At 40.2% G+C, this 243,793-nt stretch overlaps 16 protein-coding genes across 26 annotated transcripts in view; 3 read left to right on the forward strand and 13 right to left on the reverse strand.

Annotated features, from left to right (window-relative positions):
* macf1a (microtubule actin crosslinking factor 1a) overlaps positions 1 to 43,392 on the reverse strand; it is a 202,341-nt gene extending 158,949 nt beyond the window's left edge. The window contains exons 1-2 of the mRNA XM_058619935.1: positions 43,120 to 43,392; positions 36,082 to 36,316 (exon numbers count right to left, since the gene is read on the reverse strand). Coding sequence (XP_058475918.1) covers positions 36,082 to 36,304 — 223 coding nt within the window. The 5' untranslated portion in view covers positions 36,305 to 36,316; positions 43,120 to 43,392. The remainder of the gene's footprint in view (positions 1 to 36,081; positions 36,317 to 43,119) is intronic.
* Positions 43,393 to 46,047: 2,655 nt separating this feature from the next.
* ndufs5 (NADH:ubiquinone oxidoreductase subunit S5) lies at positions 46,048 to 47,950 on the reverse strand. Of its 2 annotated transcripts, none has more exons than XM_058619322.1 (3): positions 47,832 to 47,950; positions 46,376 to 46,601; positions 46,048 to 46,259 (listed from the first exon to the last, which is right to left on the reverse strand). In XM_058619322.1, the coding sequence occupies exons 2-3, from the start codon at positions 46,589 to 46,591 to the stop codon at positions 46,155 to 46,157; spliced, it is 321 nt and encodes a 106-aa protein (XP_058475305.1). In that variant the 5' UTR covers positions 46,592 to 46,601; positions 47,832 to 47,950; the 3' UTR covers positions 46,048 to 46,154. The 2 variants fall into 2 exon arrangements, with proteins under 2 accessions (XP_058475305.1, XP_058475304.1); XM_058619321.1 differs by having other exon boundaries at positions 46,376 to 46,598; positions 47,832 to 47,940.
* Positions 47,951 to 51,341: 3,391 nt separating this feature from the next.
* Positions 51,342 to 88,118, reverse strand: rnf19b (ring finger protein 19B). Of its 2 annotated transcripts, none has more exons than XM_058619523.1 (10): positions 87,836 to 88,118; positions 73,065 to 74,411; positions 62,099 to 62,298; positions 57,699 to 57,840; positions 56,732 to 56,894; positions 54,225 to 54,339; positions 53,506 to 53,646; positions 53,223 to 53,412; positions 52,917 to 53,051; positions 51,342 to 51,840 (listed from the first exon to the last, which is right to left on the reverse strand). In XM_058619523.1, exons 2-10 carry the CDS (start codon positions 73,766 to 73,768, stop codon positions 51,390 to 51,392), a joined length of 2,241 nt encoding a protein of 746 aa, XP_058475506.1. In that variant the 5' UTR covers positions 73,769 to 74,411; positions 87,836 to 88,118; the 3' UTR covers positions 51,342 to 51,389. The 2 variants fall into 2 exon arrangements, with proteins under 2 accessions (XP_058475506.1, XP_058475505.1); XM_058619522.1 differs by having other exon boundaries at positions 57,699 to 57,843.
* Positions 88,119 to 89,891: 1,773 nt separating this feature from the next.
* Positions 89,892 to 97,009, reverse strand: ak2 (adenylate kinase 2). Of its 2 annotated transcripts, XM_058619514.1 has the most exons (7): positions 96,808 to 97,007; positions 95,169 to 95,294; positions 93,583 to 93,693; positions 93,369 to 93,463; positions 92,052 to 92,124; positions 91,577 to 91,796; positions 89,892 to 90,142 (listed from the first exon to the last, which is right to left on the reverse strand). In XM_058619514.1, exons 1-7 carry the CDS (start codon positions 96,904 to 96,906, stop codon positions 90,135 to 90,137), a joined length of 732 nt encoding a protein of 243 aa, XP_058475497.1. In that variant the 5' UTR covers positions 96,907 to 97,007; the 3' UTR covers positions 89,892 to 90,134. The 2 variants fall into 2 exon arrangements, with proteins under 2 accessions (XP_058475497.1, XP_058475496.1); XM_058619513.1 differs by lacking the exon at positions 89,892 to 90,142 and having other exon boundaries at positions 91,536 to 91,796; positions 96,808 to 97,009.
* A 719-nt stretch (positions 97,010 to 97,728) lies between these two features.
* On the forward strand, positions 97,729 to 102,525 carry LOC131447617 (hepatic lectin-like). Its single transcript, XM_058619512.1, has 7 exons — positions 97,729 to 97,963; positions 98,107 to 98,193; positions 100,134 to 100,244; positions 101,127 to 101,201; positions 101,656 to 101,807; positions 101,901 to 102,025; positions 102,125 to 102,525. The coding sequence occupies exons 1-7, from the start codon at positions 97,900 to 97,902 to the stop codon at positions 102,309 to 102,311; spliced, it is 801 nt and encodes a 266-aa protein (XP_058475495.1). The 5' UTR covers positions 97,729 to 97,899; the 3' UTR covers positions 102,312 to 102,525.
* A 315-nt stretch (positions 102,526 to 102,840) lies between these two features.
* Positions 102,841 to 132,645, reverse strand: LOC131447615 (uncharacterized). 3 transcript variants are annotated; one of them, XM_058619507.1, is made up of 46 exons: positions 132,557 to 132,645; positions 131,867 to 131,980; positions 130,808 to 130,967; positions 130,477 to 130,669; positions 129,772 to 129,810; positions 127,211 to 128,981; positions 127,029 to 127,118; positions 126,372 to 126,457; positions 124,406 to 126,278; positions 124,167 to 124,256; positions 123,602 to 124,036; positions 123,328 to 123,395; positions 122,928 to 123,056; positions 122,053 to 122,166; positions 121,438 to 121,554; positions 120,625 to 120,785; positions 119,636 to 119,795; positions 119,346 to 119,531; positions 118,978 to 119,137; positions 118,714 to 118,781; positions 117,608 to 117,831; positions 116,754 to 116,931; positions 116,369 to 116,572; positions 115,502 to 115,664; positions 115,219 to 115,280; positions 114,449 to 114,538; positions 114,062 to 114,294; positions 113,534 to 113,714; positions 112,895 to 113,089; positions 112,555 to 112,705; positions 112,289 to 112,431; positions 111,656 to 111,799; positions 111,046 to 111,196; positions 110,789 to 110,961; positions 110,519 to 110,654; positions 109,408 to 109,619; positions 109,115 to 109,232; positions 108,895 to 109,007; positions 107,691 to 107,865; positions 106,259 to 106,437; positions 106,008 to 106,179; positions 105,653 to 105,804; positions 105,025 to 105,139; positions 104,205 to 104,453; positions 103,953 to 104,082; positions 102,841 to 103,406 (listed from the first exon to the last, which is right to left on the reverse strand). In XM_058619507.1, exons 2-46 carry the CDS (start codon positions 131,973 to 131,975, stop codon positions 103,241 to 103,243), a joined length of 10,218 nt encoding a protein of 3,405 aa, XP_058475490.1. In that variant the 5' UTR covers positions 131,976 to 131,980; positions 132,557 to 132,645; the 3' UTR covers positions 102,841 to 103,240. The 3 variants fall into 3 exon arrangements, 2 of the variants coding, with proteins under 2 accessions (XP_058475490.1, XP_058475489.1); XM_058619506.1 differs by having other exon boundaries at positions 115,210 to 115,280; XR_009234060.1 differs by lacking the exons at positions 102,841 to 103,406; positions 103,953 to 104,082 and having other exon boundaries at positions 104,420 to 104,453; positions 105,706 to 105,804; positions 115,210 to 115,280.
* A 712-nt stretch (positions 132,646 to 133,357) lies between these two features.
* zmym4.1 (zinc finger MYM-type containing 4, tandem duplicate 1) lies at positions 133,358 to 150,427 on the reverse strand. 2 transcript variants are annotated; one of them, XM_058619510.1, is made up of 27 exons: positions 150,169 to 150,427; positions 147,652 to 148,360; positions 147,111 to 147,254; positions 146,398 to 146,474; positions 146,081 to 146,230; positions 145,395 to 145,633; positions 145,138 to 145,315; positions 144,414 to 144,617; positions 143,375 to 143,525; positions 143,165 to 143,280; positions 142,375 to 142,551; positions 141,372 to 141,522; positions 140,645 to 140,817; positions 140,409 to 140,538; positions 140,037 to 140,153; positions 139,892 to 139,917; positions 139,268 to 139,409; positions 139,030 to 139,142; positions 138,392 to 138,617; positions 138,076 to 138,306; positions 137,860 to 137,969; positions 137,589 to 137,766; positions 136,729 to 136,880; positions 136,470 to 136,584; positions 136,131 to 136,379; positions 135,766 to 135,895; positions 133,358 to 134,977 (listed from the first exon to the last, which is right to left on the reverse strand). In XM_058619510.1, exons 1-27 carry the CDS (start codon positions 150,244 to 150,246, stop codon positions 134,731 to 134,733), a joined length of 4,713 nt encoding a protein of 1,570 aa, XP_058475493.1. In that variant the 5' UTR covers positions 150,247 to 150,427; the 3' UTR covers positions 133,358 to 134,730. The 2 variants fall into 2 exon arrangements, with proteins under 2 accessions (XP_058475493.1, XP_058475494.1); XM_058619511.1 differs by lacking the exon at positions 150,169 to 150,427 and adding an exon at positions 150,038 to 150,114.
* A 1,369-nt stretch (positions 150,428 to 151,796) lies between these two features.
* LOC131447853 (uncharacterized) lies at positions 151,797 to 154,551 on the reverse strand. The gene is made up of 2 exons (XM_058619936.1): positions 154,310 to 154,551; positions 151,797 to 152,352 (listed from the first exon to the last, which is right to left on the reverse strand). Exons 1-2 carry the CDS (start codon positions 154,549 to 154,551, stop codon positions 151,797 to 151,799), a joined length of 798 nt encoding a protein of 265 aa, XP_058475919.1.
* Positions 154,552 to 156,522: 1,971 nt separating this feature from the next.
* sfpq (splicing factor proline/glutamine-rich) lies at positions 156,523 to 175,095 on the reverse strand. 3 transcript variants are annotated; one of them, XR_009234053.1, is made up of 12 exons: positions 174,116 to 175,095; positions 173,348 to 173,539; positions 172,924 to 173,225; positions 172,741 to 172,836; positions 172,091 to 172,287; positions 171,898 to 171,982; positions 171,638 to 171,749; positions 171,481 to 171,529; positions 171,106 to 171,203; positions 157,660 to 157,708; positions 156,722 to 156,799; positions 156,523 to 156,630 (listed from the first exon to the last, which is right to left on the reverse strand). XR_009234053.1 is itself a non-coding variant. In XM_058619430.1 (10 exons), exons 1-10 carry the CDS (start codon positions 174,944 to 174,946, stop codon positions 157,682 to 157,684), a joined length of 1,989 nt encoding a protein of 662 aa, XP_058475413.1. In that variant the 5' UTR covers positions 174,947 to 175,095; the 3' UTR covers positions 157,656 to 157,681. The 3 variants fall into 3 exon arrangements, 2 of the variants coding, with proteins under 2 accessions (XP_058475413.1, XP_058475410.1); XM_058619430.1 differs by lacking the exons at positions 156,523 to 156,630; positions 156,722 to 156,799 and having other exon boundaries at positions 157,656 to 157,708; XM_058619427.1 differs by lacking the exons at positions 156,523 to 156,630; positions 156,722 to 156,799; positions 157,660 to 157,708 and adding an exon at positions 167,777 to 168,253 and having other exon boundaries at positions 174,116 to 175,094.
* A 2,587-nt stretch (positions 175,096 to 177,682) lies between these two features.
* On the reverse strand, positions 177,683 to 195,092 carry lypla2 (lysophospholipase 2). The gene is made up of 10 exons (XM_058619399.1): positions 195,004 to 195,092; positions 187,220 to 187,313; positions 185,202 to 185,233; positions 184,317 to 184,382; positions 183,320 to 183,364; positions 183,103 to 183,173; positions 182,557 to 182,630; positions 182,322 to 182,423; positions 181,684 to 181,854; positions 177,683 to 179,994 (listed from the first exon to the last, which is right to left on the reverse strand). Exons 2-10 carry the CDS (start codon positions 187,295 to 187,297, stop codon positions 179,944 to 179,946), a joined length of 690 nt encoding a protein of 229 aa, XP_058475382.1. The 5' UTR covers positions 187,298 to 187,313; positions 195,004 to 195,092; the 3' UTR covers positions 177,683 to 179,943.
* Positions 189,647 to 192,150, forward strand: LOC131447854 (myosin heavy chain, cardiac muscle isoform-like). The gene has a single exon (XM_058619937.1). The coding sequence runs from the start codon at positions 189,647 to 189,649 to the stop codon at positions 192,080 to 192,082; it is 2,436 nt and encodes an 811-aa protein (XP_058475920.1). The 3' UTR covers positions 192,083 to 192,150.
* Positions 195,093 to 196,155: 1,063 nt separating the features above from the next.
* pithd1 (PITH (C-terminal proteasome-interacting domain of thioredoxin-like) domain containing 1) lies at positions 196,156 to 200,783 on the reverse strand. Its single transcript, XM_058619177.1, has 6 exons — positions 200,496 to 200,783; positions 199,710 to 199,753; positions 199,048 to 199,125; positions 198,761 to 198,865; positions 197,761 to 197,869; positions 196,156 to 196,295 (listed from the first exon to the last, which is right to left on the reverse strand). Exons 1-6 carry the CDS (start codon positions 200,685 to 200,687, stop codon positions 196,194 to 196,196), a joined length of 630 nt encoding a protein of 209 aa, XP_058475160.1. The 5' UTR covers positions 200,688 to 200,783; the 3' UTR covers positions 196,156 to 196,193.
* A 586-nt stretch (positions 200,784 to 201,369) lies between these two features.
* eloa (elongin A) lies at positions 201,370 to 212,566 on the reverse strand. Of its 2 annotated transcripts, XM_058619175.1 has the most exons (12): positions 212,406 to 212,566; positions 210,054 to 210,110; positions 208,314 to 208,426; positions 207,461 to 208,038; positions 206,438 to 206,784; positions 205,884 to 205,995; positions 205,369 to 205,521; positions 205,182 to 205,279; positions 204,202 to 204,382; positions 203,937 to 204,063; positions 203,541 to 203,677; positions 201,370 to 203,434 (listed from the first exon to the last, which is right to left on the reverse strand). In XM_058619175.1, the coding sequence occupies exons 1-12, from the start codon at positions 212,475 to 212,477 to the stop codon at positions 203,373 to 203,375; spliced, it is 2,037 nt and encodes a 678-aa protein (XP_058475158.1). In that variant the 5' UTR covers positions 212,478 to 212,566; the 3' UTR covers positions 201,370 to 203,372. The 2 variants fall into 2 exon arrangements, with proteins under 2 accessions (XP_058475158.1, XP_058475159.1); XM_058619176.1 differs by lacking the exons at positions 210,054 to 210,110; positions 212,406 to 212,566 and adding an exon at positions 208,605 to 208,728.
* An 818-nt stretch (positions 212,567 to 213,384) lies between these two features.
* klhl43 (kelch-like family member 43) lies at positions 213,385 to 224,309 on the forward strand. Its single transcript, XM_058619116.1, has 7 exons — positions 213,385 to 213,567; positions 218,876 to 219,356; positions 219,648 to 219,796; positions 219,890 to 220,236; positions 221,662 to 221,961; positions 222,093 to 222,268; positions 222,827 to 224,309. The coding sequence occupies exons 2-7, from the start codon at positions 219,043 to 219,045 to the stop codon at positions 223,626 to 223,628; spliced, it is 2,088 nt and encodes a 695-aa protein (XP_058475099.1). The 5' UTR covers positions 213,385 to 213,567; positions 218,876 to 219,042; the 3' UTR covers positions 223,629 to 224,309.
* A 4,000-nt stretch (positions 224,310 to 228,309) lies between these two features.
* Positions 228,310 to 231,105, reverse strand: rpl11 (ribosomal protein L11). The gene is made up of 5 exons (XM_058618444.1): positions 230,933 to 231,105; positions 230,348 to 230,454; positions 229,869 to 230,000; positions 228,963 to 229,073; positions 228,310 to 228,413 (listed from the first exon to the last, which is right to left on the reverse strand). Exons 1-5 carry the CDS (start codon positions 231,054 to 231,056, stop codon positions 228,384 to 228,386), a joined length of 504 nt encoding a protein of 167 aa, XP_058474427.1. The 5' UTR covers positions 231,057 to 231,105; the 3' UTR covers positions 228,310 to 228,383.
* A 1,476-nt stretch (positions 231,106 to 232,581) lies between these two features.
* Positions 232,582 to 241,587, reverse strand: LOC131447020 (cyclic GMP-AMP synthase-like). 2 transcript variants are annotated; one of them, XM_058618479.1, is made up of 9 exons: positions 240,891 to 241,587; positions 236,869 to 237,037; positions 235,683 to 235,915; positions 235,379 to 235,601; positions 235,006 to 235,136; positions 234,333 to 234,486; positions 234,031 to 234,130; positions 233,713 to 233,835; positions 232,582 to 233,132 (listed from the first exon to the last, which is right to left on the reverse strand). In XM_058618479.1, exons 2-9 carry the CDS (start codon positions 237,005 to 237,007, stop codon positions 232,751 to 232,753), a joined length of 1,485 nt encoding a protein of 494 aa, XP_058474462.1. In that variant the 5' UTR covers positions 237,008 to 237,037; positions 240,891 to 241,587; the 3' UTR covers positions 232,582 to 232,750. The 2 variants fall into 2 exon arrangements, with proteins under 2 accessions (XP_058474462.1, XP_058474461.1); XM_058618478.1 differs by lacking the exon at positions 240,891 to 241,587 and adding an exon at positions 237,752 to 238,022.
* Positions 241,588 to 243,793: the final 2,206 nt, after the last annotated feature.

Genomic DNA, 243,793 nt, shown 5'->3' on the forward strand with positions numbered 1-243,793 from the left:
CACCGACTAGTAACGACTAGCCGTTGTTAGCAATAGCAGCCGCTAACAACACTCTACATGGTATTACAGTGTGGAAACATTTCCACAAACAAAAAAAATGGAACAGTACTTGTGAAAGACTGTATGTAATGTATGAAATGACAGTAAAATTAGCAGTGTTTATACGAGTGGTCGCTATCTCGCTAACTCATCCTCTGTTGGGTTGTGTGCTCCGACTTTCCGAGTTGGAAATGTGAGTGGGGGAATTTCCAAATGTCAGCAAAAGGGAAAAAAAATTCCATGTAATATTTGTTCGAACTTGATTTTCGGAAAACATGACAGCCCCACTGGCTCGTCTTTATGTCACAGTGACCCTTTTCTTGATTCAGACTAAAGGGAAAATGGCGCGAGCCAGAATTCTGCTCACTCATCCCCGACAAGTGGAGGAGTCAAGTGGAGCGAGGATACTTCACTGTCAGCGGGAAAAACTAAAAAAGGACACACAGAGATGCAGTAAAACTGCAGCCAATGGGCTTTAACACGCAGCACGGAAAATATGATTTACTGCTGTTGACATTTACGATGAGTTTGTTTCAAATTTACATGCACACACAGAGATCAAAGGTTAAGCGTTATCTGATGCCTGAAGTGACATCTAAAGAGATTTTTATTGCACCCGTCTCCCCCATGGAACAACGCCATTACACCTCAGGGGGAAAAAAAACAGCATTATCTGAGGACTGGGCTCGAGGCAACAGAGCAGTGAGTGTCACTTTGAAACTTTCTACGATTTCAATGAAGAAAACAACTTAAAAGTGTCATTTCTGGACAATTTAAGATTTATATTTCTGGTTAAATCATAATGAGAATAAAACTAAATCAGGAGACGCTTCAGGACCACAAACGTATCTCGGGCTAACTATATTAGCCGTTCTTATCGATACAAGCTAATAAGTATTGTTTACCCACTAACAGTGTCGAAATCAGACAGAAGTAAAGTGTTTTATTATTCATACACGTGGCAGCCATCGCGGGACGTTGGTCTAACTTCCCGAGTTGCGAATCTGTCTTTAGGGAGCGTCGGAGCCAGGTGAAACTACCAATTATTGATGAACCCATTAATGTACACATCATGGGAAGGATGAACCATCTCTCTTTGATTAAAACAATAACAACACTTGCAATTTCCCCCACGTATCACTGTGGATAAACAGTTTGTGTGCCTGAAGCTACAGTAAATGTGAGGAAAACACAATTTACGTGTCATGTAATCAGGCTGTAAAACAGGCTGCTCACATCCGACAAGAAAGAAATGAAGCTGAGAAAATGGACAAACCTCTCTCTCTAAAGACAGACAAGTGTGGACAGACACTATAGTTAACGTACTACAAACACCCGCGAGTGGCTTTTCTTCGTAGTACGATCCAGGTATGTCCTCTCTACAAAAGAAAGACATGTCTGATCTGCTGCAAAACGCAGGGACGTGCCGTAACTGGACCCCATGCTATCGTTGGATGTGCGAGTGCTGCTGCAGGCGGAAAAAGCAGCATTATGTGCGGAAACTCAGCCACTTTCAAAGTTGTGGAGTTTCTCCTGCTGCATTTGACTTGGGAGTTGTCGGGGAAATGTTGAGCTACTGAGCTAAGACTCAGTTTTCATTTTTAAAAAATGCAGAAATTCTGCTCCACATACGCCTGCAGCCCACACTACCACAGCTTTTTAATGCTTTTTTTTAAGTGGAAAATAATGCAGTGTGTTGAGCTAACGACAGCAGCAAACAAGATGCATTCAAAGACCCCGGTAAATTTAATCCAGGAGTCAGAAGTCTTCATTGTATGTCATTATACAAAAAGTACGAAATGATATGCAGTCCCATTCAGTGCAAACAGAGCAATCGATGTCAACTATCTTACTAAATCTTTACTATGTACAAGGATTAAAAAAGAAGGGAGAAATGTGTATAAATAAATAGAAAGTTTAAAGTCACTGCAGTAGAAAGATTTGTTTTAATAAATGCAATCATTAATAAAACATTTGTTTCTCTCGAACATACTCACACTGACCGATCGACCATTTATAACAGAATAATCAAACACTCATGAACATCACTACTCGCAATGCCGCCAAAACACCTCCCATATCACCCCCAGAGTTACCATGACAACAAAATGTTTGATTTATTTGTATTTCCTGCCCTGCTTAGTGACGGCGTCTTTCAGGTTTTGATATCACAGTCAGTCTGTGGGCAGCGTGGCACGCAACTGTGGGTGAGGAAAAACCCCCTGATCACGACAAGCGTACAAATCCGACTCTCTTACTGAAACAGAAACCCTGTGGTTAAGAAAATGTCGCACAGTTCCTTGAACTCTGGGTTCTATTGATGCCACTCGACTCAGGATGGCCTGCACATGTATGGATGAATAACTGTTACCACATGCGAGCAGCCACTCACCCACACGCTGACCTGATTTCAGAGATGTGCAGACACCCATAAGAATCGGGACAGTCTGTGCTAAACCGCAGCGCTAATTCAATATTCATAACTTTATTATAAAAAAGGAGAAGAAGAAGAAAAGCGTGAGGACAGAGGCCGAGTGCCATCTGGCTTCTGATGAGAAAACAGCTTCAGTCCTGACGATGATTAGAGAAAGATTAAACCTAACCTGAAGAAAATATGAAAATCAGATTAGGAAACAAATTCAATTCTGCTTTTTGATGATAATATAGAACGTGGTGGGTTTGGTTAAGTGTGTGTATAATCAAGAGGGCAACTGAGGAAATGTGGATGCTAGTACTTTGGATTCAACATTTTTAGAAAACAGTCTCTCCTTCTATCTTCTTCATAAGGACCTTTCTTTGTTCTGTCTTGTAAGACAACACCTTTTCCTTTTGTCTTCTGTCTGTGAACACCATGAAAAATTAATCACTCAAGTGCAACAGCAAGGCCAACTGCAGGTAAACCTGACGGCAGCAGGTGGCAGTAAAAATGAACCAAACACACCCCGTCCTCACCTTTAAACACCTTTGCTTAAAAATCATACACTGCCTCTTAAAAAGCAAAGAGAAGCTGAAACATTTTTATTTCATGTTCAAGCTCCGCCCAAACATTGACATTTTCTGGACATGCAGCTTTTAGAAAAATAACACATTATCGCAACAATTTAGGGCTGTGCATCTCCAAAGGTCTCACGATTAGAATCAATAGGAATTATTACAATTCAGAAAATGTTCTAACAATTTATGGATCAAACAATTACCCGTCAAGAAAATAATTTGCACATTTATCGATTATGAAAATAATTCATTATTTGCAGCTCTAGATTTGATTAATTTAGATCGTACATGGCTAGAATTGAAGAATTTTCCCAACAAACGGCATGAAAATAGCTTTGTTTAATGTTATCAGATGCACAATTATAACATTCCTTTAAATTAAAACCTTTATTGTTCTACACTTCCAGATTTGGAATTTCTAGTTGATGTTCATTTGAGCTGCATTTTAACTCATTTGAGAAGCACAAAGTTCCATATAAATTAAGATAATTGTGATAGTGCATCAGTGCAGGTGCACCTTTCTAACAGTACAAGTTCTCCTCTTCTGCAAATAATGCCTCAACGGCTCAGGAGGAGGGAAAAAAAACCGCAGAGTCAGCAGAGTTTGTTTAGAATGACTTTGCTGATGAGTGACAGATGATACAGCCGAGCTGTGGCTGCCGTGACGACAAACCACTGCTGCAGCTACTGCATCATTATATAATGTACAGCACCGTCAACGTTCCTGGACTCAAAGAACACAGAGGAAAGTGGGTCAAGCGGGTTTTTTTTTTGCTTCTCCATTAGTGATAGTACCTGGAACTCTTTTAGTACCTGAGTTTCCAAGCGAGCTGAGCCGATACTATGCGTGACGTCAGACTGATTAGTCAGAGAGCGTAGTCCCCAGAAGAGGACTGTGGATCAGTTTAAAATACTCTGTCAAATGTGCGTTAATCTCCAACATTTAGCAAGGAAATTTAACAGAGGAGTGTAGATGAGGAAAGATTCATATATACACATCTTATTCTCCTTATCCTACGTCATGTCTCCTGTCCTGTCTCGCTCCTTCGCCGTCTCTGTCGCATGAAAAGTGAACGCAGTGTGTTTTACTGATGCACCTGGATGAAAAAGATTCTGATTCAGAGCAGGACTGTGAAGTGATCTGCTGGACGACATAGACCTTAAAGCCTAAATGAGAAACAGAAGCAGAGCTCCCAGGAGAGCAACTTTGGTGCAGTGGTGGAGAAAGGATAAAGACTGTGGGCGTGCAGAGCACACCGGGTTTTTCTCCACATTCAGGCCTCAAGTGAACGGTTAAATGATTTTAATAGGACACCTCTGTTTTACAGTGAAATTAGCACTTATACACTGTTTTTTTAGGCATGAAAAAGCAACAATATCTGCAATTAGGAGCTGAGAATCAGCAAAAATATTTTTATCTTTCACTTCAAACGTTTAAAACTGCATGCCTTGTAATGTCATGCCCAAAAAACTAAAGAAAACAAAACACTGCATCCTCAGCACCGTCTAAAACTGCCAAAAATAAAGGAGAAGATGAACTCAACATGTGAAGAGTATTCCAACTTTTTTGGGGAAAAGACAAACTGTTCCATCTCTGTGGGAGCTTATCACACCATATTCCACCATGACATATGGTGGAATATTCATGAGAATTTCATAACAAAAGTGTTTGTTCTCATATGTAACAATATATATCGTTATAAATCAAAACATTAACGATGCAATAAAGAATTTATAAATAACAAACATCGACCTAGCGGGTTTATTTTTCTGACTGGTGCAAAGTGGGCTAATAATACTTATTTATAACATTAGTTTTTGCTCATATAAAAGCGACACGGATACACATGTGCATGTATGTAATAAACATGTCATAAATAAGTGTGTTCCATTTCTCACATTCCTGCTCCAGACACTTTGTGCTGCCAGTGCAAGAGCAGTAAAAGAAAAACAGTCTCAAACTTCCTCCCTCCATCATGTCTGTTATGTCAGGAATGTTCTCCAGCTTCTCTCATACCCTTCTCCGCTGTGTCACTGCTGCATGGCACACACACACACAAACTTTGTTTTTATATCTTAGTGAGGACACATCATGGACATAATGCATTCCCAAGCCCCTTACCCTAACCTTAACCTTAAACATCATAAACAAGTGCCTAACCTTAACCTTAACCTTTACCCTAACCTATACCAAATTCTAATCCTAACCCTAAAACCTGGTCTTAGGTCTCAAAACACCCTTAAAGTTGTCGTGACCAGACTAAATGTCCCCACAAGGCCAAAATGTCCTCATAAAGATAGGCCAGTACATTGTTTGGACCTCACAAAGATATAAATACAAGTAGTACACACACGTCTATAGTTGTGAGAACACTTGATAAAGAACATTCCTGAGCCCTTTAATTACAAGTAAGCACCTTAACACTTACCTTAACCTGACACTTAGCTAAAAAACAATTTTAATCCTCAGAAAGTTCTTTCAAACTCATGTGAGGTTTGATAAAACTAGCCACACACATTCTTGTACAGCATTCTTACTCAGAGAGAACACTTTCCCTAACCCTTAACCATTAAATACATAAATCTAACCCTTAACCTGAGCCTTAGCTAAACCTAACAACCAGGTATTAACCCTGAAAAATCCCTTTGAAGTTGTAAGGAACAGCCAAAATGTCCTCACTTTCCCAAAATGTCCTTAATTCCTTGGTTTATAAGAACGTTTAAGTACACACACACTTAACACTCTTGTCATTCCATAAATGTGAGGAAACATTCATGAAACCTAAACCCAATTCTGACCCGAAAACCAAACTCCAAGTGTGTCCAAGTATGGCCATGATATCCTCAGACAAACAAAGACACCCTTGTCCTTCTGTAATTGTGAGGAGACACTCACTCGTGTCATTTTGCTTAACCTGACAATGACCTTGACCCGAGTCAGAATCTGCCGATTAAGATTCCTTAAATAACACGTGCATAACATGAAGTTTAAACTAATTTATTACATGCATCGCTCAGAAATTGCTGGTGTACCATTTCAAAATAATATTAGGTGATAGAGAAATTACAGTAAATCTGCTCTTGTCAATAATTGGGTCGTTTTAACCATGAAATAAATCCACAACAACGCCCTTGGAGCCGTGACATCTGACCGAAAATGTTCTGACACACACGCAAAGACTTTCCACCTGTACACTGCAAAACAAACCCTGGTTATAATTGTTTACTTTTGTTCAGAGAAAGTTACTCATCAAGCTCTAAAACACACAACCCCGCCATCACACACACACACACACACACACATACAAGCCTTCAGCTGAAATGTAAAAACATGACTGTTGTCTCCTCTAAAACTTCAGGCCATGATGTGACCTTCACTAACGTCTTCAGCGTTTACTTAAATGTAAATGTTTTTAACTCTCTGTGCTTCAAGGACGTCAGGAACGAGACGTTTTGCACCATCTGCTCTTCAACACCACACAAGAAGAACAGATAGACACTGACAGTAACTAGACTGCTATTTTCTAATGTATGTGGTACTGTGATTTTGTTATTACTTTTTTGCATCATAAATCAAGACACGCGCAGCATTTTTGCCGTTCACGTCACCAAGCAGCAGCTGGTTATGACTCACTCACCGTTTCTCACTAAAATGTAAGACAAGATCAGCAGTGACTTCAGCCAACAGTGTGACAGTTAGACGTGATTCGTGACTCAACAACAATCACGTGTGGAGTATTATCGTCGGTTATGAAGCCACCGAAAACCATACTGGGAAGAAATGTGACAGTTTAGGGCATAAAAGAGGTTGATTTACTGGCTGGTGGCTCCTTGGTATCATCATCGTCGCGATAAACAGACAACTATGCTGTGGTTTAAAGATTAAGGCTCATTAATGGCGTCTCGACAGAACAATAAAACAGTCACTGCCCACACATTTCATCTGTACTCTCAAACCGCTGCGTTACTCACATTACTGTGGCAAACTGAAAACATGGTGACGCGCCTGGGGCTAATGCCAAAGCTAACAAACAGCCAACAACAACAGTGTGAACAACACACACATTAATACGCTCCAATGCAGGTCAAAATGACTGGGTCAGATAACAGAATGTTGTTTATAATAATAATGTGCACTGCAATACAACCCAAACATCCAATATATATATATATACATATATATCACATACTTTACTACACACATACAGTAAAAATGCAAATCAAAAATCAGTCATGATGTGGGCGGCTTATTTCCTTTTTATGGGAGCAGAAGATTTGTCACACAGTTGGATCATTTGTGTCTTTGAAAGAGCTTGAAAGTGGCTGTAGGTGGTAAATCAGCACAAATGTGTTATTAATGGCTTCGTAGTTTAAAAAGGTGTTAAAAATAAATGACTGTAAGCAGACTGATAACGGCATTGTAGATTCTCAAGGTAGTTCTCTTTAACGCTCACCCCTGCAGTCTTTATTATCTGCTCGACTGCCCCTCTCTTCATTCATTTACAAAACCTTAATTGGTGAAACTCCATCTTATCTTTGGCTCATTACTCAATATCCATAGCACCAGTGGTGCTCTTCGTTCCAGCGGCTTTATTAACGCACTCGTCCCCAAAGTCCGCACGACTTTTGGTCGCTCATCATTTCAACAGACACTAAAACTTTAGTGAGGGCAACAATTTGCGACTGTTGCACCTGCTTCTAACCATTTTCATTCAACACGTGACTGTCAGGAATTGTTTAATATTGTTTGCTGTTGACGTTTCTCTTCTTGTTGTTTGTGTGCCCCGTTTTATGTGCCGTTGTGTCCTGACGTTCCGTACGGATGAATAAAAAAAAAATTGCCTTTTACTGTTAACTTTCTATGTAATGTTACTGAACTGTTCATGTACCGTTACATTAGAACGGTTGCTCAGCGATAGATCCACTGGAGGGCAGAGCGGTGGTGCCGACGGATGTTTCTCTTGAGAAAAGGCAAAAGCAGCCATGTTGCTGTTGTTGTTATTGATTTATTTTCTCGTTAAGTTAAATCGACTCATTAAGTCTGGAGATGCTGCTGTTGCTGAAATCCTTTCTCCTGTGGACGTCTTGCTGGAGCTGTTGACTACAATATAAAGTGCCCCATTTGGTCAGCTTTCAACAGGACAGCAGACTGTTGACACTGAGCCTTAAGTGGTTTTATAATCATTAATTACACATTCCCTCTTTATTATGAAATTTACTCTTAAAAAATATCATGTGACTTTGTACAATTCTGCAAAAAGTGTCTGGCCTTTTGTCCTTCCCCACCCCCTCACACCTCCAAGAGCTGGTCGCCATCACCCAACCCTGCCTCCACCCTATCTATCCATCCATCCATCCATCCATCTATCCCACCCTGTCCTGGAATGTTTTTGTCTGATTAAAACGCTTTGATTAAAAAAGAAGAGTGGAGGAAGCAGGGTGAGGGGACGTCAGACGAGGATGGGTGGGGGAGACGGAGGAAGGGAGGGATGAGGATTATCAAAAGAGGGGTGACAGACGGGGAAATCCAGGAGACCTGCAAACATGGAGGAGGGGAGAGCAGAAGCGCTGCACCCTCCTCCCTCCTTGTCTGGATGGTGGCATGTTTTAAAATGCCACAATAAACTAAAAACATAGTATTTGATTTGTGTTATAAACCTTTTTTTTTTTTTTAATCAGCCTTTTATAACCATAACATACTGTGTATATATCATCTTTGAGCCATGATCTGATGTTGCCCCGAAAACTATGAGCCAGTCCAAAAGCTGTTAAATGCAAATGCAGTTGTTTTCTTTCTCTTTTTTTTTAGAGCAATTAAATGAGAGAAAATTGGCAAACACTTTGATGTCAGATTCATTACTGGGGTTAAATTTGATGGAGGTGTGAGAGGAGGTATCAAACACGAGCATGCTGGCGTGGAGTCTCCGGCCTGGCAGTTCACACACACACACACACACACACACCCTTTGACAGATGGAGCAGGTCAGAGTGGGACATGCAAAACACACACACACACACACACACACAGTTAACTATAACAAAAAATTAATGTCTGCATTTACGTGTTTAATCACAGGGTGCAGAATGTATTTCCCTCTACTGATGGAGTCAGGTGTGTGTGTGTATGTGTGTGTGGACATGTGTGTGAGCATGTGGCTGCATGAAAATGAGGCAGTCAAGGGCAGGCTTAATGTCACACACACACATACATAGAGAGAGTGCACCAAAGTCAATAGCAATGACTGTAAATAAAGATGGCGGACACGTGTTCACTTCCTGTGTGTGCGCCAACCAGACAAAGGCGCGGCCATGTTGTGCAGGTGACGCTGAGACGTTGACCAGCGGCGACTGGACCATAGCCCCGCCCTTACACAAACCTGACTCGTCAAATATGTCATCACGACCCCAATTCCAACTTCTTATAAAAAGGAAAGTTATCAACAGGATCAAAATAATAAGGAAAATGTATGTGGTGTGCACTTGCCAAATATGATACTCAGTGTTTCAAGATTAATCTGATATTGGTCGAAATAACTGATACTGATATCAGTATCATTAGATATTCAACATTGTGATTTCCATTCATCCCTACATACTGCAGCCGGTGACAGAGATGTTTTGATTTTACTTTGGTGAATCTGCCACGTCGTCCGTCAAAATTTACATTCACATCATTTAGATGTAATAAAATGTCATTTAAAAAAAAAAGCACTTTGCTTCCTTATTTTGAAAGACTAACCTGTTATAGAGCTCTGAGGTCTAAAGTGGGATTTTAACGCCTTGTTGGAAAGATTCATTAACCCGCTCTGTTTCTATGACCCAAAAAACATATGTTCCTGAAATTCACGAGGCTTTCATACACTTTACTTTAACGTGTTCAACCAAATGTCTTGATGCAGACTGTCCATGAATGAGCCTCATTATCCCAATATTTGATTTTCAATCCGTACGCCTTCCAGTGTCCACACAACATCACACAGACCATGAAGCAGCCCTGAGGATCCGGAGGAGATAACACACACAGTATGTTGTACGGACTGAAAAAGGCCTTTCACAGAGGAGCCGTCACTGGAATGTATGAAGAATTGGATAAAATCACATGATGAGTTCAAAGAAACAGGGACTGAAGTCTGGACTCGACCATTATTGTGATGAAGCTGAAATTATCCACGCTTCTCGGCCCAAAATCTTTGCCAGAAACTATTGATCGGACAGCACATCAGGCCCTGAAGCAATAAGACCTCATCTGTGACTTCCCACTGTGAGAGATTGACTCACACAGAATCAATACACTTGTGATCCGAGCCCAGTGAAGGAAACGAAGAGGAAATAAATACGGTTTCCCGTAATGAGGTCAGTGTGCCTCATGTGTTCTTATGACTGATGAATAAAAGTTCTATTTATATCGAATGCAAGTAATCACTTTCTGATTAATCCAATTTCATTTCAACAGTATCGATACAGAACCTACAGAACAGCAGCTGGTCATTTCAATCCCAATGAGACACGAGTGACAACACACACACACACACTCACTAATATTCATGGTCACACACACACACACACACACACAGAGGGTAATTTTAGAGTTTCTTAATTAGCAGGAAAGCTTGTTATGAGCAGTAGCTGGAGGAGATTAACTCTGTCTGCTGATCCAGTAAAGACAAAGAGGGAGAAATGAGAGGTAAAAATGTGTGATAACTATAAAAAAAAGAGACAAAAAACCTGCCTCCACATCCTGCTTTGGTTCTTGGAAATACAGTAGCAGCCAGGACTGCAGGAATGAGGAAAGTAAAAATAGGGCGTGAAAGAGAAAAGGAGGGAGTTTCATCATGAGAACGGTATGAAGGGGGTTTCATCAAGGACAGATAAAAATAAGATGATGAATCTGAAATCTTAGGCCACACAGACAGGACGACGGTGGGTCAGGACAAGGTCAGACAACAGTGTGTGTAGTACGTTATTGCACTTACAATCTGGACTGATTTGGCTAAATGTGGCCAATAAATGTGAAATATACAAAGCAAACATATTTAAAAGGGTTAATAACTACTGTTACCACTGCAGTGCAGAACTTTAAACATAAATAGATGTCCGTCACATTCAAAACCATTGTCAAATTAGTTCACACACAATGCAGATTAAGCATTGTTAGCTCCAACACAGATCCCACTGTGTCTAGCCGTGTTTAGACGTCATGTTGCCGGGCAACACTACCACCCTGCAAACAGGAAGTGGTTGTTTTATATCAACACGGACGGGGGCAACAGCAACACTTGTTCCAGTAAAGTGAGGCGAATGTAAACAGGCGGGAGTTTGACTGAACACACAAAGAAGAGCCTACGAAAAAGTTTCACAAGTGAAATCCACTGTCTCCGCCCGCCCCCCGCTCTGCTGCTGTATACACACAAACGCTCCCTCAGTCAGGTCAGGTGTGATGTTATTGCTTGACATATAGAATAAGATTTGCGTCAATTTTATCAAACAACACGAAGTAAGCAACACTTTATGAACTGAGCAAACAAAGATAGATTATTGGATTTCAGTTGTTTGAAAATATACTTTTGTTTGCAATGATCGGATATATCGTTTGCTCCAATTCTTTCGTTGTTTTGCTCCCTGGTTTTTGTTTGTGATTCTGATTCTTAGGAAGCTGCCTGCTGATTGGCTACCGAGTTTAGAGCGACAGCTCAATGGACCGGAAGTAGTCACAAGCTTGGAGTCGCTGTTTGTCTGGAACTCGTTCCCCAATGTCTTCCCCCCACCGACATCCGAAAAGGTAATTATAATAATTGTAAATGTAATTATTGTAATAATTCTACATATCTAACATTTGTTCCAGACAAACAGTGACTCCAAGGTCAAGGTTTATACAGTTTATTCCAAAATTAAGTAGTCAATCAGCAGGCAGCTTCCTACGGCCCAAAATTCCAGTCATTGCAAACAAAAAGAGTATTTTCAAACATATAAAATACAATATTCTATTTGCAATTCATATTTTTCTGTTCATTAAGACCAAACGCAGGCAGAATAAGAACAGCAACGACAAAAAACACCAAGAGCTTCACACTGCAACTTTAAATGAAGCCAAGACGGATTAGAAATAATGAACAAAGACTCAAAACAGTGGTAAAGAAAGGCTTGTTTCCTTTTTAGGAGCCATGATTTAAGAGACCTTGTCAGAAACACATACATTTGTGGTTCTTGTCTTCACCATTTTATTGCTCACCCTGCTGTAAAAAGAAGTCCCTGATGTTCTCTGAGGAGGTGAAAGGAGGAGGAGGAGGAGGAGGAGGAGGAGGAGGAGGACATTAGTGCTACTGCTGACACAAAAAAAAGCCAAGAAGCTCACAGAGGGATTTGATGGGATTTTAAACAGCACTGCACGAAAAAAAGAGCGACTTAAGATACTGCAGCCTGAGTGAGAGCGTGTTTGCATCTACGTATGGATCATTTAAGCAACAATATATTACACAGCTCAATTTACTCAGTATTATATGAACAACGTGTGTAAAAACTGACATTATATTCATCCACAGGCCACACACCTGCCACCATGTCAGTGTTTAAGTTCACGACATAAGAACTGCAGTGTGAACCCCTGAAAGGTCAGTGGTTCACCAGTGGTTCAGGCCAAACACCAGCAGGCAGTGAAGGAATGGACAAGTCCACGCTGCCCTGTTTTTCTCTCATGGTATTGGTGTAGTAAAGTGGATGAATGGGATTAAGGCTCGGCCCCTGAATGGGAGGGAGGGAGGGAGGTGGGGGGGAGGCAGAGAGGGAGGGAGGGGTCAGTCAGTATGACATCCCGCCAGGATTGAGCAGATTACCCTCAGACTGATTTGAATGTCAGATCCTCGGAGCACGTCTCGCTCGCTCGCACGAGCACACGCACCGACGTGTGAACAAAAACGCTGATAACGACGAGGTCTGTGGAATGTGGATAATAATAAAAAAAATAATGAACGATAAACAAATGCAAAATAAATGTCACTTTAAAGTTAGCTGCTCTAAAAAAAGAATGAAGTTGTTTTTGTCTGATATAATCTCAAATCTGAAACTGGATTAAATTTTTGGTCAATTAATCCAGTGGTTCCCTGCCCTTTTCCTCTACTTGAAGTGGGAATATTACTATAATAATATTAATAAAGCAACATCGAAATAATAGCGAGCCGATATACTGTATATACAAATATTCAGAGGATACTGGATTTATCTACTGGTGATGGTTTAGCGGCTGCAACTATCGATCATCTTAATTTGTGATTAATCCGTCGATCGTTTCCTTAATAACGGACAAAAAATGTCCGAAAATGGTGAAAAATGCTGATATATTTCCAAATGACTTTGTTTTGACCAGAAACCAAAAAAAAGTAGTTTAGTGTCATTGCAAAGAATATTCACATTTAAGAAGATGAAATCAGAATCAAACTTATTAATTGATAATCAAAAAAAGGTTGCTGGTACATTTAGAGGTTGATTACTTAATTAATGAATTAAATGTCGCTGCTGCAAATGATGGTGACTGGAAGGGTAAACATGCTGCTGATTAGTGCCAGTTACTTATAGAATGGAATGTTTCCTGTGTGTGTACAGTGTGTGTGTGTGTGTGTGTGTGTGCGCGTGTGACCTAGTGTCGTACAGTGAGTGTGTGCAGTCAGCTGAGAGTCGCAGGCTGAAGGAAGTGGAGCAGATTAAAAGTCAACATTCACTCTCTCACTCACGCCCACTCAGCACACGCTTTCATCTCACAGGATTTAAGAGCACAAAACATGTCGCGTCACATGGGACTGACCGTTCACACAGGTATTAAGAGGCCGGGACTGGAACATGTATGTGAGAAGGAGGTGGAGCGATTATACATCTGAGTCAGAGGGAGGAAGATCAACCTCTGAAAGATAAGACAAGCCTCGAGCATCAGGGGCGGAGCTTTGACGTGAAAACAACATGGACGACTGTGAATGAACACTTTCTTTCTTCAGAGACCATGCCTGTGTGTCACATTATGGGGACTTGTATTCCTTGTGCGGACAAAAATCAAGTCCCCATAATATAAATTATTATTATTTTGAGGTGAAAACATGTCGTACGGTTAGGTTGAGGTCAGGAGAGACACTTTGTTCAGGCTGTCCAAGTGAATGGAAGTCAATAAACGCAGTGTCCTCAGAAAAATAGCTGAGCAAAGCCGTGTGTGTGTGTGTTCCACTGCAGCACTGAGGCTCACTGCAGACTAACCAGTCCCCCCTACAGTTGCTTTTAGAGCAGCATCCATGATTAATTCATTAACCGTGTCTCTGCCAATCTCTTGCTTCATCATGACAGCTGGACTGCAGTTTACACTAAAACCACACACACACACACACACACACACACACACACATACACACACACACACACGACAGGTCGACCCCCTGAACCAACAACCCAGAGGAAGGTTTCTACTAGAGCAAAGTTTCTCGATCCTGGTCCTGGATCCGTGTTTTTAGAGGTTTCCCTGCTGCAACACACCTGATTCAAATGGTCACCTCATCAACAAGCACTGCACAAGCCTGATAACGACGCATTTATTTGAATCAGGTGTGTCGGAGCAGGGAAACCTAGTCTAAAACACGGCAGGGAAGTGGGTCCCCAGGACCAGGATTCAGGAGAAACCGCCGTATTAGAGGATGATTTAGAGTAGAGGACAGATTTCCTGACAGGGATTAATAAAGCACAAATCAGTGTGTGGACACAGATAGATTTTTGAATGTGACTGTGTGAGTTTGAGGTCAAAACAACAGCGGTGTCCTCCTCCTCCTCCTCCTCCTCCTGTTTCCGACTGGAGACTTAATATTGACTCAAGCCAAGGCAGAGATCCAGGATCCTGCTTCTCACACACACACACACACAGTGCTATCATGCATGGCAACATCTACTGATATTCTTGACCTATTTTCCCTTGAAACTAATGCACAGGCAAAGATTCTTCCCCCTTTTTCTGCGATTACGTCCAACATTCAGGAAGCGCTGAGCAGAGACGGGACAATCATCGCTCTGCTGTGTCACACTGCGAACTCCGTGATACAGCCGACGCCAGAGAGAGAGAGAGAGAGAGAGAGAGGGAGGGAGAAAAGTTTGAAAGAAGTGGGACAACCACACTGCCTCAACTGTTCTAGTCTGCTGTGAATACAGGCCTGTGTGCTGCTGCTGCAGAGAAAAGAGAGGCTCACTGTGCACACACACATACAAACCAGCAAATATGCACCAACACCAACATACATTTGTATGACGGAGCAAATATTTCACATTCGTCGGCTGCAAATCCATTCACTCTCACACGTACATGCAATCAGGCTCATTGATTAAATGGGGGGGGGCAGGGTGCTGGTTGTGTAAGAAGCTTGGGGGCTGAAGAGAAAAGTGATGTGAACAGTAATGGGGAGGAGGAGGAGAGGAATCACTCTGACAGATTTACTGCACATGAAGCGAAAATGTGGAGAATGAAATGTTTTTGGACACTGCAGTGTTTGTCTTTGCTGCAGCTGGAGGCTTCACCATCACTGAATTAGCCTGCCCTCCCGTCGTCCGCACTCTGTGGTGTCTTTAATTTGACATGAATTCACTGTAAACATCTCCTGATCTTGCTGGCTCTTAAGACGATCTTCACTTTCGAAAATAAACTTCATGATTATTCATGAATCTCGTACCAGTGCAACACAGTCATGAGACGCCAAAAGAAAAATGTTCCCACACAACTGAACTGCATTCTCCGCTGTGTTTAATGAGGAACATGTTTTCTAAAAAAAAAACAAAAACAAATTATTTACTTGTCCATCAAAGAAATATTGTGTTTGATCACATGTGGTGCTTTGTGGCAGAAATACACTAACACGTCCTGGTTATGAATTTATCGTTTGGTTTATTAAGCACAAAACGCAGCTGCTTAGGGTAAAGAAAAAAAATGTTGTTTTTTCATGGTGTCAAATTTAGAGGTGCAGTGTGCAACTTTTAGTGATCATTATTCTATCTGTTTAGTTTTCGCGAACAAAAATACCGTTAACTTCATTTGTATGATGTTTCTTTTACGTGAAAAAACAGGCTCTGTCAAGCAAAACTATCAGACTTGACTGAGGGAGTGTTTGTGTGTGGATACAGCCACAGAGCTGATCGGATCAGATTAGCCACTGTTAGCAATACCAATCAATAACATGTTTTACAGTTAAACTTTAAAAAAAAAGAAATGAAATCGACAGATTAATCAATTATGAAAATAATCCTTTGTTGTGGCTCTAATATCTGGTCTCACAGTGCCATCTCCTACGTGGCTAACACCACCACTGAGCCCTGCCTCCCTCCAGGATGAGGATTTCACGTCAAAATATCTTTTAACTCTACGTCACCATTGTGTTATGTGGTGATAAAACATGCTCGTTTTCCCCTAATGTTCAATTTAAACTGATTTCTTTTCGACAGAATTTTAAAGCTGATAAATGAATCTTTCTTCATCTATTACAGGTCTTTTTACGTTTCCCCCTATTTCTGACGTCCATTTCCACACATTAATAACAAGCACTTTGCCTCAGCAGGGTGGAGAGGCTGAGCAGCAGAGCCCAGAGCTCTGGGAGCGTTTGATTTCCCTGATGACACCCCCCCCCACCCCCCACCCATCCACTACTTCCCTCCCCTCCCCTCCCCTTCCTTCCCTTCCTTTCTCTCCACTAACAGCAGTGCAGTCTTTCTAGCTCGCTCAGCAGTTGGGTTTTCCTGCCGCAGCTCTGAGAGCGTTTGGTTTTTCCTGCCGACACAGTCAGGTGCAGCTGGAGAATGTGACTAAACAGGAAGTGACGAGGACGGGAAGAGGCAGGGAGGGAGAGAGAGAGAGAGAGGGGGGGGGGGATAAAGAGAGGGGAATTAATTAGGAGATGATGAAATGAGCCAGTGACAATGGGAGGAAAATGCTAAGGAGAAGGAGAAGGGTGGAAGTAGAGAAAAATCAATACTGAGCTTTGTGGCAAATTAAATGGCAACAAGCAAAGGTCGACCGATATGGGTTTTCTATAGCTGATGCTGATATTTACACATCAGGGCGGTCGATGGCTGATAAATGATGCTTATTTTCAATGCCTCAATTATTAATCAATGGCTAAATTAATCGTCTATTGATTTAGTCCAAGTATCACTGTCTGTAGATAAGAGAAATGTTGGTTTATATCACTCTTATTTTGTAATATATTATTTGCAGACTGCTGAATAAAGAACTAAAGATATATCAATATTTTTCAACATTCTCTGACATTTTATGGATTAATCTAGAAAATAATCCAGAGATTCATCGTTAGTCTCAGCCCTAGATTTTACGTCCAATATATTTAGCCAATTTTATATTTTTCCCCTTCCATATAATTAAATAAAACAGTTTAATGATAACAAATTACACCAATGTTCTGTCTCTACAATCAACATTTCATACCTGCAATGCTGTGCAATTAAATGACAGTATTTTCAATACAAATAAATACATGAAAATATGTCCTCAAAAAACAGCCAAACATTAACTTTTGGATGAAGAAAAATAAAGTGACTTTAGTGACTTTATCAGGTTTCTGAGAACAAAAATGTGCCATTTGTGATAAATGGTGATTAATGATGATTAATCCGTTTATGTCGGGATCAATATAACAGGATCAATATTATTATGAGTTTCATGACAAAATACCGTGGGGGAAAAAAAGGTATTTGACTGCAGCAACTGTTTTGACGTTATGACGTTTGGATGCAAGTGAGGCTTTAACAACTGCTGACAAACATCAGGACAAAGAATCTTGACCTGGCTACAGAGATGGACATGGAGATGGTGCAGGACGGTTAAGAGAGATAGAGGGATAAAGGAGGTTGTGTTCTTGACAGCAGAGGCAGGCGAGGGGAGCTAGAAATGAGAAACTAGGCCACATGGAAAAATCCAGCTGTAACGATCGAACTCCAGGACCTGCTGCTGGCTCGCATGATTCACTCTCTTCACCCTCGTCGTCTTTCTTCATCTCCTTACAGTTTGTCTCTCCTTTCTCTCTGATAGTCACTTAAATTATTCTGTCTTCTCTTTTATATCTCTCTCTCTCTCTCCTGAGACCATCACTCTCCATCTATCTATCTCTCCATCTATCTATCTATCTATCTATCTATCTATCTATAATATCTTTTACCCTCTTTACTCATATTTCCTGCATTTCCTCCGCTCAGCTAAAGCAGCTGCAGTCAGACATCAGGAATAATGCCATATTAGCATTGTTACACGGTCTGATTTAGCAGCTGACGAGCACACAAGTGTGACACAAAGACAGGAAACATGAGAGAGAGAGAGAGAGAGAGGCTGAGTTTAAGATGCAGCTACAGATACGGGATTCATGAGGTGGTCGGAGGAGCACAGGCGTCCTTTTGTGTCTCTTTGTGCGTCCACAGCGTGTGGAGAATCACAGTGACAGGTAGAAACACACACACACACACACACACACAGAGAGACGCAGATCTGGAGGGACAGGAAGGCCTGGCCGGCACCGAGCTGCCACTTCCTGAGGGACGTCAACAAAGACATAAACTTGGAGCATGTTATATGAAGCTCCGTGTGTCTGAGTGTGTGTGAGCGTGTACTTCCTGTGTCTCTTTCTGGGTCACTGACCTCTGGATGAGTGTGTGAGTGCAGATCTTATAGTCGATAGGCAAAAACAAACGCTGGAAACGCTTCACGTGGAGTTCACGTTGTGATAATGTCATCATGTCACACACTGTAATACGCGTAAACTTCATAATGTGAGTTTGAAAACATACAAAAGGTTTTAACGATTTATATTTGAATTAATTTAGGACTGCAGCCAACATTTGTTTATATATTTGATTAATTTGTTCATTATTTTCTATAATAATTGATTAAAAAAAGTTTACAAACTAAGTTGGAACAATTTCTTTGTTAAGAAAAAAGGAAAGATTCATATTTAAGTGGTTTAAAAATCCATGAACTTAAATGTTACTTGATTAGTTGATTGTCAATGTAGTAAATTGGTAAATAATCAATTAAATGTTGCAGCCCTAAATTAATCAGCAATTATTTTTGATTATTTTTTTTAGTTCTCTTTAGGATACATTTGCAATAAGCTAAATTAATTTCACCTTTTTGTTGTATTTAATGGACCAAAAAACTATTATAATTAAAAAGAATTAGATGCATCTCTAATTTATTATAATTTATTATTTCTAATTTATTAGCTACTGTTCCCCTGGTTCAGTGGACACATAATCCTAGAGTAATGGTTATGAAAATAAGACATTTTATTTTGTTTTCCATTTGTTTACCTCTGCAGTCCATTTGTGTCTGTCAGTATCGGTATCTGAGCATATGATGACAGTGTGGTACATTAATACATTCAAATGAATAACAAAATAAAACCTGAAGGACAGAAAAACAAAGATAGGGTTTCATTTGCTTCAGTGCCACATTCCAGTCTATCGGGTCAACACACACACACACACACACAAACACACACACTGAGCAGTGGGAGGACTGAGCTGGCAGAAGTTGGCAGTGGCAGCTCTTAGAGGTGTAAAGCACTAGAGAGAACATCGTGATGACGACGTCTGCGGCCAAAGATCTGCTCAATTTTAACCCGACTGCTCACACAAACACACACACTTCACCGAGAGTTCACACACTCGCACAGATTAAGTCAGTAAAGACGAGACTTCATCCAGAACAAGAATAGACATGATAGTAGGAGTAGATTTCATTTTTAGGACTAAAGGGAACATTTAGAGTTTCACACACACATACACACGAGGACAGTTCAGACATACATTGCCTAGTGTCTATATTTATAAAAGGGCAAAGTTCTGGCTGTGAAGTTCCTGACCACTATGTTCCTCTTCATGTTTCATTGTTCTGTTTCCGTCCATGTTTCCCCCGTCATATTTTTGGCTCTGGACGGATTTTCAAAAGACCCGTCGTGTTTTAATAAATGAACTTGGTACGTGTTTAAACTGTGCTTCCGCTTGTGTAAATGTTATTATACTTGTCCTATAAGGATTACGAAAGGAAACCAAACAGAAGTGTGAAAGAAATCACTTCCTCTGTGCAACAATCGTGGAGCTGCGTAAAATGTTATGTCCCCAAAAAAGCATCGGGTTTTCCACTGACTAAGAGTGTGTGAGTGTGTGAGTGTGTTTTCAGGTCCCGGTGTTTTTCCACACGTGTCGCCGTTTCTTCACATATCCTGTCATTGTCGCGCAGAAGCAGCAAATCATTCCCAGTAAAAAAAAAAAAAAACTCTCCTTCTGAATGATTTAGGACGTATCGCGTGTCCCCCCCGCTCCAGTTTCAGTCAAGTGATGCCACAAGCACAATGTCGAGTTCACGTTTCTCCCGTCTTTTCTTCCTCAACAACTGCTACAAGTGAGTCACACACGGCGGACAGAGACATTTCTACTGGTAAACAAACAGGTTAGAGTTTGAGGGGTCAAGTTTAGCAAAGAGTGTGGAAAAAATAAAAAAGAAGAGGAAAATGACTGAAAGACAGGTGAGAATCTGATATCATACGGCAGAAGGCCCGGTATTGTCGCCAACGTTCTTCAAAGAGCAACACGTGATTAGAGAGTGACATGTTGTAGCAGGAGTCCTATTGTAGCGGAGAGACTCCAGAGGACACAGGACTGGTCCTATAGGGTTACACAGTCTCATTATAGCACTGACAAGAGGAGGTCTGACATAACACAGAGATCCAAGAGCAAAACCTGCAGCCCAGAAAACACACGTCAGGAGGTCCAGTCTTTGATGCAGTCACCGACAGAAGATCCACAATATAGTATCTACTCCACGCTTAAAGGAATAATTCACCCATTTGCATTTAGCTTTGTATGACTAGAATAGGGGTAGCATTTTTGAAAAAGTGTGCTTCCCAACCTCTGTTTCCCCTGAGTTGAGAAATATCTTCATTCTTTTCTTTGTTACGTGCCCACCAGTGACACTTGGTACTGTTAGCATAACTGTTAGCAAAGATGGCGGACTCTGTTTACATTCTGGGAATGAGGTCCCGTCCCCCTACGAGTGGGTCTATAAAGTGCGGAATTAGCGTCACAGTTTGAAGCCTTGGACCAAGTGTCACTGGTGGGTACGTAACAAAAAAAAAAAGAATGAAGATATTTCTCGACTCGGCACAATTTTTAAAAAAAATACTACCCCTATTCTAGTAATTCAAAGCTAAATGCAAATCGGTAAAGTATTCCTTTAAAAAAGAAATCTACAAAAACACTTTGCTAACCTGTTTACAAACTAACCACTGTCTAACACTACTTCCAGTTTTCTTCTCACTAAAAAAAGGCAAATCCACTCCCAGTGCCAGTGGCTGTTCTGATCTGAAGTGTTTGTATTTTCATCATCATGTCACCAACACATAGTTATTAGAAATGACCCTACATGCTTTTATCTCATCTCGCCTCGACTATTGCAATAGTTCTTTTTTTTAATAAGAAGGAGCTTGACTGTCTGCAGACTGTCCAGAATTCGGCAGCATATTGAAGTCATTGTGACCACTTTTAGAGCTTTAAAAGGTCAGGCGGCTCCTCCATACGTTGCTGATCTGCTGCACGTTTACTCACTGAGACGTAATCTCAGGTCAGCAGACCAGAGGTTATTCTTAGTGGTTCCAATCAAAGTACAAAACTAGATGAGATCGTTCCTTCCAGGTAGCAGCACCTAGACTTTGGAATGATTTAGCACTTCAAAAGGCAGCTGAAGACCTGGCTTTTTAAACAAGCTTTTAGTTGAATGAGGGTTTTAAATGATTGAAGGTTGGTCAAAAACATCTCTGAATTGTGATACAAGTCACAAGTTATCAAGCAATAAGTCACTGGTTTAAGCCAAATATCAGAATTTGAATGTATGTAGAAATATGGGGACAGCGGTTATATTTAGATGCTAAAAAAAGGGTAAAAAATACATTGATACATATATATATGTGTTGGTGTAAACAGCATAGAATCTATGCCTGTACATAGTTTACCAAAACAACTAAGCCCGTCAAATAAAGGACGATGCATGGTAACATTTCTAACTGTCCTAACAGCTACAGATCTGTTCGACTTTAATCAATATGCTTATGCCTTCTTCTGTTAATTGCCTCTCTCGTGGGATAAGTCCACCTCTAACTGCTTATTCATTTATTTATTTATTCATCATTGTGATCGACAAACGGCACTTTAACGGAGAGCAATCATTCGCTCGAGGCCGAGAGACGGACTGAAGCTCCGTCTGTGAGCAGGAAAAAAACAAAACATTTCTTCGTTTACTGCACTCCAGTGTCTGTGTGAGAGGAGACGGAGAAAGATTTAATGGAGGTTCCACGGCCTCCTGAGGAAATTTAACGCCTTCACTTTTTGGATTTATTTTGACATTAACCTGGTTATTAGTGTTAGACGTTTTTTTCTTCCACTTTATCCTCCACGTAAGGTTTGCGGGGGGCTGGAGCCAATCCCAGCTGGACGGGGGGGTTAATAGACGGAGGGTCACACCCTGGACAAATTACAGGGCAGCATACAAACGACCGTTCACTCACACCCCTACGGTCAATTAAGAATGGTCATTTAATCTAATCTGCATGTTTTTGGAAGCCGGAGAACCTGGCGAGAACCCACATGCTCACACTGGAAGAACAATTCAAATTCCACACCTATTTGCTCAAATGGGGGTCAGAAACTGTGACCTTCTTGCTGTGAGGCAACAATGCTAGCCACTGTAAAACAATGTGGCCCTGTCAGACAATAAACTACTGACTTAGTTACTGGCAGACTTGTTATTCTGACTAAAGCCGGACTTAAAATAAATGTACACAGGTTAGCCCGACTGAAACTGTACTGAACTGGATGTATCATAGTCAGGCTAATACACTTTGATTATTTGATTGGTAGTCAAGCTACTAGTGCATTTAAACCTTCAATGGGACCAGAATTGGCCTCAAGCAGGTCCCACTCCCCCCAACAGCTACAAAACAGTGAAATTCAATATGTGTACTTTTTATGGACTGACGTGGGACCAGATTTTATGCTCCGTCAGTTTAAAAATGTGTTACTTTTCACATAATGGATGGTGGGAGGACATGGAACTAGCAACTAGCCACATGCTAAAGTGCTGCAAGCTGAAAGAGGGGAGTTTTGACCTCTAGGAGAGCGGAGGTGGACACACTTCATTCAATAAAATCAATAGTGCTTGTATAATGGGACAAGTGCAACAGTCTGATTGAACGTTTTAGTCAAGCTACGTTTGTAGCTGTGCATGGAAATTGGGACCATTGAGGTTTTTTATAAATGAAAAGTACTGCAGGCTTAAACTGACATGTTCCCCCTGTCGTTTATAATGAACAAACGGTCTGCTGCTGCACAGAGTGACTGAGATTTGGGTCAACACCACTTGAGTGATGTGTTCCACGGGAGATAACGCTGAGAACGTCTGCATATTTTGGCCTGGATATAAATTCCGAACACGGCTGATATTCTTGAGAGTCACATGTTTTCACTTTTCCTTCACTGGAATCTTATTCTAGCACCTGCACGAAAGGCGTCGCCATGGCAAAGATCCGACAAGCTGTCACTGAAATCATCTCCTGAGGGGATTCCTCTTCTGTGGTGACTAGACAGGTTGGTTAAAGTTGACTTTAAAAGGATTAAAAAAAAGGCACAGTACATGCACGTTCTCCTGTGTGTGCGTTATTGATCAGTCATTTCCTAAATACCTTGTTCACCGTAATTTAAATCGTGTAATCTGAGAGCAAGAATAACACTTTCCGTCTTTCATGTGAGCACATGTTCACACGTTTGCCGCCAACACACAAAAGATTAAACGCCCTCAAACCCTGAGGAGTTAAGTTTCATTACAATAATCAATAATTTAAAACTACCTCCTTTTCATCAGCGCCAGCAAAACAGATGTGACCTGAGTCTACTAGCTGTCAGCACACACAAAAACACACATACACACCCCAACCTCACACACACACAATCCACCCCCAACAGTCCATTTCAGTGGAGGCATTCATTTTTAAAGCCTTGCTGTCACTGGGATTATAAAACGCCAAGACTCAATGATGGTGGTTACTCCACTGCTGCAGGGAAGGGAGGGCAGGTGGGGGCAATACCAGACACACATACACACACAGAAGAACCCCGACCAGCACCAAGCACAATTGTATTCTCATTGTCAAGTGATTTTTTAAGTATACAGCGTCAACCTTTCCGGCGCCCTACAGGGCAGCAGCTTCCATGTTTGCAGGACAAACAGCAAGCACAAGACGTGAAACATGAACCATGTGGGGGAATTCATCCGATGCGGGGCCACGGGTTAAAGGAGGAGCCCACAGGGGTGTGTGTGTGTGGGGGGGGGGGGGGGGGGGCTTCTTCATAATACTGCTTCTTCCTGTGGTGTCTCCAAACCACACACATGATTACAAGGGAGTAAAGGGCGAGTGATTTGCCCCTGACCGGTCAAATACAGAGGGTATATTTGGCCGTGATGAAGCCCAGCTTTGTTTATCCAAATGATTAATAATGTGAAACAATCCAGAGTATGAAACTGTGGCTGCCCAAGCATCCACTGACACTTTCAGATAAAGTCTGTGAGCTACATACTTGAAGCTGTTTTCAGCCAGTAACTGACAATCACTGGAGCTGTGATCAAATGTATAATCCCAGAGTGACACGGATGTGTCTTGGATGTGTTTGTCTGTTTATGAGCAGCATAAATCAAAAAGTTAGGTAGATATTTTATTGACATTTCCTACATCAATGGTCCAAGGATAAAATGCTCAGAATTTGGTGGTGATCGCAACAAGAATCACCTTCAGAGCGTACTGATACTGAAGGAAACTGCAGCCTTGGCAGAGGTTGGAATTCTCAAAGTGCTTTCGCTTGTACAGCTGGGCCAAAAAATGAATCAATAAGCATGATATTATCAACTCCATCCAATGGCTATACCGTGCTATCATTGAACTTCTAAATGGAAGATACAATAGCTTTGAATACCTGGACAAGTGCTTGTTGTTTTCTGATCATTAAGGACTTTAAAAATATGCAGTTAAATGGTTTCTTCACATTTAAAAAGCAAGAAAAAACTAAATATCAATGATCTGACATTTATCAATTTCGAGAGTTAATTAGTTTTTAAAAATTATAACCTTTGGCCATATAGTCCAGCCAAATTCACTATTTTGTGATTTGTTATTGTTGTTATTGGTGTTAAAACTACCTTAATTCTAACTGGAAGGTTAGAAATATCTTAAAATAAAGGGTCCTGGCTAGAAAAATTAACAATATTTTCAAATAAATTATATAAATACATAACATTAAACCATTAATTTAGCCGTTTTTACCTTTATATCTCTCCAGCACATCCTCATAAGCCTTGGCAAACTCCTTTTCCTGGGAATGGTTTGTCGGCAGCAGACCCGGTATGAACCCAGCCATGGTGACTCTGACGCCGGCTTGTCAGAAGAGAGGGGTCGGCCTGCACACTACCGCAGTGACCCGGTGGGCTTCTGAGAGTCAAGCCCCCGCTCAGGCTCCAGCCCCGGCTCCAGCTCTGTGTCTCTCCGAGGCGTCCAAACCAAACAGCTGCCCGGGGGAAAACTAGAGCCAAGCTTGTTAGCTCACTTCCAAAAGCCGGTGTAGATAATCCGTAGGAATGATTGTGAATAAAAAAGGGCAACAAAAAATCTCCAATTAAAGCGTTTATGTAAAAATAATGACCCGTAAAAGACTCAAAAATGACGGTTACATAAACGTTATCTCTCCATTATCACGGTGTGTGAGTGTTTGTGTGCGGGAACACACAGTCGCAGCGCTCGGTGTCTGCGTTCGCTTCCACCCGGCGATTCCTGCTTTATGAGGCTCCTGAATGAGTGAGAGGAAAGGGGGGGGGGTCCTCCACACCCCAGATGAGTGTCCGTGGAGGGAGAAGGGGGGAGTAAGGGGGGCGGCGTGCCTTGTTTCCGTCCCCAAGTCGGCGGAGCTCCAGGCGAAACCGTATCCGGACTTGGGCTTCCTATTCCCGGCTGTGTCGGCGTCCTGCCGCTCGCATGCTTCTCCAGCCGTAATGGCCGCGTATGTGTGACGCTCTGCGGTCTGTCCCTGCTTTTCTCCTATTCTCTCTCTCCCTCTCTGCTCAGGTTTCTCAGAGGTGGCTCCTGCACCATCCGCGGTCTTCCATCTCTCTCTACCGGCCACGTCAGGAAGCTCCGCCGCAGGAATTCAACGAAGCTGCCGGTGGGAGGAGAGTCAGAGCTAGCTTAGACTAGCTTACATCGACACCGGTGGAAAATGGAACCACAGCGCCCTCACATGGTGAACAAGGCTCGGCGACAGGGAACCACTCTGGACCAGACCACACAATTATATAATAACAATAATAACAATAATACAGTTATTTTTCTTCTGTACTGTGCTTTGATCTGATTCACAACGACTGTATCTTCTTTAAAAGGACTCAATTTATAATCAGTGGTTAATTTCTGGTAGAATATCGCCCTAATTAATTTAGTAAAATGTAGATTTTATTTAAAAATGGCTCAAAAATTGTGGTATTGAGCTGTCGGTTTCATTACTATAAACAGTGTGCTATATATTTAAAGTCTGATTCATTGATTGGTTGTCGGAAATAAAAATATGTGAATATATCTCTATTCTGTAAGAGTTAAATTATACATTATTAATTATTAATGTTTTCAACTATTTTAGAAGCAATTTTTAGAGACAGAGTCAAAGAGGCATCGCAACTCTGTCAAAAATTAATAAAATCAGGTTTGGATTGAAGACCTTTCATTTTATGGATGTGGTATTTTTCCTGTAAGATATATAAACTCAATCATATCGTCAACAGAGTTTGAATCAGAATTGCAATTTAGAAACAAGACCATATTTTTTAATATAGGAATTACTTCCTTTTACAAAGTCATCAGTGGATAATCTCAGCACACGACGACCATCCTGAGGTCAAAGGCCATAAAGCTGCCTACAGACACACATGAAGATGACCCAGAGTCAGGTTCAGTGCCTTACATCCATCAGATTTGGTGTTTTTCTAAATATTTCCAAGCTTATTACAGTTACAGCAACTGTTTTTATTGTTTATAATGCATTTAATAAGGTACATTTACTTCACTTTGGACAAGTTCAGTTTCCAAACATGTAAGAAGCGAAAAACAAAAGAGGTGTCCATCCATGTACAGTTTCCAGAAGGAGTTCATTTAACAACAAGCACGTACTTTTTTTGTCGTATAATGGGTTCAAGGGCCGAGCAATCGTCCCTGCAACATAAACCTGTCCCCTCATTATTCATAATCTCCTTTTTGCCATGATATTCATCAACAATACAAACCAGAAAAACACACACATACACACTGTTAAAGGGAAGAAAACAAGCAGTGGTTTGTAGATTTTCAACAGCGTTGTGTGTGTATGTGGGTCGTTGCCATGTGTAAACTCCTGACACAGATGATGAATCAACAAGATGGAGGTTGGTGTGACCCTGGACTCAAGGTCCCACTAACATTTCTTTCCCAGTACAACAAACCAGAGCAGCTGGAAAACTATTGGGTAAAAAATATTTGACCCTAAATTTAACAGGTGTTACTACATAATTGGTGTAATGATGAATAAAGTAGGTGATATCTATGAACATCCTGTAGATCAGAGCAAATCTGTCCAAAGAAATGTATACCTCCTCCTAGTGGTGGACAAGGGAAACCCATATTTGACTAAACTAACCCTACAAAGTTTCTTTATCCCCTTATCTTCTAAAAATTTGCTTTATACAGTATGTGCTTTATTTATAGTTTTTAGTCATGATGTTGACTAATTTTTTTTATCAATTTAACTGTATTTTATTGTCCACATGGGGCAACAACAACAGAATAAAAAAGTTTGCCTATAGGTTGTGCTGAAAAGTATATAAGACACTACTGTATTTCTTCTTTCATTCTTATAGCCTCTGTACATACTGTAAGTTTAACATAGTAATGGGGGGAAAAAGCAGACGAAATGCTATGTTTCCTAAGGGTTAAAGCAAATAATACATTAAAATACACACATAACCTGACCTTAAAACTTGTAAATGTGTACAAAAGTCAAGCAAAATGTGTGTGGCTGTTAAAAGTAAACAAACACTGACAGTATACGAACAGTATACTGAATCATCTCTTTGCTTTGACTTAGTCTGCCCCTCCCGATGGTTTCCCCCGTGGCCTCTGCCCTCCTCCTTGTGTGTGCACAAGTGTGAGTCGTTCTTGTTGTTGTGTGTCCGTGCCGTCCCACAGAGTCCAGCAGCTGTACCACGAATGTGCCAAAAATAAGGACATAAAGTCCTTAAACACAGCGGCACGACCGACCCACGCCTCAGCAGCAGAGCTCCACCAAAACACAACGCCAGCTCCAAAACAAAACAAAACAAGAAACACCCCAAAAACATCCAATCAACCGCAAATATTTCACATCCACACATCAAACGTCTCAACATGTTTCTCTGTCACTGCCTCTGGATGTTGCTAAGAAGCAGCAGCGCACCATGTAGAAAACTCTTAAAAACATCAAAGATATTAACTCTGTCTGCTTTTCTGTTTGTTAAAGCTGCTCAGTGCCCAAATAACCAGGAGACACAGAGCTGGTGATGGAATGAAATGACTGTGAGGTGTGAGAATGACTTGGATTAGCATGCTATTTAGTTGCGTAACTTCTGGATATTTTTTTTTTTTGCAGGCTCTGACCTTTGACCTGCGGGTTTCAACTGTTAAGGGTTTAAGACTCGGACTGGATTCATGTTGAACCATTTCAGCAAAGAGTGACTATCAGTATCTAGATAGATACTGTAGATAGATAGTTAGAAAGATAGTTAGAAAGATAGATAGATAGATAGATAGATAGATAGATAGATAGATAGATAGATAGATAGATAGATAGATAGATAGATAGATAGATAGATAGATAGATAGATACCTGTGGCAAACGTACTCTCGTCATGACTGACACTGTGATATTTGAGTTTACAGAACTCGGCTGTGTCTCCAGGAGAACAATAATAGAACCGGACTCAAGCATAGAGAGGCTGAGTGAATGTGGTCTGGACTCTGTGGAGGAGAGTCATGGTGTCAGAGACTCTGTAGAAGGACAGAAGATCCAGGTACACTCCGACTCTGGAGGAAACACCACCTGAGACCGTGGACAAGACACTGACTGTTGTGACGAAAGTAACAACAGTTTTGCTCACAGCGTAAAGCCCAGGATTTGACGTTGAATCCAAACACACATTCCTCTGAATTCACTAATCTGATGATGTTCTTGTATGTGAGTGCGACACAAATTCCACCTCCCAGTAACAACGTCCAGTCAGTCTCTCTGTACTCAGGACCTGACCCCAGTGCGTGAATCTGTCCGGGTGTCTGGAATAAGACAGATTCTCCTCCATTAATGTGACTTTTCTGTTTCCCTGAGACAATAACAGAGGTATGTCAGCTGTGTTTGGATCCAGAGTGATTTCCTGTGAATATCTGAAGAATTCAGCTCTGGTCTTGGGCTCTGGTGTTAAATGTGTGTGTGGGCCCTGGTCTACTAGCGTCACTGTCAGTGAGATGTCTGTCCGTGTCTCAGTCAGTCAGCCCTGCAGTTGATGTCTGACCTTTGACACAGCTTCTGTCACATCCTCAAAGTATCTCAGAGGACGGACGTTGAGGCTGGATGACTATGTGGGGGGGCTGAGTGCTAACGGTGAGCGTTAGTAGATGAGAAACTGGTTGTGATCCTGTGTGAGTGAGAAAACTCCACTCCACTCACTTCGGTTTTCTGCTGGGATCTGATCTGCTGCTCTACATACGAGTTTCTTTTCTCTAGGAGACAGACCAGCTCAGCGAAGATATTCCCACTGTTGTCCACTGCTTCATCAGCAGAGCAATCGAGAGCCTTCAGTGTTTTTTCAACTTTTCTACTTCATCTATGGCTTAAAGTCAACTTTTCTTTCCTCTCTTCTTTCCTCTCTCTCTCCTCCCCCCCCCCCCATCCCACCCCCGTCCTTTCTCCAAACTCTCTTTTATTATTCCCCTCTTCATTAGCCTTTAAACCGACTCAATCATTCACTCCTTTCTCTCTTTGTCTTTGACAAACTCACTCCTCTTTTCTCTGGCTCCAAATTAAAATTCGGACACTCTCCCTCTTTCTGTGTTTGTTTTTGTCGCCCTTTTATTTCCAGTGTCCAGAGTCTCTCTCTCACCACCATTGCTTCTCCTCTCCATTTAAAACCATAGAGACGGAGGAGACCACATCGTCATGGCAACAGGGGAACAGCCTGGGGCCTTTTGCTGAGGCTTCCTTTCAGCTGCCAGTAGAGAAAGGAATGTGGAAGAAAGAACAGCAGGCAGGACGGCGGACGCCTAAGTTACATGCAGGCACATTTGTGCGGGGTCCTGATGTTCACGTGGAGATAATACTGTGTCACTCTAGTCACACACACACACACACACACACACACACAATTTAGTATGTTTTTCTTTATAGACGTTCACATTTTATACTATCATTATTAAAATAATAAAGCAACCTTTACAAATATTATGTTATAATCACCTTCTGTGTGTAGAGACAGCTTCATGATCTAAAATGTTAAATATGTTTTTGTACTGGTTTTTTTGTATTACAATTTCAGCAAATATTTTATATAAAGAAAAAGAAGCAATAAACAATCAGTGCATTCACAACATTCATCAATAGGGACTCTCTCACGATGCAGACTTTGTCACTATTTGTCACTTTGTCACTATCGCTGTAATAACTATGGCCACTAGGGGGCTTTTATCGCAACATGCAACATGTTCCAGTGTATTTGCTGAAAAGACTCAATTATAAAGTAAAGAGATTAATTTTCATTTTAGTGCATCAAAATAAAATCAGCAACATCATCAACGGCTACTTTATTCTCACCAAGTTGTACCTTCTTATCGGTCTCTGGTGACCTGGACCATTACTCACACCTAATAATCGCTTTAGACATAAATGTGCATTAAAATTTGCAAAACATTTTAGAGAAAACCTAGCTTAAAAAAACAACAAAGCTAAAAATAAAACATTGTCATTGCTGACATTTGTTCATGCTGGGTTGAATTTGTTGTCATTATTTGCTTTTTTTCTGTGAATTGTGGGTTTGTAGCCACCATAAATGAAATCCCTTTAACTTGTCGATGATGAAACACAGTTTCATTGACAGTCACACTTGGCTGGTGTAGAGGCAGAATCAGAGTGCCAGAGTCCAGTCAGGACGGCCGTGTCTGTCTTTAGCCTCTCCACACTGAATTCGAAACTCATCTCCTCACAAAGCGGCATGTGTTTCCCTCTCTGCACTTCAATTACTTCACCCTGATCTCGCTACTGTGTTGTAAGAAAGCATGATGAGTTCACTCTGTCCATGCGATGGAACGTCCATCCACCCTTTTCTTTAATAAACGTCATCCTTCAGAAACATCATGAGTGAATTTCTTTAAATTTAGAACAAATGTGAAGGTTTTATGACTTTTTGAAGATTTCATTAGATAATTATGAATTATTTCACACAAATGACTGATATAGGATGGAATTATGATACCTTACATACAAAAACCTTCACCCTTTCATTATAATGTTCTGTGAAAGAAATTCTGGCTGTAATTATTATTTTTGTGATATTTCTGTATACATATATATATGCTGTATATAGATATAGATATTTTCTACTGTTGCATTCATTGTGGTAAATACAAACATGTATTTATTGTGTACACTGGCAGCCTAATGTATTCATTTACCACATTCCAGCCTCTTTCTGAGTGGGAATTGAGGTCAATGTAAACACTTCTAGTCCAAAATATGTAAAGTGTTGTATCAACACAATAGACTTGACTTCACGCCTGAGTGAACACGAGACAAACCTCACACTGCAAGTAACCAGAAACATGAACCTACACTGCATCACTTTACTAATCAGGACAAGCCAAGACGATATTAAAAGATTTTCTCATCTACAACAGTCATTCATGGAAACTGGATTATGACTCACAGACTAACAGTTGTGTTTTTGTTTTAAATAATGTCTTATGATTAATATAGCTACCATTTCTCTTGAAAATGTCTTTTCAAAATAAAGGTTGAACACTAACTGAACACTAACCAACTCATGTTTTATTGGTTTTCATGGAGAGTGCTGACTAACATTTAAATAAATGTACTTCTCACTAAGTGTTAAATTAGATGAGTAACTTAAAAAAAATGGTTTGATAAATATGAAGCAGGTGTTGCAGCTTGCTAGCTTAGCTAAGCCTAGCACAAAGGATGGGAATACAGGGTAAACTGTTAGCTAAAAGTAGCTAGCAGATACCAGAAAGTAACTTTACCTAAAAGGTGGGGCACAAAGACACTTTTATGGTTTTATACATTTCTGCAATGTAGCTAATGTGTTCGTTTGAGGACTTTTCTGATATCTTTGGGCATAACTATGCTTCTTTTTAATCACTGTATTTAGGCTAAGCTAGGCTAACAGCCTCCTAGCTGCAACGTCACACATATTTAAAAACAAATTTCATCAATCTCAAAGCAAGGAAGTGATATTGCCTATTTACCAAAATGCTTTTTGAATTGAAGTTCATGTTAGTGTTAAATCAAATTAAATCCATTTAAATCTGGCAGTGTGAAATTGGATTACCAACTGGGTGAAGAGGGCCTGAGATAAATTATATTATCAGCTAAAATGACTGTAACCCAATTACAATCTTAACTTCAGGCCTTGTCTTGTAGGATTAAATTTACATTTTGACAGTTTTTATTATTTATTTTGCATTTAAATAAATAAATAATTCTTGAAATTCTACTGTTTTGAAATGTCTTGTTTTGTCCATTTTCAGTATTAGTGATTTATTTGTTATATGAGGCAAAGAAACCACAAACTATTCACATTCAAGAAGCTGAAATATTTGACAACTTGTTTAAAACAGTTGAATTTAGTAATCAACTCATAATCGATTAATCATTACAGATACATGATAAAAAGGGCTTTGGATCAAATTCCTTCATTTCATAGATTTGGAGATTAAAGTAGTACATTTGAAGAACGGTTGCCACTTCATGAAATTTTATTTTGAAAAAAAGAAAAATGCTTTGTAATGAGTCCAGATATAGACTCTGTTCTAAAACAAGCAGCTTTTTGGAAATGTTCACAGGTGAAAAGGCAGATTTCACAGCAGAATATTGGCAGTGTTATCAGGGTGTCGTCGCCGTATAAAGCCCTGGGCGGTTTGTGACGACGCCAACATCAACTCGTCCGCTACCTGCTGCTATCAGAAGCACAATGATCTCCACGACTTGCTGACTCAGCCAAAAGGTGGCTGCCAGGAAACCTCCCTGTTTTAACAGCCGCTTTTCATAATTGTAGTTCATATTAATGCTTAAATGTTATTGCCAAACACACAGTTATTCTCACACATGAATACCTGGCATCCCGACTCCCACCACACGCAATATTCTCCAAAAACATACACGAGTGGGAAGAGTGGGAAAGTTTAGAAACCACAGAACAGAGCAGCACTATTTTTTTATTACCCCCATTTCTCATAGTAGTTGCTGAAATTATAATTAAATAAATTAGATAAGATTTAAACTGGCTTTTAGTTGAACTAGGGTTTTGTATGACTGTGGCATTTTATACTTTATGTTCCTTTATTACTTTATTATCCTTTTATTATATTGTGAAGCACTTACTTACGTATATGGAAATGAAAGAAAACTAAGGATAAGATGAACAAGAATACACATTATAAAAAAAACATAAATTAATTCTACTTATTTCTAGAAATAATAATGATATGAATCTCCAAGTCTGCCATAACATAAAAAATATTTTTCCATTTTATTTCATCAAATTCTACTTTATTTAATTCATTATTTTACTTTCAGGATACTTTTTTATTTGTTCATGTTGTATTGATGGGTTTTTTTTTTTCCTTTTAACTTTCTACTTTGTGGATCTATTATTATCCCACTTTCAAATGTCACATTGACACACATTCACAGTCCCACAGATACTTTCATGTCCACTCTCCTCCACAAAATTAGCCTCACTCTCTTATTTTTCTAGCACAAACACACACATTCTCTGTCGGCATCACACAATTTCCCTCATTTTTGTTTCACTCGCCATGGATCAGCTTCTACGTTGGCGAAACTACGTCTTCACTAGTATCACAAATCCTTGATGACACTCTGAGTACAAACACACTCACGGTTGCGTTGCGGCACAAACTCCAAACCAGCTGTGAAAGTTGCTGATGACAAAGCCAGACACCGGACACAGAAGATAAAACAATCACTGCTCTCTGCCAACAAGCAATCCATGAAATGCAGGAAATATATGGGGATATCACTCATTTCCACACACAAATTCAAACACACAAACACATGCAGGAACCGTCTCAACTGTCAGCATCGTCCACTCGGCTGTGACATCGCCCCCTTCACCCTGTCCTAACCTTCAGGCTGTTACTGTCCTGTCATCAACTCCCTCCTCCACATTTTTCATTCTTTCCACACACAATGGTACTAACAGCATCAGTGGCATTGAAGCAGCTCTGCCAGTTTATAACAGTTTACTTCTCGCATAAATAAAAGACTGAAGCACACGACATTAGTACAGTTTGAGACAAAAAACGGGCACGGACAACCGTCTGAGAGATGCTGTAACACGGTGATGATTCATGTCGACTTAAAACAGTCAAATGAAATCATGGATATTAAAGGAAAGCCTGGATTACACTCTGCCTGGTGTTTTCAATTTGTCCTGAAGCAATAAGGTAATTAATTTGGCCACTCTAATAACTTGAGGGTTGTGGTTTACTGTGAGAGTTTGAGATGAATAAACTGTAAAACCGCTCTGGAATCAGGGCACGGCTCGACGCTGAGGCAGCAGGTGTGCAATCAAAGCCTCAAAGCGGTAAAATAATCAGCACGGTAATGACACGACGTGAGAGAAGACGACAATAGCAAAGAGTGACTTTGAGTCTTTTGTGTTTTTTGGCATGAACAGAGGAACGACTAACCTACATCTCTCCTCCATCTTCTACTGCTGTGAGGAAGAGGAGGACGAAGGAAGGAAGGACTAAGACATTGTGGATCTGTATAGAACTTCACCTGCTTATAGATATTACCATCTTACATAAACATGACAACATTCATACACTGAAATTGTTAAATGTTAACTTCCCACGTTACATTTAATAAATTCCCGCCAAATCCGTAATCTGGATCAGATCCAGATGAAACTTAATCTAATGATAGAGTGTCTGGTCCTGCTTACAAATACCAAATTTCATTCAAGAGTTCTGACAGAGATTTTTTAACAGTTTTTCACCCATTATAATGACGGGGATTTCTTGAATATTCGACAATTCTTTGTGACGTCATCAGTGGGTCGATTCTTACCCAAAATATAATCAACCTACCCATCACAACAAATGTACACTGATCGGTCAAAACTGTAGACAGGAAGTTGCTAAGGGAAGGACAAAGTTAATAAATAAATAAACAACAAATAAACGAGCTGACATCACCAATTTTGGATTCTACGATGTGAAAAGTAGAAGTTTTGCTGTAATGTGGATTAAAAACCTGGATTTAAAGCAAAGAACGAAAGAAACAAAATTGGCAAATCATCTATTAGCTGCTTCTTGGGTGTTAAACTGAGTGTAAAATGTGCATAAAGTATCTCTTAATATTAATTCCAGGTATATTAATTCACATCAATGCTCAGCCGCAGCATTAACACCCATAAATGTTGTTTTTCATGTTTTCAGCTTCCATATTAACAGCATTAGTCGTTATTATTACCATGTCATCTCTGGACACAGAGACATCACACACAGGAAAACTTCCCACAACAACCATGGTCTTCTGCCTCGTGACACCAAGCAGCCGCAGGAATGTCCACTCACTGAAAAGACACTTTTCTTCCCCAGCGTGAGACGGTTTCCCTCTGTCTCTTACCTGCGACTCGAACCACTGCCCTCTCCGCCGGGTCCAGCACAGAGTCCTGGCTCTTCCTCTTCCTCCTCTCATGTTTGGACAGGTTCCACGGTAAAGTGTCCCCCGGTGGCCCCACCAGTCCCGACGTACACGGGGACAGCGACCCCCCCGAGCGCTCGCTGCGGAAGGACGGCTCGCTGACACAGGAGCGCTCGCTGAGAGTATCATCATCTGACGACTCCATGTCACTTCAGAGCTGCAGGGAAGAGGCAGAGAGGGAGAGTCATTTAGAGCAGTGCGTGGAGGAGGAGGAGGAGGAGGCGAAGGAAAGAAGGTCAGAAGAAGGAGAAATGTGGAAGACGAGAGAAGAAGAAGAAGAATTAGAAGAAGGAGCTTTAGACAGAGAGGCTGTACATGAATGATTCAAAGCTACAACAGTAATAACTGTCAGGAGGTTAAGTGAGTCATCGTGTCTAGACAAATAAACTCGAGAGGTGGAATATCTACACTGAAAAGATGGAAGAAGAAGAAGAAGAAGAAGAAGAAGAAGAAGAAGAAGAAGAAGAAGAAGAGGAGGAGGAGGAGGAGGAGGAGAGCACATGACTCCTGATATTCTGCTATAAAAACCACATTCTTATTTATATACTGTATATATAAAGTTACATCATATATGTATGTATGTATACATATATATGTAAATATTTATATAGATATATACGCATACATATATATATATAGATATATATATAGTACTGTCATGTCATGTATAATCATGACAATTTTTTTAATACGTGTATTATTTAATGAATTGGCCTGTTTGTACATTACTTATTTAAGTACAATGAAAAAAGAATGCTTGACAAACCTTCAAATAACTACAAACAACATTAGCAGGTTATATGAAGACAACTTATAATAGATAATAGACCAAATGAATTTATTTGGAAACACCTAAAAGAATTAAGTTAAGTTAACTTATTACTTTAGTTTTAATACACTTAATTGATGCAGGTGTCAACAATATTGTTATAATGTTATTTTTTAGGTGGTTGACAGACTTTAAGGAAATCAATTTCAATTCATTCAAAATAAAGTTAGCAGGTTATTATGAAGATAATTTACTTACTTTAATATAAATTGAATTCATTCATTTAGTCATTTTTCAATTAATGTGTTTTATAAGTTGACACAGGGTTTTTTTTTTGGTCTCAGAAACTTGACACTTTGTCATTAATCAAATGATGTCACAGGATGGGGGAGTCATTTTCTGATCTGCATATATGAGCTTTACTGTGTCTGACTCCCTCTTTTAAATAAGGAGGTCAAATGTGTTGGGTTTTTTCCCTTAAACTTGGAGCAATCAAGTCCATAAGTTGATCATGTAAACACAAACACACTGACGTAGAGAGAATAAATGGTGACCTCCTCATGCTCTGTGCTGACTCACTGATTACAGGCACTGTGATGTTTACCGTGTCAGTCAGCTCTGTGCTGCCATGGAGACGTGAAAGAGAAAGAACCTCTCAAAAGTGAGAAGGGAGAGCGCGAGAGAGAGAGATGAGCTTTGTGTTTCTACAGAACAGTCAATGTGGCAGAGAGACAACACACAAGAGTCTCTTATTTTCTCCTTTGACTTCTCTACATCTGCTGCTCCTCCATCTTTACACTGACTGTAATTACTACACGACAGTGAAACGAGTCAAAGTAAATATAAAACATGCACACTATATAAAGATGTGTGTACTTGTCAGGACCAGTAGTCCTCATGGAGACCAAAACTTGGTCTTAAAGAGGCAGAACTGGTTAGTTGAATTGTTAGATTTAAGGTTAGGGTGAGACAGACTGGTTACGGTTAAGGTAAGGGATAAGGGTTTATTTAGGCTGTCCAAATGAATGGAAGTCAATGCAGTGTCCTCGGAAGAATGTGTGTGTGTGTGTGTGTGTGTGTGTGTGTGTGTGTGTGTGTGTGTGTGTGTGTGTGTGTGTGTGTGTGTGTGGGGACTCTGGGGACCTGATGCTCTGATCTGTCCATCTCGGTTTCAATAAATCAATACTCGTCAGCTCATCCTGAGTGAATTAATTGGCTTTTATTTGGTCTAGTGCTACAGCAGCGGCAGCGGCAGCAGCAGAAGCAGCAGCGGCACAGAGCGTCTCAGCAGATCAGCAGATCAGCAGGTCAGTAAAAGTCTGCCAGGAAGGATTTGAATTCAGCTCACAGACGTTTTAAAAGCCAACGACCACATTTTCTCTCTTTCATTCCGACTAAACGCCAAATCTCAAAGTAAATCTAATGTGTCACAATGAGAAGGTCAGTCTCTCAGACTACCAGACTGTTAATTATCATATTAATTATGTCTTTACTTAATTCAAGCATCCAACTGACGCACAACATTCAGCTACATTCATATCAGGTTAATTCAAAGATACTTATGTTTAAAATGTATTTTAAAAAGTATAGGAAATGTCCATTAAAGCTTATAAAAATCAAATATATATATTATTTAGCATTAAAACAACACGTTTGTTATTTTCGTAGCAGTAATAATGATTTGTAGCACTACTCTAATTGTGCAGAAGTCACAAAATAGACCGTTATTTCATTTAGGTTCATAAAAACGCGCCAAAGCGACATTTGTGTGACGTATTTCCAAATTTCACAAATTCAGTACAATTTGAAAAAACATGAGGACCTTTTGCTCAGGTGTGTTTATTTAGTTTGTAAATATGCCTATGGTGTGCTAGAAAAGGATACAGGACACTCCATATTGCACATATATATATATTGTTATATGTACATGTTAATACAGTAATGGAAAAAAAATCAGGATTAAGCATGAAAAAAGAAAATGGTCAAAAAGTGAAAGTTCTGTTTCGATGTGACAGACATGTGTTTATACTATAAAAGTTTCAAAAGGTTTTCTCGACATATATTTGTCCACATAAATGTAGACAAAGTCTTTCAAAATAAAAGCCCCCCCCAGCTGTGTGAGGCTGCAGCAGGCTAAAGTGAACTCAGTGCTGTTCACCAGGGTGAGAATGTTTCTGTGTGAGTCCAACACAAGGACTGGGATTTCCATCTGTACTGCTGCTGCTGCTGCCAAAAACCCTCCTCCTCCTCCTCCTCCCACCACTGGCCCCTGGCTAGACTGCTGGCCAAGCCCCACTTCCTGACTCCCCGTCTCTATGGCAACACTGCTACTAAGAGGCAAAAAGGCGACCCCAGAATCCAGCGCGGCTCTCACTGGGTAACGGTTATGTCCTGGTGTTTTCTGTTGTAAGTCAGCGTCCCTGCTGCCTGCAGCCTGACAGTGAGTCAGTGCCACTGCACAACTCAGGGCTTTATAAATAGAGGCAGGAGGGAAGTTTCAAAGCCACACTGTGTCATTACAGCACTGTGAAGGAGGAGGAGAAGAAGGAGGAGGAGGAAGAGGAGGGAGAAGAGAAAAGAAAAGAGACTCTGAGCAGAAACCGTGTGAGACACAGTGAGATCACGTCCTGCCTCACTAATGTCTGATACACTGATAACGTTGCTCACAGCTTCTCATCAGGTTCATTCAAAAACACGTGTACTTACAACTGTTATTCGGGTTTAATCTGTAGACTATTTCTTGATGATTTATAGTCAATAAAACACAAAAAAATTCAACTTAAGTCACTTTGTATGTGTTTAATCTATACAAATATATTTTAAAAAGTAGGAAATGTCCATTAAATTGTCATATTTGTGTAAGAATCTAACATTATTTAGTAGTAAAACGACACAATGCCACATTATTTATAGTTTATAAAATCAACACAAGTTCAAGTTCTTAATGATTTGCTGTTATTCTCTGTTACTGATTTAAGAAGTCGTCAGGCACTATCTCTGTTAAGTAAATTAATAAATAAATAAGACAATAAATGAATCTAGTGTATAATATTATATTGATTGACTTGTTAAGAGTGATGACTTTAATTGACTTGTTTCTTAAAATATAATTGATGATATAAAATAGAGAAAAGTAGCAAATCAACAACATTTAAGATAGGATAAGGATACAACACGATAAGATAAGCAAAATGTAATAAAAAGAGCATAAAATATAGGACAAATGAGATCAAATATTAAATACAGTGCATGAAAACAGCTGTGTTTTTGGTCGGAGATTAAATGAGTTGTCAATGCATTTTTTCTTGTAAACAAATGACTAATTTACTGATATAGTGGCTCTTATAGGCCGACATACAAACTGTAGAAGCAGAATCAGACTGAGCAGAGACGCTGCAGCTTTGACTCTCTTGATTTAAAGCACACAGACTCAGATTTACACGGACACAGTTTGTTCCCACAGCTCAGCCTGGGTTAGAGGGCAGGTACTCTGTCTGTCTATGTGTGTGTGTGTGTGTGTGAGAGCAGGATATGCTGACAGAGAGGTGGAGGGAGAGGAAAAAAAGAAGAAGAGGTGATGGGAAAAGAGAAAGAGAAAAACACAGAAAGTGACAGAAAGTAGCGGTGGTGTTGTTCCAGAGCAGCATTCCTGTTTTGAAACGGACGCTGATGTTCACGGACATTCATGTTCAACACACACACACACACACTCACATCTCAGGCCCTGCACATAACAGGGCGCTATGTTTGTTAAATGTGTGCCGAAATATCCTTTTAGATGAATTATTGCCTTGATCCATGCACGTCTTATTCTATAGACTGAAGAGAACATGTTTGTTTCTCACAGTTCTGCACAAATATCACACAGTAATTATTTTTAAATGTGTTTTTCCAAATGAAAATGAGAATAACGATGTAAAAAAGAAATGAACCTAAACGTAACCAGTTCAGGACCAGGTTTTGGTCTCCACGGGGATGTTTTTGACAGAAAAGATGGATATCTTCCACTCTGGTACGTCACAGTTAACATCATGAATAAGACATTTGAATTTCTGCTCCTCAATGTCACTCTACAACATTTGCACTTAGTGTGGTGGTTTAACAGCCACACCAAGTGGAAAATATGCCTTTTGAAGACGAATTTCTGAACAGAGATCCCTGAACTCGGTGACTCTGAGTCTGAGTCTGAGCAGAATCTCCTGATTTAAATCAAGGTCACTTATACTCTGAGTGAAGTCCTTTATCTACAACATCAGAGACACTTGTGTGCTGCAGTCTTGTAACTCACAGCAGTGGACTGTGACTGTTGACAATTACAACTGTCTGTGTGGATATTTATTATAATTATTACTATTACTATTACTATTAATATTATTATTATTATTGTTATTATTATTTATTATGAATGGGTTGTTTGTGTCCTCCCATATTTTCACATGTGACTGAAGAGGAGGTCTAACATGAGATGAGCATTTGACCATCTGGTATAAAGCAGCAGGAGGGATGTATATAAATCATAGTGAGGACATTTTGTCTGGTCCTCACAACTTTAAAGGGTTTTTTTTGCGGGGGATTAAGACCTGGGTTTTTAAGGTTAGAATTAGGATTAGGTTAAGGGCCAGGCATTTAGTTGTGATGGTTAATATTAGAGTAAGGGGTTAGGGACTGCATTATGTTCCAGGTATTCCTGATGTTGTGGGGACCTAAATCTGTTTATACAGTCACATTAAATAATTTTAAATATTAAACCCTTTAAATGAAATGCTAACCAGCTAATGAGTTAATAGAACCACAAATGTGATAAATGTAAGTACAACTATGTACCTGAGCTGATACTAACATGTGACTTCTGATTGGTCCGAGAGCGTCGTCACTGGAAGAGTCATGAGTGCGACGTCCCACACAAGAATCAAGCCGAACAATGCCGAAGATCGGTTAAAAATACTTAAAAGTCCTGAAAACGTGCGTTAATCTCCGACATTTAGCAGAGAAATGTGAATATTTCACAGAGGAGTCTGGTGTGTTTGGTGACAGCACTGCTGAAAGCTGCCGATCATGAGCCCAATCACAACGCGCTCAGTCATATTTTACTTCAGTGACTGTGTCAGATGGAGTCTGTGCTCCGATCATGCAGGAAGTACTGAACACATCTTTTTAATTAACTGACTCTAATGATTCAGTTTACACGCGTGTAAAACGAAGACACAGTGAGGTACTATAGTAATGACAACACAACCACACCGTGTAGAGTCCAGAGTCCAGGAGTGAAGTATGGCCCCCTCCCAGCCCCTAAACTTCCTAGAAACGCCTCTGCTAGACAGACAGACACAGACAGAGACAGAGCCTACAGAGATGAGACCACTGGGATTCATAAAGCCTCACTCATCAGGTGGAGGCAGAGGTGGAGGAGGTTCTAATGATGAAGAGTCTGTGGCTGTAATTACCTGCAGGGTTTGTGCACGGATCAATAAAAATATGAAATGTCTGTGCACATTATTGGACGAAATAAAGAGAGTTACAGCTGCCGCTGGTGTTTTTAAATGCCTTTCTCTCTCTGCCTCTGTCTGTCTCTCTGTGTGTTTGTGTATGGATGTGAAGGGAGGGGATGTGTTTGCATGAATGGACATCAGACATGGACACCACAGCGTGTCTCTGTGAGCAGATTTGGTCCCTTTGTCCAGCAGCACCAGCAGCACCAGCTCTGCCTCTTCATCATGAACACATATAAACCATTACATTACATTTAATTCCATTTATCCATTTGTGGCTGTTAAGGGAAAACATCATGCTGCTGCTGATGATGATGATGATGATGATGATGAGGAGGGTGCTGCTGCTGAGTGTGACATTAGTGGATATAAAACCCCTCATGAAGCAGAAAACCTCCTCTGTGACCGACTCTCCCTCCACATCAAGCACAAACCCAACGATTCCCGGCAATAACACAGATTATAGGCTGCGTCCCATTCAGATGAGTGCCAATAAAGGGACAGTCGCGCTAGTTTTCGGGTCACACGGCACTAAACTAGTGCCGATTAACTGTGATCGATTAGACTGATTTGGTTTGTTTCCTCATCAGGAAGAATTCACGTCACCACACGATTCCAGATAAAACGCGTGTTTAATGGTGTGAACGAGCACAGAGAAGCAGCAGTAGCGGTAGCTGCAGTGTGAGCTGCGGAGCCTCTTACCTTCACCGGGCAGCAGCGCTCCTGGAATCCGAGCAGAGAGCGAGGGAGGCCGGGGAGAGGATGGTGCCTGCCGCCGCCGCCGCCGCCGCTGCCGCTGCTGCTGCTGCCTCTCCTCCTGCCGGGTGTATCGCTGTGTGGATGGATGTATGGTTGGATGAACGGATGGATGGAGGGTTTCCGCTCCACGGATCCGGGATTAATGTTCCTTCGATTCCTCCCGAGACGGAGCGAAACTGAGGCGGAGGAGAAAGGAAGGCAGCGTGATCATGAATGTAATGGCTCCTATTCCTCCTCCTTCATCCCCTCCTCTCTCTCACACACACACACACACACACACTCTCTCTCTCTCATACACACACACACTCTCACTCTCACTCACACACACACTAACTTACATTCAGTTGGGTAGCCTAAATAAAGGCTTATCCCTAACCTCAATAAATCATAATCTTAGCCCTCAAACCCAACCAGTTTCTCAGATACGAGGTTCTGCCTCATTAGGACCAGGTTTTGGTTCATGAGGACCCTCTGGTCCTGACAAGGTCAGTGTTTATGCCAGAAAAAGCTCCTAAAAAGGTAACAAATACACACACACACACACACTTGGGGCGTTCACTGTGGAATATTTGCAGCAGATTCATATTTCAGGATTACACAGAGGAAGCAGATCATCACAAACACATGTGAGATAGATAGTAGTAATCTCAGTCTTTATAATCCCTACACATGGGCACATTCATTTCCTACAGGCTCGAGCATAATCCATACTCACCTGATCTTACATTAAAGTGATAGTTCAGGGTTTTTATTTGAGTGGTTTATATGAGGCACAGCAACATTAACTAAAACACAACAATCCTATTTGTGTTGGTGTTTGCCCAAGATTGACACTGACCCTTGGTGGAAACAGTGTTGACACAAGGAAGCCATGTATTTTACAATTTTCTATTCTTTTCTATCTAAATTATTTTTGTTTTATATTGACATTATTATTGGCCTGATCTATCCATCAACTACATATCTACCTAATCAGATAGATATGTATGATATAGATGTGTATTGCTGAGTGATCTGATGATGTTGGTTGGGGGGTGATGGTGACTGTTGTAGGTTAATCCAGACTCTCATCCTCCCTCCACTGCTGGATTATCTCTGCTGCTGCTGCAGCAGCTTTAATCGCTGACCGCGCCACATGAACATGAACCAGAGGCTGTTGTGACCACAAACAAAGGGTAAAGTTCACCGTACAATCACTACTCATTCTCCAGTGAATCAGTTAATTATTGAACAGCTTCACATTGATCCATCTTTTCTGCAGAAATGGAGCAGAGGGAACATAGAAAGTGATGTTACCTCATCATAATGTGAGTCACAGATTGTGCATTTCTGCTTTAAGGCCAAAGATGAGATCAATGAGGACCTTCAGACGACGCAGCTTCTTCTTCTTTCTTTTTTTTTCTGTGTGAGTCATTGTTCATGGAAACATTTGTTCATCCACACGTGGACCAACACACGAAGACAACTCAGCTGGGTTTAATGGACTGGATTTTAAGACGTGACAAGTAAAGTTGAGTACACAGTTTAGATGTACATGTTCTCACAGGAAGACAAACATCCCTCACACTCACTTTGACATCAGTGGTTACAATAATTGCACTTCTGTGATCAGACCCGAGGGTCAGAGGAAGGTTTCTGGGTCAGCAAGTTTTTTTTTTTTATCTTCCAACTACTATACAGTAATTATTACTGACCATTATTTCCATAATTAATCTATCTGTTCATTGTTTGTTAAATTAATTGATTCATTGTTGTATATTGTTTATATTTTATTAAACTTTTATCACATACTTTTATATTCCTGTTTCCTTGTAGTATTACATATTGTATTTTTATACTTTATATTTGTCTTGCATATTTTATCTCTTATCCTACTCCCCTTGTATTTGTCATGTCAACCCTTTTTAGCTGTTGTCACAAGTGAATTTCTTCAGTGTGGGATCAATAAAACCTAATCTAATCCAAATGGAGAAATGACTAGACATACCCGACACTATCCGTATCGTTTTGGCTCCACCTTGTGGTGACTCGCGGCGCCCCTTAATCCCATCAACCAGATTTAAATGCTGCTAATTGAATCAAAGATGTCAAAGAGCATGCATTCATCCAGTATATCCACCTGCTGTCTTCAGACTGAGTGGTCCTGTCCTCCCCCTCGGGAGCCTTTACTTGCTCAACTGCTGAGCGCTTTACTAAAATTAGGTCAGTGGGTTATGAAAATGGACCGTAGTTCAACTTCCACTTACATAGCTGGAGGAGGACGGACATAAAATCATTCAACAGAGGCCATTAAACCTGCGTGTTAAGTAAAAACCTGTTGCTCTGCCTCGTTGTACAAGTATTGACGGCTTTTTCATTGAGCAAACACAATTGAATTTACCGCCTCTATGATCAACAACAGCTGACATCAACACATGAACAGTAATATGGTTTTTGTCTGTTTTATACTTGAGGTACATTAATCATTAAAACTAAATTAGTCCTTTATCAGTCCTGCAGGGGAAATTCCTTCTGTGCATTTAACCCATCCCCTACTAGAAAACATCCAAGAATCAGGAGCAGCAGGCAAGCAGCCACTGAGCATTGGGGGTTGGGCACCATGCTCAGGGAAAACACAGTCCTTTTTTGACCTGGTGGGGACTTGAACTGGCAACCCTGTGGTTGCAAGCCAAACTCCCTTTCCACATGGCTATGGGCTACCCAAGGATTTGCAAATAAAACCTCATTAGAAAGCAGGAACTCTCTGTGTCGGATTTCAAATCCAGACCACTTCTTGGCAATTGTTTTCAAAATCAGGAAATGGGTGGAGTTAGTGTCAGAAAAGGGGGTTTAGAATGTGACAGTCAAAGGAAAGACAGGAGGAAGAGGAGGGTGGGTGTTAACATTTATTTGCAAACTTGTACAGGAGAAGAGGATATAGTGACATCTGAATTATTATACACAAGAAGAGAGCGAGCTATGGACGCTTGCGTGTTCCCTCACGGCACCTGCTCTTCTTTGCCTGAGTGGCTGGGAGGTGGCGTGTACTTCCCCTCCTTCACCAAAGCGTCTCGCTGCTTCTTGATCGTGTACAGCCGCTTATTCTGCAGGGAGGAAGAGGAGAAGTCATTCAGAGGCAGCAAAGATGGTTATTTATAATGAGTTAGCCTCAACCAAGGGTCAAAACAGTCTATTAATAACTAAACAATTAAACCCTCACCGTCTTCTGCCTCCACATGCACTCATAGAAGTCCTCAAACTCCAGCTGACACTCCTTCTTGGCTCGTGTCTGCCCGATACCATGGGAACAATCGACCCACTCCTTCTCGAAGGCGTGGCAGCGACCTGCCCGCTTGTATGGCTGCTCGCTGCTCTGCAGCAGCATCCAGCGGTCCATGTTGATGCCCAGCCATGACTGCACGTCGATGAACGGCATGATGGCGCTGCTGATGGAGGAGGAAGTGGAGGATCGGGGGAGGGGTAAAAGTGATCACAAATTGGGGGTGTTACGGGGAGACAGGGAGTTTGAGACAGGTTAGTCTCTGTTGTTCAGGAAAAAAAATCTAATAGATAAATCATCTGAACATGAAAGGTGTTAGTTTCTTTTTATTTTGGGGGATGGTTTCATGACTCCAGTTTGTACTAGAAGCTGGATGAAATGACGTCACCTCTGATTTGATTGCGTTCCAGTGAAGAAATGTAGGAAAAAACAAGGTTTGTGAGGTTGTTCCGACTTTGACTTAAAGGGGGCGTTCCATTTGAAGGAACACGCCATAAAAGCAGGTGGCATCGACTGACACAGACCTGCTTCTGAATGCTGACAGGTTTCAGTTTTCTTTCAGGAAATGAATATTAACAACAAAGTAAACGTCAGCCTCAGCAGAGATTAAGTTCTGCTGCTGTGCTTCCACAAATCTTAGTATGTTACAACATATCCAGGAACTGAAGTCTTCAACAGTAGATTAAAAAGGTGTGACTGTACTTGGATATGGATGAATGTAGGTCAATTTGAAAAATACTGGGGAAAGTGGTTAAATTACACAAAGAAAAGACAATATAACTAATAATAACACTATCTAGACAGAAGTTATATACGTGTATATTTGTATACAGTATGTATGTGTGAGTGTGCATGTAAATATGTATACACAAGTTTTTATTACGTATATAATTATATTTCCACAGTAAATGTCTTTTTTCCAATAATATATATGTATAAAAGTATTTTGGTTTTTGTCAAATGTGTTTTTGTAAATGTCATTGTTATACGATATTATTACGAGGTATATTTATGTTCTTCTCAAAGAGTCGACCTCTTTCCAGTATTTTCTGTTGTTAGCTGCCCGTAGCTAGCGAACTATTTAGCTACGTAGCAATGATTCAAACTGTTACTTTTTACTGTATAAGAAAAATACTTGTGTGATTATATAGTGATGTAGTGAAATAGATAATAAATGTACAGTTTAATGAATGTATGACCGGGTTTTGTTTTTATTCGGTTTAGTTGCATGCAGACTTGACGTGTCTCCTTCAATGACAATCGACTGTGTTCATGCTGATGACAAACCGCGTGCGATTAACACAACTTTACACGTCACACCGTGACATTTTCAAACATTGAATGCTTTCTATTGTGTCAATAAACAGACAAAGTGTCGATAAATAAGTGTAAATACCGTTTTGTGGCACTCGCTTTAACCTTCCTTCGACTCCGTACGATGTACTTTACGGCAGCGAAGTTACACACGGAAATCGTCACCGGTTGTCGTTCTTCTTCACGCTTCACGTTTACCGCAGGTTGGGAAACAAAGGAAATGTCTCATTAACGCCACCTGCTGGATTGGAGTCAAATAAACGAATGGAATCCTCATTTACATGATAAATATTACATTATATCGTATCATATCATATCATATCATATCATATCATATCATATCATATTATATTATATTATATTATATTATATTATATTATATTATATTAAATTGTGTGCAATGCAACATTAAATATCATTAGCTTTGTGTTTTCCTCTAGCAACTACATTATGAGTGTTTTTTTAAACCCAAAACAAATACCATGTATCATCTGTAATTAACTTCAATTCACTGCTTTGGTGCAACGTCAGATTGTGTTTATTTATTTTTTTCCCCCTCAAAGATCCACAGGTTTTTCTTTCACAGTCCTGTGTGTACAACCCCACACAAGGCAGAGCATCACCAGTGACAGGAAATACACAAACAGAATCAGAACACTTAAATACAGTATTGCTATCTATATACTCTAAAAAACAACAAAAAATAAACAAAAAAACCTTTTCAAATGAAGACAGGGACACCTGTGTTCTTAAACCTCTCTGTTAACACTCGCTCACACTCTTCTGCTCGGGAAGTCTGGGTTTCTGTACGTGGTACATTTGTGTGTTTTCTCACAGGCAGCCAGGAACACGTGATAAGTGCGGACCAAACAAAGCAGCTTCCAGTTATACACAAGCAGCTAAATCCATAGAGTTACTCTGAGATGATGAATATAAAAAAGGTTTCCTTGGGGAGTGAAGGGAAACAAAACCTGTGAGAAAAAACCTTTTTCTTTTTTAAACAGAAGCACAGAGGTGATACAAAGATAAGAAGCAAGTAAGAGTAAGACGAGCTTATTGGCATCAGTGATGAAGAGTTTGGCTCAAAAAACGACTTGAAAATTGACCTGTAAACTAGGGATGAGATAACTTAATATGTGTCAGTGGGATACTGGTCAAAACGACACTTGAAAAAGAGATTTTTAATCATTTTCCTGGTTAAATAAAAAAGAAATGGCTGTATCTGATATTGGACAGACACAAAATGGAAATAATACAATCGCAAAATACCATATATTGCATGCTTCTCTACTCACAGATTGTAAAGAATGTAACCACATTTTAGCCGAGTCCTGTTGTGCGCTGCTTATTTCATCAAATAACTGATACTGGTAGATAATGTTATGGTGTTAGCATCGGACATGAGAAGTTCATATCAAGTCATCCCTATTTCAAAACAAAATAAGGTACAGAGGAAAAGAGGGATTTAGTTTAAGTTTAAAAAAAATATTTATTTGAATTAAAAGTGGTTTGAATGTTTTTGAGCCAAACTCTTCTCGAGTTACATCCAACATAAAAGGCCTGGTGGGTGATTTATTTTGGTTGTACCACAGACTTTAATACGCAACTGAAGTAAACTCACGCATAGCGACAAGAAAGACGATGAACTGCAAAAAATGTTTTTTAAAATTAAAAATACAAAAAAAAAACATAAATAAGATCAATTCCGATAAAGTGCACAAGTGCTCATTCAAAAACAGACAAACACAAAAAGTGTACATTCATCAGGAGTCACATTTATACACACACACATACTCACACACACATTCAAGTGGTCAAACGGCCAGTTCACACACCGGAAACAGAGTTCTGACAACGAGGCGTTCACAGACACCACGCAGAAAAAAACACAACAACATGCGTCTGTGGATCAACGTGTGTTTTTAAATGAATAATTCCAAACATTCTGTGGTTACAGAATGTTCTCATGGATTTTGGATCCAAATCATTTACATTTGGTTTTGTTTGTTTTTTCACTATTTTCTGAAATTTTATTACTGAAAATACTTAAAAACTAATCAGTTTAATTTCATCTGTTACGGGAAATAAAAACTCTGTTTGTCAAAAGAACACACACAGAAGACTTAGAGTAGAGATGTTTGGTCCAAACGCTGTTTTCCAATTTTAAAGAACAGAATGGCAAGCTTAATATTTCAGAAATGTTTGTCCAGTCCATGTTGATTCTAATAAAGAAAATAAATAAAGGTTGAATTTGTCTAAACTTTAAAACCACTTGAAATGGTTATATCTACAATTGCTATAATGTTTTTTAGTGCTGTTAATTAATGAGTATAGTGACACTGTTGTTTTTACACACTTATGCTTGCAACTGTGTTTACGCTGAAAAATCTCTTTTCCTTTCAGTTAAAAATCATTAAAAAGTTGCAGGATAACTAACATCATTTTTAGTTCATAGTTTAGGTCTGCTTGATGTCGATCAAATGTACTTGTTAAATACTGTATGTTTTCTATATTTTCTTTATATAAATGAATCAGTTTGTGTGTTTCTTCTTAAATACATATAGTTTTAATAAGTTGTCTCTATATCCGAGCGTCTAAATTGTAAACATATTCTGATTTCTTTGCTCATCTGCGACAGTAAACTGAATATCTTTGGTTTTGTGGATAAAACAAGACACTGATCAATATTTGCCACTATTTTTTGGACTAAAAAACAAATAATCGTACGTCAGTGTTTATGAATCAAATTTTCCTTAAATTAATAAAGAAATACACATAAATCTTTCTTTAAATGGTTGGAAAATTTTAGGGGGGGACTCATAAAAACTCTTCCATGACCCATCCGTGGGTCCCGAACCAGGATTTGGTAACTACTGGTCCACGTCATTGTCAGAACTCGGTCATAATGGACTATATTTTTGGCCATACCCCCTCCCTCCTTATGTGCTTCTTTTCTTGTCTTTCTTTTACGTAAACTAGAACTTTCACCAGTGCAAAAGAAACTCGCTGCTGCCCCCCTTCTTTCTTTTTCTTTTTTTTAATCTGTCACGGCTCATGCAGACTCATGCACACACGGCGAACGATGCGATTTCAACATCGTCTGAATATAAATAGTGGGCGGGGGGGAGGGGGGGGAGAAAAAAGAACATGGAGTAAAAGAAAGCCACGATAGTCGAGTACAAAGTCCACAATCATTCACTCATCGTGTCGTCATGAACATCCCAACAATCCGACTTCCTCTGCTGTGCTCGGTGACGCTTCACCTTCACCATCATATTTTTAGTTTTTTGTTTTTTCTTGTGGAAAATTTGTACCCCTTTTCTTTTTCTTGTTTTTTTTTTTCTTTTTTGCTTCAGTAGCCAAGGCATTTTGCACCAAGGAGTAAACATAAATGGTCATCTTATAAATCTCAGAGGTAGAACCCTGACAATTTACTCTGTGAGGAGATTGACAGGTAGAAAGATAAGACAGACAGAAGTAAACAAACATGTCTGTGAAGTCGCAGAAAAGCAGCAAAAATGTGAAAAGGACAACAGAAGAAAAAAGCTTGAGAGTTTTGTCATGTAAATGTTGCGGGATTCGTTTTGGGCTGTTGTTGTTGTTGTTGTTGTTGTTTTCTTGTGCAATCCTGAGTCTTCTCTCAGACGTAGAGGATGACGTTGCTGTCCGCGGGACAGTGAAGGCCTTCGGTGGACGGGTTCAGAGCTCGACAGGACGGAGGCTGCGGTTGCGGCCCGGCGGCCACCAGGTGGCAGCTCTTGGGGTGCGGCGAGTCGCAGTCATCCGACGTCAGCTCAGCGATGTCGTCCGACTGCGTGTCCGACATCTCCAGGTCGCTGCGGATGCTCTCCGGCTGAGCCAGGGTGACGTCTCTGAGCCCCTCCCTGATCGACACCCCCGGCGACAGTCCCAGCACGGAGTCCGACAACGCTCCGCCCCTTCTGGAGCTGCAGTCCTGAGGCTCCTCCCCGCCCAAGGTCGCCGCTATCGTGGCGGAGCCCGGAGGCGGGGTCAGGTCCTCTTCACTGGTCAGGCAGAGATGGCTGGGTTTGGTCTCGATGTCCACCTGGATCTCCAGGTTGGTGCACTCCCTGCAGAAACACGTAAACAAAGACCATTATTAACCTATTAAAGGTGCAGTAGGTAACTTCTGGTCATTTTTGTTGTTTGGTCCTCACGTACAGAAACAATGTCGGGGGGAAAATCTAAACTAGACGAAACGGGAAACACTCTTTATCTGTTTTTTTTCATTTTTCATTTGTGCACAATATTGGAAATCGTCTTATTCATTAACCGTTTTTTCATTTTTCATTTTATTTTGAAAATCAATTGAACAGTGTTGTCCTTGTGTCCCTGCTGGTGACATGCCTGTCTATTTCCTAAATGATCACTTTAACGTATGGAAACACTGGAAACCACTTCAGACACTGTCCTGATGTGAGCAGAAAAACATAGAGCAACAAGAGCATGACGTACAAATGTTCTGCTCCGATCAAACACACACAAGTCACACGTCAATTTAAAAAAAGAAAATCTAACAACCACGTGTTAACGCTTCAAAATGATTTGCACGCTGGAGTGAAAGATAAACAGGAATGAAGGCGGAAGAACAAAGAGCTCCTTTAAACGCAGTCACTGGGGCTCTGGCGTGATATTTGGGACGGGGTTTATTTGCTTGTTTGAGAGGGATTTGTGCCGCTTTAAGTCGACAGGCCGCGGAGGAGAAAACAACCTGAGATCATCACGGCGTCAAAGCTGCCAAGTCATCAGATTAGTTTTAATCCAGTTTCCTCAGTTACATCACGTCTAAAATCCAAAACAGTGACGGTGGCAGAAGAGTCAGTTCTGTCCCCTGACGACAAAAACTCTTCAAAAAACAGAAGCCAAAACTCACAAATGGCTCAAGGACTCTTTTGTTTTAGTTCTGTTGTTGTCTGCAACCGTTAGAATGAAAAGAGACATTTCTGTCCCTTCTCCACCCGAATAACGAACAAAAAAAACAGTTTGACCCTTAAAGTTAAGATATTATCATGTGTATCTATGTAAAGTTTTTTAATACATATATACTATATTTAAAGAACTACAGTTTGTCGCATTTATGAAATTTAAGAGCTACAATTAAAAGACTCTTTTTTTTGACATGACGTGGGTCATCATGACGTCTCACCTGTCAGGTAGCGTGTAGGAGGAGATGATGGATCCAGCCATTCCTCTGGTGCTGGCACAGTCACTTCCTGCTCCCAGGCTGCCCGTCTCCCTCTGAGCAGATTCTTTAGCCAACTCTGCTGCTTGAACCTCCAGCCTAGAGACAAAAAACAAACAAACAAAACACTCAGTGACACAATTCTGTCCATTTTGAAGCCAAATGACATAAAAAAAAGACATATTAACAAATATAAAAGCTGCAAACAACAGTTTTAAAAACAGTTCTCTCTCAGCAGGGAAAAAAAGAGCCTGAAAAGTGAATCATCACCTGCTGTATTTTCCAGTGCGAGTTCCCAGAGCTCCACCTGCCAGAGTGTTGAAGTGCGGCGTGTCTCCCAGAGTCCCGGGGGCCACAGAGAGGCCCTCACTGGGGGACGTGGTGCTCAGACCACTGACCGCGCCGTCCAGGCTGCTCTCGCCAAAGCTCGGGGACTTGAGCGCGCGCCACGCGTCCGCCACTGCGCAGGTTTAGAGAGAGGAGAGGAGAGAGTCGAGTCTGAGTGTGCCGCAGAGTGAATTAAAAGCCAAATGTGAAGATTTGTGGTTCTCACCTGTGATTGGACCGTCGTCCTCGTCAAAGTCGATGCGTACGCCTCGTCCTTTTCCTCGGCTCACGCCGCAGCCTCCACCTCGACACAGAGAAATGGGCACCACGCCGTAAACATAGGCCAACATGATCGGGACACCGATGCCTGGAGGTAAAAAAAAACCAGGAACAATTATTTAATGAAACATAATGTGATGTTATTATTGTTAGTATTATTATCATTATTATTATTTTTAATGTTTATAAAATTTATTTTCAAAATCTGCTGGTAAATGTAATCTAAAGTTTTCTTTTACTTTTTAGTTTTATTTGTCTTTTGCTTGCGTTTTAACTGTGTACTGTACATGTGTAAACTTGTGCTGCTGTATCAATGTGAATTTCCCATATGGAGGATCAGTAACGGTAAATCTTATCTTATTTCGTAAAGCAAAAATAAAGAAAACAATCAATAATATTTCTGTACTTTCAAGCTCTTGTGTTTCCTTTTCAAAGACATGCATTCTGATAAAGTGACTCAGCAGATTCTCCCAAACTAAATGTGCTGGATTAAATAGCAAAAGCGTGTGTATTTTTCTTTTCTTTTCTTCTGTCTCCAGTGACGAGCAGCAGCAGCAGACACATCAGTTCATTGACGCTGATAAACACGACGTCCTTGGTTTGTTTTGGCCTTGTTTCAGCCTCACAGATTCACGCTGCATAACAGACGGCGGCTGCGTCTCTTACCCACGCTGACAGCTGCGATGACGGGCGCAGTGATGATGGACAAGGCCACGCCTCCGGTGATGGCCAGGTTCCTCCTGTGACGAGACGCCTTCTTCAGCTCGTAGTGAGCGTGGATCTGTGAGAGGGAGAGACAGACAGACAGACAGACAGACAGACAGACCGACAGGTGGACGGTTAGACATTTCTGAACTTGGAGGACGTGTTAGTGAATTTAAAGGACCAGTGCGTAGGAGTTGAGAGGCTCTATCAGAAGAAACTGGTTAAATCATAAATGAATATAAACATGATGTCATTGGTGTAATCATCTGAATCACAGGACAGCTGTTCTGGGGGCGGGGCCTTTTCCACAGAGTCTGCCATGTTTTTTATATAATAGAAAACATGACGTACAACCCAAACAGTTGTGTTACAGGTTGTTTATAGATTGTATTACATGTTTAGAGAAGGATACGTGACGTATACCACCACTAGATGTCAGTAAATCCTACACACTGACATTTACAGCCAATAAAAATGTGTATTTTTCCACGTTTAAATATGTATTGTATGTATTTTGTCCACTGAATTAATCCTTATTAGGAGTTTATTTGTTTACCTGAAAGAAAACTTTGACTTTTGCCTAAATTGTACACAAACTGTTTGTCTTTGCAGAGCTGGATTTTGAAAAATCTGGATCTTATTGTATGTTTTGGTCAGGTTAGGACCACTGTCCAAGATGAATATGAACAAAAATAAACCCATTTTGTACTATAAATCCATACATTTGTAGAAATGCTGGTTACGTGTTCATGTAAAATGATATTTTGTGCGCATTTGTCTAAATAAAGCTTGTAAACTCTTGGGTTTAACACAATGAATTCCTTGTTAACGGGCTCTTACGAGAATAAACCCGACACCAATTCAAAATCTAACAGTATGAAGACGGAGATAAAAGCAAAAAGCTCCGGGAGGGATTAACTGTGATCTACACCGATCTACATTCAACACACAGACCCAGTTCTTTCAGGAGGATTTTAAAGACCAGCGTCTCTGTCGTGACGCGTTCATAACAACCTCCATTAGCATTGACAAGGTTCACTGTTTTAAAAATGATGACCTTTACATTTTTTTGGAGCTTTAAAAAACATAAAATAAATAAATAAATAATTCACACAGTTCCAATAGCACCCAGAAGAGGGTGCTACAGTTCTTTTTGTAAACCCACTGTCACCGGAGAAAATTGATCTCATTTAAAGGAAAGAGAGAACCTTCAGTGGTATTTACTAGAATTGCTTTATATTCCAACTGTAACTGAACTACACATTATCAAATATGAAGTAATATGTATTTATGTCTTAATTGATGGAATGTTAAACAAAAACAAACATTTTCATTTAAAAGATTTAAGATGATATAATAACATAAAGACATGACATTTTGCTAATTTGAGAATTTCTGGACGTTTCAAGCATTTAAAGGCATAACATTTTGCCAATTTCAAAAACCCTTGGATGGTTTAAGGATTTAAAGACTCAGTTGAGAATTTAGGTGACATTTCAAGTATTTAAAGACATAAAATGAAGCTAATTTGAGAATTTACGTGACATGTCAAGTATTTAAAGACACAAAATGTAGCTAATTTGAAAATGTCTGGATGTTTCAAGCATTTAAGTACATATAATTTAGCTTATATGAACATTTTCGTGACGTTTCAAGTATTTAAAGCCATGACATTTAGCTCATTTGAGAATGTCTGAATGTTTTAACTGGATGTTTGAAGGACTTCACCAAATATTTGCACTGTAGTGCAGTCACTTATTGGTTCTGCTTTTGAAAAACAAAAAGTCTTTGATTATTATTAGCGTGAATAGAAACCACTTCCTGGAAATCAAGGGAAGTGGAAAACTTCCTTTGCTGTATATCCTGTCATTTCCAGAAAACCCTTTTAACAGGGCAGCGTAACGAAACTTAGACAAAGAATCTTTGTATTTCCCATTATTATTATTGTTATGTCTGCGTTGTGCTGTGAATTCCACATAATTGGCACAGTTTTGTAAAACAATGACCCTGCTGTGGTGTAAAGTGAAGTCTGTGGTTTTCACTTCTGTAAAAGAAAAACAGTGAGAGAAGCGAACATAAAGATTAAAGAAGTGTGGAAAAACTGAAAAGCAACAAGGACAAAGAAGCTGTTTCGTTTTCAGTGAAGTCAAATATGTATAGAACACATATAAAGAAGACACCAAAGTTCCGCTTTAAGATTATGAACTCACGAATGGTGTTTCATAATTTCCTCTTTCTTTTAGAAGTCTGTTTCCTGTCTCTCTCTCTCTCTCTCTCTGTTAATACGATTTCAGTTTCTATTCAATTATTATAATTTTCTCCATTATTTCATCATGCTTTTTAAATTTAGTCCAGGTGAACAAGCAGTTGAAGCCCTATTAGCTAAAAAATAAATAAAAATAAACTAGTCATTTGACTAATCCAGATACTTCATAATGATAGATAACAAATTAGGAGTAGTTTGTTACCTTGCGGCCAACGTAAACGGGGATGCCGATGACCATGGCGGGGACAGCGATGCCCGCGATCAGGGTGATGCCGACTGGAGCCCCGATCAAAGTTCCCAGCTGCCACAGAATCTTCTTCTTCCTGCTCCAGGGCTTCTTCCCCCAGAAAGTGCAGCCGGATGGACTGATGGACGGTCAGAGAGACGGTTACGTTTGAATATGTGAAAATGCCAGGCAGACACATTTTTAACACATGTATTTATTATGGTAGTAAACGTTTATAGAGTTGGGTTTATGGTTGTTGAGACGGAGAATGAAGATAAGCACCAACTTTTTTTCTTTTGCACCACACAAAAAGTTTTTATCGTTGTTTGTTTGTCTCTATTTAGATGTAAATGATAATAATTAACTTTGTGAAGACCTGAAGGCAGAGTGTTGATACTTTTAAGAGCAGATTCAAGACCTACCTTTTTAGTCTGGCTTTTAATTTAATTAATTTATTTTATTTTATAATTTATTTTTATTTTATTGTATTTATGCGCATTTATTTATTAGGTTATCTATCTATCTATCTATTTATTATAGTATTGTATTTTTTTTATCTATCTGTCTCATAGACACATAGATTGTGTTTATAAAGGTGTGTGAGTGAATCTGGGTGAGTGAATGTGTGATTGAGTGGAATGGGTGGGGTTATATATGTATTTTATTTTAATGTAAATCACTTTGTGTTGCATTTCATATACATGAGTAGTGCTATATACTGTAAATAAAGATTGATTGATTTGTTTAATGGATGAGATTTTTATATAATGAGAAACAGAATTGGTCCAAGAATTGAGCCTTGGGGAACTTCACAGGTAATTGAGGTCAGCCAATTAAGACAAAATTGCTTCAAATGTGTTCAGTAGTTTAAAGCGAGCTGTGACTGTCATGAAACAAACTAGAGCTGAAACTGGACCTACAGCACAAGGAGATATTTTCCTACCTGAGGTAGTGCAGGTCGGAGATCTCCTTCATGCAGAGCCAGCAGAATTCGCAGCCGCAGACGGCGCAGGTCATGTGATTACAGCTGCCATCGTTCATCTTGATGATGTAGGCGCCGCAGCGAGGACAGGGTTTGATGTCATCTGCTGGAGACAGTAAAGAGTGACTCAGATGAAAATACTGACATGAATAGTTAAAGCTCCAGTGTGGAACTTCTATGCAGAACTCGTTTCTACGGAGTTATCTGTTGTATATTGGTCTTTTAATGTAGAATGACTTGCCCAGGAAACTAGGAGCTGCTTGGCGGAGGAAACAGCAGCAGTTGTTCAAGGAGCGCTTGATTTGATTTGCGTTCCTTTTGCCGGAGCAAGCATTTTCATAAAGATGAAGTACGATTGTGAAATCGTACTTTATCACTTGTTTTCAGTCGTAGTCCAACTGTATGAAGACATCTCGCTTTACTAGCACTGTGCAGCTGTTGTGCTTCCACCGTGCCTCCATAAGTCATGATGTAAACTGCGTCACACCAGTGATGTCGCCAGGCGACACGAAAACAAAAGCCCATTGTACAAAAAAACAACGTAATGTGTTTATCAGTTTTGCGTGAACTCCTTTAACAATGGTTTCAATGTGGCATACGTTTGCATTTAAAACTTACACACTACAGCTTTAATTTGGTCGTCTATGCAAAGCTGAGCTAACGGTCGGCTTCTTTTCCACTTTCATGTTTATCATGAGGCGATAGTGAGTTATAAGTCACTGAGGTTCACTGTTGTTTGGAAAAATCAGTCTGGAGCTGAGAACATAAGCTGTGACTCAGGAAGAAATAAGAGGTTTGAGACACAACAACTGTGTTCACAGCCCTCAGGCTTCTCCACACCCCCCCCCCCCCCCCCCCCCACCCCAGTAATATCAAACACCAAACACTCTCTGCTTTGTTCTTTTTTTCTTTTTTAGTGTCTGCTTTAAAACGATTACATCACTAAAACCATGTGTTTGTGTGTGTCTGTGTGCAGAACTTAGCCTCCGGGCATCGGAGTAAAGAAAACCATTTAATACTGCATTTAAACATGGAATCTTTTTCAACTTCTGACATTAAATCAAACCTCATTATGGTAATGGTCGGAACAATCGCAGAACTTTGTCCTCTCATGCTTTTTTAAAGGGGGGAAAACAGGAATGAATTGATTGTGTGGTCGAATTCTGGGATGCCGGGTATGTTCTCTGCTCTTTAAAGGGCAGTTTAAGACATTTGAAGAGAACCTTCTAGAGGCCGCTGAATGTGTGTGTGTGTAGTTATTATTCTGTGTTTCTGTTTCTCTTTATTCTGCAAACATTACGTCTTCCAACACTCTTTCTTTTCGCTTTTTCTCTGTTCCCTCTCTTTCTCTTGTGACTCTCTGTATATCTGTCTGTGTCCAGTCATTATTACAGACAGACAGACAGACAGACAGGTGGGCGCAGCAGGACAACGGCCCGGGTCGCTTCATGAGTCAGCTTTGGTCGTCTGGCTCGCTGTCAGTTCTTTTTGGAAACTTGGCAGATGGAGGAAAAACTGGATGTGATGAAGATTGAGAAATGGCCAAGGACAGCTGGAGGGATTTATTTAATCAATCTTTAATCAAAATGTGATTAAAGACACACACACACACACACTAGAGACAGATAAGAACGTAAAAGCTCTTACAGTTGTGTCCTGTTGTGTTTGCATCCACAACAAAACAACTGTGTTTACAGTCTTGTTGCTTAGCAACTGTACGTTAACCATCTCCTGGCTGTAGTCAGTGTCAGTGTTTATGTATAAATCTTCTGTTGTAAGTCATCAGAGTTCTGTGATTAAAGCTGCGGTAGGCGACATATCTGTGTCACTGTTTTCAGTGTCATGTAAATAAAGAATTAGAGGGAGGGGGGGGGGCTCCTATTGGCTGTTCTATAAAACTGCTGCCTGTACATGTGCCTTCATTCAACAGGTGCCTTTTTCAGAATTGGTAACATTTTTAAAATTATTTTTAAAGACTCACCTGTTCTCCTTTGCATTTTGAGACAGTGTGAGTCAGTTGTTCTGCATTTTCTCGGCGAGACATTGAGATGTTGACTCGCGTGTTTGGTGTCTTTTCTGTTTTTATTTAGTCGTCATATTAATTTAATTACTACTGTGCAGCACTTTGGTCAACTACTGTTCAAATGTTGGGAAAGTGCTAACATGGTGCAGTTGGTTTGGTTTCTCCAGGTGAAGATTGCTCAACCTTGGGCTGTGGCTAAAGACTTAACCTCAACAGTCTCAGTGTGATGAGTAAACTTGTTGCCCTGGCAAACAGACAGACACGACAGAAGCCATTTTCCACTCTGGCTTTGCCAAAACATAATCTGCTTTACAAGGCGAATTTCCAGAATGTACAAGAGAGTTGGACATTAAAATTCATCATTTATGATGTTTATTCACTTTGGTCAAAGATGCTCAGTAACTATGATAAATCCTAGGCTTTTGTGACACTTCTGACAATGAATTCCTTCCATTGTAGTAAAATATATACGTATATGTAAAAGTAGTTTAAAAGTCATTTAAAAGCTGTTGCTTTTCTTTCCAAATGACATTGGCTTGCAAAGCTTTCCCTTCTTCTTCTTCTTCTTCTACTTCTTCTTCTTCTTCTTCTACTTCTTCTTCTTCTTCTTCTACTTCTTCTTCTTCTTCCTCTTCTTCACCACCACACGAATCACAAGATGATTTTTTAATTACCCTCACTTGAATAACACACTCGCTCCTTTTGTTCCACGGCCCAGTCCGTCCACCAGAACTGAAAATAACCGATTTCCTGCTATTTAACTTTTCTGTGACTTTTTAAAGTTTTCACATGTTTGAAGTAAAAAGAACCAGAAGGACCTTTCTTTTTTCTTTTTTTTTCCACAAGCAAAGATTAAACTGATTATTTCAAACATGGCTCAAATGAGACACTGAAATAACTGTGTCTCTTTGGAAAGTCTGAGCAGCTTAGACGACATTTTAAGATGCTGCACGACAGGACACATGCTGCCGCTGCAGTCATCAAACTATCCAGCAGAGAAGCTGTGATATAAATAGTGTCTCATGCGTGATTGAGCGCTGCAACTTTTCCCTCAGCTGTGGGAAACGCCAGGGAGCCGCCGCCGCTGCCATCGCCACCACCACCACCGCCGCCGCAGACATGAGTCAAGTTTGAATCAACACTGTGTGACAGACTGAGATCGACATGCGACACGAGTGACAGAGACTGAGATACAGACTCAGACAGTTCTCAGGGGTGTGAAGTAGACTTTCAGGTTGCTGGAGGAGAGGATTGTTTTTTTCTGTCTGTTTAGGATTATGCACAGACACACACACACACACACACAAACCCACAGAAACACACACACTGTGCAGATGTGTGTGGAACTGTCTAACTCTTGGCTCAGTCGCTGTGTGGTGAGAGTCTGTGGGTGTTTCTCAGAGTCAAGGTAAGGTAGGATGCTGAGATTTCAAAGATATTACGTCACTGTACTGTTCAGGATGTTTCAAATTCCTCACCACTGAGATTTTAGGATGCATGTACCCAGCAGAAGTACCCACAATCCTTTGTGCATGCATGTCATTTGCAGGTTTTGCAAATGTAGCAGACAAGAACTCCATGACTGTCAAGACACTCCAGGGTTCCTACACCTACACCCCATTTTTCAAGGACTGTTCAAGACCAATTCCCTCAAATTCAAGGACAGAATGTGCTGACACAGCTAAAGACGGGAGGCCAACTTGTGGGAGCCGCTTCGCCCATGGCATCCACTGGGATCATGGGCAAAGTCAGTCTTTGTAAATTTCGTCATTTGCTCTCTCTCTTGCTTAACGTGACTCGCTCATTGTTCTGCGTGGATTCTCACGTTAAACAGCAGAGAGAGAGACAGTGGACAGTGTCCACAACACCGCTAGTTATTACAGCTCGACGTAACTTCTGTATCTTGCACAAAATTCAAGCACTTTCAATGACACATTCAGTCTATTTAGGATATGGGTCATTAGTCCAGTGCTGTAGTAAAGCAATGGGTGGAGCCTCCCTGCAGAGCAATGATCTGCGCCTCCACATGGCAGGTGGAGGTTGTTGGGTATTTGTTTTTAATTAAGTGGAACATTCTTAAAGACATAAAGACGCACACTTGCTAGCCTCTTACATTTGTACATTCCCAGAATGCTAGGATAGAGTATCTCCTCATTTATGGACTCACAAGAATCTTGAATTTGAGGCTGTGTTCCATTTATAATGGAACATGGAAATTAGACCTGGGAGTGATGTCACCCCCGAGTTCATCGCGTTCCAGGTGAGGGTTGGGGAGTTTCCGAGTCAGAAACACACCATGAGAAACAACATGTGTTTTTTTTGTTTTCCAGGTACTCACCAGGTCCCTGGTCCTGTGTGTAGCTGGGCGAGTGGTTGCTGTGGGTGTGCAGGGACTGCGCCCTCTGCTGGCGAGCAGAGTCGCAGGTCTGGTTGGGGTGCCAGGCCTGTTTGCAGTGGTAGCAGAACTCGGCGCCGCAGCCCTCTCTGCCACAAACCAGCCTGGGACAGCTGGCACAGCCTGAGGCGATGACGGCGAAGCTGAGTGAAGGAGAGACAGACGGAGAGAGAAGAGTTCAAAAAACGTGGGAACTGAAGAAACCAGTTGATCTTTATGAGGCAGTGACTCACAATCCTGCAGCAAATTAAAGCTTCATTAGCAGCGTTTTCTAAATGAAAGGACTGTCTGTACTCATGATCAAAAACAGTGGCTGCTCCGTTTTCCTCACTTTGACACCCACATCGAAAAACTGTGGGCAGCTACTTGCAGATGGAAAGCTCATTAAAGTTGATTAATCTATGCTACCTGTCAAACTAATCAAACATTATTCTTAGTCCCTCGCTGACATTTTACAGATGGTGACAATAACCCAAAGGGAATCGGCTCATCGTTTTAGCAGCTTTCAGACATGCACTGAATATTCTCCTCCAAAACATTTTACTGAATCTAAGACACGTTTCAGAGAAGCTGTAAGCTTGAATGCTAATGTCCAGAACTGTAAATCTGGTAATTTTCCAGAACTTCTCCTGCCAGCACCCTAGTCAAATGTATGGATAATGAAAACACAGGAGGAAAAGCTCTAGTAAATCCACAGAGAGCCAACCGTTCGCTTAGATGCTCTGCAGATTCTAATGCTAATGTGAACATGTCTGATCCACATAATCTCCCACTGTGTTAGTCAGATGTAAACGTCAAACTCCACTAAATATCTGGAGCCAATTTACATGTCTGAAAAATACTTTCACACGCATATATCAAAAGTATGGGCAGCCAGTCCCAGACTGTGACCTCAGGTCAAAATAACCTGATCTATTCCTGTAAGAGGAATCATTTTACTACTCAAACCAAAAGTGAAAGCTGTGTGACTCACATTTTACAAGTGGTGAGATGACTCTAAATGGAATATGCTCATTTCTTTAGCCCCTTTGTTTACTGGTCAAAAACATTAACACATTACTAGTAGCTATAGCTTTTGCATACAGTGAAAATAGAAACAATATACAACATACACCGCTGGGTCAAATGCAGGTTTTTATTGACTCAGTGTTGTAAAGATGACACCATGAAATCTATTTCTTTATTTTAGCAGTCTTGTCACTGAGCTAAAATAAGCAAAGCTAAGCTAAAATTAGCTGAGCTAAGATAAGATAAACCGAGTTAAGCTGAGCTACACTACGATAAGCTGAGCTAAACTAAGTTACACTACGATAAAATAAACTGAGATAAGCTGAGCTAAACTAAGCTACACAACAACATGATAAGATAAGATGTGCTAACCTAAGCTACACCACATAAAATAAGCTGAGTTGAGCTAAGATAAGATAAACTAAGATAAGATAGCTATGCTAAGATACAATAAAATAAGATGAGATGACCTAAGCTAAAATGAGTTAAGCTAAACTAAGCTAATACAAGCTAAATTAAGATAAGATTAGATAAGATAAATTGACCTGAGCTAAAATAAACTAAGCCAAAATAAGATAAATTAAGATAAGATAATATTAGGTAAGATAAACTGAGCTAAACAAAGATGACCAAAGCTAAGCTAAATTAACCTAAACTAAGCCAATAGACAATAAACTAAGATTAGATAAAAAAACAAGATAAGCTGAGCTCAGCTAAGCTAACATGAGCTGAGATACGATAAGGTAAGATAAACTAAGATAATATAAAGTAAACTAAGATAAAAATGAGGTAAGATTAGATTTGATAAGGTAAGATAAGATAATAAAAAAGGGTCATAAATGTATGCCTACATTTTAAACACCAGAAAATATAAGAGACAAAGAAATATTGAAAAATGTTGTATGTAAAGATTAAAAATAGTAAATGTAAATAATGCACTACTTTGCACTGGTCTGCATTTATTTGAATGTTCACCATCGAGATCATTGCAATGATGCGCAACACTAAAGCAGTGATGTAAAATCATTCAGTTGCTGCTGAGTTTGAAAGAGGAACTGAAGTTAAAGACGTAAAAGTGTAACCACCGTGACACTGTGAAACTGTCCGTGTGTTCATGATGTTTCCTGCTGTTGTGTTGCACGTTGATTATTTATGATGCATGTGTGATGTTGAACACAGAGAAGCTTCTCCAACAGTGAAAGAAAAGAAGTCAAATACCAAATACCTGCTAAACTGAATTTACACAAATCCACTGGACACAGCGTCTTCTGTGTGTCTGCTTGTCGCAACACTACAAACACAGGATGCTGACACTGAGTGAAATATCCCCAACCCGACCCACCATGTGTGCTAACACGTTATGTAACGGGAGGTGTAACTTTAGAAATCCTGTCAGAGTTTCCAAGGGAAGAGGATTTCAGACGTGACCACTAATGGGCAGATTATTCAGCCTGAAAGCTGAGTCGACGGAGAGGACAGGGAGGTTTGATCAATGGACTAATCACTTAGTAACTACATTCAGAGAGAAAAGGGGAAAGAGTCAGCAGGAGGTCAATCAATGTGGATTTCACGTGTGAAAAGAGACGGAGCAAACTTAATTCAATTTGAATTTAAAAATAAACCGCAGCCTCTGCTTGTTGCTCGATCCATTCTTTCAAATTGTGATTCAGTCCTAGTGTACAGTCAATGCACTGATGACATATATGTCATGTGGAAACTCTTGTGACTGCATTTACTGTGTGATTTATAGGTTTTATTGTTGCTGAATTTGTAGTTTGAGTGTCTTAAAATGTGTCTATAAATAACATTTATCATAATAATCGTTACTACAATTATGATTATTGTGGAGCTCAGCTGACGCACGGACTATGACTTTTACCAAATGACACTGAAATGTTCTGTTTTTGTGGAAGGTAAAAGAAAAGAAAAGGCACATTTGAAAGTGCAGAACTCAGAAAAAGACAGAAATTCTGACAGATTTTAAATTCAAGTGTATAAAATAGTCAACAGACGGGGTGACATTTAGGAAAAATTACAACATGACAAAAGAGGGAGGAACAATGGAGATACAAGAGGCTGTCAGTCACTGGAGGAATCACAAAGGAAGCCTGTCAGGAGTTATTGTGGAAGCAAACATGTTCGGAGGATTTACAATAAAAGCACAAAGCAATTTTATCTAAATTATTTATTTATTAGGGCCTTTTTTTTCTCCTCTGCCAAAACAAAGACGCTGCCACTTTTCGGCACATTAGTCTAAAGCTCTGCAATTACAACGAGTGAAAGCGTGGACGATCTGATAACAGGGCAAACTTGTGATTCTGTTCTGGAACGCCTCCAGCACAGCAACACGTCCCTCATTACCAGCCCATCGACAAATGCAGTGACAGTTCTGTTCTAATGACGGAATACATTTATGAATATGAGAGGAGACAAGAGTTTTTGCTTTACCCCCCAAGACAAGACAAGATGAGACATGAAATGGGATTCCTGCAGAGACACGTCCTCCAGAGACAATCGCTCCAGTCTTTAAAAACACATCTGCGCAATCTGCAAAGATCAAAGTGGTTTAAACAGGACGTCCTTATTTATTTGGCCTTTATTGAAACAGGATAGTCCTATGACGTTTAACAGTGTGTTTTGCATGAGGTGTCAAACTGGTGGCCCGTGGGATTATATTTTTATATATATATTATTTTTTTTATATCAGAACCAGTGGTTTTATATGAATACACCACCTTCACCTTGGTTCTATGCGTATAACTGTGATGCATGTTGAGATATACGCACTCACTGACTGACAAAAACAGCGCACGTGAAGAATTTTATTACATTTAACTAGTTTTTGTAATAAAAATGACCAACGTCTCCACCTTTCATTTGCAAAAACAAATGGTTTAACCGAAGTCATTAAACTGGTTTACTTGTTTAACACTTTTACTGCCCACTATAGGTTAAGAAAACACAACAAAAGTGACACGTAATTAATGCAGTTTATAGTTCTCGAGCTACTCCAAGGTAGTGGCCTCCTAAATCATACTCTGCTTAGGGCCCCAGGGTTTTGTGGGTTAGATTGTTAATTATATATTATTACAGACTGTCTTTCTAACTTCAGTTAGCACTTTTTAGGAACAATAAATCTCAAAAATCTAATAACAATGGTTATGATTTCCATGTTTCCAATAGGACTGGAACACACACACATACAGTGTTTTCAATGGGTGAGAAAACTTAATTTAACCTTATAAACTTTCAGTACAACTGAGGGAAAACAAACAAAACAAAAAAAGATGTCAGTTTTGCATTTTCTTATTCCTGCAGCATCAGCGCTGTGCTTTAGCTTCCCTACACAGAAACCCTGCAGCAGATTGTCGAATGAGCAACAAAACAAAGCTCTTCATCAAAGTGTTTGTTCACCATTTTTCCTCCTTCCAAACTCACTTACTATCGCTTTTTTATTATCATGATGTCACGCATTTGTCTCGACTCTGCAGGTGACAAATGTGTGACCTCATGGAAATCCACTCAACGGCTTTTATGACTCACGATGGATGTGAAATAAAGTCAGGGGGATTTACCAAAGTCATCATGGAACCACAAAGATCTGGAGTGAATTTTTATGACAAAACTCCCCAATGGGAGTTTTGTTGCTAGAGTAAATAGAGCAAAATAAAAGCAGGGGCATGTCTAGGGATTTTGGGGCCCTTATTGACCCCCCCCCCCCCCCCCCGGCATCCACCAATTTTTTTTTACCGTATTATTCTCCACATGAGAAGCCAGATTAGCCGTAAACAATATTTCCACTAATTTTCTTTATTTTTAATCTATATTACACTATAAATTTCCATTCTTTTTTATCTTGTATTGCATTTTGCTTCTCACTCTTTTTGTTTTTTAGACTCCCACATACACGCTGATACACACTGTCCCAACGCTGTACAAAATTATATTTTAGTCATTTAAGCCTAATTATTTGTGTCATAGCAGAATTTGACCATATTTATAGTAAATGACATTGCTTGTAACAAACGTAAATATCTTTCATTTATTTATTCTAGTGTACAGAGAAACAGCCTGATTAATTATTTTATGATCATTTTGAGATCATTTTATGATCAATTACAAAAACGGTTTGAATTATTTCTTTTTTTTAATATAATGTAATGTAATGTTACAAAGAAATTATTAACCAAAAAGAATCCAGTTTGCATGAAGTATAATGAAAATAATTCATTAATTGTGTTTTTAGACCATAAAATGAAGGTGCATCATGACAAAACTTAATAATAGTAATTTTAGGGTTAAAAAGTTTGAAAATTCATTAGTATTGATACAAATGTAAAGGACTGATATTGGTTTGAAGGTGACATAGACCGGAAGCTCCAATTAACGCTGCGTTTGTGTGTGTATCTGCGTCATTACCTCGTTTATGAAACCCTAAAGTTTCAGAACAAAAAGTTCAGCCACTGCTGAGAAAATAGTGTTGTATTGTTTTCCTGGGCTCTGCGAAGCGGATCGACACTTCCTTAATTTGATGTCGTCATCAGAAATCCTCACCACCGTAGCGCCTCCCGGTGCGGGCACTAGTCCGGGCACATCCGGTTGCGTACATTCAACCGCAGAAGAAGAAGAAGAACTAGTCTCGTTGTAGCTGCTGAGATGCAGAGCATCCACCGTGCCAGAGGGGGAGCTGTGTATCTGAGAGCTGGCCTATCTATTACGTCACTTCCAGGTACCTGGCCAATCACAGGACAGTAGGAAAGCTCTCGTTGGCTGGCCAATCACAGCAACTGTTTGGTCTGAAACAGCGCCGCTGACAAGAGCGTCAGTGAGGAGATATTTTGATCGGCTCGTTTGCAGCGACTAGGAGGTTTTTAATCATGAAAACAAGTTAATATATGTAAGTAGACCTCCATAACTAACATATATGTGTGATACAAGCATTCTATGTCGCCTTTAAAACAATAAAAAGAAAAATTAGAAAAATTATTTTAGCTTAATTTTTTATGAACACATTTTTATGCTCTAAGTGTGTTAACGTAACTTTTTTGAATGCGCATCTAAGGGTGAAGGGCGTCCCCATGAAAGCAGTGTTTCCATGGAGACATCAGACTCTTTTTTTTTTGTGCTCTTCTTCAGATGAACCCCGGACGTATGTCAGTCCAATTGGCAGAGCCATGATTTGTTTGACTGGCAAAGCATCTCGCTGTCAACTCTGTCCCCAGGGCAGCACACACACTGATTTGGTTTGACATCTGCGGGACGAGAGGACCAGGAGGAGGAGGAGGAGGAGGAGGAAACAAATGGAGAAGGACAGTGACAGGTAAAACAAAAGCGGGCGTGTGAGATCAAGAGCTGAGATGTAAATGTAAAAGGCAATGAGACAGAGGCAGGGAAAGCCAGGGGAGTTTTATGAGCACTGACATGCACAGACAGTCCTGTCAGTGTTCAGAGCCACCTGGGAATCCTTTCCGAGCTCGTAAATGCAATGTTACAACACACACACACACACACACTGGCTGTAACAACAGGCTGCGTTTAACACCAGTATCACCATCAGTTTGACACGAGCGCCACGTCACAGGTCGATCAGCGACAACCAGAACAGTAGAACACAGACACACGTGTGCGTCCAGTCCAGTGAGTCCGTATTGATCTGTTTAATTAAGTGTCAACTCCTGTTACCACTGGCAACACTCCCTCTATGCCGCATTGATAGTCGCCATAGCAACTGACAGCCAGAGGAGACGGTCTTTGTTCTCACTGGATGAGCCGCTCTCTGACAGTCGCGCAGGCTGCGATCCCATTGGTCGGGAGTGGCGACAGCGGGTCAGAGGTCAGAAGACGGGTGTTGTCGTGTGGCGCCCGGCGGAGTTGTGTCGATTTACCACGAGTTAGTGTTTTTCTTTCTTTTGTGACGCAGAGAGGAAAACAGCGACAGCGGCAGACCAGACTGTGTCCTTGTGTCACTGTTAGATTCACATGAGTCGCTAACAAGAAGCTTTTAAATATTTGTTTATATTTTTAATGCTTCATTTTAAATGCTCAGTGTTTCTCACACACACACGCTGGCTAGTACAGCTATATTATTTTCATTATTATTTTTATTTTTCAATTCCTAACCTGAACCTAAACCATAACCACAATTCAAATCTTAGATCTAAACTTAGCCAGTCCCTCAGAAAATTAGCATCTACCTCATTAGGATCAGGTTTTGGTCTCTATGAGGAACAAGGTCAGTGTTTTTGTACACACACACACACACACACACACCAAACACACACGCAATTTCTCAGATATCAACATTCAAATTCACACTTGTGTGTCTCTGTGATGGACAGTGTGAAGCAGCCGACAGCTCCTGCATGCGCGCGTGTGTGTGTGTGTGTGTTTACTGAGCCGAGTCTCCAGCCCCGGCTATCTGTGGTGAATAACAATTAGGTTCAGTCAACTTGTCTGATTTAAAGTGAGGGGTGAGTCACTGCTGTCGTCAGCCAGAGAGGATTGTCCTGGTAAATATGTAAGTCAGCGGGGCGGAACTGTGGCACCGTGATACTACTGTGTTACTGCAAACACCTGCAATGTTTGATACTGACACACATGACCTTCAAAACACCGGGGACTAACTGCAACAATTACAGGGCAAACTTCTCCCCCCAGTTCCAGCTTGACACTTAAAATCATTGTTTTGTCTACAGGGGTCTGAGCAGAATACCAAACATGGACAGCATTATGTCTGACAACTGAAAGTTTGTGTCCCTCTGCACAGAAGCCCATGGAGAAAATCAGAGATTTAACATCACAACCCACGGCTACGTTAATTCGAATGTGGGTTTTTTTTGTGACACTGGTGTTTGAAATACTTTATTCAGACACTGATTTTCTCTATGGACTTCGGTGCATGAGAGTAACAGATATACAGACTTAAGCAATCATACATTAACATAAGGTGCATCTCTCACAGGAGGAGCACAATTCATACAACCACACTTTCTAAAAGAAGATTTAGAGCGAAAATTCTCACAGTTTGTTTCCTTTTCTAATTAGTTTATATTCAGATTCAGGTTTGGTTGAGCTCAACACAACACAGCTGTTCACATTTACTCAGTACTAACATATGTTGCGAGACTTGTGGTGTGACACATTTGCACACGGTACAAAAAAAATAAATAAACCCTAAACATCTGACCCGATTAAGCTTTGAGTCAAAGAGGCAGGAGTTACTCAGAAAAGCAGAGGTCAGAGGTCAACAATAGGGTCACTGATAATCGATTAGTGTTTCCTAAAATCAGCACATGAATTTCCCTTCAAATGCCTGTTTTTTTCCCCCAAAAAACAAAATATATATTCAGTTTAATAATAAGTTAATGAGTCCAAATAATGAAGAAATGTATGAATATATTATATACAGAGAAATGATGCTAATTTATAGAAAGTCACTTAACAATAGCTGTCGTGTAATGAAACCTGCAGGTTCCACAGCCCACAGACCTGTTGAATGTTCCTCTACACTGTACGTAACAGGAATAGTTCAACGTGTGTTTGACCCTAAACATTCTGTGCAGGCGCAAGATTTAGGCAAAGACGCCGCACGCACAGACACCGAGACCTTCCCCTGTGACAGCGCCGGGATTACTGTACAAAACCACAACAGAGAAATATCACTGCGTATGTGCATCTCGTCTGCCCACACGCCCAGAGAAACACACAGAGACACAAACACAGTGAATCACTCCTCTCACGCCTCTCATTTGTTCCAGAAAGCCAGATGTGATTCTGCTGCTGCACCTCCTAACTCATCTAACTGCCCTCCTCAGACCACAAGGTGAACACACAGCCCTCGATAACCCAGTTACTCTCGCTCTGTCTCCTCCTCCTCCTCCTCTGTCCCTCTTTCTCTAACAAGCTCACACTGGTTCCTGTTCTTTCAGCGCAGAAAGAGAATGTGTGTGCATGCGTGTGTGTGCGTGTGTGGATTCTGAGGCAACACAAGTTATTCTGAAATCCGGGCAATTACCACAGAAAGGGTTTGGAAATAACCCAAAAGGCAAGTGAACAAGTTTTCGTTGCTTCAGAGAAAACGGAAGAGAGACAATGAGAGAAAAGTCCATTTGTGGCCATGATGAGGCAGATAATGACCGAAACAATGATGTTACACAAACGTGTTCCATTCAAAACTAGATGCACTGTAAAAATCTAGTTTACGGTCCAGTGTTTAACATTCAGGAGGGGTTTTATATAGTTTTATATAGAAATTGTTTGTTTTCTGTAGCATTAGAAGACGCCTTCTCTGTGTGTTTTACTGAAACTACATTCTGAAAAGACAAAACCAGCCAGAACATGAGACTTTATTTTGAAGCTGCAGTCCCACCATTGGACAGTAGAGGCCACTGATTCTTAAACACTAGACAAAAACCTAACTTAGTTAAAGAAGATGAGTTAAACAACGTGGGATATAATTTGGGCATTAAATGGGCCGCCCATGAGAAAGAGAAAAGGAATTGGGCTTGTAATGGGAGGGTTGCCGGGTTCAAATCCCCCAAGCAAGGCACCCAATCCCCCCATTGTTTCCTTGTTCCATTTATAACTAACTATCTGAAAGTAAAAGTGCCAAAGCGGTCGCTGCTGTCATTTAAAGCTAACGTGGGAGGAGAAACACACCCTTTCTCCTCCTCCTCCTCCTCCTCCTGTCAGCCGTCTCATCAAAGCGTCTCACACCGAAACACAGAAAGTCTTTGTCTGAAGAACGTTGAATTTTGGCTGCACTTTCTTTGCAATTTCTCCCATGACTCACTTACTAACTCTCGGTTATCGGGTTATACCACGACAGCACCATACGTTATAAAGAAAGCACCAGACTCTGTAATAGTAACCGTACCGACCAGATTTTCGATCGTGCACATCATGCAGTAAATTAGGCAGCTGCTCTGATGTTGTGTTAGAATCTCCTTGACACCCTGGATACGCACCACGTGTTTTCCCCCCGACGACAAACACGTGCAGTGTAAACAAGCATTAATGCACACATGGATATGAGACGCAGACCCGTGACTGCTCCTCCTGCCGAATCTGAGACGTTTGAACTCATTTTTTCATAACTTAAACTACATAGAAATAAAGGGCAAGTTCCCAACCTCAGTGTAGAGCACGGGAAGGTAGTGAAAAACAACTCAATCCACTGAGTTTCTATGGAACGACAGCTGGATCAAGATAAGAAGAGGATTTCAATAAATACAGACACAAAGTGATAAGAAATGACTCGGGGAAACATCCGCATTCACACAAACATCTGACTCTCCGGCTTTGTTACATTTTCTCTTCTCCCGTTACTCACTGGGTTTTTGTTTCTGTGTTTCACAATTGCTCGTTTGTTCTTCGTCAACATCCTGTCAAAGTGATATCACAGAGATCATTTCACTTCTGGGACAAACACAGACGCTCGTGAAGGAGTTTCACATTTACGGGCGTGATCTGCAGTCAGATAAATGTATGACGATCGCAGGGAACACGACGCCTGAAAACTAACAATGTGCACACAAACCAACGACACAGTGAAATTTAATCTAATCTCAAATTTGCTCAACAACTTTGTCGACTTTGTTTTTTTTTTTTAAATGCCATGATCCTTTCATTTATTATCTTTGTTTGATTTGTCTTTGGATCAAGATAAACTTGAAGTGCAAGAGCTCATGACTGGATTTGCATTGACCACAAAAAGGTAAATAGATGACTCACTGAATTAATTTAGACATTCTAAATGTCTCGGGTTACATTAAATAAACACCTGGCTGCTTCATATATATATATACATATATATATATATATATATATAAAATATAAAAACAAACACAGAAGAAGCATTTAGCACCTTGAATATAGACAAATAAAATTTTTGGGTTCTTACCCGCAGTCAGGCGCAGGGCACCATCGGCAGTCCGGGTCGGAGGCGAGGCACCTTCGCAGCAGGAACTCCTCGTACTTCTCCAGCAGGGCCGCATCGTCCAAGATGTCCGCCACCTGGCGCGGGACCAGTCTTTCCGCGCACTCGGGGCAGCTGAGTTGGACTCGGCTCTCTGTGATCTCAATGCGGAGGTACTGGCGCAGGCAGCAGAGGCAGGAGCGGTGGCTGCAGCCCAGCAGCTCTGGGAGCTGGTCGGCGGGCTGGCACACCAGGCACAGCGGGCACTCGAGGAGGGCGGCCTCCCCAGAGGAGGGGGCTCCACCCAGCGACGGCTGGCTGGAGGAGAGTGGCTTCGGTGGAGAGCTGGAGGCAGCAGCATCCTGGGGGCTCGTAGTGGCTGTGGTGGTGGCGGCGGTGATGGTGGTGGTGGTGGTGGATGTGGATGTGGATGTGGATGTAGCTGAGGTTGCAATGGGCGGTGGACTCAAGGCAGAAGGCAGGAGCGGTTGTTGAGTGTGTTGGTGAAGATGTGATAAAGGGGTGGCCGCTGCTCCTTTGGAGCCCCTTGTGCCCCGAGAGCCCCGTTTGCTGTGGAAAAGGCTGTGGAAGGAGATGCGGCCCTGGCGTTTGCCCGCCGCTCGGCACTTAGGGTTGGGGACGCCGCTCACAGAGGAGTGCGGCGACTCTGAGTCCTTTTCTGATCCCATTTTTCCCAGAAGGGCGGATTACTGTCCCCTGAGACGTGCTAATGTATCGCAGAGGGACAGTGACGAAAGATGCAAACACACTCACGCACACAAGGGAGGACTTGTCGTCTCGTAAAAGATAAAGTGGAATTTAAATGCTGCTCAGGCTTCTGGCAGAGAAACCACAGTTCAGCATGTTCGTTTCACCAGAAACAAAACGTTGTCAGAAAAAGACAGAGTGAGATAACAGAGAGGTAAGAACACAGATTGCGCAATTTGAACAAAAAAAATCCCCCTTCGGCTCCCAGAGTTTCACAAATCTGGCAGTGAAAAGGTTCAGAAAAAAGAGAAAAAGCACCCGGTCACTCATGTCTTTAGGCAGCTGTCCAGGTCAAACATTCAATACTCTCACTGCCATAAAAAAAAAAGAGATTAATGTCTGTTTCAGTGAATGTTTCCCCTCTCTCAAAACAGACGTGGTTAAAAAAAAAATGTAAAACAGTGAAGAGAAAAATCCACAGAGAGAAGTTCAGTGTGAACGCCGGGATTATATTTCCTCAGTTTGGGTGTAATCGTCTCCAGCTGTCCTCAGAGCCGCTCGTCTGCTCGTCTGCTCGTCTGCCTCTCGCTCTTGTTGAACATCAGCCGCTCGGCACAGTCTTTTCTATCAGGAAGAAGAAGAGAGCAGGAAGTTAGCACAAAGAGCATGCTCAGTGTGACACACACACACACACACCTCTCCTCTTCCCTCTGCTCTCACCGCCTCTCTGCTTCACTCTTCCTGGGTTTTGATTTGGTCATTAACTCTTGACCCTGAACTGATAATCTGTGTGTGTGTGTGTGTGTGTTTATCACATTATAATAAAAACACACACGTGAGTCCAGTCATGCCATGAACATGTCCTACTGCATGTGTGTGTGTGTGGGTGTGCATCAGATCAAACAGAGTCAAATTATCAGTTAAATATGTGACATCATCAGCCAACCAGTCTGAGCAGCCGTGTAATCATTTGAATGCTCTCTCTCTCTCTCTCTCTCTCTCTCTCACACACACACTGAGCACTGCAAAGCTCTTCCTCCACTTCACACTGTGCTGCTAGTGCCGTTACCATGGTGACGCTCACTGTGAGCGAGGAAAACAGCGACCCACTCTGTGGCTCTGGCACTTATGTATAAGCACACACACACACACACACACGTCCACACACACACACACGTCCACACACTTGCACAGTGGAACATAAGCTGGCAAATGAATACACCACACACAACAGTGCAAACTGCTCTATGACTACGTTGATACATGTATATACACACACACACACACACACACACACACACACACACATGCACACACAGAGCTACTCTTCAAACCATAACCACAACCAGTTAACACCTAACCCTCACCTTAACTTAAACACAATTCAAACCTTAGTCCTAAACTTAACCAGCTCCTCAGAAAATGAGGTTCTGCCTCATTAGGACCAGGTTTTGGTCTCCATGAGGAGTACTGGTCCTGACAAGGCCAGTGTTTTTAAGAGAAATACACACACATACACGCGTACAAACATGCGCCACACATTCAAAACTGTAGAGGAATGCACACACACACAAACACACTTTCCAGCGACGTTTACAGATGTACAAATACTGCAGTGTGTGTGTGTGTGTGCTAATTAACACGTATACACACACACACACACGTACACACAGGCATGATAATTATACCCTGTGGCAGCTCTACTATTACAGGCTGTGTTAAGTTCAGAGTAAGTAAGACACACTCAGCCCTCACACGTGTTATTAAGATGCTCGTTACATTTCCACGTACAGTAATGATCTCATGACTCAGCATTCAAAAAGAAAACAGGATGAGATGATTTTTGTCATCAGACATCAGATAAATCCTGTTAGGTCCTATTAGGAAGAAGTCTTTAAAAAAGAGCATGCATAAAAAAATGGTTAAACTGAATTGGAAAACTAGTAAAAGAGTATTAAGTCATAATCTTATGAGAATAAAGTCGTAATGTTATGAGAATAAAGTCGGAATTTTATGAGAATAAAATCGTAATTTTATGAGAATAAAGTTGTAATCTTTCGAGAATAAATTATTATTTAAGCAAAATCTCAGATGATCAGCTGCAACCTGTGTCAAAATGAGAAACAATGGAGACACACACACACACCTGCTGGTTTTGCATTCTGTGTGGACACTCATTGTCACAATGCATTCTCAAATCCCTTACCCTAATCTTAACCATCACAGTTAAGTGTTTAACCCTAACCCTTACACTTATCCTAGCCCTAAAACCAGGCTCAAAAAGTCCATTAAAGTTGTGTGGACCAGCCAGAAATGTCCTCACAAAGATAGGCTTGTTTGACAATTGGTCAACACAGCCTACTAAAGACATGTGTACACACACACAAACACACACACACACACACACACACACACACACACACACACACACACAGAAAGAGAGACAGAACGCTGACCCAGTAAATGTCAGACCATTCAGCAGGTTAAAACCAGGGTGTGCGACTCACGTCACAGACAGATTATCTGACCAGAGTGTGTGTGTGTGTGTGTGTGTGTGTGTGTGTGTCCTCCTGACTCAGTGGAAAAGTCTGCCATCATTTCCAGGTCAACAAGGAAACAGAATGCAGGAAACAACAAAGCTGATTTTATCATCATATCATCTGTGACATATTTGTTTTTAAATCTATTCAGAATTATTTGACTGTGCTGGGTTTTTTGTGTCTGTGATTCTGGCGATCTGATGTGACAGACAGATAATCTGAAATGTTTTGAATCCAGTGGAAGTGACTCACAGACGTCTGCTTGGCTTTTCCTCACAAACTACAAGTCATGAGTCAAAAAGAAGTCCATGTTTTCCTCTCCTCTCTCCATCATCACTTGCTTGTTTTTGTCATTGAAAGCGTCACTGGTGTTTTATGGAGGTCACCGTGTGATGAGTGAGTGAAGGAACACTTTGTACAAACACTCGTGCGTCTGGAGGTTGATGCCACTTCTCCTCTGACTTCCTCGCTGCAGATTCTTTCACGTGTCACAGCAGGAGAGGTAACATTAAAGCTGATGAGTGTAATTCTTTTTTTCGTTCTCCTGCTGGTTTGTTGCCAAACAGGTCCTTCAGAGCCAGAGCCTCTGCATCTCTGCTGCTGCTGCTGCTGCTGCTGAAACTATCATTTCCACGCCTGTAAATTATATTTCATGTGACAACGCGATGGGTTTCTGAAGAGAGAGAGAACTACTCTGAATGAAAACGTGAATAAAAAATGTGATTTTAGCAGAGGAAACTGTGAGAGTGTGACAAGTGGGAGGTTTACCGTTGTGTGTGGTTGTGTTTTGTTTGAAGGCAACTTTGAAACAAACAACGATCATTTCAGGGTAAAATGATGATTTATGATGATGATGAGCCATGGTTCTCAAACTGTGGCATGTGTACCACCAGTGGTACGCAAGCTTCCTCTAGCGATATTGTATATTTTATTGTTAATTTTCTATATTTTATTTGTTTCATTTATCTCTGACGTACAGTCAGTTGTGCTTTATAAGTGCTTTATAAATAAAGTTGGATTGGACTAATCTAAACCATGATGTATGACATCTGAAATAACCCTGTCACTGTCTTGATCTCATAACTGGTGCCTCGCCAGGGTGTGTGTGCGTGTCCGAGACTCCGGGTCGGCGGTCCTGATCTTTGCAAGGCTGGTTTTCCCACTAACAGACACACAGTGACTCTGATGCTGTAAAATTAGGGTAAAAAGTTCTGCTTTAAGTCCTCATTTTTGCATTAGGTAGTGTGGTAGTTAATATTTTTCTGGTGTCTCATGTGGTAATAAGACTCAATCTCCCTTTAAATATGAAGCAGTAAACATCCAAAATCAAATTGTAATCAAAATATGTGTCATAGAAATCATCAAAAAAACTGTGTGTGTGTGTTAAACTGAGCAGCAGTGGAGTAGGAGTACAGAACACAGTGTGTGTGTGTGTGTGTGTGTGTGCGTGTGTGCGTGTGTGTGTGAGAGAGAGAGCGTCTTGATAAGAAATCAAGTCCAGATTGTGAAGTGCTCAGGCTGTTCCACCTCGCCTGCCAACAACACCATGAACTCAATACACACACATACACAGAACGCACACACAAACACACACACACAAACACACTTTCTACGTGTGTCCTTGACCTGCATCACAATAAACAACACATTAAGCATCGACATTTAAATAAATACACAGTATACAGAATTAAGAGTGTAAAGAATCTGCTTCAACTTTGGATCAAAAGCGACATCAAATTTAACCTTTGATTATGTGAAAGTAAAAGTTTGTCTGTAGCCCATAATTATGTCATTCAGTCCATAATATGATAAGAAAATATATGATATTATGTTGATTTATGATATATTTGATGTACTTTAATGTCACATCACTGTCTGACTACAGTTATTCCCTGAGAGAATGTGCTGTCTGTTTTCTATCATGTAGCTTACTTATCTTTAGATTTTGAGAACTGTTGGTCGGCTAAAACAACATCTCACATTTATATTAGTAATTAGTAATGGATCAGACTACTTATGTACAGATTAGTCTGTATTGATTGTAATTGTTGTTTGCAGCTCTGTGGACACAAAAAAAGGATTACTTTCCTCTTGGATAAAGCTCAACTAATCAAGTTAGTGCAAAAGATTTCAGATCAATGTATTGATCAGTGAAGGCTTTAAGAAAAGCCAAGTCGTTTGTGATGAAAACAAAGCGTATGGAGGTTTTACTTTTGTAAGAGAGAGAGAGTCTAACTGTTCTGTTAGACGTGCGATGTCACTATGTTTTACAAATGAACAAAAAAAAAGATATTATATCATTTTGCAGATATTGCTCCGAAATTAGGAGCTTCCACCATCTTTACATTGGTAAAAAATATATAATGTATACATATATGTATATATACACAATAAAAATCAATCAATATCCACAGAGGTTTAAAGACATTTAAGCCGATTAAATAACATTATTGAATATTTAATGGCACTGAACACAGTCAGTGAGTGTGCAACAGGTTGTTTCACATTAGACACATTAGAGGCCTTAATGAAGAGTAATTGTGCGCACACACACACACACACACACACACACACACAGGTCTGCACAGCTAGTCTTCTGAGGTCACTGCATTGACTTCCATTCATTTGGACTCTAACCTTAACCAAACCACAATTCAAATCTTAGTCCTTAACCAGATTTTAGTCTCCATGACAACTCCTTTAGGTTCTGAAGAGGCAACAAATACAAGAACACACACACACACACACACACACACATATAAACAGTGCTCTGCAATCAGCTGAGGATTCCAGGAGTTCTGTATCCACACAGCTGTTATCCCAAAAACAACAGCTGTCCGTTGACATGTTGACATGTGTTCAGGTGCATCCTCATGTCTTTATTTTTAGTTAGAAATACTCGAGAAGAGATTAAAAAAACAACCTCAAGGTTCTTCCTAAGTGCGCAAAGAGCAGAATGTCCAAACACTGCCAAACACATTATTCACTGTGTTTCCTGAGAAAGTCCCAGGAAACTTGTCAGCCCACTGTGAACGTGTCCTCTAATGAAGCTCCGTCTCACTCAATCTGGATTCAAATAATCCAAAAAACACAGGAGAAAAGTGATTTATCAGCATTTAATGCTTCAAAAACATGGTTTTAAAGGGATATATATAAGTGTGTACTGTATTCTGCAAAGTCACTGTGCAGAAGAACAGCTGAGGACATGCAAGCTCACTGTAAACATGTCTGCCAGTGGGGACAAAAGGAGCAAGTGAATGTAAAAAAAGTCTCACCTCATAAAATCTGTGTCTTCAGAATATATCTGACACTTTATCTCGCTGTTAAACGACCTTTTCTGGCTGCAAACTGAAGTTTCCTGTCCCTTTTCTAAACTCACCGACACCAAACCCTATTCAGAAAATGAATGATTTTCAGAAGCTGTTGATCCACCACCACGCACATTAGACATTTTAAAATGTGTTATTTTATGGCTTCTGTGTTTGACGTCCTTTACTGAGATTTACCTGAGTGGCATAAACGTACCAAACAATGCAGCAGCAGATCAGCAGCTTCCCTGTCCCAACAAGCTAAAACTGCTGATTTTCTCTATGGAATTTGGTGTGAGGAGAGAGTAGTTAACAAAAGTGAAACAAATTGCAGTTTCCTGTTGGAAACAGGTGTCTAACCACAAGGGAAAGAAGCAGTGACTGTATTCTTAAGGTACTTTACACTTATGTTGGTGCAGATTTGACTAAAATCAGTTTTTCATGTTTTCAGTGACCTCACAGTTCCCTGGCTGTGGGAGCACACAGATCACGTTTGGCTCCACGTTAGATGCTGACGATGTTTAAATACCTCATGCAAACACACACACACACAGAGAACTCAATAAGCCAACGGAAAAAAAACATCCCGAAAACATTTCTCTTTCTCTCGTTTGACTGAACGGAACAAATAAAAGTGAACTAATTATCCTCTTGTTGCACTCAGTGTTCAAGAGCACCGTGTCCCTCTGGGTAAGAGCGTCAGCTAAAAGGCTACAGGAGCTGATCCTCGGAGAGCTCAGGTCCGGCAGACGACTGATACCAACGAAAGAAAAACAAAAAAAGCCGCTAATCTGAGAACCAGGGAGCCCGAACAGAACAGATGGTCCTCTGCTCAACCTGCAGCTAATAATGCATTATGAGTGTGTGTGTGTGTGTGTGTGTAATTAGGGATGAAAAGGCTGACTCTGCTGTATTCTGCTGTAATTCTCTTGTGTTTTTTGTGTAACTATCGTCAACTGCTGTGTTGTTTTCCTGGAGAAACATAAATGTGAGTGTGTTAAAATTCCTCTATTACCATGGTTCTCAAACTGTGGTACGTGTACATTTATAATAATACACTTCAATTGCCACCTCTAGCACAAACTTGCTGTACTTTGCAGTTGAGTTAACGTCCTCAAAATTCCTGTAATGAATACAAAAATTCTACATTTTTCAGGTGGGAAACTAGTAATAAATGTGTAGAACACTGTAAGAATGACACTATTTACCTGGCATCTGATCTAATTCTCTACAATTAAACATTTCACATGGAAAGTGCTTCTTCCACTGAAGTCTCTCTCTGAGTAGCTGCTCCCCTTCCATGGAAGCAGTGAGTGTATTTATCCATGACTGAAGAGTGACGTCTCTGTTTGAAAAGCTGCAGCAGAGTGACAGAACTGGACGGGGACTGGAGTCTGCGGCTGTGACCACACCGAGACCCACATCTTCAGTCATGAAAAGCCACTGACCGTTTTTATGATTTTATTGTTTGATCTGCACTTTTGTAAACGACACAGAAGCAGCCGTGGCTCCGTTGTCAGGCACTGAGGTCACTGTGGCTTTAATGGACAACTTAGATCATAAGCACAGGGCGGAACATCCCGCATTATTACAGACAAAATGTTCTTAACCACAACTGCATGCCTGCCGGACCCTAACCCTGAACATAAGCCTCATCTAAACGTGAGCCGCAACCAACGATTATTTTCTTGCTTAATCGAGTACATAAAATGTGGACAAATGTTGATCGGTGTCCTCAAATTCTCCAACGTCTTGTTTGTCCACAAGCCAAATTTCAGTTTAATAATTATTTGTCTAATGGCTCAAAGAAACCAGAAAATATTCACATTGGTTATTCACTATTCATTAATTTAACAATCACTGCAGCACCTAATCTAAAATGTGTTCTAACCCTGATCCTAAAACCAAATGTTAGCCTTTATAAGCCCTCAAAGTTGTAAAGACCAGATAAAGTGTCTTCATAAAGGTCAAAGGGTCCTCACAAAGACAGGTTTATATATATATATATATATATATATAAAAAGGTGTCCTCAAAGCTTACTACACACACACAGGCGCACACAGACACATGCAAACACACACCACTTACAAATGGTTTTTCAATAAATAATTCAGAAAAAGGTCATGCCCTTTGTCAACATCTCCTACACACACACACACAACTGAGACCTTCTCACGTCGTAAAACTGTCTCACGTTCAACCAGGAACAGTTTTTAAAAGATAATTATATTTTTAATATAATCTAAAGTCACCTTTTCAAGAGTTAACAGCTAAATTATTTTTACAGTGTGGTCCTCGCTTTCACTGACAACAAAACTGATTTCAGCCAATTCACAAAAGGTTCACATGATAAAAGCCCACACCTGCCGAAGTCCCCGACACCTAAAGAATATATTTGTTGCTTTTTCTCACCATTAAACAGTGTCTTACAACTGGAAACTGAAGTTTAGTGTCACTCTGTAAACCACAAACTCCCAAAGAGAAAATCAGTCATTTTATATCACACCACACAGGAGCTGTCGATCCACTGACGCCCCCATCTGGAAAAATGAAATGCTTAATCATGTGACTTCTGCATTTAAGATCCTTCATTTGAGTTTACTTTAGTGACATAAATGTATCATTTCACATGCTGCAGGCTAAAAACGCTGATTTTCTCAATGGACTTTGGTGTGAGGGGGAGAAACTTCTTGAGATAGTGTCGTCATAAGCTGGCATATGTTTTTATTTGGTGAGCCTTTTGTTGAGAGGCTAAAATCGTTTTTTGTTGTTGTGTGTTATGTCCCTGCTGGCAACACAGTGGATAACAGATTTATGAAGCAATTAAAAACTAAATTTAACTGCTAAATAATAACATAAATGACACAGAATTGCCTAACTTTTTGTGTCTGCACTTCAGTGCACTTACTGTATATACTTTAAATACAAAAATAAATGTAAGAACTAAGTCACCATTAAATGAAGTTCTTGGATGAAAGTCAAGTTTTAGAGCACTTAAGCGTTTTCTTTTTGTGTGCACTTACATAAACAACACATAAATGATTATAAATAATGATTTTCAATCCGAGGGATGATTGATTTGTCCACCTGTAGCACACGGCACGCAGTCAGCTGTCTAAGAATGAAATAAACTGCCCTTATCTTTACTTAAGCCATTAAATCACCGCATCTTTACAAGAGAAGACAGGTCATTGTATCTCACTGAAAACTGAAAGCACTCATGGAATCTACAGTAGCATATTCACAGCGGAGCCAGTCCTGGTGAAAGGAAGACATCAGTCAGTGATTCATCTGTGATAAGAAAAGTGTTTTCTCGTTTTGTTTTTTTTGATCAAGTCTATCAATCACTCCTTTGTCTCGCCATCAAAGAGAAGAAAAGTCCCGTCATCTGCTGCAACAGATCAATCTGACAGACAACGATTCTTAAAGCTTCAAAATAATTAAAATCACAAGCCTCAACATGTGTCATAAAAAAACACAACAAACGTGCAGCTGTTCCAGTTATTTATAAATGCATCTTTTCCAGGATGGAGAAATCAACTGAGATAATAAGATCGTGTTTAGTCAACCAGAGATGAGGTTAATGTTACTTTTTCCACACAGGTAAAAATAAACACAGACACACACACACACACACACACATGCTGCTGCGGGTTCATTGTTATTTTAGAACATGATTTGATTTTTGGCACTTTGAATGTAGCATTAAGTTTATCTCACTGAGATAATGATCGCAACTTTCTGTGGAAAACCAACCCCCGCTCTTCCTAAGAATACAGAACAGAACAAAGGGTGTGTCTGTGTTCCCCCTTTCAGACCTAAACACCTAAACACAGACCTTCACAGGACCTGAAGTTCTGTGTAAATATCAAATATTTATGATTTGAAATCGGGAAGACTCTAATGTGCCCGATGACGTGTGTCGGTTAATCCCTCACACTGCAGGAAAATTTGGCCAGATAATCTATTAATAATCTATAATCAGAATCATCGAAAGGGAGATCGGGACCGAAATCTGGCCAATTATCCTCTCGTGTTGGGCTTAAGTTCAGGTGTAAGATCTGAATGTGGTTATGTTAAGGTTCAGGATAGGGCTTTGTTTCTTCTCCCTCCTCGTCTAATAAATTCCGGTAGACACCAGTACCTCTGTACACCAAGAGGTGCAACGCTGCCCTCCACAGTTCAAAGTTCCCAATCACATCCACAAGTCCGATAGAGCTGTGCAATCCTGTGTGTTTGTGTGTGTGTGTTCCCAGAACATTTTGGAAAGTTCTCACTCATTCATGATTAAAATGATTAATTACAGGGTTATAATTTAGTTTGGACTCGCCCTCAGGGTGTGGCTGCTACAGAACTCGTGTTTCCAAACTACCCGCATCAACCCACACTGTAATAAAACTGTCGACAGGAAGTTGCCGAAAGAAGAGTACAAACATAACCTACGTGGTGGAGGTGATACTGAAAAAATTAAAAACAAATAACCTGCATTTTGTAAGGAACATGTGCTCTGAAACAAACACGTCCATGATGGGTTGAGTGTCCTGAAAAAGACGACACAAGAAAACCATCAAAAACATCTGGGAGAGACTCACCCAAAGACTCTTTGCTTCCTTTATCACCAGCATGAGAAAGGAATAAAATATTCAAAGTGTGTGTACGTGTACTAATGATGTTTACACACCCTTTTGCGCTGGAACTGAACTCTGCAGTCTGCAGTCTGCAGTCTGGCAGGTTTCCATACCTCCACTCCACTGATGCTGCGCCCACACTTTCCACAGAACTCTTTTTGTTTTTTTGTCTGAGGTACGTAGTTAGTCACAGTTTAATGTTATAGGACTTTGTCTGACGAAAACCATTAGTCCATTCACAGTAATGCTTGTGAACGGGGCTCTTAATCTTAATCTGTTGACGTTTCATCAAGCCGCAAAGAAACATCCTGTTTCCACTCGCTTGCACTGATAACGTGACTGAAAAACTCATTTTAAACACTTAACAAAAAGGCTTGCCGTATAAAATAAGTATAAAAAAGTAGTGTTACCATTACTCAGCCTTTTCTAACTAAAAGAACTGACATTCTTCAACCGCTCAGCGTTTTTAGCTTGCGGGAACATTGGCGCTGATTGGCCACTGATCCCTCGTTTGGTAAGTTTGTTTCACTCATGTAAATCTGAACAAGGGATTTCAAACACATTTGAACTTAGCGATGGAGGCACTCATGGATCAATAACTCCGGCTGTGTGCTGTGGTGTAAAATTGTTGAATTTTAGAGTGGGGGGGGGTCTCAAACTCAAATGACCTGGGGGGACCACTGAGCGTCTAGTCTAGTTAGGAGGGAGGGGGCCGGTCAAGTAGAGAAAAAAGTCAAACTTCTTGAGAAAAAGCAACTGTATCAGTATAAGCAGTCGAAAAAGATAGTCATCCAAGCCACGACCTGGCGACCCCAGAACCAACTGACCTTTCATCTGTGAGCCGCTCGAACCAGACGTGTCTGAGGGGGCGGTAGCATAGTTATCTTCTTCTTTGGTAGGAATGCATCCTATTCCCTGCGTCCAGACTTATATTGCCACCCGATGGTGAAGTGGGATACTTCAGGACCCTGACGCGCGAGTATACCAGGATCCGCGATATGTGACGCCATATTTGATCGAATGGACCAATTATAAAACTTTTTAAAAGTACTGTTCACTAGAGATGGCACGATACCACTTTTTTGTGTCCAAAACTGACATCACAAACTCAATTATCTACCGATACTGATATTAGTCCGATACAGTCATTTTAGATCATCTATGAACGTATGAAGCCGTTGAAACACATTTGTGCTGAGTTCAAAGACATAATTCTCCAACTGTGTAACAAATATTGTTCTCCCCGAAAGGAAGAAATAAACAGATCAAACATGACTCAGCTAAAATGCTTTTGCTGACTTTAATTTACATTTTACATCTTTCCGATATCCGATCGAGTGATTTTGACCAGTATCGGACCGATACTGACCAATACCGACTGATACTGACCAATACTGAATTCCATCCCTACTACTCACATACACACCCACATTTAAAGCATAGGGCCCAGGTGGAAAAATACCAGAATTGCCCTTTAAGTGTTGCAGCTCTAGCTGGCTATAATAAAAACCAACAGATGTGTGTGTTTTATTTGGTAAAAAAAAAAGGCAAATATTAAATTCCTTGGGGGTAAAAAATAAATCCAGCGAGTACACCAATGGAGTGTTTGAGAATTTTCTTCTCTCTCCTCCCTACTGACTCTCTCTATCTCTCTCTCTCCCACACACACACACACACACACACACACACACACACACACAGTACATTCAGTAATGTGGAGCGATGCAACGGAAGGTGGAGGTAGAGAGAATCAGCCTGGGAGTGACTATAATTAGAGGAGCGTTCAGGAGCCATACTGCTGAGCTGCTGAATGTTTAATGTCAGGACTGCAGGCGAGAAACCTCTGAGCCTTTTTACTCTGAACACACACTCACACACACACACACACACACACACACATCCATTCATCTGAACAGCCTAAACAAACATTAACCAGCACCAGGTAATGCCTAAACCCTAACCTTAACCTAACCACAATTCAAATTTAGTCCTTAACTGAACCAGTTCCTCAGAAAATGATCAGGTTCTGCTTCAGGTTTTGGTCTCCATGATGAGGACAACAGTGGTCCTCTCACACACACACACACACACACCCTCAGTTGAGAGTGAGGCCTACTGTACAGAGACGCAGTGTAACTGTGGTGGCCTCGGGTTTCAGAGAGGAAACGGCAGCACAAAGCTCACACACGTGTGACGACTGAGCGTGTAATTCCCGGACATTGTCTGTAACGCGAGAAACGTAATGACACGGGAACCCAACACGCCTCTGGATGAGGTCACAGTTCACCAGGCCCACGTGAACACGAGGAGAGCACATCTGTTTTAAAAATCTGTTATGTGTTAAGATGTCACGTGTGGCTTTATGTTACGTGTTATTATCAAAGTTTACACACTCCAGAATGGTGGGTAAAAAAAATGAGGATTGTTTTGTCCAGAGATGCAGTGATTCACTGATGAACCACATGATTGATCAACAGGAAGTTAATAAATGACTATCTTTGATACAAAAACATTCAAATAGAAGCAGCTTTCATCTTCTCAAATATGAAAATGTCATGATTTTCTTTCTTATTAATGACTAAAAATGTATATATTTGGATTTTGGACTTTTGGTCAGAAAGCGTAATACTTTTGATTATTTAAAGACCTTTAGTGTAAATAATATTGTCAGTTTATACAGTTTTTAGCCACTAAGAACAAAACGTTTCAGTGACGTTGATTAAGATTTCATATTTTGTTTTACAGAAAGAAACCATTGTTTTAAAAAATCTGAGATTAGGCTAGAGAGTCTGATCTATGCTGGTTTATTATGTGAAAATCCAAATATGATATCATGACTGACTTTGACAGTTAAACCACAGCTTTAAACTATATCATGAGTTCTCAGGTAGACAAATAAACAGATATACTATAGTTTCTGAATTTATAATAGCACATAATAACAAATATTAACTATAGAGGCTACAGAAAACTAAGGATATTTATGTCAGCATGATGACACGTTCATCTATACCTACATTTAATTTCTGCTAAAATGTTATGCACTGGATGTTTAAAAATCAGCTCAATCTTTGTGGTATTTTGTGATTAGAGATAAATGTTTGCTATTTATTAGCTGGCAAATCATTACAAATGACATATTTTTGTGTTTAGAAGATGTGTACATTTTTGCTAAGTCACTACAACTTTATTTTGTACAATTTGTTATCATTAAACTGTTATATTTTATCAGCAGCGGGGAGAAAATCAGAATAATTATCAGCCATCAGGCTGATAATTATTATAATAATTACACTAATTTATGTTAATTTAAACATAAATATATTAAAACATTTACTGAAATGACAGGGACTGGACACTGGTCTGTATCAGGTCCCATGGTAATCTCAGTTGTTCAAATATTATCATTATTATTAATATTAATATATTTATTTGCTGTACAAATCAGTTTCAGGTTAATGTAGACGAACAGCTGTGACACAGATGTGTGTGGTTTATATGCAGGTCAAAGTGCAGTCTGTTAAATCACGTCAGTCATGCAGCAGCAGAGGCGTCACCACCGGGAACTCACCTCACTCTGGACCGGATTCCTTCGACAGGGAGGCGGCCGAGCACCGCTGCGTCGTCCCGGTTCTCCTCGCCCTCTGTAACCGTGTGGGTCGGCCTCTGTTTCCGTGCCGCTCTCTCTGTCCTCTCGGTGAGGAGGAGGAGGAGAATGAGGAAGAAGAAGAAGGAGGGTGTCGGCTCCTGGTAGGGGACAGCGGAATGTTGTCTTCCTGTGCTGCGGGAGCACACCGTCAAAAACCGGGACTAATCTCCGCAGCTCGCTCCGCTCCACTTCGCCTCCTGTTCGCCCCGTCGCTCTCCGACGTCATGGAGGGAAAGCCCCCGTCAGTGACGTCAAGAAATAACGGCAACGCCCCTTTTCCCCCGTCTTCACTGACTTTTCAGTGGAGATAAAATCATTTCAGACATGTAGTGTCTCCCTTCCTCAATAATTGCACTTTAATGTCACAATCTTATTTTGACGAGTACGACAAGTCAAAAAGACAGCGGTAACTCTAATTCAGTGGTTATTTAACGGGGCTGTCATTAAATACATCTTATCTACAATATCTACATTTTGACAAGTCACAAATCCAGTTTGGAGAAATTGGCAATGTCTTGATGAGGGCTGTGCTAAAAATAAAACACAATATGGTCATATATACGTAACATACAGTATATATTAACATGAATACATGTATAAAAGTGGACATGGTCTTACGGTTTGCTGGCTGAGGACAACCCAGATCAAAGAGTATATTAAGTAGCCACCAGGGGGCGACTTTGCAGGTTGCAGAAACAACTCAGTGAATGTTTGTCATTGGGGAAAATGAGCTTCATTTATAAAAGTCAGTTAACATTTACCTAAGGAGTCATTAGTTTGATCTCTGCTTCAATAAAACATGAGGTGAATTTTGTAAAGGACGTTGTTCCCATTTTGAGGAGGAAAATAAGATAAAGATAAAAAGAAATATATATATATATATATATATCAGGGGTCGCGTTAACCGAATATTTTCCGTCATTTTGACAGATTGCAATTCACACCCCTAAAAACTATGTTGATAAAAGAGGTGAAAAAAGAGGGATAGATGCAGATGAAGGACAAACTCAGCCCTTGGCCTCAGCGGAGCGAGGAAGCGGCAGTAAGGAGGTTAGGCGAGTTCAGTGGGAGCGGGAGTTCTCCTGGCTGAGGAGGGCGGATAGAAAAATGTTGTGCGACAAAATAAATATTCCCATCGGAGAATCTGAGCATAATTTCTGACCTGGACACCGTACTCAATGCATCTCGCTATCCTTGTAGTGCTGACAGCGTGTTAAAGAGCTATGGACAGGAGGCTTTGGAGCGCGTCTGTGACCGGTGCAGCTGATCCACTGGTGCAGAAGGAGCGCATGTTGCGGGATCTCCTAAAACGCGCAACTACGCGCAAGCAGGCACGCGATTTAAGTCCATGTGGACCAGGAAGGTGTGAGACTGTGCGTTTAGGCCACAGGTGAACTGTTCATATTCCACTGCAATATGAACAATGCAATTGAATATGTCATTATTATCATTTAAAGTGACCGGTAAAAATTGATTATGACGGGATTTTTATGACCCCGTCAGTCAAAATGACAGACAACGAAAAAGTCTAGCGCAACCTCTGATATAATATATATATATATATATATATATATATCCATATATGTGACATCTGTAAACGTTCAGTAGCAAAAATTCTTAAGTGTGGCGTCTCAAACGGTTGCCACACACACACACATCCATTGCCTTTGTTTAAAGATAATACTGTGACAATTCTGTGTAGGATATGCTCATTATTCAAAATCACCATTCATGCCTATACGATAACCATCATGGCCTAAGTGTTGTACCGTGAGGTTGTAGGAAATAACTCTTTAAAACTTAAATTTACAACAGTTATATTTCCCTTTTTACTTCAAAATGTCACCAAAACGATCCGTGATATGACAGACTGTTTATGCAAGTTCTCAAGTCTTTAATCATAAAATGACATCATTGTCAATTGTTCACCAAAAACTTAACATAGTGCTGCTTTAAATAAAAACATGTAGACAAAATGTGACGATGGTAGAAAAGCAGATTTATTAGCAGAGAAAACAAAGAGGACTTTGACAGGAGGACGATGAAGAACCTACTGCCAATAGACGAAGTGCCGACAACTAAGAGCCTAAAATGAATCACAACTTATGACGTTTAAAGAACCAGCGACAGTCTGACCCTCCAACCCACCACCACGCCCTCTCTGCCGTCCATCTGCCTGCTCCAATCCTTCTCCTCAGTGGAAAATGGAGCAGCTCAGGATTCAACCAGCTGGAAGAGAAAGAGGGGGAGAAAAAAAAGTTTTCAATGAATTAAATATCAGCAAGAAATAACATTTTCTGGTGTTTTTAAATGCTTAAACTGTCAATTTGGACAAAGCATTACCTTGAAAGTGCATGTTTAAAAAATAAACAATTCAGTCAGTTTTATACATTCACACTTGTGTGATAATGTGGTCCAGGACAGTCTCGTCGTCTAAAACCTGGCCACAGAAAACGAGGAACATCTGCTACGGTTTTTCATCCCAACAGCCCGAGAGGACGGAGACACATCAGTATTCAGGGGACAGAGCAGGTAACACAGTCTGCATGCGAGAGGTTTCCACTGAACATGTAACAGCAGGAGACTACAGAGCAGCGGCGACACGGCGGATCGTTGGTCAAAGAAGAGGACGGCGAAGAGTCAAGGACAAACAGCCACAAGGAGATCCATAGGTCAAGTCAGTGAGGGGAGGAAAAAAAAACAAAAAAAAAACACTTCTGTGCAGAATTTAAAGGTCCAGTCAGTGTCAGTTTGATGACTCACTGACTTGTATTAGGAAGAATGGAGTTTCTTTCATTCCCACTTGGCAAAACTTAAGTGCAACTTAATGAGTGTATTTCTAAAATGACGTCAATTAAAAAGACGCATTTGCGGTCAAACATCTTTATTCTAGAGGTAGACCGAATGATTTGGCCGATATTTACCTTTTAATAATCTGCATTGGCTGATTATGATATAATAATTTGCCAGTTGTTACAAGCTACACAATTTTTAACCAATGTTTTGGGTTATTTGTTACCATTAAACTTTTATATTATATCAGAGGGAGGAGCAAAAAAAGAAGAAATCAACATCAGCTATAGAGAAACCCATATCGGTCGACCTCTAAAAATCTACTTTCACTTACATAATGTTGCTCTAATAAATCTTATAGCAACAAAATCCTGCTCAGTAAGCAGCCATTGTGAATTGACAGCAGGTCACATGACATGAGATGGTCCTAACCAATTCTCTGGCTGTCAACACTTCGCTGGCAGGTGAGAAAGTAGCAATGACAATCAAAGTCGGAAAAGAGAGGCAAAGTAATGGATTACACAAGAGCAAAACTGCCAAAGGAAAGGCTCTGCTCGGGTCCAAACATGAATTTCTTTGGGGACATTGGGCAGAAACTAAAATGATGTGTTTACTTCATTACCGATCAGTTTTACTGAGGCATGTTCCCGCTTAAATACTCGGTTTTGTGATGAAGAGCAGCAAAAAGTTCTTAACCGACACTGAATATTTTCTGTTTCTACAACAGGGATCCCACTGTGGAATACGGCGAGTTTCCCCGAGTCTCCATTTCCCGCGTTTACCGCAAAAAAAAGCCAGCAGGCAGAAAAGTGAGAGAAGAAGAAGAAGAAGATGAAAAAAGGTTTTAAATGAAGAAGACTTGGTCTTTACTGGCGGAGGCACGGGCGGGGATTTCCGTGGCAGCAGAGAAGGCAGCTACGATGGAGGCGAAGACGACGTTCGGGTGTTGGGCGGCGTCGACAGCCGTGTGAAGTCCCCGGGCGCTGTAGTAGTGCACCAGAGGCTGCGTCTGCCGGTGGTAGGCATCCAGGCGGGAGTGCAGCGCCGTCTCGTTGTCGTCGCTGCGGTGCATGAGCGGCTCACCTGTCACCTGTGGGTGTAGACGAGTTTGATATTCATTACAGGATTGAAGAACTTCCTTATGATGATCTATTTTATAGACTAATGCAAAGATGAGAACTTGTTTCTGAATGGTTTCCATAATACATTTTAACTGCCATAGAAAAATCAAACACAGAGCAAATTAAGTGCAGCCTTTGTATGATTTGCAAATTGCGACTTTGAATCAAAAAAGATGAATTTGTTAGCCCTCCACAGGCTGAGGGTCTGATGTCAGACTACTTACGTCATCCTTCATGGGCTCTTTAGGGGGGTTGAACTCCTTATGGTACGAGCGGCCACTGGGCTGATGAATTAGTCTGATGGAGAGGAGGAGAGCGAGAGGGTGGAGGAGATGGATGGAAAAGAAATCAGAGTTGGAAGAGGGCAGATACAGTGACTCACTAAACTGTGCTCTTCACATCCCACGTGCTGCCCTTGTCCTACTTGGGCTTGAAAAGACTCAAAAGACACAAAAGACCCCCGTGGACACACATGGCTCCGTGTACACTGCCTAGTAGTTTTTTTATTTAATGATCTCAGCGTGCAGATAATGCAGAGAGGTCATTGTGGAAAAGGAGGACAAACACTGTCTATGCCACACTACCACACACACAAAAAAAAGGATTTCACAACGTGTTTTTTCTAAAGTCGTGTCACATGTTCAGACAAAGCGGTCTGAAAGCATGAGTCGCAGAAACATTCAGAGGAGCTTTTATTTTTTTTTTTCTGGGTGATGTGATGATTATAACGACACTATTCAATACTAGTCAAAGTAGACCACCAAAAGCAAGAAGGATTCTTTGATAATAAACAGAGCCATCAATACATCCAATAAGCATTTTTCTCAATTAATCAAATAAATGTTTTAATGAATAAAATGACCACCTTGCAGGTGTTTGCCTCTGCTGACCAAAGCACCATCAGTGTCACCATTATTCCACACTATAACATGAACTTGTTATTTTAAAAAGGTAATTTTACATTTAAAAAGGTCCAGTTTGTAACATTTAGCAGGGCTTACTGGCAGAAATGTATATGTATATAAATGTGTAATCTCATAAATATAAAAATCATAAGGTCCATTTAGTCATTTTTTATGTCCGTCTGGTGCATTTCTATAGCAGTCAGAATGACAAACATTTAGAAATGGAAGCTTAAGACACTTGGATGAAGAAAAACATCCTTTACGGTGCATGAAGGCCACCGTAGAAGGAGAGCGTTGAGCCAAGCAGTTCTCCATTTGCCAAATGAGGCAAGAAGCCAAAAACCACACCGAAGAAGCCACACAATCAGACAAGAGCATCTTTGGTATTCATCAGGTACAGACATGTACACATGCTCACAGACGCTTTCATACTTCTGATAGACATATACTTTCAGGCTCCACTTCCTTCTGACATTATCTACCTGCCCGACTGTGGATTTGACACAGTAACACTATGAGGAACGCCCCAGCTGAAAACTCTTGACAGTACTACACAGCAAAGTGGTCAATTCCTAAATCACTGCTGTCCTCCTGCAACGTGTCTGTGAATTAAACCTGAATGCTGAATCGTCTTACCTGCCACAGATCCTGCTAACCAGCAGAGAGTCGTCGACAGCGAACTCGATCACAGAGTCCAGCTTCTCGTCTCTCTTCTCCAACAAGTCGTCCAGCTGGAGGAGATGAACAGAGGCGCCATAAGTAATACCTAGATTTTCTTGTCCTGTGTTGATTTAATACCAGACTTAATGAAATTAGTGGCACAGAAGAAAAATAACACCATAATTCTCACCATCTCTGCTTGTTTGACAGTTCGGGGGAACCCGTCCAAGAGGAACCCGTTCCTGCAGGGTGGCGAGTCCAGGTTCTTGTCTATGAGCTCCACGACCATCTCATCACTGACCTGCACCACAACAAAAACATTATCAGGTTTTCTCCACTCAAGGTTTTAACATGTATTCTGCACGCCTAAACTCTTATTTGTCAAACACTTTATCTATTTTTGTGATTTATCTAATGACTAAATTACCAATTAAATTTATTTCCCTCATGGCTTAAATGTGGACATTAAACTTCATTATGATGGAAACATGGTCTGCACCGTATACACCCCTCATTTCCACCACACAGTACAGTCTGGTTCAGACTGGTGAGTGATGCAGCTATTAGGACACAGAAATAACTGCACCTTGGATGACATCAAATCAAAAAGGATTTTCAGGACCAATTTTCTCAAAGTCAAGGACTGAATGTGCGGACACAGCTTAAGATGGGAGGGCAACTTGTAAGAGCCGCTTCGCCCAAGGCGTCCACTTTTTATTGATCTGCAGCACGCTCTGCATATGGACTGAAGTGATTGTCCTTGGGATCATGGGCAAAGTCAGTCTCTGTCATTTTCTTTGGTGAACCAGAGATCTTGGAATTCTCATTTCCCAGGCATCACGGCATTTGTTCGCTCTTGCTTAACATTATTCGCTCATTGTTCTGCATGGAATCTCACGTCAGCAGGGGAGTGAGACAGTGGACAGTGTTTACATACATCAAGCAACGCAGGGCGCATTAAACAGTAGGTGGCGTTGTCATAAACAAGGGAGAGATTTAGCTAAATATCAACATAACTGCTTTCTTGCACAAAATTCAACCACTTTCAATGAACCCACGTCTATTTAGGTTTTTTGCAATGACCTGTGGGAACCCAGTGTCAGTTTTTGGCAGCCTTCTGTAGGACTTCCGAACACAGTGGTCAGATCCTAAAAAGGGGTGGAGTTTGACACACTGTTGATTCGTCAACAGAGTTGTCTCTTAACAGCCACATTCCACGATGAAACACAGAATTCTGTGGGTCCTCCATTTTGGCGTAGTTTTCTTCTTCTTTGAAGAATTTACTGGCAAGATTCGGTGAGCCATGTTGGTATAAAGTCGCACTGTTTACGTAGGTGACACAGCTGCGTAAACAGCAACGTCATTTATGCATGCGGCACCCCATGGTCAAAATGCAAATCCCACCAGGGTGTACTGTACAAACTGAACTGCAACGTACAGCTTGGTGGAAACGAGACTTGCATGCAACAGAAAGAGCAGACGATCAAAATATACCACAATGTTTCGGGGAAATTTTCCATAACTTGATACTATTGTAGAACTTTGAGATTTGATTTTAAAAAGGATTGGAAAGTTGTCGGGGAAATTCCTGCTGCTGCTGCTGCTGCACGTTTGTTTTACTTTGCATCAACGTAAACATTTAAGACATATAAAACATGAGACGTGGTCATGCTGACGGGCGGTAAAGTCAAGCAGAGACCCAGAGAGGTCAAAAGGGACAGCGAAGGAAAAATACACACAGAGATCGTGACGTGAGCAGATGAGCGGAAATGTTACCAGTTTTCCAGCATCCATGGTCTCTTTGAGCTTTTTTCCAAGCGGAGAACCGGAAGCCACCATGGCCCTGAGCATGTCTCCTGTGGACAGGTGGCAAACACAGTAGCGCTCTGCCAATCGAGGAGCCTGCACACAAGACAGGAGGTGAGACCACTCCACTTACCGTCCATGAGTTATCCATAGTGCAGGTTGTAGGGAATATTTTACTCAACATTCATATTTTTGTTGTTCAATGAAAGAATTAAGCAATGATAAAGTTCTACTCACAACTTTCCAGTGAATTCCATTGGAAAGTTACATCCACTGACCATTTTCTTAAGTTGCTCTTTTTATTCAAAGTGCAAAGAAAAGCTCAAAGTCCTCACATTTATAAAGCTACAAACGAACAAACAGAAAATGTTGGTAATAAAATGGTTTGCCTTCTAATTCAAGCTATTACTATAAACAAACCACACCCCTGTCCAAAAAAAGTAAATAAATCTACAGAGTGAGATTTCCACAGAGACCAGATTACAACACAGGTTAATGAAATCAAACAGTCCATGCTCTTGTTACTAATCTGATTCCACATGACCAACTGCAGGAAGGCATTAACATAGTTTAGTAACAACACCCCACTGATGTCCATTTGTCTGCCTGCTGCGACACAGAACCTCCTGAGACAGAAAGCAGTGCGCTGAAAAACGTGCAGTTTTTAAAATGTTGTTGTTAAACAATGAAAATAGGTGTTTTTTCCATTTTCTATTCATATCTTCATGTGTCAATATACACAAATACAGTACAAATGATTCATCAGTGGTGCAAAATATAGGATAATTCATTAGTTTTTTTTTTTGTTTTTTTTTTTAAATAATACCAGTCTACTAGTTTATTGAGCTACATTGCATACATTCAATCATATTGTCTATTTAATGATCAAATCTGCAAAGTAACAACATAGATAATATTGATCTAACAAATCCAATTTAGTGGTTATTGATAAAGCCTAAATTTTAAACTAGAGGTGGAAGCGCTGATGGCATTTTAGACCAAATCTAGTTTATCCTGTTTACATCAACACAAGATGCGAGATTGTGCTGTTTATAACTCAGTTTAGACCATTTTCTAAATACACACAACACTCTTAAACAGACTTGACAGTGAGTGTTCACAGTTCCTCAAGTGAAAAACTGGATTAAGGGTGCAAAGATTCTTTTCTTCACTAATACCTGTTTGGTCCATAAAATGTCAGAAAATGTTGACATGGAAATATTGATGTCTTGTTTTGTCCACAAACCAAATTATTTTAGTTTTAATGAAAAACTTTATTAGGTGATAGAAAACAAAACAGTATAAGTGATTAATCGATTAATAAATATAGCTGGCGATTAATTAATTGACGTAGCCCTTGACTGGGTAGATAGTTTAATCCAGTTCGACTTTTAAATGCAGGCAGAACAAGTGAAAAATAGACGTTTTGATAAAACAGACTTTGCTTTGAAAGTTTGCTGACGTCATCGTTTCCCTCTAAAGCGAAAACCAGAACGTGCAGGTAAAGTCTGGTACGTTAGCGTTAGCATTAGCCACTAATAATAACTGCGACCATGCGTTTTACACTGCTGAAACTCCCACGAGCTAACAGCTAGCCCCGCTAGCTCACCTGAGTCCCTTTCCCGGCTCCGGGTGGCCCGAGCAGAATGGCGCGGATTCCCTCGTGGACATCGGCAAAAGCCTCCTTCAGCTGCACGCTGGGAGCCATGTCTGAACCGGGACAGTCACACACGCACACGGGGGCAGAAAGTTTAACCGAGTCCGTGCGGGGCTCCTGGTGAGTCAGGGAAAGGAGAGACCGGTCGCTTTCTTCCTGCTTCAACGGCTAAGCCCCGCCCACCTGTCAGACCACACGGCATGTGATTGGCTGCAAAGACTTTTCGGTCAATTGGTGTGAGCGTTGATTGGTCGAAAGCGTCACTGTGTAACATCCTTGTAACATCCGTATAAGGCTTCACTGTGGGAAGTAAAACAAATAATTTAGTATGAAAGTATGTACTGAAAAAACAACTGAAGTAAAATGACTTACTTACTTACTTATTACTATTATTTCTTTATTTTAAACAGTGAAATACATTTATTTTTTAATTTTAATTTCATACGTCAAATAAAAAATATTAAAATAGAAAAGTATTATGATCAATATATACAGTTTGAATACAGAATTTGTTAATTTTGGAGTAATATATATGTATATATATACATACAGTATATCACAATTACTGATGCATTCATGGACATACAGTATGAGTTATGAGTAGCTGGTTATGAAGAAGATATACTTAATTTATTTTTATCTGGGGGGTTTAATTTGTATCTTACATCATAGTTTATTAATTTAATCCTTTATTTTGCATTAATAGTGGAAGCAAACTTTTAAGTAGAACTGGGGTCGGCAAGTACAAGTAGTTGTATGTTATTGATTTTTCTTTATAATAATTTCTCATGATTTGATTGTGAGAGTTTAGGAAGGTTTAGGAAGTGAAAATGGCAGAGAAGGGAGAATAAGTGTTTGTGTGTGACATCACTGGTGTTCATTATGGGGAAGTGGCATCAGTATGTGATGAGAAAAACTTTTTTTTTGTTTCTAAAAAGAAAAGGAGAGATTGACAAGCGAGATATGAGGAGTATTTGAACAGGATGCTGCAATACTTAAGTGCATTTCTCTTTTAAACTCACTGATGGTCACCCAGAAGAAAACATGCCTGAAGCTGATGTCATTTACACTGATGTCAAGTTCACAACAGACAGAAGAAGCAGAAGTGGTGAGTCTTAAATTATTCAGTGAAAAACAAACAGTTATATTTCTTTTTTTATTTGTCAATTTGAAGATCGTGTATTTTCATTGAACTTGAACTGCCGATGACGATGCAAATTTGTCAAAAAAAATGTTTTTAATGTTGTGCAGCAGAGGCCACATCCTCGTCTGCTCAGCCCACGTACTGCGAAGTCAAGATCCCACAAAGTGATCCGACCACACGACCAGAACAGCCCGGTGGGTACATCTGGTTTAAATCATCACATCTGTGAAATAGAAAGGACAATTTTGAAACATTCAGTTTCTTAAAGATACAATTATGAAATAAAATTAACATAAATATTGTCTATAATAGTAGTTGGACTTGTATAAAGTATTGTATAAATTACCTCAAAGGGTTACTTGAGTAAAAGTACAAGCATCTTACCACTATAATATTACGTAAGAGTACAAGTCTTAAAGTATATATTTTATTTACTGTAATTAAGTATCAAAAGTCATTTTCTGTAATAAAATGTCCTTAAGTTTTAGAAGTAAAAGTATTAAAAAAGTGTTAGGCTTGAGTTAAGTTAAGATGACAAGAGAGAAAAGGGGGAAAAAAAGGGAAGTCTGTTACGTTATTGGGATAATGTGAAGAAAAGGAAGAAAAAAAAGAGGAAATGACTATGACAAAGGTCATGGTTGTATTTATAGTCGTCACTTACAAGAAAAGTGTGTGTTTGTCTGGTATTTCTTATGTTGTGGGGACCTAATTCCATTTACACAGTCACATTACAGGGACTTTAATCAAAGGTGAAGACTTTTTTTCTTTTTTTAGAGATCAAGGTTAGAGCACTACCAAATATGGTTATGGTTAAAGTAACTCTACAGGAAATTAATGTAAGTTAATGCAATATCCTCTGAAGTCACAGTATGTGTGTGTGTGTGTGTGTGTGTGTGTGTGTTCTTCCTGTTTCCATGTGTTGCTCCCTCACTTTCAGTTCTTAAAGCTGCTGTTCACACAATAATCCATAAATTAAAATTTTAAATGTGTAAATATCTGTATTAACCGGTAGAAAACAAACAAATATCCACATGTAGGAGATTATAGTGCAGTAACAATATGGTAATAGTATGATCACTTACTTTGTAAAAAATTAAGAAGCACATTAATTGTTGCTGCAGCCTTAATTCACATGTCGTGTTATTCTGATTTTTAGAACACTTAAAAGTTTGCGGTCAACAGTGATAAAGCTGTAGTGTGTAATCAGGGGTGTTTTATATGGTTTTGTAACTTTTGCACATTTCTGTAACTCTGTGTTGTTTTTATTGTTTTGTTGTTTAGTCTTTGGGGTCCTGTGTGACCTCTTGACCCCTCCTGACATGTTTTAATATTCTTTTTCCTTCTGGATTTGACTCCGGCTTCCTCCCACAGTCCAAAAACATGCAATGTGGGGATAGGTAAATTGGACACTCCAAATTGACCATAGGAGTGAGTGTGTGAGTGAATGGTTGTTTGTCTCTATCTGTGTGTGGCCCTGCGATGGACTGGCGAACTGTCCAGGGTGTACCCCGCCTATCGCCCGATGTAGCTGAGATTGGCACAGCACCCCCGCGACCCTCTGGTGGAGGATAAAGCGGTAGATGATGACTTCTGGATTTGAATGCAATTTGCGTGTGTAAAAAACAAACAAACAAAACGAAACCACAATAACATTCATGCGTTCACACACTTCTGATACGATTCTCTCTCTTCTGTGTTTCTATGATCCTTCAAGTTCACACAGCAGCACTACGGCTGCAAATACCACAAAGAAGAGAACAGGAAATGTTTTGTAAGAGAAATAAAAGCAAACCTGAATGTTCATGATCAGATCTTTATCACAGCCACTATTTTAGCGACTCACTATTGCATTTTCTCTCAAAGCAGACAGCAAAGCAGGTCATAAAAAGTGCACTGTTTTGGTAATTACTTTGCAAAGTAAGTCCGCAGGGGGCAATAGAGGCTCTACACTGGCGCTTTAAGATGCCCACAATACATTGGTGTATTCTGATTATGTTCTCATGAAGCCTGCAACCACTCATTACTCAGTTTGTTAGGAACATTTGAGTTAAAACATTTTTAAACACCCATAGTCACCCAGAATCTGCGGTGAGGCTGAACCTGTCTCGTCTCTGTGTCTCCTGCCACTGAACAGACTCCCAGCGTCCTGCAAAAAGACGAGGGACGCTGCTGACATTAGAGAGAGTGGCTCTGCTGGTTCTCAGCCTCCTGCTGGCGGCTGCTGTTGCTGCTCTTTTTGTGACACGTGAGTTTATTTCTTCTAAGGTGGCCCCTGAAGTGCAAATCCACGAAGGAGTATTAGGGCCAGCAGGGGTAAAAAAATAATTTTAAAAAATCCAGCACAAGAAAAAAAGTTTGTATGGTTTATCCTCCTGAACAAACCAAGTTTCCGACACAGTCTCTTCAGTGTCCTAATACTTATTACCACACCGTGTTTATGAGCCAAAAGAGAGAATTTCCTTATTATTATAGCCGATTCTGAAGTACCACTTCATCGATGCGTCTGTAGAGGCAGCCATGGCCATCGACTATAGTACTTTGATATTTTCTCAATTAATTAATTTTTATGCCAAACTTTTTTTTTTCTTGTACCAGATTTTTTTTTTTTGGCAGTTTTTGTCCCTTGTGCTGTCTTTTTTTTTTTGGCTGGCCCAAATACTCTGTCGTACAAAACAACACAAGTAGAAAAACACAACATTAATACAGCATTAACTAAACTATTTTTGTTGGGCCACCATATTCTTCTCAGTGAGTTTGTTCAGACTGAATCGAAAAGTTTCTCTTTTTGGCAACAACAGAAAAAGTTTGAAAATGAAACATTACAAGAAGTTTTTAGGTAAAAGAAAGTGGCAGCAACTTCACAAACACCAACAAAAGATTCCCAAAAGGCTGCCACTTTGCTACTTTTACGTTTAAATGCACTTTTGTCCCATTTGTTTCACATTAACTTAGTTTTACATAAGTTAGTTCTGGTCATAATTGATCCATGGACCCCCAATTCTGTCAGTCACTGCCAGTTACATAACAGAGAGCAATTCATAGTTAATTATCAGAATTAAATTAAATATTGTAGCTTAATTTCATTTCTGACCACTCTCGTCTTTATTCTCTTTCATTTTGCAATCAGATCTAAAAAACGCTCAAACCAAGTCCGAGCTTGAAAGGCTCCAACGTTTCCCTGCTGTGTTGAACAATTACACAGGTAAGTTCTTGCACTTTGCTTTGAAGTAGTGATAATGTGGTAATTAACTAATCACAAATAACGTTAAGTGGGTGTTAGTAAACGCATAATTAACAGTTATTATTGCTTTTAAGACACTTATAGTTCTTGCTAGATAATCGTTAACAGCTCATGTACCCGTTATAAACAGTAACATGTTTATTAATAATTACATTAAATAAATAGTAATAAAAATCTTAACATTATTTCTTGTTCACAAACTTATAAGCACTTACTTGAAATGACTTATTGAGTTTTATATACCCTACGAACCTGAGTAAGGCGTTAATTAATATAAATACAACTTAAGTGTTAAAATTCTTACACAGCAATACTGGTTTGGAAGATATTTATAAGCATTATTATGGAATTTTGTTTATAAGCATCTCATAATGTTTTATTCGGGGGTTAATCTGTTGCTGTGCTCTCTTCAAAGGCAAGACATGTCCAACGTGTGATGAAGGCTGGGAGCATCATGGTGGAAAGTGCTACTTCTTCACCACCACTCCTTTGACCTGGAACAAGAGCAAATTAGAATGCTCGAAACTGGGAGGAGACCTGGTTGTGATAAACAACAAAGAAGAGCAGGTCCATGTTCTCATGAATATCCCAGTCCGATAATCAAACTAAATCTGTCACTTCTTCACAGTGTTAACTTCTTCATCACCTCTTCCTCTTCAGAGATTCCTGGTGTCAAGACTGATGACAAAAATGATAAACCCTGAGGACAAGTTCTGGATTGGACTGACAGACTCAGAGACAGAGGGCAAGTGGATGTGGGTGGATGGATTACCACTGAACACCAGGTTCAACCTTTATGAAAAGAGCTTTTTCATCCATTTGCAGCATCAAAGTTACCCTGTTTTTTTTTATCCAGATCTGTTTCTGTTCCCTTGTTTTCCTAGTTGGAACTTTTGGCTCGGCGCTAACCCGGACAACTGGGAAAAAGAGGATCGTGAGGGAGAGGACTGTGTGAGGATGGGGGAGAAAGACGGAGCTCCGGACCTGAAGTGCTGGCTTGACAAATCCTGCAAAGAACCTCAAAAAAGTATTTGTGAGAAACAAATGGGATTTTACACTTCATCCAGCTAAATCTTTTTAGTGATGCTAATTTTCTTATTTAAAAAAAAAAAAAAAAAAACAGCTCACATTCAAATTCCTTCTCCAGAAGAAGGGCATGTTATCTATATCTTTGCACATACTTTACAAAAGTTCCCTCATCAAATTTCCATATAGGGTTGCAACATTTTCATGGAAATAAACAGGAATCTATGAGAATAAACAGGACATTTTTTTGAAATTTAAATTTGGGAACTTAAATATAATTTGTAAATAATATATTGTTTTTCATGTTTTTGTTGTTCAATAAAATAAATAAGTATTGATAAATCTGCATCATGTTTTTTTTTTTTTTTATAATTTTGCATACAAAATATTTATATTTGTATACGACACAGTTCTTTAAACTATCCCAAATCTCCTCTCAACTCCCATGGAATGTTTCTAGAATTTTCTGGCCCTTTGCAACTAATATTTCCACATAATGTCAAAATTATCCCATGTGAGAAGACAGCAGCTGAAAAATAAACCCCTAAAAAAGGTTAAAAAAAAAGGACCACAGTAATGAAAACATTTTATTCCAACGATACAAAAGAAGGGTCACAAAATGGGTAATAAAATTTCCATTATTTTCTTTAATTTATTTACAATGAAATTTATTACTTTCAACATTGAACTGAAAGTGACAACAACAAACGTTCGTAGATTAGAAAAATGTAAGGTGCACCATGTTTTCATCAGAACGTGCTGAAAACAGGATTAAACAGGTCTACGTTCAAACGCTTTCAGGTGATAGTTGGAAAGATTTAATTGAACTATTTATGTTTCGCTGGAATGCTCTACATTCTTTTCAACTTAACATAGTTTTTTCCCCCAAAAGAACAATGAAAAAAACCCACCATCATTCTCAAAACACCAGGTGTAAACGTTGAGCCTTAACTCGTTTGTCGTCCGTACCTCGTCTAAGTTCCTTCCCGCAGCTGCTGCACAGCGAGACTTCGCATGAGCATGGCCTCGATGGGGCCGTCATCCAGACGAGTGGAGGAGAACCACCGGAGGCTGCTGGGGAAACAGCGGCGCTCCGGGAGAAGGTAAAACACATCGCTGCGATTCCTCATCGAGTCCGAGCTGAAAGTGGAAAAGAGAGAAGGATAACATTTCGTCATTTCGGGGGCTGTTCAAACATCCTTAATAAGATAGTTCAGCATCACTGAATGCGCAGCTGCAAGTGGGGACGCAAGAAGAAATAAAAGATTAACCCAAAGAAGAAATCTACACCTGCTCAATTCTACGATATCTTTAGGAATCCAAACAATGTCCAAGTCGGCTCTGCACACACTGTTGCCCTTAGTAAGTCACCTGCTGTACAGTTATGATTAACAGATGGATATTCCTTGCATTTATAGATAGATTCATTCACTATTTTTTAACAGTTGTACAGCCTTTTCCCACTGAATACCAACATTTGTAAAACAGCTCATTCCCTGCAACAAAGTCCATAGAGAAAATCAGTGACTTTACATCACAACATACAGGAGTTGTTGATCCACTGTTGCCTCCATCAGTTAATTGGAGGCTGGTGACTGGCAACAACAGCAGAACTCCGGGGAAGTCATGTGTTGTTTATGCACACAGCACAACTTCTAGTTTAAAAAGAAACCTTCAGACATTCACCATTTGGAGAGGTAGAACTGAAAGAGTCTGACTGGGCAGCGCAGAGGGTCCTCCAAGTTCTCCATCATCTCCAAAAAATTCTGTTTATTCTCCTCTTTCTTGCGTTTTTTAGCGGGAACTTCGTCTGTATCTGTGTAAAACACACACACACACACACACACACACACACACACACACACACACACATCAACAATCATGTTTTTATTACAGATGCTGGCTATTTAGGTTATTTTGGTCTCAGTCAAACTATACCTGACTCTGCTTCCTTTGTGGATGAAGGTGGGGAGAGGCGCAGGTAGGTGGTCTTGGTTTTGTCAGGACCGGTTCTGCTGCAGCACCTCAAGCGGGCGAAGGACAGTTGGTGGTGCTGCTCTACCGTGGTGAAGCCAAAGAACTTGCAGAAGAAGAAGAGCAGCGTGTTGAGGAGGACAATGGGGGAATATGTCCCCAACTGTTTACATTCCCAAAGAAAGTCCTCCTCCACACATGAACCACTGAGACCTGCCGGAGAGGACAACAGAGACGGGATCTGTGAGCCGACTCGGTCTGAGACAGAGATGAAGATAAAGACCTGCACGATGACCCACACTACACCGCTCCTCCGCTCCCTTAACTGGCTTCCTGTAGCTGCTCGCATCCGCTTCAAGACTCTAGTGCTTGCATTCCATGCTACAAACGGATCCGGTCCAGCCTACATCCAGGACTTGATCAAAACCTACACCCCAGCACGCCCCCTCCACTCTGCATCAGCAACCCGGCTCGCTGCCCCTTCACTGAGAGGATCCCAGAGGCATTCGCAGAACTCGAGACTGTTCACTGTCCTAGCTCCCAAATGGTGGAACGAGCTCCCCATCAACATCCGGACAGCGGAAAGCCTCCACATCTTCCGCAGCTGACTAAAAACACATTTCTTCCGACTCTACCTTGACTAAGACGACGACGCAGACGAAAAAAAAACTTATACATCGCCCTTATGACTAGCACTTCATAGTTTGGCTTACTTGAAGCTCTTTCTTACTTCTAGCTCTTATTTGTACCCAAATGTTTAAATGGTTAAGTGGTAATGACTTACCACTGCCTGACACCGGAGGTTTGAAATCTCTGAGGATCTTGATAAATTCGGTGGAGAATGTCTTGTAGATCAGATCACTAAAGATGTTCTCCACACGATCGTTGTCAAAGAGATACTGCAGGCAGACAAAAACAGTGTAAGTGAATGCAAGCATTTATGCACAAAAACAAGACGTCAAGCAGGGGAGGAAAAGTTCCAAAGCGGGTGTGTGTCACTGAGAACAATACAGTGATTAGAATTTACTTCAGTTAAATGATTAAACACTGTCACTATGTATATAAAATAAGTAGTTAAATGTCACTGAACACAAAAACTGAAACAGTAACAGTGACAAATGACATTTATAACGCATTTAATAGTAAAACTGATTCAAGACATCAGACTGTTACTATCATGTTCGGTTGCGCTGCATAAAATCACATCTCTTGCACCAAAGTCCATTGATAAAAACAGCATTTTTAGCTTATGATAGAAACTGCTGGTCTACTGTTGGCTTTTGTGGTAAGTTAGTGTCACTAAAGTGAATCTGAATGAAGGATTTCAAGCACCAAAATCACAAGAACAAAGAAATCTGAGCCTGATGCAGCAGGTTAGAGCGAGAGCACCCCGTTTGTGTTGTTCACAGTACCTGTTGAATGCTCAGGCAGAGGTAGAACAGAGTGTCGGGCGAGTACGGCTCACCGTCGGCTTGTTTCCCCTCCGTGATGAAGTGAGAGAGAGCATTGCTCAGTTCAGACGCGGAGCAGTGAAGAATATTCTCCTTTAAAGTCACAGAGTGAGCTAAAGGATCAAAGAGGAAAACAAAAAAAAAAAACTTTATTTGCAATATCAAATAGACAAAATGCCTGTTTGTTTTACATTTAAACATCTGTTCAAACCTGTCTTAACTTATAGACTTCAAATATACTTCTATCGAGCAAAAACCTGAGCTTACTGAAAATCATATTTTATCATAAAGAGGAAATAATACTGAGAAAACATACATGAATCTATGTCCAGGTCAATTTGTGATTTCCTCCATTGAATCCATCTCCTCCAGGCATCAAGTCCAAACTGACAATCCAATTTTTGGTACTTTATGGATCCAACTTTAGAACAATCCTTCTGAGGCGTCTCCTCTTCAGCCGCCTTGGACAACGTCTCTATTTTACATCTCTGAGACAGAGAGAAGAGACAATTTTACATCACACAATCATGAGATCGCAGCCTTTAAATCGCACAGGTGGCTTCTCACCGTGTTGTTGTTGTTGCCGTGGACGTCGATGAAAATCTGCAGGAAGTGTGGAGGAACAGGTGAAGAGCTCGTCGAGCTCTGAGGCTCCTCCCTCGTGTGGAGAACAGCAGCAGGAGTGTGTGATCCACTGGAAGAACCCAGGCTGACATCAGCGAAGGAATCCTTTTCAAATATTTGCTCTGAAAATAACAAAGTCACATTTGTTCTTGAGAAACTATTCTGAATGCAATCTTTTATCAAAATAAATACAGTATGTTTATGATCAGCTGTAGGTGAAAATATACGTCCTAAAATACACAACATAACACATCAAACTGAGACATGTATATTTATATTATTTTTTATAATGATATTGGCTTTAAAATGTTATGTATGCTAAGTTCCTACTATATGACAAGTGCCTAAAAGAGTAGAGTGAATAGACAGCTACCTCCTTGGCTTCTAAACTTATTAATGGCATCTCCAACTCTTATTTTATGTTTATTTATTTTGCACAATGAAGAAAATGGTGTATCTACATCTGCTGCGACACGAGAATAAAAAATATGATGTTTATTTTGCTACAGAAGGGACAAAATGACGTGTGTCTATATATATTTTTATAAATATATACTTTAAGCTGTTGTGCACTGCTTTTAAATATAAAGAAATGTCACATTACATTCTGGAATGCAGCTGCTCGTTTCATCACCAAAATGCTATAAACCACATCACCCCTGTTCTATGACACATTCACTGGCTCCCAGTCCAATTCCACAAACAGTATACAATAACATTCTCCTCTACACGTATGAGACTCTCCATAACCCCACAAACCCCTAACCCCCTCCAATCTCCTCCTCATCTGCTCCCACTTCCACTCTCGACACACTGCGAAAATTGATTTATAAACAAAGTAAAATAAGCATACATTTACATACATACACATTACAGTCTGGAAGTGGCTGAACTAGCTATTGTATTAGCAGCTTATTTTTCTTAAAACAAGAACATTTTAATCAAAGTATATAATATCATAATATTTGCAGTGTGTTCTACCTCCTCCTTATTACTCAACACACCCCCTGCTTGACCTTCCTACATGGGTTCCAGAGCCTTCAGCCAACGGAACTCACTAACCCAACTTATCAGCAATCTCTAACCACCTTCACATCCTGCCCTTAAAACTCACCTCTTCAGAATGTATTACTCTCTCTCTCTCTCTCTCTCTCTCTCTGTCAACTGTTATGAAGTGCCACTCAACTTATGATACTGTTAACATCTCCTCTACATTTGCTCTGGTATGTGTGGTAAAGACCGTCAGAGTGCACTCTGCTGGCCAAACTTTGCCATAACACAATTTCTTAGTGACACTGCATTATGTTGTGTAAAGTAAAGGTTTCATATCAAGGAAACACATACGTTGATAATGATAGAAATGATGATTTCTTACCACTGTGAATCTGAGTCATCTCTCTGGCCGTCAGCCTGTCCTCAACTTTACTCCCGTTGTCCTGCTTCGTCTCAGCCTCGCACCTGAAGTCGAGATCTTCTTTGCTGGGCTCCTGCTGGATCTTCTCATCCGTGGCTTTCACTGATGGCTCAGGGAGGAACATGGGCACAGGCAGCTGTGAAAGACACAGTTTGGGAAGCACAGACTCAGGAATCTGCTGGTGACACTTGAATCTTGGAATCAGGTGTAATGTATAATACAGAATAGATTTAATTTGTGTATGACTTGATATAAAAGAGGTGCAAAGCATACAAACAACTATTTTGATAGTTGAATAATCAGTTTGGGTGTTTTTTTTTATAATTTTATTTTAATAAAAATCACTAAAACTGAATAATTGTGGTTTGTGGACAAAATCCGACATTTTACAACATCATCATTTTGAGGTTTGGGAAACACTGATCACCTCTTTTTAAAGAATTTATGAGAGTTTATGGACCAAATAACATCCATTAATCAAGAAAATATTCAACAGATTAATCAATTATGAACTATAGTTGTTATAGGTACATCTAGGTTGTCATATACATAAACTACTAAATTGTACTCATAATTAGGGCAGAGCTCTGTTTTAATAACAATATTTATCAAATACAAATTTCTTCAACAGCAACTTTAATATTTATTTACATTTTAAACTTCGACACAAGACAATTATCTGAATGCCTTACCTTAAGATTTATAAAATGGTTCTCTCTTTTATTAGAGTTTGTCATAATAAAGAACTTTAAAACCACAATTAACTGGTTTCTTCTACTTTCACTCAGAAGCAGTTTAATTATCTGACATTTTACAAAGAAATCATCAAATGCTTTGAAAATGTTTTATATGTGATAATGTTTTGGGCCCTTTAGACCTGTCCTACTCATAATATATCTGTAATAATCAGGTTTGGTGAACTTGATGTCCTGCTTCTGCTTGTTGCAAGAAACAGGAAAACAGCACAATACTTAAAGTAAAGATAAGAGTCTGAAGGGTCAATTGACCAAATGTGAGGTTATTTTGACACTAGATTAAAGGTATACACATAGAATCAGCTGATTTGTTGTTTTGTGTCAGTCCTAAGTGCAGACCATTCATTTCTACAGCTGTTATCATGTCTGATTGAGACATTTGCCACCACAAAAGAGTTGTTTCAACATACCGGTAATGGCAGAGCCACAGGCTGTGGTGTGTACTGACTGTACATGTTCATAGGCAGTGGAACATACACTGGTACAGGGATAGGCAGCACAATGACCTTGGGAAAAAAGTTGTCTTCACAAACCAAGAGAAAGAAAACAGAAACAACATCAGTCAACAGTTTTTTTTTCTGTTTCAGGCTGCATCGTTGAATCTTAATAAGTTTATTTGGTGGATTTTACCCGTCTGTGCCTCCGTTTCAGCAGTAGCTGTTGTACAGGAGACTCCTTTGTTGTGAACTAGCGGTGTGCAGAGCAACGACTTGTTCTTCAGTTCCTTAGTCTCAGTCTGAACACTCGCCTGAAGAACAACATCTCAATCTTCAACAGCTATCGCAGCAATTTAACATTTATGCTTGAGCTGTAAAAGGTTGGGGGTGATGTGTTAGAGAACTTTGCAAGGTTATTACTTTTATTCCCCAACATTGTCTGAAGAGATACATTCTTATTAATAAAATGTGGAAAAGTGAACTTACATGTCCAAAAACCTTAGTTTGAATAACAGTGGCGGAGGCAGAGTCCACTTTTGTTTCTGGAAGTGGCGTACATTGCTGTTTATCTTGTTGTTTGGTTTGGTTGGCCTTGGCATTATTATACTGAGCCAGATAACCAGCCAGTGAGATGACGTTACTGATGACAGGCGACGACTCTGGTGGCTCCACAGATGCAGAGGACGAAGAAACTGGAGCTGTAACACAGAGAGGATGTTTATAAAAAATCAACATCACACTGAACACATTTACCTGCTCCTAACTCCTGAGATTTAAGGTAATCACAACATATAACAGACATCTTTTCTTTACATGGACATAAAAACTGATTTTAAAGTTTTAAGAATATTTCTTGTGCCGTTAATGTTAATTTTGCCTTAAAGTTATTTTGCAGTAGCAGGATGATGAGACAAAAACGTGTTGGTCCAGGAAGAGACGACACACATTTTACAAACATACAAACTATTCAGGATGTGTCCTATTAGACTTGAACAGGCTTTTAAATAATAACACAGGGCAACTTTATTAGTTAGCTGGAGGCAACTAATCTTGCTTGAGTTAAGGTGGAAGACATTTTACCTCTCAACCAAGAGGCTTCTTCAGTTCTGACTAACTAGTGGAAAAATCCAAGTATTTAGCATATAAAGGCTGGATACCCGTCTAGAGAGTCGAGATATGAAAAAGGGGCAGCCATCTTGGAATCCTAACTCAGAGTTTCCAAGCTACAAATCGGAGTTCACGTCAACTCCAGATGGAACGCAGTGCAAGTGTTAGAGTTCACCTTTGTTGTCCTGTTTCTGAGTGTTAATCCTACTTGGAAGAGACCTCAGGACATCATTGTTGGTGACTGATAGTTGGTTTTCCCATGTTAACCTTAATGCTTCTTTCACCCCTCCTTCAAAACAACAGTCTTTCCTGGCCAGATTACATAAATTCTTATCATAAAAAGAGTGTCCTGGATTTTGTTCACCAGTTAGTCAGACATAAAGTCCACTTGCCTACGGCTAACTCCTAAAGATGACTATGAACTGGACGACTGAGAACCTCCACAGAAAGGAAAGGTCAACCAACATCACACTGCAACAGCAACATTTACCTGTGTTCTTCATTTGGACCATTTTTCTGCAGAAGTGTAAGAGACATTTTAGGTTACAGAAGTGCATCACATGCCCCAGCAAGTAAAGACTCTTCTTCAGTTCTCCTTTACGACCACAGGTGTCGCACTTGGCAACCTGAGAGAAAGCAGAGAGCAACATTCTGGTCACTCCTGTGAATATCCTCACCATCAATTAAGGATTTTTGGAATTTCGAAACACTTCAGCTTCCCCATTTAAAACAACACAGTTGAACATCCACGTGAACTTACATATGAGAAGACTTTGTTGTATTTGGAACTGCAGTCTTCAGAACAGAAATCCTCGTCCCTCTCTCCATATCTTGCTGTCACCAGTGTTATGGACAGTGAGCTGCAGTAAGCACACGAGGGACAGCATTTGCCCCACTCCTTCTCCCGATCCTTACAGAATATCCTCTTGCAGCCTGAGACGAAGAAAAAGAAGTTGGTTTGTTTATCACATTCTACCTTATGATAACATTAACATATAAACTTTGTTGTTCTCTCACCCTCGCTGCAAAAGCAGCAATCTTTGTTGTTGACCCTCTGAACGTCATAGACAGGCCGTACACTCTGACAGTATTCACACTTTCCTGTGATGTTGTTGGACTGTTTGAACACTTCACAACAAGTCAGGCTGCACAAGAAATTCACTTTGCCCTACACAACAACACACACACACACACACAGATACTGTGTATAACACTTAACTTATAATATATAAGCTGCTCAGAAGAGATTCTAACAGTAGCAAATATATTTGAAGGAGAGAGAAGTTACTTTATGTGTTTAACTGAAAGGCACAACAGCAGTAGTTTAAATATCTGTAAAGCAAATACTTAATAACAATAATAATAATAATAATAATTATAATAATAATAATAATAGAGTTTCACACATTAGATATGTCAGAAAATAGAAGTTGAAAATGACAACAACAGTGGAAAAAAGACAGAAAACTGAAAACGCACCAGAGCCATATTAAGCAAAATCGATTTTACATTAAATGGAAACCTAATTTTGTGTTTGGTAACACAAATTTTTGTCAGGAGATCTTTTTTTATTGCTTTACACACACCTTAATGATTAAGCAAGAGTCTAAAACAGAATGTGTCATACCGCTTCCTGGACAAGTTTGGGTTTATTTTTTATGATGTGTTGACAGTTGGCACAAAGCAGCTCGTCTGGTAGTTTGGGCGGATCGTGTGTTTGGTCAGAGGATTCCGTCAGCTTAGTGGCAGCACTGGGTTCTTTCTGAGCCTCCTGTGGAACAGAAAAGAGAAGAAACAACATACAAATGTTTTCAACTGTAACATACTGTCATTAAACTTTGATCATTCATCATTCATTCAGTGTTTGCCAAACTTTCTGTATTAAGACCAACTTTTTATAGATGATCCTGACCTAAATCATAATATAAATGAAAAGAGATCATTTGTGCAGAATGCAGCAACTAATCTTCAGTCGTGCCTGTAACTCATAATATAATTTTGAATTGGTAAATGAATAATTTCCAAGAGATGTTTGGTAAATTAAAGACTAATTTATTTTACATGTTATTTAAAACATTGGACATATAATGTATGTGCTTATATGATTTAATCTTAATGGAAGGTGGGGAAAACTCAAACAAATGGGTCTCGACACAGTCTTTCTTTGCAAAATGAACTTCTTATTACATTTACACGAGTCAGACAGATGGACAAACAAGCCTAAAACTGAATATCCTAAGACTCATTTCAAAAACGTTACCTGTTGATTGCTTTTCGACTGTGTTTCTTTATAAACCATGGCACAAGTCAGAGAGCAGAAGTTCCTAAAGGAGGCGTCTGCCATGGCAAGGTAACAGGCTGGTACTGTGTTCTTCTTACAGTTGTCGCATTCCAGTTTGGCTCCTGAGGAGAAGGAGACGCTGTTGTGATAGAAGCCGACCCAAAACTATGCACCTACATTTTGAGATGCGAGAGCTAGAACTTGACAGACAGAGCTGCTGTTTTGACAAAGTCCCGGTCCAGTACCTGTTGCACTGACAGTCTGGATCTTTGATGCCATCACGCAGCTGCTGGAGCAGAAAAGCTCCACCACGTCGTCACTGCTTTTGTTCTCCACCATGTCTGATATTGGTTTTGAAGTGTGGCACATGGCACACAGCTGTGGCATCAGGATTTTCTGACGAGGATTAAAAAGCAAAAAGATAAATAACATTTTAACTTTTAATATGTCCTAATTGATTACTCTGTCTCCATAAAACCAAACTAAAAGCTCCTCTAGACCTTTATAGTCCATAGTATATAAATTACAAAAACATAAAAAACAAGAGTATACAAGAAACTAAAAAAACGTTAACATTTTTCTCACCTTTTTGATTTGAGCCAAACAGTCTGCACTGCACAGTTTCTTAAGGACTCCTCCTGTCAGTAGCATAATCGGTATGTCATAGCAGGAGCGACAGTTTATGCAGAGGCTCAGGCTGTGAATGTTGCAGAAACGGAGGTAACAGTGGTCACTGCAGACCTTGTGGATGGCGTCCTGATGAATGACCTCATGTTTGCTCTGCAGGAGGACAAAGGAGAGGCAGCATGTCAACCATCATTTATTCTCAGCTGTGAATTCAAATGTTAAAATTCCATTCCCTGTTTAAATTCACAGTGCTTTCTTTATTCCCAGAGAATAAAGTTGCCAAATGGATTTGCTGAATTTCTCTCTTTTAACTGAAGATTTATTAAATAACAAAATACAATTTACAATTACAATTTTGAGTAATTTACCAAACAATTGTCTGGCTTACTTATTCTAGATAATTTTTTGTACTGATATCTCTTGCATTTCTTATCTAAACAAAGTCAAAGCCAGCAGTGCACCCCCTAGTGGCCTTAGTAAGTCACCTGTCATGAAGTAAGTCAGGCAAACCGTTGGACAGGTATGCGAATAAAAGACAGACAATCCTTGGTATTTAACAAAAGATAAAAGACAAACTAAAATCTGTGGGTCTCTTACAATGCAGTATCTGTTGCACATGCTGCACTGTGAGTGAGATCCTACAGGGACGATGGGTATTTTGATGGACACTCCTTTCTTGTAGATAAATGAGGACAAACAGGTCTGACTGCAGAACTCCTTCAGTGTCCCTTCAATATCCACAGGAGCCTGGAGGACTTCCTGAGACTGACGTACGGGCCTGTGAGGAGGAGGGAGGACAGAATTGGTTAAAACATACAACAACCAACACTGTGATAACATGTTGTGGGGTGCTGCTTACAATGTAAAGGTACATTGTGGAAAATGTAACAGTTATTGGTGATGTTACATTAAATTCCATTCAATGTATTGTCATTATTCTGAGCAGACTGTAGAAAATGAAATTTGCACTTTACTGGTGATCATTTTGAAACGCATTTATCCAAAGTCTGTGTTTACTCATGAGTTAATCCTCAATTATAATGTTTAAGAATGGCATTATCCCAAGCTAAAGCAGAAAGCCTCACAAAAAAGTAGATCAGCAGAAACAAGACATTTTTGACTCACTCAAGGCAGAACTGGCATGTCTTTGTGACTGGTTTCATTTGGTAGAATTTAAAAAGGCAGGACGTAGAGCAGAAGATGTCGCTGTGGTCTTTCTTCTGAAAAAACGCCTCTCGATCCATCAGAACCTTTTTACAGCTGGCGCAAGTAACTTGTACTGCCACCTGGATGATAGGGGGAGCAGGAGGGACACTCTCTTGGACGGGAGGGACAATCTCTTCAAGCTTTAAATCCTCCTGTCAAAAACAGAATAGAAAGACCATTCTCCGTTACAGTGAAGTGGTCTCATATTTTCCATAGCAGGCATTCACTGCAACCAATACTATCCCATACATCTGCTAAATTATACATTCTTTCTGTTTCTTGTGAAAAGTGTAGTGTTTGTCCAACCTTTGCCAGTCCGCGCTCATCCTTGATGTGCTCAGTGGACATGGAGGGAGGATTCTGGTTGTACCCCACATCCATGGGCTCTTCTTTTATCTTGAAGAGAATCGATTAAAGACGTGACTCAATTAGTGACGTAACACTTACTTTGCTGTTGTCAGTTTCGCTTATCATTCACTTTAAAAGTCAGGAGCACCTGTATCTGGCACATCTGTATCTGTTATTTGAACGGAGAATGCAATAAACTGGAGGAGTGAATGATTCTCTGCTGAGAAGACGGATCTGCTCATGCACGAGGTGAAGGCACATGAGCAGATCATACACAGTTGCAGCAAGAAACCTTCACTGAAGGACAGTTACGGATCCTCCACCATCTACTGATCCTCTGATCCTTAGATAGCATAGGATAAGGAATTGCATTAACAGATGAAGAAGAAGAAGAAGAGGAGAAGGAGGAGGGCTGAAGTGCGTAACAAGCGGAGTTGTGAACCCGCATATGAAAGTGTATCTAAATAAGCTTGGAAATATAGTGGCATTGACTGTAGACCAGGCTTTTGTTTGGTCAGTTGTGGAGCAGCTTTTCTGCTGCACTAATACAACAAAAACAAGTGCATTTGCTACCTACACAACGTGGGCACTAGGTGTGAACACTGTGTTAGTTAGAAGATAGCACTAGATGTTAGATATAGTCCAAAATGTTAATATCACAGATGAAAAATATGTGGATTCAAATAATAAAAGAAAACAGCATCAATCTTAATACTCACACAACACACCTTTGCTAACAACGGCTTCAGATCTTTAATGTCGTCCTCTGTAGGTGAAGCACTGTTCCTTTCTATAAAGACAGGGTTACATGTGATTTAAACAAACTGATCTGGACAATTAGGACACATGTTCAAGGCAAACACAGACAAGAGTCAGTACTAACTGCATTACATATAAACATGAAAAATCTAAAATGTGTTCTGTTTCAGGAGAGGAAGGTCCGACAGCAAAATGCTGGAAACTTATCAGTGAGAATCAAGGTGAGTTAAAAAGTTGTTTTTTATGCAATACCTGAGAAAGAATCTGATCCAACAGCAAGCTGTGCCTTGAACACCATAAGACATCTGTCACTGCAGAAAAAGTCCAAGACGTCGTCTTTGTTTTTATTCTCAACCATGTCGGACATCTGATGGGAGGTCTGGCAAATGGGGCACAACTGAAGCGTGTCGACTTTCTGCAAAGGTGTAAAAACACAACAAGACTGATGTATTATTTATACAGTTGAAATGGTTGATCTTGTCAAAAAACAAATTCACTTGACAGTAAATCAAAGAAATCATATCCTGTATGTAGCCGAGCTGCAACTAACGGTTATTTTCATAATCAATGAATCTGTCAAGTATTTTTCTGGTCCATAAAATGTCAATAAATGATGATTTGTGTTCAAGTGACTTGAAAATGCCGTCTAGCTCCGCTAAATACAGTCCTAGTAATTTTTTTTAACGTGCCAAAAGGGAACATCATTACAGGATCTCACAATTTGCAATAATCACGTTTAAAATTCTCGTTTTTCACTTTAAAATGTTTTCTATCCTAGTACAGTCTTTAGTTCACTCTTATCAATCAAGTGTTTACGAATCAAAGTGGTTATTCTAAGTGTTTATAGTGTCTATGAGAAATTACTATTAATTTTGGTTTGGAAAAATAGTGGCGTAAGTGTTCATATTGTCCCATACTTCCTGTATTGTCAAATAATCACACATCTCAATTTCTCACAATCAATTACAAGTCCTGCACCATGTAAGAACCACCTCTGTGATGACAGATGACTGATTGGCTGAAAAGACATGCCTGACTTCTCTTAAGTAAAAAAAATAACTCCTGACTCTCAGTTTTGTCTTGGATGGCAGTTTTTGGTCTCCGGCACTGATTCTGCACCTCTTTGAACTTGATGAAACACTGATCACTGCAGACGTATTTGATGCCGTCCTCCATCTTCACCACCATTTTTTCCTTCATGACGGTGGAACAGCAGATTTCACAGATAGAAACGGGCAAGTTGTTGACTTTGTGGTAGTTGATGAAGCAGGCCGAGCTGCACAGATTAAGGCCCAAACGGCCCACACGGGCCTTGAACGGGCACTGTGAATGACAAAAGAAACACATGTAGAGTAAGTCTGGCAGTCATCTCACAGGATAAGTTGACAATTAAGATAATATACCTTAACAGTTCCTGACAGCATTAGCTTTTAATTGCTACATACACATATCAGTGCACAAACCCAAGCATAAGAAGCAAAGAGTCGAATTCCTGTTTCCTTACATGGCAAAATTTGGCACACATCTTGCACTCTGTACGAGATAATGCCGTCGGGGGTTTGTGGACAGCCAGTTTTCTCTTGGTTTGGACAGAGGAGAGACAAGCATTACTGCACAACTCCTTCATAGTCCCGGTTCTGTCCACTGGAGCCAGGATGATGTTGCGAGGACGTGAGATCACCCTGGGGAAAAAATGACGATGGATGAGATCAAGAGAAGAGTAACAAAAGGTTGGTTGGTTTGCGGTGAAGACATCTTATACACTCTATCTTACACACCCTATATAAAATAAAGATAAATGCAGGATTACAAAAAAGTGTACAGGTCAATCATGAGAATAAAATTCAGGAGTATAAAAGTATTAATTACCAATTCATTTGATTAAATTTAAATTAAATCCAACCTTAGTGCATTTAATTTAGGGTGGAGTGGCTCAGTGGTCAAGACCGGTACCCTGTGTGCAAAAGACTTCATGGTCGCAAGTTCAACTCCACCCCTGGCAGGTTGTACTCAATTCCCTTGTAAGTTGCTTTGGATAAAAGCGTCTGCTAAATAATATGTAATGTAATGGATCTGATTTATCAACATCAACATAATCCCTGTAGTTACTAATGGTGGAGTGAGTTATATCTAATTTAGCCCTTTAAAGCTTACTGTATACTTCAATTATCAATGGATTAGGGTTTTGTTTCTGCAACAACCAGAGAACCAGATAATTATACATTATATTATTATACAAATAATACATCTGACCAGTATGTAAGTGAGTATATAATAAATAAGTGATAACTGTAAAAAGTTTTAGTTCATTCACATACAACACATTGAAAAACATGATGTACAATATGCAGGACTTACTGACAGCAGTTGTAGCAGGTTTTGATGCTTTCAGAGAGGCAAATAGTGGAGCAGTAAATGGCCTGCGAGTTCTGCGGCTGGTAAAGTGTTTCTCCTCTCTGCATCCTCTTACCACATTTGGAACACTGAACACATGGGGTTGAAGCACAGAGTCTGGGTGCTACCGCTGCTTGAGAGGGTTCATTTTTAATTACACTGGAGTCTGAAGCCACGGTTACCACCTCCTGTGGGACGACACACAGTTAGGATACAGTCACTAGAGTCCGTAACTGGACATGTAGCGGTCATCCCTGTCTTCACCTCCACTCTCTTGATCAGATTTTACTTGCTCACTGATGTCAAAAACTTTAGGTTATTAACATAACCCCAGTTCTCTAATATGAGTGAGATGTCTCACTATGGGATGCACACCCCTGCTGCAGCCCTCAGAAGCAACAATCTCATTACGCCAATCCTGATTGGCCGGTGCCAAGGCCCTGCAGGAATGACAAAATCACCCCCACCGGACACTGAAAAGGAACGTGGCCACTTTAGTGACACCGTTTTCCAATCACACAAGGCGAGAGTCCCACAGCTGACAGACTGAGCCACTCAGGGGCCAGGCCCACAGCGCCATGTGTTCCGGGTGCGGGTGGAAAACCGCCGCGGAGTGCTACTCTCACCCCGTCTCGAGAGGCGACGGAGGCTGCGGGTTTGCGAAGCGCGGGCCAGAGTGATGAATATGTCCTCCTTGTTGATTGAATGCTAATTAACACATTCCCACTGGTAAAAACACATTTAAACCTGGGATTAAACTTGTTTGTTGACCAGTGGGAATAGAGTATTAGACTATTTTACTTTTTTGCAGTGTTGTAGTTATTGCAAATACTGAAATTACATGCATCTGCTTAGTAGAACACACAGAGCCGTGATTGATCAAAGTCTCACGATATTCCCGATATAACGATATAAAAAAAGAAAGCTCTGGAGGAGGTGCAGAAGTCTACTTCTCTCTCAGATCACTTGATTTACATTCTACTGAAAGGCTATTGTAGAAATACTGGTAAGTAAAACAAATAATGTTTTGCCTACCCCAGCTTTAACTATGTTGCATGAAGTATACTCACAGAAGGCACATTTTCTTGTGGTTGGTTTCCATTGTTCATAGTTTGCCACTGAGCAGACTTTTGGTTTTCTGAACAAGGAAATGGGGGGAAAAATAAAAATGAATAGATTTCCTGCCAATACAGATACTGTAGAATAGCGGATAAATAACTTAAACAAACTTATTAAGCATCTCACAGTAAATTTAAAACATCTGACCAGATTATCACCAGAGAGTGAGTTGCAGGTGGGATTTAGTGTCATACAGACAAAACTCTAATCTCTACCTTGAAGGCAGACTTCAGGAGAAGGTTGCAGTTGATAAGACTGCACACAGGGTTGACTGCAGAAAAGCTCCACCGTTCCGTCACTGTTTTTGAGGTTGACCATATCGAATATGGGTCGAGCTCTGTGGCACATGATGCAGATATATGATGTCTTAGTTTTCTGCAGAAACACAACAATAAAACAGTGTTATCTCAGTTTGATAGGCTGACTGATTAGCTTTATATGAAGCTTATGAATATACATCTTTTTGTCATCTTTATTCATCTTATTTGCATTTGCAGATGCATTTGTTTTTGCTAATGATAAAATTGTACAGTATTTGTACACTGTATCTTTCTCTCTGTGTAATTTGTGATTTCTTCAGCACCTCTTTAAATTCTTGCAGACATTTCTCCGTGCAGAGGTTTTTCGTGTCCTCCTCCAGCTTCAGTAGGAGTGGCAGGTTGTAACACCGACCGCTGCAGTTGTCGCAGAGGTCGCGGCGGTAACTCTCTAAGCAGGGATAGCTGCAAAACTTGTGAACGGCACCGTTGAGGATTAAATCGCATGTGTTCTTAAAGGAGAGGGAAAAGGAGCTGTGAGTACGACAAGGACATTCCAGCTTAAACATTGCTTGGTTGTCAAAATGGAGCAAAATTAAGAGTTGCTATTACTTACAATAGAGAACTTGTGGCACATGCGGCACAGTGTCTGTGGTTTTCGGTGGAAAGAAATGTTGGACTTGAAATAGCACAGGCAGGACACATTGCAAAAGTCCTTTGTTGTTCCTTTGGTGTCCACTATAGCAATGACAAGCTCCAGAAGCTGTGTTATCTCCCTGAAAGAACAGATGATAAACACTTGGTTACATTAGCCTGTTGTACATCTAGGGCTGCAACTGATCAGTTATTTATTAATGAATTACTTCTTAATCTTAATTGTCAATTCATTTGAAAAATATTGCTGTTAGTCCATCTAGTGGAGTTCTTTCCAAGACTACATCTATGTAGCTTATTCCTCTTTTGTAAATCGCTTTGGATAAAAGCGTCTGCTAAATGCTTAAATGTAAATGTAAATAAAGCACTGAATGGTTTAGGCCCAAAATAGATTTTCTGACCTGGTGGCCCACTATGCAGACCTCTAAGGTCATCTGGGTCAGGCTTGCTGTGTCCCCAGAACCAGGACTAAACATGGGGAACTGCTTTTAGTTTTTATGATGCAACTATTTGGAACAAACTCCCAGAAGAGTGCAGGTCTGCTAAATTGTCACTGCTGCACCTAAGCCGTAACTACAATCTTTCTTTTTTCCCCCCTCTTTCTTTTTCTCTATTTAAATGATTTTATTGTGCTTTTTATATCTTTTATGCTGCTGCTGTGTAAAGCACTTTGAAATCCATTGTTGAAATGTACAAATAAACCTGCCTTGCCTTGTTTATTTATTAATTGAGGGTTTGTTTTATTTCAAGAATAGGACTCTATGCTACTATATGACAGTAAACTGATAAAAACATTTATTAATTACAGCCTTAAATACTTCCATCAAAGGATATAATGAAGTCTTATCATCATAAACATAACTAATAGGCGATACTTTTTCATTCTACAAAAAGCTACTTCATGCAATCATCCTGGCTTCTGAGAGGAGGTTTTGTTTTTCACCAACTAACTTGTTACAGTGATGGCAGATCTTGGAGCCTGGTTTGTTGATGGGGAACATTTCAAACAGGCAGCCTTTGGAACAGAAGACATCAGAGAATCCCTTCTTCTGGAACGCAGTTTGTCCCTTCATTATGCTCTTCTTGCAACAAGAGCATGTGGCATTCATGGTCTGACAGGGAATAAAATAATTAAATGTTAACAAGCTGAATTTATAGCGAGTAACTTTCAAATATAAATCAATTTCTGCTACATCTCTAGAGATGGGCATTAAGTAAAAAAATTTCATTTTAATATTCGATAGGATTATCCATTACATCTTTATTAGTGCTGCAGCCAAATCTATGACACAGACATACATTTGTCAGAGGGAAATTCCCCAGTCTAAGAAGACATGCAACAATAAAATCCGGTGCATCAGAGCTAGTAAAAGTGATGTGGGTCCAAATGGTGGTGAGCTGAGAGGTGTGATCACGAGAGGCATTCAAGAAACTTTGGAAATTTATCACACCATGCAATATCTAAATGCCTTCTTGGGCCATACGTTAGGTTGTTACTGGAGTAAAAATATATGTTTTTATTCAAACACTGATTATAAACAAAATGTTTCAGCTTTTTATCAGAAATAGTCAAATTATCTGAGCCACTACCAAATGAGTTCACACAATTGTGAAGCCTCTCAGCACTACAAGATTGCATTAATAAAGCACGACGGCTGCTAATATAGCTGAAAATGCCAAGAAAAGTGTATTCTTCATTATTTTTTAACTCCAAAAACATTCATGAATACATTAGTCACTGCTGAGTTCAAGTTGTTTTCTTACCTTTTCAATGTTGGGCTTGTTGTTGACAACAGCAGGTCTCGTAGATGATTGACACAGTTTGTCATCGTTCTGGACAGGCTCACTGTTCACTGGTGACGTCTCACATGTTGATGATAACTGAGAAATGGGGGCAGAGGTCTTTATTTTCTACACCAAAAATATACATAGAAAAACAAAAAGATGTCATAAATCAATGTCCGTTACATTTCTAGGGATGGGTATTTTAAGTAAAAATGCCATTATTCACAAGAATTACTCATTAAATATTTGTTAGTGCTCAGATTAGCATTAGTGCTGCAGGCAAACCTACAACACAAGCTTTTAATTATATTCCTACATCAGATGTAATTTTGTCAGAGGGAAATTTTATATTCCAAGAAAACACACAACAACTAAATCCACACAACTGTGATGACGCCTATCAGCTTAACACAATTCTCTGTAATTCTCAGTACAGCAGTGTTTTGACTCCCATGTCACCTGGTGACATTCTGACGGTGTGCACAAGAAGTGATCCCTTTCATATCCAGATGGACAGAGGTAAGAAAGAAGTACAGCAACAGCAATGCATTTAAATGCATTAGTCACTGCAGAATTCAAGTTTTTTTCCCCTACCTTTCCAATGTTGGGCTTGTTGTTGACAACTGCAGATCTCATAGATCTTCGATGCGAATTGTCCTCGTTCTGTACAGGCTCACAATGAGATAACTGAGATATGGGGGCCGAGGCCTAAAATATACATAGACAAAACATATATAGAAAAACAATCATGTCATAAATCAATGTCCGTTACATTTCTAGGGAAAAAGAATTATCCATTAATTATTCGTTAGTGTTGCAGCCAAATTTATAACACAGATTTTTAATTATATTCCTACATTAGTCAAAGCTTTGGCAGAGGGAAATCCACCACTCTCCACTCCTACAACAAGAAAACCTACAACAACTAAATCCAGTGCATCAGATCTTGTGAAAGTAGTTCACATGGGTCCATATGGTGTTGAGCTTAGAGGTGTGGCTACAAGATGCATTCAAGAAACCTTGCAATTTTTCCCGGGGCTGCCACCTTGTGGTAATACATGCACCATAAATTAGGTAGTTATTGGAGTAAAAATAAATGCTTTACTCAAACACCGATAGAACATACTTCAGTTTTGTATCTTTTTAATCAGAAATAGTCAAATTATCTGAGCCACTTCCAAATTAGTTCACACAATTTTGATGAGCTCAATGCAATTCTCTGTACTTCTCCGTACATTAGTGTTTTGAATCTGACATTCTGACGCTGTGCACAAGAAGATTAGTTTCATGTCAAGATGGACAGAGGTAAGAAAGAAGCACAACCACAGCATTGCATTAATAACACAAGGCGGCTGCTAATATAGCTGAAAATGCCAAGAAATGTTTCAGAAGTGTATTCATCATTATTTTCTTAATCCAAAACATGCATTAGTCACATTTGTTGAATGTAATGTAATTTTTTTTCCTACCATGACATCTGCAGATCTCGTAGATGTTTCACACTGTTTGTCGTCGTTCTGGAGAGGCTCACTCATCACTGAAGACGTCTCACACAGTGACAATAACTCAGAAATGGGGACTGAGGGCTTAAATTTGTCCTAAACCCAAAACATACATTGAAAGACAAAAACAATCAAAAAACATGAAATGTTGTGGTGTGATATTTAAGACTCAATAAGAAAATTGAGATTAGATTTAGAAGTAAACCCAAAACCTAGTCAATGCAGAACATGTGTAAAGCTTTACATTCCAGTGATATGCAGTTGTTTTTCTATTTACACTAATTACATTTTGTAATTCTAGCTCAAATAATATTACAGATATTGTAATAAATAAACAAATCAATGAATCAGCACATCAGATACTTACAATGTCTAATTTTGGGAGCACAATCTTGACTTCTTTCATCATTTTTGCTAGTAGTTTGTTCCTCTTTTCTGTACATTATAAAAAATATATTATTCACTATATTTTTCACCCACTGTTGTTTGTTTCTTCCCTGGATTACAAAAAAACTATCACATATTTCATGAAACTTTGGGAGGGATGGGGTATGAGTGAAGGAAGTACTTTGGTGCAGATCAGATCAGGATATTCTTCATGATATACTTGTTGACTTTGTTATGAGTCGTGACTGATTTACCTGCATCTATGGTAGCAAAGGATCTACTTCTGTCCACATCCATGGAGTCAGCCTGTTCCTCTTCTTCCTCTAGATATTCCTCTGAGTCGATGTCCCTGGTCTCTTCCTGGTCTGAGTCAGTGTAGTGGTTGATAGTTGAATTCTCCTTCTTCTTCCTGCCCCTTTTCTGCTTGCCCTGTTTTGCCATTTCGTTGGCCGATGACGTCTCAGCAACTGCTGGAGATCTACTAGGCTCACCATGTTCTTCCCTTTCGTCATCGGTGTCCAAATCCACGTCAAAGTCCACATTCATGTCCTCATCATCACTGGAGTACATGTTTCTTGAATACCTGTTGCTGGGTGATAGCCGTTTCTCGTCACCTTTCACAGGCACGTCCTCTGACCTGTCCTCATCCTCTGAGTTCACATCACTGTTGTCCTTATTGGTCTGCTCAGCTAATGGAAACAACAAGGGAAGACAGGGTTGTGTGAAAAGAAATCAAAACGTTTCTTTCTCGAATTCTTTTTATTTTGCTTCTGAAAATTGAAGATCAGTAGGATAGTGTGCTGTATGTTTTTTACATACCACTTTGCTCAAATGAACTTTCGGCATCTTCTTCCTCAGAGGCATCACTTTTTTCAGACTTATCCTGCTCCAAATCTGGCTGAAGTTCATCTTCAACAGAAAACAAGACACGTGTAGAGTACGTGTTTCGAAAAAGTGATATTTCTTCAGCCATTAATAATATTAAGACATTAATGTAATTATTCTATGAGTATCACTGAGTGCACAAGAAGCATTTCAGTGCTGAACTCAGCACATACCTGCAAGCACAATGTCCTCAAACGATTTTCCCTCATACTCATCGAGACATCCGTTCTCCATCGCCAAGAGAAGCTCTGATATTTTTGCAATATCATTAGCTGCCTCTGGTGTTTGATAATACTCCTTGTCTGTCGGAATGTCACGGCCCAGCTGTTTTGCAAGCAGCTCAAGGTCTTCATTAGAAAGGCACATAATCAGAAAAATTCTCTCAATGTGTTTGCGAAAACCCTTGGACTTAAGGCTCTTTGGGTTCTTTGCCTGGCACCAGTCCACAGCGTTGTTGAAGCTTGACTGCCCGTGGAAAACACTGATCATTATTGCACCAGTTTTTGCAAACAGGAAGGGTGTCCTCTGAGATACACCACAGTTTTCTCTCTTGCTTACAAGCAGAGTTATTGCATTGAGCAATTCCGGGGTCATCTTCACAGTGACCTTTTTCTCACCATCTTTTGGGCCACATTTGCTTATAACATTGATCTTCACAAAGCGCTTACACAGAATTTGCTCCAACTGTGACTGGCCTTCAGCAGCCTCCATCTGAGGTCCGTTTTCACCCCTTTCCACAAACGATTTGAGCGTAACTCGTGAAACTTTTCTCACATTTCTGTTTAAGATCAACAGTTGTGCAAAAGACACTTTGAGAAGGGAATTGTAGACTGGTGAGCTTTCATACATTTGCAAAGTCTGGAATGCCGACTCCGTCGTCTTCTGCATGTACTGGTACAAAAGCTGCACATCCTGTATGAATGGTCTGGTTGGTACGCTGCTCACAATTGATTTCTCTCGAATACGTTGGCACCATTCCTCAGTGACCATCTTAATAAATGCATCAGCATTTTGTACTTTCTCTGCCCCAGCCTCCTCCCACAAAGCCATTGCATATTTTATTTCACCAACTTTCTTGAGTAAAGATCTGAATTTTGGCAGAGATTTTGGTTTCCCCGTTTCCCAACCAATCATCTCTTTGACAGCTTCGTGGACTTTGCTTAAGTTGTCAGGTTTGATGGCGTCGTCAAAGGAACTGATGGACTTTTTCCTAAACTCCAATAGTAGCCTTCCTGTGAGCCTCACCATGTGTCTGATGTGGATAACTGATGGTTTTGTGCTGTTGTACAAACACTGCGCCAGCTGAAGCACACAGGGATCACTCCAAACTGCAGCTGTAATCTCATCTTTCTTCATGGTTTTTAAAATGTTCCTCACATCCGCTGGCAATTTCTTTGGATCTGATGTCATTGTTGGAACTGAAATTAAAACGCTGGTGCTGACAACATTTGTAGCTTTTAAGGCTTTCTTTGAAGCACACTTTTTATAATGTAGCCATATTGTTTTGCGACAATACATGGCTTTACAGTATAAGCAGGTTGCAAATGTTTCGGCAGAGATGGCCTTTCCTTTGCTTTGTCTCACTTTCAGCTCCCCGCTCCGATTCTTCAAAACCTCTTGGTTATGTTTGAAATTCCCCTTGTTTCGTAACAGTGCTATCTGCTTTTTTCGTTCCTTGGACTTGCGACGTAATGCAAACACTTCAGCGATTTCAGGCACATCTTTTCTGTGGGTCTTAAGATGACGGGAAATTTTGGACTGAGCTTTCCCGCAAATGTAACAAAAGTTTTTTCTGGAGTTGGAGAGTGTTTTGGGCTCTCCATCAGACCAGTCATCAGAGTTGTAATTTGCCTCATTCTCCTGCTGGACAGATGAATCACAATGAGTTGGTAAAGCAGAGTTACTCTCTGTAGGTGACTCTAACAGTGGGGTTTCCAAATCATCCTGGATACTCTGGTTTTCATTGGTAACACTTGCTTGCTCGTCAGAGAAGTCATCATAGCATGATCCTGACGGACTAGAAACCTCCTCCACCGATGCCTCAACCTGGAATTATGAACAGGTAATTTATGAACAGTGAGATGACAAAAGCAACACCCATACCATTAACCTGGTCCTCAATCATCTTTTAAAACCCACCCATTCATCCTCCGAGGAAGATGTAGGAGCATTTAGGTCCATTTGTAATGCGTCCATTATCTCACTATCTTGCTCTTCCATATCATCTGGAAAGTTATACAACAAAACAAAATATTTAAGTTTCGAGGATGCCATCACACAAATTTCTGTTTTAAACTAGATAGTTGTTTACATCCACCAACACACAACAGATAAAGTGGCCTTAGTAAACCTTTAAAATAGCTTGCACATAAAAGGCTGTGTTGTAAGATGATGTTTTGTGACTGTGGTAAAATAGTGAAATCCCATCGGTAAAAAAGAATACACAATAACATCAAATTATTTTGCCTATTGTAATATCTATGTATTTGTATAATTTAGAATGGATGCTGTGGGGAACTGTAAGAGCAAAAACCATATTAAAACCACACACTGACAGTCACTTCTAAATTTCCCTCTTCTTCTTACAGCAATGTGTTGAATTATGATGTAATTTCAGCTCAGGATTGATATTTGCCATTACTCAGTCTGTATTAATATTTACTAAATATCTTTTTCTTAAGTGAAACAATGAGGTTGCAGTAATATGATGTGCGTCATAACCTTTTATGTCGTGGGCCAAGGCAAGAAAAATATTATATTATTACCGATAAATTACAACACTATATATTTTTTTACCTTCTTGCTGTTGTGAAACATCCAATTCTTCAGTGTTCTCTTCAAGACTTTCGTTAGGCTCAGCCAGCTCCAAATCTGACTCCAATTCATCTAAAATAATAAGCAAAATAAGGAGCATTTAGATTTATTAGTTCCTACTGAGCAAGAACTGACAAAGGGGACATATGAGAGTGGACACGTACCCTGAATCTCTATTTCATTCAGCGAGTTTCCCTTGTATCTTTCAAGAGAGCCCTTCTCCATCGCCAGGAGTAGTTTTGCAATTTTTGCCAGCTCCACAGCTGCTTTAGGCAAACGGTAGTAGCCCCTGTCGGTCCGGATGTCGTGACCCAACAGCTTTGCCAGATGATCCAGCTCATCATTCTCAAGGTTAAGAATCTGAAATATTCTTGCAACATGCTTCTGGAGACTCGCCAACTTGAGATGCTGAGGCTTCTTTGCATTACACAGCTGTAAAAAAGTCCTGATGCACTCCCGATCAGAGTAGAGGCTTGACACAGAATTGTCAGGCTTTGCAAACAGGAAAGGATTATCCATGTGTACGCCACAGGTGCTCCTCTTGTCCACAAGCAGCGTTATTGCACCGACGAGTCCAGACGTCAACAAGACGGCAACGTTTTGGTTGGTCTTGCTGTGAATGTTAATTCTGATGAAGTTTTTGGACAACACTTGGTCAGTGTCCTCTCTCTCCTGGAATGATTTCAGTGTCATACTTGAAACCTCAGGTGCACGCTTGTTTAGGACGCTCACCTGTGCAAGAGTCACTCTGCAGAGTGAGTTGTAGACCTGTGGCATGTCGAGCACCTTCAGGCTGGCGATGGCAGTGGCCGAAGCACTTTCCAGGTGCCTGTATAAAGCCTGCACATCATGTGTGAACGGTATTGTAGACGGACTGTCTCCTTTTTGTTCACTGGCTCTTTGGGGCAGTAGTTCCCTCCATTCCTTTTTACACAGCGCCATGAACTTTTTTGCGCTTGCCACCATCTTCTCGTTGTCATCATTTGCACTGAGAACAATGCCACATATATTCATGAGTGAACGCACCAAATTCACAGCAAGACTTGGTTTGCTGTAGCTCTTCTTTTCGTTATCAAAACCAGCCAGGATTTCGACAGTCTTGACAACTTTGTAGAAGTTTTTGGGTTTGATAGTGTCTTCATATCTAAAAACTGACTTATCGTGCAGTGCCAACAATAGTCTCCCCATATCTCTTAGCTTCTGTTGAATGTAAACCTGTCTTTCTTTACTAGTTCCGTATTTTTGGATCAGATATTGAGCCAGATCTACAAGAAGATAGTCATTTTGAATTACCAAGGCGATGCCATCTTGAGTCATACCAACAAGCATCCTCCACAGAGTAGACTCACTCGAGGCTGTCAACTTGCTCGCTGTTCCAGTGTTTGAAGTCTTTCTAAAAGCACATTTGACGACATGACACCACAGTTTTGCAGCATTAAACAGGCCTTTGCAATGAAGACAGGGTGCATATTTGTCCAGATTTACCTTACGATTTAGCCGTCTTCCAATTTTTACCCTCCCGCTGTTATTTCTCACCACTTTTTGATTATGTATGAAATTTCCTTGGTTTCTTAATTTGGCAAGTGCCAGTTTTTGCTCCTTGGAACCTTTAGGCAATACAAGAACTTTGGCTATTTCTGGCTCTTCATCGGCATGTCGTGCAAGATGACGAATAACTTTAATCACACCTTTGCCACAAACAAAACAAAAATTTTTTGGACCCACAGTTCGTTTTTCGGACTCGTCCTCATTTTCACTGGGTACAAAGTCTTCATCTGCGTTGCCATCATCAGCGTCTGAAGAAAACTCATCTATCTCTTCCTCGTTCAAGGACCCTGTTGTCTCTTGAGAATAATTAAAGGGCCTGTCTCGGAGTTTATGCCGCTGGCTTGGTCCAGGATCAGGATGCTCATCATCCACGCAGGATCCCTCAGGCTGGAGACACAAACATGAAAATGTATAATCCACCAAAGGTTTAAGCATAATTTACATAAATGACATGCTCCGAAAACTAATGCCAATAATCGATTAAAGCCAATTGAAGGCAACATTTACTCTGTCATCCTTTGACTGGTTCTCTATTGTTTTTCAAGGTAGTTGTTCCAAGGAGATATTAATGTTGGCAGGCCAGTTTTGGGCCACAGGCCACCAATTGCTGACCACTCAAGTAGAAGTACAAAGTACTTTTTTCATAATTTTCTATTATTTGATTGTGACCATGTGGATTTAGAAGGGAAAATGTCACAGGAAGGACAATAAGTAGTTTTTAGAGTTTCTGTCTAACAGAGTTCAGCACAGATTTTTGAATTAATCTCAAGGGCTGAGTATTATTGTTCGCAGGCCGGGTTTGGTCCACGGGCCACCAGTTGCTGACCACTGTCCTGATTTTGAGACCAGGGTTCTGTGGGGACATATGTTGTATTTACCATTGTTGTTGTATGTTACGGTGTATAATCTTAAATCTGGGACCAATCAGGCATCTGCCTGATGATGTTGCACAATGGAGAAAAATCTAAACATCTTAACTGCCCAAAACCTTTGCCCATTACACGTAACCTTCATTTCTTCAGTTAATCTTACTGAGTTTAAGACATGAGATAAATCAGGTTTTTCCAAATAATATTTTCCAGTAATATTGCAGAAATAGTGAAGAGGCCAGAAAAGAAACTTCTACTACATGCACAGTTAATGAGAGCCTAAAAATATACTGTATTTATTTACATACCCCTTCATTCCATGATGTACTTGATCGAAAGTGGGATGCCTGATGAATTAAAAGCCAATAAAATCATTATTAAATTATAGAATCAATACAGTTAAAATAGAAGAGTAAAACAGACAGTACAATAATCTAATGCACATGTAATTTTCCTGCTCCTCCATTGACACACACACTTACCTCATCCTTAAAAGAATTAAATTCATTGGTTTAATTTAATTTCCCAAATGTGGACTTTGGCTGATAAGAGCCAGAACTAGAGGGGGTAGTACGGCAAATCATTGGCTAAGATAGATGTGACTACTGTTCTACAGAAATACAGCAGAGGAAATCAGGTAAATCAGGTGTAAATTGCATTACTATACTGCTGATTTCAATGGAAAATCATTCACAAATCAATTTCATAAAATATTTTCAGCTCTTTTACGTGTATGTTCTTTTGTGAGCATGCAAACTGATGTGTATAAAACTGAAAAAAATCAGATATTAAGCCCCTCTGAGTATATTCCATGGGTAAATCACTCACTTTTAAAAAGTATCCATTGCTCTCAGTGACACATGTATATGACACATCTTTAACTTTAATATTTGATTTGTTTCTTAATTTAATTAATAAACTTGGTTTGTTCTGAATTTTATATCATTTGACCTAGACTGGCACTCTACATTTTAAATTTAAAGTTTTTCCCAAAATAAATAAATAATACCTACCTTTGAGCGCCAAAGATAAGGGGAATCTCCGTAGTTATATGTTATTTCTTCCCCTATCGCTATTTGCCTCAGTGCGAACAGACACAAGTGTGGCTCCCCTTCAAAGACAACTTTCCTCATCTCACAGTTGGGACTTGTGTCATCATCATTCACAAGTCGTCCGAGGGAACCATCTTCTTTCGATGCATCGATGCTGCAAGAAAAATACTCTTCATGAAACTTCCAACTATTTAATTTTACATATAATGTACATAACCTAACAAATGTGGTCAGTTGGTGTAATAACATGTGAAAATTTAAAATAATGACAAAAAGAAAGCAGATAACTTACCACCACTTTTCCCCATTCCATAAATACTTGTACAAAAAACTGCTCAGTTTATCATCACGTTTTCTCTTGAGCCTTGTGTCTTTATGACTAAATATGTTCCCACGATATTCAACGACAAAAGAGGAGGGCTTGATGGTTCTGAGGGTGAAGACTCCTCTCCCTGAAAAAAAAAAAGTTTTTGCAGTTAAATCTCCATAAACACAGCACAGTCTAAAGAAATGTTTTCACACCCAGCATGACTCTAAATGCCAGGCCTGTAACACTATAACATTGCTGCCACTGAGATACACCTAAAGCTAATGTTCAAACTGTCTCCTTATTTAGGTACCATTTGTTTTACATTACAATGTAAACTACCACAGAAACAGAAATAAAATGAACCAAGCCAGGGTGACTAAGAAACTTAAACTTTACATACACAAGGTGAAAAGACCAAAGATATAAAGTGATGATATTAATTCAGCTAGGCTATTGGAGAGATGAGTGCATCCATCCTGATCACATTCGGAGCGATAGCCTATAAAAAAACACAGTGAATCGCAAAGTCATTTGACCCAGGAGGGATTTAAGATAAGATAAGATAAGATAGTCCTTTATTTGTCCCGCAGTGGGGAAATTTACATTGTTACAGCAGCAAGATAGTAAAGATAAAGATAATAAATAATAAAAATGCATTACCAAAAACGAAAATTACAATATACAAAGATATTAACACTTAGACTTTAAAAAATTAGTTAAAATAGAATGTAGAATGTACATAATAGACAGCAGAATATACACAGTATGGACTTGATATATACAGCATAAATACTATATTGCACTTGTGTATAGAATTGCACGTAGACGGAAGGAGTGAGGAGCCTTGTTATGTGTGGTCTACTGCGAGCAGTGTTTGTTGTACAGTCTAACAGCTGCAGGAAGGAACGACCTGCGATAACGCTCCTTCAGACATTTAGGATGTTTCAGTATTACGGGTACTACCACACTAGCCCATAGTCAAGTAATCCAGAAGTCCATTTTAAATTAATATTAGAAAAGAAGAATAGCAATAACACCAACCTTTATATGAGTCTATGAACCTATCTTCCAGGAAGTATTTGTCTGTGCAGGCATGTATGTGCACCAAGGCATCTTCCTCTGGAGAGAGACTTTTTTTCTGCTTTTCCATGGCAGCTGTGGATTTGAACATGAGATTTGCAGTCACACATTATCTTTGTAAATACTGTATATGGTGCACAATGTGTTTAACCATAAATATTTAACCACATACTGACTATTAAAGCAAATTCCTGACATGTACAGTAAATATGACAAAATTGGCTTACAATAGACAATTATTTAAAAAGTATATTGTCATTAAAGAGTATATCGTCAGAGCACTAGTAGACATTTAATTTTGAATGTTTCCTTACTCAATGTATACAGAACTAAACAAATGAGTCCACACATGGGCATAAATAAAGGGAAATTAATGCTGAAACTAGTATCTTAATGCTAACGACAACACCCGGCTGTTGTCCTTGTTATTGATATGGTCTTAAATACTTCATATTTAATGACTTTTGTTGAAATTTTGTCATATCTGACTGATGTTTACTCTACATGCTTACTAGGATGCTAACTACATGCTTCACTAATTACCCAGAAACGCGTCCGTTCACAGCACCAAACGAACACTATCATCTGTTGTTTCCGGCGAATTTAAACGCAACACAGGACTGCGCAGTTTTCGCGCAGATAAACGTTTACCTTGGTTTTAGTTTGGTGGAGCAGAAGCAGGAACAGTTACAGAGGAGGCTAAGCAGCTAACTCCCAGGTGGCCATCTTCCCATGTTGTCAATGCGTGCGCGTGACGTCCCATCATCCGCAGCGCGCGGCAGCCACCGACGCCAATCACTGAGTGTGACGTCACTGACTGACACAAGACGGAGCGAATCAGATTTTCGGCTTAATTTTGACCGCGAGGGGGCAGTAGTGGACACTCAAACGAAAAAACAATTACAGTAGTTGTGTCCCAATAAAGCAGTGGTCAGCCACGGGTGGCCCCTGGGCCAAAACTGGCCCGGTACCAGCTCGGTAAGTGAATTCAAAATAATATTTTCTTCACAAAAACAACAAAATCATGCACAATTCAGAGCCTTTTATTCTGGAAAAAAAGATTAACTGATTGAAAGAGCAGTTAGTATCACACTCGTAACATTCTGTGCTAAATTCAAAATACTTTAAAACAACACATCTCTTAAATTTACCATTTTAGATTAGTAGAGTAATAAATGGGTAGTAGAAAAAAAACATGTTTTTCTTAATAAATTTGATGTTTTGGCCCAATATTGAATTGCTAAGAAAAAAAATGTACTTGTCGATCCCTAAAGACTCACCAATGTTTATAATTGTCTTGTCAAAACATATACTTGGCTAATGTATGAAATATTTAAATTCAATAATAGTCAAATCCTTTAAGTCAAGTTCTGTGCATATTCTGTCAAAACTAAGAAAGAAAGCAAATATTCAACACTTAAATTCAAAAACCTCTGCACCTGTTAGACAACATTGTTTTGAATAACTTTTTTTTATTTAAAAACAACATACAATAGAAAATATACAGAGAAGTGGGGGTTAATATAACCAACATGTACATGAGGGAAGAGAGTGTTGTTTTTCCATTCTTCTTATTATTATTTCTATGAACTTGTAGGGTCATAATTTTGCAGAAATGTCCATGTCTCAGGATGTTGCTCTAGATGAAACAGCATGCTCAAATTAATAACTCAAAAGCTATCATCACATTCAACAAAAAGGATAAAATTTTTCCTCAAACTGAATGGCATTCAAATCTCGGCAAAGATTTTACTCAATGTGTTTAAATCAATCCAAACATTTTCTCAGGAACGGTGATCAAAATTCAGCCACTTTCAAGGGTTGCGGTAAACAGTAAGAACATGAAAGATGATAAATCACAGACTCACTCATTTTAAAGGCTAGTGACTAAAAGGTCCAGTGTGTAAAATTTAGGTGAAGTCACGTTTGATTTGGCAGAAATATAAGATACAATAATTACACTTTTTTGTAAGTGTATAAATGCCTGATTGTTTGAAATCCTGCATTATCTCAGCCTCTTAAATTTATATTCATAAATGTATGCCTCCATTTTAAATCAGCATGTTTTTACATTAGCCCACAATGGACAAAACTAAAGCTCTTTTGAGATTCGATTAATCTGAAGGCTACAACGATTCTCCACTTGGAATGGAAAGGTGAAAGATATTCAGCAACAACATGTAACTTCACCAATCAACGTCTCAAATTTTTACACAATGTACCTTTAATCTTTTCAAAGTAAAGTTGTCTGAAAAAGAAATCAAACGAGATATTAGAATATAAAATGCTTTGCAACAATTAAAAAAAAATTGGCCACCAATGTTGGTTTGTTTTTCGATCAAGGGACTGAAATCATGACATGAGAGGGTTTTCACGGGTGATTTTACACAAACTAGAGAGAAATGTTTTCAGCTCGTCTCCTGGCGTGGACGTTCACTACAAAACACCAAAAAAAGAATAATCTCATTTGTTTTTAATTGTAGCTTTTAAGCTCCTCAATGTTGACTTGTTTACCTATCACAAAAAAAAAAAACACACACACACAGTTGCACAGTCTCATAACACATGGAAGTAAACAAAAGGAGCGATATCGATGAGAAGCAACCATATGGTGTGAAATTAAACACTTGTGTGTCCTGGTGAGCCGGAGCCGAGTTTGCATGATTCAGCACATCATGTACAGTATGTGAGACTTGTAAGTGCTCATTCATGATTCTTGGGTCTTTTCAGTTAATCTACAACCGTTTCCACCACACACTGCTACACCAATACAAGGTCACTTCTGTTATTTGTTTTTTTTTTCTTTTGCGATTGCTCTTCCATCGTCACTCTGACTCATCCTCTTCCTCCTCGTTAGGTATAAATGCTGGGTCCTCAGTGCTGTTGGGTTTAGTCTCTCTCTCTTTCCTCGTGGTGAGATGCAGCTCCCTGACGGTGAGGATGCGGGTGAGCATGGCGTCCATGGTGCTGTCGTCCAGCGCGGTGGACGAGAACCACAGCGGACTGTTGGGGACGCAGCAGCGCTCGGGGAGAAGGTAGAACACATTGGTGCGCTGCTTGACTGACTCCGAACTGCGGGAGACAGTTGAGAAGGACATTTATGTTTAATTTGAGTCCTAGTTTTGTGACTGTAATTGAATGGATATGAGGAACAAGCTAAATACAGGGTTCCCACACCTTGGTTGACATGAAATTCAAGGTCTTTTCAAGGACTTCCTAGGACCGAATGTACGGACACAGCTTAAGATGGGAGGGCTACATGTGAGAGCTGCTCTGTATCTGGACAAGTGATTGTCCTTGGGACAGCCTTTGTAATTATCTTTGGTGAGCCAGAGATCTTGGAATTTGCATTTCCCAGGCATCACCGCTAGTAATTGTGAGTCAACGTTTGCTCTGTGTAGGTCTAGTCTATGTATACCAAGCAATGCAGGGCATGAAACAGTAGGTGGCGTCATAACTACCAAGGTAGACATTTACCTAAATATCAACTTATAACTTATTTCTTGCACAAACGTCAAGCACTTTCTATGACTCGCGTCTATTTAGAGCAATGTTAAATTGAAAAAGATTTTTCACATTCACATTCCATAGATTTCAAGGAGCCGTGGGAACCCTGCAAATGACTACTTTTAGAAAGACAGTGCTTTAATTCTTTAATTCCTCCATTTCATCGACTCGTCTTTCCCTGTGTGTATCATACTCACTAGTTGGGTCCATTAGCCCCTTTTAATACAGATTATCTTTAACTAGATTTTTGAAAATGTGGTTTAAATTCTATGGAAACCTAGTTATTGATTTATGTCCAGATTTCCTGGACCGCACGTGCTGAAAAGGCCAGAGAAGCTCTTCATGATACTCACCACTTGGAAAGGTAAAACTCATAGAGTCTAACAGGACAGCGGAGGGGGTTCTCCGTGTTCTCCACCATCTCCAGAATATCCTCTTTACTACCCTCATCCTCTTTACGCCTCTTGGCTGGAACCTCTGGATCTGAGGACAAACCAGCAGATTAAGCGATGATTAAAATTATCTTTAGTGGCAGACAACCCTAACAAAGAACAGATTTGGACTCAGATTCATGACATGCATTGAAAAACTCCACAAGTTCAGCTTTATAGCAACTGCACAACACTTTTTATCTCTTTGGGAGACACACAATTGCTAAAATAATGACTATTTTACAACTTTTTAACACACACTTAGGCGCTGTGTTACATATTTGTACCCGAGTCTGCCTCATTTGTGGATAGCGGCGGGTAGAAGCGCAGGAATGTGGTCTTGGTGCTGTCCAGGTTGGTTTTGGTGCAGCGCATAACGTGGGCAAAGGACAGCTGGCGGTGCTGCTCCACCGTGGTGAAGCCAAAGAGCTTGCAGCAGAAGTAGAGCAGTGTGTTGAGGAGGACGGTGGGGGAGTAGGCGCCCAACTGCTTACAATTCCAGAGAAACTCCTCTTCCACGCGGGAATGAACGTATCCTGTAGAGAGAGGCGGGATACGTACGAGTGGGTACGTCTTAGCTAAAGACAGAATAAACTGACAGAATGAGGATGTCAGTGACAACTCACCACTGGCTGTGATCGAAGGTTTGAAGCCTTTCAGCAAACTGGTGAACTCAGTGGAGAACTTTTGGTAGAAGCGATCTGTGAATACGTTCTCCACCCGACCGTTCTCAAACAGGTACTGCAGAGAGGAAAAAAGGGCTCCAGGTTTAGAAAAGGTGATGAAAACTAAGACTATGGTACTATGTCAAAACTGCTCGTCAACACAAATGTCCCGTCAGCCACTAGCACTGCAACAACATAATGAGAATAGTGCTTTTCTTGCCTGTTGGATGCCGAGGCAGAGGTAGAACAGGCTGTCAGGCGAGTACGGTTCTCCGTTTGGTCGTTTCACCTCCGAGATGAAGCAGCACAGTCCGTAGCTCAGCTCGGCTGTGGTGCATTTGAGAAGGTCCTCCTTTAACTCCATGGGACGTGCTGGGATTGAGATATGAACGGTTTCAAAGTCATCTCTGAAGATATCCACGTTTGATATTGAAGCAATATTTTAAAAAAAATTATGTTAAAGGTAACAGTTAAAAAACACTGACAAACCTTAATCCAAAGCCCCATTCACATTACAGTGAGGGATAAAATGGTGCTAAATATCTCTATATTTTTATAAAGCTTTTATCTGTCATTGTTCTTTTAACTGTGTTTCACCATGTTTCCTATTTTACGGTTTGTCTTGAGAGTGTTGAATGTGTTAATCCAGATTGAGCAGATCTTTAGGGTCACTTGTAAAAGACATTTTAATCTCAGAAACATCTTCTACCCCAGAGTTGTGGCTGCTCTAAATCAGGCCAAAAAACATGCAGCCTAACACCATCACTGCCACTCACCAACTTCATATATATAAATAATCATATAATGCACAATCACATGCTGTTATGTAAACAGTATTTATTTTAAGGCCATTTAACTGAACAGTATACTCAAAAACACTGCAGTCATTTTCCATTTGCACAACATTGTTGCACAGAATATTTATTTAACTTTGTCCAAACTGTTCTGAGCATCTAAAAACCTGCAAAACCTCATCTCATTACACTGTACAATTGTGTGCGTTGCAATGACAATAAAAGGTCTATCCTATTAAATTCTTCTTGGTAAAATGAAAAGGTAAAAGAAGAATCAGAAACTTACAACCAACGCGTGGCTTTGCCAGGTTTGGCTGAGTTTGTCTCCACTGGATCCATCGCTTCCAAGCGTCGACTCCATACTGACTCTGCAGTTTTGGTGTTTCTAAGGCCACAGACTTTTTGGAAGAGCCTTTCGGAGACGACTCTTCAGTTGCTTTAGATGATCGCTGCCACTTACGACCCTTGGTGAAGGCGAGAGATGAGAGAATGATGGCTTAAGGACAAGTAGGTTAACTATAAACCCATACATGGAACCAAATCTAGATTAAATTTACCCGCTTTTCTCTGGCTTTCCTGGGAGCTTGTCTTCGTCGTGAGGCTGTTGGCGGAGGACTCGGAGTTTGCTGGGAACGCTCTCTCAGCAGGGCCATCCTCTCCAGAGTGTCTGATCATTTCAGTGCGGGAAACATCAAAAACAAGCTGGTGTTACAAAAAAAAGCTTTCAAATTAACTCTGAAAACATGGGTGAAGGAGCGTGGAGATCTCCTCACCGACTGTGAAGTCAGCTTCGATGTCCATGGGAGGTGGAGCAGGAGGTGTGGGCTCAGAGTAAGGCTCGTTGTGGAGACCCACAGGAACGTCTACCATCGGGTTGAGCTTCTCTTGTGTGTACAGTCGACTCGGCGACCTGATTCCTGCATCAGAGGAGTTGTCCTCCCAGTTGTTGAGAAAACTGGCCAATTCTTCTGTATCCAAGTCGTCACTGTAGTTACTGGTATGGTCTGTAAGAAAAAAACAGGGGAATGATAAAGGGCAACATGGTCATGAATTGTTTATCCAGTCCTGAAACAAAAAAACTTCTCCCACCATCTGGCGCAGATGCTTCATGTCTCTCCGTCTTCTTCTCCACCACTTTGGCCTTTGGTTTCTCGTCTTTGTTGCTCGCCTCAGTTTGCTCTGCCACCATCTCTGCCATGAGGATGAGCTCGGCCTCGAAAGGGTCTGACGGGATCTTCTCCTTGATCTCCTTGATGGTGTCTATGATGCGCTCAGCGTTGTTTGTTGTCACTGGAAGGAGGATGGGCACAGGCACCTGTGGGGGGCAGGTGAGTGGAGTATGAGTGTATGAATTCATTTTAGAGACATAAATATAAAATGAGTATGATTTGAGTCTGAAATGCTGATTTCTGAGGCACACATTGAATTTAAAACTGTCTTTGTCTTTTTTATTTAAAACATCATTTGGCATTTTTGCTTCAAACTTTTCGGGATATGTGTGATATGTTACATGGCGCCCTCCGTGGCTGACGTGTTTGCGTCGTCTCCCTGGCAACTACTTTGTTTTGTATATATTGTTATTTTCTGATACTGCATTTACTTTATATAAAAAAGTATTTTTGTGATTAGGGGGATGTGCAAATTAAGAATTTCATTATGCAGAGTGACAGTCTGTCTTAACTGAACATATGACAATAAATATCTTGAATTTAAGAGTTTTGACGTACTGGTATTGGAAGGCCCACAGGTCTGGGTGTGTACTGGCTGTACATGCTCATGGGCACAGGGATAAACACCGGCACTGGGACAGGCACAATCATCATTCTTGGGAAAGATTGATCTATAAAAAAGAAAAATAAACAATGTCTAGATTAACCCGAGTAAAAACAAGATGGACAACAATATGGTTTTAGGAACATAAAGAGAAATTATTCTATAGCAGGAAACAGGTGTGTGGCTGCTTACCTGTCTGTGATTCAACATCAGCCGTCTGAATCTTACAGGAGACTCCTTTGTTCTGCACCAGCGGTCGACAGAGAAGAGCCTTGTTCTTCAGTATTTTTTGATGAGGAGGAGGAGGAGGAGCCCTTTCAGTCTGAATACTGGTCTATACAAGAAACAAATAAATGTCCAGAATGAATCATCTTCAATACTCACAAGTTTATTTTTTAGTCGTTATTTGATAGATTTTCATACTTATTTTACATATTAAATATGTTTCTGCTATAACTATGCTGATAATCGAGTAATCAGTTTGAGTGTTTTTTCAACAATTAAAAACCTATTTTCTGATATTTCAGCTCCTTAAATGTGAATATTTTCAGGTTTCTTTGCTCCATATAAGAGGGAATTCTTTAAAAATTAATGATTTTGGTTTGTGGATCAATAACATTCTTTCGCATCTGTATTCAACATCAGCTAACACTAGTATTTACAAATGTTTCTAAAACCACAGCGTCTGTGAAGTCTTTGTAGATGTCCAGGTCATTGGATCTTGTTTACAAACTACTCTCCCGAGGATTTATCAGCTCTAAAGACAGAAGCGAGGCTTTCATCATTCGTTTTTAAACACACAAATCATCAACTTACATGTGTAGAGTTCTTCAACTTCGAGCCTGTGGAGACAAAAGAAAATTCTGAATTATTTACAATCAACACTCGCAATTGATTGCAAGTAAACATAAACTAGTTTTTTATTATTATTGTACACGATGACAACGCGGCACATAAATACCTGTTCTCGACCGTGTTTGCCTTGTGTTTTGCTGGTCAGAAGAATTGCTGTTTTCCACTGGACGGCCTGCAAGTGAGACGACATTGGCGATGACGGGTGTGTCGTCCTCAACTGTACCTGTCGATCCAATTAAAACAAAAACGCGCACGCACACACAGGTGTTAGTGATCCTGCTCTGAAGACTAGAAGAACAGTTATGGTTGAGTTTACAGGCAATCAAGTCAGGCATTGGTATGTTTGGTGCGATTGAAGTTTTTCAGCGTCTTTTGACATTTTATGGACCAAACAACAAGGAATATTTAAAAAAAAAAAAAAAAAAAAAAAAAAAGTCAGACATTACAAATAAATAATTCACACGTTTGAAGACCTCACCTTGTGTGGCCACTTTATCGCAGCAGAACTGCAGCAGACAAGTCAGATCACAGAAGTATTTGACCTCCCCCAGCAGAGGGAGACTCTGCTTCAGTTTCCCTTTGGAGCCGCACGTGTCACACTTCGCAACCTGTGAGAAAAATGGCAGGTGGATGGCAACCAAGATCAGCATCGTCTCTATATGTAACTTGTGACTTTAATTAAAATAAAATAAATAAATAAATGAAAAGACTTACATGGCAGAAGAGCATGGTGTATTTGGACCTGCACTCCTCAGAGCAGAACTCCTCTGTGGAGCCTCCGTACTGAGCCGTCACCAGCTTCTTGGAGACACAGTGGCAGTAGACGCACGAGCTACAGTGTTTGCCCCAGTTTTTAGCCAAGTCGTGTTTGAAGAGGAGCTTACAGCCTGGAGGGAGGAAGAGGAGAGGAACCCAAATAAGACTTTTATGTTTAAAGCTTCATCCACATGACTCAGGTTTCTTTTAAAAATGTGAAAATTCTAATGGTTTAGCATGGGTGTGCCCGTTTTTTTTTTTTCTTCCATTAATTATTTATTTGAATTTTCTTTAATTATCTTCAACTTACCCCATCAAGTCTAGCTATATGTATACAAGCGTCCATGTACATACGTGTGTGGGTGTGTGAAAATATATATACACATGAACCTTTGACTTCTTTCTTTTATTCAATAATCTATGTACCACTTGTTTTATAATTCATCTACTCTCCCTGCAACTGCTCAATACTTTTCCTGTGTTCATACCTTGACGAAACAAATTTCTGAATCCACATGACCCCAGGATTTAAAGCATCTGGTTTCCTGTTTTTGGCTCTCTGAAATCCTAATGATAGATCATCTTTAATCTTGAAATGAGTGGTATGTACAGTATGTAGCCTCATTGTTATCAGCGGCGATAACAATCGTTACTCCTTCCATAACAGGTTCATCAGCGTCCTCACCGTCGCTGCAAAAGTAGCAGTCTTTTTTGTGGATTCGTTTGACGTCTCTGGTGATCTTCTCCACCTTGCAGTAGTCACACAGGCTCATCACAAAGTTGGCCGTTTTATACTCTTGACAACATTCCACACTGCACATGAACAACATCTTGTCCTGCACACACACGGGAGACAAAAAATACCACATGTCACTGTTGCGTTTCCATTCACAAGCATGCCCAAAAAACAGGGCAGGAGTTCAACTACAAACCAGTTCTCAGCATAATCTGGATACTTTGACTGACTGATACTTCCATCTTGAACTTTAATGATGATTTTCATATTCAATTGGAACTTGGATTGATCTGGTTTGTTTATCTGTTACACGTGACACTTTATTATAATGTTTTTATATATTATTGTAATATTATTATGTTCTTGTATAGCTGTGTATGTTTTCGCTAACATTTTATATTTTATTTCACTCACATGGATAGTTTGCTTTTATCTCATATTTTCCTTTTTCTTATATTCAAGAGTTGTACGTTTTTTAAGTACATCTAGTACAAAAACAGTGCAGGATTTACAGGAATTATATTTTATATAAGCTCCGTTTCTTCTTCTTCAGGTCCCCAACATTCACGTTATTCTTAATCTTGTGATAAGCGCCACTCTCACTGGTTCGTATCCTGTTGGGACCGAAGGCCTTTTTGTGTGGTTTGTGTACACATGGGTTCTCTCTGTGTATTCCATCTTCCTCCCACAGTCCAAAAAAATGCAGATTATGTTAATTGGACAATCTAGATTATTGTATGTCTCTGTATGTTTGCCCTGTGATGGACTAGCCACCTGTACAGGGTGTAACCCACCTTTTGCCTATGGGAGCTGCTGGTAATATTTGTCACAGATGAATCAAAACTCATCAGGATGACGATACCCGTTTTGTTTTGTTATATTGTGGCGTTACTTCCTTGTTGTATCAAATATAAGCATTTCCTACTTCACCCACACATACAGAGCACTTTACCTTGATCTGGATGATCTCAGGTTTGAAGTTGATGTTGCGGTGACACTGACCACAGTCCAGTATGGGCGGCTCTTTGGAGACGTCTCTCTCGGGCTGTGTGGAAGTGACCGTCTGTGAGGATCCAACAGGCAGCTTGGTGAAAACATTTACCTGTTTGGGGGACTTTTTGAACTTTTCCTGCAACACAAGAGTCACGTTTGTGAGCCACGGCAAATTTAAACACGATAATGTTCCTAATAGTTCCCTCAAACTTGTTTTACAGCTAAGAAAGAAACCCTGCAGAATTTGTTTAATATATTCTTGTTAATATGGAGTTTCCAACCTGTTCTAAAATTCATGTCACAAATGTGTATAATTTGATTGTTCTTATTATTTAAGTTTATACAGTTGCAACGTAGCAACTTTAGCAGTTTTACTGCAGTACACTTATATATATTTCAAATACATGTAAATGAAAATATAAGCTAAATATTAAATACATGAAACAAGATTTGGGATGAACTCATAAAAGTTAGTTTAGTGACAGAACCATTTATGAAGTTTCTGAAAAGATCTCTAAATTTGTGTTTCGCTCCACTGCAGATCAACATGCAGCTTTATTTGTGGAATGAATCTCCCACACTCTACACTGTGTGCCTGTCGCTCAGGCTTTGTTGTACGTGAAAACAGTGAAATAGTGAAACCACCTCTTTAACACCATTGACTGAATCAATGCTTTGTGAAACGCAGACATGGATGCAGTAAGCTGGCTTTTAAGAGTTTATTGTGAAGTTTATCTTGACTAAATTACCTGAAAAGCCATGACACATGGTAGCGAGCAGAAGTTCCTGATGGTGGTGTCTGACATGGCCAGGTGGTACGCCGGCATACTGTTTTTGGCACAATTATCACAGCTCACTCGGGCACCTGTAAAAAAAAAACATGAAATGTTTAACCAAAGGCTGATGATGCTTTAAATGTAAACAAAAAAAAGTCATAAAACCTTTCAATGATGCGGTACCTGATGCACTGACTGTTTGAACCATGAACGCCATCACACAGCTGCTGCTGCAGAAGAGGTTCACGGAGTCATCATTGTTTTTGTTGTCGACAGTCTCGGACAGCAAACGGGTAGTTCGACACATGGTGCAAGGCTGGGTTACCATAGTTTTCTGTAAGAAATGTTTATTTAAAAATACATTTAAAAAAAGTGGATTCACTTTGTTTTAACTTCTTCTTTTGTGCAACTATTATGTTGACGTAAAAGGCATTTTTCCTTGCTTTTTATTGGAACCACTGTCATGTATTCAGTATCAGATTACACAGCGAGGGCTGCATGGCTCGCTTTTATCACAGGAGGGTGAGTATAACACAAGTAACAGGGAGGAGAAACACATGGTGTGTCGCGTGACAGCTCTGTTCAGCTGTTGCTGTGTGCGCTCGATCCATCGTCGTTCACAGCCTCGTCAGCGTGCGGTACGGCCGGACAACTGGACCCATGAGAAATCCGTAAAGAGGTAATTGTCTCGGTAATTCAAAAACTACATCTGTACTGTAAAAAAACAAGATGTGTCACCGACCAACCGGACAACGAGAAGAAAACACTAGATTTGCAGGAGTAGTTTGTGTCAACACGGGAGCTTCTGAAAAAAAATTTTTTGTTAATGTTGTATCTGTTCGCCCCGTGTGTGCGTGGGTTTTCTCCGGCTTCTTCCCACAGTCGGAAAACATGCAATACGGGGATAAGGTCAATTGGTCACTCTAAATTGACTGTAGGTGTGAGAGAATGGTTGTTTGTCTCTATATGTGGCCTTGCTGCTGGACTGGCAAACTGTCCAGGGTGTGACCCCACCTATCGCAAAAAAATGGATGGATGTTGTAGCTGTGTTCTGTCATCCGGCAAAAATAGAACACACGTGTATTCTCTCTGTGGGGGTGGGGGATTATTTCATTAATATTCGACTAATTAGACACGTTTAATTAGACACATTTCTGAGTAGTGTTTTTCCTTGGAATACCCATCCCAGGTTTTTGGTTTAAGACCCACATGTTTTCCATACCTCCTTGTATTTGACCAGACAGGTTGCATTGCACAGGGTTTTGTTGCCGCCCTCCATCTTCAGCAGCAGGGGTTTGCTGTGGCAGTAGGAGCCGCAGTTGGCACAGCCAGCCATGGCGAGGTTGCGTAGCGAGCGGAAGCGGCTGAAGCAGGCGTCGCTGCAGAGCTTGTGCACGTTATCGCTCAGGATCACCTCGTGTTTGCTCTGTTAACGTGGCGGCGACAGAACAACAGAACAGTAAGGATGGAAATTTGACTGTAGCAGTACTATCTGTGATCTGTGTCTGATGAACTGCTGTTGCGTTCTTATTCCGGTTCCAGCCATACTTTCTTGGCTGGTGTGGTTTTACTTTCCAGCCTTATAGAAATTAAATTGGGTTCTGCATGCGTCATGAGTATTACATTATTCAATGAATAATATCAATGAATATTTAAATAGAAACGCCTGAATACCTTGCATTACAGTTACAGTTAAAACTCATCAGTACTCAGAAAATCTGGCTGAAAATCCTGTGAGTGAGTGCAAACTTAGCTTTAGGGGAAAAGGAAAAGATTCAATTATGTGAGGTTTTAGAATGTTCAAATTCAAACATAACAGGAGATGTAAAGACATTGCCTCGAATTATGGGGAACTATAATGGTTATGTTATCATTATAAAGGCACAAATGAACAGTTTAGGAAACTGTTGATAAGGGAAGTCGCAGGTCTTTTCAGTTTGACTTACAGAGCAGAATCTGTTGCACATGCTGCAGAGCGACTGTGGTCCTTTTGGTTGTGCTGATTTACTGGCGGAGGCCTTTCTCTTGTAGTTGAATGAGGTCAAACAACTTTGGCTGCAGCATTCCTTCGTAGTTCCTTTAGCATCTGGTGCCAGGATGATGTCCTGAGGACGAAGTATTACCCTAAGAGAGCGCACACAGATTTTTAGTTCAGTTGTTCTACCAGATACTAAAAGTGGATGAAACACAGACACCTTCTTACTTTTGGCAATTGATGCAGATCTTGTTGGTTGTTTTAACGCTGGGCAGAGACGTGGTAAGGCAGAGGGTGGAACAGAAGAGCTCCGTGCAGCCCCTCCTCTGAAAAGCTGTCTGTCCCTTCACCAGGGTCTTCTTGCAGTTGGAACAGGATATGTGCGACGATGACGCCGGGTGGATGACGGGCAGTTGGTGGGACTCAGTAGCAGGAGTCACAGAGTAGACGGATCCGATCTTCAGGTCCTGTTGTGGACATGAGACACGAAACAACAGCAACACAGAGGTCAGTGACGGGGATTCTGGATCCACAGTGAGAACAATGAGTAAAATCAAACCAAATCCTGAATGAGGGTCGAGAATGAGACATATTTTAGGACATAGCTGATGGTAATAATATAGTCGTGAGAGTTTATTTCCGCTTCTTAAATGTGAATATGTTCTGTGTTTATTGTTTGTTTGTTTGTTTGTTCTACAACAATAAACCCAAAATCTTTCAAGACAAAAATTGGAAGATATCAGCATGATTAGGATTGGGAAACACAGATAAAAAAATTTTTTATCAATTAATCAAGATAAAGATAAAGTGTTTAGGATGGAGTGGTTAATGTGTTTCGCCATGTTGAGGATTCTTGACACAAGACAACAAGCCCACTTCTCCATAAATTCCTGTGAATAAAGTGTTCGACTCACCTTGGTCGTGTTTGGCTCCTCCTTCACACTGGCTGTGGATGTGGAGGAATTCAGAGCCTGCTCATACTCTTCGTCTTCAGGCTCGTCCTTAACCTTGACCAAAGGCGGTGATGGAGAACACTTGACTGTCTGATCTGTCCCTAATCCCGTCTACGTGAAGGAGAGAAAGACAAAAACGGTCTGCTCAAACTTTCTTTAGACTGACTTAACTTTAAGTCAACTTCTATGGCAAAATGAAAACCGACAGTCTCCACAAGCTGAAATTAGACATTTCTGTTGAGCACAGAAATACCTGATGATTTGTTATTCATACTTACAGTGTCTAATCTTGGCAACGACAGTTTTACTACTTTCATCCCATTCACGGTGGTCACTGGCGATGAGCTGTCTGTTCCTACAGGAACATAAGCAACACACAGACTGCTTAATTGTGACAAGTACAAGTGTAAAAAATTAAAACATGGCTGTGATTATTCACACTAGTCAAGATATTATATTTTAACAATATGTTTTCATTTAAATCTTTTCTGAGCAGAACATTTTATTTGAAAACTGCTCTCTCTGCACCAAGGCCACAGAGAAAATCAATGATTTTATATCACAGGAATCGTGTTTCTGCTGCTGCCTCCTTTTCAAGTTCAATTATGTTATTCTGAGATTTTGTGTTTGGAATCCTTTGTTCAGATCTACCTATGTGACAGATCTATCTAAGTTACCAAACGAGGCAGCAGTGGACTAGCAACTGCTGTAGCCTGGAGAGCTAAAAACACTGATTTACTCTATGGAATTTGGTGCAGGGGGAGTAAGCGGCTTAGAGACTTCGGTTTCGAGTCAGCAAAGGCTGTTTGAAGGTGAGATTGAGCACAGAATATAACCCCTATGGTATCACAGAGTTGTGCAGGTGTATATTATGTATGGTGAGCCTTTTGATAAATGGCTAAAACCAGTTTTTCCTTCTGTCAACCACATTTTCAATCCCTATAATAATCCCTATAAAACAGTATCAGGAAGATGATCTGCAGCGGCTCACCTGTACTGGTCGCAGCTACAGACAATGGAGACGAGCTGGACTGCATCATGTCCATATCCACCTTCACGTCCTCCTCTTGATCCTCCGATTGTGCTAGTGGTAATATGGTGGGTTTGACGTCGTCTTCCTCCTCTGCACCAGAGACTGAGAGGAAAAATTAAAACATTGACATTAATACAGTGCAACAGTACAACCAAAGAATATGGAGCAACTGTCAAATCACACAAGTCTCTACAGGAGAATCAGAAATCAGAGTGGGACTAAAAAGATTGAAAGGCATCCCAACTCTGTAGCTTTATTGCTCAGAATGTGTGGAGACTAAGTGAAGCGAACATATACAAAAAAACATTCGGGCTGGGTTGAAACCCTAATTAATGTTGGTAGTCAAAAAAGACTTTTGAACAGTACTATAAATGCAGAAGTACCATGTTTTGAGTTTATCTGATAGCCAAGGTCATTGTTAAGATCAGGTGACCTGCAAAAGGTCAACCTCCTTTCCAACAGGAGCATGTGAAACACACAAACGCTCATGTCATTTTACCTGTGTTTGAAATTCCAGGTGAGCGGCTGCTGGAATCCCTCTCTTCCTCGTCCTGTTTCATCTGAGCTTCTTGTTCAATCTGATCCACTGTACCAATGTCCATCATCTCGTCCAGGTCAGCAGCTGTAGAGACCCTCAGTTTACAGCTACGAGGCTCGCTGTCCTCCTGTGTATCCTTAGATTCAATGTCTGGATCCACGTTGCCGTCTGTGTCAGTTATCTCCTCCTTGAGATCAGACGTTGTGTCTGTCATCTCCTCCTTGAGATCAGACGTTGTGTCTGTCATCTCCTTCTTGAGATCAGACGTTGTATCTGTTGTCTCCTCCTTGTGATCAGAAGTTGTGTCCATCTCTGTGTCCTCGCCTTTAACACTGTCGTCCTTTTCTACGTCTTCTTCCTCTTTCACAGAACCTTCCACAGTTGTCCCCTCTGGCTCATCACCATGAAATAAAACTGTCATGAATGTCTGGTCGGTGGAGGACGATGTCGACTGTGAAGGTGATGGACTTTGAGGAGATACAGATGCAGGAGAAGGGACCACATCTGCTTTAGTTTCCATTTCTTTATCAGCAGCAACAGATGCATCATCCTCTAATTGTTCAGATGGACTAGGAGGAGAACCCTGAACAAAATTTGGATCTCCAGCATCCACTTTTTCTTCTGCCTCTGAAACAGCGTCCACGGACTCTGCATCCATCTCCTCTTTTACCTGAGAATAATAATCAACATAATAAATGTCTAATGCTTGATTGTTTCTTTTTTTTTTGTACTGCTAACCTCAACATTTTACTTACAGTAAAGTGATATTACTGGCTTTAAAAGAGAATGATGGAATTTGGTAACTCTTCATATTCCACAGCACTTAACAACAATCACCACAGAACAAAGAAAATAACTTAATCAGTTGGCTTAAATTTAGGGCTGCAAAAATAGAACTTTGTAATAATCATGTATTACAAATCATGTACAACTATTTTGATATTTGAGTTTTTTTTAAATAATTTAAACAAGCTTTCTGGTTTTTCAGCTCCTTAAATGTGAATATTTTCTGGTTTCTTTGCTCCATATAATAAAGAAATTATTAAAACTGAATAACTTCTGGTTTTGTGGACAAAACAAGACAGTTGTGTGAGAATGCAGATCCACTAAATAAAGGAAAAAGCAGAAGTAGCGGTGTGTGTGTGTGTGTACATACATGTCTTCTCTTAGGTAGGTCGTGAGGACAAATTGAAGGGATAGTTCAGATTTTTGAACATTAAGTTGTATGACACAGACCCCAGGAGAAGAGTGGATGTAACGTTGTTAAACCATTTAACGTGGCATTTTGATGCTAATTTCCCTAATTTCCCCGTCTCTGACTAAAACAGGTAAAGCACTGCAACTTGTGACTTGCACAGCTGCCTAAAGTTCAAAAATCCAAACTATCCCTTTACACTTATCTTTTTGAAAACATTTTGGTTGGGCTTCAAAAATGTGAAGGACTTTCTGAGGGTTAAGTCAGGGGAAGACTTTATGTTCGGGATGTAAGGCACTCAGAAATGCATGTCTATCCGACTGCAATCCAATCACAAAAATTCATAATCATTTAATCTGTCAATTATTTTCTCCATTAATTGAGTACTTGTTTTGTCCAGAAAATGACCAGGGTTTCCAAAACGTTGACATGATAGTGTTCTTGAATGTCTTGTTTTGTACACAAACCAAAGTGATTCAGTTCTGATTATGTCTTTATTATATGGAGCGAAGAAACCAGAAAATATTCACAATTAAGCTCAAATTATTATTTTTGATTATTAAAAAATGCCTTGGTGATTATTTCGTATCGTGGACCATGTATTGCCTATCGTACCGTGAATCACCCTGTGATTCTCACACCTAATATTTGAGGTGTTCAGTTTTGCTAAAACAACAGTTTTAAAGTAAACATTCTTGCACACATGCATGAAATCATGCAGGAAACATGGTAACGGATATGGAAAACGGATAAAAACTATTCAGAGAAGCGGTTTCAAACTATTACAGTGCACAACAATGCGTGTGTGTACTGGCCAAAACTAGTTTAGAGAAATAAAATACTGACAACAGCTGTTGTCCGTGTTTAAAATTAAGTTAGCCCGACTGTGGACACTGGCTCTGCTGCAGTGTAAACACAACCAGGCTAACTGCTTTGCTGCTGCTTTAACAACCGCAAACACGCATTAGCGTGACAATGTTGACTTTACTCGTCCCAATACGAGTCGCTTCATTAAACCCATGCATGTTATGACAACGTGATGTTTACAAACTCAATAACCCGCACAGAGGACAACAACTAGCTCACTCGTTACTAGGCTAACCGCTAGCTGTGCGTGTTCTCGTTAGCCCGCTAAAGTTAGCTCGTGTTTACCGTGTAAATATGTTCCTAAAGCACACCGACTGGCCGCTGCGCCAGTTTAAGAGCAGCTCTGGTTGCAGTCTACCTTAATAATGCATTATTAAGAAAGTAAAATGCCGTGACAACGTGCAGGAAATTTTTACCGCGCCAGACTCTTGGACAGACGGGACTTGATTGGTGGCCAGATGCTGGTGTCCATCGGCACTTCCCGTAGCCGCCATGTTGGCTCCAAAATCCCGATGAGAGACTTTTGCAGATAAAGAAAAATAGGAATGCGACTACGCGTTATTACCAACAGGCTCCAAAACCAAAACACAGACTATTATATAACCACTACATTATTTACAGTATCCAGTGTAGCTTGTTGCAGAGCGTGGGTATGTCTTCTTCTCATAATAATATCCAGCCGGTTGTACACTGAGAGGTTTAACGCTGCCCTCTACAGGTAGGAAGCGTGTCTGCCACTTGATATTCTTTACATACAGAGCAGTATAAAGAAATAAATGCTTAAACCGCCTTTATTACAATGTTCTCAATGTTCAAAATTTTATTTTTAAGGGAAAAAATTAAAGCTCCAGGTTAGACATGTCTTCTACATTTTTTATTAGCTCACTACCGACCCTTTGCTGGGAGGGCCGAGCTGGCCAGAAAATATGTGGTCGAAATTGTGAATATAAACCTCTTTAATATTAGTAGTATTAGTAGTAATAGTATTTCTTTTCAGTGCTTACAGTAATAAGGAAGCAATATGGATTTGAAACTTAAATGGATGTTTATTTTTATTTTTTTGAGTTTGTTTAAAAAAACCATGTACATTTTACATTTGTACTATGTTGTTGATGGTGTAGGTAACTGGACATGACAGACCATTTAAGATTCCTTGTGTTTAGATAAGAGGCATGCAAATAATAACAATTATATTCTTCTAACAAACAAACCAGGTCATCTTAATCCCATATTCTGTGTTTTATATCTGCATTGAAAATTCTAACATGAAAAACACCCGCAAAAAAACACCAAACTATCACAGAGATACTCCAAATAGCTACAAAGAGGCACAACACATGTATAATCATATTCCCCCAAAAAATAAGGAAACATCATGCTTTTTCAGCATGCTGTAATAGACATTTCACACTTAAAATATCCAGGACACGGCCACTATCCTCTTAAATTTCCTTTAAATTTAATAAAAACATTTTTTATTTGTCATAAAATCAAGCTTGACTATGTCTCAGTTACTATTATAACACTCTTATTAAGCTCCATTTACTTGTGGTTCTAGAAGTGAACGACCATGTGTGTCTCTGCTTTTACATGTTTAGATCCACAAGTTTGTAGTGTGAATATCTACAGGAGTTCACAGACATTCAACACAAACATTATACATACATACATACATACATACACACATACATACATACATATATATATATATATACGTCGTCAGTAGCTTATTTCAAAAACATGTGGCTGCAACAGCCTCTGCTACTCTCTGATATTTGTGTCAGCAGATTTTGGGAAACCTGACTGCAGGGATTTGTTCCTTCATTGAAGAACAATGGTGAGGTCCAACACTGATGAGACCCAGATCAGATTCATGTCAGGGTTCTTTCAGACTAAACAGTGTCCACAGAGCCAGAAACATGCTTTAACATCACAGTTTGCTGCAGTAGTGTGGTTTCTCTTCTTTTGAACATATGCTACATCTGTCCACATACAACAACAGGTGGTAAACCTATCAGTGGTGTGTGAGAGTCTTTGGTGCCCCCTACTGGAGCTTCAGAGAGGTTATCTTACTGTCCAGCTCATCCATGAAACCTTCATCCACAGACTCACTGTCCACCTCCTCTCCTTCCACCTCTGTGGGCAGAAACACATGGAGCTGAGTGCGACCTGGACCAGCAGCTGGACCTGGAGCTGGACCTGAAGCTGGACCTGGAGCTGGACCTGGAGCTGAACGTTGACTGCAGCTAGGAAGACATGGCTTCCCTATGACAGACAGAAGCTCCCTCTGAGATGAGAAGTCGCGCAGCTGCGTTGCTGTGTCCACACTCAGGGTCCGGTTGTGGGAGTGACGTCGTGACCTGGTGCTGGGCTGGATGGCCTGGGAGAAGTGGATGTAAGTGGATGTAGGTCTGCTGCTGCAGTTATGGCTGCTGGATAGTGGTGGATGCCAGGTCTTAGAGGAGAGCAGTGCTGGTGACTTGGAGAATGTTGGAGGAGGTGGAGGATGTCGCTTTTGTAAAACTCCGGGCCACTGGATGTTGGAGAATCCATCAAAGGGGATGTTCTCGTTGAGCGTGAGCAGAGATGGTTCACTGAGGCTGTGGAGGAGCAGAGCAGAAAGAAAACATTTATGATAACAACATACACAAAATAAAGGTTAAGAATTTAGTGGCATCTAGTGGTGAAGTTGAATCTTGCACCTGACTGGATACTGCACCTTTACCTTCTTTACCTACATATATGGATTTACAGATGGCAAACTATTGTAACCCAAAGCACAATAGAAATTGTGATAAGATCATACTTGTGCCAATAAAGCCTCTGAAATGTAACACAGTGGACAGAGTGTATGACATTTACTGTACTTAAGTATCATAAGTCATTTCTGATATAAAATGTACTTAAGTTTTAGAAGTGTTAAAAAAGTGAGGAGTTAGGACTGAGCCATGGTGGATCAGTGGTAGGATGCGTTGTCTTTCAACTGGAAGGTTGTGGGTTTAATTCCTGGCCCTGCTAGTCTATACGTGTCCTGGAGCAAAGACACTTAACCCCATGTTAAAGCGAATCTCTATATAAATACAGACCATGAGCAACTCTTCTTCTTCTGGTTTAATTTGCAAGTAACAAAGAGAGTTAGAGGAAATGTAGTGGATTAAAAGTAGAAGTTGCTAGAAATACAAAAAGCAATGTACAGATACGTGAATTTTGTACTTAAGTACAGTAACAAAGTATTTGTACTTTGTTACTTTACAACACTGGTTGTCACTCAAGTAAAATTCACATTATTCCTCAGTATCTTTACAAAATCTCCTCATTTATTTGATGATGGTTATTCAAAACCTGCTGTGCTTGGGTGAGTGGAGGCCATCAAATACTCTGTGTGTGTGTTAGTGTGTGTGCTTCACTCAGGTTTCTCCCTCCTCTGAGCGAAGCCAGCGTGGCACCACTGGGTGCTGCATCAGACGACGGATCAGCTTCCACACCTGAGATTTATGACACACTGGTCCACACTGGCGGCCTCCACCCCCCGCGTGCTCAATGAAAGCCTTAACATAATGCTGTTAAAATTGGAACGCACCCCAGAGGAAACAATTACAGTGTAATTCCAGTCAGGCGTTGAAGCTGCACTTTGGCAGGAAGCTTTGCTGCGGCGAGCAGCAGAGAGGGTGGAGATGACAAACATCTGATTAATCACATTTAGAGCCACAGTGATAACAGCTGCATGATGGGAAATGTATGCCATGTTGACATATATGGTGGCTGTTATTGAACACACTACATTAAAGTGTTCATTCAGGTTTTTAAAAGACGTACTGACATATAATCAGCACGGATTTTGTTGTAAGCTCCCTCGACAAATAGACTCACCTAATTAAAGCTACACTTAGTAGCATGTACGCCACCTTGTCTCACTGTTTGACAGCAGTTTCTGGCTGTCAACGTTATTTATCCATAGAGAAAATCTGTGTTTTTAACCCACAGAAGAGTCTGGCCTTATGCTGCTGGTTAACCCAAATAAAGGATTTCAAATGCCAAAGTCACAAAAGTCTCTTTGTGTGCTGTGCTGAAAAGTTACACACTTTCTCCATGGACTTTGGTGTAGGGGAGTAGTGGAGCAGTTTCCAAGTGACAAAAACTTCAGTTTCCACTCAGAAAAGTCCGTCTAACAAGTGAGATAAAGTAGAAAACAAAGAAAACAAAAATGTCATAGACTTAAGCAGGTGTAGATTTGATGGGATGAGCCTTTTCTCTAGTGGCTAAAAATCTCATAAAAATGTCCACTTAAGGAAGAGCCCACATGTCTCAGTGTTACTGAGAAAAAAAACCCATTCATGGTTTTCTATACTATTAAACAAAATATTTCTGACCATCTGTAATGGAAAATATTAAAAAATACATCTGCAAATTTAGAAACATACAGAAGAATATATTATAAAGCAAACAAAACTGACCTGTTTTTGTTTTTTGTTATGTTTAATTGTGGTGTACATGTTTTAATAAACCTCTCAGTTTTATATTCCAGAGGAAAAAACCTGTGAGCAGCAATCATCATACCTGAGACGAGCCATGCTGCCTCTCCTGCCTCGCCCCCTGGCTGATGCTTTCAGAGACGGCAGCCTCAGAGGAGCTCTGCTGCCCCGGTTTCCTCCTCCCGCTGGTGACGCTGGCTGCACAGAGCTGGTGAGCAGACAAGTCCGACCCAGAGTCCCACTCTTCTGGACATGACAGGGTCCACCGATGTCCAAACCAAGGCCGATCACGGCGGTGGGCGGTGCAGCTCCAACGGTGCCACTCATTGGTGTCCGAGTGTGAGTCACACCTGGAGGGGAAATGGTGTTAAAGCGGATTTATGCTCCACTTAGGCTGTTTCCCAGTGAAGTGGACTGATGCAAAGACCTGGACCAATCATCTGACCGTCTGCAGGCCTCGGGGGGTTGAATGAAGAGGGGACTGTATGGCTCTAAGCTGCGGGCAGCGGACGCCATCAATGATGCATGTCCATGAATGATGCATGGCCGGTGCTGGTCAGGTGGACACCAACTACTTTAGCTGCTCTCCATCGCTCCCTTTCCCTCTTCCCCAGGTCAGTTTACAGTCGGAGTGAACAGGTGGTAAACGGACAGAGATACATGAGGTTATGATTCTAGTCCAGGAAATGTTCACAACATGGGAGCGAGCCACAAACACATTTAAAACCTTCCGCTCTTCTCTCAGACAGTTTGGTTTTTTTTTATTGTAAAGACACTTTATCCCACAGACATGTCGATTCCTTATATATACAGTATGTATGTTGCTGATAGTTTCCTGTAAATAAACTTGAACAGGAAGAAAAGTCATAAGCACACGACTGTTCTCAGCAAAATGCAACGTAACATGTTTGTTTGTGAGCCCCTCAGAACCCGCCGTCACATTTTATAATCAGGTGTGTACAAAAAACTGCAAAGACAAAGATAGTTAGAGACTTCCAATGTCAAAAGTTTGCTTCACTTTGGTTAAATGTAGGCCCCTCCATTGTGCACCTTTCCCGGGTCCCCCAAGTCTCTAGGAACACCCCTGTTTGTATAACAAAGCCAAGACACATGAAGGCACATTATTCTGTGTCTAGAACATTTGTTTGAATACTTTGTTCTCAGAAACTTGCTTAGTCACCAAAACTTCATCTACTTGTTTTAATCCAAATGTTTTTTGATGACCTAATATTTAATTTGTAATGTTTTATTTTAAATATATACAACTGTAGTGCAGACATAACATGTAGACTGGAGAGACAGAACATACGTGTAGCCCTTTGTTATATTTAACCAGATGAAGGGGAGAGAAAAAAGACAAATGGCTAAAGATATAGCAAAAGAAATTCAAACATTATTGGTCATTGGCTGTCCTTGTTTGGAAAAATTACTAGTTTCTTTTGCTGATTTCATACAGAAACAAAGGCACATCTTTAATATTATGGCTGGCCGATGTGAGCCCAATTTACATTTAAGCAAATTAAGAACTTAAATTGTGATTTAGAACAGAATATTTTTATCTGAACATTTCGATTATCAGTATTTTACTAAAAACATTCATTTAACTGGTACTCACTGGTCCTTTAGCAGAAATTGAAGATAAAATAATAGTATTGCATTGCATGTACTTTTACCTCATGGTGTCAATTGTTTATTATTAAGCTGCAATATGCAGCTCCATCAGTAAGTGTTGCTAAATGTAACACGACAGATTATCAGCTGTTATATCTCAAATGTTAATACTAAAGCTGAAAAACAAATTTTTGTAGCAAGGCTAGGTCAAGTTACAAAATTGACTGGAATTTTTTTTTTTCATAAGTCATAAGACTTTTGACTATTTGGTTGCCAACAGCTCTTCCTAGAACCAGTGTGTTGTTGTGACAGGTCACAGTTCAAGTCAGACAACACAGACCTGACCCACATTCGACCTCCCTCCCTGGAACTGTGCCTTTAAGACTCTAGTGGATCATCTTGCCTCCTCTAGGCTGGATGTCCTCCAGGGTTGACAGCCAAACCACAAGATACAGGTGTGATGGAGCAGCGGAAACACGGCAGCTCGGGCTGTAACCGTAGGCCTGCAAGACGCTGTGGTGGTAGTTAATCACCTGCTCAGAGGAGAAACCAACTCTTAACTCCACTACTTTCCTTAAATACAAATAGTCTCATTACATCAGCAGAATTACAATTTCAATGAGTACTGTTTTATGAAAACAAACTGTAAAATCTTATGAAAACAATAATACAAACGAAAACTCAAACTTGTTTTAATTCATTTATTAAAAAATTCAAAAACAGGAGCAAACATTGCTCCCCTCCTTTGACCAGCAGGACCTCTGCTGGATGCCTCCTGACACTGCAGCTCCAGCTCTGCAACACACAAGCAGCAGAATAAACAAGCTGAACATTAGTTTTACTGCACCAAGCACAGTCCTGAAAGATGAAGTGAAGTGTAACTAACATGGAGGTCGTCCTGACGTCATCGCAGAATCCCCTGCAGCTTTGACGTTTCATCAGACATCGTCTTTTTCTTTGTTTCCTACAAAACAACGAAAGGAGAAAGTTATTAATCCATTACCCCGACCCAATGAAAGCCTGGAACACTTCCATTGTTTCCCACTATATCACAGCACTACTTGCTCTTAGTGTTAATAAGAAAGCAGTGGATTGACGACTAAAATTTAAGAACACAGGTTTTTTTTATTTTTATTGCCAATTTTCTACAGTAAAAATGTTTATACGGGAAGTTTTAAAAGCCAAAGTCAGAACATTTTGATGTTCATGACAAATGAGGGATTGATGTAAAATTGTCAGTCAGGGGGGGTGCTGTGCCAATCTTAGCTACATCGGGCGATAGGCGGGGTACACCCTGGACAGTTCGCCAGTCCATCGCAGGGCCACACACTGACAGAGACAAACAACCATTCACTCTCACACTCACTCCTATGGTCAATTTAGAGTGTCCAATTTACCTAATCCCACATTGCATGTTTTTGGACTGTGGGAGAGAGCCGGAGAACCCGGAGAGAACCCACACACACACGGGGAGAACATGCAAACTCCATGCAGAACCCGGGTCTTCTCGCTGCAAGGCCAGAGCGCTAACCACTAAACCACCGTGTAACCCTGATGTAAAATTGGTTAAATAAAAATACAGAGTGTAGAGTTTCTCGATTACACTCTAAAAAAACTTGCATTTTATTTTCTAAGAATAACTATTTAAGTCAAGCAACACTAAAGTGAATTTTGTCTATGTTGTCTAAAATCCCCCAAAAAATCCCCAAAACTGACAAAAAATCTTTTTGAAAGGAATAAACCACACTTAACTGTGCTGACGTTTCAAGTTTAAAGGTTGTATTTTAAACACATTTACATTCACCTCATGACTGTGGAACTTACCATGGTTAGTGGATGTGGATCATCAGCCTCCTTCCACTGGTCCAGGCTCCTGTGGCGAGAAACACAAAGTGAGAGTCTGACAGTGAACTAACTGCTCAGCAGAATTTTTTTTTTTTTTAACCAAGACTTTAAATTAATTTAAAAAAAATACAAAAGCGGTGTCATGGTGTCACCTTTGAAAAACAATGCTTGAGTAACAGTGTTTAGTGTGCATGTGTGTTTATGTGTCTATAACCAAACACATTTTGGGTTTTTTGACTGTAAAACAAAAGGTTATACAGTATATGATATTAAAATGTGAACATGCATTACATGTAGATTAGACTGGGGTCACACTGAACGCACGAGCAGCATCGTAGAACCAAACATTTCTTTTCTTTCTCCCTTTTAAGCAAACTTGTCTTTGTTTCACAAGTTGTCTGTAAATACGGGATTGTTTTAAGAAATATCTTTAAATACACGATCCCCTCCCAAAGCGCTGTTGTACAACAGCCAGGCCCATTTGTGGCGCTGTAACGCTTCCACCGGAATACACCAAAAACGGAGAAGACGAAGTGGAACATGAGTAAAATCTTGTCTGCGTAAAAACTCAAAAAAATTGTAGCAAAACTTCTGCTTATTTCCCTAAACTCATTACATTACTGCCTGCATTTCATTTCAAAATTATCCTTTAACGCAGTATTAATGTCTTTTTCAATTACATATGTCCAAAAACGGCACGTCTTGTACATTTTTCAAAATAAAAGTGCTGTAATGTGTCGCCCAAATCCATTCAAGTACTTGCAGGATTGACTGCTGTGCTGTTTCATGCTTAAGTAGTTTGTGCAATTAATCGAGCACCGCAACCTATTTACAGAATTTGAAATACTTAATAATATAAGCGCACTGTACATGCATCCCGTGAGGGCCCGGCCTTAAATAGTATGTCAGTATGAGGAGAGGCACAGACATGAAGTGTGATGACAGTTCATACAAAAAGGTTAAAGAGTTACAGAAAACCACCTCGGCAAACTTCCATTTGTTCTGAAACTGCAGAGAAGACAAAACTAACTCAGGACAACATTCAAATGTGTTGCACTGCGGTGAATTCAGTTCCAGAGCCACGAGAAGCTGGACTTCATACGGACACGTCAGGGGAGTCACTGCAAAAACCTCCCAACAGAGTAACCATCTAGAGAAGGTGGTCTTTTTTTACTTGTGCCGACCGTTGTGTCAGCGCCCTTTTAGACAAGGCCATCAGGAGGCCAAGCGGGACATTCTGGCATCACACTCAGAGACAGGACGTGGAAAAAGGTTTTCACTGATCAGAACTTGATTAGAAAATGGATCACAGTGCAGAGAGAGATACACCTCGAGAGCCTCCAGGGCAAGTACCTCCAGGTCCGAGCTCGTCAGAGCACAAACTCCAGGAAACCCCAACGGTTCTTCACAGCTACGTTACAACTCCGATGTACAAGCAACACAGGGAAACGGCCACGGTCGTCACACACTGTATGATTTCAACGTGGCTGGCTGGTCAGAGGTCACTGGAATGATGAGGCGTTCAAGTGTAAAAGACAATACACGAGTAGTTCTTTTGAGAGGACAGAAGAGAGGAAGGCAAGAGACTAGTACAGCTGAAAATATAAAGTCTCTTGAGTGAAAAATGATCTGCTACAAAACATGATCGCTATCAAGTATAAAACTGTATTTGTGCTTCACATTCTGCCAAACAGAAATAACTGATATTAGGGGGATTTGGAAATACAGCCTGGTTTGCTTTGGGCGATGTAAACAAATATGAAGTGTCATGATATAGATTTAGTTAGTTTTCTTGATTATAGGCATGTTAAGTTTTCTATATGTTGACCCACTTCTTAAAAGACAGCAAATGAGTATAATTTCTTTAGCAGCACAATGTAGCAACTCATTTATATTTATGAACATTTGGCATTTCCAAAAGATGTTCTGTATCTTAAATTTAACTTAAAACATTGACATACATTTAAAAGGGTGGGCCATTTTTGCAAATGGACCAACAAAACAAAAACACCAAATTCAATATTTGGGAGTGCGTGGTGTAAATGACCATTTAACACACACACACACACACACACACACACACACACACACTTAAAAAAAAATTAGAAAAAAAAAATATATATAGTAGTGAAACACTGCCCTAGCAGGATGCAATCATCTCTCTTTACGTGCAAATTATGTTTTTCTTTTGTGGAGTTTTGAGGCTGCAGAGGATGTGATAAGTAGACTACATTGACACAGTGGCATTATAACGGTGAGCCACAAAAACCTGGGGATCAACACAGCATAAAGTAACTAAAGTAAAACTAAAGTGTTTGCGATCAACCTCTCAAAAAACAAACATGGGAATGTCCACTAATTACTGTGTCATGTTGATATGGTGAGCTAATTAATTAGTTAATGCACCAAATACTCAGGTTTTTACTGAAACACTGAAGCAGCAATTTCAAAATACAGTCAATGTGCATTTTTAAAAGGATAATTTCTCCATTAAGGGAAATTACATAGTAAAATGCTTTTGACAGTTCAGCCTTTACCTTATTTTCAATAGCATTAATTTTTCCTACCCATACAACACTAATGAACACAAAAGAAGTTAATCTGTGAGTGTAGATACAATGAGGTGAGAATCAATCCTCAATTTGTAATCCATTATATTGGTAAATACAAAGAAGCAAAAAAACACTTAAAATATGTTGATCTTAAATAGAGAATGGGGTGTCATAATCAATGTACAGCAAACTGCATTAACATACGATGTCTGACAGATTAACACATTCAGCCATCCCACCCAGAGTGACCCAGTCAGCACGTCCAATCCCATGTACCACACACATTCCACATTGAGGCATTTTCCGCACCCATCGACGACACATTTTTGATTTTTCCATGAGACACTTAAAACAAACTGTTTCTGAGAAGGCAGTGAGACGTGAAGCCTCATTATTAGAGGCACCAAACCAGAAATCACATTCTGTTCAGTGTCTTGATGCAAAATTAGAGACTCTGGCTTTCTGAGAACTACGATAGAAAAAAAATTATTTTGCAGAGAAAGTCTGCAAAATTAGAGACTTTCTGGCTTTCTGAGAACTACATTAGAAAAAAAAAAAAAAGTCATCATGTGCGTTTGCCTCTTTGTTCGCTTATTTTCACTGCTGATCACCAACAAAGTTTGAAATGCTGAAAAAAATGTATGTTTGCAACACATTTAACTGTAGTTAAAGCACATTTACACACACCTGCGGTATTTAAAATGTGTTGAACCAGTGACTCAGCCGTCCAGTCTGTAGTTTCCACGCATACACAGAGAGGTTTGAGTACTACAGCCACACACATACAATAACAGCTCAGGCTGTGACGTTTTGCCACAGCAACACACAAAAAAAAAGGTTTGAAGAACAGAGATCTGCACTGTGATGCCATTCTTTGCAAGTGTGATGCCAGAAGCCCTGTAATGTCACTCTGAGCAGTGACACGGGGAAGAAGAGTTAAAGTCATGATAGAGCTATGCAACTGGTATTATAGACATGGATGGGGCACTTACCTTTCGTGTTCAGCTGATCTGTGTAAGCATACCTCTGGCTGCAGTGCAAACATGTCCAGGCTTTACTGTCCACTGACTTGTGCAGCACTACTCATCGTCATTGTAACCCAACTGCAGAGAAGAGCCTCTACTGTGGACTGGGGCAGCCTGTCTCTGACAAGCTGGCTGACAGCAGCTAACGCACCTCACATTTACCCAAACACATGACACAAACACATACACACACACTCAAAAACAACATCCTCTCTTCAGCCAGAAGGTGCATGAGGCTTCCTACCTCGGGTAGTCTGGTGAGCAAAGGCGATTGGTCAACCGACAGGTATCTGATAGTGTAGGGGTTAAACATCATGAGGCCTTTCTCTCACGTGTCTCTAGGAGATTGTTAATGAGAGTCAAAGCTTTGGCTTTGATTTGGACTTCTGGATTTTATCGATGCAAAATAAGAACATGTTCCTGTGGAGGGCAGCATTGCACCTCTCGTATATGCCTGCCCGAAATTAACAGAAGACTTAAAGAACATCTATGAATTCTGTATAATTACTTGGAAGTTAATGATAAATGTGCCTTTCTTATAAATTAAATATTTACTACAAAGTATAAGGCCTTATCCACACAGAAACAGAATTTTCCCAACAAGATACTAGTGGTTAAATGTTTTCCATAAATTGCATTGTCTCAAGGAAAGTCTTCATTAGGAACTCCAAACACAAGACAACCAAGATGGAGACAGAATGCAAGAGATAAGTTGGGTTATGACATCATTTTTCCAATGTTGCACATTGGTTGTACAAACACAAAATGCAAGAGTGGCATCATAGGATTTTTTTCCAGTCCCGTTATCCAAAATATTAGCATTTTAGGACTCTCAGAAACTGGTTCTGTGTGGATAAAAGCTGATACGATACAAGAAATATATATACGGATCCTCCTAGCATGTACAGGCCATTCGAATTATTGTTTAGCTGAAAAATGTCAGCATCAGAACACAACATTTGTATTTGAATTCCGCCATGTTATGAACATTTGTCGGCATAAGAGGAAGTCCTCGTCATGAAGGTCGCCAGTACATAGTGACTTAAGCCACAACAAAATTTAAACTTGAATATTTTGGTGATCACTTCATTGGTTGGAAGTTGATTTTTTCACTATTTTCTTCTGGCCCAACAATTATGACAGATTCATCACTAAAGACATTAGCTGCAGCACCAGTACTTACTCTGTACTTCTTTAGCTTGGTGGTAACTCATTTTGACTTTAAATTTCCAATAACGTGTCTTCATAACGGGTCTTGAAAATATGGGAAATCTCAGTGTCAGAAACATCCATGCTTAATGCTGCCCTTCAATATATTTAAGACGTTTTAAAAGGCGAGTACGAGTAAGAACGAATGCTACTCCCAGCAATTATCCTTAGCTCTTTAAATTCATAAACACATTACCGAGCCAAAGGAATAACGACATGGAGCCTTAGACATCTCCATATGATCATATATTACACATGTTCTGCTCATGTATATACACTTGAGGGCCCATCAACCATTCATCTTGTATAGGCTGATTTTCCAAATTTCCTGTTTCTTATGAAGTTTGGCGTACATATCATTAGCATTTACCCAGATGGCTTGAAGCAGCCCATGAATATTTGCTCATCATCCTTCTGAGAAAACCCATAGGGGGCCATTTCTGTCAAAATCTCACAGCTGATTAGCTTTTACAATTGTAGCATGCACATGTTTCAGTCAAAAATAGATGTTTAAACTGATGCAAGTGAAGCTAATGACTAAAATTTGCCGTCTTTGCATCCGTCACGTGGTTCTCTTGACTATCTGTTTACCAGATTTGAAATTGTTTGAAAATTACTGGTGTAGGTGTGCTTTTAAAAATGATTAGTAGTGCATTCAAACAATTGGCATGACATAAACGTCTGATAAATGTTGTCAATGTCAAAGATTTGCTTCCAATGGCCTCAATGACAGAATATCAACTTTCACACATAGGAAAATATGTTCCTTCATGTACAACACTGCTACATAAGAGCCATAATATGTTCAACATCTAAGCTGTGTATATTTATAGCCTCCCTTATGGTTTAGTCAAGCGACCTCGTTACTGTTGGCCAATTCCACCAACCAGCAACAATGTGCTTTTTTGTTGCTTTCTTTTTTTATATCTCCACTAACAAGATTTTGCGCTTATCCACAATCTGACCGCATTCATTCAGTGTGTTCTATGTTGAAAGGAGTAAAGAAATGTTAACTGCCCTGGTAGGACTAGTGTTATGTACATTGTACTCACCAGGGTTCTTAGGCTGTGAGGATCTTATTTTCAATCTATGAATGCGAAGTCAAAATGTGTTGGCAATAAAGGGACAACCTAACGTCAGTTCTGGGTTAGTTCTTTACTGGTGCGACAATGGTCAAATCGTTCCACTACCTACCACAATCAAAAGGTAAATGTAATTTCTGTTTAAAAGCAGGTGAAACACTGCTCTACGTAGCTTCAGCTAGATCCGAGGTAACCAGTGACTTCTCATAGTCCAACACCTTTAAAGATGGCCAAACCTGTTAAAGAAAAACAAATGGTACACAACACCAACAGACATACAGAACATTGCAGGTTTTAAAATTTACAATTCGTTCCAATTAATCTACCAGAACCTTTAGAGTAGATTTGTAGTCTCCCATTGATGAGGATCATATGCTGTGTGGAGAAGGAAATATGGTTTACACTAGCAAACCCTAATATATGAACCTTAAGTATACTTATCTACATTAATGTGTTAACAAGTTTTTATTTTATGGTAGTGAAATGCTTTATCTTACCAAATGTATTAAATATAATTTAACTTTTCAATAACTTTCACATTCTTAAATTAAGAAAAATGACTTAAACTTGAAGCTGTTCATAAACTAAAACACAGAACTTTCGCTCACTTTAAGATAACTAAATGGCACCTCAAGCCAATTCAAGAAAAATGTGCTTGAGGCATTAAGAATCAAACAGAAAAGTGGTGGAGAATTCATATCCAATTATTTGACTACTATTTGTAAGTATAAAGATCACAAAACAAACCATGGTTTTCCTTCCATTCTCTATTTTATCTGCACACTGACAGATCAGGGTAAGTCAAAACCTTATAGCCCATGTTTGTGCCAAGTAAGTCAAAGAGAAAGCTATGGTAATCATAAGATCTGGAATAACAGATCATTAATGTCTCCGGTTACATCAGACGTGTGCTATGATCAGTCTCTTAGGATGATCACACCAGGGAGAACAGTGATGTACCAAACTATTAGGTACAATTACAGGAAGGTATGGGACATGGGTCCCCAATGTCAACTCGGGTTACTCTGCAGACAAACACAGATGTTTGTTAGAATTAATGAAGACTACTGTTCTCTTGAGTTCAATTGTCCGTCAACTTGCATTAAAAAATGTGTCATTGCATTTATGAACAAATTTGGTCATCCAGAAAGAGTCTGGAATAATTGCCAGTTAAAAAAATAAATAAATCCCAAGTACAGTGCCATCTACTGGCATATGAAACCAGTTGCTGGTAGCAATTTCTTGTAAAAAACACTAAAAAAATAAATATTTGCTTTTCCTTGAAACCTTTGTGGTTTTCTAGAAACACGGTTTCATCATTTGAAGAGGAATAAAAATGCTTCAGTGCTAATTCATTCCATAATACAGCCAATACTTGTTCCAGGGTCAAAATGTACTGATGTTACTGCAAATCTGCATGTTGCAGTTCAATGATTCAGCATAATACCAGGCTGAATCTTTTCAACACTGGATTTAAATCATTTCTCCCATGTGTTCCTGAGGTAACACTTAAACAGCCTCAAATTCCTCCATGGTCCACAATCACTGAAAGTTGGTCAAACCTGTTAAAGAAAGAATGTACAAAACACAAGACACGCGTAACATTTCAGGTGCACAACGCAATAGCATTACCAAACTCGTCAGAGTATGTGTGGTCCTGAAGTTTCAGGGGTTCCAAGATGCTGCTCAAAGCAGCAAGATTTCCTAGGCACCGTTACAAGTAAACATTGCAGATTCAAACTGCAAGTTCAGAAACTCCAGACCTCTTGACAGTTTCAAATATTAGTCCAACTACCACGGGATACACTGGAGTCCTGTTACAAGTCCAAATGTTGTCCGCCACTGTGCAGTCAAACACTGCGATGGTTGATGTCATCAACGGGCCCAGGTTTATGTGGTTCTGATTTTAATTATCTTAAGCAATGGCAACTGTAGCTTCTTTTACACTTGGTGCTGCACATCACTGTCCAAAGGTTTAAATCAAACACACAGGCAACGGTTTATCTTATCAGCAGTAATAACGTTAATGGCGGGCAGGTAAACTGATACTGGGCGCTCAATAAAGCCACTATCTGTCCTTAGAATACGAAAAATAAAACCAACGTTTATCTTTAAGGTACTGAAAATTAGGGCAAGGTGCCAACAAGAACATACCACTATAATTTAAGGTAATCGCCTAAATAGAAAAGAAAAATGGTGGAGTCACATTTTCTTGAATACGACTGGCTCTGCTTTATCTGTTGACATGTTTAACTCACAGAAAGTCAAGTTAAATGTCATACATAGGGGTTTAAAATTAAAAGGCAAATTAAATGACTTGTTCATGTAACTCAAGGACTACGACTCTTCAGCGATATATGAAATGGAGCCAGGTGTTCAGATGTAACCAAAGTTACATGGTAATACATCCATCTTGTGCCGACATGGTGACTTGAGTGGGACCAGAATGGGCAAAGAACTTGTAAATTCCCACGCACAGTTAAGTTGAACTATGGTTGTAGCAATGCCCACTTTCATCTTGTCAGTATAATGAGGTTTCAAGTTTAGCTTGGAGCTAGTTGTTAGCATTTCAATAGACTATAAATATCACATTCTACAAGCAGACAAACATAAAATTGGTCTCCTTGTCAGACCGGCTGATGGGTATACGAGAGTCTGAATTTTGCAATGTTTTTGTCTCCTCTGTGTGGCGGATTCTTCTATTATTTCCAGGAATACGCCATGATTGGTAACTTGGCGTGCACGCACGCACGCACGCACGCACGCACGCACGCACACACACAAAGCTACCAAGACAGCTCCAGTCCAACTGAAGGTATATACGCTGTAGGAGTGAGTGGTTAAACTCCATCACATACTGACTTTGAGAAATCAATATTAGTACAATTTCAATTGTATGTTTGGTTCACAACAGAGGATCACTTTTTCCATCATGTAACTGGGTGATGCAACAAACCAATTAAAATGCATGATTGACAGTCATAAAATTAAAGTCAGGGTGTTAAGAGGACATAATATTGCCAAAGTCTTTATGTGATTAAGACCCTGGATTATTCTCTTCATAAACATCCTATAGTCACTAAAATGTATTAACTTCACTTGCCGGTTAGAGGACAATGAACATTTACTGATATTTACCCAACAGTCTCACATATGTTGGTACTAGTCACTACAATCATGGTTATTTTTTTTTTTACTTAACCACAGCTATCATACCTTTTTTTAAATAAATGGCCAGAACCTGCAAAGTGCAAAGGGGCCAACTGTTACTAATGTGACAGTGAGAGTAACCTTTGTCCAGTTACATAACTATGAGGAATGCAAACTCCAACTAGGTCGTTGAATAAATGATGGCGACCCCGATCACTTTCTGAAAACATGTCAGGCTTGGATCCCTGCAACCCTTATGTAGAGGATAAAGCAGTATAGAAGGAATGAATCCAGTTACTATGAAGGTGGGGACCTAAAATAAAAGGTAGTTTGTCCACAATGGATTTCTATAGGTCTTCAGTGTATTGAAGTGCATATTCACCCATCCCAGGCCCAGAGCATGAGACACACACTCAGGTGGACTGTGCGTCAGTGATACAAGCACAAGGTGGAGACTTATTTGTCCACTTGGTAAACTGACAACCACACACACACACTAAACCACAAGTGTTCTTAAAGGTTCCATGTGCATTATTTCTGCTTTCCTGAAGTGTGAGCAGACATGCTGGATAAACTGCACTTAACATACTGCACCCATTTAAATGAGATTTTAAATGGTTCTGACTCAGTTCCTGCCGAGTGCAGTGTTTGTAAAAGTGAACAGCAGAGTTGGGCATTAAAAATGCAAATTTAATTGACCCTCTACTGTCTGGTCTTTATATATCTCAACAGATAGTGCACATCTTACCAGTGCCATTCTGTTTTTAAGATATTCATCTCCAGCTAATTACTACTTTACGACTAAATCCCCATTATACGAGATTTCATATAAAGTGCAAAACTGATCTAATGAAAAACAGATCATGGTGTAACTTGTGCTGGCTTTGTTTTTTTTGTGTTAGTAATGTGTCACTTTGTTTCAGAGATCAGGATTATGTCAGAGATAATACATAGATCCTTTAAGTCCTAATGTGGTATATAAAGCCATATTTACGTGCGCGAACAATGAAAATTGTTTGCTTTGGTAACGTAGTGTATATAAATCTTTTTATAAATAAATGTTTAAGATTTGACCGGATAGAACCAATGTGTCTTTATTATAATACATGCTTTGATTCCAAATGTATGGCACAAAACACAGCCATAGAAAGTTGAGAAAATGTTACAATTATCACGTCACCACGACTCACAGAGCATAATACACCTAGAAAAGAAAATTGTACATGTTTCAGAAAGAACTAACGCATCACATGAGGTTGAGCTACCTTACTACTGACAATACAAACTAAAAAAAAGAAAAAATATTGACTATGTCATAAAACGAGAAAATTGTCAAGCTAAAATATAGCAACAACTTCAACTTAAATACAAGAAATGCGACTCAATGTGTTGGTTTTGAAAAATCTGTACAAATGCTGCTGCTGGATGCATCAAAGTGCAGCGTTTAAAAACGGGGTTTCTTAGTGGGACCATCAAATTCCTCGCGGACCCTGCCGTACCCGGGGTTACCAGGACCCATTCCCCTAGGACCACCCTGGGCAAAGCGCTCATTGCGCTGTGGTGATCAATTTGCAAGGGAGGCAAATAGGAAGGTGGAGAAATATGGTACGGGATAGAGTCAGAGCGCAAGAGCACAGTTCATGTCCATGTGAGGTGAACAAAAGGGTGGTTTGTTTTACATTGTGAGCAGATTTACAACACAACCAGCAGGAGACACATCCGAAGAAACCGTTCGTTCCAATATGAAGGTCCACAGGTGCCACAGGTTACATACGGAAAAGGAAGAGAGGGTAATGCTTTCGTTAGTCAGTGCCTACCTATCATGAGCTCTCCAGTGCATGCCAAGAATAGCCTGTTGTCCTCACCAGCCATCAGGTGAAGCATCTTTTAACTAGGGCTGTCACTTTTTTCCAGAAATCATGTTCGAACATCACGTTGATCATTATGCGACATGCTTTTCATGGCTATTTTCCCCACATACACAAATGTGAGGACATTTATTGCCATTGCTATTAGCCATGTGAGGTTGATCACTTGTTGCAATGACTCAGGTGGAGCCAACAGCTAAGCTTACAAGCTAGTCCACAGACTTGTTTGTTACTTTGACTTCTGTGGTGTAGAAACAGAAATTATGTTCATACGCTGCCGATGCTGAGCTTGTGTCTCAGCAAATCAACATACAGTAACATCACCATCTTACTCTTATGAGCCAGAGGGCATTCAAAGTGGATCAAAGGCCAAGCAGCATTCACAGCAACCTCTGCTGGGTCGTGCGGCGTTTACTCCACACGGTCTGATACACTACGCTGTACATATGAATGTCGAGTTCAAACTATTTAACAAAATTCAGATAAAAGGTGACAGCCCTATCTTGAACTTAAGGTATTCATCTTTTTCTGATAAATATGGCAACAGATACATGTCCAAACCTCTTAAAAGAGGTATATAGAATGCTGCAAAAAATGCATAAATCTAAAAAGATCTTTTTTTTTTAAAAGACTCGACCAACTGGTTTAACTCAGAATTTGGGAAAGGGTTAAGAAATTTGATGCTGAACATAGAAAAGGAAGTTCATGTGCTAATTAAATCCTGAACCTGCTCAGAGCCTCTTACAGCACCAGTTTAACTACATATTTTATCATATTCCAAATGCTGAAAGTCCAGGGATGTATTTACATGCACTTGGGCACAGTAAAATGTCAACATTGCACAAGACATTCAGCTCAAAACTAGATTGATCATCAATGTGCACTTCATTTGTCAGTTCAGACCACTTCTGTGAAACTAGAGTGAGAGGAGGATGGCTCAATTTACAACATGAAGCTGTGGTAGATAAATTAAAACAGAGCAAACGATGCAACGTAGTAAAACTGTATTAATATGAATGCAAAAATGTGGCGTCATTAATCTGTTTAGCCTATATCATTATTAGACATGCTAACTGTCATGATGCACACTAGTGACTACATGGTTTGTGAAACTTGCTTTGCAAACATCAACACTGCCACCGACTTGAACAGTTTAAGAAAATGTTCTAAAATCACTTAAGACTAAAAGAATAGACCAAAGTCAACACAACCTATTTTTCAAATACACACCCTATTGAGGTAGCAGCATAAACAAGCAACTTACAATAGAACAAAGCTCCGTAAGAGGGTTTACAATGCTGGAAATGCTTTTCGCTCATGACTCTGACTGACAACTATAACCAGAAAACTGGGGGTGCACCAATTTGTCAGTTTTGGCCTTTCAGCAAATAAGATGTCATTCAGCATTATGCATGTTGATGTTAATCTGGGATAAATAAATAGAGAAAAAAAACGTATTCTAACTCAATCACTGTTTGAAAAATACAAACAGGTTCTAAAACACTTGTTTGTGATGCAGTGATTCCATACGATTGTTGGACTAAACTTAGTTACTTTCACTTAAATGATTATTTATGGCGATTTCTTTGTCATTGCCATGAACAAAAACTTAAATTATTAAAAAGCATACATTTCAACCACATTGTTACTTTAATGTAACATGTGTTTTTAAGTATTGTATGGACCCAGATTTTCATCATTAGAAGATAAAAAAAGAAAAAAAACTTGAAACCGGTACCATTCTGCCAGACAGAGACCATTCAACAACATCATTGAAAACACAAGTTCACGAGGCCATGCCTGCCCCCATCAATTTGTCCTGCTGTAAATTAGTTTAAGTAATCTTTTCAAAATGTAACATCATTTACCATCAGCCTGCACTAAAGGCTTTACAACTGCTCAGTTTAAAAAAAAATTGGTTGATGAGAAGGTTAAGACTGCTGGTCCAGAAGGTAGAAATACACCCCCCTTGCAGGTCTCATGTTAATTGCCACCCAAAAAACACAACAGATGATGCATGGAAACTGTTAACACAGTATGAAAAACATGTTTTATAGCTGAATAAGCACAATGTCACCTGTTAAAGGAAAATAACACTGGTGGATGCCAGCCTGCCCTTTGGTCAAGAAAAGTGCCTGTCCAGCTCATGTGGGACAGGGCTTGCAATACAAGTCCACTACACAAACAGCATGATGATAGTCAGAGAAGCCACTGAAGTCTGTCTACTGTTGTCACACAGCAGTGTCTAATTATTTAGTGCAGGATGATGGTTTCTTAGCTTAAGACAGTAAAACTCAGGAGATGAAAATTGAGGGGGCTTGGCTTGTCTGTGCAGGAAAACTGACAGGCAGCATATCCATCAGTCAACAACCAGCAAAAGCCACTTGGAGTGGCTGTGACAAAAATTATCCACAATTGCCAATCCTGCTTGGCAAACTGACTTCTATATTTCAAATAAGCCAGGTGTCTTCTCAACAAAAAGAAAAGCCCAGCACAAACTACATTAACTACTGATCTTCCCAAAAGTGGGATACATTACCATTTCGTTGCCCATCAGGCCTCCAGCGGCTGGTCCCATTCCCTGCTGTCCCTCGAAGCCCATTGGGAACTTCTGGTTGGAACCATTGAAGGGCATGTCTAAGAGAAACAAGACAAGTTAACATAACTGTAAATGGCATGAGCTCGCAAGCGCCAATGGCAAAACTGGTAAGGTCTAACCAGACTTTAACACCACTGTGCTATTTCCTGAAAAGGCAGTCAAACAACTTATAAGTAAAAGTAGTTTTAAATTGAAATCGTGCCATTGTTTTTGATTTACTTAGTTCTTGTCTTTTAATTTGATCACATCTGTTATTGAAGTTTGTGATACAAAGCAATATTTTATGTTGTTTAATAGAAATATAGGAACACTTACCACCCATGCCTAAAGCTCCACCGGGATTCATTCTCATTTCCCTGTCCCTCTGTAACAAAGAGAAAAGACAAACATTAGTCCAGTAAAATATTGATGAAACATCTCAGTCATTTGATCAGGAGCAAATTTTTAATACTTCTATCAAAAGTCAACTCACATCCATGAAGTTGCCCATCCTGTAGTTCTCCTCTCGCTGACGACGCACCTGTTCTTCCATCTCCCTCTTACGCAACATCTCCTCCTCTCGTCGCCGTCTTTCTTCCTCTTGTCTGTTTCAACACAGAAAACATTCAATCACATGATTTGGGTTGAGCGCAAGATGCTAAATATCTAAATTTGTACCGTGTTTATGATGTCCAGGGGAAATAAAACCATCAATATCAATCACCAGAGTGAATTTCTAAAAAAGACAAATACCTGAGCTGCATTTCTTTCCTCTTCTGCATTTCCTGACTGTGCATCTCCTCCATGCGCCGTAGTTCCTCTTGTCTCCTCAGCAAGTCTGCAAGGACACAAAGCCAAACCAATTAATTGGTGCAAATTAAGACAACACCTCCCCAAAAAAATCAGTTTCCCTTCACCCAGCCTGACAAGATCACACCACACTTGCCTTGTCGGAGCAGATTGGCCTGGTGCTCGTGGTAAGCATCCTCCATCTCGCTCTCAAGTTTCTCACGGGCCTCGCGCATGTTCTTCTCCACCTGCTGCCTCTGCTGCTTCTCCATTTCATCAAGCGACTTCCACCTCTTTGAGTACTCAAACTCAAAAGTGCCAGGACGTGCAAAGCGAGGTGGTTCTTCACGCTCTCTGTGGACACAAGACAAAGTTTTACTGCCTTCTGTGTTAGCCAAAATGAGAGTTTGTATTTTCTTTGGCCTTTACCGGCACAGAATATGATGTGATATGTGGATAAAATAAATTGTAATGTTCTGTCAAAGCACTGCTTCCAAAAATCTTTGCACTGTGCAGTATTTGGCTTTCAGAAATTCTTTTTAAAGTAGTTAAGACAATCCCATCCCCCTCCTGCCCTTTATTCCCCATCATTAACATCTGCCATGTCACACAGAACATTGCTTAGTAACAGCTGTAACCCCTGAATGCCCCCCCTCCCCCAACATTACCAGGACACCATCTGCTGTTCACAAAATAATGTGAGGCAGTTAAGGCATTGTCAATTCAACAGGAAATAAAAATAAGAAGATTTGTTACTACTTTGACTAAGACAAAATAGAACCATGACAAAAATAGCAACATGCTTACGCTTGATATCTGGGGTTCTTCTGTGCTAGTTTCTCTGGAAGACCATCTTCATCATCAAACTGCTCAAGTGGCTCAACAATAACAGGCCGGGGTGATCTAAGGTGGGTAAAACAAATTAACATTAAAATGCAAAATATAACAATTTAATGGGTACCCATTTAATAATTATGTAACTTCACTTACGAACTGAGTAAGAAGATGCCTTCATTGCACCGGTCCAGAGCCTTCCTGGCAGCAGGTTTGGAGGCAAACTCTACAATGCCCTTGCCTGAGGAGCGCCCACGGTCATCTACAATCACAATCGCCCTCTCAACCATTCCAAACTGCGAGAATGCTTCCTCCAGAAGTTCGTTGGAGACATACGGGGACAGGTTCTTGATTGACAGAGCTGCAGAATGTGTGGCAAATCGGACACGCAGTGGTCTGCCTCTCATTGGTGTGTCATCCAACTCTGCCTTTGCTATCTCTGCAAGTGCCCGGGATTCCTGTAATAAAATCACATACTTGAAATTTACCCAAACCAGCAACTTGAAACAATGGCTATGTAGCTTTGAGACAAATCTTACTAAAAATCATTACAACCATATTTAAGAGCAGGGAGTCTTACCAGTCGGATGAAACCAAAGCCTTTGGCTTTGTTGACAAAGACCTCACTTGGCTCTCCATACTTCGCAAACATTTTCTTCAACAGTTCCTCTGTGATGTCATTTGGCAGATTACCGATGAACAGGCGACAACGCTGTGTATAGGTCTTCTCACCTGGTTTCAGCAGCATGGACAACGTTGCTTTAAATCCTCCCTGAAAAGACATGCGTTGATATGAAAAGTTATTATCTCAAATATCCTGGCAAAACAAAAACAAAAGCTATGTTCACATATTATAAACGTTTTAAAACCAAAATACTGATTACAGGACATAATTCAAATGGACGAAGTGCCCATCCCCCACACATTGTCTATATGCAAAGATTACGACGTGACCTACTTGTTTAAATAATTTTTCAGAAAACTACCAAACACAAGAAAGCAAATTGTTATATCAACAAACGTGTGCAACGCAAAAGAAAAGTACCGTTTAACATCACATTTCGTCATTTTAATGACCATAGGGTTCGGAAACAAAATGGCGGATTGTTAAAGCTACAAAACTAGGGGTGCGCGTGATTTCAATCACCGCCCGTACCGCCGCACTATGTCAGACGGACTGCCTAAAGACCGAGTGACGATTACAGGGATTAAATGGCAACCCCGCCCGTTTGAGCCCAGTAGCACTACGAATCGAGCGCACTCTCAGTCGTACAATAAAGAGCTAGCATTAGCCAATTCCAATGGCCGCCGACGCCAATAATAAGTTACACAAGAAAAAAACACTGACCTGTGAATCGCCACCATCGGTCTCCATTGCACCCGTATTTTCTTGCGGCGCATTTCGCTCGTCTTTCTTTGGCGCCTGTTGCCCGGCCCTCTGTCCATGTTGTGGGCCCATCCTCTGGCCCTGCTGGTGGCCCATCCTCTGGCCTTGTTGGGGCCCCATTTTCTGACTCTGCTGAAGACCCGGCCTGTGGCCCTGTTGGGGCCCCGGCTTCTGGGCTTGCTGAGGGACCGGCTTCTGGGCTGGCTGAGGGATCGGCTTCTGGGCTTGCTGAGGGATCGGCTTCTGGGTTTGCTGAGGGATCGGCTTCTGGTCTTGCTGAGGGGCGGCCTTCGGGCTCGGCTGTGGGGTCTGCTGCTGTCCGTTAGTATTTCCTGCCGGCGACTTCAGCTGTTGGTTCTGGTTCTGATTCTTGTTGGTCTGGTTGGCCAGCGGGGGGGTGATGGCGGGTTTCGGTGGTGGGGACTGAATCGTCGGCGGTTGCGTCGGGGTTGTTGGCTTCTCCTGTTGTGTCTGTTGTGGCTGTACTGGTTTCGGCTGCTGCTGCATGGGGCCTTTCATGGTGAGAGCCGGGCCGGGACTCGGCGGAGGGATGATGGGCTGTGACTGGTTCTGTTGCGGCTTCGGGGGAGTCATCTGTGGCCCTTGGTTGTTCGGTTTGTTAAAGTTATTATTCGCCCCCCTCCGATTCTGGTTGTTATTTTGAAAAGGATGGGTCCTGAAATGTGGATTTCCCATTAGCCCACCGCGCATCGGGCCGCCGGGCCCACCGCCTCTGCGTGCCTGAAAATGGTTCATCCCGAATCCACCGCGATTGTTGTTGAATCGATTCATCGATAATTATTATAATTATCTTCCAGACGTGTTATTTAAAAAGCAAGAATGTTTAAGTCTTGCTGCGTTGCAACCGTTCACGGCTGGATGTTAGCAGGTCGAGCTTCTCAAAATGGCGACTGCACTTTGAAGAAGAAGAGTCTTTCTTTCTCGGGCTCAGTGAGAACCGCCCAGCCGCGTTCATTGGTCCACTGCTCGGCAGGAGGAGTCACCAGAGCCAGTCTGCTGATGCGACCTTGTTTGAATTTGGTTGGTGGGTGGGCGATTACAAAAAAACAGCCAAATTACTGGAGATATTTTAAATGTTCCTGCTTTTTGGTCCACATGCTCTCAAGTCTTGTAACCCATTGAACGTTTCAACCACGTTTCGATTTCATCATAATGTATTTTCCATAGCAAACGGGACTATGCTCTGCCTTTGATGTTTGCCCCTTATTTATTTATGGTGAAATTAGCCTTTAATCTTTTCTCCTGAATCATTGCTAAGGGAGTTTTTTTCTTCATTTTATCAACTAATAAGAGAAGTTAGAGTTTATAATTCCTGTTTGTCATAATGTATCATTTATATGGGTAAAATGGTAGCACAAGGTTTGCAGTGATCCATTTGAAACAGGAAAAAACCTTCCTACAAATGACATTTTTCAGATAGATAAATGAAAAGTGAAAAGTGTATCTTCGACTTTTTGTTTAATTTCACTTATATCACATTTGGTGTAAACACACAAGTAGAGAAACCATTTACTATGGTGCCCATCTGACCCCCCCAAAAAAAACAAACAAACAGTGGAAATAGACCAGAGGGGTATTCCAGAAAGCGGGTTATGTGAGAACTCTGAGTTTGTTAACCCTGAGATGAGGTAAACTCTGAGTTATCCGTTCCAGAAAGAGAGGTAACTTAAACTCTGGGTCTGTTACTGCGGTAACTTACTCTGTGAACATAACCTGCTCGCTGGCAGGTTTACTATAAGAAACCCAGAGTTTCTACCTGTCTCCTCCCACACGAAGAAAGCAGTTAGACATGGATTGCCTATTCATTAGAAATCCAATCGACATCGAAGCCGTATTTATTAGAAATGCATTACGTCGTGAGAGAATCTTCCGACCCAGATTAGACGTTTTGATTAAAAATAAAAGACAAATTCACATGTGATTTGGTTCTTCTTTATTCTCTAAAAGTACAAAAGCAACAGTCTGGATTTGTAATATAGTTCCAACTATTAACATATTTCACATATTCACCTGTTTCACCATGACAATGCACCCACCTCAACTGGCGTTCAAGTAATAGAATTTCCAAGTCTGTTTTTCTGATTTGCCGGTCCAGGTACACCATTTCTTTCTCGTTTTTTTGAATGGTTTTCATTAGGTGCACCCTGTACAACTCTTTTACCGGCAACTCGGAAACATATGGACGACATTTAATTCCTGCAGTTCTACATACAGATTTAACATGGTATTGACCGAAAATCTCACTGTGTCAAGCTGTGCTCTAGAAGTTGATGGACCCTCCTCTTGGTGATTCCCAGCCATGTTCTGTTGAAGGACAAGAATGTGCTAGTTTGTCCATTATCTATGCTCATCACTTCAGTGTACATGTCAAACTCCAAATTCCACTCAAGAATGTAAATGAATATGAATGGGTAGAGCAGTGCCAGGAGCTATACATAATATTAAGACACACTTCAGTAGGCCCCTCCGGATCTCTCCCTGTGGCAGCAGACAGCGTTTCCTCATCATCATCCTCCTCCTCCTCTTCCTCCTCCTCCTCCTGTGATGCAGGAAAAGATACTGTTTCAGAATACTTTGAACTACCATCTGAAGCAAGATCTGAGTATGGAATACTTACAGCTGCAGGGTTAACAATTGTTTCAGTCGGAGGCTGAACCAGGCAGATTACACCATCCACAACTGTTGGGTGGGTGGATATATATTTGTTAAAAAGGAGGCATACATATACACACACATACATACATACATACATACATACATATACACATATATGTATATGTATATATATATATATACATATATATATATACACACATATACATATACATATACTTATACATACACACATATATATACATATATACATAACTATAGGCTATGGTACGATCTTACGGTTAAATGTTACGTCAATGGAATAGTACATTCAAACTTACGCGTTGATTCGGGCAGCAATTTTCTCCCATGCGGTCTCTGTCTCCTTCGCTGCTGCAGCTGTGTTGCATTTGCGGCGAAATATGTGCTCATATTCTCCGTAGGTCAGCAAAAGGATCTCCAACTCCTTCGCACTGAAATAAGTTGATCTTTTTTTTTTTCTCGGTTGTCATGGTGACTCGTGGTATCGGGGCTCCATTGATGATGGCTTTTTGTAGTGGTTGTGCACGCGCGTACCTCGAGGTTAACATACTCAGAGTTGATTGAACTAACTCAGATCAGCTGTTCTGGAACCGGATACTCAGAGTTTCCCGACTCAGAGTAAGTCAACTCAGAGTTCAGGGATAGACTCAGAGTGTGTTGAACCTGCTTTCTGGAATACCCCTCAGATTTGTATTAAATTAAGAAACAACAAACCAGCTGATTTTAGAAGCAATTAAACATCTTTAAATTAAAGCATACCTGTGTTTGCTTAACTGTATATTCTAAACTTAAGTTTGAACTCTCATGTCTCTCCTTCACCAAATCAATCTGTCCTAGTAAACACATATGGGTATAGAAGAAAAAATGCTCAACTCAAGTCAATTTTTATTTTTCGGTCATTTAATTCGCATACAGGTGTTTAGGAAAGAAATTATTGTTAAGACCATCAGTCTCACCTCAAGTTTTCTTAATGGTCATCATAATAAACAGGCACAAAAAGTAGGAGACGAGAACAGTGACAAAACACAACAAACAGCAAAATCAACAACAAAACAAAACAAAAAAGATTAAATCTACAACATACAACCCTGGAGGAAAACAAAAGACAGTGCAGCATTGTCACACTTAAGAACATTTCCAAATAATTAAAAAGACGTAAAAGGTGTCAAAGGGTAAACTAAATACAGAGAAGCAAACAAAAACACCGGGCTGCATCTGAGATTTCGAGTGATGCAAGAAAATAAAAACCCACTCAAGGAGTTACAGACATTCATTAAATTGTTAACAACAATCAAAACTGATGTCTTTCCCCACTGTTTTTTTGTTTTAAAAATCTGGTTTAATAACAGCAGTACAGAACAGGAAATCACGAGGAGAGCAAAATTTACATTCACAAAGAAAAACGCGGAACACCTGATATATTTACGCTTATGCACACAGCACTCCTCAGTTACACTGCTATGTCCAAGAATTACAAGCTTTTCATCATTGAATTTCTTCTTTGTTTGTAAAATCACCACCAACACTTATGTTGGATCCGCTTCTTGCCATAGCCCTCTCAGTGTGCAGCCTTTATTTATTTTATTTTACTTTTTTAAATAAGCAATAGTTTTGGGTTTAACTTTAAATGTGTTCTATATGTTCCATTAGTTGTTTACAGTAAATTGCCAAAGAGTAAGCCGATAAGGGAATATTTTCTTGTTTTCTTGTGGATAAATGTGTGTTAGTTTAAACTCAGGACTGCTTTGTTGGTGCGGAAGATCATATGGAGGAGGGAGGATTACATTACTGCAGTTTTAAAGAACGGAAACTATTGTTAAACAAATAGGTTTAATGAAGAGGAGGCTGCTCGTGGGGAGGGAATGTTTGATAAATGAAGCGTCAGTGGGAGAAATGACGTGCTGCCTGTGTGAGGGTCTGCGACCACTTGGACTGATGCAACTCATTTAAAATATAAATTAACTAACAGGATCAGAGCTGAATAGAATAACTTAGGGTGACAAATGCAGCTGTTGATTATCTTTCTTTAGTTTAATTTGGATTTTCTCCATATAATGACTCAACATGATTAATCACATTCATTAAAAAGTCATAAAAATGTTGGAAATATATTAAAAGAGGCGTTTGAAGAGAAAATATTAACATTTAAGGCCTGGACAGGCTGCAGTGCACTATTTTGGGGCAGTAGGTGGTGGAATGGAGTGAGTGATGTTGCTCCTGGACCAAATTTAACCACGTGACATTGACTCAGTTGTCACAAATAAGGGGTCAGGGTCAGGAATTAGCATGTGCAGGGCTGTAAACATAAACTGCAGAAGCTAGCGTCATTAGTGGTTGGACAACAGCGATTGACACAGAGTTTTCTTGAAAATGTTCTCACTTAAAGCTGCGGTCAGTGAAATCCTTGAGTTAATGTCTACATTTCTCATTGTATCATTGTTTTCGTGTTTTGTTATTGTTGTATTTCTAAAAACTAACCAAAACATATCACTGACTGCAGCTTTAACCTCACTAAATCTGTCTCTGCTATGCAGTTAAAAAGCACAAATATTTCCAGAACAATGCATCTATTTTACCGTTTCTAAGCCTTCTGTATCAAAGTTGCACTTAATGTTAACTCTTTAACTATTTTTCTGCATAGAAATGAACTGGAGGTGAAATCAATCTGACTGTGGCTTGGTGTGTTCGCACACAGTAAATCGCACACTACTGTTTAACCACTAAATGTCTTAAAAATGATCGGAGCGACGCCAAAGGTAAAATCACGGCAGTGGAAAAAGAAAATGAAGCTACAATGAAGCCAAAATTTGAGGTAAATTGGAGAATGACTCAGGTTAAGGTAGAGGCGACAGACAGAGACTTTCATAAAACCAACGGAAATTTATCAGTGCTTTCTTCCTCCAAAAGGCTAAGACTTGTTAGTGCAAGCACTCGGCTATGAGTCTGCTGAAACTGATATAGACGACAAGCGCATGGTTGGATTAGCAGGGTGAAATCAACTTATTGTTATTACGTGTGTGTGTTTATGAGGAAGGGGTGGGGTGCTCATGGCTGTTTCCTTGGGGAAAATGGGAGATTAGGGGTGAAAGGTCAGTGTCTCAGGGAGGTTACAGTGGAGTTTAGATGAGGTGAGGTCAGATCCGGGGCAAATACTTCTCGACAAATTCCTTTACAGTCGCCATCTCCTGCAAGACAGAAGAAACGGTGTTGGTACAGCAACCAAATCAAATTATACAAAAATGCAGAGAATGATCCTGAACTTCACACTGAGGAGACCAAACAATCACTGCATAAATGCATGGCACAGCACAGAGGAGCCAGCTCATCTCAGCTGTAATGAGTATGTGTGTATGTATTCTGGCCAGGGACGACAATGAAAGAGGAATGAAAAGAAGCCATCTCTCAACTCTCAGCCATCTCCCTAAAAGGATCAACACTCACACAGAGAACAAAGGTGAACTCCAATACTCAAACAATAGTAGACTCTGTCTCTTAACGTGACCCCAACGACCCTGTTTAACACCTCGACTTAGGTGAAACTAATGATGCTTTTCCACTACATAGTATCACCTCAGCATGGCACGGCTTGACTCTAAACGTTTGGTTTGCCATTCCTATAGTACCTCCTAGTACGTGGGCAGAGTCATCACTGCACTGCTGCATGAAACTGCTGTGACTTTGTTTTATACACTCCTGATCAAAATTTTAAGACCAGTTGAAAAATTGTAAGAATTTACATTTTGCACTGTTGGATCTTAAGAAGGTTCTGAGTAGGGCTTCAAAATGCAAAAAGAAGAAATGGGAGTGAGACAAAAAAAAAATTTGAGTAAGCAATTTATTGCAAACAACCATTAAACTGAAATAGGCTGTTCATCAGCTGATCAAAAGTTTAAGACCACAGCCTTTAAAAGCCTAAGTCTTCGCAAATGATTTTCTGTCAGGTATCCACACTGTCATGACCTCCTGATGGCAAAGGCAAAACAACTGTCTCTCTTTGAACGCGGACGGGTTGTTGAGCTGCATCAGCAAGGCCTCTCGCAGCGTGCCATTGCTGCTGAAGTTGGACGCAGTAAGACAGTCATTTTAAACTTCTTAAAAGATATTTTGTGTGTGACACACAAAATTGTTTTCAGGGAACTGAATCATTAGAATTAGTTACTTATTAAGATTTGTTCACAAAATCGTTCAGTACTTCCTGCATGAACTGAAACACAGTGGAAAGGGTTGTGATACAGCTCATCGCTCGTGGCTTTCAGCAGTGCTGTCGCTATACACCAGACTCCTCCATTTAATATTGAGATTTTAGACATTGCCGTTGCTAAATGTTGGAGATTAACGCATGTCCAGGATTTGAAAATCTTTTGAACTGATGTAAAGTTTGATTCTAGTGTCGCCCCCATTGCGCTCATGCCTCTTCCAGTGCCAACACTGGGGTCTTCAACCTTTATCAACAGGAATGCTCCCCCAAGTTGGGTTTCCAAATCTGAAAGCCTGAGCAACCTCAGCAATTTTGACATGGGATTCCAAGATGGCTACAACCTCTGTTTTTACTGTTAGTTGCAGCTCTGTCTTATTAGTTTCACAGTAAAACATTGTCATACACATAGAACTATTCAATATTTAAACTTCAGTGTGCGTGTGCAAAATACAGTGTAGAGCATTTTTATTGACTGATATTGCTAATAACGGTTGACTCGTTTCTAACGTCCGATGTTATTAAACTCAGAACATTTTTCCACGAGTTAGTCAGAATTGAAGAAGCCTAAAACATATACTAACAATGTCATAGTGGATGTTCTATTTGCTGAGAAAAATACCAAAAGGAAAACATACATAACAAACATATCAATGCAGAGCGGACTGTGTTTTTGTACCTGAGGACAGGAGCAGTGAGAGAGCCCTGGGTAGGTATTAAAGGTGATCAAATGAGGATTAACTATAGATTTGAGTTTCGCTGCCGTCATGGCGCCAAACTGCATGGGGATCATGTCGTCCATCTCACCGTGGCACTGCAGGATTGGCAGGTTCTTGCTGCCGCCCGATCCCTGTGGGACACAGATGGCAGACTTCCCATTTGAAAAATGAAGCAGTGGATAGCTACGAGGGGACGACTCCACTTGTTACAAAAACAACTCTATGGGAAAATTAGCTCTTATTTCTTACATCTCTCATGTCAGTTCACACTTTTCTGAGGGGATTCATTGTCTCAATCACTAGTTTCAGGCCTTCTTTAATAGAACATGAAGTCTACATCATAAATTATGCTCCAATATTGAGGTAAATAGATAATAAAGTACCGCACATATGAGTGCAAACAAGTGTGACTGACAGCTGAGATTGGCTGCAGGTGATAACTGTGAACTTCTGGTTTTAAAAACTGACATGGCAGCGGTCAAAATCTTGATCTTCAACCGGAAGACTACATCCACTTTTATAGACTATGTCCACAAGTTAGTCCATTGTCAGCAGAAAATGAAATTAGCACAAGTTTGAACTGAATCTGTTACATTACCAATGGGAAACTGCTGTGAAGTGGAAGCCAGCAACTGAGTGCGACAACACCAGCCAACTGATGCTGGCAGGTCAAAGCGGTGTACAAGGACAACGCGCCACCCTGAGGAGGAATGGAGGAAGCAGACAGAGAGATCGGGGGAGAAAGTGAGAAGAGTAAAACACATTTCCAAACATTGTGTCAGTCAATATGATTTTCAGCAAACACAAAGCAACATTGAGATGTAAAATCCCACCTGAGAGAAGCCGCCGAGAATTATGCGGTGTGGTGGAATCCCATTTTTAGCCTCATGTTCGATGATGGCCTTGACTGGAAGAAGATGAAAAAGAGAAAGACTGAGTCAGTCTAGTGTTTCACTCATGTGCACATGATCTCATATTCCATTCCAGGAACAATATCTAGACAGAAGTACAATTCAGGCTTAATGGATCAGGGTGATGAATAGAATAGATCGAACATTAAATAGCCGTCTCATTGGTTTTCCTGTCACTTTTAAAATCTACTCTGACCACTTGGTGAAGTTTCAGGTGCTAAATAAATCTCTATATTGAAAGCATGATATGAGTGGACAGGGATGGAAGGATGCAGGGCATTCAATCTTCATATGCAGTCTTAAAACGAGGCTGCTTTGTGTGGCTTTTGTGTCTTCTTATCTCAGTCTTTATTCTCTTTTAATTCTTGGGGTGAACTTCAGCATACACTGACTGTGTCTGGCTCAGACAAAGAATACAGCACGCTAAATGAGAGTCACATCAGTGGCATTTAAAAACACTAAACTCACTGTTTTCTGCTGCCTTCTTGATTCCAGATTCATCCTCTGGGGATTCGGGGGTGAGACCCATGAGGTCAAACCTGCACACATACAGAGGCAAGCGTTTCAAAGAAATCAATAGATACAATCACAGTATTGTTGACGGCAATATGGGAGCCCATTGTGGTTTCCAGGGAAACAATGGCATCTAGTGTTGCGCTTCAAGGCAGTTTTCACGCCAACTCACCAAGCAGGCATCATGTTCCTGCAGAGAGTGACTGGGATTCTGGGCCTGGGAAGAAGAAAATGGACGAAGTGAAATAAAAAAGATAATCAGCACATGACATCACCAGAAGCCACAAACCAAATGTAGCACGTCATTTAGAGATTTTTCACATTCCATACAAATTTTGCTTGGTTAATAACAAGATTTTCACAGAACTATTGCTGCAAATTGTATAAAATAAAATAAAAATATTCTGGTGCTTCATTAAAAACATATTTCCAATTTCGAAGCAGTTACATTAAGGCACTTTTTATTCAACATGACCACACAGTGTAACTGTCGTAGGAGATAAATCAAATTCAAACATTAAAAAACCTGCTCAAGTTCAACATATCCAGTCTGGATACGCGGCAGACATTTTAAAGTAATGCACAAGTTGTCCAGTAGGGGGTGTTTGCTCAACAGAGGTAGATAACAGTGATGTGGTGACAATGGAGGACAGTAACAAACTAAACCGTCCTGAGCGAAACAGTCACAATACACCAAAGCATCTGAAAAATGTTGTGTGGACATATAAGTGACACATGAGACAAATAACAAACAAAACTACAGACCCACTGTTAACTTAGTTGTTGGTTTTATGAAAGCAAAGAGCTTGTGGCCACGTGAGACTATCATCGTCAAGTCATGTGATGGTGAGTCTTGCGAGATTTGTGCAGAGACTACAGGAAATGGCATGTATTAAACGATCAATCTCAGGATTTTATGAATAGTATTAGGATCTTCCAAAATAAAAATCTATATGAATTGGAAAATGTATCTTTTTAACACGGTATTTTACCAGAAAGATTGTAAGATAATCTGTTTACAGGTCAGGTTTATTCCACTCCAAACGCACTCGCGCGCACACGCACACACACACACACACACACACACACACACAGATGTGATTAATTATCCTCCCTGTTGACAAGTGATGGTTTTACAGGCATGAATTACAAGTAAAATAAAGACTCACGCGTGGGGGCAGATAAACTTCACATGAGGCAGCTGGATCCCTCTCAGACACTCTGCCCACCCATGCCTGACAGAAAACAAAGAGAAAACAGCTCAGTTTGTTTTAATCCAGTTTCAAATACAGTGTATGAAAAACAATGTTGCTTGCAAGGGAAAAACTGAGGTAACGCAGTTTTAAAAAGTTTGTTTTTGAGAGGTAATTATGCACTTAAAATGTAAAACACGAGGTTGAGTGGATAAGTTGGCTTTGAGTGCCTATTGGAGAGCCTTTGTCAAACCAGTCGTTGTTGGCGCTGTCAGTTTACGGTTTATTATGGAATTACACAACATGTGTACCACATTTAAACCCCATGCACCTCAAAAGGACTGAGTGAATATTTAATAAAACAAAAAACTGTAAAAGTAACCAGGGTTGAATGTAGCAATTTAAATTATGTGAGGGTCACTTGTAGGGCTCAAACAGTTACCTGAATAATGGATTATTAATTGGTTATGAATTTAAACGTCAACTATTTTGATAATGGATTAATTGTTTTGAAAGTTTTCTGATTTTTTTAAGCTCAAATGTGAATATTTTCTGGTTTCTATGTTTTATATAACAAAGAATCCATTAAAACGGATTAATTTGATTTGTGAACAAAACAAGACATTTGAGAATGTCATCATTTCCAGGTTTAAAATTTTCTGGCATTTTATGGACCAAACAATTAATTGATTAAGCAAATAATCTTGCCTAAATCCAATATAATGTTTTCAAAATACATAGAATTTATAGATTTTCAAATTCAAAACCCTCACAGAATTGGAGACTAATTTCTTGTGTGAATTCTCCCCCTTACTTTACGGCCTGGTTCCTGATATACAATCATATGATTTATTTACTCACCCGGAGTCTCCCAACCCATGAAGGAAGATCACCTGTAACATAAACACAGTGATCAGGACTTTCTGTTCCCAGAATTTAAATAATACTACATTCCATATTTGAATCAGGGTTCCCACATCTAGGTTGACATCAAATTCAAGGACTTTTCAGGACCAATTCCCTCAAATTCAAGGACTGATTGTGCCGACACAGCTTAAGATGGAAGGGCAACTTGTAAGAGCCGCTTTGCCCATGGCGTCCACTTTTATTGATTTGCAGCACACTCTGCATCTGGACAAGTGATTGTCCTTGGGATCTTGGTCAAAGTCAGTCTTTGTCATTTTCTTTGGTGAGACAGAGATCTGTCTGAATTTGCATTCCCCAAATATCACGTCGTCAGTTGCTCTCTCTTGCTTAACGCTATCCGCTCATTGTTCTGCGTGGAATCTCACGTCAACGGCGGAGAGAGACAGTGGACAGTGTCCACAACACCGCAAGTAATTATGACTCAATGTTTTGTCTATGTACATTAAGCTATGCAGTGCGCATGAAACAGTAGGTGGCGTCGTAAAAAACAAGGGCACATCAGCGGGAGACATTAGCCTAAATATCAACTTAACTTCTTTCTTTCATTGACACATGTCTATTTAACCCTCTTCCATGAGCCTTAAATTGTTTTTCAACAACTTCAACGACCCGTGGGAACCCTGTCATATTTATTAAGACACTTCATGCTTAAATTATTTCCAACTGTGTTTAGTCACACTGGAAGTGAGACATCTGTGATCTCCACCAAGTATAAATACACTATGTTAAATCCTATTTTCCTCTTTGCTGAAAAATAAAACGAAGCATTGTTCAGACTTTAAGGCTGTTTACCAAACACCGCATCTTCCTTTGTGTACAGAATGTGTTGCAAGTGTGCCTTCTAGTTTCAAAACAAAGAAACACAGGTGCCAATCTCTCTTTCTTGCCAAGATAATTCCTCACTGCCTGTTCCCACATACGCAGTTCCCCACAGAGACACCATGAAAGGCAATAACAACCGTTCAAAAAAAAAAAAAGCTGCCATTTTGCTGTGAGTTGGCCCGAAACCAAAGCTTCGACTGAGTCGGCAGAGATCAAAACATGTTTCTGCCGTGTAGAGTTTAAGATGAGGCTCAGAGCTGAAGTAGTGACAGTCTGCTTTGATCCTGGTCTACAGCAGATCTCTGCACACAACCTGAACACAGCTTGATAAAAAAGACGCGTTTAATTTTTTACTCTCAGATCCAGCTGAGCTTCTACACAGTGTGTCTGCAGGGCTGTACAGCACTTGTTACATCTCCTGCTCCAGCTCTGAACCTGTAGCCACACCTATAGGCCAGAGGTGGAGCTACAGGTGTGACACCACAGCTACACAAATATATCACGGCAGAGACAATTATATCAACAAGTTCAGTATCAATGATTATTTGTTTTATTAAAATAAACATATCTACATATGATATGTTATGGAAATTCTATACACAATTCAAATGCATGAATGCATATTAATCTGTATGACTGCAGTCTACTGAGTTGCAGCTATAGGTGTAGCTAGAGCCGAGGCTAAAGGTACAGCTAGAAGTGAAGCTAAACTAAAACCCAAAAAGTTGAAAAATATATTGTTTATGAAAGTTGAAATGTGCCTTTGGCTTCAAAAAATAGTTTAAAAAAACAAGACATTCACAAAATAACACGTCATACACCCACAGGCATCAATAAGCATGGCTCCATGTTCATGATACACTGGTTTCCAGCTGAAAAAAAGGTGGTTTAAGGGTTTAGTTACACTTTAACAAGTTCCTCACCCTGGTGGAAATACTGTGTGTCCTGACTGTCTAATTGTGTCCCCTGCTTGTCCAAGGCCACCCGGCATATTTATACAAATGACGGGTTGAGTTCATGATTTGCATTTCATTACCATGCCAAGGTTTCACAGAGAGAGAGATTTGACTGCTGCACTAGAATCTTCAAGCATGATCATCAACAACATCAAAGTTACTTGTGTCACTCACCGCTGCGGTCTCCTTCTCCGTCGCGGACACCGTCTCGGCCTCGGTGAGCAGCGGCACAGACATGTTGTTGCCACACATACACTGTTAAGAGGTGCTGGAGACAGAGAGGACGGGACAGAGCAAGCCAGAGGTCAGCTGAGTGCACATGTACTACTGTATAATACAGACAGATGGCTACTGGCTATGAAAACATGACCTCTTTAGAAGAGGGTGGTAAAAGGTTCATTACAAATCATAACAACTGTAGAAAAACAACCTTTCTCAAAACCTGAGCTGTCACAAAAGTCAACAAAAGACTTTCAGACACATGAAATGAAATCTTTCATACAGTAGCAACTGTCACTCAATTCAGAAGCAGTGCTTGAAGTGTACCGGCACTTCTTAATATTATTATTTTGAGTACCGTCACTTCTCACGAGACATCGGACAGATATCCATCCACTATGGCCCAGAATGATATTTTCCAAGGGTGTGCAAGAGTCTAGTATTGGTTTCTAGGATCAAGAGTAGGGCTGAACAATTAATCAAAATGTTATTGAAATACAGCTTACTGCAATTTTCAAATCACAGGATGCGCATTATATGTCAAAGCCAAAATGTGTCAAAATATAATAATAATCTATACACTTTATTCTACAGACTGAAGAGAACATCTTTGTTTCTCACAGATCTGATTTTTTTATTGTGAAACAAGAACAATATCAATATCTATCGATCTATTTAACGTATAAAAACGTTATCAAAATAAAGATTTTGACATTGGGGCTTAAATAATTCAACTCATAATCAATAATTCTAATTTATCTCAATTAATCGATAACTCAAAAGGGGAGGAAATGGTAAAATTACTCTTATAAATCCACAAACCAAAAATAATCATTGTCACAGAGCAGAATAGAAACTAGTAAATATTCTTGTTATTTTTTGAAATAACTTACTCAAACTGATTGATTATTTAAATGATTGATTAATTGATTAATCACTGCTATTTCCAATTAATGAATATTGATAATTAATTGCAATAAACTCCTTACTGGAGATCTGGCTTGTTTATCTTCATGTTTTAAAACTGTCTTTGATGTGGGACACACAGATTGAGTGTGCTGCAAAATTTAGAAAAACCAGCAACATCTGAAACACAAAGGATTATGTGAAAACCCTGACAGGGATTAAAACTCCACAGGTAGAAGCTTTTGTTGCTTTTTTGGCACCGGACAATTTTCCACCTGGAGAACAGGGAAGTGGACGAGACATAGTCCAAAGGCTGGAGGGGAAAACATTAATGAGTAATAGCTAAATTATAACAGCCTGTTAAAGAAGCAGGACATAGACCTGTATAATGATTTGAAATTACAAACTGTGTCACAAGGTTTACAGCTGAAAAGCTATTGTTGTATTGCTGTTTCACACTTTTCAAATCTCACGTCCTACATCATTGCAAGATGTGCACTTGCTGACATCAAATTTTAATGTGATGTACAACTGAACTAAATCCTGGAATTGTGCATGGAACAGGGCCACACAGGTACTGTGACTGAAGGCAGACACCATGGGAGAAGTGAAATGACAAAAATAAATGAAAATTTAAGAGGAGTGCAAGAACAATCTGTTCCAACAAGTAGAACACGCTCTCTAAAAGCTAGGCCGTATTTTGTTCCCACCTAATTCACAATGACCCAAGACTCAGAGTACCGACATAAAACACTGTGTGGGTTTTTTTTTCCCTCACTCTCTACATTTCAAGAGGCTGGTGGTTAAAAATAATGCCAGGCTGCATTCAAGTATTTAGTCCAATTCAGTGTGAAAAAAGAAGAGAAAAGAAACAGGGCAAGTTAATTTAGCACTTCATACAGTTCACATTTTCTAGGTTATAAATGGATCTTACCCATAGCAACTAATACACTGACTGTTCGCAATAAAGTTGTAGAATTGTCTAACTTGTATCATCAATTCAATTAACCATGGTGAAAACAATTGACAAAAACTGCAAAAAATTATTTTTCTAATAAGATCTAGCTGCACTCCACAGTTCAAAGTTCCCTATCACATATCATGTCCAAAATCACAGTTCCACAAAACAATTACCCATAGTAATGAATGGGGGGAGCAGAGATCAAAGGCAGATGCCACAATAAACCTCAGACTTGGTAAACCATGAAGTTCAAAGGAGATGATGATAATGCAGCTTTGATTTGGTTAATTCCATCAATTACTACGATGGCTTTGTGGATTCCAATCAACGTAAAACACAAACAACAAAGAAATAATTCAAGAGGACACAAATGAAAGAAATGTAGAAATGCAACACTATGAATGCAAACTGCTGTGAAACAATTTAAATATTCAGAGAACTGAATTGCCATGGACAGCACAGAGACAACCAGTGACAGTGAATGCCAAATATGGCTTAGTCAATGTAAAGAGGCAATGGATGACCCAAACAAGAGCATTGACCACGTAGAGGCTGAGCTCCAGGGACTAAAAGACACCCAACAGCTGAATCTTGAGTTATCTGATAAGCTCAAAGAGCAGGTTATGGCTCAGAATGTCGAGCTTGCTACAAAGCTGCAGACAGCAATGGGAAAGGTTGAGTCTCTGACAAAAGACAAAGTGTCTCTGACTTCCAAGCTGGAGAAGGAGCGGAACTGTAGACTACAGCTGAGGGATCAGCTAGAGAGACAGAAGCTTGAACATCACCATGTACTTGAGGCTGTGAAACAGTCCAGTGATGTGACAGAGGCTCTTCGTTTGGAACTGAAGACCCTGAAAGAAGCCAAACAACAGCTAACCACCAAACTACAGGATGAGGAGGAACTGAGACAGCCCTCCCATGCTCCAACTGACAGACTCTTAACCAACATGAAGACAGACATCAAAAAGAATGAGTCTCTGACAAAAGAGAAAGGGTCGGTCACCACTAAGCTTGAGACAGGAAAGGAGTCTGAGGCACTGCAGAAGTCCACTGCTGAGAAACTGGACAGCCTGCAAAAACTAAATTCTGAGCTCAACCACACCATTCAGGCTAAAAAGGACTTCAATTCAATTCTCAGGGGAGAAGCTTCCAGACTTTCTATCGCTCTGAAAACACAGCTGAAAATGAACGAAAACCTGTCAAAATTGAGACAGAAAGACATAACTAAACTTCAAAGTGAACACAGTTGTAGACTGGAGCTGCAAAATCAGCTGGAGAGACAGAAACATGTCCATCAGCAGGCACTCGAGGCTGTGAAACAGTTCTCAAAAGATAAGGAGTTTCTGACTGCCGAGCTAAGGAAGGAGCAAACCTGGAGAGTGCAGCTAAGCGATCAGCTGGAGAGTCAGAACCTCGGCCATTGTCAGGCCCTTGAGACTGTGAAACAGTACTCAAAAGATAAAGAGTTTCTCAGTGCTGAGCTTAAGAAGGAGCAGATGTGGAGGCTGCAGCTAAGTGATCAGCAATGGAATCAGAAGCTCGCCCATCAGCAGGCACTTGAGGCTGTGAAACAGTCCAATTTAGCAGCTCTCCACCAGATATTGGAGGCCCTGATAGCAGCCAAGCAGGAGCTTTCCAGCAAACTCCAGGTTGAGGAGGAGCTCAGATGTTACTCCCAGGATCTTGTTGACTGGCTCTCTACTAACCTGGAGACAGAGACCAAAAGGAATGAGTGTCTGACAAAGGAGAAAGCGTCTCTGACTGCCAAGCTTGAGAAGGAGCAGATCTGGAGACTGCAGCTACGAGATCAGCTGGAGGATCAGAAGCTAACCCATCAACAAGCACATAAGGCAGTGAAACAGTTCAACGATGTGAAAGAGGCTCTCTGCTGGGAATTGGAGACCCTAAAAGAAGCCAACCAGCAGTTTACCACTAAACTCCAGATTGAAGAGGAACTGAGATGGCGCTCCCAGTGTCTAACCGACAGACTCTTGACCAACCTGAAGACAGAGATGAAAAAGAACGAGTCTCTGACAAACGAGAAAAAGTTGCTCACCACCGAGCTTGAGACAGAGCACACCTGGAGGCTGCAACTGATCCAACAGCTGGAGGAACATAAGGATGCTCATCTGAAGGAATCTGAGGCACTACAGAAGTCAACTGCCGAGAAATTAGAGAGCCTGCAAAAGCTCAACTCTGAGCTCAACCGCAACATTCGGGCTAAAAAGGACTTCAATACAATCCTCAAGGGAGAAGCTTCCAGACTTTCTGTCGCATTGCAGACACAGATAATATTGAATGAAAATGTGTCAAAGCTGAGAGACAAAGACATAGCTAAATCACTGGAGCTGCAAAATCAGCTGGAGAGACAGAAACATGTCCATCAGCAGGCACTCAAAGCTGTGAAACAGTTCTTAAAAGATAAAGAGTTTCTGACTGTTGAGCTAAGGAAGGAGCAGACCTGGAGACTGCAGCTCAGTGATCAGCTGGAGAGTCAAAAGCTTGACCTTCAACAAAAGGCACTTGAGGCTGTGAAACAGTTCAGTGATATGAAAGACGGTCTCTTCCAGGAATTGGAGTCCCTGAAAGAAGCCAACCAGAAGCTTGTCACCAAACTCCAAGTTGAGGAGGAACTCAGATGCAACTCCCAGGCTCTAACTGACAGACTCTTTAGAAGCTTGAAGAGATCAAAAAGAATGAATCGAAAGAGTAAAGCAGTGAAGAAGTCCACTGCTGTGACAGACACTCTCAAACTGAAGAGGCTGGAAAAACTCAACTCTGATCTTAACCACAAACTGCAGGTGGAGAGGGATATGAGCACAGCCCTCAGTGAAGATGCTTTCAGACTCTTTATGGCCCTGGATACGCATGGCAGAGGAGCAGAAGTGGTGACTGAAGTTCAGATAGGAGTTGATGAGCTTCAAAGTGGACAACTGGAAGTTCCAAGCTGATATACATGTCCTCTTACAGGCCATAGTGAAAAAGAAAAGGCCTTCATTCTGGAATGGATGTTCTTTGTCACAATGCAACCCAGGGCGTCAGCAGCAGTAACAGATGTAGGCCATTTTAAATGTCCTTTCATTCAACCAACACAAACAAAAGTTGACGATAGCACTCAAAGCGCTTCCCCCCTACATTATTAATTCAACCACCGCCACACGACCTTGACCAAAAGTTTTTGGTTGATGAACAATCAACTAAAATATTATTAATCACTAAAACTATTGACTTATATGCGCTAGGCCATATTCTGCACCGCAAGTGGAAAACAATTCTTGGGGAAACACAGTGGGTTAACTGTGGGTTTAATCTGCTTTGGATAGAAAACAATACGCTTGTTAACCAGAGACACATTTTATGTATTGTGGTTTTATCTTACGGTGTGTTTGTAGAACTTTATTAATATCGGAATCAAATCAATTTAACTTGTATTATAGCCAAAATTTACGAATAACAGTATGCCTAGGTGGCCTTTTTTATATTGTTACCAATAATTTCCCAAAAATGGTACTGATGATACTGGCCCTAATTCAACCCTCATATTATACTGTAGTGAAATCAAATTCCACCAACCATGGTCATGTGGCTAATGAATGATCTATCCATCTATAATGAAATATAATTTTCCACTTCAGCTCTAATTGATACTGCCAGATGATTCTTTTGAAATGTGATTATTGCTAGATGTTATTAGAATAGACATTTCAATTTGCTGTTGCAATTCAATGACACTCAACAAAACCAAATAACACTCCACTGTATCAGATTACTGGCATGAAAGGCTGAAAAACATGCAAAAGTGAATAGTCAGAGTTTATTTTAAGTGGAACAAACAAAGAAGTAAAAGGAACATGATGTGTGTGTTGCAGCCAATTTAAAGCATATCACGGGTCTCCTGCGTGACTCCAATTACATTTAAGTCAAAACCACAGGCAACACACACAGAGGTCATGTCAGTGTAACTCTTATTTGTAGGACACAGCCTTGACTTCCAGTTATTTGGAGAGCTTAGCCAAAGCCTTATCCGTAGCCTTTACCATAACCAGTTAATGTATAACCCTAATCTGAGGTAGTGGATTATACTCCATGAGGAGCATCCGGTCAGTGCTTATCTCAGGTTTCTGTAGCATGAAATAACTACTTACCCCGGAGGCAATGCTACTCCTTTGCAGAGTCCCTACACTTCAAACAGAGTAGACCTATATTTATCAGTCTGGATGAATAATTGGGCCATTTGATGCCATTTTTAAATCAATTTATCATTATCGAACTGATTGCACAAGTTTACCCTTTTCTTTACCCCAGAAACTTGATAAATGCCATGACAAAAACATTATATTTTACATCCATACGTTGTTTTACCCTGATATTACAGACATCGGTGTGTCTTCCAAGTTATATCTACAATGTCAACTGGCCACGACGTTTTAGAGCCCCCAGAATCGCAATTTGGCCAGTGCCTTGTTGAGGTTTGACAACTGGACAAAAGCACCTGTCAATCATACTGGTCTCCGCGCATATGTGCCGTAATGTCTATTATTCTTAAATTGGGAACAACACAAATCTAACAAATAATGAAACTACAATTAAGACCAACCTACTTCTAAAAAATACTTCTTTTTAAGTCGCCCCCTGGTGGTTATTCAATATATTATACGCATTAGCATTTATGGGAAGACTATGTCCTATTCATATATACCATTATTGTTTTATCTATCTGTACTGAACACAGTAACAGGAAGAGGTAGGGGGAAAATGGACACTGTGATATTTTGCATGGCAATATATCACTTGAGACACCAAGTATGTATTTTTTTAGCATATAATTTTTTAACTGATGTTACAAATGAATATTTTACTTTTTGTGGATTAGCATTATCATGATAATTTTGTATTGTGGTGTCTCTGGTGATGCCCACTTCTATCATCAGATAGGTGTTTTTGTCATAAAATGAAAAAAACAATATATTATGAAGCATGTATGATAACATAAGCAGTGATATATCTGCCTTACTGTAGTTTGTAATAAAGAATGAATGTCCACAATAAATGTTTCCATCACAAATAGCATCTTCTCTGAATCGAACCGTAGCCACTGCATGTAGATACATATCTAAGGGAGAGACACACGCTCAGTTATTAAATGCATGTGATTGGATGGTCAGACATTTGCGTAAACAAGCAGTTGAACAGGTGTTCCTAATAAAGTGGCCGGCGAGCGTATGCGGCAGTGAGTGACAAGCGTCCCCCACCCCCCACTACACCAAACCCCGCTCTGCGCCTGCTGATGCTCGGCTAGTTGGCTCATCCCGGAGCATCCCGCTGCAGTCGCAAACGGATGCTGCTGGATGTAAAAACGAGTTAGCATCGGTGGGGAGCGGTTGTCGAGGAGGAGAGGGAGAGAAGAGAGACGGTGAATGGTTAGCTCTGTTTGGCGACCCTCCATCATCCTCTTCATCCGCGGTAGTGGTGGCATTCAGCGCGACAAAACCTCCACTGCCCCCTAAACGATATGATTCCTAACCTCCGCGTTCAGGTTTAATCCCGATTTGACTTAACACACGCGCGCACGAACACACACACATACATACATACATACAAATAACCAGGGATGATAGTTGTGGCTAAGCCTCTGCTAGCTCATGTCGCTTTCTCACTCACACACATACACAAATGGTATTGTCTGCCGGTGTCTCCGTTCACCTGGCTAAAGCGAACGCTGCGATGCGAATGCGGAACTAAAATATGTCACGTTCTTTAGACGACACCATACGGAACAAAAGGCCCCAGTGCTTTTCAGGTCAGATGAGAAATAAAGCGTTGAAAATGAAGAACCACGGCCCCGTTAGCATGATCAAACCCACACACTCACCGCTTGCTGTCCCAGTTCACGACGGAGCGGAACTCCCGCTACTGGCCGCACACCAGCAGGGGGCGTGGACACGGCGTCATACGTCACCGTAGAGCAACACGACAGCAACGCCCCGTTTCGATATCGACGTATTTCAAAATAAAATAATAAAAAAATCTTCCACGATTAAAAGTAAATACGCGTATGTATTTAAGTAATATTCACTGTACTTTGTTTTATGTTTCATCTATATTAGTAAAATTAAATAGATGTACTTATTAAACTATTTATTTTTAAATAAAGGGAAATACATTTATAATGGTGAAAAGTAAAAACATTTGCATTGTTGCTTTTCACTTCATCTCTACTAACTAATAGTTTAACTCTTTTTTATATAAAATACAAAAACATCTAATCATTGCACACAAAAAAAGCAAACACATGCATGTATAATGTACATTTAGTCAATTTTTAACTTAATTTCTGATCTCCAGGACGATGCCTCTGCAGAAACTCTCTGAGGTAAGAGACATTTTTGGAATATGGGGGGCAAAATAATCAGGAAGCTTGCAGAGGATATCCAGCAGATGTGAGTGGACAGTATGTTGGCATACAAAAACACATTATACTGTATATAGATATTCAAAATGTATGTATCCAGAGAAGCTACTGATCACAGTAGTTTTTTGTCTGCATATGAATGCAGACAACTTTCATGAAGTTGATTATGAATCCGAAGTGTAAACATGACAAAAGGAAATCAAAAACTAACATAGTTTGGTTTAATTTCCAGTCCTCAGTTTTATTTAAGAGTAGCTGTCACATTATTGAAGTGATGAATGAGCATAAATGGGTTTCAATGATTACAGACTTTATCTGTGTGTCAAACATTATCATGCATTTATTATTAATAAGCTTTTTGCTTCAATCTTTAATGTAACAGAAAACAGAGCAGAACATCTTGGCTCATTATTATCCAGTCACATGTGGAACTCTCTGGTGCTCAGCGTCTTCAGTCTTTCGACGCTTACCACCCGTTTAATCTTCACCAACCTGCCAGTGCACAGCATTGAACTCATCTTTGATGGTTTGACTTGTGTCAATCACAATCAACAGACATTTAAGCCCCCACACCTCCTCCTCCTCCTCCTCCACCACCACCACCACCTCCTCCTCCTCCTCCTCCTCCTCCTCACTGCTCAGCAAAGCTTTCAGGAAATGAAGTTAGACTCCGGGATGATGTTGTCCACTTTGTGATCGGCAGGGTTTGCTGCCGCCTCGTAGTTACAGATCGTTACTTCATGTCTATGAGCCTTGAAAGTGCAAAGAAAAGGACAGGGCAACTTGTGTTACATGCTTTTATGCGCTGCTACTGCCTGAATACTCTTACTACGACAGCAAATGTCTTGTTGTCCTACTGTTTGTTTACCTTTATGATTTAGTGCTTCAAAGTTTTATTTATATGTATATATATGAAAAAGGAAAAAAAATCTGTATCTGTGTGCACACACACACACATATATACACACACACACATACATATATATATATATATATATATACACATACATATACATATATACACACATACACACAAATATATATATATATATATATATATATATATATATATATATATATATATATATATATATATATATATATATATATATACACACACATATATACATACATACATACACACACATATTTACATTTTTTTTCCTTTTTCCCCTTTCTTTCCCCTTACTTCTTAAGCTAAAATAGCAATTTTGAGGTCATTCTTGGAATTAACAGTAATCAGACGAAGACATCTTTACTTTGTAGCTATATAAACATCGCAATGAAGCGATGACGTCCTATTGGAGTCTTCATAACAGTGGCCATAATGTGGTCAGTAGTAATAATCATAATAAGCTCTGATTATTTTCTTTTTTACCTTTACTTTTACTAACTTTGTTGTAAGTTTTGATTATGCAATTTATCCAATATAAATCAATTACTAAATTAATCGTCAACCATTTTGATGATTAATCAGTTTAGGTGTTTTCTTTTCAATAATTAAAACAAGCTTACATATTTTTAAGCTTATTAAATGTGAATATTGCCTGGTTTCTTTGTGCCAAATAACACATAAATTGTTAAAAATGTATAGTTTTAGTTTGAGGACAAAACAAGACATAATTTCCAGGTTTGGTAAGAGTTATGTAATTTTCAGCAAATGTTAACACAGTGAATCTTACAATGTTCAATACTTTACCAAAGTTAAAATATACTGGATTTATATTTATTTTATTGATGTAGAATTGTCCAAAAATGTTCGCAAGATAACTTTCACTTTCGATATCTGGCAGTTGTTCAAACGCTTAGGAATATGGTACTGAGAAGCTCATGTCACAATTTTCTAGATATCACAAATGGTCTAGGAGTTCCGGTAATGAGGAGTACGCATGCCAAAACCTATCTGCGATAACAGGATGAGGTTAAAGGAAACGTAACCTACAACGAAGCGTCTGACACACTTCCCAATGCCGCATGTATTCAACAGTCCCTTCAGATGTGATCAATCCCTACAGACTGGTCCTTAAAAAGATGAGGCTACAATAAAATCTACTAAAGCAGCCAAACCAACAAATGACACAGCACAGAAATACAAAGTAAATATTCCTGGGAAGTCATTTGAGGTCGAGCCAGTGAAGTCCTGCTTGTAGAAGAGCATGACAAATATTCATGACTGAAAGAATATACACAATGTGGAGCACTGAATTTCAGACTGACCTCTGAGAATTCGCCCCTCAGACCAATGTAGTAGATCTTGGTGTTCTCTGCTCCAAAGTTTTTAGAGACGTGGATGGAGAGGTGATGGACGCTGGTAAAACGAGCAATCCTGTAAAGAAAAAAAATCCGGACACAACAAGATGCTCTTTAATGCAACGTTGAGGACATCTGAAAAATACAAAGAGAGTTCATGGGGAACCAGCCTGGAGCAGGGAGGGGGGTAAGAGGAGGTGGTGAAGCCTTAGAGGAGGAGGTTAACATGGGCTATAAGGAACGATGGTAACACGAGTGAACAGAAACACAAGCAGTGATCACTAACGGAAAGAGAAACAGGTGATCGGCTTCACTTGTTCTGTCAACACTTTTCTTTTCATTATCAGTTAAAAAGCCTCCACATTCATTCAACTGAGGAGGATTAAATTAATGTGAGAATAAATATTTTGGAGCTGGAAAATATGACAAATTAATCACTACTTTTACATGTTACAAGTTTATCATGCTTCCCTTCCTGGAGCTCCACAATGCCCAGGGGGCTCTGTCCACTCCTATCTGAACCAGGGCAACCCCTGTCTGGACACCAGTGTCCCTTACACCCCTTAGTCTCCCCGGAGCTCCACTTTACCCACTGTGCTCCAGGGAGCTCCATCCACTCACCTAATGCAAGTAGTTATTAGTGGTTACAGTTAAATAAGAGTTAACAAAGCAGAACGGATTGTTGTTAATAAAATGGTTTCAGTTAGTTGACTCATAAGTGCTGGCATTAACTCATATGTGTATGTATGTTCATTTTGGTAGTAGCTGCTTTCTCCTGGATGTAATGATAATAACTTTTTGTCATTTGCCGTAACCATAATTAAAGGCTAACAATCAACTGCATGACAATTTACACAGGCTTTGTTCGTTCGAGAGTATGAGGCAGTATGAGTCAAGCAGCCAAAACAGGGGTTTTATTTCAACCTGGAGAGACTTTGCTGAAATAAAATAAAATTTTGTGTCTCACTTTGTGGGATACTCCAGCTCAGCTGTGGGGTCTCTGTTAAGTCTGAAGGCTTGTTCAGGTTCTCTGCCGGTGTCATCAAATGACATCTGAGGGATGTTCTTGTACCTACAGTAAAAAAAATAAATCATTATGCTCTTTTAAAGCCTTGTGATCACCAGGTACACTAACACTAAAATGTCAAAGTTATTATTACAAATGAACACGATTCATTTAATTTTAAAGACTCTGGGTCTAAGGAGTTTATCGTGTGTGATTTCCCTGACACCAGATCAGACACAGGAACTCACAGCCGAATCTCAGCTGGGTGCGATTCGTCATCTTCCCCAGAGATTATGATGCCCTTCAGCTTCACGTTGCCTGTAAAACTGAAAGAGACGCAACATACAGTGAATCCGGAGTAAAACAAAAGCAAAGAGAAAAATGGGACCGGGACAACAACAACAGTATGAAAACCAAAAATGAAATCAGTCAGTGTGGTGTGAAATTACCAAACATAAAATATGTTAATCTCAGCATTGTTGGTGCAGAGCTTTATTACCAGCAGATTAAAAAAAAAAAAAAAAATACTTGCACCCTAAATGTATTGGTCTACAGCAAATGTACTTAAATTCTGTAATCAACTTACCAAATTAAATCAGCAACTACGTAGATAATCAATTTGATTGGTTTGAAAACAAGTTCTGTTTTTTTCAGCTTCTTAAATGTGAATATTTTCTGTTTTGTTTTTTTGCTCTATAAAATAAAAAAAATGAGACTTCTGAGAACATCATGATTTCAACGTTTGGGGAAACAGCAATCAACATTTTCTGGCATTTTGCAAACCAAACACCAACAAATTGCATTTAATGTTGTTAATTAATTCAGGAAATAAAACATGCAGAGTGAGTGTGTGATGGACAAAAGGTTAGAATTCAGACAGAAAGCGACGTCAGGAAACCTCAGGACTTACGGGATGTTGAACAGCAACTCTTCATCTGCATCACTTTCAACATACTAGGAAGAGGGAACAAAAAAATTTTCTTAGTAATTATAGAGTGTCTTTAAAAACATTAACAGGCACAATAATCCATAAAACATTATCATACTGGTTTGACTGGTTTGTGAGAGAAGCTGCTCGCGTATGACTGTCCATAGAAACATACTGCATCGTCACCAGGGCAGGGAGGAATCTTCCTACATTAACCAGATTAAGACTGATTTCTGATTATTACCTTAACTTGGATATATTCAGAGTAAGCTAAACAAACAGTTAAAAATATTCTGATTTCAATCACTAAACTATTGACAACTCATGTGAACCCGTCTGTCTTTTTCAGACTTGTCTTAATCAGGTTAAGGTTCAATTTATCCAATATAAATCAATTACTAAATTAATCGTCAACCATTTTGATGATTAATCAGTTTGGGTGTTTTCTTTTCAATAATTAAAACAAGCTTACATATTTTTAAGCTTATTAAATGTGAATATTGCCTGGTTTCTTTGCTTCAAATAACACATAAATTGTTAAAAATTAATAGTTTTAGTTTGAGGACAAAAAACACCGATGCACATTTTTCAACATGTTATGACTTTGTATTCAATTAATCGAGAAGATAATCGACAGCTACTAACTCAAGCAAGAGCCAAGGACCCTCCCTCACTTTCACCGGGCACACATCAGAGCAGCACCCGCGTCCTCTGCGGACACATGCGCGGGACACCTGACCGGGGGGAGAGGCCCTGAACCGCCGTTACCTTGTCCCGCTGCTTCCGCTGATCCCACGGTTTGAACACCAGCTTCCCGTCTCCGTCCCTGCTCTCGTTCAAACACTGAACCTTCTCTGTGTCAATCCTCCGGTACAGTCCGTACTCCACGCCCCTCTCCGCGGGCTCGTGTGTCCCCTCACACCCGCAGCTGTGGCCATGGCCGTGACCGTGCCCGGACATCGTGGAGCTGAACAGCGAGTGAAAACAACCAAGCAAACCTCTGCTCTAACAACGTGTTTTTATAGAGTGAAATGAGATCAGCAAGTTTCACTTGGTACAGAAAAGCGAACAGAAGTTACATCATTTTCCGGTTTAGCCTTTCAAAATAAAATCCGTTTTTGACGAAGACGAGGCTAAATTAGTCTGAATTCAGTGACGCTCGGATTATATAGGCTATTTCTGTTTGCTTGTAATTAATGCACAATATACCATGCAGGTGTTCACATTTCATGACCTAATCTTTGGTTTTTATACATTTTGCAGTTATTTGGTATTTGTTCAATCTTACACTAGGGACCTTTCTAATAGTATATAATTATTCTAAACCTTTATTAAAAGTATATATTGTTAAAACATCAAAGCACATGCCACATTTATTAAAGATACCGAGTATAAATAAAAACGGTTTATTTTGAAAGTAAAGGCAGACTCACCGGAGACTTCTTCTGAGGCCTTGTGGTCGACAGCCACTTCACCTGCTTGATGAGCAAAAACACAAAGCACGTGACGAGCACTCTTGATTGACTCGAATCTCCTACCACCAAATGTCAAAACTGTCGCAAATGTTTTGTTTAAAGCCTCTCGTTTTCTCCCTGAGGGTTTGATTCATTTGCTCAGGTGGTTAAAAAGAAACAGAGACAGATCAAGGGCAAAATGTTAATTTTAATAAAAACGACCACAGAAGATTTTTTAAAATCTAATAAAATTACAATTTTTAATCTACTTCCTTTCAGGCCCATTGTGTGGCAGGGTGTCAGGTCTCAGTGTTGAAAATAAATACATGTCATAATCATTGTTGCAGACTGAAGCCAAAGACAGACTGCCATCTTTCCTTATTGTCTTTTTTCCTTCACTTCAGTCCTCGCTCAAGCAAATGTGTCACAGTGAAGCAGATACAAAGGGGACGTACACGTTTAACAACAGGAGAACAGGGTCTGAAGCCACAGAGGGTCAAAATAAGTCAACAATGCCTTTGTGTGTGTGTGTGTGTGTGTGTGTGTGTGTGTGCGTGTGCGGCTCACAGATGATATCATTTTATCCCTACACGTTTAAAAATGCACCGAAAACATGTTTAAAGATTGCATGTTTGTTGTTAAAAAAAAGCAGTCTTTCACCAGCCCGTTGATATTTGAGGATGGAGCTAACGTTGACGTGCACAATTCATGCAATTTAAGAGAAAACAAGATCGTATACAGCTTTGACATTTTCCTATTGTAGTGTTTCATTTGGTCATAGAGAAGAACAAAAGTCTCTCCTCTATAAACTCAAATAACAATGTTCTTTCCCCCTCTCCTGTTAAGGTAAACCTTTCAACATTCATTCATTCTCTACATTGCTTGATTCTATAAGGATTCCAGTGGAACTGGGGTCAAACCCAGCTGAAATTGATACAAGGTAAGATATGTCCAAGAGAGGTCAACAGTCCATCGCATGGTTTCAATATTGGGGGACAACCATTCACACTCACATTCACACCTACAGTCAATTTAGAGTCTCCAATTAACCCAGATACCGATCTGTGTGAGGACAGAAAGGCCCCAGCAACTTTAAAACCCAGAGACTTTCTCACACACTGAATGTTTGACTAGGCTTTTTCCACTGTCTTGTCAAGATTTAAATGAGAAGGACGACCCCTTTTTGTCTGTGCGAGAAACATGAAGCCATATGCAGCAGCGACTTAGCTTAGCACGCTTATTGGAAATATGAAGCAACAAGCAGCATCGACTTGACTTAGCTCAGTACAATGACTGGAAACATGGGGCAAAGAAATGGGTATAAAGCAGGCATTTAAAAGCACCAATTAGTGCCTCTAAAATTATCAATGAACACAACTAGCCTTTTTTCCAATCGAACCATTTTGAAGAAAAGTGGAAAAGCACAGGTATAATTAACAAAATGGACAATGGCTGAGTTCCATTTAGCTTTCCCGGGTTTCAGGGTTTAGGCAGACTCACTGTTCTAACTACATGAAGAGAACAGAACCATTATTATTATTAATGTTATCAGTAAAACGTGGCTTTTCATCCAGTGCCGCATCAAAATGGCCACTGAGAAAAAAAAGGCTAATATGTGATTGAAGAGTTGAGAGTTACTCCTGGTAATACGAACCACCACCTTATGCAGTAGCATGTCATTACCGGGAAGAGCGAGGCTAATTGTTTGCCCCCAATTTTCAGTCCAAGATAAGCTAGAAGCTGATAGTAGCTTAATTTCCAACATACAGACAAATGCTTGGTATCAAATCTTTCATCTAAATCCAGGCAAGAAAGTCAAGTGTATTTCCCAAAAAACGTCTCCTTTTTAAAAAAAAAAAATATATATATATATCGTTATCGTTATGTCCTTTTGCATCCTGTAAAAAAAAAGTTCATAATTTCCTTTTTAGACCTCACACGCTTTAACCATTATTCATAATTTAAATACTAATTCAAAGAGCCCCACAAACAGACGCCAATGCTTCAAATAAAAAAAATAAAAAACTTTCCACCAATACTGTAAAGTTCATGTGTGTTATGTTTGGTGTGAGAGGGTGTGTGTGTGTGTGTGTGTGTGTGTGTAGGGATGAAAGAGTCTCCAGTTAAATGTTTCTAAACTTAAATTAAAAACACAGATGGAATTCATAAAATACATTCAGTCTCTGTTTCACTATCGGCGGGAGAATCTGTTCTTGAATGCTTTGATAGTTTTGGCCATCATGGGGGCGATTCCTGAGGGAGGAGACAACAATGTTAAATCAATCATTTGATAGATCCTAAAAACAAAACTAGTGGTAGTTAGTGGTTCATGTCCATTAATGACACATTGCTTCCTTACTTTTGACCTGTGGCTTTTCTCGAGCGACGTGTCCTCCACCTCCTGGTGCAGAAGAGCGGGACGAGCTGGGAGGCTGATGTTGGGACAAAGACGAGTGACTGGACTCACCAGAAAAGTCTGTAGTAACTGGTCTTATTCTGAAAGACACAAGAATGATACGTGTAGTGAACTTTTACATCCTGAACTAAATCAAGAACAGAAAAAATCTAAAAGGACCTTTGTCTGTCAGTCATTTAATCCCATAATTGCCCAACAGTTCTACCTATACATCACCTTTACTTCATCTATGGTCATGTATCTTATGTACGTCTTTAATATTTGTTCTATTTCACAAGATACAATGTTATTTGAAGTCAAAACAGACCGACATGATGAGATTGTGCAGATTATACTGACTTGATGGGAGCTGCAGTGGAGGCAGCTGTTGACAAACCACTGGAAGTACCAAACCTCTCCTGTCGGCGGCGAACGTCACGAGGCGGCTTAGCGGCAGAATTTACATATGCCATCTTTACCTGCCGCCCTGCCAGAAGAAACACATGAAACCCACACTAAAACATGGACATACAGAGACTTTAATAAAACATTTAAATGAAAAAACACCATCCCATCCACAGATGAACCTAAAATGTTGGAGAATATGAGTGAAAACTTCTCCCACCTTTGGGTTTGTTGGCGTGTGCGGAGGAGATGTTCTGCGTTAGCATCTTCAGTCGCTCCTCGCGCTCATCGTGCAGCCTCAGATACAGTTCCCTCCACGACTCAAATTCCTGAGGAGACTCGCGCTTGAAGTCTCGCTGACAGTGACGCATCCAAAGCTCATCCGAGTCTTCCGTAAAACACTGAATGAAGAGGAGAGCAGAGACATTTTTTTTTTAAAGTCAGTAATGGAAATTAAAAAAAGATGAAGTCATGGAAACTGGACAGAGAATGCAAAGAAACCAAATCAGAGTATACAACTCTTTTTGTCTGGACAAAATGTGATGGACCTTGAAATACACAAATAAAATGATAAAAAAAAAACACAAGGAACTTTTCCGGAAAATGCCAAATAGTCATTATCTTCACTACAAAAGACAAGGACCCTGTCATGTTTGAATTCAGATAGAAATCTGACATTTGTTTAAAGTAAAAAAAGTCCACAGAAATCTTGTTTTTTCTTGGCATTTAAGGTCCAGTGTGTGTATAATCAATTAAAATGTAGCTTGTAGGCAAGGGCCTTGCTTGATAGATGCACCCATCTTGTGCTGCCATGTCTCTACTGCAGCCCAAACAAACGTGTGCTTCATGTTTTCAAATAGACTTTTACTACACAAACGTAGAAAAGCAGCTTCACTCACATAAACCCGATGCATAAAATAGCAGAGAGGGTGGGAAAGAACGTTTAAGGCCTTTCTGGTACATGAAGGCCACCATAGGTTTCCTGATGCACTAGGAAAAGGGAGGGGTGAGCTTGCTTTCTGCAGTCTCACCATTAGAAGTGACTTATTCTTACACACTAGACCTTTTCAATTGTGATAAATAACAAATTATTTATCATACTATGTATGTTTACTCAAAATGAGTGTCTGAGTTTAGGGTTCCTTTTAAAGTGATTTTTTTTGTTTCACCTGTGGCTGTGTGTGCGTGTGCGTGTGCTACCTGGTTGCTCAGCTCGATGCGGTATAGCTGCTCTGGCGTGCATCGCTCCAGAACCGGTTCCAGGATGTCGAATGGTACACCTCCCACCTCAGCGATGGCTGAAAGAGCAAAGAGACAAGAAACCCATCAGTCTATCGTCACTGTCTCTTATGCAGCTTTGTTGGTGTTAATTTGAGGCTTAACTCACAATCAATGTTGTTCTGCAGCACGCGGATGCACTGCTCGTACAGAGTCATCATCTTGGGCAGGTAAGCAGTCTTCGACCCCGAGTACACCACCATTTTGGAGTTGAACCGTTTCCCCGTGAACCCAGAGTCCTCCTCGTCGTTGTGGACAGGAACTGAAAGAAACATGGGAGATGATTAATAGGGCTGATATTTGCCCATTTTTAATAATCAGCATTGGTCAATTTTCATTTATTAATCAGCCAATTATTACATTTTATGCATTTGTGTTGTCAGAAATGTGATTAATGTCACTAAAACTAAAAGTTTTTTTTGTTTGGTCTTTTGATGATTTATTCCATGTATTTAATATCTAGCATATACATTATTTGTATTTGTACTGTAAATATAATATATAGACATAAATTAGTGTTTCTAGCTCAAAAGACACAATGGGAGCTGCTGGTCTACCGCCGCCTGTTAAATGGTGATGTTTGTATCAAAACCCTTTAAAAACAGTGTATCTTGTGGGCGTTACCTTTACGCCTCTGCGGTGACAGCGGTGTGACGTCGATGGAGGGCAGCGGTCTGTAGTTGGGTTGAATTGCTGGCAGAGGAATGTCAGGCAGAGACGGAACGACTTCCACCACCTGCACCAAAACAACAACACAAACATCAGCTAAAAAGGTATCTGAAAACAACTTTCCCAATTAAGTCTGTAAAGAAAAGCAGGCAAACTACACGGTGAGTTATGCATTTAGGGAACAAAATGAGCAGAATTGGGGTTTTTTTAAGGAGAGTGAAAACAATTTAGTGGGAAGCTGAATAAGCTTGAGCTTCTAATTATGATGTCAAGTGACGATCAAAATCTACAAGGTTACTACATGTCAGTGAACTACCTGACCATTTCAGCGACATGATTGTACAAAATAACCAGGGCTAAAGAAGAAATAAACAGATTTTAACTTTCTAAAAAAGACAGACCAATATTAACTTTCAAGTTGCAGTAATTCCAGAGGAAGGCAACAAATAGAAATGAACTTGAACATTTTTGTGACGTTTACACAACATTTGCACGATTGTTGTTCTCACCCTCTTCCGTTTTTCCGGTGTCGGTGCAGCAGCTGATGAACCAGAGCTTGAATGTGTCCTCTTGTTACTCTGAGCGCCGTTTGCTTTGCTCACTTTAGAGGAGGATGAGGAAGAGGAGGAGGAGGATGGGATCACAGAGGGTGGAGGGCTGCGTGTGTGATGGGAAGACACAGTGGAGGACGACGAGTGAGGCGGCCGACTGTGCGACGATGGTGGTGGTGGTTTCTTCTTCTTCTTGGCAGATATCGGGGCGTCGTATGTGAGGAAGGACTCGAAGGACATGGTTGGAGTCTCAAAGTACTCTTCCTCTTCTTTGGGCAGAGAGTCCTTTGGTGCTCGTGAACGCACTGGGAAAACAGAGGTAAGAAGGTCAGTATCCTAGTTTGCATTACCTCATACATTTGCGCTCTACACTCAAGGGCCACTTTATTAGGTACACCTTCTCAACTGCGTCTCAATGCAGACATCTAATCAGGCAATCACATTGCAGCAACTTATTGCATTTAAGTATATAGACATGATTAGGATGACCAGCTGAAGTTCAAACTGAGCAACACCATGAGGAAGAAAGGTGATTTAAGTGACTTTGAATTTGATGTGGTTGTTGAGTATTTCAGGAACTGATGATTTGCTGGGATTGATTTTTACAAATCATCTCAAGAGAAAATGAGCAGCAGTTCTAATTGAAAATAACTGGGAGTTTGCTGTACACATATGACCAACACGGCAAGACCAGGAAAAATTCTGGAACATCCAGACAAGGCTGGGTCGAGCGCACGCCAGACACCCACTCGCTGTGTATTACACAAAGCTTTTCTTGCTGAGATGGACAGATGTAGGATAAGGGCACCAGAAAATGTCCTGAGCGCCCTCTTGTGGACATTTGCATTCACACATACAGCCCCTCTGGACAATTTCAGAAACACATCCACACTTCAGTGCTCGTCTACACCAGTAATGGCAAAAACATTTAGGATGATGTTGAATCAAAATGAAAAAACTTCACAGCATGTTAACACTCACCCTCATCTCCTCCTCTCTTCTTCTCTTCCCTCTTGCTCTCGTGTGTGCTGGACTTCTTGCTGTGTTTCCCAGGCTTCTGTACCGGACTTTGCTGTCTCTCTCTGTCTGTACCACGTTTCTTTCCTTCACCACCACCTCCTCCTCCTCCTCGATCACTACTTGTCTGAGCGTGACGTTGCCGTCGTTCCTCGTCTCTGTCCCTGTTCCGGTCACCATGGTGGTGGTTCTTGCTGGGTTCTCTGTGAGGTTTGGCTTGGCGGATTTCTTTGCGAGGAGGAGGTGGAGGACTTGGTTGAGGACTTGGTTCAGGCTCAGGTTCAGGCTCAGGTTCAGGTTCAGGGCTCTCATACTCGTCTGACACATAGCCTCCTCGCAGCGGAGGACTGTATTGCTCTTGTTGAGGAGGTGAGGGTGAGTAGTTGGTGGGGTAGCCCCTCTCCTCTTCCTCCTCTTCCATGTAGGAGGGCTCATCCTCAGGTGAGGGCTCCCGGGTGCGTTTGTGGCCTTCTCCACTGCTCGCTAATGGACCTCGAGGGTATGAGTGTGACCGAGGCGCCTCTCTGTCGTGGCTGCTGGGTCTGTGGGAGAAAATGAGAAAATGCTTCAACAAAATGATGCTCATCCAAAAGACATTTTTGAGAATTATTACTTTCACTAAAAGTGTGACTCACATGCTACTTTTTTTTTTTTTTTTAGAAAATACAGATTTTTAAGGCAAACATATATCAGACATGCGTATTCATGTGTAAATATGTACAAAAAAGACTTTCATCTTCCAGACGTCTCTGATCAACAAAGGCTTTTGAGACATATTTTTTTTGGTGGTCTTTGTGGACGTTTTTCTTTTTTGTACCTGTCTGCAGCCTGGGGAACCAATTTCTTCCATTTGGCTACAAGGTTTTTTGCCACCTCTCCAGCTACGTCGTGTTTCCTGAAAGAGTTCACTGTCTTGCCCACACCAGTTTGCTGCAAGGCAGAAAAAAGATAAGAGACATTGACAGTAGAATCCAAGTTTAAATGTAGCATTTTAATGTTAAAACTGCATGAGAAAAAGTGTACAGGTTGATATCACATTTAATTTTACTCAGTGAATCCCAATTATGTTTTCTTTTTCCATTATTATTATTATTATTATTATTATTACTTTTATTATCATCATCTTCCACTGTATTTTGGTTACTACGTCATCAGGCTTCAACTGACTCAGCATCGTGTGCATGGCACACTGCATGTCCTCTCCATCTGACGCTTTTCTATCGATGTATCGCTTGCATTTCTTACCCAAACAACTTCAAAGTCAGCACTGTACACACTGGAGGATCACACATCAAAGGCAACAGCATGAGGACTCATTATTATCTTTACTTTTTCACATCTCGCTCTTCTATGGGGTTTATGTTGTGTTCCATTTGTAGTCAAAATTTGGAATTTCCGAGGACACTTTTCAGGAACGCTCCCTGACCTTGGATTTTTAACTCGGAGCAACCTTATATACTCCAAGTGCAGGATTACAATTTTCAGCCATAGGTATGATGCTACACTAAACTGAACAAAGCCGCGGGCCAAGGTTGAACAAATTAACCTTTTAATAGGGACCGAAACAAGTTTTGCATTGAATATTGAACAAGCAAGGCTTATATAACTTTATAGTGACATGCAAAATCGAGTTTCAAATAATAATAATAATCCTTCCAGTTTCAATATGGTTCTTGCAACCTTGTTGCTCGAACCCTAATAATAATTAAAAGATATCAATGGCATATCAAATAAAATTTAAATAAAAATTGAATGCACCCTAAATACAGGATAAGCGGTAGATAATGGATGGATAAAAATTGAATGCCTCTTTTCTATTTGCAGCCTTCTGAGGTAAATATCAACATTAACTTTTTCCAAATGCTAATAAATTTGAAAATAAAATAACAATGAATAAATCAACCATTCAGGCCTTTTTACTGCTCAGTTTGCAGTTGGCGGTGCCGCTGTATAATACCGGCGGGCCAGCTCTAATGTTAATTTGATATTGCCTCAAGGGCCAAATGAAATTACACGGCGGGCCAAATTTGGCCCGCGGGCCAGAGTTTGACACCCATGTGCTACACTGTGTGCCCAAAATACCATGTTGAGCATTACTGCTGCCTTCTAGAGTGACAAAACTACACTACCCAGTTCATCATGGATTGGTTTTGTTTGAATATGAATTTTTTGAAGGGCTTTCCAATCTTTCCAGTGCATTTTGTCTGTGATTTGGCAAAAGTATACTCCATTATAACTTTTTTTGGCAACTGTTCTGGACATATCAAAATCAAGCTTGTAGAACATGCACAGATAAAACATGCACAGATTTTATAGACAAATGCACATGTTGTAGTTTGAGAGTTCTGGCAGCTTCAGATTAGTAATGTGATTATTAAGAGAATTGTTCAGGCTCTTCTGATGATTACCACCTAATAATCTCACCGAACAGGACACACAAAAAAAACATGTCTGTTCCTCCGTGATCATTTTCAGTTCTGGGAGTTTGTGTCTAATACAGAAAAGCTGTGACTTAATGCCTTAATCAAGAGCAGCAGGAGTTTGTACAAATACTTACCACTAGTATATCCACAGTCATAGGAAGCTCCCCAAGTCTTTTGAGCGTCTTCAGTAGCTGCAGGGGAGGAAAAAACAAAATTATGTATAAGACTGGCATTACGACTTATGTAAATAACAATAATGCATTTCTACTGCATATTTTATATATTTTCTTGTACAAACGTGATTAAATGAAGGATGAGTCTAGGGGCTGCAAATAACGATAATTCTCATAATCAAGTACTACGTTTGGTCCGTAAATGTCACAAAAACGTTGAAAAACATTGATTGGTGTCTTGTTTTGTCCACAAACCAAATTTATTTGATTTTGTTGATTTCTTTGTTATATGGAGCAAAAAAAAAGGAAATGTTCACATTTAAGAAGCTAACAAATCAGAGTTTGTTCTAATTATTGAAAAAACAGAAAAAGGTTTAATCAACTGTCAAAATAGTTGAAGATTTTTAAGTTACAGCAAGAGTTAAGCGTTGTTATTTTTATTGGTGTTAATTTTGCTGACTATATGAGCAGAGCTGCTTTGTTTTTTAAAAGGAGCTCTCGCTGTTGTATTTCAGCACAGAGGAAGTAAACAAAGGAAAAGATCGGACATCTTTTAAGACTTTTATTGAAATCTTACTCGTAATTCCTCAACGTTTTAACACATTTAATCTCAGTGTTGTGGTAAAACCAACGGCTGTGACGCGTCAGTAAACATAAATCAGTGTAACGTTGGCGGCCGATTGTCGCTGGTACTGCCACTACTTTCCGCACTGTTAGCTAAACGGCTAAGGGCTACATCGAGCCCCGAGTTCCGCTATAAAAATGATTAAAATGATTTAATGTTGTTATTTCCGGTATATGATATATATTATTGTTAGAGCTTGACATGTATTTGTGTTCTCTGAAAGACGGCATCGTCTTGACAAACGCGTTATAACAAGTTAAAACCCCTTAACGACCATGACGCGCACACATGACGCATTCATGGCCATCGGAAATGTCAAAAGACCCAAGTCATTCAAACTTATCTGTAAGATTAGCTGTACATTTACACTTATCATTCACAGGAGAAAGTCACACATCAGCACAACAGAAACACAACGTACTGTAATATAACATAATTTAAGAGTAGAAACATTTATCCAGAATTTTAATTAAACGATTTATGTGTGTATGCTTTAAAGTGTGATTGATTTACCAACAAAATATATACCAATTTTGATTTTCCAACAATATTTATATATGTTTAAGGAATGGCTAGTTTACCTGCTCAAAAGAATAAACGGCAGATAAAATAGTCAAGGAATGTTATTATATTTTGCTCTTGTCACTATTTATATTGTGAACTGGGTCAGGTTAGTTTGCAATCTTATATACTGGGTTCCCATGTAAAACAGGTTTGGGTAGCACTGACTTAATAATGGAGATCAGCGGATATGGGCTTATTTTATGTGTGAAGCTGATGCTGATCTTTAGAAAGCAATGCCCACTTGTTCTTTTGCCCACCATTTGATAAAATGTTACAATTTAATAACATATCATACACAAACTAAATTAACTTAAACAACACAAGTCTGTCTCTCCATTATGCATTTTGTGTCTGCTTTGAGTGCATACATTTGAGACAAAATAATTTAAAAACCTGAAACAGGTCATCAAAAAAAACTTTGTCAAATAAACTTGGAAACTTGGAAAGTAGAGTAGCATTTACTAATATTAAAAGCCCCACCTCTGTCTACATCTTACAATAGCAATACCCAATGTACAATATAAACAAAATACTGCAATATTAGCCCAAGCATAATGTACTGTGATAAGGGTGAAAACTATATTTTGTGCATTTGTAAACAGCTTTGAAACTACATTGAATAGTATTCGGGGGTTTATTTGTTATACGTAGTAAAATAGAGTGTAGTGTGCTAAAGTAAAACAAACAAAAACATTTCTAACACACCAGTTGCAGCTACAGGGACAACAAGGGGGTGTTATTAAATAGCAATTGAGTGGATTTCCACATTACAAAACGTCAGACAAATTTTCTGTTTTGTAGTGTGGAAATGCACTCAATTGTTCTATATATAACTATAACCGTTACTTTATTGTTTAAAACTCCACTTCCGAAATCACGACCATAGCTCAGGTGAGTTATGCAAGATGTGTCCGGGGGCAAATAATAGGAGTTTTAAGGCAAGATTGTGATAAGTCGGAAAGCAGCTGCAGGCCCGTAAACGCAACATTTAAAAACCGTTTAGACTTCGGAAGAACTGTCGCGGTCGCGGCTTCGCTTCGGCCTCCGCACACCGACTGCCGCGCGGGGAGAGACGGTCGGTGCTAAACACCGAAGCCGCCCGTTTCCACCTGTTCTGCCGTTACCTTCCGAGGCTCCGGGTTCTCGTGGAGCCGAGACTGAAGTCTGTCCACTGCTTCCAGCAGCTCCTCCGCCATGTTTACTGCTGGCAACCTGACGCCCGGAAACTACTTCATCCTGACTGGAACACAGACAGAGAAGAGGAGGTTCCGCTCACGGAGTATCCGGTGGGACACGTATGTTTTAATGCCGCTTAAAAATAATAAATGACACCTGAAAAAAATTAACTGGTTTACTTGTCCTCATAAGGGGTACATGGAGTTGAAGGTACAACCATCTAAACAAGAACAAAATGTAAGTTTTTCTCAAAGAGCCTGCTGTGAAAGACGGACGTGGACCTACGTCAGCTGATGACGCACACACAAACACCTGTTCGTCAGGCCTGAAAGAGCTCATCCAACTGAAATTGGGATCTTACGTTATGGTGAAAGTAACTGAGAAACCATACGTGTGTGTGTTTTAATAACATTTATTTAAGGTTTCCCCCCAGATCAAATGACAAACTTTTCAGACCCAATCTGAAAATCCAAATAACAACGGATAATAATGACGGAATTGCAAATAACAGAAAACAAATGGCCCAAAATCAAATGGAAATAGCTTTCTTCTTTTAAAAGTATAGCATATAATACTTTAATTATTTGAAGAATAATAAAAAACAACCCATCCATCCAGATTGCAGGTGAGGGTTTCCCCTGAGTGAAAAAGGGATTTAATGAGATTAATATTCAAACAAAGAGAGGAACCAACAGTAGAACCTGAAACCTCAAGGCCCCCAAAGACAGGGCGAGGTGGGGCTGGAGACGACCTCTTTGGGGATATTTTTGGAGGGGAGGGCAACGAGGGAGGTGACTGTATTTGGAAATGGAGGAGGATGCCGGAGGTGGGAGGTGGAAAATGAAGACAGGGGGTTGTGACGTGCGTTCAGGGAGGCAGTGCTGGAGGTTTGATGGGGGATATACGTCACAGGTTTGGTTGGGACCCAGATTTTCCGTTCATGTATACACACTCACACACACACACACACTCACACACACACAGCACTGGGACAGAGGACAGAGGGACGAAGCAGACAGGAACCTAAGAGAGAGCATCAAAAAAAAGGGAAGAACGTATAGAAAGGAGCTAAGGAAAGAACGACAAGCAGGAATCGGACGGGAGAAAGAGGTAAACGTATTTAAATTTTATTTTATGACATTTTATGGAGGCAAGAAAGGTTTGTAAAAAAATGAAATCATGAAAACACTTTTTTTATGTGCTCACTGTGAAGAGCAAATTAACATTAGCATCATCATTATAACTAACTCTGAGTCATATTTATTTAACTGTTAAACAATGTGAAGCAGTCACCAGTTGCTGTTGGGATATTACTGTACACACACACACACACACACGCTTGTTGTGTGGCTCAGTGCCTATAAATACCCTCATCAGATAAGCAAAGGAATCCAGTAACTAAGTGATGGAAGTACATTTGCCTTTTCTGTCATAAACACTGACCTTGTCGGGACCAGTAGTCCTCATGGAGACCAAAACCCAGTCCTAATGAGGCAGAACCTCATTTCTGAGGAGCTGTTTAAATTCAGGCCTAGGATTTGAATTGTGGTTAGGTTAAGGTTAGGGTGAAGCTTTAACCAGTTATGGTTAAGGTAAGGGATAACGCTTTGTTTGGGCTGTGCATACGTGCGATGGTGGTCGTCTGGATGGTGTTTTTATAATTGTATGATGATGGACATAATAGCATAAACACGCTGTATCCATCCATAAAACAGCAGTTTGGTAAAGCTTTCGTAAACATTCAGGTTTTTCTGAGCACATCGGTGAATACGATTTCATTAAAATGATCATTTTAAGGACATGTGATGTATATAACCAGTCTATGACTTACGTTATATGTCATTCATTTAGTTCCCATAAAGGTCTATGAAGTTTCTTAGTGCTGTTCAGCTCCTTGTTTGGTTGTTTTTGGTTCACACGACTGTATATACTGCCAGGTTGAAATGTAGCTGCTCAACAGCTCAGCTGTAACCTGCTTGACAACAAACTAAAGACACATAGAGTTAATATCTAGCGAAAATAATGGATATACTAGTTGCTAAAAGATTTGTTTTTCTCTCTCAGGAGGTGGTGAAGATTAAAAACAGAGCAAAAAGGGCAAGAACATTGGGCTAACAATCACAAAATCGATTCTCAAATTAATAATAATGCTGCCCAACACAGCTCAGTTCTGTTGCAAGCCTAAAAAGGCAGGTTATATGGGAATCATTTGACACTGTGAGAAATACAACGCCTTCAAATGAGATTGTGTTGACCTTGTTTACAAGATTGGTCCAATCTGGACAGGTGGAAAGTTTCTGAATCCTCACCAGTCATGACATTATTTGAATTAAAGTATATATTTTCAGTAGGTGTTAAGCTAAGTCATTAATGTTATCCACACGCAAGCTAGCATAACATTGCTGTTGCCTAGAGACAGTGTTCACACGACTTAATTCAAACACCAAGCAAGTCGCAATCAAAACATATTGTGTTTACGACACGGTACATTTTGAACGCGTTGAGAGAGTTGACGAGTAGCATTTGAGGCTCTCAATACATTGGTCAGGGGCTTAGCTTATAGCTTAGCTTAGCCTATCTTAGCATATAGGTATCCATAGGAAATTGTCTTGCGCCACCATTCTGACAGTCGTACTAGACAAACATAAGACAAAAATCAGACACAGGGCAATTCAGCCATTAAAATGAAGTCCATAAAATACTTTAAAATACATTGAATTACACAAAAAATACATTAAACTTCCTCAGTGGCCTAACCACTCCGTCCTAGGGGATTCATTTCGGGTTCAGAAGTGAAATGTAGTAAGGAAGCAATTAATGTTTGTATCTGTTTCATTTACAGCATGAAAGCTGGTTCAAAAACATGCAATGTTATGTATAATGTAATTATATAATGTGTAATCTCGTCTCAGTCAACACTTTCACTAAAATAACAACAGATATGCTCAGTTCTCCAGCGTTGAAAGCTATTGTTACCATAATTACGTATTTGAAAGGACAGTTACATAAACACAGTATCACAGTGTATTCCTTAATGTCACCTGTCACACATATTTGTGCTTTACGAAGATCAAAACTTGTCAAAGCGGATTCATTCACACGGAAACAGAGGTCACGTCTAAAAATAAAGCACCAGGGCCTCCAGTGCTTAGATTACCACTCCTTAAGAGTTTGAGAAAAGACACACACATCAACACACCCTGGCATCCGCAGATTAATCTGCAATACGCCATGTTAATTCCACGTTTGCCAAGTTTTCTCTGCACAGGCAGTCCCTTTATTTTGATAATGTGAAAGTTAACCTCAGATGTGAGGGGAAAAACAAACTGGGCTTTGCAGCCAGAGTGGGTGGAGAAGGTAAACACAATAAACAGCAATCAGTCCAGACAGCTGTATGAGTCTGAGGTGAAGGTGATATAGATCTGCAGCACACATGTTATGATCACCCATCAGGGTCAAAATGCTGGCAGGGATTCAAACTCAGTGCTATTTCTGTCCTGCTGGATGTTTACTGAAGTTGGCTAAAGGGGCCGAGGTGTGCGAGACCATACGTTCATGAAACCAAAGCAAGCCAGTGGCATTGGACCTAGTTTGCGGGACTAGAATCTTCTTCACATTCAATCAAAGGCGGTTCTTGGGGGGGGGGGGGGGGGGGGCCTCTCTTGGGTGTTTGTCTACCTACCTTGTTACAACACCCCTGCATTTGCACGTTTACACTCATGGATTCCAGTCCATTCCAATAATCTGAAACTTGTCAGGAGGATTTTAGACCAGAATACTGCTGTAGCATCTGTCTTTTCTAAACTAAAATAATCAGAATTGTCTTTGAGGAAGTGATTGTGTACAATAATGACAGGCGGGAACGTTGCAACCTTGTTTTTCATGCATTATAACTTGTAAACGCACACAATTTAAATCATTTTCCTCTGCACAGTTTGTTAATATGCACTTAAACCTAAAAAAAGTAAACTTAAACTATCCAAATTAAATAAACAATGTGTGGTGGCCGGATTGACATTGAATCGTCACTGCTACTATTACACAACAACAGGATTTATTTTATTTTTTCCATGAAATTTTGTTTCCTTTCGGCCTCTTCCGCTCCTTTGTCGCATTTCAGTGATATCCCTTACATTTCTTATCCGGACACTGCCAAAGTCGGCACTGCACTCACTGGTGCCCTCGGTGAGTCACCTGCCAAGTTTGAACACTGTTAGGTTTATTGCATTTATAGATAGATGCCAGTATAAAACTGCAGTAATAGTTTATATTAAGTGTTTGTTAAACAGTGTAAAGATTGATCAGCAAATCTTGAGGCTGGAGGAACATCCCAAGCTGGTACAGTTCCTCATTAAGTCCACTGTCATTTCCACAGTTGCGAGTCTACATTTTTGTATCCTACATTATGCCGATCGACTTACACATTTCCGTGGATAACAGCCAGTTTTCCTGGTTTTACTTTGTTTTTTAGTGGCTCTTACTGACATATCAGCACGTGTGTTTGCGCTGAATCAACGCTGTTGTGTTTTCCAACTGTTTTGGAGGGGATTACAACATCCCGAGATTTAGCCTATGGCGCCTGTGAGTGTGTAAGCGCCTCCTTTTCATATGACACCGGCAGCAGCTGCTGCTGTGTCCTGTACGAGCCTGTCTCCTGTCCATGTGTGGAGCTGGTTGGCCTGCGAGCCAATAGGTGCTATTTAAAAAGAGCCAAGTTCAGACGCTGACACAGAGAGGAGAGGAGGGGTGGACAGAGACACGTGTGGTGACTGAAGCGGAGCAGTTAGTATCTATTATAGTTTTACACTGAAAACAAATCAGCAGCACTGTGAGCAGTGCTGAGTGTTAATTCATTCTGGAAAAATGTATCTGCATTTCAAATTAAACCTTCAACATTTGCTGTATATGTTTACATTTTTATTTGCTTGTTCTCCTTTGTTATATTTCAATTCTGTGTACAACTACTTCTACTACTGATACTGCTATAGTACAACATAAACAACATAAAAAGATGAAACAGACAGGTCATAAAAAGTAGCAGAATAAATTAAAAACTCTCCGTTTTAAAAAGTGAATATGTTTTAAATAATTTGTTACTTAAAATAAACCAGTGTAAAAAAGACATAATACAGATTTAAACTCATAAACTCATATCAGTTTGTTTTCAGAATGGACTGAAAGGTCGTCACTGATTCAGTTGACGTGATTTACTCTGGCAAGTCATACCTACTACTACTACTACTACTACTACTACTACTATTACTACTACTAATTACATAATGCTTGTTCAATCTGCTCTTAGACACATTGGTATGGTAAAAAGAAAGTTGAAAAGCACTGTCAATAAACAAAATCAGACAAAAACATGTGCTATACACACCATTAATCACAATAGTATAACAATAACAAGGTGGAGGACAAAGAAAGGTCACTGCAAGGTCATACAATATAGAATATTTTATATTAAGCTTTAGTGTTAAATGTCTGTGTAAACTAACCAAAATAGAATGACCTGGATTAGTTGCACTGAAAATGTTCTATTTCTTATGGCAGTTTATCATTAAAGTATATATTATTTCTAGATATAGTTTTGGTTTTGAGCTCAAATTTATTTTCTATTTGGACTCACAGGGTGTGACCTTAAGTCTTTTCTTTAACAGTTTATTTAATCAGATGAGTCCAATTCTTCCCACATGTGCATTCCAAACAACCAAACAACCAAACCTATTAAAAACAACAACAAATTGAGATAAATGCCACTTATATCCATACTCAGTCACATTTAGGGAAACTTTCCATTTGGTCCTGTTTGTGTGTATTTCACTCCCTCCTCTGCACTCTCTGCCACAGTCTGCAGACCTCGGCTCATTGCGAGCGTGAATCAGATTCCCCAGTTGTTCTGTGGGTGACATGAATCGCAGCAGTGCATTCTGGGAGCCTCTGTAAACTGCCTCAGAGCCCGATCACTCGCACCTGTCATTCACAGGCAGATTTTTAAAACAGTACTGATGCTCAGTGTGTGATGTATGAGATTAACTCGACAATGTGTGTCTGTCTGACTGTGGGTTTGTTGAGGCTCAGTGAGTCAGTGTGTCGTTATGAAACCTTTATTTTTAATAGTTTGAAAGGTTACCTATTAATTGTTTTAGGTATATTAGGTTTATCTGACTTGTAAGTTGTGTTTAATTGTACTATCATGTGTAGTTTTAGCAAGTTGTATAATTTTTTTTATTGTACTGTTGAGGGTTTACTTAAACACTAAATACACCAACTATATCCAGTAAGCTGTTAGCCAACGATGTAGGGAAGTTCTACAATTGGTGTCTGCTGAAGTTACCAAGAGTTTTAGCGATTAATTAATAAGAAATCTGTGCATGAAGTCATTTAAATCTTTGTTTTTTTGCTTCTTTTTTTGCAGGTGCTGTGTGCTGTGTTTACGTGAAACCACACAAACCCACCAAGAAGCACAAAACTACAACATCAGAGACCTTCAACCATCTCTCTGTTAGAAGAAGAACAAGCAAGAATACGACTCAGTAAAACTAATTTTACTGCAAGAAAAACATCAACCGAAGTAAAAAAAAGATGGCGCCCAAAAAGAAGGCCAACCGCCAAAAGAAGCCTGGCATGGAAACCATCTCCCCGGTCACCATGGAGACCACGCCAACCCAGCTAAAGGTGGAGAGCCGGGGTGATGGTGTGGTGGTGGTGGAGAGCGGGGTGAAGAAGATCGAGCAGATGGCGGCACTGGACATCGCTCAGCTCAACAGCCTGAACCTGCCGCTGCCGCTGCCTGTCATCAAGCCCGGAGAGAGAGGCCTGGGCCTGGGCAGTGAGCTGACACGGCCGCTGCATGGCAACGCTCTGTTGGAGGAGCTGAGCAAAATGCGCCAGGAGAAGTGAGTGGTGGATCCAGGGACGGCCCAAGCCTTCATGGGGGTCCTAAAGAAAGTGTTGATTTCTTGGGCCCTTTATCAGCGTTAATAATAATAAAGCTGTAAATTGCTTTTCACAGGAGGCAGATTTATTCCCAATAAGATAATTTGCTCTCTTATCATCCTTCTAAGATGATGTGCTGTATCATTTTATTATTAATTATATCATATTGTGCAGTATTTAGTGTCACATCATATTGTAATGTCTCATGTCCAGACTTTTTTTTCACATGGAACCTTGCCCACCTTTCCCAGGTTCCTGACTGACCTGGAGCTGGCCTGTAAGACCAAGGCCTTTGACGTCCACAAGCTGGTCATCTCCTCCATCAGTCAGTACTTCAGAGAGATTCTGGCTAAGGATCCAGGCATGAAGCGCCTGGAGCTGCCGTCCCTGTCACCTCTGGGTAAACCAGCCTTGATTCAACTCTTCAGTTTCCTCTGTCAAGTCCACGGGTCAAAGTCTTAAGAGTCAAATGTCCATGTTTTGGTGTCTGCAGGCCTGGCCAACGTCATCACCTTCGCCTATCTGGGTCGCGTCCACATGTCCCTGTACACCATCGGCTGCACCGTCTCCGCTGCCGCCACCCTTCAGATCCCACAACTCCTGAAGATGTGCATGGACTTCCTGCTGGCCGAGCTCAACGTCCAGACGTGCGTCTACATCTGGAACATCGCCGCCGCCTACAGCCTGCTGCCCGTGTGCGACGCCGCCCGCCGCTTCGTCCTGGACAACTTTGTGCAGTTTGCCGACACCCCCCTGTTCATGCAGCTGACCCTGGAGCAGATCTCTGCCTTCCTGCAGGACGACTTGCTGATGCTGCCTTCAGAGGTCACAGCCTTCCAGGTCAGGAGTTCAGACTTTAAAACTGTATCTAGGCTGAAATAGGACAAACCTTAAGTTTTCTCTTTTCTTATGAAGGACATCTTGCACTTCCAACAGAATGTACACTTGTTTGCCACTTTATTGGGTACACCTGCTTAACTGCTTGTTAATGCGAAAATATAATCATCCAATCACATGGCAGTGACTTTGAACATGGCATGGTTATTGTTGTCACACGGGCTGCTCGGATTATTTCACAAACTGCTGATCTGCTTGGATTTTTAAACACAGCCATTGATAAAAATAGCAGGTGAATTATTTTGAAAAGATTGTGAAATTGTGAAAATGCTTTTATTGATTACCAGACCACTTTGAAATTATAGAAAGGCAACAGGAAGAAGAAGTAGGGGAACATCATCTCTGAACACACAACACAAAATTGAAGCAGATGAGCTACAACAGCAAAAGCCCACATTTGGACACCCGTCCTGACACTTAATCAGACATCCTACATACCTAATAAAGTGGCAGATGAGTGTAATTCACTATTGTTTTTAATTCATCATTACAAAAACTCATTTTTAGCCTTTTATAAGTGAGAAGCCCTCATATCCAAACTGATCTTAAATGCCAGGTCCGTCCTCGTCAACCCGCTGGACTTTCTTGCTATTTTCATCCAGACCTAAAAACAACCCCTGAGACCAGCTGTTCAGATCCTAACACAGAGCCAGACCCCCGCAGGTCAACTGTGAGGTGAAGAGAAAACTACCAAGTATAACTTGCACTATATGTGAGACGAGAGCTTGTTTATTAATATACAACTCCAACATGGAGAAAGAAACAGCTGAGGGACATGGAATAAATGGTGACTGGTATTTATAAACTATCCATTGGAGACGGATGGAATTCAACAAGTTAATTTGGTCGCGTCAAGGTTTGTTTTCTGGCAAAGCAACAGGGAAATACAGTGTATATCGAGGAAATCTCTCACACACCAAAGTCTATAGAGAAAAACAGCGTTTTTAGCTCATAGGGACACAGGAGCTGCTCATCTATTACTGCCTTGTTTGGTACATTCTTATCACAGAGGTAAACATTTAATAAGGTTTTTAAACACTAAAGTAAAAAATAACCAAATAACACATTTTAATTAACCGGTGGCGGCAGCAGTGCTTTAACAACTCCTGTGTGCTGTGATGTAAAATCACTTATTTTCTCTATGGACTTTGGTGTGGGGAATGAGCGGTTAACAAAGTGGCACAAACTTCAGTTCTTCAGTCCGAGAAGGCTGTCTAATGGTGAGATAAAACACTTCACTAAATCTGAATCTATCTCTTTGAATTTTTTAAGTATCTTCGACATTATTTTCCCACATTTCAGTGTTGGAATTTATGCTTGAATTTGTGTCTAATTCCTTGGAACCTCTCTCTCTTTCTTTCTCTCCAGTTGGCCATGAGGTGGCTCGACTTCGACGTCTCTCGTCAGGCCCACGCTGCCGAGCTCGTGAGTCACGTTCGCTTTGAGACCATCCCGGCCAGCGAGCTGGTGAGTCAGATCCAGCCAGTGTCCCGTATGATGCTGGATCCCCAATGTCACCGCCTGCTGGTGGACGCCATGAACTACCACCTGCTGCCCTACCAGCAGAACACCCTGCAGTCCAGACGCACACAGGTCCGCGCCGGTCAGCAGACCCTGCTCACCATCGGAGGTCGTCCAGCGCTCACTGAGAGGGCTCTCAGCCGGGAGGTTGGTGCCTATATTTGGTTTGGGTGGAGGGAGACATGAGATGTTCCTCAAGGTTCCCCCTGTTAGAGGTTCCTTTGGGTGCGAGTGTGTCAAGAATATCCCTCGATGACCTTTGCCCCTCTGGTATTCAGGTGCTGTGGAGGGACTCTCGTGAGGGAGGAGCCTCCTGGCGTCACCTCTCGCAGCTGCCGGCGAAGAGCTTTAACCAGTGTGTGGCCGTGATGGACGGCTTCCTCTACGTGGCTGGAGGAGAGGATCAGAACGATGCCCGCAACCAGGCCAAACACGCCGTCAGCACGCTCAGCAGGTTTGAGACTGAAGGACAGACACATACTGTTTAAAACAGCTGTGCTAATCCACCTCAGTGTGGAGAGGAACAAACTAAGTCTAACCTCAGGGTCCATCATCAAGACAAGGCCTCAGGAATTTGGGCTTTAAGTGACAATTTTAGGTGTTTTGAATGGTACTGACACAGATGTTTGCTCTCACTGAAAACAGACTCTTAGCCATTTAACAAAAGGCTCATCAAATAAAATGTACACCTGCTTAAGTGTATGACATTTTAAGAACTTGGGGGTGTGCTAATCTCAGCTGACATGAGGCGATAGGCCAGTCCATCTCAGGGCCACATAGAGACAAACAACCATTCACTGTCACACCTAGGGTCAATTAAGAATGTCCAGTTTACCTTATCCCCATATTGCATGTTCTTCTCCTGTGGGAGGAAACTGGAGAACCTGGAGAAAACCCCCACACACCCTTGTTCCGACCGGGTTTTTGGAGATTCATGGAGCTTTATGGCAGGGGCTTTTATTGCTTTAAAATGCCTCTAAACTCAACTCTCCCCTTTACCCCCCCCCGTCAGATACGACCCTCGCTTCAATACCTGGCTCCACCTGGCCAGCATGCGGCAGCGTCGCACCCACTTCTCCCTGGCTGCGAGCGGTGGGCGATTGTTCGCCATTGGCGGCCGTAACGTGGAGGGCCTGCTGGCCACCACTGAGAGCTACCTGCCCTCGTCCAACACCTGGCAGATGCGCGCACCCATGGAGGTGCCCCGCTGCTGCCACTCCAGTGCCACCCTGCCCTCCGGAGACATCCTGGTGACCGGTGGCTACATCAACTGCGCCTACTCCCGCTCGGTGGCGTGCTACAACGTAAGCACGGACACCTGGAGCGACAAGTCCTCCCTGGAGACTCCTCGTGGATGGCACTGCTCCGCTACCCTGGGAGAGAAGGTGTACGTGGTGGGAGGAAGCCAGCTGGGTCCTGGTGGAGAGAGGGTGGATGTGATCTCCGTGGAGGTCTTCTCTCCAGAGAGCGGGATGTGGAGCAGAGCTGCTCCTCTTCCGCTCGGCGTGAGCACTGCTGGCCTGTCACCGCTGGCCGACAAGTTGTACCTGCTGGGAGGCTGGAACGAGAGGGAGAAGCGCTACAAGGCGGCAGTGCAGAAGTACGACCCGGCCACTGACAGCTGGTCTGCGGCTGAGGATCTGCCAGAGCCAACGGTGGGAGTGTCCTGCTGTGTCTTGACCCTGCCACCCCGCCACACACCGCGCCGGCAGCAGCACCGCAACACGCCAACTCACGAAGAGCAGCAGCAGCAGGCGGTGAAGAACCGCAGCAGAGAGAGCAGCGTGACTCCATCACAGACCATCACAGCATAAAGATGCAAGAAACCAGGGAGAGACTAGAGGAGAGGGTGGTTTAACCTCAGGAGAGCTGGATCAGGGCTGCAACTCGTGATGATTACTGTCATGGATTCGTGAGTTGTTTGGTCTGTCACAAAAAATAAAAAAAAATAACCACGGGGACATTTTCAAATGCCATAGATATTCAATTTAAATCAGTGTTTCCTAAACATTTTTATTTGGGGGCCCAACTTATTTAAAATATGAACAGTAAATTTGTGCATAATACAGTGTTTCCTGTTTCACTGTGATTAGAGTAACACCTAATATTAGTTTAAATCACAAACGTCACTTAATGCATGTTAATTAAAACAAATACTCATGTATCTTAATTAAAAGGCTGGAAAAAAAATTATTTGGAGACCCAAAAAAACAAAGAAAAACAAGTTTCTGTGACTATGAAGTGATGTACGACTGAAACAGTGAATCAAAGTAAGGTGCAGATTATCATCGGTTGTTGTTTTCCGCTCTGATCAGGATCATGTCTGCTCTCCTTTTCTTCTGCTCATCAATACATGGGAAACAATCATTTAAACCATTTTTTGTTTGTTTGTGACACACACAGTTTTATGACATCATTCCGATCCATCGTGCAGATGTGTGACAATAATAAATACATGAATAAATATGTGTAAATATATAAAAGGGCAAATAAAATTCAGCAAATGAGGTTTGCATTTTAGGGGCCAAAAAACCCAAAACAACAGACAATGACAATGGACATTTTTAAGCCTTAAGACGTGAGAGGAAAGTCGGTTGCCAACATCAGTAACTATAAACTACTGGACACGTTGGAGAGAATTTCAAATGGAATCAACTTGTGATTTTTGTAACAGCAAAAATAAAATAGAAATGCTTGTGCATGTATGTGCGAGGTGGTACAGAAAAAAAGAGAGAGCGTTCATGATCCGACATGGTCTCAGGAGGTTTTTACAGTGAAGGAGGCGGAGGAAAGGGACGAAGGGAAGCAGGTAGAGGTAGAGAGGTGATGGATTGATGGATGATAGATGGATAAGAACGACGACAGGCGGGTGGATGGAAGGATGGAGGGGAACATGAGCGGGTTGGGTTGAACAAACATGGAGACGTCTGTGAATCCACCGGGCGATGGTGTACAAAGATGTAACTAGGCAAAGTGTGCGACTGTGAACTTCAGTGTGAATGTGTGAGACAGTGAATGCGAGTGAGTGAGTGAGTGAGTGTGTGTGTGTGTGTGTGTGTGGGCACGACAGGAAATGAGCTGATTCTATGGAAGTAAACCTGTCACACCTGATGTTGAATTTTAAAAACCTAGTACTGATTTGTTTGCACTGGAATTATACATTTGACTTTTCACATTTATGTTCCAATGTTTACAAAAAGGGATTCAAGGTTTAAAATTGTACCAAAAAATACCAGGTTTAAAACAAAAGCTTTCCACTCACATTTGTGGTGCAACTATTACCACAAGGTGGCAGCAGCAAGCATGCTGTTAGTGGATTTTATGTGTGATGAAATTTACGAGGCTTCTTGAAGGCATTTTGAAGCCGTTCCTCTCAGACTATCACAGTGTGGATCCCACAGAAGCAATTCAATTTAAAATATTAAAAATAAAATTATCCGACATTAATTTAAGACAGAATATATTGCTTTTCCTTGGTATATTTAATCATATTTTTTTTTTTATCTCACATTTGATGTGAATTAGACCTGGCATGTCAAAAACACTATAATATGAGTATTTCTACCTTGAATTTTTAAATTGGATCATAAAAAAAAATACTGAAAAGTAAAAATTGTTGAACATTTTAAACAGTTGAATTTAGAGAAACATTAATTATATAAGAACAAACTTTCATACATACTCTGGTGAGACTGAATTACTTCCATACATTTCTACCGAACACCACAATAAGTTTCATTTTCAGCTTTTAAATATTCCTCAAAAGAAGCAGACAAACCTGTTTGTTGTTTTATTTATTAAATGTGTACGTGTCAGACGTAGTGTAGCTCAATTTTGACAGAAATGTATGAAAAATAAAAATAAATAGTATTAGTTGTTTCTAAGTGTAATGGAATGGAGGGAGAGAGGGGAAACAAGGAGGGCAAAGTTTAAACAACACAGGTGAGATTTAAAAGGAAATAACAATAACAAGCTCTCAAAATAAAGAAATGTAAAAAAAGCATAAAAATGTGAAAAAATACAAAAAAAATAAAGAAAAACACAACAAAAACAACACAAAAACAGTAAATATCACCGTGTTTTAAAATATTTGTCTCCACAGATTAATTTGATCAAAACTACGACAAAAATGCCAACCAAACAAACCAACAGGTCAAAAGGTCAAACTGCAAAGTAGCTGTCAATCACACTGAGAGATAAGGATCGCGACAAAGATACAATGAGGCCAATTTAACGTGACTCATGAAATCGGCTGAATCCCTCTGTATTTATGTGTGTGTTTGTGTTGGTGGTTTCTGTGGGGTTTCACTGAATAAAGACAATCTGACTAAAAAAACATGACGAGTGTTCACAAGGTTTTTGGTTTGTCAGTCTCTAACACCGACAGTGCTGCTGGGAAATGTCGTCTGCCATCAGAGAGTACCAGTACCAGAATGTAGGAACCTGCTCTGATGGAAGAAAGGGGATTGTTTTAGTCCAAACCTGGGTAAGCAAGTCGAGTGGTGTCGTGTTGTTATTGTCGTACCTGCGCCGGTAAAGAAACCTGCCTCAATATTCTGTTTAAATGCCTCTCGGTTGCAATGACCGGCTTCACAGAATGTCTTTGTAGCTCATTCCCAGCCTAAAATGCTATCTCTGTCCATCGTGTAGCTTTAGCCACTCTACTGCCTCTACCTTTGACCTTAGAGGCAGTGCACTCTATTTGCTTAATCAACTGTCCAGGAATGAGATTAATTAGTATTTCGTGCACACATTATACCTACTTCATGGCCACAATTTCTTTTTTCTTTAACCATGTCATGTCAGGGGCTCCATAATATACAGACACTGGATGTGACTAACAAAATATCAAAACACTCATTTACGCTTCACCTCTACAAAGAGTGAAAAACATGGAAATAAAATAAAAACACTGTTTTTCTTCAGCTACAAGGAGCCATTGCATGAGCCACAGGCTACAGGCCTTTGCTCATAGGCTTTTTTTTTTTTAGTCACTGGCTCTTTACTGCCATCTTGTGGTCAAGATGGCAGTAAATCTTGGGGTAAGTCCCTGCTATAACAAACAAACTTCAGATTCTGCTACAAAATGTCAAGAGTTAAAAACAAAAACCTTGTTTCAGATCAGAGCGTAGACACGCGAGCTGAGGTTAAAGAGGCCGTTTGAGGTCACGTATCCTTTGACCCAAGTCTCATCAGCTCCCAAGACCAAAATCCATACTTATTTTGAGCAAAAACCTAATCATTAGCCAAATAATCCACTATTAACTGGACATGCGGCCATGTGCAGATTTAGTCAATTACAACAGAAATTTACAAATCAAAGCATGAAGAATTTACAAAAAACTGCAGAGATGGTTATTTTTTGTACAAAATGAAATGGAGGTTGTAAATGTGTTAAAGGTGACATAGACCGGAAGCTCCAATTAACGCTGCGTTTGTGTGTGTACTGCGTCATTACCTCGTTTATGAAACCCTAAAGTTTCAGAACAAACAGTTCAGCCACTGCTGAGAAAATAGTGTTTTATTGTTTTCCTGGGCTCTGCGAAGCGGATCGGCACTTCCTTAATTTGATGTCGTTATCAGAAATCCTCACCACTCCTCTCACCACCGTAGCGCCTCCCGGTGCGGGCACTATTCCGGGCACATCCGGTTGCGTACATTCAACCGCAGAAGAACTACTCTCGTTGTAGCTGCTGAGATGCAGAGCATCCACCGTGCCAGAGGGGGAGCTGTGTATCTGAGAGCTGGCCTATCTATTACGTCACTTCCAGGTACCTGGCCCATCACAGGACAGTGGGAAAGCTCTCGTTGGCTGGCCAATCACAACACAGTCCACATTCTGGGGGTGTGGTTTTGGTCTGAAACAGCGCGGCTGACGAGAGCGTCAGTGAGGAGATATTTTGATCGGCTCGTTTGCAGCGATTAGGAGGTTTTTAATCATGAAAACAAGTTAATATATGCAAGTAGCCCTCCATAACTAACATATATGTGTGATACAAGCATTCTATGTCGCCTTTAAATGATACTGTATAGTGCACTGAAGACAATATAAATAAAAAACAATAAATTAAACATTCAACAGAAAAATACATCTAGTATATAACTAAACAAAGTTTAGTTGAACTTTTAAACATAATATTTTTTGTGGAAATTTTGTTTTGGTCTTTAACCATTACATTTTTAAACAATCGAAAAAAGAACTTGAATATCTTGCATTTTGACAAAACAATGTCCAGATGTGACAGTTGAGTAAAAACAATTCTAGTAACTAAATCAAAGACAACAAGTTGTCTTGGCTTAGATGACTTAATCACAGACGGTCTTGTTTTATTTTATTCAAGGTCTGTAATATTTTAGAAAAACTAGATGGGACAACTACAAGTGCTGTACAGGCATTGAAATAGGTTAAATCAAAATCAAATTTTCAGTTACGCATCTAGAATATGGAAGTATTTAATTAGAGGCGAAGAAACGTTTGACTACACAGAACAAGTAACAACAGGAGACTGAAGAGTTATTTTTTTCCTTTTTTTATTACTTTGTTATAAACAAGAGCAAAAGGTGGTCCTTTACTTGCCGGGAAGAATGATGCCATCATACTGTAGAGGGGGAAAAAAACGAGGTAGTTGATGTTAATTGTATTTTATAAGTTGACAAAAAGATTCATGTCAAATCTACAGCACAGGCAAACATTTCAGCAGCAGAACAGAGTGAATAAATGACATCAGATATTAAAAAAAACAACACATGAAATCAGAGAAAAGGTTTCCTTTGCACTATTTAAATTTAATTCTTTAAGAATTTAAAAAAGTGTATCAGGTTGCCGTCCTTTCCATGCCTATATTTTGCATATGATGGTACTGCATTAATTACACACATTTTAATTATATCATGCAGTCCTACTGCTTTTACTGAGTGGACTGGGTCTTGAAAATACTTCAGACTATGCAAGCTGACACTTTGACAAAGTTTGACTTTCTTCGATAAAAACCTGGGCCTTACACACACACACAGAGACGATGTGGAGAATAAGCATAAAGCCCGTGCACTGCATATAAACTCCGAAGAAAAAAACAACGAAATACGGCGTGTGCCAGCTTTGCCCATTTGACGTTTCAAAATTTCTTGCCAAGGAAGAGCATACTCACTTTCTGCTGGAACCAGCGCATGGCCTCCTCTTTGCGGATGCGGTGTCTGAAACCGATGCGGCCTCTTTTCCGCTTCTTGTCGGCGATGCTGAAGCCAGGTCTGCCCAGAACCTGAACACAAACCAAGGAAGAGAAGTGTCAACATAAACAGCTCAGAAGTCATCCGTCAAGTTCGTTGTATGTTTTTCTGTCAGCTGAGACTGAAGCTCCAGAGCCAACTGTCACCAGTTTCAGTGCAACAAAAAGAAAATGAATCTGCTGCATCTAATGATTATGGGAAAACTTTGTCCATGTGATGTGATCAAGGCATGTCATGTTGCATTGGCTGCACTGAAACACGTCCAACATGACATAATGTAAACCACATTTGACTAATAATGGACTTATTTTCTGTTAACCAGGGAAAGCTGAGGAAATTATGAACAGCAAAAGAAACTCTACTCAAAGGTCTGTATAAATCGCTGATATTCTGTCGAGTCTCATTAAGTAACACCTGATACTGAGCTTTCCAGGAATTGCGGAAACTCAACTCAATGTACAGCTAAAAAAAAGGATTTTAATTAAAAATACAGCCATCTTAATATCTGTGCAATTAATATGAATTGAATTCTATTTCATACCTAGTCCACAACAAGCCTAAGTCTAGCTTTAGTGCTTTAGTCATTTGCCCAAAATGTTTAAATGGTTTCTACAGGTCACCTGGTAATATTTGTTCGGGTTACCTTATGTCGGCGTTCCACAGCACAATTAAGAGTTCTTTTTACTACATATCACATTTACTTAACCAAAATCTTAACTGTGCACCTCTATAGAGATCATAATGGCTTTAAGGGTTTTGATGAAGTGCAAGTTACCCAGTCATCAAACTCAGTAGCTTCAACCAGCATTTAAGCTGCATCCACTCACCACGTAAAAGTCCAGTCCGTAGATGCCGATGCTGGGGTCGTACTTGATGCCCAGATCGATGTGCTCCTGGATGCCAAAGCCGAAGTTTCCGGTGTCAGAGAAGTTGTTCTTTCTCAATTCATACTCACGCACCTGTAGGCCACAGCAAGGAATGCGGGTCAATGTGAAAAATGCCACTTAAAAAAAAAAGAAAAAAGCTACAGATCTTTATCCATCAATGCTGTTTCACGTTGGAAGTTTGACTTTTACCTCAGGACAGGATGGAATGAGTCAATAAAAACTGTTAAACAAAAATGTCTGAATAATTTAACAGGTAAATTAGGTATGGGACAGTATGCAAATTTGATTAAATAAACATTGTGAAACCAAACCATAGGGGATTAAGACTGATTGAGTGATCCAAACATAACTGGATAACTTGTCAACTTTATTTTAATAGGTTATCACTTTGGAAAAACTTTGTAGTGTGACCTCCTTACCTTGAGTCCCTTCTCCAGGATCTCCTCTGCTTTGGCGCCACGGACGGTGCAATGGACAGCAATCTTTTCATTTCTGCGGATACCGAAGGATCTCACAGTGTAGCGGGCTGAGGACCAAACATACATACGGTGAATAAGCACGTTAACTTGAGATATGACATACATTACGATACATTTACATCATCACATTCGTCCAGAACAGTTCAGTACAGAATGCTCGACACCCGCAACATTTAAGCAGTCTTGATTAGGAATTTGAAAGAAATTGAGAATATTGTAAAACACGTTCATAAGGAACTTATGGGCAATTAATACAGATTTATTTTCCTCTTTTGCATACACTTAACAGAACATAAAGACACAGTAAAAACAAGTTAAATGACTGAAGCTATGGGATTATCATTGTTTTGGTATAATCCAGTCTATTAAATCATTTAAACTCGTTAATAAATCAAAAACAATTACATGTTTTGTCGCATTGCTTAACGTGATGTCAAAAACGAGGTATGTACAAAACCGTGACTTTTTCGTGCCACCACAAGTCACTAGATTTTCTAATACAAGCACATCAAGAACAGCACTTACCCTTGGAGAAGACGGGAGTCTGCCCTGTGAGCTGCTCCAGCACTTTGGCAGCACGGGTCAGTCTGTCTCCGCTCTCACCGACGCAGATGTTGAGACAGAGCTTGCGGATGCGGAGCTCTCGCATGGGGTTCTCCTTCTTCTCACCCTGGTCCTGAAGACAAAAACACTACACGTGAAACCAGAGTAATACACACGACCAAGAGAGAAACACCTGCCTATCGAAGAGTTAACATCGACTGCTAATGTTGACAGCAGCCACTCTGTCAAGCTTGGCAATAATCGTAAATAAATGGCTCTTTTAATCAAAGGTACTGACTCAGATCAGCTCAGCTTGTCACATGCCGGTCGGACATGTCTGTACATACCCCCATAGCCTCTACTCTTAGCATTACCGCAACTACTGCTAACGTATGTGACCGGGAAATATAAACTGTTTTCAACCGCAGAACTCACAAAATTGAGATATATGTGTTTACCGAGCGGCTCAAGTGACACCGCAGTAAAGGAATAACATCGACACGGACTGGATATTACAGAAAAGTACAAGGAGCGGTGTTTTCCAGCGGCTAGCCTGTTAGCATCACTCGGTCTTCAGCTTTTACACTTTTACATAGCACTTATTAACCAAATACGCCTCTATTATAATATATCATAATGATATTTAATCATGTCATGGTATAACAGCGATTAAAGGGGCCCCAACGCGTCGATGATGGTGGATTTCTTCTGTTAATGAGTGTGTGACGGCCATGGTACGATGTGGAAGCTACTCACCGCCATATTGGATCACTAGAAGAGGACGTGACGTTTCCGGCGGCGAGAATTTATAGTCCCGTGTTCGCCACAAATGGGGTCGGAGAAACACAGCGATGGAACGCCATCGTTCCAGTTACTGAAAGTGAACTTATAACAGCTAAAAAAAAATCACTACAAATCCTTTTCTAGAGATCGTACAGTTGCTGTAGCAGCCGCGTATGTGAGTATTTCGAACCTTAACAAAGTTGAATCAACCAATTCAATCAAACATTTTTATTTAAGAGGGCAAGCGTTAGTAGGGATACAACTACCGATTATTTTCGTGGTTGTTTGGTCAGCAAAACGTCTGAAAATGATCATCTGTGTTTCTCAAACGTCCAAATGTTGATGTTTTCATTGTCTTGTTTTGTAAATTTAAATTATATTTAAACAAAAAACTATTAATTGATTACTATAATACGCCATTGATAAGGAGATAAAAAGTGAGTCACACACTGTATTATCATAGTGAGTGAGTGTGTAACAGCAGAACAACTTCATTATAGTGGTTTTAACAAGTCAATTTTGTTATATGCATATATTTACAATGTAACGAAATTTTTATACCACAGGAGAAAAGGGAGGTGCTAATGCAGGATAGTGGGGATATACTGTAACTGTATGACAAATGAGCCAATGAGCCCATCTCGCGATATGATCGCAAAATTACCACAATCCATTGCGATGTCGCAATCGCGATATTTGTGACATTTCACAGAATTTAAAAATAAAAGTGTTTGCCTGATGATATGTAGTTCACAATAATTCCCTTTTTTTACACAAACAAGACAACATGCATTGAAAACTTTAATAGATAATAGACTATCCCAGTACAATCAAACACAATGCAATGCAATAGAAAAAGAAGAATAATAATTTCACCAATAAATTAGATTTACAAAAGAAAGACATGTCAATCTTAAGTATTGTCTCAAAGTGCCAAAACTCTTGTCTTTAACAAGGGAAACTAACAGTTGATGAATATTGTTACCAGGTTTTATAGAATTTGTGTGCTTCGTGTCCTTATTTATTCACATACATAAGAAACACGACAACAACCAATGCTACAATAAAAATCGGAAGTTCATTCAGGTGTGAAAGGAGTGAGTTTGTTGGTTGATCCTCAGTCAGCACAGATGAGTCCTCAGAGTGAGAGGTTCTAAGTTTCAGAGGTGAGACAGGGGCTGGAGGCTTCAGCAGTGGCAGGCCCTCCCTCTTCTGCTCCACCAAGGCGTTGACAAGGAAAGCCAGCGTCCGGCGTGGGAAGACGAGCGGAGAGAAGAGGTTGCAATCAGGGACGAAGAAGTGAGGGAGAGAGCCTCTGCGCGCGTGGTCCTCCAGATCCCCGAGCAGGTACAGGAAGCAGCCAGGCAGCTTCTCACAAGCCCACATCGAGTCGTCGAACCTGACACACGAGAAGCAGCAGGTGGAAGAAACAAATGTAAAGGATCAGTAATATCAATCCCAGCACTACTACCATCCCTTTTTATGTTGCTATTCAACAAAAAAATGCAGATAAATCAAATGTGATTATAACTCACATTTGTAAGATTTATTTTTTATTTTTTAAGTTTATCAAATTGGCCACACGGTTGGTGTAATGGTTAGCACTCTTTGGAACAAGGCCCCCGTGTGTACATGGGTTTTCTCCAGGTTCCTTCCACACTCCAAAAACATGCAGATTTGGGGATTAGGCAAATTGGACACTCTAAATTGACCATCTGTGTGACTGTGAGAGTGGATGGTTGTTGTCTTTATGTGGCTCTGTGATGGACTGGCGACCTGTCCGCGGGGTCACAGCGCCCCCCTGTGACCCTCATGTGGAGGTTAAAGCAGTAGTAGGTGGATGGATGGACAGAAAACTTATCTCATTGTCTCAGAGGTCAAGGTCCAGTGTGAAAGAATTACTGAGAATTAGTGACATCTAATGGCCAGACTTTGAATTGCAGCAAATGGAGGACTCCTACAGTGAAGATTCACTGTACCTGACAGACAGAGTGTGGAGGAAGGCAGTCTTCCCGTGGTACGAGCAGAGGTCATCGAGCTCTTTCGGAAAACGCTGTTTCAGACCCTCAATTAGAGATTTGAGGAGCATCAAACATGACTTCCTGCAAGAGAAGAGAAATAAAGAAAGATGATCAAACCGCCAAACTATAGCTGTATGTAGAAATAACAAATGATTCATAATTTTAGGCTATTGTATTATCAATCCTGCCCAGGCTGTTTAGCTCCTACTGGTAACACTGAGGTTTGACAAAAACAAAAGTGTACGACGAGATGTAAACATCACGAGCAGTTCTCACCGGCAGCATTTGGTGGCGTTGCTCTCGCAGCAGGTTTTCGTGTTGCCATGATATGTCATCATTTTCTTCTCGATGTGAGAGAAAGAAATCCTCCAGCTCTCTGTTAAAGAAAGACAAAACAAACCCAAGTGACATGAAGGTCAGTTGTGTTGTGAAGGAACTGTAGGGTCTCGGGCAAAAGGGGAACCAACCCCCCTTTCAAATGAGGGAAAATCCCTCACTCCGAGTGTGTCGCGAACCCGGGTCTTCATTTTACAATGGCAAGAGTGGGAAAACCACGTTTTTTTAACCATTTTTCTCACCTTTGGCTTCATCACTGATGTTTCGTCCTTTCATCCTCTTTGGGACAAAGTAACAGGGCAGACTTTTGATCTCAAGGCGAACCTTCTTCCCCAGCCAGTTCTTCACATCTGGACCGCTACGGACCACAGCTGGCCAGCCCTGAGATGGGTGAATCTCCAAACAGGGAACAGAAAAATCATATCAAGTCACATTCGTCATTAGTAAGTAAGTAAGTAAGTAATATAGTAATAAGTAAATCAGGATCCAGAACTCCACAGACAGGAGGTCCCGCCTTGATACGCGATACATGGTCCATGATGCAGAAAATAACACGATACAACGATTCTGTGATACATCACGATATCTGTCTAGTGCAGGATTTCTCTATTCAAAACAGAGAGAACAAAGTGCATAAAATCTATGTATTGAACGTGCATGGAGCATCTCTTAACGTAGCTTTCTTCACCATTATCCTGCTGTAAACTCCCTCTTCTTCAGCCAGGTCACTTCCACCCAAGTTTCCCTCATTCACTTGAGCAGCGCCACCATAAGGAGACATGAAGTAGTGATGCCCAGCAAGTGAAACTGGTAGGGACCGCCTTCATTTGTTAATTAAAAGATCAATCATTTTTATAGATTATGTAATTTTATATAATATTGAATATTTGCCCTGGTGTAGTACAAACATTATACCTCCAGAGCAGGAACCAAGTCCAAGGACATGAGCTCCTCGTCGACATCCTCGCTTTTGTACAGTGACAAAGTCACGGCTGGTGAAGTGGGACGCTTCCGGTTTACCTCCCAATGACAGAGTTCATCCGGCACTGGAAACATAGAGAAGTAAACACAGACGATTGCCATAGGTGACTTCATTATGTGGTTGCTAAAGAGCAATGGGAGTTCCTTTGGGAAACCATTGCAACAAAAACAGAAAGCCAGTCCAAATGCTGTTTTAGCGTCTGTTTTAGCGTTTAGCGTCTCGAGCGAGTAAAAGTTTGCTTTGGAAAACTTATTTTTCCAAAAAAGAGTTAACTAAGACACCAGTTGACTGTGTTGGATCAGAAACCTTTGTAGGTCTTGAGGAACTGTCGGACCAGGCGATACATCGTCTTCAGGATCTTGCTTGATGAGAGGGTTCGCTCATTGTCCAGCAGAAAGGCTTGAATGGGGCCGCGAGACTGATGGTTGAGGTCCAGCTGGTAAAAGAGGCCGCCGTCGAGCTCCTTCATATCGAGACGTGCAGGAGACTGAAGCTTCAGCATCATGTCAAACTCATCTGGACTGTGGATCTGGTGAAACCGTACAGAAATCAAATAAAAACATGTCGATTTTCCCCCTTCAGGATGTTAAAGTGGGAATCATGACCTCACCTTGACTTTCTCAAAGTAGCTGCCAGTGTTGAGGAATTCAGCCGACTGGAAAAAGGGCTCTTTAGTGCAGCTCCTCAGGAATTTCAGCAGGTTTTCTCTGAAGTCGTTGACCACCTCTGAAGCCCATTGGCGGTCTTTCTTTCGGATTTTGAGACCTTTGGAGTTGAGTTTGATCCAGTTGGCCAGCTCTGGAGAGATGGGGACTAAATCCTCAACCAACATGGATCCCTCCTCTGCAACGTGACACAGACGTGAGGATGAGATTTAGTGACAGCCACCACTGGAAGCTGCTTGGGTCCCCTGATCACCAGACTGACTAGAGGCGCTTTTCCATTATACAGTTCTAGCACCCCTCAACTCGACTCTACTTGACTCTACTCGGTTATATATCAGGCACGTCGTATTCTAATACTTCATAATACCTCCTCAACACGGGCTTGGTCATCATAGCACATCTGCGCAAACTGCCATGACGTCATTTTTTACGCGACATAAACTAGTTACGGGCAAAGCAGTTGTTTTCGATGTACTGAATCATTAGAATCAGTTAATTAAAAAGATTTGTTCAGTACTTCCTGCTTGACTGGAGCACAGACTCCGTCTGACACAGTCAATTAACTAAAATACAACTGGTAATGGGTTGCGATTCGGCTCACGATCGCTGGCTTTCAGCATTGCTGTCACTAACTATATATTTTAGATACTTTATTAATCCCCTTAGGGAAATTATTCAATGCATTTTGACCCATCCTAGAATTAGGAGCAGTTGGCTGTCACACTGAGTAGCGCCTGGGGAGCAATGGGGGTTGGGTACCTTGCTCAGGGGTACCCCAGCCCTTTTCAACCTGGTGGGGACTTAAACCAGCGACCTTCCGGTCACAAGCCAAGTTCCCTTTCCACTTGGCCACAGGCTGCCCTAACATATATATATAATAATATAATAGTATATAATAATATTGCGATTTTGAAGTCTTTTTAACTGATGTACAGTTCGGCATTGTTCGGCTTGATTCTTGTGTTGGACGCTGCGCTCATGACTCTTCCAGCGACGACACTCTCTGATTAGTGGCCGGCAGTCTGTTCATGTCACATTTTAGTATTGCTCAGTTCGCTTGGAACCTTGCCAGAGCAGGTACTAAATAAACCCCACCAGGTATCAGGTACTATCATCATGATGTGGTTTCACCTGAGAGTTGTTTCTGAACTTTCTGTTTCTGCCTCTGGCGACAAGGACTCGTCACTTCGGTCGGACTGCTTGCTCTGAGGGTCAACTCTCTGTCCATGTCTCTGTCCACGATGCGCTCATCTCGTCTCAGACGGGGCATAATTGGAATCCTGGGCAGTGGAGACAAAGCCTGCAGCAGAACATTGTTATAGACGGTTGAAGACGCTGAGGTGTGAAGGGGTTTAGTCAGAGAAGAGATGTGGAACCATTTGTAAAACAAGCAGACGGACGTTTTCCACAAGTGTCACATGACTTGAGGCAATTTCTGAAAATGTCTGACACACATTGCGTGCCGTCTCTGTCCCGTACGCAGGGAAGGGCTGCAACGATTATTTGATAATCAATTAATCCGTTTGAGTGTTATTTTCCAATAATCAAAACAACTTTTCATATTTTTCCGCTTCTTAAATGTGAATATTTTCTGGTTACTTTGCTCCATATAACAGAAATAATTAAAATCATTGTTTATATACATATATATGTATATACACATATATACTTACATATATATGATATACAACCATTAAATCATTAATCATTTTAGTTTGTGGACAAAACAAAACATTCGAGAACATCATCATTTACAGGTTTGGTAAAACACCCATCAACAGCACTATTTTATCACAATAATCATTAGTTACAGCCCTAATGCAGAGCAAATGGAGTAAAAACCAAACACATCCCGTTGGCTGTATCTTTAACTGCACTTTAACTCAAATATTTTTGTTTCATCAAAAAGAAACCCACAAACATAATGCTGAAGAGACAAATAAAAAGAGTGGACACAACAAATTTGATGTCGCTTCTAAATTATTTTTAAAGTAAATATTTGGAGAAAACGTACCTGGTCTGGATGCGTCTGCTGCTACTTACAGAACTGCAGTCTCCCTTTCCACTATTATTACTATCACTTTCAGTTCATATGAACAAGAACCTGAGGATTAGGAACGCCCATACTCCTCTGCCGATACTTTCATTGCACAAACACTTTAAAGGTTTATTACAGCGATGAATAATGACTGATGTTGAAACTCGTTTCGCCAGTTTAATTGTGTTCGAGCGATTATAAGAGGACACACCTGTACATTCTTTCTTCCACCATAGTTGCGGGTTGCCATCATCCGTTTCCGTCATCATTTACATGTTTACTTGCTCTTACTACTGCAAAAATTTTTTCTTATGACAAAGAACACCCCCAATTCATATTAATTATAAGCTAAAAAACAAAAAAAAAACACTACAAGCCAAAAAATCCATTTTTTTTCAACTAAACATACTGATATTTAAAGACTTAGTATATTACAACACAAGTCATTCACAAAAACCTACAAATTGACACGTTAGCACCAGAGCGCGTTTAAAATGAAGGACACTTGATATAATCGAAGACTATGGTTCCCAAACTGTGGTACATGGACAACCAGTGGTACATGAGTGTGAACCCAAAATAAGTGGAAATCCAGATCTAATTTATTTAAATCAAGCGAAAGGAAAGACACAACAGAGGGGGTAGAGACTGGCCAGCTTAGAGGCAGAGCTCTGAGTCCAGGAAACTGAAAAAGAGGGAAAACTGGGCATCAAAGGAACAAAAATACTAGAAGATAGAGTGTCAAAGAAACACAGAGACAGGGTTGTTACCACATGGAGTAGATATGGTGCCCTGGCAACTGTGGGTTCAGAAACCAGAGTCTATATAGCAGAAGTAAACGAGGAGATTATTTGCAGGTGAGTGGCTCACCTGCAGCTCCGCCCCCCGCCAACCAGCCCAGCCTCCTGAGACATAAAGCAGAACACACTACACAGGAACACAGGAAACCAAGAACTTTAACAAAATAAAAGACAGGCACTGAGCCCATGACAGCGAGCTTCCTCTGGTGGTACTTGGGAGGAAAATCAGATATACTGTTCTACTGTATATACCAGGGTGTGTGTGATCGGAGTGAAACAAATAACAAATTAAATAATGATAGTTAGCGTCACCTCATCTCTCGCTCCGTCTTAATCTATTGTCACTATACCAGTGTGTGAAGTATATGTGAGGAAGAAATCTGCCTTCTGTGAAAAAGTCTGTCGCTGACTTTGCTCGGTCTATTTACACCAGTGTATTTTAACGCTGGTGATAATGGTGTTACTGAGAGAGATCAATATTTTCTCAGGTGGTAACTTGAAGACACTGATCTAAGAGGAACATTATTGGGGTGGGGTAGCTAAGTGGTTAAGCCTGGTAGCCTGTGTGCAAAAGATATCATGGCCGCAAGTTCAACTCCACCCCTCCTGGCAGTCAGTCAGTCATCATCTACCGCTTTATCCTCCACCAGAGGGTCACTGGGGGGGCTGTGCCAATATTAGCTACATCGGGCGATAGGCGGGGTATCGCCTACAGCCATTCACTCTCACACTCACTCCTATGGTCAATTTAGAGTGTCCAATTTACCTAATCCCCACATCCCATCCACACACGGGGAGAACATGCAAACTCCATGCAGAAAGGCCCTTGTTCCAACCGGGGCTGGAACCCGGGTCTTCTTGCTGCAAGTCGAGAGTGCTAACCACTTTGGATAAAAGCGTCTGCTAAATGTAATGTAATGTAATTATCATTAAAACTCATAAAACCTCACAAGAATATTTAAAAGACTACAAGACAAAATGGATGTCTGTTTAAACTCAATAACGACAATATCGACAACATCATTTCTTTTGTTGTGGATATGTTGAGGTCTTAATGAGCTTTAGCTTCAGCCTACAACTGTTCAGTTTATTATTTAAAATGAATAATGCAGAAGCTTATTTTATTTTATTACTTGCAGTTGCTTATTCATTTTGTGGCAACCAGAGGGCAGTAAAAACTTGTTTTAAAAACATCACAACGTTTGTCACCTCTCAAAGAAGGAAACATGTTAAATCAAAAGACAATAAATATGTTAGATTTTTTTTACATTATAATTAATAAATAAATACATAAATGAAAAGACAAATGAATGAATAAAATAATGTATGAAGAAAATCAAATTAATTAATTAATAAATATATAAATAAAATAATAATTATGTTGGAGAAACGTACTTCAATGCTCTGTTTGATGGGAGAATTTAATTTGTTCAAAATTTATAATTTATAGAAATAAAATAAACATTAATGAATGAATAAATAAATACAGAAATAAAGTAATGAATGGATGAATAACAGAACAAATGAATTCATACATAAAATAATAAATGAACGAATGAATACTTAAATACAGAAATAAATGAATGAATGGATAAATAAAATAATTAATAAATAAAGAATAAATGAATTAATAAATAAATAAACATATTCATAAATAAAATAATCAATGAATGCAGGAATAAATGATTAAATAAATAAATAAATAAATGAATGAATGAATGAACAAACAAATTAATGAATAGATAGATAACTATTTTAAATGCCACTGCATTTTAATGACTTCACCTTCTCATTATCACTCAACAGTTTGTGGTAAAGAACATAAAGAATGTTGCCAAACCCTTTTCTACATTAATGTGCAGCTGAACTTCCCTCACTTCAGTGAGTAAGTGAAACCATGTAGCCTTCAGTTAGCATGTAGCCGTCAGTTAGCATATAGGCTTCAGTTAGCATATAGTCTTCAGTTAGCATGTAGCCTTCAGTTAGCATCAGAACTAAAAAAGACAGTTAGTTTGTCCATTGTGGGCCACTGTAAACATGTGGTGGTCTATATACAGCCTTTAATATAAACACAGAAGGCACATTTTATGAAAGTAATGAAAAAACCCAACAATACATACTATCAGGTGAAAAACCAACTTATCACTTAGAATTTGATTTGCTACATTTTACACAAGGGATCTACTGACTAGACAAACATCTGTGATGTTTGCTCCAACTTCAAACCCCCATGCATGCATGTTCAGACAACTGTTGCCCTGTAATTATTCGAAAGTATACAGCTCAAAAAAATGTCAAGACTTCACTTGCCTCACCTGTTCCTCCTCTGTGCACCTCCCAGATAAGAAACCAGTGTGCAAGTCCCTGCAGGTTCACACTTGGAACCTTTGGCATTCTTCTGGACCACTGTTGTTGCCCCATAAAATGCTAAAGGCCTTAACTTAAGAGCAGTTGTTTCGAACATAAACCAGGTGAAACTGAACATTAGTAAAATAAAAGCTTCATAGACTATGATAAAAATATTTGGCCTGTTGAGTATTGAATTCAGGCTTTGGTCAAGGCTCCTTGTCTCCAGTGAAGGACAATCTTAACAGTCATACAGTGACATTTAGGACAATGCTTTGCTTCCATCTCTGTGGCAACAGTTTGAGGAAACCCCTTTTCTATTTCAACATGACTGTGTCCCAGTGCACAAAGCAATAACTTTAAAGAAGACTATATCAGAAGAAGACGGTGTATATGAACACATACATATGTAGGCACTGGCTGAGCGAGAAAAAACCCTCCCTTTTAACAGGAATCTCTGGCAGAACTTGACTCAAAAATGTGCAGCATCTGCCTTGAACGCTTGGGGGTGAAAGGAAAAATGGGGGAGAGAAAGGAAAAGAGGGAGGTGAGGTAGAGACAGAAGAGAGAGAGAGAGAGAGGGAGAGAGAGCCCATGCAGGGGCTGATATATATAACAGTTGTGTCAAGCTATTGGTTTGGACAAGATGTGTGCATGTACACATATTTAATCCGACAGTGATTTTGCACTTCATTTCATTTATGTACTTATTTCATATGGAGAGTGAGAAAATCTCTGTGCACACATCAGTAAATGAGGCCAAGCAGATGCTGTATGGTTAGAACAGTGGCCTCCCACATATGTCACTCAAAATAAACATCCTGAGGACACAGGCTGGATATTTGTCTGTCAATACCATCGGTCCGTTAGTAACGACACGACACTTGCCGCTTTTCCAGGTCCAGGTTTGTGTGAGCAGCAGGTTCAGCAGCAGGGAAGTCCACAACCCCCTCAACCAGCTTCTCCATAGGGGACATTGAGATGCCCCCAGGCCAGTAGAGAGATATGATCTCTACAATGATGTGTCCCAGGACTCGCCCTAACCACCCCCCACCCCAGGGGCCTCCGCCCAGTTTGACATGCCTGAAAACCTTCAGCTGGCTCCTCCTGCTGCAGAGGAACCAGGCCGACTTTAGTTACTTTTCATTGAAAGTAATTGGCAACACTGACAAACAGCGTCAACTGCATTAGGGCCGACGTTTTGAGATTTGTTGAGAGACGTTGTTTCTGTGTGGACAAAAACCATCACCAGTACAGTTAATAAAACTAGGTATTCACCTGGTTTCTGTGTGGACAGGCCCTCAGGCTGAGTGCATGTTGAAACCAAACTAAACCTAAACTAAACACAACAGAACACAACCTGACTCTACCATGGAGGGGAATTAAAAAGCTTCAGCAAACCTCCAGCAGCTAAACCAACCAGTTTGACCACCATTACACAGCCTGGGGAGGAGGAGAGTGCAGTGACAACAGGGGGCGTACGTTATAGAATTAAGTTGAAAATCCTTTGCTGAAAAGGATGCGGCCTCCCCCACCACCACCACCTCTCGCTGTTTGCTCAACACTGCATCTGTGACGGCTCATTCAGACACGGTCTAGTTGTCACTGAGTCATTTCTGAGCCTGAAAAGAGACTCGTGGAGAAGGAGACAACGTAAAGAGAAGACAAGAACAGTCAGTAATGCTTCTAAATCCTATGCGCTGCTGCTGCTGCAGCGAAATACTGTATATTCACAATTAAACCAGTAGATCAGCCTTAATTCCAGTTCAACCTGTTGGATAGTGATTGTGGTGATCACACATAGTGTTTCCAGTCTCCTACTAGAAAAACAATCTTTAAGTTATTGTTGATATTACATTTTTGGCCTAGGGTGTGCTGAAATTCTATGAAATATCAGTATATGGAGTATTGTGACTAATTTCACACACTTCAACCTGACCAGCCTAGATGCTGAGTGGCCCCCAGAGAGTTTAGGAGAACCCGCAATAGTTTTGTATCCCATCAGCTTTTGAAACAGGGAATTTGTGTGTTGGGAGGTACAACAAAAAGCGAAATCTTTCCTATGACACACAAACAGTTAAAAGTAAAAACTATACTGCAGGCGTTAAACTGAGCTACAACGCCACCTCCCCCAGCCTCGTGTCGTTATGTCAGACTCGTCAACTCTCGACATGACGAGTAGGAAGAGCATGAGCGGATGAACCTGTTTGCACCACGTGCAACTCTCTCTGCTATTTCACAAACAAAATGGCTGCCTTGCACACGTGTGTGAGTGTGTGTCCCTTGAAAGCTAGCCCTGACTTTTGTTCTAAACCCGTGTTCGTCAACAATCAAAATATAGAAAAAAATGACATATCCTTTAATGCTTCGCTGTATCCTTGCAGAAAAAGAAGAAGATGTTTGAACATGTTGGGTGATTTCATCAACACGACCATGTGGGATTTCAGTTTGGAGTTCAAGAGGCTGTGGACACCATTGGCTGTCCAAACCGTTACAATTTTCCAGTACAGTCAGCCGACGGGGTGCGTCTTCAACATCCAAAGCTTGGGCGTCTTTTTCAGACAACGTCCTCCGTTGTTTCCGTCTGCTGTGTCGCGTTAAATGTCGCCGTTCGTTGTCGTTGCCTACCAAATAAAGCCACTGTTTTTAGTCAAAAAGCAAGCCTGACCCAGGGCTTTACCATTCCAAACTGTACCATACTGCATGTGTGCATGGGATTGCTTATCGCACCATTGGCCCCTACAGTTTTTCCTTAAAGCCATGTCAATTTAGAAAAGTGGAAACACATTTGTGAAAGCTAGGGATGTCACCATCCGATACTAATCCCGCACTGTTCTTCTACCGCTCCTAAACAACTGAGCGGTTCATATGT

This window comes from Solea solea, chromosome 20, assembly GCF_958295425.1.
Source record: "Solea solea chromosome 20, fSolSol10.1, whole genome shotgun sequence".
NCBI classification, from domain to species: domain Eukaryota; kingdom Metazoa; phylum Chordata; class Actinopteri; order Pleuronectiformes; family Soleidae; genus Solea; species Solea solea.

Coding starts and splice junctions, on each gene's coding strand:
- ndufs5 (XM_058619322.1), bottom strand. CDS start 46,591: ATGCCGTTCATCGACGTGCAGTCATGGCTGGGCATCAACATGGACCGC. Junction 46,260..46,375: donor GCATGTGGAGGCAGAAGACG/GTGAGGGTTTAA, acceptor TCCTCCCTGCAG/AATAAGCGGCTGTACACGAT.
- rnf19b (XM_058619522.1), bottom strand. CDS start 73,768: ATGGGATCAGAAAAGGACTCAGAGTCGCCGCACTCCTCTGTGAGCGGC. Junction 57,844..62,098: donor CACACAGGACCAGGGACCTG/GTGAGTACCTGG, acceptor TACTGTCTCCAG/CAGATGACATCAAACCCTGT. Junction 53,413..53,505: donor GGACGACGGTCCAATCACAG/GTGAGAACCACA, acceptor AAACCTGCGCAG/TGGCGGACGCGTGGCGCGCG.
- ak2 (XM_058619513.1), bottom strand. CDS start 96,906: ATGGCTCCCAGCGTGCAGCTGAAGGAGGCTTTTGCCGATGTCCACGAG. Junction 92,125..93,368: donor GTTAGCAGGATCTGTGGCAG/GTAAGACGATTC, acceptor CCTCTCCATCAG/ACTAATTCATCAGCCCAGTG. Junction 91,797..92,051: donor AAGAGCCCATGAAGGATGAC/GTAAGTAGTCTG, acceptor CTACACCCACAG/GTGACAGGTGAGCCGCTCAT.
- LOC131447617 (XM_058619512.1), top strand. CDS start 97,900: ATGCCTGAAGCTGATGTCATTTACACTGATGTCAAGTTCACAACAGAC. Junction 97,964..98,106: donor AGACAGAAGAAGCAGAAGTG/GTGAGTCTTAAA, acceptor AATGTTGTGCAG/CAGAGGCCACATCCTCGTCT. Junction 101,202..101,655: donor TGTGTTGAACAATTACACAG/GTAAGTTCTTGC, acceptor CTCTCTTCAAAG/GCAAGACATGTCCAACGTGT.
- LOC131447615 (XM_058619506.1), bottom strand. CDS start 131,975: ATGGAAAAGCAGAAAAAAAGTCTCTCTCCAGAGGAAGATGCCTTGGTG. Junction 119,796..120,624: donor ATCTGCCATCACTGTAACAA/GTTAGTTGGTGA, acceptor CTGTTCTTTCAG/GGAGATAACACAGCTTCTGG. Junction 111,197..111,655: donor CCAAACTTGTCCAGGAAGCG/GTATGACACATT, acceptor GTTGTTGTGTAG/GGCAAAGTGAATTTCTTGTG.
- zmym4.1 (XM_058619510.1), bottom strand. CDS start 150,246: ATGGCGGCTACGGGAAGTGCCGATGGACACCAGCATCTGGCCACCAAT. Junction 148,361..150,168: donor CTGTCCAAGAGTCTGGCGCG/GTAAAAATTTCC, acceptor TATTATTCTCAG/GTAAAAGAGGAGATGGATGC. Junction 135,896..136,130: donor CACAAATGAGGCAGACTCGG/GTACAAATATGT, acceptor GTTTGTCCTCAG/ATCCAGAGGTTCCAGCCAAG.
- LOC131447853 (XM_058619936.1), bottom strand. CDS start 154,551: ATGAGTGGCACCGTTGGAGCTGCACCGCCCACCGCCGTGATCGGCCTT. Junction 152,353..154,309: donor GGCAGCATGGCTCGTCTCAG/GTATGATGATTG, acceptor GCTCCTCCACAG/CCTCAGTGAACCATCTCTGC.
- sfpq (XM_058619427.1), bottom strand. CDS start 174,946: ATGAATCGATTCAACAACAATCGCGGTGGATTCGGGATGAACCATTTT. Junction 172,837..172,923: donor GGCATCTTCTTACTCAGTTC/GTAAGTGAAGTT, acceptor TACCCACCTTAG/ATCACCCCGGCCTGTTATTG. Junction 171,983..172,090: donor GGCCAATCTGCTCCGACAAG/GCAAGTGTGGTG, acceptor GTGTCCTTGCAG/ACTTGCTGAGGAGACAAGAG.
- lypla2 (XM_058619399.1), bottom strand. CDS start 187,297: ATGTGTGGCAACAACATGTCTGTGCCGCTGCTCACCGAGGCCGAGACG. Junction 185,234..187,219: donor CGGAGAAGGAGACCGCAGCG/GTGAGTGACACA, acceptor TTTATGTTACAG/GTGATCTTCCTTCATGGGTT. Junction 183,174..183,319: donor AGGAACATGATGCCTGCTTG/GTGAGTTGGCGT, acceptor GTATGTGTGCAG/GTTTGACCTCATGGGTCTCA.
- LOC131447854 (XM_058619937.1), top strand. CDS start 189,647: ATGGATGACCCAAACAAGAGCATTGACCACGTAGAGGCTGAGCTCCAG.
- pithd1 (XM_058619177.1), bottom strand. CDS start 200,687: ATGTCCGGGCACGGTCACGGCCATGGCCACAGCTGCGGGTGTGAGGGG. Junction 199,754..200,495: donor AGCGGAAGCAGCGGGACAAG/GTAACGGCGGTT, acceptor CCCTCTTCCTAG/TATGTTGAAAGTGATGCAGA. Junction 197,870..198,760: donor GAGCTGGAGTATCCCACAAA/GTGAGACACAAA, acceptor TTTTCTTTACAG/GATTGCTCGTTTTACCAGCG.
- eloa (XM_058619175.1), bottom strand. CDS start 212,477: ATGGCGGAGGAGCTGCTGGAAGCAGTGGACAGACTTCAGTCTCGGCTC. Junction 208,039..208,313: donor GTTCCCCAGGCTGCAGACAG/GTACAAAAAAGA, acceptor TTTCTCCCACAG/ACCCAGCAGCCACGACAGAG. Junction 203,678..203,936: donor TCCACTGCAGCTCCCATCAA/GTCAGTATAATC, acceptor TGTGTCTTTCAG/AATAAGACCAGTTACTACAG.
- klhl43 (XM_058619116.1), top strand. CDS start 219,043: ATGGCGCCCAAAAAGAAGGCCAACCGCCAAAAGAAGCCTGGCATGGAA. Junction 219,357..219,647: donor AGCAAAATGCGCCAGGAGAA/GTGAGTGGTGGA, acceptor CACCTTTCCCAG/GTTCCTGACTGACCTGGAGC. Junction 220,237..221,661: donor CAGAGGTCACAGCCTTCCAG/GTCAGGAGTTCA, acceptor CTTTCTCTCCAG/TTGGCCATGAGGTGGCTCGA.
- rpl11 (XM_058618444.1), bottom strand. CDS start 231,056: ATGCGAGAGCTCCGCATCCGCAAGCTCTGTCTCAACATCTGCGTCGGT. Junction 230,001..230,347: donor TCCTGGAGAAGGGACTCAAG/GTAAGGAGGTCA, acceptor TGTGGCCTACAG/GTGCGTGAGTATGAATTGAG. Junction 228,414..228,962: donor TGCGCTGGTTCCAGCAGAAA/GTGAGTATGCTC, acceptor CCCCCTCTACAG/TATGATGGCATCATTCTTCC.
- LOC131447020 (XM_058618479.1), bottom strand. CDS start 237,007: ATGCCCCGTCTGAGACGAGATGAGCGCATCGTGGACAGAGACATGGAC. Junction 233,836..234,030: donor AACGCCACCAAATGCTGCCG/GTGAGAACTGCT, acceptor CTTCTCTTGCAG/GAAGTCATGTTTGATGCTCC. Junction 233,133..233,712: donor CTCCACACTCTGTCTGTCAG/GTACAGTGAATC, acceptor CTCGTGTGTCAG/GTTCGACGACTCGATGTGGG.